The 240,945-nt window shown below is 51.3% G+C and overlaps 95 protein-coding genes across 95 annotated transcripts; 48 read left to right on the forward strand and 47 right to left on the reverse strand.

Annotated features, from left to right (window-relative positions):
- Positions 1-42: 42 nt before the first annotated feature.
- Positions 43-1,465, reverse strand: COCVIDRAFT_63054 (hypothetical protein; the record flags this gene model as incomplete). Its single annotated transcript, XM_014700936.1, has 2 exons — positions 43-1,237; positions 1,386-1,465. Coding segments are annotated over 2 exons (1,275 nt in total), but the record flags the coding sequence as incomplete, so codon positions are not given.
- A 275-nt stretch (positions 1,466-1,740) lies between these two features.
- COCVIDRAFT_37914 (hypothetical protein) lies at positions 1,741-5,095 on the forward strand (the record flags this gene model as incomplete). The annotated part of the gene is made up of 3 exons (XM_014700937.1): positions 1,741-1,870; positions 1,933-2,398; positions 2,458-5,095. 3 exons carry the CDS (start codon positions 1,741-1,743, stop codon positions 5,093-5,095), a joined length of 3,234 nt encoding a protein of 1,077 aa, XP_014556423.1.
- A 561-nt stretch (positions 5,096-5,656) lies between these two features.
- COCVIDRAFT_37915 (hypothetical protein) lies at positions 5,657-6,088 on the forward strand (the record flags this gene model as incomplete). The annotated part of the gene is made up of 1 exon (XM_014700938.1): positions 5,657-6,088. One exon carries the CDS (start codon positions 5,657-5,659, stop codon positions 6,086-6,088), a length of 432 nt encoding a protein of 143 aa, XP_014556424.1.
- Positions 6,089-6,862: 774 nt separating this feature from the next.
- Positions 6,863-8,239, forward strand: COCVIDRAFT_37916 (hypothetical protein; the record flags this gene model as incomplete). The annotated part of the gene is made up of 3 exons (XM_014700939.1): positions 6,863-6,949; positions 7,117-8,109; positions 8,165-8,239. The coding sequence occupies 3 exons, from the start codon at positions 6,863-6,865 to the stop codon at positions 8,237-8,239; spliced, it is 1,155 nt and encodes a 384-aa protein (XP_014556425.1).
- Positions 8,240-8,763: 524 nt separating this feature from the next.
- Positions 8,764-9,438, forward strand: COCVIDRAFT_99719 (hypothetical protein; the record flags this gene model as incomplete). Its single annotated transcript, XM_014700941.1, has 1 exon — positions 8,764-9,438. One exon carries the CDS (start codon positions 8,764-8,766, stop codon positions 9,436-9,438), a length of 675 nt encoding a protein of 224 aa, XP_014556427.1.
- A 103-nt stretch (positions 9,439-9,541) lies between these two features.
- Positions 9,542-10,642, reverse strand: COCVIDRAFT_99778 (hypothetical protein; the record flags this gene model as incomplete). Its single annotated transcript, XM_014700943.1, has 1 exon — positions 9,542-10,642. One exon carries the CDS (start codon positions 10,640-10,642, stop codon positions 9,542-9,544), a length of 1,101 nt encoding a protein of 366 aa, XP_014556429.1.
- Positions 10,643-11,111: 469 nt separating this feature from the next.
- On the forward strand, positions 11,112-11,833 carry COCVIDRAFT_99821 (hypothetical protein; the record flags this gene model as incomplete). Its single annotated transcript, XM_014700944.1, has 3 exons — positions 11,112-11,315; positions 11,370-11,488; positions 11,539-11,833. 3 exons carry the CDS (start codon positions 11,112-11,114, stop codon positions 11,831-11,833), a joined length of 618 nt encoding a protein of 205 aa, XP_014556430.1.
- Positions 11,834-12,012: 179 nt separating this feature from the next.
- COCVIDRAFT_26765 (hypothetical protein) lies at positions 12,013-13,221 on the reverse strand (the record flags this gene model as incomplete). Its single annotated transcript, XM_014700924.1, has 2 exons — positions 12,013-12,879; positions 12,979-13,221. 2 exons carry the CDS (start codon positions 13,219-13,221, stop codon positions 12,013-12,015), a joined length of 1,110 nt encoding a protein of 369 aa, XP_014556410.1.
- A 651-nt stretch (positions 13,222-13,872) lies between these two features.
- Positions 13,873-14,800, forward strand: COCVIDRAFT_99791 (hypothetical protein; the record flags this gene model as incomplete). The annotated part of the gene is made up of 2 exons (XM_014700946.1): positions 13,873-14,062; positions 14,190-14,800. The coding sequence occupies 2 exons, from the start codon at positions 13,873-13,875 to the stop codon at positions 14,798-14,800; spliced, it is 801 nt and encodes a 266-aa protein (XP_014556432.1).
- Positions 14,801-14,943: 143 nt separating this feature from the next.
- On the reverse strand, positions 14,944-17,318 carry COCVIDRAFT_37922 (hypothetical protein; the record flags this gene model as incomplete). The annotated part of the gene is made up of 3 exons (XM_014700947.1): positions 14,944-15,028; positions 15,112-17,203; positions 17,255-17,318. 3 exons carry the CDS (start codon positions 17,316-17,318, stop codon positions 14,944-14,946), a joined length of 2,241 nt encoding a protein of 746 aa, XP_014556433.1.
- Positions 17,319-19,571: 2,253 nt separating this feature from the next.
- COCVIDRAFT_16120 (hypothetical protein) lies at positions 19,572-20,042 on the reverse strand (the record flags this gene model as incomplete). The annotated part of the gene is made up of 1 exon (XM_014700913.1): positions 19,572-20,042. The coding sequence occupies one exon, from the start codon at positions 20,040-20,042 to the stop codon at positions 19,572-19,574; it is 471 nt and encodes a 156-aa protein (XP_014556399.1).
- Positions 20,043-22,289: 2,247 nt separating this feature from the next.
- COCVIDRAFT_26769 (hypothetical protein) lies at positions 22,290-24,344 on the reverse strand (the record flags this gene model as incomplete). The annotated part of the gene is made up of 1 exon (XM_014700925.1): positions 22,290-24,344. One exon carries the CDS (start codon positions 24,342-24,344, stop codon positions 22,290-22,292), a length of 2,055 nt encoding a protein of 684 aa, XP_014556411.1.
- Positions 24,345-25,499: 1,155 nt separating this feature from the next.
- Positions 25,500-26,578, forward strand: COCVIDRAFT_37925 (hypothetical protein; the record flags this gene model as incomplete). Its single annotated transcript, XM_014700948.1, has 3 exons — positions 25,500-26,046; positions 26,128-26,194; positions 26,248-26,578. The coding sequence occupies 3 exons, from the start codon at positions 25,500-25,502 to the stop codon at positions 26,576-26,578; spliced, it is 945 nt and encodes a 314-aa protein (XP_014556434.1).
- Positions 26,579-30,369: 3,791 nt separating this feature from the next.
- On the forward strand, positions 30,370-31,757 carry COCVIDRAFT_37926 (hypothetical protein; the record flags this gene model as incomplete). Its single annotated transcript, XM_014700950.1, has 7 exons — positions 30,370-30,514; positions 30,568-30,587; positions 30,648-30,684; positions 30,739-30,806; positions 30,869-31,248; positions 31,303-31,404; positions 31,454-31,757. The coding sequence occupies 7 exons, from the start codon at positions 30,370-30,372 to the stop codon at positions 31,755-31,757; spliced, it is 1,056 nt and encodes a 351-aa protein (XP_014556436.1).
- Positions 31,758-31,845: 88 nt separating this feature from the next.
- COCVIDRAFT_99746 (GMC oxidoreductase) lies at positions 31,846-33,860 on the reverse strand (the record flags this gene model as incomplete). Its single annotated transcript, XM_014700951.1, has 4 exons — positions 31,846-32,681; positions 32,741-33,092; positions 33,160-33,674; positions 33,752-33,860. The coding sequence occupies 4 exons, from the start codon at positions 33,858-33,860 to the stop codon at positions 31,846-31,848; spliced, it is 1,812 nt and encodes a 603-aa protein (XP_014556437.1).
- A 1,505-nt stretch (positions 33,861-35,365) lies between these two features.
- On the reverse strand, positions 35,366-35,849 carry COCVIDRAFT_26773 (hypothetical protein; the record flags this gene model as incomplete). Its single annotated transcript, XM_014700926.1, has 2 exons — positions 35,366-35,651; positions 35,710-35,849. 2 exons carry the CDS (start codon positions 35,847-35,849, stop codon positions 35,366-35,368), a joined length of 426 nt encoding a protein of 141 aa, XP_014556412.1.
- A 369-nt stretch (positions 35,850-36,218) lies between these two features.
- On the reverse strand, positions 36,219-36,449 carry COCVIDRAFT_82357 (hypothetical protein; the record flags this gene model as incomplete). The annotated part of the gene is made up of 1 exon (XM_014700952.1): positions 36,219-36,449. A coding segment is annotated over one exon (231 nt), but the record flags the coding sequence as incomplete, so codon positions are not given.
- Positions 36,450-37,033: 584 nt separating this feature from the next.
- On the forward strand, positions 37,034-39,446 carry COCVIDRAFT_26774 (glycoside hydrolase family 31 protein; the record flags this gene model as incomplete). Its single annotated transcript, XM_014700927.1, has 3 exons — positions 37,034-37,049; positions 37,110-37,863; positions 37,910-39,446. 3 exons carry the CDS (start codon positions 37,034-37,036, stop codon positions 39,444-39,446), a joined length of 2,307 nt encoding a protein of 768 aa, XP_014556413.1.
- A 506-nt stretch (positions 39,447-39,952) lies between these two features.
- COCVIDRAFT_37930 (hypothetical protein) lies at positions 39,953-41,672 on the forward strand (the record flags this gene model as incomplete). The annotated part of the gene is made up of 5 exons (XM_014700953.1): positions 39,953-40,149; positions 40,200-40,405; positions 40,455-40,869; positions 40,923-41,454; positions 41,508-41,672. The coding sequence occupies 5 exons, from the start codon at positions 39,953-39,955 to the stop codon at positions 41,670-41,672; spliced, it is 1,515 nt and encodes a 504-aa protein (XP_014556439.1).
- Positions 41,673-42,186: 514 nt separating this feature from the next.
- Positions 42,187-42,846, forward strand: COCVIDRAFT_99796 (hypothetical protein; the record flags this gene model as incomplete). The annotated part of the gene is made up of 1 exon (XM_014700954.1): positions 42,187-42,846. A coding segment is annotated over one exon (660 nt), but the record flags the coding sequence as incomplete, so codon positions are not given.
- Positions 42,847-44,061: 1,215 nt separating this feature from the next.
- On the forward strand, positions 44,062-47,400 carry COCVIDRAFT_99792 (hypothetical protein; the record flags this gene model as incomplete). The annotated part of the gene is made up of 3 exons (XM_014700955.1): positions 44,062-44,293; positions 44,341-46,323; positions 46,373-47,400. The coding sequence occupies 3 exons, from the start codon at positions 44,062-44,064 to the stop codon at positions 47,398-47,400; spliced, it is 3,243 nt and encodes a 1,080-aa protein (XP_014556441.1).
- A 467-nt stretch (positions 47,401-47,867) lies between these two features.
- Positions 47,868-48,977, forward strand: COCVIDRAFT_37932 (hypothetical protein; the record flags this gene model as incomplete). The annotated part of the gene is made up of 1 exon (XM_014700956.1): positions 47,868-48,977. One exon carries the CDS (start codon positions 47,868-47,870, stop codon positions 48,975-48,977), a length of 1,110 nt encoding a protein of 369 aa, XP_014556442.1.
- A 170-nt stretch (positions 48,978-49,147) lies between these two features.
- Positions 49,148-51,019, reverse strand: COCVIDRAFT_99724 (carbohydrate-binding module family 20 protein; the record flags this gene model as incomplete). The annotated part of the gene is made up of 3 exons (XM_014700957.1): positions 49,148-50,545; positions 50,595-50,704; positions 50,758-51,019. 3 exons carry the CDS (start codon positions 51,017-51,019, stop codon positions 49,148-49,150), a joined length of 1,770 nt encoding a protein of 589 aa, XP_014556443.1.
- Positions 51,020-52,445: 1,426 nt separating this feature from the next.
- Positions 52,446-53,754, forward strand: COCVIDRAFT_16131 (carbohydrate-binding module family 20 protein; the record flags this gene model as incomplete). Its single annotated transcript, XM_014700914.1, has 3 exons — positions 52,446-52,547; positions 52,610-53,048; positions 53,102-53,754. 3 exons carry the CDS (start codon positions 52,446-52,448, stop codon positions 53,752-53,754), a joined length of 1,194 nt encoding a protein of 397 aa, XP_014556400.1.
- A 3,961-nt stretch (positions 53,755-57,715) lies between these two features.
- On the reverse strand, positions 57,716-57,979 carry COCVIDRAFT_99812 (hypothetical protein; the record flags this gene model as incomplete). Its single annotated transcript, XM_014700958.1, has 1 exon — positions 57,716-57,979. A coding segment is annotated over one exon (264 nt), but the record flags the coding sequence as incomplete, so codon positions are not given.
- A 186-nt stretch (positions 57,980-58,165) lies between these two features.
- On the forward strand, positions 58,166-58,558 carry COCVIDRAFT_99756 (hypothetical protein; the record flags this gene model as incomplete). The annotated part of the gene is made up of 2 exons (XM_014700959.1): positions 58,166-58,459; positions 58,520-58,558. 2 exons carry the CDS (start codon positions 58,166-58,168, stop codon positions 58,556-58,558), a joined length of 333 nt encoding a protein of 110 aa, XP_014556445.1.
- Positions 58,559-58,968: 410 nt separating this feature from the next.
- COCVIDRAFT_37936 (hypothetical protein) lies at positions 58,969-61,399 on the reverse strand (the record flags this gene model as incomplete). The annotated part of the gene is made up of 3 exons (XM_014700960.1): positions 58,969-60,680; positions 60,738-61,289; positions 61,345-61,399. The coding sequence occupies 3 exons, from the start codon at positions 61,397-61,399 to the stop codon at positions 58,969-58,971; spliced, it is 2,319 nt and encodes a 772-aa protein (XP_014556446.1).
- A 442-nt stretch (positions 61,400-61,841) lies between these two features.
- Positions 61,842-63,382, reverse strand: COCVIDRAFT_99836 (hypothetical protein; the record flags this gene model as incomplete). The annotated part of the gene is made up of 5 exons (XM_014700961.1): positions 61,842-62,408; positions 62,470-62,561; positions 62,613-62,727; positions 62,778-62,960; positions 63,014-63,382. The coding sequence occupies 5 exons, from the start codon at positions 63,380-63,382 to the stop codon at positions 61,842-61,844; spliced, it is 1,326 nt and encodes a 441-aa protein (XP_014556447.1).
- A 1,961-nt stretch (positions 63,383-65,343) lies between these two features.
- On the forward strand, positions 65,344-66,954 carry COCVIDRAFT_37938 (hypothetical protein; the record flags this gene model as incomplete). Its single annotated transcript, XM_014700962.1, has 1 exon — positions 65,344-66,954. One exon carries the CDS (start codon positions 65,344-65,346, stop codon positions 66,952-66,954), a length of 1,611 nt encoding a protein of 536 aa, XP_014556448.1.
- Positions 66,955-67,252: 298 nt separating this feature from the next.
- COCVIDRAFT_37939 (hypothetical protein) lies at positions 67,253-69,420 on the reverse strand (the record flags this gene model as incomplete). Its single annotated transcript, XM_014700963.1, has 3 exons — positions 67,253-68,685; positions 68,896-69,124; positions 69,340-69,420. 3 exons carry the CDS (start codon positions 69,418-69,420, stop codon positions 67,253-67,255), a joined length of 1,743 nt encoding a protein of 580 aa, XP_014556449.1.
- Positions 69,421-71,207: 1,787 nt separating this feature from the next.
- On the reverse strand, positions 71,208-71,594 carry COCVIDRAFT_99851 (hypothetical protein; the record flags this gene model as incomplete). The annotated part of the gene is made up of 1 exon (XM_014700964.1): positions 71,208-71,594. A coding segment is annotated over one exon (387 nt), but the record flags the coding sequence as incomplete, so codon positions are not given.
- Positions 71,595-74,219: 2,625 nt separating this feature from the next.
- On the reverse strand, positions 74,220-75,428 carry COCVIDRAFT_99762 (hypothetical protein; the record flags this gene model as incomplete). Its single annotated transcript, XM_014700965.1, has 1 exon — positions 74,220-75,428. One exon carries the CDS (start codon positions 75,426-75,428, stop codon positions 74,220-74,222), a length of 1,209 nt encoding a protein of 402 aa, XP_014556451.1.
- Positions 75,429-85,352: 9,924 nt separating this feature from the next.
- COCVIDRAFT_16137 (hypothetical protein) lies at positions 85,353-85,821 on the reverse strand (the record flags this gene model as incomplete). The annotated part of the gene is made up of 2 exons (XM_014700915.1): positions 85,353-85,477; positions 85,635-85,821. The coding sequence occupies 2 exons, from the start codon at positions 85,819-85,821 to the stop codon at positions 85,353-85,355; spliced, it is 312 nt and encodes a 103-aa protein (XP_014556401.1).
- A 4,280-nt stretch (positions 85,822-90,101) lies between these two features.
- Positions 90,102-91,091, reverse strand: COCVIDRAFT_48143 (hypothetical protein; the record flags this gene model as incomplete). Its single annotated transcript, XM_014700966.1, has 1 exon — positions 90,102-91,091. A coding segment is annotated over one exon (990 nt), but the record flags the coding sequence as incomplete, so codon positions are not given.
- Positions 91,092-91,764: 673 nt separating this feature from the next.
- COCVIDRAFT_99818 (hypothetical protein) lies at positions 91,765-92,397 on the reverse strand (the record flags this gene model as incomplete). Its single annotated transcript, XM_014700967.1, has 1 exon — positions 91,765-92,397. The coding sequence occupies one exon, from the start codon at positions 92,395-92,397 to the stop codon at positions 91,765-91,767; it is 633 nt and encodes a 210-aa protein (XP_014556453.1).
- A 1,346-nt stretch (positions 92,398-93,743) lies between these two features.
- On the reverse strand, positions 93,744-94,943 carry COCVIDRAFT_16140 (hypothetical protein; the record flags this gene model as incomplete). The annotated part of the gene is made up of 1 exon (XM_014700916.1): positions 93,744-94,943. One exon carries the CDS (start codon positions 94,941-94,943, stop codon positions 93,744-93,746), a length of 1,200 nt encoding a protein of 399 aa, XP_014556402.1.
- Positions 94,944-95,213: 270 nt separating this feature from the next.
- On the forward strand, positions 95,214-95,735 carry COCVIDRAFT_37943 (hypothetical protein; the record flags this gene model as incomplete). Its single annotated transcript, XM_014700968.1, has 2 exons — positions 95,214-95,255; positions 95,310-95,735. The coding sequence occupies 2 exons, from the start codon at positions 95,214-95,216 to the stop codon at positions 95,733-95,735; spliced, it is 468 nt and encodes a 155-aa protein (XP_014556454.1).
- A 214-nt stretch (positions 95,736-95,949) lies between these two features.
- COCVIDRAFT_26790 (hypothetical protein) lies at positions 95,950-96,501 on the reverse strand (the record flags this gene model as incomplete). The annotated part of the gene is made up of 1 exon (XM_014700928.1): positions 95,950-96,501. One exon carries the CDS (start codon positions 96,499-96,501, stop codon positions 95,950-95,952), a length of 552 nt encoding a protein of 183 aa, XP_014556414.1.
- A 1,552-nt stretch (positions 96,502-98,053) lies between these two features.
- COCVIDRAFT_99736 (hypothetical protein) lies at positions 98,054-99,661 on the reverse strand (the record flags this gene model as incomplete). The annotated part of the gene is made up of 4 exons (XM_014700969.1): positions 98,054-98,797; positions 98,844-99,432; positions 99,480-99,562; positions 99,611-99,661. 4 exons carry the CDS (start codon positions 99,659-99,661, stop codon positions 98,054-98,056), a joined length of 1,467 nt encoding a protein of 488 aa, XP_014556455.1.
- A 413-nt stretch (positions 99,662-100,074) lies between these two features.
- COCVIDRAFT_37946 (hypothetical protein) lies at positions 100,075-101,949 on the forward strand (the record flags this gene model as incomplete). The annotated part of the gene is made up of 7 exons (XM_014700970.1): positions 100,075-100,167; positions 100,214-100,285; positions 100,339-100,471; positions 100,521-100,625; positions 100,673-100,999; positions 101,064-101,280; positions 101,328-101,949. The coding sequence occupies 7 exons, from the start codon at positions 100,075-100,077 to the stop codon at positions 101,947-101,949; spliced, it is 1,569 nt and encodes a 522-aa protein (XP_014556456.1).
- A 790-nt stretch (positions 101,950-102,739) lies between these two features.
- Positions 102,740-104,061, forward strand: COCVIDRAFT_26793 (hypothetical protein; the record flags this gene model as incomplete). Its single annotated transcript, XM_014700929.1, has 2 exons — positions 102,740-102,761; positions 102,983-104,061. The coding sequence occupies 2 exons, from the start codon at positions 102,740-102,742 to the stop codon at positions 104,059-104,061; spliced, it is 1,101 nt and encodes a 366-aa protein (XP_014556415.1).
- Positions 104,062-104,110: 49 nt separating this feature from the next.
- COCVIDRAFT_99699 (hypothetical protein) lies at positions 104,111-104,383 on the forward strand (the record flags this gene model as incomplete). The annotated part of the gene is made up of 1 exon (XM_014700971.1): positions 104,111-104,383. The coding sequence occupies one exon, from the start codon at positions 104,111-104,113 to the stop codon at positions 104,381-104,383; it is 273 nt and encodes a 90-aa protein (XP_014556457.1).
- A 1,144-nt stretch (positions 104,384-105,527) lies between these two features.
- Positions 105,528-106,600, reverse strand: COCVIDRAFT_99771 (hypothetical protein; the record flags this gene model as incomplete). The annotated part of the gene is made up of 2 exons (XM_014700972.1): positions 105,528-106,215; positions 106,293-106,600. Coding segments are annotated over 2 exons (996 nt in total), but the record flags the coding sequence as incomplete, so codon positions are not given.
- A 1,145-nt stretch (positions 106,601-107,745) lies between these two features.
- COCVIDRAFT_37948 (hypothetical protein) lies at positions 107,746-111,036 on the forward strand (the record flags this gene model as incomplete). Its single annotated transcript, XM_014700973.1, has 3 exons — positions 107,746-108,085; positions 108,138-110,239; positions 110,290-111,036. The coding sequence occupies 3 exons, from the start codon at positions 107,746-107,748 to the stop codon at positions 111,034-111,036; spliced, it is 3,189 nt and encodes a 1,062-aa protein (XP_014556459.1).
- Positions 111,037-111,418: 382 nt separating this feature from the next.
- On the reverse strand, positions 111,419-112,755 carry COCVIDRAFT_26796 (hypothetical protein; the record flags this gene model as incomplete). Its single annotated transcript, XM_014700930.1, has 3 exons — positions 111,419-112,167; positions 112,220-112,517; positions 112,570-112,755. 3 exons carry the CDS (start codon positions 112,753-112,755, stop codon positions 111,419-111,421), a joined length of 1,233 nt encoding a protein of 410 aa, XP_014556416.1.
- Positions 112,756-113,352: 597 nt separating this feature from the next.
- On the forward strand, positions 113,353-114,545 carry COCVIDRAFT_37950 (hypothetical protein; the record flags this gene model as incomplete). Its single annotated transcript, XM_014700974.1, has 3 exons — positions 113,353-113,426; positions 113,481-113,688; positions 113,748-114,545. 3 exons carry the CDS (start codon positions 113,353-113,355, stop codon positions 114,543-114,545), a joined length of 1,080 nt encoding a protein of 359 aa, XP_014556460.1.
- Positions 114,546-115,061: 516 nt separating this feature from the next.
- COCVIDRAFT_37951 (hypothetical protein) lies at positions 115,062-119,532 on the forward strand (the record flags this gene model as incomplete). The annotated part of the gene is made up of 4 exons (XM_014700975.1): positions 115,062-115,114; positions 115,166-115,893; positions 117,922-117,926; positions 118,513-119,532. 4 exons carry the CDS (start codon positions 115,062-115,064, stop codon positions 119,530-119,532), a joined length of 1,806 nt encoding a protein of 601 aa, XP_014556461.1.
- Positions 119,533-121,133: 1,601 nt separating this feature from the next.
- Positions 121,134-122,769, reverse strand: COCVIDRAFT_99896 (hypothetical protein; the record flags this gene model as incomplete). The annotated part of the gene is made up of 3 exons (XM_014700976.1): positions 121,134-121,355; positions 121,407-122,450; positions 122,512-122,769. 3 exons carry the CDS (start codon positions 122,767-122,769, stop codon positions 121,134-121,136), a joined length of 1,524 nt encoding a protein of 507 aa, XP_014556462.1.
- Positions 122,770-123,462: 693 nt separating this feature from the next.
- Positions 123,463-125,385, forward strand: COCVIDRAFT_26802 (glycoside hydrolase family 51 protein; the record flags this gene model as incomplete). The annotated part of the gene is made up of 5 exons (XM_014700931.1): positions 123,463-123,569; positions 123,658-123,852; positions 124,056-124,183; positions 124,231-124,319; positions 124,384-125,385. The coding sequence occupies 5 exons, from the start codon at positions 123,463-123,465 to the stop codon at positions 125,383-125,385; spliced, it is 1,521 nt and encodes a 506-aa protein (XP_014556417.1).
- Positions 125,386-125,458: 73 nt separating this feature from the next.
- On the reverse strand, positions 125,459-126,352 carry COCVIDRAFT_37955 (hypothetical protein; the record flags this gene model as incomplete). The annotated part of the gene is made up of 1 exon (XM_014700977.1): positions 125,459-126,352. One exon carries the CDS (start codon positions 126,350-126,352, stop codon positions 125,459-125,461), a length of 894 nt encoding a protein of 297 aa, XP_014556463.1.
- Positions 126,353-126,623: 271 nt separating this feature from the next.
- On the reverse strand, positions 126,624-127,661 carry COCVIDRAFT_26804 (hypothetical protein; the record flags this gene model as incomplete). The annotated part of the gene is made up of 1 exon (XM_014700932.1): positions 126,624-127,661. The coding sequence occupies one exon, from the start codon at positions 127,659-127,661 to the stop codon at positions 126,624-126,626; it is 1,038 nt and encodes a 345-aa protein (XP_014556418.1).
- A 594-nt stretch (positions 127,662-128,255) lies between these two features.
- COCVIDRAFT_26805 (hypothetical protein) lies at positions 128,256-130,186 on the forward strand (the record flags this gene model as incomplete). Its single annotated transcript, XM_014700933.1, has 4 exons — positions 128,256-128,260; positions 128,313-128,475; positions 128,525-128,818; positions 128,867-130,186. The coding sequence occupies 4 exons, from the start codon at positions 128,256-128,258 to the stop codon at positions 130,184-130,186; spliced, it is 1,782 nt and encodes a 593-aa protein (XP_014556419.1).
- A 265-nt stretch (positions 130,187-130,451) lies between these two features.
- On the reverse strand, positions 130,452-132,316 carry COCVIDRAFT_99707 (hypothetical protein; the record flags this gene model as incomplete). Its single annotated transcript, XM_014700978.1, has 4 exons — positions 130,452-130,616; positions 130,678-132,055; positions 132,108-132,154; positions 132,206-132,316. The coding sequence occupies 4 exons, from the start codon at positions 132,314-132,316 to the stop codon at positions 130,452-130,454; spliced, it is 1,701 nt and encodes a 566-aa protein (XP_014556464.1).
- Positions 132,317-133,064: 748 nt separating this feature from the next.
- Positions 133,065-133,911, reverse strand: COCVIDRAFT_16157 (hypothetical protein; the record flags this gene model as incomplete). The annotated part of the gene is made up of 3 exons (XM_014700917.1): positions 133,065-133,432; positions 133,491-133,783; positions 133,892-133,911. The coding sequence occupies 3 exons, from the start codon at positions 133,909-133,911 to the stop codon at positions 133,065-133,067; spliced, it is 681 nt and encodes a 226-aa protein (XP_014556403.1).
- Positions 133,912-135,728: 1,817 nt separating this feature from the next.
- COCVIDRAFT_26807 (hypothetical protein) lies at positions 135,729-137,981 on the forward strand (the record flags this gene model as incomplete). Its single annotated transcript, XM_014700934.1, has 1 exon — positions 135,729-137,981. The coding sequence occupies one exon, from the start codon at positions 135,729-135,731 to the stop codon at positions 137,979-137,981; it is 2,253 nt and encodes a 750-aa protein (XP_014556420.1).
- A 730-nt stretch (positions 137,982-138,711) lies between these two features.
- On the forward strand, positions 138,712-138,882 carry COCVIDRAFT_99686 (hypothetical protein; the record flags this gene model as incomplete). The annotated part of the gene is made up of 1 exon (XM_014700979.1): positions 138,712-138,882. A coding segment is annotated over one exon (171 nt), but the record flags the coding sequence as incomplete, so codon positions are not given.
- Positions 138,883-138,912: 30 nt separating this feature from the next.
- COCVIDRAFT_99698 (hypothetical protein) lies at positions 138,913-139,770 on the forward strand (the record flags this gene model as incomplete). Its single annotated transcript, XM_014700980.1, has 1 exon — positions 138,913-139,770. One exon carries the CDS (start codon positions 138,913-138,915, stop codon positions 139,768-139,770), a length of 858 nt encoding a protein of 285 aa, XP_014556466.1.
- A 434-nt stretch (positions 139,771-140,204) lies between these two features.
- COCVIDRAFT_99715 (hypothetical protein) lies at positions 140,205-141,931 on the forward strand (the record flags this gene model as incomplete). The annotated part of the gene is made up of 5 exons (XM_014700981.1): positions 140,205-140,301; positions 140,353-140,427; positions 140,486-141,151; positions 141,249-141,479; positions 141,846-141,931. 5 exons carry the CDS (start codon positions 140,205-140,207, stop codon positions 141,929-141,931), a joined length of 1,155 nt encoding a protein of 384 aa, XP_014556467.1.
- A 571-nt stretch (positions 141,932-142,502) lies between these two features.
- Positions 142,503-142,973, forward strand: COCVIDRAFT_16161 (hypothetical protein; the record flags this gene model as incomplete). Its single annotated transcript, XM_014700918.1, has 1 exon — positions 142,503-142,973. One exon carries the CDS (start codon positions 142,503-142,505, stop codon positions 142,971-142,973), a length of 471 nt encoding a protein of 156 aa, XP_014556404.1.
- A 1,220-nt stretch (positions 142,974-144,193) lies between these two features.
- COCVIDRAFT_99838 (hypothetical protein) lies at positions 144,194-145,855 on the forward strand (the record flags this gene model as incomplete). The annotated part of the gene is made up of 2 exons (XM_014700982.1): positions 144,194-145,127; positions 145,179-145,855. 2 exons carry the CDS (start codon positions 144,194-144,196, stop codon positions 145,853-145,855), a joined length of 1,611 nt encoding a protein of 536 aa, XP_014556468.1.
- Positions 145,856-146,567: 712 nt separating this feature from the next.
- On the forward strand, positions 146,568-148,100 carry COCVIDRAFT_99853 (hypothetical protein; the record flags this gene model as incomplete). Its single annotated transcript, XM_014700983.1, has 1 exon — positions 146,568-148,100. One exon carries the CDS (start codon positions 146,568-146,570, stop codon positions 148,098-148,100), a length of 1,533 nt encoding a protein of 510 aa, XP_014556469.1.
- A 1,052-nt stretch (positions 148,101-149,152) lies between these two features.
- COCVIDRAFT_37964 (hypothetical protein) lies at positions 149,153-150,119 on the reverse strand (the record flags this gene model as incomplete). Its single annotated transcript, XM_014700984.1, has 2 exons — positions 149,153-149,305; positions 149,409-150,119. 2 exons carry the CDS (start codon positions 150,117-150,119, stop codon positions 149,153-149,155), a joined length of 864 nt encoding a protein of 287 aa, XP_014556470.1.
- An 828-nt stretch (positions 150,120-150,947) lies between these two features.
- Positions 150,948-156,638, reverse strand: COCVIDRAFT_99902 (hypothetical protein; the record flags this gene model as incomplete). The annotated part of the gene is made up of 3 exons (XM_014700985.1): positions 150,948-152,791; positions 152,837-153,642; positions 153,772-156,638. 3 exons carry the CDS (start codon positions 156,636-156,638, stop codon positions 150,948-150,950), a joined length of 5,517 nt encoding a protein of 1,838 aa, XP_014556471.1.
- A 1,064-nt stretch (positions 156,639-157,702) lies between these two features.
- COCVIDRAFT_99753 (hypothetical protein) lies at positions 157,703-159,394 on the forward strand (the record flags this gene model as incomplete). The annotated part of the gene is made up of 4 exons (XM_014700986.1): positions 157,703-157,803; positions 157,899-157,945; positions 158,007-158,230; positions 158,279-159,394. The coding sequence occupies 4 exons, from the start codon at positions 157,703-157,705 to the stop codon at positions 159,392-159,394; spliced, it is 1,488 nt and encodes a 495-aa protein (XP_014556472.1).
- Positions 159,395-159,760: 366 nt separating this feature from the next.
- On the reverse strand, positions 159,761-161,626 carry COCVIDRAFT_99703 (hypothetical protein; the record flags this gene model as incomplete). Its single annotated transcript, XM_014700987.1, has 2 exons — positions 159,761-161,339; positions 161,499-161,626. The coding sequence occupies 2 exons, from the start codon at positions 161,624-161,626 to the stop codon at positions 159,761-159,763; spliced, it is 1,707 nt and encodes a 568-aa protein (XP_014556473.1).
- A 479-nt stretch (positions 161,627-162,105) lies between these two features.
- Positions 162,106-164,601, reverse strand: COCVIDRAFT_99742 (hypothetical protein; the record flags this gene model as incomplete). The annotated part of the gene is made up of 5 exons (XM_014700988.1): positions 162,106-162,402; positions 162,453-162,761; positions 162,822-164,364; positions 164,430-164,461; positions 164,527-164,601. 5 exons carry the CDS (start codon positions 164,599-164,601, stop codon positions 162,106-162,108), a joined length of 2,256 nt encoding a protein of 751 aa, XP_014556474.1.
- A 574-nt stretch (positions 164,602-165,175) lies between these two features.
- Positions 165,176-166,342, forward strand: COCVIDRAFT_16168 (hypothetical protein; the record flags this gene model as incomplete). Its single annotated transcript, XM_014700919.1, has 1 exon — positions 165,176-166,342. One exon carries the CDS (start codon positions 165,176-165,178, stop codon positions 166,340-166,342), a length of 1,167 nt encoding a protein of 388 aa, XP_014556405.1.
- Positions 166,343-166,740: 398 nt separating this feature from the next.
- Positions 166,741-169,325, reverse strand: COCVIDRAFT_99676 (hypothetical protein; the record flags this gene model as incomplete). Its single annotated transcript, XM_014700989.1, has 2 exons — positions 166,741-168,783; positions 168,834-169,325. The coding sequence occupies 2 exons, from the start codon at positions 169,323-169,325 to the stop codon at positions 166,741-166,743; spliced, it is 2,535 nt and encodes an 844-aa protein (XP_014556475.1).
- Positions 169,326-170,014: 689 nt separating this feature from the next.
- COCVIDRAFT_16170 (glycoside hydrolase family 43 protein) lies at positions 170,015-171,283 on the reverse strand (the record flags this gene model as incomplete). Its single annotated transcript, XM_014700920.1, has 3 exons — positions 170,015-170,109; positions 170,161-170,809; positions 170,876-171,283. The coding sequence occupies 3 exons, from the start codon at positions 171,281-171,283 to the stop codon at positions 170,015-170,017; spliced, it is 1,152 nt and encodes a 383-aa protein (XP_014556406.1).
- A 1,326-nt stretch (positions 171,284-172,609) lies between these two features.
- On the reverse strand, positions 172,610-173,626 carry COCVIDRAFT_99745 (hypothetical protein; the record flags this gene model as incomplete). Its single annotated transcript, XM_014700990.1, has 4 exons — positions 172,610-172,797; positions 172,851-172,969; positions 173,035-173,152; positions 173,203-173,626. The coding sequence occupies 4 exons, from the start codon at positions 173,624-173,626 to the stop codon at positions 172,610-172,612; spliced, it is 849 nt and encodes a 282-aa protein (XP_014556476.1).
- Positions 173,627-174,346: 720 nt separating this feature from the next.
- COCVIDRAFT_37973 (hypothetical protein) lies at positions 174,347-177,106 on the forward strand (the record flags this gene model as incomplete). Its single annotated transcript, XM_014700991.1, has 4 exons — positions 174,347-174,416; positions 174,466-174,484; positions 174,541-174,592; positions 174,644-177,106. The coding sequence occupies 4 exons, from the start codon at positions 174,347-174,349 to the stop codon at positions 177,104-177,106; spliced, it is 2,604 nt and encodes an 867-aa protein (XP_014556477.1).
- Positions 177,107-177,430: 324 nt separating this feature from the next.
- COCVIDRAFT_26821 (hypothetical protein) lies at positions 177,431-178,001 on the reverse strand (the record flags this gene model as incomplete). Its single annotated transcript, XM_014700935.1, has 3 exons — positions 177,431-177,683; positions 177,751-177,865; positions 177,935-178,001. The coding sequence occupies 3 exons, from the start codon at positions 177,999-178,001 to the stop codon at positions 177,431-177,433; spliced, it is 435 nt and encodes a 144-aa protein (XP_014556421.1).
- Positions 178,002-179,826: 1,825 nt separating this feature from the next.
- On the forward strand, positions 179,827-180,869 carry COCVIDRAFT_99798 (hypothetical protein; the record flags this gene model as incomplete). The annotated part of the gene is made up of 2 exons (XM_014700992.1): positions 179,827-180,155; positions 180,215-180,869. The coding sequence occupies 2 exons, from the start codon at positions 179,827-179,829 to the stop codon at positions 180,867-180,869; spliced, it is 984 nt and encodes a 327-aa protein (XP_014556478.1).
- Positions 180,870-182,177: 1,308 nt separating this feature from the next.
- COCVIDRAFT_37976 (hypothetical protein) lies at positions 182,178-184,133 on the reverse strand (the record flags this gene model as incomplete). The annotated part of the gene is made up of 5 exons (XM_014700993.1): positions 182,178-182,662; positions 182,710-183,733; positions 183,788-183,894; positions 183,960-184,028; positions 184,085-184,133. The coding sequence occupies 5 exons, from the start codon at positions 184,131-184,133 to the stop codon at positions 182,178-182,180; spliced, it is 1,734 nt and encodes a 577-aa protein (XP_014556479.1).
- A 3,137-nt stretch (positions 184,134-187,270) lies between these two features.
- COCVIDRAFT_99886 (hypothetical protein) lies at positions 187,271-187,960 on the forward strand (the record flags this gene model as incomplete). Its single annotated transcript, XM_014700994.1, has 1 exon — positions 187,271-187,960. One exon carries the CDS (start codon positions 187,271-187,273, stop codon positions 187,958-187,960), a length of 690 nt encoding a protein of 229 aa, XP_014556480.1.
- Positions 187,961-188,196: 236 nt separating this feature from the next.
- Positions 188,197-189,579, reverse strand: COCVIDRAFT_99760 (carbohydrate esterase family 5 protein; the record flags this gene model as incomplete). The annotated part of the gene is made up of 2 exons (XM_014700995.1): positions 188,197-188,460; positions 188,569-189,579. 2 exons carry the CDS (start codon positions 189,577-189,579, stop codon positions 188,197-188,199), a joined length of 1,275 nt encoding a protein of 424 aa, XP_014556481.1.
- A 3,409-nt stretch (positions 189,580-192,988) lies between these two features.
- Positions 192,989-193,780, reverse strand: COCVIDRAFT_37979 (hypothetical protein; the record flags this gene model as incomplete). Its single annotated transcript, XM_014700996.1, has 2 exons — positions 192,989-193,461; positions 193,552-193,780. 2 exons carry the CDS (start codon positions 193,778-193,780, stop codon positions 192,989-192,991), a joined length of 702 nt encoding a protein of 233 aa, XP_014556482.1.
- Positions 193,781-195,154: 1,374 nt separating this feature from the next.
- Positions 195,155-196,368, forward strand: COCVIDRAFT_99725 (hypothetical protein; the record flags this gene model as incomplete). The annotated part of the gene is made up of 2 exons (XM_014700997.1): positions 195,155-195,576; positions 195,636-196,368. The coding sequence occupies 2 exons, from the start codon at positions 195,155-195,157 to the stop codon at positions 196,366-196,368; spliced, it is 1,155 nt and encodes a 384-aa protein (XP_014556483.1).
- Positions 196,369-196,621: 253 nt separating this feature from the next.
- Positions 196,622-198,242, reverse strand: COCVIDRAFT_99706 (hypothetical protein; the record flags this gene model as incomplete). The annotated part of the gene is made up of 3 exons (XM_014700998.1): positions 196,622-197,328; positions 197,385-198,001; positions 198,094-198,242. The coding sequence occupies 3 exons, from the start codon at positions 198,240-198,242 to the stop codon at positions 196,622-196,624; spliced, it is 1,473 nt and encodes a 490-aa protein (XP_014556484.1).
- A 480-nt stretch (positions 198,243-198,722) lies between these two features.
- Positions 198,723-200,764, reverse strand: COCVIDRAFT_26829 (hypothetical protein; the record flags this gene model as incomplete). The annotated part of the gene is made up of 4 exons (XM_014700940.1): positions 198,723-199,059; positions 199,226-199,244; positions 199,295-200,305; positions 200,437-200,764. The coding sequence occupies 4 exons, from the start codon at positions 200,762-200,764 to the stop codon at positions 198,723-198,725; spliced, it is 1,695 nt and encodes a 564-aa protein (XP_014556426.1).
- A 555-nt stretch (positions 200,765-201,319) lies between these two features.
- Positions 201,320-206,356, reverse strand: COCVIDRAFT_26830 (glycosyltransferase family 41 protein; the record flags this gene model as incomplete). Its single annotated transcript, XM_014700942.1, has 3 exons — positions 201,320-201,949; positions 202,001-204,620; positions 204,669-206,356. The coding sequence occupies 3 exons, from the start codon at positions 206,354-206,356 to the stop codon at positions 201,320-201,322; spliced, it is 4,938 nt and encodes a 1,645-aa protein (XP_014556428.1).
- Positions 206,357-207,640: 1,284 nt separating this feature from the next.
- COCVIDRAFT_71599 (hypothetical protein) lies at positions 207,641-207,847 on the forward strand (the record flags this gene model as incomplete). The annotated part of the gene is made up of 1 exon (XM_014700999.1): positions 207,641-207,847. A coding segment is annotated over one exon (207 nt), but the record flags the coding sequence as incomplete, so codon positions are not given.
- Positions 207,848-208,808: 961 nt separating this feature from the next.
- Positions 208,809-210,173, forward strand: COCVIDRAFT_16183 (hypothetical protein; the record flags this gene model as incomplete). Its single annotated transcript, XM_014700921.1, has 3 exons — positions 208,809-209,214; positions 209,270-209,826; positions 209,886-210,173. The coding sequence occupies 3 exons, from the start codon at positions 208,809-208,811 to the stop codon at positions 210,171-210,173; spliced, it is 1,251 nt and encodes a 416-aa protein (XP_014556407.1).
- Positions 210,174-211,644: 1,471 nt separating this feature from the next.
- Positions 211,645-212,654, reverse strand: COCVIDRAFT_99834 (hypothetical protein; the record flags this gene model as incomplete). Its single annotated transcript, XM_014701000.1, has 2 exons — positions 211,645-211,790; positions 211,847-212,654. 2 exons carry the CDS (start codon positions 212,652-212,654, stop codon positions 211,645-211,647), a joined length of 954 nt encoding a protein of 317 aa, XP_014556486.1.
- A 1,284-nt stretch (positions 212,655-213,938) lies between these two features.
- On the forward strand, positions 213,939-214,215 carry COCVIDRAFT_37986 (hypothetical protein; the record flags this gene model as incomplete). Its single annotated transcript, XM_014701001.1, has 2 exons — positions 213,939-214,026; positions 214,082-214,215. The coding sequence occupies 2 exons, from the start codon at positions 213,939-213,941 to the stop codon at positions 214,213-214,215; spliced, it is 222 nt and encodes a 73-aa protein (XP_014556487.1).
- A 315-nt stretch (positions 214,216-214,530) lies between these two features.
- On the forward strand, positions 214,531-217,257 carry COCVIDRAFT_26833 (hypothetical protein; the record flags this gene model as incomplete). The annotated part of the gene is made up of 1 exon (XM_014700945.1): positions 214,531-217,257. One exon carries the CDS (start codon positions 214,531-214,533, stop codon positions 217,255-217,257), a length of 2,727 nt encoding a protein of 908 aa, XP_014556431.1.
- A 372-nt stretch (positions 217,258-217,629) lies between these two features.
- COCVIDRAFT_99782 (hypothetical protein) lies at positions 217,630-217,794 on the forward strand (the record flags this gene model as incomplete). The annotated part of the gene is made up of 1 exon (XM_014701002.1): positions 217,630-217,794. A coding segment is annotated over one exon (165 nt), but the record flags the coding sequence as incomplete, so codon positions are not given.
- Positions 217,795-218,341: 547 nt separating this feature from the next.
- Positions 218,342-218,812, reverse strand: COCVIDRAFT_37988 (hypothetical protein; the record flags this gene model as incomplete). Its single annotated transcript, XM_014701003.1, has 1 exon — positions 218,342-218,812. The coding sequence occupies one exon, from the start codon at positions 218,810-218,812 to the stop codon at positions 218,342-218,344; it is 471 nt and encodes a 156-aa protein (XP_014556489.1).
- Positions 218,813-219,562: 750 nt separating this feature from the next.
- COCVIDRAFT_99752 (hypothetical protein) lies at positions 219,563-221,739 on the reverse strand (the record flags this gene model as incomplete). Its single annotated transcript, XM_014701004.1, has 2 exons — positions 219,563-221,072; positions 221,120-221,739. 2 exons carry the CDS (start codon positions 221,737-221,739, stop codon positions 219,563-219,565), a joined length of 2,130 nt encoding a protein of 709 aa, XP_014556490.1.
- A 423-nt stretch (positions 221,740-222,162) lies between these two features.
- COCVIDRAFT_37990 (hypothetical protein) lies at positions 222,163-224,269 on the forward strand (the record flags this gene model as incomplete). The annotated part of the gene is made up of 2 exons (XM_014701005.1): positions 222,163-222,884; positions 222,937-224,269. 2 exons carry the CDS (start codon positions 222,163-222,165, stop codon positions 224,267-224,269), a joined length of 2,055 nt encoding a protein of 684 aa, XP_014556491.1.
- Positions 224,270-225,316: 1,047 nt separating this feature from the next.
- On the forward strand, positions 225,317-228,147 carry COCVIDRAFT_99880 (hypothetical protein; the record flags this gene model as incomplete). Its single annotated transcript, XM_014701006.1, has 4 exons — positions 225,317-225,741; positions 225,793-226,051; positions 226,101-227,196; positions 227,249-228,147. The coding sequence occupies 4 exons, from the start codon at positions 225,317-225,319 to the stop codon at positions 228,145-228,147; spliced, it is 2,679 nt and encodes an 892-aa protein (XP_014556492.1).
- Positions 228,148-229,276: 1,129 nt separating this feature from the next.
- Positions 229,277-232,948, forward strand: COCVIDRAFT_26838 (hypothetical protein; the record flags this gene model as incomplete). The annotated part of the gene is made up of 5 exons (XM_014700949.1): positions 229,277-229,536; positions 229,587-229,737; positions 229,788-230,327; positions 230,377-231,017; positions 231,067-232,948. The coding sequence occupies 5 exons, from the start codon at positions 229,277-229,279 to the stop codon at positions 232,946-232,948; spliced, it is 3,474 nt and encodes a 1,157-aa protein (XP_014556435.1).
- Positions 232,949-233,926: 978 nt separating this feature from the next.
- COCVIDRAFT_99793 (hypothetical protein) lies at positions 233,927-234,697 on the forward strand (the record flags this gene model as incomplete). The annotated part of the gene is made up of 1 exon (XM_014701007.1): positions 233,927-234,697. The coding sequence occupies one exon, from the start codon at positions 233,927-233,929 to the stop codon at positions 234,695-234,697; it is 771 nt and encodes a 256-aa protein (XP_014556493.1).
- Positions 234,698-235,405: 708 nt separating this feature from the next.
- Positions 235,406-236,282, reverse strand: COCVIDRAFT_16192 (hypothetical protein; the record flags this gene model as incomplete). Its single annotated transcript, XM_014700922.1, has 3 exons — positions 235,406-235,882; positions 235,950-236,228; positions 236,280-236,282. The coding sequence occupies 3 exons, from the start codon at positions 236,280-236,282 to the stop codon at positions 235,406-235,408; spliced, it is 759 nt and encodes a 252-aa protein (XP_014556408.1).
- An 828-nt stretch (positions 236,283-237,110) lies between these two features.
- COCVIDRAFT_16193 (hypothetical protein) lies at positions 237,111-238,605 on the forward strand (the record flags this gene model as incomplete). The annotated part of the gene is made up of 2 exons (XM_014700923.1): positions 237,111-237,687; positions 237,737-238,605. 2 exons carry the CDS (start codon positions 237,111-237,113, stop codon positions 238,603-238,605), a joined length of 1,446 nt encoding a protein of 481 aa, XP_014556409.1.
- Positions 238,606-240,945: the final 2,340 nt, after the last annotated feature.

The following is a 240,945-nucleotide window of genomic DNA, read 5'->3' on the forward strand; positions in this document are numbered from 1 at the left end:
AAAAGCATCGCCCATGCCAATGGCGGTGTCTACTACACGTGTACTTACATATTCCCATTGTTCTTTCGTCAGCCCAAACACACCGGTAATGTCCCTCGGGAACGCCCAATTCTTTGCATCGTAATGAGTGACTTTGACCACAGTATCTTCGTTGTCGTACATGGCCCTGTACACCATGTTCCGGATGCACTGTAAAAAGTTGATATAATAACGCTCGCGCTCTACCTCTGCATCGTTCAACTCATCCTGCAGCATGAGGCCATCCGATTTTGGCAACTCGCTCATGATGACAAACTCAATCTCTATCTTACTCTTGGGGCGACGCGCCAGGTACTCTACGAGTCCGTCTAGATAATTCCAGGTTATGCGCAGGAAGCGCTGCTCGTATGCGTATTGATCGAAGAAACATCGCCTCATCGGAAGTTCCTGGAGGAAATGCTCAAACTTGACCCGGACTTGCAGACGCCGTATGTGTTCTGCTGCAAGGAATGGCGGCACATCCCCAACGCTCGGAGAGTGAATAGGAGAAAGACCATCCTCCCCCTTCTCCCAGCTATAACAGCAAGTTTCCCGGCCTAGGAAATTGTTAAGAGCATCCTCGACGGTGCATATAGAGAAGGTGTTCCGTGTGTAGTACACCTTCTGCATCTCATGCGACACTAATGGGCCAACGTATCTGTGGTCCAGGAAATGACTGCTAGGAAGCACCATGTCGCTAGGCGGCTTATGGGTGTGCTTTTCCTTGACTCGGCCATCTGATAGGATGGTATAGTTGCTACCTAATGCCGCCTCTTCTTGGTCTTCGTCGACATGCAAGCGGGACACGCGCTCAACGAGCTCGGGGTCTACTTGCAATTCATCACCCCAGTTGACTGGCCGCCTGCGTGCTATTGGTGCGCTGTTGCCGGGTGCACCGGATGCTGACCCTATGACGGCATTTTTTTCGAGCATGTCGGGTTCCGGTTCCCAGTCCGTCTCGGCTTCTGGAGGATAGACGTACGGCTTGTCATATGGACGGAAATGATAGTAGGGGCCAACTGGAATCGTACGGTCGGCGTCTACACAGAGATACTCGTACACCATCTCACGTACTTCGACAGGGAGCTTCTCATACATCATGCTTGCCAGCTGAAGGCAGTCGGTCCGAGCATAGTAAATGATGGTTTTTAGGTAGTCAGCCTGGAGGCCTTTTACTTCTTGTTCGGCTTCAGCAAGTTGACGCTTCAGCCGTGCAACTCTGTTCATGCGTTAGTCACACATGTACAAGTATATAGACAGACTAAAAAAAAACTATGCGCTACGGTCGGCTGAGCATTGGTAGTTGTTCTAGATATTCCTTTCTTGGGCTCGATACAAGTGGACTTGCGCTAGTTGGGCCAACTCACTCATCCTGCTTTTTTTGAGACTGCGCCTGCAGGTAACGCAAAGGCCTCTGCAGTTGCGCAAGGTCGCTTGAGACGCTCATTGTATGCAATCAAACGCGAGAGCACATGTGCATGCACCTACATGCAACTAAATCCATGAATATGTATGGAAGTATGAGATAATAGCGGCGAACCGAAGCGAGCCGGAGGAGGGATGCAATTGTGACCCCACATGCTACTAGCGCGGATGAGCCTACTGGCCCGCTCCCCGACGCGTCGCGCGTCAGTCAGTCAGTCAGTCAGTCAGTCAGTCAATCAATCAATCAAGTAGGCTGTCTGTGAGTGAGCGCTCACTCTGGACATGGGCTGAATTGATATGGCCACAATCAAGGCCATAGAAAGCCGCTCTGTGCACCACATACAGTCGGGCCAGGTCATTGTCGACCTACAGTCTGTCTGCAAGGAGCTGGTGGAAAACAGCATCGATGCAGGCGCCACGGCCATTGGTATGTCCTTGCCACGACACTCTCGACCAAATACGGCGGCAGTCAGCTGATGCCCAGCGTAGAGGTGCGCTTCAAGAACTACGGCCTCGACACCATAGAAGTCCAGGATAACGGCTCTGGCATCTCGCCCGAAGATTACCAAACCATTGCCCTCAAGCACTACACCTCCAAGCTTGCCACCTACGACGACCTCACGTCACTGCAGACTTTCGGTTTCCGTGGCGAGGCATTATCATCGCTATGTGCCCTTTCCAAATTTCACATCATCACAAGCCGAGCCTCAGATGGGCCAAAGGGCACCAGACTCGACTTCGAGCAGTCGGGCAAGCTCAAGGGAACATCGGTCGTGGCTGCTAAGCAGGGCACTACTGTCGTGGTCGACACTCTGTTCCACAATCTACCCGTCAGGCGAAAGGAACTCGAGAAGAACATCAAGCGCGAATACAACAAGGTCCTACAGATATTGAATGCATATGCGTGCATAAGTGTTGGGGTCAAGTTTTCAGTCAGCAATCAGATACCCAAAGGGTCAGTGGGGACCGATAGCATATGCATGCATTGCCGATTGTACTGACACACATCCAAAGGAAGAAAACAATAGCCTTTGCAACCAATGCAAATTCCAGCACGCGGGACAACATCTCCAATGTGTATGGTGCAAAAACAGTGACCGCTCTCATACCCCTCAACCTCGAGTTCATCATGGACCCCTCCAATAGGCCGGGCGCCACACAAAGCATCAAGGTCTCGGACGCACAAGAAGACATAGCATCGCGGACTGTCAAGATAGTAGGTCACATATCCCGTCCAGTCGTGGGCGAGGGTCGTCAGACGCCAGACAGACAAATGTTCTTTGTAAACTCGCGGCCCTGCAACCTGCCTCAGGTTTCCAAAGCATTCAACGAAGTCTACAAATCCTACAACATCACACAGTCTCCTTTTGTCTTTGCTGACATCAAACTTGACACAAACGCCTACGACGTCAATGTAAGCCCAGATAAACGCACAATCATGCTCCACGACCAAGCTGTGCTCCTGGAGAATATCAAAGACTCATTACTTGAGTTGTTCCAAGGACATGAACAAAGTGTGCCTCAGTCCCAGCTGCTAAAAAATAAAATACCGACATCTGCCTTTAAACCTCCTACGATCCAACCTCGTGAAAGCACCAAGTCTGTACAAGAAAGCGACCAGAGCGATTCAGAAGACTCGGATGGCGATGGGGTGGTGATACAAGAGAGCTCTAAAAGAGTTCCGACGCGCGACATACCTGATGTGGTTAACCGTCCCGGATTTGTGAAAGCGAGCCTTCTCGAACGATTCCCTGGCCACGACTCTGAAGACCACACGACTCGTCCACCACATAGCCTTGCAAGAGACAGTTCGCTGCATAATGATGAGGGCCATCCATTCGAGGCGGCTCGTCCACGATCACAATCTCCATTATTTGAACCCGAGGTAAACGCAGATAATGATGCTGCTGCTGAGCACCCGCAGCTCCCCAAGGCCATTCAAGATTTCAATGCACGTGTGGCGTCTCAGAACCCTCGCTCGGTGGGACTAACACGCCTATCAGTGTCTGCTGAACCTGATCAACAAGGCGAAGGTGCAGAACAGCCAGTCCCAGCGATAAAGCAAACTCCCCAGAAGCCGTTATCGCAAAGTACCATTCAGAATGCTTTTGATCGTATGCGCCCCATGCGAACACCGGTTCAGCAAGCCACAATAACTGTTGGAGATACTACAACTGTCTCTACAATTGGTACTGGTAGCCATTCGGTAGCTTCACGGCGATCGAGGATACACATTCCCAAGTCTTCTTCTACCAAGTCATTAGATCAGACGCCAAATAAAAGCTTGCTCAAGAAGGGCTTGGGCGGGTTCGCCGCACCAGGCACACAATTGAAGAGCAGTGACGAGGATGCGGATGAGGATGAAGACGAAGACGACGAGGGTGAGGGTCACAATAACACGACCCATATGCCAATACGCTCTCCCTCTCCTGTCAAACGCTTACTATCTAGAGTACTTGAGGGGCCACATATCAACAACCCGACTGCCTTATCCCGTGCTTCTACAGATCGCTCATTGTCGATCTCTGACGGACCCTCGGATACTGAGCCTGTTGGTGTTGTTGAAAAAGAACCAGGGGCAGCTGGCGGAGATTCGGACGATGAGTATGAAGATGATACCGAGAAGAAGGCCAGAGAGGAAGCCAGGTTTACTAAGCTAATTGTGGAGGCTGAAGAGACTGCGGCTCAGCCCAGTGAGATGAGCCTGAAGCGTGCCGACAAGCTCTTTACGGGTACACAAAAGAAGTACTGGACTATCAACCTGAGACGCGTCATCAAGACCAATATCGAATCGATTGCCCGCCATGCACAGCACATTCAACCCTCTATCGATGCGTCTCGAGCAGAAGTTGATCAAACGGCAATACTGTCTACTGATGCCCAGTCAAACGGAGAAGAGGCAGAAGAACGCCTCAGTCTAACAGTAACAAAAGCTGACTTTGGAAAAATGCGCATCATCGGTCAATTCAACCTAGGCTTCATCATAGCCGTGCGACCCCCAACCTCAACATCGCCAAACTCTCACCTCTTCATCATCGACCAGCATGCCAGCGACGAAAAATACAACTTTGAACGCCTCTCCGCAACCACCAAACTCGTCTCCCAGCGTCTCGTGCACCCCCACCCCCTCGAACTAACCGCCGTAGAAGAAGAAATCATCCTCGCAAATCAATCCACCCTAGCCGCCAACGGCTTCGTCGTCGAGCTCAACCCTACATCCGACACCGAACCCCAGCCCGGCACCCGCGCAAGCCTCACCTCCCTCCCCATGTCCAAAGAAGTAACCTTCACCCCGTCCGACCTCGAAGAGCTCCTCTCTCTCATCCTCGACAATCCCCCTTCCTCCTCCACTTCCTCATCCTCAGCATACATCTTGCGTCCCTCCAAAGTCCGCAAGTTACTCGCTAGCCGCGCGTGCAGGAGCTCGGTTATGATTGGCAAGACGCTCAAGACGCAGCGTATGCGTGAGATTGTGAGACATATGGGGGGTATGGATAAACCGTGGTCGTGTCCGCATGGACGGCCGACGATGCGGCATTTGTTGGATTTGGAGAAGTGGGTGGGGTGGAGGGAGGGGGAGGGGGTTGTGGGGGTTGAGGTCAAAGGAGAGAAGACGGATTGGGGGGAGTATTTGAGCAAGAGTAGGGGGTGAGGTAGATGTGTGGGGTTGTAGATGAGGTGGTCTGGGCAGGGTGGATTATAGGGATACTGTTTGTATTGGGGGTTGGCAGTGGTATAGTAGTGTAGTTGTGGCTATAGAACCCTATCGTTATCAAACTATCGTTGGAGCCATGAATTATTTAGCTAGGGATGCTGCATCGTTTTGCCAACAGTCGAGTCGTCTGTTTGCTGTTTGACATTTTGCGGTGTTCATTTACTTTCCAGGCTACATTCTTTCCATCAGTAAATGGTCTTAGCCGTTCACACGCCCTCTCTCATCTTTCACACTACCAGATTTATATCCCCAGCTCTAAGAACATCCATCCCCTACCCCCCAATTCCTCACTATCTCGTTTCCACTCCACACACGTTGCAATCCCACTGCGTTTGCCATTCCCCACATCAACCCCCAACGCACAACAGCAAACGCTTGCTAGCCAACAAACTCTGTTCTTCCTCCCTATACACAATCCCGCTATAATCTTCTCTCTTTCCACTTTCCCTTCTCTCCAGCGCAAAAAACAACAACAAAACAGATGCACACTAACTCACCATGCAAGCACCACAGCCCACCACATCCACCCCCGACTTCTCCTGGCCGCACTCCAAACCCTTCTGGATAATCCTCATCACCGCCTCTTGCATCCTTCTTCTCCGAATCCTCTACAAGCTCTATCAGAACCTGGAGTACAGACGGCGACTTCGCGGTCTACAGAACATTGGACTAGAGGGGCGAGTGCAGACAGAACAAGGCACGGATATGCAAGCGGGAGGGGAATATAGTGTGCAAAGGCCGGCTAGAGCAGTAACGGTAATGAGGAGGATGAGTGGGGGGAGCGAGGTTTCTGTTTTACCGCTGTATGAGCGGTTTGAGGAGGGAGGGATATGTGGGGGGGATGTTAGGGTTGAGAAGAGGGGGAAGTATGTGTATGTTGTTGGAGAGGGGGGTAAGGGGTTTGATGCGAGGGGGGTGGAGATGAGGTAATTAGTTTGGAGGGTGTGCTTTTGGCGAGAGAGAAAGAATGGGCCAGCAAACGTAGAGAGTTATTGTGACCATGTGGGTGTGTTTGCTGGTGAGGTAGTCGTTTATCACGGTGTGGAAACGCTGGTGGGCTTGGTCTTATATAAGTCTTTCTTGCGCAGAGTATCGTTTTCAAAGTATTCATCTCAGGCGACATGGAGACGGGAATCATCATCGTCATTTGCGCGGCAACGCTCGTTTTACTAGTTGTCCAGATCATGGTTACTTTGTGTCTACTCTTTTTCTGGCAGAATCACGTCCATGGCGAAAATGGAGAGAATGTTCGGAACGAAATCCCCCGTGCTCGCCAAGATGGAGATGGAGATGCTAGTAGTCCGGTTTTCCGCTCTTCGGATAATGGTTTGGTGGCTGGGTGCCCTTATGCTGCGAGTTCTGTGTATAGCAATTCCAGTGGGGAAAGATGATGCGACAGGTGTAATGAACAGAGTCTTGTAGTGCGTAGTTTCCAACTACATGTACATACAAGAAATAGACGTGGGCATATTGAGGAAGAAAAGATGAAGGGCAAGAGCCGAGGATGCAAGGGTGCGTAGCGCGCGATGCGCATGACAGAGGCGGAAGGTACCGGTTTGACGCACGAAGACGCCCGCGGCCGGTGGAGCCTTCTTTTTCTGTATCCAAGCTTTGCGCAACTCCTCCGCCGCACTTCAACGACCTGCCACTGCTCTCCGGTGTAGCTGCAATTGGGTCCCACCAACAACTCTCTACTCGCTCAATATGCTGGCTGCTCGCTCTTTCGCCTCGCCCGCGCGCCAATGCCTGCGCCAGGCCAACCGCTCAAGATGGGCGCCCGCACTGTCCCAGGTGAGCTTCCATATAACAGCGGGACCACACGTTTGCCAGAGTTACTTCCAGCTCGCGCATGTGCCCTTGTGATGGAGAGTAAGAGAGGATTGAAGATGCGACAAAAAAAGAAGGGGAAAAGGAATTGAAAGAAGACGAGAAAAAAAACAGGCTGATACATGGCCCAGGTCTCCGCCCGCACATACGCCTCTGAGGTCGCCAAGTTCCACGGCACAAAGGGTAGCGATGGCAAGTACTGCGTCACTCTGATTGAGGGTGATGGTATCGGCCCCGAAATCGCGCAGTCGGTCAAGGACATTTACTCGGCCGCCAACGTGCCCATCAAGTGGGAGTCGGTCGACGTCACCCCGCGCCTGAACGAGGAGGGCAAGACGGTCATCCCCGACGAGTCAATTGCCAGCGTCAAGAAGAACCTCGTCGCTCTCAAGGGCCCGCTGGCCACTCCCATTGGCAAGGGCCACGTCTCGCTCAACCTTACCCTCCGCCGTACCTTCAACCTCTTCGCCAACGTCCGTCCTTGCAGGTCCATTGCCGGCTACAAGACCCCCTACGACGACGTGGACACTGTCCTGATCCGTGAGAACACCGAGGGCGAGTACTCTGGTATTGAGCACATTGTGGTAGATGGCGTCGTACAGAGCATCAAGCTCATTACCCGCGAGGCCTCTGAGCGCGTCCTGCGATACGCCTTCCAGCACGCCCGCGACATTGGCAGGAAGAAGGTCCGCGCCGTCCACAAGGCCACCATCATGAAGATGTCCGACGGTCTTTTCCTCAGCACTGCCCGCGAGATTGCCAAGGACTTCCCCGACATTGAGTTTGACGCCGAGCTCCTTGACAACACTTGCTTGAAGATGGTCACCGACCCTGTCCCCTATAACGACAAGGTCCTCGTCATGCCCAACTTGTACGGAGACATTCTCTCCGACATGTGCGCTGGTCTCATTGGTGGTCTCGGTCTGACTCCTTCCGGAAACATCGGTGACAACTGCTCCATCTTCGAGGCTGTCCACGGATCCGCGCCCGACATTGCTGGCAAGCAGCTCGCCAACCCCACCGCGCTTCTTCTCAGCTCCATCATGATGCTGCGACACATGGGCCTCAACAGCGAGGCCGCTAACATTGAGCAGGCCATTTTCAAGGTTCTTGCTGAGGGCAAGGTACGTAGAATTCCTCATATTTGTTGTGGAGATCAAATCGCTAACTTTACCACAGACCATCACTGGTGACCTCGGCGGCAAGGCCAAGACCTTCGAGTACGCCGACGCCGTCATCAAGGCGCTCAAGTAGATTGGAATATGGAATTGATGAGCATTGACACGACCGAATGGTAGCCATTGCATATCTGGATATGTACTAGTCCCTGTACTATAGCTGCCATTTAGCTAGATACACGCCTATACCACTTGAAATTTGCATATTGATAAGGACTTTTTGCGCTGCAGATTAGATTGTGTAACAAGATGCGAGTTCTGCTATGTTTGCGTGTGCCTGCATAATGATTGTGCAGCGCGAGCAAGAATAGCCGAAGTGGATGCGCCATGGCATGTGAACCATGAGCTTGACCTTTAAGTGACCACTACTCCCCAATGCCTCCCAAACCTCCCTTGCGCCTCCCTCCAAAACCTCGCGCTGCACCAAAAGCGCAGGTAAAGACCTCTCTGCCAGGCCTGACTCCAAAACCTGCTGCCCGAGCCCCGCCGCATTCGAAATCTACAACACCCGCGACACCGAGCAATGCTTCCACCCCGCCTCCACCCCCGCCCTCGTCGAAATGGGCTAAGCAGAGTCGCTCAGGCTCAAGCAGCCGCTACATGAAATGGGGCACCAACGGGCTTGTAGCAATATGCGCAATGCTCTTCCTACGCGACCACTACATCGAGTTCCAACACGTCCGCGGCTCCTCCATGTCCCCCACTCTCAGTCCCGACGCGCACGAGACAGGCCGGGAAGACTACGTCCTCGTGCGCCCATACCTCGAGCGCTCCAGACGCGGAGCAAAGAGCGAGCAAAACGACAACAACGAATGGGGCGTTAAGCGCGGCGACGTAGTGACGTTCTGGAAACCCCATAAGCCCTCTGAAATGGGTATCAAACGCGTAGTGGCGATTGAAGGCGACACTGTATATCCCGTTCGCGGCTACGCTTTCGATCCCGCGGCGCATGCGGACAGAGTGCAAGGGTCGCCGGATGGACTTGCAGATTACGACCCTGATTCTGTTGTCCCTGAAGAGCAGCAGCGGGAGCTGGGGAAGGTGGTGGTGCCGTATGGGCATGTGTGGATTGAAGGGGATAATTGGCGGAAGAGTCTTGATAGTAATGATTTTGGGCCGATTAGCAAAGGGTTGATTCAGGGGAAGGCGGTTAAGGTGTGGAGGGACTGGTTTGGACTGTTGGATGTGGGGGACGAGAGGAAGAAGGGGGAAAGAGGGATGAGGAGTCGGGTTGTGGAGGGACGGAGTGAGATTCCTGCGGTGTTCTTGGAGTGAATGGTAAGAGGAGTTGCATGTTCGGGGGTATCAGGCTTGGGATGAACGAAATGTTCGGTATATGGTTCTAGGTATGTATTATGGATCACTTCCTTCGCGTTACTCATGCTTTCAGGAGCCTCTCGACTTCGTCGCATACAGCATCAGTCACGCTTTCGGTAGTGTCATTCCCACAAAGGTTTCTGGTCTTTATACCACGTCCAGTGACGTTTTCGATGGCCTTGATCAGTATATTGGCTGCCTTGTCCTCACCAACCCATCGCACCATCTCAGCAGCACTCCAAAACGCTCCAATGGGGTTGGCGACGCCGCTTCTAGCATTGCCAGGTTCATAACCGTGATTCGGCGCGAATAAGCTTGGGTTCTTACGCGAAGGGTCAAGACTACACGAAGTAGTTATGCCATTTGATCCGCTGAGTGCGTCTGCAAGATTCGACAGGATATCTGCATGCAGAGTGGTAGCAACGATTGTGTCGAAGGACGAGGGATGCAGAGTCATGTGGGTCGGCATATGTTCGACGAGCATGGTGTCAGCCCGCACGTCCTCATACTCTTTTGCAACCTCGTCAAAAACTTTGTCCCAGAGCGCCATGCCATGATTGTGGACATTCATCTTGGCCACCATGGTCAATCTCTTCCGTGGTCGCGATCTGGCTATCTCAAATGCATATCTCATGACCCGCTCGGTGCCGGCTCTGGTGAAGATGCTCACTTCGGTAGCTACTGCGTGTGGGCCATTTTCATGAATTACACCGCCCTGGGTTGAGTAGTCGCCTTCGCTATTCTCACGGATGATGATCCAGTCAAGGTCGATAGGTGTGCAACCTACCAGTGGAGAGGTGATGCCCGGGAGAATCCGCTTAGGCCGCACGTTGACATGATGATCTAGCGACTTGCGTATGGGCTGGATCAAAGAAGCCAGTATAATCTCATCCGGGACGCCGTCCCCGCCTACAGCGCCAAAGTAGATGGCGTCGTAGTATTTGAGCTCGTCGGGTCCATTCGAGGGCATACATTCGCCCTCGTTGAGCAGACGTGTGGCGCCCCAGTCAAAAGTAGTAAAGTGGAATTCAAAGGTTCCAAGGGTAGAGGATAGCGTGTTGAGCACACGGACACCAGCTTCTAGGACCTCGGGGCCGATGCCGTCGCCAGGAATGCAGGCAATGCGGTATATAACGGCTGCGGCATGGATGTACAAGACCATGGTTGATGTTATTGGACGTTCAGCCCGGCATGAGCGGGAGAGGGACAGATGATGCTAGACTCGTATCACCAGGCCATGAGAGGGGCTAGTACATATATATGTCGACAATGATTTCTCTTGTTCTCCAGGCAGACATTCTTTGTGCTTGAGCAACACAGGTGATGGGAGAGGGACTCAGCTATTACCTTTCCGGTCCCGAACTGTATTGTAGTGGCAGCCTGGGGCGTGTTGGTGTATGCAACCACTGTAGTAGTCAACTGTTAGTGGGTGCGGATAGCTTCCCCTCGGCGAGACCCTGTATTGCGCGTTCCCCGCGCTAACTCGCCACGCCACGCCCACTGCATCCACCCATAGCTCACCGCTCTAGCCAGACCACCTGGCCGACATCAAAAGCTCCGTCTGCTCCTCTGTTGCCCAGCTTTACCTTGCTTTTTCCTCATCCCTTCCTTCATTACATACATACTCCACAATGGCAGTTGCAATCCCCCCAGGCGGAACCTTCTTCGATACGCTCAACAAGAGCTTCGTCGATGTCAACATTGACGAGTCCAATGACAAGGCTATCAAGACGACCGACTTTCTCCAGGCTGCCGAGAGCTTGACTACTCTTTTCGATGTCTTGGGCGGAGTAGCCTTCAAGCCCGTCAAGAGTGACATGGCTGGCAACATCAAGGTGCGCACCAAGAGAAACCAACTCAACACTTGTACACATACCAACACAGGACAGAAAATCCAAGACAGACAGGCCGCTGCACCAACACTCTCCGAGACCCTCCAGGATCTTGTTCTCAACGAGCTCAAGGAGAAGAAACACACTGCCACTGAAGGCCTTGTATGGCTGAACCGGTATGCACTCTCTACCAGCTCCAATGACCCTGTGCTAACGACCTTTCCAGTGGCCTGGACTTTACTGCCCAAGCTCTCCGCCACAACATCACCAACTCATCCGTCGAGCTTGCCCAATCCTTCCGTGACGCCTACGGAAACACCCTCAAGCCCCACCACTCGTTTGTCGTCAAGCCCATTTTCAGCGCCGCCATGAGCGCTACTCCATACCGCGCCGACTTTTACAAGAAGCTGGGAGACGACGAGACCAAGGTTCAGGCTGAGCTGGAGAAGTGGCTGACTGCACTGGAGAAGGATGTTGCCGTCCTGAACGAGTTCCTCGCCAGGAAGGAGGCCAAGTGGTAGACGCATAGCCGTCACATATATGTGAACACGACAAAAACTGAATGATTTAAATGAAGATTGGCCAGCGCCATTGACGTGCTATGTTACATGATTATCATGCTAACATGGGGTAGCTATTATATACTACATGACCCAGCTCTTATCGTCTGCATACTGTGATGTTTGACCCATCATCCCCTTCAACCCGACTTCTTCCTCTGAAACACAAATAGCGCCTCGTCCTTGCCCGCAAAACTCGGCAGTGGCATCCTCAGCACAAGCTCAAACTGACTCAAATTCTTCTCCACCCACTCATCCACCACCACATCCCTAAACCCCGTAAACCCATTCCCATTCTGCGTCCCCGCAACAACAATCGTATCCCCCTCAAACGCCTTCATCATCGGCCCCGTAAAATCCCCCGTCGCCTGCGGATACACAAGCAACAGCACACACCCTTTCCCCCCACCATTCCTCATCAAATACTGCCTTCCATCCATCTTAATCGTATCCTTGATCCACATGACCCTGTACTCGCTCACCTGGCTATCCACAGCCCGCACATCGAGCTCCTTCGTCGCCCCGATATGCGCCACGGGGAAATGGCGAAGCATATACGTCCAGTACCCGTTTCCAGACCCTATGTCGAGGATCGGGCGCACGTCTTCTTTACTTGGGCGTGCGGGTTGTGCGAGTTTGGCGAGGACGTGCAAGGCGGCGTAGGAGGGGACGACGCAGCCGAAGTGGTGGTAGAAGAGGGGCAGGATGTGGTGGCTTATTTTCGTGCCCGCTGTTTCGGGGACGGGGCCCGCCCATTCGAGCTCGCTGCACGAGTAGTTCCACAGGTCTAGGTAGGGGTTTTTGTGCTCTCGGTCCTTTTTGCTGGGCAGGAGGCTGGAGTTTGGGGGCGTTGTGTTGAGGTAGCGGGAGGTTAGGTGTGTGGCTATTTTTTGACGGAGGGAATTTGCTTTTGAGCTTTTGAGGAGGGAGTTTAGGGATTTGGGGAGCGAGGTGCTGGGAGAGAAGAGGGATGTGTAGGTGGTTATTTCGTCGGGGGTGGGATAGGTCTGGGGGGGGTGTTAGTATGGGGATGGTATGTTGGAGAAGGGCAGATGAAAGGTTTGGTTGGTAGGTATTTGGGTGTTTGGTAGAGGTTAGATACATACAGGTTGACCTTCTTCATCTTGATACCATCCGTGTAGCCCATGTTCTCTCTTTGCGTCAATGGCTCGCTGCGTGGCGTGTAGCGTTGTCTGTGCATGCGCCCGATAAACATAGCTGTCTGTAGGCGGGATGTCGAAGGCTTCTCCCAGACATCTTGCTAGAGACTTTTCAGTGTGTAATGGCGAGTACTTTTCTTCTGACCATTCATCCAGGAAAGTATCGGAGTTGAAGTTCTCCAGTGCCATTGTGGTTGTCGACGGCACGTGACTAGATGATGATTGCGTTCTTCGCCCCACCGATTAACCCGTAAAACACACTCTCTATTCTCCAAGCTCTTTCTCAAACTCTTTGGACTACTCAATTCGGTTGTAGATAATACACAAAAACTCGTTACCCTCTCTTAGCGTTAGACACTGGGCGTTCTTGTTCTGCGCTCTTCGGCAAGCAGCCAATGACGTGTCGCTGATCAATAAGTGGCGGCCATCTCGTCATCCATCACTAATCAGCCAAGCGGCTCTTTTCTGTCCCCACATGCGGTCCTCCGCTAGTCCACCTTACTGGATCTTAGTCACTAATTGGAAATGCCCATGTAACAAGCAGAAAGAAAGCGCAGCATCGCCATGATGCAGCAACTAAAATCTGGGCTTACCAGCCGAGAATATAAAAACAAGCAGAGTCGTCGCATGAGCTGAAATCTCCTTTTCGTGATGACAGACAGAACTTCAACATCAAAAGCATCCAGCCAACATCGTGCTCCATCTACACCTGATACCTCATACTCAACCACCACAAAAGTAATTACAGTCCTCGTAGGCTTACTAGCACTCACGCTGGCTCTCTCAACCGCCTTCCGCTCTTCTTTTTCTTCTCTCCTCTCAAAACCTACTCTCCGCACAATGTCAACCGCAACTCCTGCTTCCCTGAAAATCACAAAGCGACCCTGGTCTCAACGCGGCCACGCCGACCACGGCTGGCTCTACACATACCACACTTTCTCCTTTGCCTCGTACTACGACCAGCGACACGAGAGCTGGGGACCTCTCCGCGTCATCAACGAAGACAGAGTCGAAGCTGGAACTGGTTTCGGTACGTTTTTTCCCTTCCTTCCTTCCTTCCTTCCTTCCTTCCTTCCTTCCTTCCTTCCTTGCTTCCTTCAAACACCCTCCCCAAAAAAACCCACATGTATAGAAAAGTTACTAATACAAAAGAAAAGGAACACACAGCCACGCCGAATTCCTCATCTTCAGTTACATCGTCTCCGGCACCCTCGAGCACAAAGACAGCATGGGCAACCTCGAAAACCTACAACGCGGCGAAGTCCAATTCACCAGCGCGGGAACCGGAATCCGCCACTCAGAGTACAACCGCAACCGCGACTCTGAAGTCCACTTTTTGCAGATCTGGGCCAAACCAAACAAGAGGGGTCTCAAGCCGCATTACGAAACCAAGAAGTTCAGCGATGAGGAGAAGAAGGATAGGCTTGTACGAATTATGGAGTATACGGATAGATTGAGCAAGAGTGAGGGCGCGATTGGTCTGCAGGCGGATTTGAGTATGGATGCGTCGATTTTGGCGCCGGGAAAGAAGGTCGTGCATGAGATTGTGGCGGAGGGCCCCAGGAAGCTGTTTGCCCATGTTGTTATGGGTGGACGGACACAGCCGAAAACTGGGGGTGCGCAGATTAAGATTGGAGAGACGATTTTGGGAGAAGGGGATGGCGCGTATATTGATGGGGCCAAGGGACCAGGCAAGGTTGAGATTGAGAGTGTGGGGGATAAGGAGGCGGAGTTTTTGCTGTTTGATATGGGGCCTGAGGATGCGTAGAAGGGGGAGATGATGAATGACGATTGTCTTGGAATTGTACAGCATTGATTTCGTAACCAATTTACTTATCTGGACTACTACTCTCAAGGCAATTTATCTCAAAAACAATATCATGGGCAGTCATTTCCAAATTCAGTTCTTACTCATGCCTTTACAATACCAAAAGCCGCAGCAATGGAAGAAGCAATCCATATCAAAGTCGAAAGTTCAAGCTGTGGCGTACAAAACCTGTATATAGTCAGTAAGTCTGAACAAAAGGATCCCAACACCCACTTTCTTAACCAATAAAAGAAAAGAAAAAAGTGACTTACTCCCCCTCCGAAATACCCACAAACCCAATCCAAAACACCCACTGCGCAACCCACAACAAAATCATACTCACAAACGCCACCAGCGTAGCCCTCACCACACCCCTCTTCGTCCTTCGCCCATTGGGCGTCTTAGTTGGCAACGTGCCATACACAAGATGAACATAACCCTCATTCTGCATGAGCGGGGTCTGTTCAAAATCCCAATCCATATCGATCCAATACTCTGCAATCTTCTCCTCGATCCACGTCCAGCGCTCTACAAACGGTTTTCTGAGCTGAGACGCGAGATGGTGATTCTGGGGATTAATCGAATCATGCGGTGTGCTTGCATCAAATAGAACGTAGAAGAAGGCGAGGATAGACAGGAACATGACGATGGCCCACATGAGGGCGCCGGCGTACATGTACGGCGCTGCTGACAGGTTACTTAGTACGGTGGTATTTGGGTTGTAGAAGCCGTGCTGGATGCCGTAGGACACGGTGGAGAGTATGGTGGTGGAAGAGAGGGCTTGCAGGATGGTCTCGGATACGATGACTGTGGCTACGGCGGAAAAGGTGGAGCGTTTGTAGGGTGAGGCGAGGACGAGGATCATGGTGAGCCAGGTTAGGCGGGGCATGGTGCACCAGAGGAGGGCGAGCTCCACCATGGGGGTTTCCTCATAGGTGGGGGTCGATTGGATGAGCATGGCGTTGATGGCGTTAGCGAGGAGGTAAAAGGCTGCTACGGCGATGCCACGCGGGAACCAGAGGATGCTGCCCAGGGGGTTTGTGGTTGGGCTGGAGGCTGGCTTTGGGCCAAAGATGGCGGTGAAAAGGGCAGCGAGGTTGACGAGGAGGAGACTCATTTGTTTCCACTCGCTGGAGGCACATGATTGTTTAGGGGTTGATGGGTCGGTTTCGTTTGTGCTGGGGGTTGAGCGACTGAATGAGTCTATGTACCATGCCCATGGAATTGCCTCGCGACGAGTGGCGCGAGCTAGTCGATGCCAGTCCTCTGGTAAACCATGCCAGTTTTCTTCGGCGCCGCATAAATTGTGGAGCCAGTGTATGTAGTCGATCCGGTTGTCGAAGTCGTGGCAGGATCCTTTGCATGTGTCATAGTTGATGTTACGGCAGAAACAGGATCTATCTACTGCACGCTGGACATAGCAGTAGCCGTCGGAGCCGACTCTACAAGCATTAGTCGTGCATTGGTCCTTGAGCCGCATCACGTTATCTGGCATGGGATCGAAGCACTGGGGTCGCTTCCATCTTTCCGCAGGAATGTAATCGTAAGGAGTGGTTTTGAGTCCCTGCCTCCAGTTGGAGGGAAGTGACGCAGATCCGCAAGTAGCATGCAACCATAACCGTTGCATCGTTGAATATACTCCAGGCCCTGCACAGTCCTCTTCTGCAAGCCTTGCATCAAATGTCTTGCAGAAACACTGCTTGTCAAAGTAACGATTGTCCGGAATGGTGGCATGTGTCAGGTCGTACCCTGCAACTTCAATATCCAGAGCGACCATTGAATGCTCACTTTCATGATATTCCCATGGACGTTTAGCATTGCCCATATGTCTAGTAGTAGCCTCGAAAGCACAGGATGCCATAACTTGTCCAAACGACTCCATTGATGAAGGGGATACCGATTCGGTCAGACATGCCGGCGCCTTGTCTGTGATACGAACAGCCGCATATCCTTTGGTCAGCGAGGCTGGAGAAAGCCTCTGTAATCCGTTGGCATCGCCGACCTGAAAAAGCCATGTACGACCCGTTGTTGTATGGATCCACTGGTACAATTGTGCCTTTTTCAGAACGGAGCGGCTACAGTAATCAACGTACTGTACAAGAAGTCGAGGGGAAAGTTCGGTGTTGAGACAGCTAAGCTGGGTGCGCCATTGGTGGCGGGTACAGATTACTCCAAAGTGCCGCATGCATTGCTTCTTTGTGCATCTTGTCATGGCACTTAGCCATGCAGCCTGGTCCTGCTCGGCGATGCACTGAGGCATGGGTGGCAAAGTCTCGGGGTAGACCCAGTCATGTTGAGCATCCAGTGGTATGAATAATGGGGGCTCTTCATCCAACACAAGCTCGGTAGGATGGAGAGATATGTCTGTAGCCTTGCTTAGCGCCGGGAGCAAACGAGGACTGGGGGAATCATCACCTTGAAGCACATCCTCGGCCCTAGCGGTCGCTAGCAATGCGAGCAGAATGGTTGGAACCCTCATTCTAAGAAGAGGGCCGGGCAATGAAGAATGAAAGAGTGGTGTGAAGAAAGCTGGGTCAGCCTAGTGTTGTGAGTTGCGGGGTTGCTGCGCTGCGGCGCATTGGCGCTAAGGTTTGTGTAACCACCACAACGCATTGATGGTGCAAGTTCAGCTGCCAATGCTCTTTGATAGGCGCCAGCGAACATGAATGGCGCTAGAACATCTGTTGAAGTAGGTAATGGGAATGTTCATTCAGGATGATCTCAGGGCATCTAAATGACATTTAACAGGACTTCGAACCAAACATTCGGAAGCCTTCTTTACATTACCTTCTAAAGGGAAATCACTAAATCTACTATCTTCTCATTCTTTTAACTTACCGATTACTTAACAGCACTTTAAACCGGATATTGAGAAACAACCTCTACATTACCTTTCAGATGATAGACTAAATCAACCATCTGCACATACTTTCAAGCTCCCGATTACTTACCGACGCAAATATTTAACGTGAGAGTCTCAGCAGTGTTCTAAGCAAGACACACTACCAGACACCTCACAACTTACCCATCTTGTCTTCGCCCAGGCACCTCACCTCACCTAGATCAACCTCGTGAAATTGATGCTCGTTATTATGTCCATACTTTCCTTCATAAAAGGACTTCTCAGACGACACACGAGCCGGTTGATAGTTACCTATTCCGCCATCAGGGAACCTATCACCCATGTACGGCGAGCTAGGTGCGGGAGGCGGTGTCATCTGCTTGTTAAAGGGTTCGTTGTTGATAACCTTAGAAAAAGCAGCAGTATTAACCTCAATGTCGTTGGTTTGCTGAATTGCACGCTGCCTGCTACGGCGCTCGCGGACAACGATAACGACAAGGAGGGCTATGACTGCTACACCTGTCACTACTATCACGGTGATCAGAGTAGCCCTATGCATGGTAAAATATACATGAGTCTCAGACGCGTAGAGGCCACGCTTGACTGAGGCGTGATGGTGAGATGTCGAGCAATTGGACATGGGTGCCATGTCGGAGCGGACCATGTCGTGCAGCGAGTGTCTAAAATAATCTTTGGTGATCGGCAGGCAACGATGCTGGCGATCTCGGGAAGCAATGCGTGCACGTGAAAGATCAGCGAATTGTTTTACTAAGAGAAAAAACAACGGTGCAGGTGTGTCGAGGAAAAATTTCTAACTGGATCTTCTATTTGTAGTAGTTCGTGGGCAGTTGTATTGTGGGCAGACAATGTCGTTACCTCGCATCATAGGCCAACAAAAGCCCAGCCTCGGGATATTTCCATGCATGATGACCAGGAAGCCTAGACATATAATTGTTCGCGAACATGGAAACATATTGTTTAGTCCGTTTTATTGGATGTTCATGAGATCGTCGCTGTTATCCACGAGGGGCGCAGCTTAAAAAAAAAAGGTCATAATTGTTGAGCTGCAACCCCCGTGCGGCCGTAGTACAACGCCAGTTATTGCATTGCATCGAACTGACCATATGTCGCTCAGCAGCTCAGCCCCCTTATTGCAGCGCATGGATGGTGATGCAGCGTCCGCCTAGAGACCAAGGTACTGGCAGATGGGCCAAGTTAGACGACTCAAGAGGCCGTTGTGGCAATGGGCCAATCAAGGGGGGATGGCGTAAGCACGAGCGAAAGGATTGCTGACCCAAGAGAGGGCAAAAGGAGCGTGAGTGGGTGTGAGTGGGTGTGAGAATGTGGGTGAATGCGGAGTGCATGGTAGGATGACGCTAGCGGGGAGGTGCATTATTGAAGCCGTCTATCGCGGCTGAAACGCCCGACAATGGACGCGCGGCGTTACGTCATAGGCTGGCTGCAGACCTCACATCATGCATGACAAGGAGCTGAAGACTGAACAGGTGAATGCACAAACATTGGTATGCGCTGGACAATTGAGACATGCGACAGACCAATTTCTCTTCATGCAGCTTGATGCACCGAGGTAAGTAAGTAAGAGGAGGGGGAGCATACAACACACGATTAGAAACAAGCATGGTCAAGAGAGGGAAATGAGCTTTGAATATTTCCATTGAAATGACTTAATATTATAATATAGACCGTCTGGATATACCCCAGTTTCGCCATGAACCCATTCTTATCCCTAATGCCTCGTTTGTTTGAGACAAAGCGATGTCAGCTCTTGGCTGAGGCATCGCTAGCCGATGGAAGAAGCTACCGGAGGGAAATATGATGCTGATGAAGATGATTTGTCGACAAGAAGACTTAGAACCCATCTAGGGGCACTTATAGGAGACCAGCAATGGCGAGAATACCAGCGGCAGCGGCACCCATGGCGGGAAGAGCGTTCTGGTTGGCAGCACCGGTCGACTGGGAACCAGCAGATGAGGTGGCAGAAGAAGCAGCGGAGCCCAGAGATGCTGTGGCGGAACTCAAAGCAGACTCGGCCTCGGAGCGGATAGATGAGGCAGCAGCGTCGGCACTTGAGCGGATGCTGGAGGCAGCAGAGGCAATGTCAGAGGGAAGGCCGGCAGCGCCAGAGGTGATTTGGGAACCAATGCTGGAGGCAGCAGAGGCAGCGCCAGAAGGAAGGCCAGCAGCGCCAGAGGTGATACGGCTGGCAACGCTCTCAACATCGGAGGCGACGTTGGAGGGAAGGTTGGCGGCAGCAGAGGTGAGGGAGGCGATGGCGCTGTCAATCTGGGCGTTGGCAGCACCAGCGGCGAAGAGAGCAGTGGCAATGTAGGAGAAACGCATCTTGATGGTGTATGAGGGTGTTTGTGTGGTTGACGGTTGAGTCGAAGGAGAATTGAATCAAGTGTTGATGTTGGAGTGTGGGTATCTGATGTGGAATGGAGAGTATAAGCAAGACTGGGCGACGTGAAGGGCCTCTTATACCAGCCGCGAGCCGTAGTACTAGCGCCGTCAATCAATCGAAACAGTGTGCTGGCCTGGCTACGTGATGCACATTGACACTACGCACCGCCTCGTCCACTTTTTCCCACAAGGCTAAAATTGGGAAAAGCGGCGGCGGGTGACGCCACATGTCGCGCCTCGTTCGTCTTCCCCAGCCTGTCGGAAGACAGCATCAACCGGACCCGTCTCCACTCTACTCGTGCTCCCACGGACGGACGAGTTGCAAGTGAGCTGGGCGATCAATTCATGACGTCGTCTAAGAGGCCAATACTACGTTCCTAATTTCCTTGTCCCATGTTGCAGCCAAGGTCCGCGGACATGGGAGACGGGCTGTGTGTGTGTGTGTGTGTGTGTGTCGGATGGGCAGTGTTTGAACGCTCTCATGCCATTCTCGCGTCGTTGACTACTACTGTTGCTAAAACACTGCCTCCTCTCCTTACTTGCTGTGTAGAGCAAGATGCTATTTCCAGCACACAAGGCCTTGTTCCCGAGCTAAAACTTGCCCTACCCCAAGCATAGTAGGACGTCGTTGGGCCAAGCTTTCGCCCCGTCAGCACCATCTCAAAGTCAGAAAAGGGACCCTGGCATCTCACTACACCTAGTAACAGAACAGCAAAATAGCCATACTAGCAGTAATTACTACTGCCGCCCTTCTCTCCAACTCGTCAACTATTCACGGCTTTTGCTGGACACCGGGCTGCTGCAGTGGGAAACGCGATTCCAACGTCCCGCCGATCCACTGTTGTTAGGACAACCCCCATCCAAGCCTTGGCCATGCATCCAGCCTTTCCCAGCCCATGGACAAATGATGAAACGAGCATGTCGTCACATGTCCCCAACTTCATCTTGATTCAGGCCACACATACACACACAGCAATGGCCCTGTCCTCCTCTTCGTAGAAGCAGCACCACCAAGCTGACCCCGAGCTCACCTCAGCCGAAGGATTCAACGGCCCAAGACAATGACGCACCGTAATGTGGAATAAATTGTGGCTCTGGATGCTACTGTACACTAGCTCGTGGCGCGGCTATGAGGCAGAGGCAAAAAAACGGGCTGTGCCATGATGCTGTGCTGCGGGTGGTGTGCGTGCCTGGCCATCCACACCCAAACCCCAGCCCTACGCCGATCTCGCCATGGACAACAACCAACCCCTGTCATTGCAGACCAGCCAAGCCCGTCTTTGCCGGCTACCTTGCCCCCGTTCCCTCATCCCACTGTTCACGCAATCGCAACGCTTGCCTTGATTTCCTCGTTTAGAAAACACTGCTCTCCTGTCCACGTAATTACTTGAGATTTATTCCCCGAAACGGGCGCGCGTAGCCACTGACATCATCCTCCACCTCACCCCCCTAACGCCCTAACGCCCCAACGCCCCCATACTAGCCCACGCATACGACTTTTGCACCTCGGCATTTTTTTCTCTCCATCTCCTGCATACCACTTAATGCTAGCATTAAATCGTTTCCCTTACTTGCTACTCCCAAATCGCATACACAAGTCTGCAACATGCAAGTAAACAATGTGCATTTAGCCCTAATAGGCCCGAAAAAACGAGGCCGGGAAAATTGCAACAAGTTTGTACACGTAGTTGTACTAGCTAAGAGAGGGCATTGTTGTTCAGGGCAAAAAAAGGTAATAATATCGGTGTAGAGTACAGCGCAGGGCTTGGGGCGCTACAGACGGGGGAATACGAAGGTAACCTAGTTATGCCGGATTGGATTGGACTGGACCCCTGGTGTGTGTGTGTGTGGGTTTGCTAGGTTGGCTTCCAGAAGGAAGTGCTAGTATGCTAAAGTGAGGGACTGACATCATTCGTTATGCATCTTTGAGATGCAGGTGTTCTCCTGGAATGTGTCCAGCCGAGTTTGTTCTTCCCTTTTGATTAGTTATTCCCGAACAAACACCAGCTATTCCCAATAACACGCGTGGTACTACCAACATTTCATCCCATCACTCAGACCAAACGTAAAGTTGCAAGAAAAATACTACGTCGTCAACTACATTTCACCATGTCCAATATATACACATCAACAACCCCAACAAAATATCTACAATGAAGTTCAACCCCTCCCTCCATACTAACACGTCTACCCCATCCGATCATCCCACACACACTCCACATCCCCCCTCTCCTCCCCCCTCCACACACCCCCAGGCACATTCTGCGCCGCAACCGCACTTCGAATCCGCGTCCCCAGCTCCGGCGGTCCAGAGCCTACAACCTGTGTCCGCCCGCTTTCCACCGTCTCGCTCATGAAGTTGGATACTAGAGAGGATACGTCCGGACGCGCATTGCTCAACCATGTGATGCTGAAATCCGGGCATTCGCGCTTTAGTTCGTCAATCTGGCGATTGAGATCCATGGATTCAATGGTAGATGCTGGTTCTAGTGCTGCGTCGTCGTCGCCGTAGTCTTTGTCTTTGTCCTTGCCTTTGCCGCTGTCGCTGTCGCTGTCGAGCTGGGCTGAGGCGGCTTGTTGTGTGGTCTCGGGTCTGGTGACGAAGATGCGGATGCGGAAGCGCTTGGTTGTGCTTACGGATACAACGGGGGCGTCGTCTTTCTTCTCGATGTCGCTGCTGCTGGAACTGGTTGCTTCGTCGCTCTGGTAGAGCTGCGATTTTAAGTATGCGAGTTCGGGGGCGATCCAGGCGAGGTTCTCAATGTGGCGGATGGTCCAGATGAGCTCGATGTTGCAGACGGGCGAGGAGGGGGAGAGAGCGTCCATGATGACAGGGAGGGTGTAGGTTATTCCTGTGCCGCCGGAGATGGCGAGCATGTTGGAGACCTCCTTGTTGACGATGGAGCTGCCATATGGACCCATCATGATGACTGGGGTAGATGCTTGAACGCGCGGATAGCAGTTTGCAGCAGCATCGGCAAGAGCAGCAAGTTTCGCGGTCTCGCCCTTGCAGGCACGGATGATGTAGGTATGGCGTTGTAGGGGAGAAGAGCTGTTTGGATTCGAACCTGGCGTAAACGGATGTGACTGCCACATGTTGAGTGCAGGAAAGGTGAGGTAGAAGTGTTGGCCAACTGCCCAAGGGCTATGCTTGTGGTAAAATGTCATGCGAACAATGGTACCTGTAGGATCCTGGAAAGTATCTAGTATCGCTGGAGTAGAGCGGAAGCCAAACCCACCACCCCTTTGTTTGTGGCCAGTGTGAATGAGAATGGTGCGAACACTCCGGGCAACCAAATCGAACCCCATAATCGCAAACGATGCGATCATCCAGCACGAAAGCTTCTCCCAGTGGCCCCAGCAGGCTCCAATGTAAAGGATGGAGACAATGAGATGCGACTTGCGGAAGAACTCGTAGCCCGTCCAGCGGATCACGGGTCGGAGGCTGAAGACGAACAAGAACGTGATCAAGGCCTGCGCAATACAGCCCCAGACCATGTACTTTTGGTTGATGAACTTGGTGTAGACAGTAGGTTGTGGCTGGTAAAGCTTTGCTTCGATAATAGTCCAGATGATGGCATGAACGAATGACTGGACAAGAATAATGCGGCCTGTCCAACGGTGTAGAAAGTTGAAGCTCTGGTAAGGAATGCCTGTGACCATGCTGAGGATCGAGTCACGGCTGCACAAGGCAATGGTCAATGGAGTGAGAGCAAAGGCAAAGGCACCAATGCGGTCAGCGAATCCACCCATACCAGTGCGAGTATTGTGCAAGTTACTGTCCTTGATTGGCGTAACCCATGTCTTGTATGTGATGCCAGCAAAAGAAAAGACCGTGAGGTAGGCGCAAAACAAGGCAAGGATTAATACTTGCAGCCTTGTAGTATACCTGAATACCTTCGAGCACTCAGGCAATAGATATTTGCGAACAGCCGATGATGCCAGTCTTGTAAGGCGATATACGAAGCTCTGTCTTGGACCGTTCTGTTTCTGCGGGTGCGCTAATCGAAACACTACGAACAAGAGGAGGATGAGACCGATAACAGCCCACATGACAAAGGTGAAGATCATTGATGTCTCGTGGTTGCCATAGACGGAATCCAGGTATTCACAAGTCCCTTTGTCGTTGGTGCATGGCATTTTCCGCACCGCATAGCCCCAGTAATCGATTGTATACTGGACATTGTCATCGGACTGGATGTGACGGGCGGCCAGTAGGTGGGTAGTCGAATTGAAGAACATGGCGACAGGCAGATGCAGCGCTGCTGCGAGAGAGAAGGACAAACAAATATGTGTACAAAAGAAGAGAATTGAGGGAGTTGCCAGAATCCGGCATGGCGATTACTTGACTGAAGACAAATAGAGGACCCAAGACCATTGGCAAATTTCTAGTTCCCACAGTAGCACCACAGTATATTGCAGTGCGTTCACGTTTGACGTTTGACAGGATTTTGTTGCAGCTGTCAGGTTCCTTCGAACAAAGTGTCCAATCGTAGCATTTTGATTGATGAAGCCGAAACGAGGTTGTACCCACATACCCACCGGCGAGGGACCGCTCGTTTTGATGGCCGGATTCAGCATCCGGGACGGCCTCTTGGTAAGTCTCAACAGCCGGATTAAAAACTGTCACTACCACAACGGTGCAACTTTACGATAATGCCAACGCTAAACACCTCTTGGCTATATAAAACACGAGCGAAGAGATGATGCCATCGATGATGGGGATTTTGGATTTCTTGACAGGATTGGAAATGCTGGTTCTGGTAAGTTTAGCGGTGGCTTGGGTTGTCGTCGAAGTAATTTCGATCCACAATGAGACGGTGTTGATACGAATGGCGGATTGTAGGACTTGTGGTAGTACGAGGTTGCGATGGATCGAGGATGTTTATGGTGCTGGGCAGCACTAGAGTGTCACGTGAGTGCATGTCATGTGTGTCATGTCACGTGCTACATGTCACGTGATCTATGCAACTCGTGCGGTGCTAGTACAAATGGCGGTTGAGGGTGCAATGGAAATTGCCTCGGACGGGCTACGGAGCACGATGCAGCCAGCGCGCACCTGATACGCTGAACGTATATATACAAGTACACGTGTACCTGTGTATGAGCTGGATGCGAACAGGGCGTCGACTGGACGGGACTGAATTGCGAACGGACGCTGGAGATTGCTGGCGGCTCTATCTTATTATTTTTTACGCCTCGCCAACGTCGCCCCTGGGCTGGAAAAAACAAAAGGAGGCCCCACTTCTCGCGGTCGACCCCTGCCAAGATGCCACACGGATGCTCGGACGAACCTTTCACGCCCTAAGTAACAGCCATTTCTGCGGCCATGATTTCCGCCGCTGCCCTCGCCGCTCACCTCAATTGTTATGCCCACTCGTTGCATAGCAGCCCGCCATGGACGTAGCTCTCGAAATCCTCGATCCTCTTATTCTGGATAAAGCCTATGCATGGGCTCTACCCGCCTCATCCCCCGCCTTTACAAACTCTTCATCAGCCACATTTTCGGCGGCGGCGGGCTCACCGCTTACTTCGCAATGGCCGCGCGACAACATCTATCGTCAGATTGTGTCACTTCTCACCATTACCCAGTTGGGCGCCACCTCGCTCTATCTCTTCTTCAGCGCCCTGTCTTACTATCTTGTCTTTGATCGCCGCCTCGAGTATCACCCGCGTTTCTTGAAGAACCAGGTCCGACAGGAGATTAAGTCGTCCTTGTTTGCCATCCCTTTCATCAACTTGATGACCCTTCCCGTGTTTCTGGCAGAGGTCCGTGGCAAGAGTCTGCTCTATGCCAAAACAAGCGACTACGGCTGGCAGTGGCTGATCGTGTCGACCGTCCTGTACATGGCCTTCAACGATATTGCCATCTACTGGATTCACCGCCTCGAACACCACCCTAGCGTGTACAAGTACATTCACAAGCCACACCACAAATGGATTGGTAAGTTTTGATTTCCCTGTGTTTCCCATTACTGTTTTGTCGCTTTGCGCATTTAAGAGGAAAATGCTAACAAAAGAAAAGTCCCTACACCATGGGCTGCCCTGGCTTTCCACCCGGCTGACGGATTCATTCAATCTCTGCCATACCAGTAAGTACCATATTGCCCGTATCCCTAACAAGTCATTTCTAAAACCCAAAAAGCATCTTCGTCTTCATATGTCCAATGCAGAGATACCTGTACATGGTCCTCTTCGTCAGTGTCCAAATTTGGACCATCTTCATTCACGACGGCGACATGATTTCGGGTCATTGGACCGAAAAATTCATCAACAGTCCCGCGCACCACACGCTGCACCACATGTACTTTACCGTCAACTATGGACAGTACTTCACCTGGGCCGACAACTACTTTGGCTCCCACAGGGCCCCGGAGCCCTCGCTCGACCCCATCCACGATGCTCTCAAGGTGATGCGGGCAAAGGGTCTTGTCGACGAGCAGGGTAACCTGATCAAGCATGCCAAGAATGAGTAATGGGAAAAAGTTTTTAGAGGTGCCGATGTATCATATAGACTTTGTTAATACGATAATGTAATGTCATATTGTGGTGTGTTTTGGTCATACAGAACACACCCGTAGTAATAATTTTAACTCCAGTACATGCATCGTGCATGAGTTGATGTCTTATCAAAGTCCCCCTAGAGCTGACGATTGCAGCCTTGGCTGCATAGTATGATCCGTCCCAGTGGTATTTTGTCGAAGGGATGCAACATAATTGGCTCTAAAGCAACCTCTCCTGCGATTGGCTTCAGCTATGCCGTGATATAAAAAGCAATAATAGAACGGGTTATATCACCAACGATAGCAGCTCCCGCCAAATCGCTGATAGCAACCAACCAGACCAGCCCACACCATTGCGCAACCAGAACATCTAGCAGTCACAAGCAGCGAAATAGACAAAAGCAATATATAGCTCAAGCTACACTTTTTCCCCTTAGCCCCTCCTCCGCAGAGGAGCTATTAATCATACACTATCCAAACACCATGTGCGAAAACTTCTTGAAAAAAAAACATCTTCCATCGCCATTTCTACCACATACTAGTGAATAAAGAGACACTTGCACTCCCTTTCCTCTCGCCCTATTCCCAGTATATACGTGGAGTTGGGAGCGTTTTTTCTTTTCTCTTTCGTTTATACCTGAGCAGCACTTTGACGTTGCATTATAGTACCTGGTCCATGCACCTTTTTTGTACCACCATGCCTATACTGCGTCTGGGATAGTAACTGGGGGGGGGGGGGGCTCGCTTCCCGGGTTTCTGTTAGGAGTGTGTTGGCAATTGACTTTTCTGGGTAAATGTTGAGTTTGCTATTGGTGCGGTGGATATTGCTTGCTTCGGTACTTTTGAGTGCTTTGATATGATTTGTTTCTTTATCAAATTCTTTTTGTGCGATATTGATGTTTGGTTTTGTTGATGAGAAAAATATGTTTTGGTTGGTTTTTGATTTAAGGTTTGGATGTGGGATCAATTTAAGATCGATGCATAGTTGTGATTGCGTGAGCTATGGAATGTTAGTGATTTGAGGGAAGGTGTTTTTGAAAAAGTGATCAAGATCACTTGCTAATTGTTTCCTGTTGGTAGTGTCTCGCAGCGTGCTACATGATGCTCCTGGTCATTCACGGTTGCTATCATGTTGGGTACAGCGGATCTCACGACAGTTGCGCCAATCATACTGTAGTCGATGTGGCTCAGGTAGAGGTCAACTAAGAGTGTTTTTCAGGGTTGCTTCTACAATGGAGTCTGGAAACGGCTACAAATGCTAGGTGGACGCCCAGACCACATACTCATTTGGATGGGAAGCCATACCATTCCACTGGCTCTGAGACTACGATTTTCTAGAGGCTTTTAAGGATATTCTTGCTTGGCTTGGTAGTTCACTGTGATACATAGTGTCATAATGAGTTAGCTAATAATCTTAGTAGCATAGCAAAATGCAAAAGCTCAAGCTTGCCTACTTTTTCTCATTAGTAAACAATACATATGTATCGTCCGCGGCCGTAAAAATCAACTTCCAGCGATGAGGGAGATTTTGGTGGTTTCTTTTATGGCGCGGATACACTATATTCCGAGTGTCGCTGTTTTCGGACTTTTATACAGACGTGGCTCGGACTTCTATCAACAACGTTAGCTTTTCACTGGCACATCATTCCCTTTTATGGCTAAGCTTTTTTTCACCACACGAAGGAACGATATGCCTCGGCCCACTACCTATCTCTAGGGCACAATCTCAACGATTGCCTACTGGCGATTCAGTTGGAAATGCTTGTCTCTTGGCCACCAGTGTTACTCTGCTCAGACACGGCCATTTGCGCTTCAATTGTGTATATGCTCATCATATCTGAAGTATGCAATGATACTGGGATTGTCTGCACATCATACATATCCATCTGCGAGCAATTATAGGCACGGATATGCACGCGCCGAGGACGTGGTGTTACAATTCACCGAGTCCGGGGCGGATTGGGCCGGGAGCAAAATGTTTGATCATCATTCCGCCTCGAGCGGCATATCGAACCAGATCCTGGAACATGACGGGGTATATGTGTTTGTCATGCATCTTCTACCAGGCTCATGATATTGAACGTCTTTGGTTTTAAGGGTGTGTAGAGAAAGTTTGTTATGCCCCTTAATCTAGAGACCTCGTATTGCCCTCTAGGATATGCAGCTGGCGATTAGATGTTAGACCGGCCGGGTAAATCGCACCGCGACCACATTTTATCTACATCTTCCATCTTATGCTCTTGATGTGCATGAACCTGTGGGAGCTTAGCATTCTTGACTACATAGAAGATCAGTATGGGCTAGATCCCATTGCTTACTTTAGTACTCGACACTGATGATATCCTCGTCGCGGAGTTGCCGGAACAGGCACAATCCACGATGATGCTTGCCGACTGGTCGAGAACATTTACAATTGTAGGGGCACGCCTCGAATTTCAAATCGATGGCCAATGTAGGGATGAAGGTAGGGTAACTTGGCTTCAAGTCTCAACTACAGACATGGGTACTTTGATAATGTTGTTGAAAGAGCGTTTCCCCCAATGGTTCGCTGACAACGTGCATCATGCGGAATGACTCCGGTGAGATTGGGGATTGCGTTTTGTTGCCTAAGCACCCGCGCCGCACCGTGTCCGTGTGCGCCATCTTCGGATTCGCGTGACGGTACCATAGGCTCGTGCTCCAGCGGGGAACGATGAGGCGGTAGTGGCTGCTTATGCAACCTACATCGACAAAGGTTGTCAACGAGGATGCTGCCAAGTATGGAGTATGTACGTGAGCAAATAAGTAGGTCGTAGGAGATGCTCAACAGGGGCTGGACATAGCCTGCCCATCCGGGATTCAACCTGGTAGTCGTGAAATGTCTCTTGGCAGACCTCAGCACTCCTCCTGTTCAGCTGCTGCGATCTGTGGAACGACGATCGTGCCACTGCCTGTGGTTCACACTGGCTGAACTGTGATCGATCATAGTCAGTACTGGTCAAAGGGAGGCTGTGCGTCATATTCAACACGTGGTCAGGTCGCCGTTCTAACAGGGTGTCAGGGCAACGAGGCGCGGCGGGACGCGACGCTGCGGTCTAGACGCATAGACATACAGGGAGTGGGAGATACGATGATGAATCATGTAGCCATCACCTTACCTTTTTACTCAGGCACGATCTCTACGCGGTCAGGCATCCTGATCCTTCACTTGTCCTCCGCGCCCTCCAGCCAAACATTTCGCTTCGGACCAGGACCGTCGCGTATTCTCAATGTCTTCGCTGCTGTACCGCTAGCCACGCCACCACGGATTCGTCTTAACTCCCCTGCGCCGGCATCTTAAATTCAGCCAGCCGTTAGCTTCATGAGGGGTTCCGTTTCCGCTTTCGGGCGGCCAAGGTGCGATGTCGATAATAGTGCGCATGAAGAAATCCTCCACCGGAGGTACCTGACATTCGCCTGCTTGGTCCGGCTCTCATGTCTGTCCCAATGGGCGTTGAAGGAGCGCATCTGCCCATGCGCCTCACGGCGGGGAGGCGGGTGTGATCGGCGGTATTCCATAGGAAATCTCTCCGAGCCGTATCTCTAGCCGCAGACTAAACCTTATACAGTCTGTGATCTGAACTCTATACACGCATATGATTGATCGCTAGAGAACCTGATTCTGGTGGCGCCCACGCCCCTTTGGCGCCAACGTTTGAGCAGCCATGGTCTATATCCCGAGCTGCTCAAATGCATCGGACGCGCTGCTTGTCTGCCATGTCCTGCCCTCGCAAAATACCGCGAGCATGAGTTCAACAAGCACGGCTGGCGAGTCCATCGCCTATCGCGTCATCATCCCAAGCGTTCTCGGGCCTGTTGTTGCATTGCCTCTGTGCGGCATTCGAATGTACACGAAACTCTACATATTGCGCAATACAGGATATGATGATTGTAAGCAATCCGCCCGTCTGGATTATCGAGGACAATGCTTACAGTGTGATCAGATGCAATTGCTCTAGCGACGGTACGCATTGGCATTCGGACATGACTGTTCTACGCGCTTGGGAATTGACAGGAGGCATAGATTCTAGCCCTCGGGTTTTCAATCACTACTTGTTACCGTAAGACGCATAAGTACAACTGTCGAAAACTTGATCATAGCTAAAGCGATTCAGAGACAACCAACGGCTTAGGAAAGCATATCTGGGATGTGTCACCCTACCAGTTTCACCAATTGATGAAGGTAGGCATTGGCTACACGCACCCTGTGACTGTTGTCTAGCAAGTTACTTACCGCAATCACAGATTGGTGACATTGCCGGCCCGATCTTCTACAACCTTGCGACTCTATGCATTAAACTATCGCTATGTCTCTTCTACCTACGCTTCTCCGTTTCCAGAGGGTTCCATATCGTCATCTACGCACTCCTGGCTGTCTGTGTCATTTATAGCAGCCTTGCCGCGTTCGGTTTTGCCTGGGTGTGTCAGCCCAAAGAAAAATACTGGGACTTTAGCATCACGAGCGGATCCTGTGTCGACCTTGATGCCTTGTTCTTGGCCAACGCATGTATCAATGCGGCGACGGATTTCGTACTCCTGGTTCTGCCACTGTTTATCATCAAAGATCTCACCCTACCCAAACGACGCAAGATTGGTGTAGCACTCTTGCTAATGACTGGTTCTTTGTGAGTTGGCCATTTGAAGTCATCCAATGAAGCTTTAGACTGATTGCATCGCAGTGTTCTGGTTGTCAGCCTAATCAGAGTCGAAGCTGTGGTTAGAGGCATGGGCAAGATTGCAAAAGACGGGACTTGGGCCATGGTTACAAACTTCATCTGGATGTTAGTCTACTACTCACAGCACCTCACGTATACATACTGACCTTGGTAGTCTTGTTGAACTATGGATGGGTGTCATTTGCACATGCCTACCTACACTGCACACATTTGTCAAGAATCGATGGGCTGCTCGATGCGCCAAGCTTGTTGCGAAGAATAATAACAATGCTATGCCGGACCACCAATGGATCGGACTACAAGATACCCCAGAGAAACCAGCCGCGGTTGTAAATTTTCTGGATTCGAAAAGTCATGGAAGCGACTCGTCCATGGCTCGAACAATCGTATGCGAAGAAGGTTCCTTGCCCCCTGTTTCGCAAAGCAACACTCGGTCTACAGCAGTTTCAGCAGTGTGAGTTTGGATCATTAATAGTGTCTATACCACTGTAGCTCGATTGGAACAAACCCTATATGCGCTTATGTACACTGGACTTGGATTTTTTTCTACTTTCGCATCCCGTTTGCGATCTTCTCGGCCAACATGTACAACGTGCCTTGTGGATGACCTGGAATACTGAAAGGAACCACCGAATTATCAACAACGCGTAGTCCCTTGACGCCGAACACCTGGCCCTTGGAGTCCACAACTGCGCCATCCTTCGCAGACTTGCCCATTGCGCATGTTGAACTTGCGTGCCAGATTGGCTGTGCGGATTCTTTGATAAACTTCAAGATATCCGCATCAGAAGATACTGCTGCACCAGGTACAATCTCTGGACCAACAACAGAGTTGGCAATGGCACGGCTATTCCAGGCTTCACGCACGCGCTTGAAAGCCGCAACGAGGACTTCTCCGTCTGCGGAGTCAGTTAACCAGCCCAAGTTGATGACTGGTGGATCGGAGATAGATGCGCTATTGATTGTGACGTTTCCTCTTGACAGAGGGGTGAGCAACGTAGCACTAATCGAACCAATGGTTGGGTAGTCTTGGCTGCCACTGGGAAAACCAGAAGCAATGTACTCGATCTCTGGCCAATCCTTGGGGAAATCTGCGAGCAACTTGGTCGTGCGAGATGAGAAATTGCCACGATACTTGGATGGAAGTTTTTCAAAAGAGAGATAGCCTCCTGCGGAGCTGTATGGACCCGAAGCGTTGAAGTAGTATTGCTGTAATGCAACGGCTACTTGGGCGGGCGTGCTGAGATATGTGCCAGTGTTCGGGACGTTGAAACCACGTAGTACATTGAGGAAGATCTGGTCCCAGAGATTCCGGCCCACGCCTGGAAGATCGGAAACGACTGGAATGGAGTGTTCAGCAAGAGTATCTGCGGGTCCAATACCTGTATTGAATATTAGCATGCCTGCATCTCTTGACGAGAAAGATGTTGAAGTAGTTTACCGGATAGCATAAGTAGCTGTGGTGAATGAAACACGCCTGCCGAAATGATAACTTCCTTCTTTGCAGAAAGCACATAACTCGTGCCGTTTGTGGTTATAGCTACACCAGTTGCCTTTTTACCGTTATCAAACAGGACTTTGTTGGCTTGAGAACGCAAGTAGACGACTGGTCCTGATGAAGGTGAAGCGAGCGTATCGAGATAGCTACTCTTCGAGGTACTTCTTGTTGCATTCTTAGGATCGATTGTCGTAGGTACCCACGCGCCTCCATCCAATGCTCCACTGCTAAGTCCTTTGATGCTGAGCTTCATACCAATATCCTGTAAAGCACGTACTAGCCAGCTTTGCGCAGGCTACAGATTTCAAAGTATGGAGTCAGTTCATATATCACAAGCTATTTGGTTGGATCTTTAGACTTACGTCAACCCAGTTCGCCCATGATACCTGCAGCGGGCCACGCAGCGAATTGTCAAACGCTGAAGCATCATATCGCACCGTAGCATTTGGCGCATTTCGCTTCTCCAAGTTCGGTGGAGTGAGCGTACTACTCTTCTTGAAAAACGGAAGGATCTTGTCAAAGACATAGCTCTGGTCTCCCACTAGATCAGCCCAGCGCTGGTAAGCGCCGACGGTTCCTCGGTGGTAAGACATCGTGTTCAGTGCCGAACTTCCTCCCATCGTCTTGCCCTGCGCATAGTGAATGCGCCGGTTACCAGCCGAGGGCTGCGCGGCAGCTACCAAGTCCCAGTCAACAAGAGGCTGACGGGGATAATTCTCTGCGGTCCCGAGAACAGGCATTATGAGGCCATAGTACGGCACTACGGATTGGTTTCCATTGTCTTGCTCGTAGAACCCGCCGGCTTCCACGACGGCGACTGACGCAAAGGCAGAGAGTCGTGTGGCTAAGGCGAGCCCAGTCGTACCACCGCCAATGACTGGTCATCTCAAGTCAGATCACAGGAACACTCCAAAGACATTTTCTGTGGAACACAGTATTGAAAGATTTCCGTACCCACGTAGTCATAAGAAGCGCTTCCAGGTTTGCCCTCACGAATCGCCGCTGCTTGCACACTCGTGATAGAGACGAAGCTTAGCGCGGCAAGACTAGCCCAGCGTGTCATGCTCGGCAGATTAAACGTGAACGTTCTTGGAGCACTCATCAAAATTGCTTAGTCGTACTAGTAAACAGTAATTACCCGTTCAAATATCCTTTGGGGCGCCGATCGCAAGTCAAAGCAAGTGGATAGTGGATATGTTCTGGAAGAAAAAAAAATGAGGCGCAAAAGGGAATTTTCTTTTCTTCCCATTCCTTCGCACACCGCTGTGCCCTTGGACTTGGGTTCTTTAATGAGAGGGAATAGAATAGACCTGGGGGCTGGGTCCCGCTCACCAGCTGAGTCGTGGGCCGTCCTGTGAAGGGCCGACCACGAGCCCACACCAATCACAGAGAAACGGAGACTTACAGATACAGGTACCGGCATATTGGAGGCTTGCATGTTCCCATGTCTCCGGCGCGCATGAAAGATGGCCGCATCGTAACATTCGCAGCTCCATCTAGGCGCGTACTCCGTTCGTGGCTTTTTTGTTCCAGCCCGCCAGCGCCCGCCCGCCAGCGCGCTTGCGGAGGAGGGGACCGTCCAGACCCTGTGCCGCAATGCATGGGTTGCAAGCGTGGTTCATTACACGCTCCCTTGCAAACGGAACTCCACAGCGAGAAGAGCCCCAATGTCGAGAATACGATGCATATCTTGCTGAATGTCGGTCTGTTCAACGTGAACGATGGAGAGTTTGGGTCGAATTGCGTTATTCGGCCGTAAAACGCCCATGTCCCCTCCCACCCCCTTGCCCCCTTTCTGTGCTCACCTTGAACCAGGTTCACGGTCTCTGGGACTTAGCTGTATTCGGCGCGTATGTATGTAGTCAGCCTGTGTCGTGCTTTTCAGATCTAGCTTATTTATAGAGGCCGATTTGGAGTAGTTTGGAGTCTTTGCTTAGAACCAAGCTTTGCTGATAACACGTGGTGGCTTTTTCGTGCTCGCATGTACCGACGTTTGTCAAGTCAGGCGAAATTGAGCAGTGGCCTTTTTGTGTGGGTCGTGGACAATTGGTATGGGGTTTCGAGTTCTTTGGCAGTGGTCCATGCAATGTCTATCACTCCTCTCCACAGAGGGAACAATCGCGTGACTTCGGCTTGGCAGGATGGGCTTCGGGCCGTGTTTTGTGGTACCCGGCACCGTATCCGTTGCAACGTCTTTGTCAGGTGAAATGCAGATATGTAACGTCACTGTGAGAATTGGCAAAACAATTCGTATCGAGTTCAATTCAACTGATTGTTTACGCAAGGGGTTGGTTGAGTGCCATGTCCATTATCTCCTACGACTTGTGAACAGCATCGTTATACTTCCATACTACATAGAATTCAAATTATTTACTAACCGGCCAGCACTTGTAAAGTCACAAGGCTACCAAAAGATTGCAACGCTGATATTATTGTACTCTAAATTGAAGAAGAAAAAAAGAGCCACCGCACAAAATTCCAGTTGCACGCCGCCGCCTTCCTTTTATGCAACATACATCTGCAGTTCACCCAACCAGCCCAACACCGCCCGAGTCCAATTCATTTTGCCTACATCAAAATAGACTTTTCTGTCATGATTATCGCCTTAGTTTTGTCCAGTACAGCGAACATGTCCTCATCTTCCTTGATGCGCTCCCCGCCGCTTCCGTTCATAACGGAAAGACATTGCTGTATATGCAGTTCGTCTCGAAATGTCATTTCGCTGACCGCGTCCCATCCTAGCTCCTTTGGTTCTCCAATGAGGACAACAGGGTCTTCAGGATCAGCTCGTCCCGTCATGGAGGTTACTGCTCCCAATCGATCTCCAGCTCCAGAGCTAACCCGCTCAGTGTAGCTAAAGAGTGAACGTTTATCAGCGCTTGTTCCAAGAATTTTTGGGGAGTAGTCCTTACCGTATTGTGAACGATAGTGGTTTGTTTTCGCTGAATACTTCTTGATATATGGGCAGATGGACTTGTTCAATGTGTGACTGGAAGTCCTCCGGTGTTACTTCGGGGCGACGGGTGTAGAACACCAACACCGTGATTGTCATGTTTGCGATGCCGCGGGGGTTTGAAACAAGGCCTGCCGAGGAGAAAAAAACAAGTAGTATCGCTAAGATGGGCCGAGTCGGAATGTAATGCGGGTTGTAGATGATCGCAAAAGACGGAGGGTAATAGCGGTTTTAGACCTGTCCACGACGAAGCTACTGGCGGAATCACACGCCGGTTTATGTTTTTTTAAACTATTAGCACATGATCGGCTTACCGTCAATGCACAGGCTACATTCCAAAAGGGGTTCAACACGCAGTGCCTGCGCCGAAACTTTGAGGCAAATCATCACACCTGCCTGGCGATCAGAACCACTTGTTGCCTCGTACGTCGTGGCGGGTAGTGGGGCACGTAATGGACGATTCGCTCGAGGCAAGTCAAACGGCTGATACTGACTCTCGATTACTGTTTCCTGTTCTCCTTGCTTCTTTTCCACGGAGCTAGCTGCGGCACTTGACAATTGGCCTGTTTTCGAGACTGTGCCGCACTCCAAAATCAATATTCCAAGACTTATCAGTGGGTACTGACGTTTTACAACAACCAAGTCGTTATTATTCAGTTGACTGTTCCTGCTCGTCGGGGTCGCAGCGACCCCTTGCATAGTATAAGGGGGTGGTGAAAAACCAGTTTGCCATCGAGGCTGGGCAACGGCGACAACGGGCGCTGGCTGGAAAGCCTATTACCCCCTTGATGTCAGTACTCCAGCATCGCGAGTGATAAGATAATAAAAAAAGAGCCGCGTCGGCGGCGTACGACGTCTTGTAGTCGGCATCGGAGCATACCCCGTACCCCTTTTGACCTTTTGACCGTTGGTGGAGCCCGCACACCGATTCCGAAGTGGGTCTCGAAGATTAACTGAATTGGGCACTAATATTTTCGCACCATACAACTAAAGAAGATGAGAGGGTTCAATTCGGTTCGTACATGCAAAACTCAACTTCGAAGCGTCCATTGATGGGGTGTTTGGCGTACTACCCCGCGTTGTGAGGGGTAGCGGACTATCTGCCACCGAAGCATCCGTCCACATGCTCGCAGCGACACTCCACGGGCCGGACCGCGCATCCGAGCGTCACGATGGTACCTCTGCTCATCTTGAGATATTTTGAGATGAAAAGAGCGGCCAAGGTTCAGTGGCGCTGACACTTCTGGCTGAACATTGCCTACAACCACAAATCGACCGAGAAGATGAAGTTCCGCGATGGTACGCATAATATCAAACTGCCAGCATTGATTTATTTAAGTTTTGGCTAATGCAACCTAGGGATGTGGCTGGTCAATGACCGTTTCACAGTCCAGCATGCAGAGGAAGTATACACAGTTACCCCTCGCGAAGACAACAAAGCAATCACACTGCTCTGTCCGAGTAAAAAGATCTTCTCTCGTGGCGATACCCTTAATCTGAGCACGATATCCGTGGAAGTCGAAGCCCAGTTCGATGGCGTCATTTCCCTCGAAGTCACGCACTTTGCCGGTGCGAGGCGGCTTGGCCCGGATTTCGATCTCTTCCCGGACGGAAAGCCCGAATGCAAGGGTGAGATTGTCAAGAAGGACAAAGGTACTACGGTCACCTCAGGGGCGTTGAGCGCCACTGTCAGTTCCAATGAGCACACTTTTGATATCAAATTTCACGCAACTGATGGATCGAAATCATTGACTGCACTTGGCCACCGCAGTGTAGGCCTTGCCTACTCGCCAGCTTTGAGCACACCTAAGACTGCTGGAGATCTGGGTGCTCACAAGCATTACATGTTCACTCAGACTGACTTGGGCGTTGGTGAAACAATTCATGGGCTTGGTGAGCGTTTTGGGGCCTGGAACAAGGTCGGCCAAAACATTGAAGTTTGGAATGAAGATGGCGGCACATCGAGTGAGCAAGCTTACAAGAACGTGTCGTTCTGGCTGAGTTCCAGAGGCTATGGTGTCTTCATTGATACTCCCGATAAGATTGACCTGGAAATTGGAAGTGAAAGGTGTGCTAGACTGCAGACTACAGTGGAAGGACAACGATTGAAATGGTAAGATTACCACGTCCTCTGATATGACAACGATTGACTCTTAAAGGTATCTTATATATGGCCCTACTCCAAAGGAAGTGCTCACAAAGTACTCCATCCTTACTGGAAAATCAACCCGTGTGCCTGCATGGTCGTATGGACTGTGGCTCAGCACCTCTTTCACAACTTCTTATGATGAAAAGACAGTCCGCCATTTCGTTGAGAAAATGTCCGAATCCAAGATTCCCGTCGAGGTCTTCCATTTCGACTGCTTTTGGCTCCGTGCTTTTCACTGGTGCGACTTCATTTGGGACCCTGAGTCCTTCTCCGACCCCGCAGGTCAAATCACGCGCATGAAAAAAGACGGACTCATCAACAAGGTCAGCGTCTGGACAAACCCATATATCGGTCAAGCAAGTCCCGTTTTCCAATATGCAGCCGACAAAGGCTATCTGCTCAAGAAAACAAACGGCGATATATGGCAGTGGGATCTCTGGCAGACGGGCATGGGTATTGTCGACTTCACGAACCCTGAAGCGTGCGACTGGTTCAGAGACTGCATGGAGAAGCTTTTCGAGGTCGGGGTCGACTCCATCAAGACCGACTTTGGTGAGCGTATTCCCACCAAGGAGGTCCAGTGGCACGACAAGACTGTGGACCCGAACCGCATGCACAACTACTACGCCTTCATCTACAATAAGATAGTCTATGAAGCAGTCCAGAAGCGATACGGAAAGCACGAAGCCATCCTTTTTGCGCGCACAGCATGTGCTGGCTCCCAGCGATTCCCACTTCACTGGGGAGGTGACTGCGAGTCTACCCCTGCTGCGTTATCCGAGTCAGTACGTGGTGGTCTGAGTCTGGGACTTGCATCATTCGCATTTTGGACAAGCGACATTGGAGGGTTCGAGGGCAAGCCACCTCCTTGGATCTACAAGCGATGGGTTGCTTTTGGCCTACTCAACTCTCACAGTCGACTTCACGGCTCAAGCTCGTACCGCGTGCCATGGCTGGTCGACGACTCTTCTACAGAGCCCGATAGTTGTACTGATGTGCTGCGACATTGGGTGCAACTCAAGCGCAGCCTGATGCCCTATCTCTATGCTCAGGCTGAGGAGAGCGTCGCAAACGGTTGGCCAACTAGTGTTCGTGCGGTGGCTCTGGAATTTCCAGATGACCCCACATCCTGGTACTTGGATCGCCAATTCATGGTCGGTAGCCAGATTCTGGCTGCTCCAGTCTTCGAAGAGGATGGCACCGCTGAGTTCTATCTTCCGCCAGGTCGCTGGTTCAGCTTCTGGGATGGCAAAGAAGAACAAGGTGGCCGATGGGTCAGGGCAAAATATGGCTTTCTCCAATTGCCATTGTTCGTTCGTGAAGGCACTGTGTTGGTGCTCGGACAAACTCAAGGCGAGGGCGGCTTCGGATACGACTGGCTCGCTTCTGGCGGCGAGGTTAGGCTCTACGGCGTAAAATCAGGTGATAAAGCAGTGTTGGTGGATACCAAGGGCGAGCACAAGGGTATCTTAGAGGTCGACACCAATAGTGAAGTCAAAGGCATGGATGTGCTGAGCGGGGATTGGAAAGTCTCGAAACTGGGATAGTAAGGGCAGCATAGCGCTAGTTTGTGAGGGGGTCATGCAGTTCCGCGGGACAACACTCATTATGCAACATAGGGATCCAACCTTAGGGATTAGAACTGCAGTCATGTTTGCTGCATCTTTTGAGTGTGAGCCGTCCAGGCTCTCATTATGCATGCTGCCTATTGGCGGAAATTCAACATAAATCCCCGCCCCTCCCACTACTGCACCCCAGCATCATTCCACTCTTCCCCCCGGATTGTGTTTCTTAGTGATCGGCAACCCGCACCCCCGCCAAGCCGCACGTTGGAAGCTTATGATGGGCAAATTGTTGGAAACTAGGAGCGGTCTTCCGGCTGAATGCTTGCTGTCTAATACTGGCTGGATGGCGGGATGACCAACATGCATCGATACTTTGCATCTCGGGGCAATTGGTACCTTGGCCAACAGCTTCTTAAAAGCCGCGGGGTACCAGCAGTATCGAGTTATCCCTTCTTCTCTCTCAAACTGATTCGAGGACCAGCGAAAAGATGGGGCTCTTTTTCAATTTGGCCCTTGCCATTTTTGCTGGCACGGGTAGTTTTCTCTTCGGATACGATTCGGGAGTGATGACTATTGTCATTCAATCCGAAAACTTTCAAAAATTCTTCAGAACAGATGTAGCATCGCCGATTATAGGTGCTGTCAATGCTACGTTTTCGGGTGGAGCCTTTTTCGGCTCGTTGATGTAAGGGTGGAGCCTTTGTTGAAGAGGCGAGTTGTATTGACAATTGGCAGGGGTGGGTTTACTATGGACAGCGTGGGTCGGAGAAAGACCATTATGATTGCCGCTTCCATCAATCTTGTTGGTGCAATCCTTCAATGCGCCGCACAAAACCTCGCCATGATATTGGTTGGGAGAATCATGGCCGGATGGGCGGTTGGTCTGCTGTCCATGTCAGTGCCCATTTACCAAACGGAATGCGCTCATCCGAAGACACGAGGTCCGTACCAACAAGAAAATGCTGACTTGTCCAAAACTAAACTGAATAGGTCTTATCACTGGCGTTACCCAGCAGATGATTGGAGTAGGGTTTATCATCTCGACCTGGGTAGGATATGGCTCCTCGAAGGTGCCGGTTACGAATTCCTTCTCTTGGCGTTTCCCACTTGCATTCCAATGCGTCCCATGCATAATTCTCATTGCCGGCATACTGTTCTTCCCGGAGTCCCCGAGATATCTTGTCGAAACAGATCGTGCCGATGAAGCGCTGAGAGTACTTCGGAAGCTGCACTACGATGGAACCAACGATGACTGGGTCCAAGCTGAGTTCAATGAAATCAAGATAACCAGCGATGCGGAGCGGGCTATTTCCGCACCGGGATGGAGAATCATGTTTACAGTGCCTGCGTGGCGCACGAGATTGATGCATGCTACTCTTGTACAATTCTTTGGGCAAATGACTGGGTACGTTCTTCTCCAAAAACTTACTATTTGCTCCAAACTGACAGTGGCGCAAGTATCAATGTCATTGGCTACTATAACACGATTCTTTACAAAAATCTAGGCATCACTGGCGATAAAAACCTCCTTGTCACAGCATTCTACAACCTCGTCGGCCCCATTTGCAATCTTTTCTTCATCGTCTTCATCCTCGACCGAGTTGGACGTAAGAAGCCTCTGCTATTTGGCACTATCGGTATCTCTATCGCGCTCATCTGCGAGGCCATCATCGGATCTCAAGTCGAAGGAGCTACCGGATCGCGGAGAGACTCACTATCTGGCGCCGGCATATTTTTCCTGTTCCTCGTCTCATGCATTTTCAGCGTATCATTCGGTCCCATCTCTTGGGTTTACGCTTCCGAAATCATGCCGCTGAGTATACGCGGACGTGGCTCGGCATTTTCGACTGCAGTTGGTAACTGGCTCGTGGGCACAATCTGGAATCAGGTCTCGCCCATTGGCTTGAATGATATCACCTACAGATTTTACTTTATTTTCGTGGCCTTTAACATTTGCGTTACATTACCCACGATTTGGTTCGTCTTCAAGGTACGTGTGCATTAAAGTGAGATATAAAACCAGATTGCTAATTGATGTTGCAGGAGACTAAGCAGCTTACGCTAGAGGAGATCGACTTGCTCTTTGGCGACGAGGACATGGGTACGCTGGCTGGTGGCTTGGACGATAAGCAGAAGCAAATCGAATTGGAGCGCATTGCAAGCGCGAAGAAGCACTTGGCTGGCTCTAGGGTCACTGCTGTACACTAGATGGATGCTGCGGTTGAAATGGTCCCCGACTGATAAGCGACACTGTGGGAGAGGCTCGCTTCGGTACCGTAGTTACATCTCTCACAAACCCATCTTTGGCAGCGAACTTATACAGGATTACACATATCCTTGGATAGCGAAAGAAAACAGTTCCTTGAACCAGAGTTCGCATGATAAATTGGAGGAAGGTTATTGCATCACGTTCTTGTCTCATATATGAACCTGCCTTGCTTGAGATCCGACACATCACTTCAGGTCTACATTCTCGGACACGAAAGTAAAGCCGATCCAGAGCAAACAACTCCCAAAAGTAAAAAAAAAATGTATCCCTATTTCCAAATGGAAAATCACTATGATACCTTTACAATTACAATGATTAGGCTTGGCAGCTTGCTGAAGAAGATCCCAGAACACTCACACGAAGCAGTTTTGTAAGCTCAGAATCCTATCTAAATGCTGAAGCTGTATAACTCGCTAACAAGATTGACGTATTTGGAAACGCAACCAGCACAATTCGCCTTTGCTGCGGCTTCCGGCAGAGGTGCGCTCAATGGTCTGGGAGTATGTCTTTGGGTGCTATCATATATATGTATACCCGGGAGATATATTTGCATCAGATCTACATGGGATACCACTCTCCATTAACTCCCGAGTTCGGCTTGAATTTTGGAGCAAGGACACGATGGCTCCGTACCAAAAAATGAGACACCAACCCACCTTGGGGCTAATGACCGTTTGCCGCCAAATCTACATGGAAGCAGTTTTGCTCCCATTTCAACTCAACACCTGGCACATCGATTCCAGATACCTCAAAAAGTTGATTTCTGATAAATTGGACTACCCGATAAGACCGAGGGAGTTGGTAACGTCGGTTATCTCCTACTCTACAATGAGTTCTACCCTCAGCGACAAGGACGTCTTTCCGAATCTGAAGACAGTAGTTTTGCGTTACGAATTCTACAATGGATGGTATTTCAGTAATTGCATAGAAGAAGATGGAGGGTCTTTCAGGTGCACATGGAGGCGATATCACAGAGGGGAATGGTTTCGGTTCACGAGAAAGAGACGGGAGGATATGTGGCAATGTGGTGGCGAAAGTGTACACATGATCCCAGTGCTTTTTCGAGCGGGTGAATTCGGAACATTGGGTATCGTAGATGACACAGAGGTGTGAAAACTATCTTTCAAGAGCCATTTTGGCAAGTATGATTCGCCAGGCACCAATCCCAAGACTAAGGGACTGCTTCGGCTTTTGAGTCTTCATTGCTCGCTCGCACCACTCGAAATTCGACATTCTTTGAGACCTGTTAAACAAGACAAAACATTGGTTGTTTTTATGATTCCTTCTATTCCTTAAGAGCCTTGAAGGAACAATTCATCCAGTGCTCACTTGGTATTGGTTTAAGATGCGTTTTCACCACCTTTATTCGAGGTGTAGTATAGCAGAAGTTTATTTAGGAAAAAAATGTGACCGAAACTTACGAGTAAAGAATACAACCCTGTAGGGAGTGTTTTTCTTCTGCTCATCACGAATGAAACATTATTCACACAAAGTCTACAGAGCAAGAAGACACCAGAAGCAAAAGATGTCCACAAAAAAAGAAGATAGAGTAGCTGAAGCACGTTTCTAGATACTGTTAGTGATTGAATTCGAATGACTCATGGTGAGTAGGTATTGCTTACCGATCGTGCGTCCTCCGGGTTATGAGCCCGGCGCGCTTCCGCTGCGCCATTCAGCTTTTGAACTACCAATTGAGCATGAAGAGTATTTCAAATTACTTGCAATATAAATCAAGAAGAGTTTGAGTTATTGGATTGATATGCTATCGACCAGTCTTGGGACATACATTTTGACTAAGAAACTGGGCTGTGGGGTGGGGTTGCGAACGCATTTTTACCGCTTATTAGTGCGGCGGGTGTCGGACAGTTGCGGCCATATGGGGATAGTGGGACGATTTTGGGTTACCACGGTAAGCCAGACGTAAGGGCATCAATGTGCCTGTTAGCGAATGAGAGAAGGGTGCCGTTATATCAGACTGAAAATGATGCTTTTGTCCAATACTGGAATGTAGAGTCGAGTCTGGGGGAGAAGGAATGGTTCATCTATGCGTCATGACTCGGCACTCACAATATCTGAAAATGATTTTTCTTCTTCTTCTTGAACTCCAAACTGATCATCCCGTCTAGCAAGTAATGACAAGGGCGATACTCGATGTTGCTCGTTGATGTTGATGTCGGCGGGCATGCATAAGTACAATAGGCGGGGGCTCGAACATGAGATGAGCCCATAAGCGGTTAGCGTCGAAACGCGCATCCACGCGACGCGTCGGTAGTGCTTTAGAATGCCTCCCCACGCCAGACAGTGAATTGACATTGTCTACGCGGACCGATGAGCAGTTATTCACCAGGCATCCCCTCCTCGTTCGATCCCGCCTTGCTCAACTCGGAAATCGAATTTATCCACGGCGCGCCTGCTACCCCTTCGTATTCCGACGATATCGACGCAATTCAGCAGTGCATCGCTGAAGACGTTGATAAGAAGACCCGCGCAGGAGTCGTCATACAACACCGCGCTTGGAGAGTTGCAGACGTGTTTCGAAGTGAGGGTGAAGGAATAGTTGGTACTGTTGGTGTGAATACGCACTGCAACCAGTACTAACCCTCCCAGAAACACCCGCAAAGCGCCGCAAACATTTGCCAATCAAGCGCTGTCCTACTGACACATTGACTGGAGACCCGTCGTTTCCCTCTTCACCTCCAGCGTTCGCCATGCCGCTCATATCATCCCCTATCGCATACCCGCCCAGCTCATCAATGCCACAACCGCCGTCGCCAAAGAAGAGAAAACGCCCAGAAGATGCCCGCGAGCTGTTGCAAGATGTACCAAATAATAACACCACCCGCAAGATTGGCGGGTTTCTCGACGACTCAGACGATGAGGAGGATATTGCAGCGCTCCAGGAGCACACTCTGAAGAGGAGGGCAGTGAGCAGCATCAAAGATCTACCCGAAGTCCCAGAAGGATTTGCCGATTATACACCACCAGCAAGCCAGGATGAATTGGCAGACCCCGAATCGATACCAGTCGATGAGCTCGACAACTATAGCTTCAAGTCGCAGTCACAATCGCCCGTCAAGCGACCACATACGTCACACGAACCTATTTCAGCACAGCCTATGCGCGGTATGGTGGCTCGCAATGCAGCTGGAAAAGTAATATATATACCGAAGAAGGCAAAGCGCCAAGTCGAATCATACGAAGAAATTATCGCCGCACGCTCAGAGCCTGTCCAGGGAAAAGCGAGGACCAGCTACTATGGACTCAACATTCACCAATTGATGGACGAGGCCAAAACACTGGATCAAGAGAAGGCACTGAGCAATTCAATGAAGAACCTCGAGTTACCACAACAGTCTGTTGAAGAGCCCGTCAGCAAAAGTGGCAAGAGCAGCCGTACACTCATGTGGACCGAGAAGTACAGGGCAAAAAAGTTTACAGATTTGGTTGGAGATGAAAGAACACATCGATCAGTACTGCGTTGGCTAAAGGCTTGGGATCCCATCGTCTTTCCGGGATCTGTCAAGGCAAAACCGAAGAAAGCAAAGAATGGCTTCGAGGAGGATGAGCAAAGGCACCGCAAGATTCTACTATTGACTGGCCCTCCTGGACTTGGAAAAACTACCCTTGCACACGTTTGTGCTCGACAAGCGGGCTACGAGGTTCAAGAGATTAACGCATCCGATGAGCGCAGTGGGAACGTTGTCAAAGGCCGTATTCGAGATATGGTCGGAACTGAGAACGTACGCGGTATCAACACAAGCACAGCAGATGGTAAAGTTCGTAAAGCCGGTAAACCGGTGTGTGTTGTGGTTGATGAGGTAGATGGTGTAGTGGGAAGTGGCGGCTCGGGCGAGGGTGGCTTTATCAAGGCCCTGATCGACTTGATCAATCTGGACGAGAAAAATTCAAAAGCACTTGGGCAGGGACAGTCAAACACCGGGACAAATAAGAAGAAGGGAGACAAATTTCGACTATTACGGCCACTTATACTGATCTGTAACGATCTCTATCACCCTTCGCTACGGCCGTTACGACAGTCATCGCTGGCCGAGATTGTGCACATCCGCAAACCTGGCCTCAACATGGTAGTTTCGCGCATGCAGGACATCTTCACCAAGGAAGGCATTCAATGCGATTCTGACGGTGTTCGTCGGCTGTGTGAGGCTACATGGGGAGTGAGCACAAAGAAAGAGGGCGGAACAGGTAGTGGCACAGGCGAGGGTGACATTCGTGGCATCATGGTAGTCAGCGAATGGATAGCAGGGCGGTTACGAGCTACCCATGGTTACAAATCCAAAGACCCGCCACATCTCTCGCGGAAATGGATAGAAGACAATCTCATCAATGACCTGAAGCATGGCGGAGGAGCTACTCGCAGCTTGGGGCGAGGCGGTGCGAAGGATGTGGTTGACCGCGTCTTTCGCGAAGGCGCTGGCTTTCCCAAACAAGCTGAAACTACTGACCCAGCAACGGCATTAGCGAGAGCGAAAAGCGGTGTAATCGGTGTTGCTGAAGCGGCAAAACGGCGCGCTATGGATCGTCTTAGGGAGATGGTCGATACAAGTGGCGATTGCGACCGTGTTGTGACTGGTGAGCTTGCTAAGATACTGAATACTTAGGGTATGCTAACGATGAACAGACTGCTTCACTGCATACCCTGAGAAGCCTTTCCAAGACGATACATTTCTCAGCAAACCCAACGCAGCTTACGAATGGCTGCATTTCCACGACACAATCAACGCAGCCGTGCATGGCTCACAGGAATGGGAACTTGCACCTTACCTTTCCAACTCTGTACTAGCTTTCCACGACCTATTTGCCTCACCCATTCGGTCAACAACGAACCCCGTAACAGATCCGGACGCGCAGCCAACGCCATTTTCCGGTCCTGGCGCAAGTTTTGCTGCAATGGAGCAGACCAAAGCCAGTAGGGCTCAGTTGATGGCGCTGCAAACAACTCTGAGTTTATCCCTGACTCGCATGTTTCGAAGTCCAGAAGAGATGGCCATGGAACTGATACCCTATGTCTTACGCATGTTGTCGCCAGATGTCAAACCTGTTCTCGTCAACACCGGTGCTGCAGGATCAAAATCGTTCGCCACAGCCTCAGTACGCAAAGCTTCAGAGAAGGAGTTGGTAAAGAAGGCTGTGGAAGCCATGGTCGCAACTGGAGTTCGCTTTGAGAAATCCAGAATCGAAACAGAAGAAGTGTCGCATAGGAGTGGAGGCTTCATTTGGCGTATGGAGCCCGCCCTCGACGTCCTAGCCACCTTTGAGACTCTCGCCAGCAAGAAAGACGAAAAGGCACGCTACGCTGTCCGCAGTGTTCTCGAGCAGGAATGGAGGAAGGAGTCTGCGATCCGTGAACAGGCCAATCGCAAGCGCCGCGGAGGTCAAGACGAGTTTGATGATGACGCAGAGGCAGGAAAGAAGGAGGAGATGACCACCGAAGAAAAGATTGCTGCAGTCAATAAGAAGGCTGTCAAGCGTGACTTCTTCGGAAGAGTAATACAAGAGACAGATGCGAGCAAGAAGGAGACGAAGAGGCGGCAGGACCTTGGGGAGATGCAGGGAGATGCGGGAAGGATATGGGTATCGTTTCACGAAGGTTTCTCGAACGCAGTCAGGAAACCCGTCACCATTGACGATATTATGCGAGACCTGTAAGCTCGGGGCCCGTGTTTGGATTTTCCCGTTATGCTAGGGATTACGAATTTTGTACATTGTCCTCTCTGGATCGCCTGCGATGATATGCATCACGTACGCCATTGTACCACGAAGTGTAGACGGCTCCCCGCACCTGCCCTATATGGTAATTGTTTCGTTACTTACAACTTCGGAAGGAGAATTGGTAATGCAGTAGTACATTATGGAGCAAGGGGCTGGCCAACTCAACGGGACCATCCCCACTTTTCCGCACCGTCTTACGCCCGTACAGGCGATCTGACCGTGACACCGCCTTGATAACAGCCGTCATGCATTGGTAGCCTGGGGGGATTAAACGATATAATGCCATTTCTTGGCAGTTATGTGGAGATATAATTTGCGCTCCAACGCCCTTGTCTCTAATCCTAGTCGTTGTGCTGTGTACAAGCTCACTGTTCAGGAGCAAAGAGCCCTGTACTAACCCCACGATGGCCCCCCTTTCACTCTACTGGGATTTCTACTCGTCCTACCTCAGGTGCTCCCTCAACCTCGCCCTCGCCCGACTGTACACACCCCAAGCCCCTCCCCAGCGCGATCTCACCGGCCAGACCGCAATTGTAACCGGAGCAAACAGCGGCATAGGACTATGCATTGCCGTCCGACTAGCCCGACAAGGCGCCACCGTCTACCTCGCGTGCCGAAACCAAGCAAAGGGCGATGAAGCCGTTGAGTACATCAAATCCCAACTGGGCTCTTCCGGCAAACCCGCCAACATCTTCTGCTGGACCCTCGACGTAAGCGACATGGCCAGCGTCCGCACCTTTTGCACCCGCTGGCGCACCCAAGGCACGCCCATCGACATACTCGTACACAACGCCGGCATCCCCGACGTCACCAGCTCCCAATGCCGCTACAACGAAAAGGGCCTCGATGTAATCTACGTCACCAACCTCCTCGGCTCCTTCCTCATGACTTCCTTGCTTGAACCCCTTCTCAGCCCTACCTCGCGAACCGTCTTCACCAGCAGCATAAGTTCCTACCTCGCGCGGGACACCGTCCTACTCCCGCGCCCCACGCGGCCAGACCACTCAACCAGCAACGTCCTCATCCGCGCCTGGCACCGCCTCCGCGCCGCCCTGGGTCTACGTGACAGCGGCGCCCTAGTATACGGTCAAACAAAAGCGCACCAAATCCTCCTTTCGTCACTCCTGCAATCCCACTTTGACGCTTCTTACCCCAACAACAAGAGGACCGTCCACGCCTTCTCGCCGGGCTTCACGCAAAGCCCCATTTTCACAAAGTTCGACATGACCTGGCGGACGCTGCTGTATGATCCGGCGTTTTCCTTCTTGTACTATACTGAGACGGTTGTGGCGACGGAGACGGATGAGGGGGCCAAGACGGGGGCGTGGCTTGCGGCTTGTGGGGGGGAAAGCGGGGTTGAAGGGGGAAAGTACTGGGAGGTGATGAAGAGCGAGGTTAGTGTGATTGAGTATTGGAGGGGGAAGTTGGGGGAGGAGCGGTTCAAGGAGGTTGCGAGGGGGATTTGGAAGGTGTGGGAGGAGGACAGTGGGTGTGAGTGGGATATCAAGTTTTGAAAAAAAAAGTCGTATGAGGAAAGATTGTGGAAAGAATTTGTATAAGAATTTGAAAAGATATATACGTAAGGGTCTTCTTTACATTCGTCAGTATCCAAGCGTGTACGTTTGCTTCCTCTATCCAACAAAATTTACACGTAAATCTTCACTCTTCTTCTATCTTCTTTCACCTACTGCCACGAACTATTCACACTAGCACTGGCCTGGCAGCTCGGCGCAGTGTACGACCTGTTAGGGTCACTCTCCCAGGTGACAGTTCCTCCACTGTTAATCTTGACAAACTTGTAAGAGATGGAGGATCCAGCAGCCAGTGGCACGGTAATGGTCCAGATGGGGTTGCTGGATGTGTAGCTAGCTGCGGACAGGGTAAGGCCGTTGGCGGGAGTCCAATTACCTAGCTGGGCGGTGTTGCCGGTGATTTTGATGGTGTCACCGGGGACGGTAGTGACGCGGTGGGTGAAGGAGACAGAGACGGCGGTGGGGCATGCGGTTGATGTGGCGGCGGTGGTGGCGGTGCGGGTGGAGAGGGTAGTGGCAGTGGTGGGAGTAGCGGTGCCGGCGAGGAGGACAACGGGCTCGCCGTTTGTGACGGAGACACAAATTTGGCCGTTGCTGTCGGCAGTGACGGTGGCGCCGTTGCCGTAGACGTTGGTCCAGCGGCCGTTGGACTTTTGCGTGTTGAAGCAGTGCTGGGTGTTGGAGTTGCCGCCAGCGTTGGTGGTGAGGACAATCAGGTTGCCGTTGGCACGGCTCCAGGCGTAGGCTGTGTCGGCGACGTACAGGTGGACGTGGTCGTTTCCTGCGAGACCACCGGCAGCCTGTCGGGCGGCGGTCAGTTTCTTGATGGATTGGTAGAGGTTGCCGTTGGTGTTGAAGCCACTGCGCCACAAATCCTCTCGGTTAGCTGGGTCGTCACCACCAGCGTATCCCTGCTCGGTACCATAGTACAAGATCGGGATACCACGTGCAAGAATGACATAAGCAAGAGCATTCTTGAGCAGAGTCTGGTCGTTCTTGACGTTCAACCAGCGCTTGTTGTCATGGTTGTCGAGGAAGGTTCCCAAAGCAGATGGGTCGGGAAAGGTATTGCTAACAGTGTTCATCATGTCGACAAGCGCCTGGGAAGAGCCCTTTTGCTGGTAGAAGTTGTTCATCGGGTAGTAGACTGCGTAGTTGAGGAGACCAGGCATGAGCTTGGCGTACTCAGCAAGGTAGGTTGGGTTTCCGTCGAATACCTCGCCAATGCTGTAGACACCGGTAGCGGCGGAGAAGCCAGGCCAAAAGTCCTTTTCGACGTGCTTGACGGTATCGATGCGGACGCCGTCGAAGCTGTACTCCTTTACGAGCCAATTGACCCAGGTGTTGAGGAGTGTACGGATCTCGCTCTTGGTGGTGTTGATGTCGGGAAGTCCGGCAATTTGGCATATCTCGATACTGTTTTGGTTGCTGTAGTCGATGTTGCAAGCGGTGTGGTATGATGAAGCTTGGTTGAGAGGTTCAGGGCGGTTGTTTGTGATTGCCCCAGGACCCATGTGGTTTGCGACAACGTCGACCATCATGTAGATGCCCTATGATGAATAAGCAAATGCAAAATGGATATACCAAATCCAGACATACCTTGGCATGGGCAGCAGCGACGAGGCTCTTCAAGTCGGCAGCAGTGCCATAGTTTGAGTTGACCGCATACAAGTCCTCGGCCCAGTAGCCATGGTATCCAGCAGCCTTGTCTACAAGTTGAATTAGTACTGCATCGTCTTGACAAAATTTGTGATGAACATACTTGAAACGACGGGGGTGATCCAGATGGCATCGAATCCAAGTCCCTTGATGTAGTCGAGCTTAGACTCGAGGCCCTTGAAAGTTCCACCGCAGTAGTTGCCGAGGTCGCCGCAAGCTGAGCCGCCCGTGTCACTGCTGCTGCGGGCAACACGATCCGTCAGGACAAAGTAGATGCTGCGTGACTTCCATGCACTTGTGTCCGCCGCGGAGACGATGGAGGTGATGTAGAAAAAGAGAGCGGTAAAGATCTTGAGCAGCAACATGGTGAAGAGAAGGGGTGCTTCCCAAGTTTGATGCCTGAAGGACTCTGATGAGTTGAGTTCGAAAGTAGACGAGGCCGAGGGTGGGATTTATAGACGTTCGCTGAGGGTACGGGCACGAGAATGCCGGCCACGATCTTACGGCAACCCCACAACCCCAGACGAGAATCGGGTGGCGCTGGCGATAATTGCTCGGTAGTTTGGATGTCTATGCGAGATGGGCGCCGACAGCGTTTGCATAGATGGGCCGGAAGCGGTTTGGAAGCATGAAGAGGAGAAGCTTGTTCGTCCGGGCCGTCATGAATCCATTCAAGAAGACGTGTGCCTGGATGATGGGCTTACACATGAAGATCTGTCGGTCCGAGCGTAGGGGCAGCGGCGTGAGCCTCGTGGACGAGTGAAACAATGGAGATGACGGTGCAAACGCCTATTCGGGCAGCTGGGGAAACGAGATGGCGGACTTGGAGCACAGTGGCCCAGTCATCTTGTCCGGTCGCGTGTCACGTATCGGACGCGCATGGGAGTGGTAGCCGACGAGAGGCTATCCAGGTTGGTAGGGGGAAATGAAGGGTGTCGCAAGTCGTCATGACGGTGGCGGTACGGTAAGCGAGCTGATGTGCCTTGGGCTAGTACTACGTACTAGGGGGCTAACATTGCCATTCCCCCATCCTCCATCCTCGCCAGTCGACTCCCCGCCTTGGACGGCATAGCAGCGTGGTTTTTTTCAATTAAGGTGCGGGCCGGGCGACGTTCTTTTTGTTCTCATGACCACTCGACTACCGTCGTTAGGCTGTGTGGCCTGGTAAGCTTACATTGGCTTCCGACAGCGATCCAATGGCCAACCAGCCGGCCACGCCAAGCTACGATGGATAGGGAAAGCGGCCGAAGTCTACTACCGTCCTCATGGCTGCTGGTCCTGGAGACGGACATGCGCCGGCACTGCGCTCCTCAAGCAGGCACAAACATCTCGCATACGGCAAAATTCCACGAATCTCCGCTCCTGTCTGAAAATGCGGAGCCGGACAGGCTAATGCATGAAATTACGGCATGGCGCATACACTGCAACTCGCCAGCCTCGACGAAACCACCTAGAACCCCATAAGGACGTGTAGCCAGGCAGAAAATTAATTTGGGGAGACATGTGCCTGCGCTTATGCCGACTTCAATCCAATCAAAGTCCCCTCGACCACGGCATCTATGCGGGGCATCACATGGCGTCTGCAATGGGAAACGAAACATCGGCATACCATCCAAAGAAATGACTTGAAGTTGACCTTCGTGAAGGACCAAGGGCGAGCTTGTAGACACCCAGCGTCGAATGACCTTGTGATTGTATATATGTGTCGTGTTATCCGTTTAACCTGAGTCTTCATCACACTCAAATCTGTTCTTCTCAACGCCATCTTTCAAGAGAACGACTTCTGTGACCATGTTGTCCAAGATCCTACTACCCGTCCTTGCACTTGCAGCCAGTGCCGATGCACATGGCTACCTCAGTTCACCCATGAGCCGAACAGGGCTGAATGCACAGGTAGATAGTTCCTCAACAGATCTCAACATGGCCACCAAATAGAGTTTTCTCACACTTCACAGTCTGGGGCTGACACGTGCCCCGAATGCACAATCCTGGAGCCGGTAACAGCATGGCCTGACCTTGACGCCGCAGCCGTCGGCCGCTCGGGTCCTTGCGGGTACAACGCTCGTGTGTCCGTTGACTACAACCAGCCTGGGCCTCGCTGGGGTTCTGAGCCCGTCATTACCTACAAGGCTGGGGATGTCGTCGATGTACAGTGGTGCGTAGATGCCAACGGTGACCATGGCGGCATGTTCACCTACCGCATCTGCCAAAACCAAGCCATCGTCGACAAGCTCTTGACCCCTGGATACCTCCCTACTGAAGCAGAGAAGCAAGCAGCAGAGGATTGCTTCGAAGCTGGCGAGTTGAAGTGCACAGATGTCCCTGGACAGACATGCGGATTCAACTCTGACTGCCAGCAAGGCCAGGCCTGCTGGAGAAACGACTGGTTCACATGTAAGTAGACTTCCATCTTGACAAGCAGTAACACACAGACTGACACAAGACAGGCGGTGGCTTCAACGACAACCAAAAATGCAGGAGCGTCGACAACGCCCCCTTGAACTCGTGCTACACCAGCATCGCAGGCGGCTACACCGTCAGCTCCAAGATCAAAATCCCAAACTACACCAGCAATCACACCCTCCTCTCCTTCAAATGGAACTCCTTCCAAACCCCCCAGATCTACCTCACCTGCGCCGACATCAAGATCACCGGCTCCGGCTCCGGCACCTCCCCACCCCCAACCTCCAGCAAACCCGCCACCACCACCACCTCCTCCAAGCCCACCTCCACCTCAACTTCCACCTCCACCTCCGCAGCTACCGCCACCGCCTGCGCGACCCCCGCCTCAACAGTCGCCGTAACCTTCAACTCCAAAACCAGCACCACCTTTGGCCAAACCGTCAAACTCGCAGGTTCCATCTCGCAGCTCGGCAGCTGGAACACTGCAAACGCTCCCGCGCTATCAGCCGCCCAGTACACGTCGGCGAACCCGTTATGGACGACCACTATCAACCTGCCCGCTGGCACGAGCTTCGAGTACAAGTATATCAAGGTGGAGAGTAGTGGTGCAGTCACGTATGAGAGTGGCGCGAATAGGCAGTTTACCGTGCCCAAGGGGTGTGAGGGGAAGGTTAGTGTTGAGGGGAGTTGGAAGTAGATACATTCTGGGATTTATCTAGAGGGTTATGTAGGAAGTGCAGTATAACGAGGACAACGTAAGGATGAATCGCAATGAACATCTATGAGATTAGTTTTCTTGTGTGTATGTGTGTGTGTGTGTGAGAGAGAGAGAGAGAGATTTGGGTGGGGGGAGGTGGTGAGGTGGGATTGGATTGACATTTGACATGTGAAAAAGTCTGCATTTTGGAATACGGAACGTGCATGTTGCAGTGTGCATGTGCAGATGCGTCTGGAAAATGCGCTAGAAGGAATGTACCCCACAGCAGGGAAATGGACTGGGGGGAGGCGCTAAACGGGCGTTGCTGCTATTCGTCTGGTGTGTGCCAAGGTATGCAAATGTACTTTTTGGGTTAGTGCTGGGATGTTTGATCACAGGTAGTATTGTGCAGAGAGAGAGAGGGACGATGTTATTTCCGTTCTTGGGTGAATAGGCCGAAGAGAAGGGAGTGTATGTACGTAAGACTGCATGTATACCCAGCGGTAGCGTGAACTGTTCGTACGAGATTTTCTTAATTCTCTGATTCCAATCCTTCCATCTTCATTCTGTTTCTATCAATACATCCCCCACCACCACTTCACACACCCATCCGCACATTTTTTTATTCCATCAGCCAAACAGCCCCACAATCCCATACTACATCACACCATCTCTTTACTACCCCTTTTCACTCGTGCGATATTCCCATCGATTCTCCGCATCACTAGATTCATGCAGCTGTGCATGGTCAGTCGTGATTGTAGCATTGTTGCATAGCCAAAGTATTAGGTCTGTTGAGGATGTGGGTGGCCACCTACACATGCGGAGACAGAGAAGGTGAAGAAGGGAATAAGTGGTTGAGGTTTTGTGATGAGAAAGGGATGGACAGTTTTTTCATCGTGATGTAGCAATCGCCGTTCCGATAGTGTTTTTTGGGTGTGGTTGAAATGTCGAGGACCCAGTGCAAATAGACCCTTCTTTGGGCTTTGTGGGTGCAAGCGTTGGAGTTATGCGGAATGTGAGGGCTCCTCTGTACCAAGTTGTGCTTAAGCCGAGCCAGAAGTAGAGATGGGTTTATGACTCCGTGGTTTGGTAGTAAAAGCTTTTCTGTATTCTTGAATTTTTTTAGTGCAGGTTGCGGATACGTAATGCTGGTACATTCGCTTGGCTTACTAATGTTTTTTGTGGTGTGGATATGACTCTATTGCTGTCATGCTGTCTGCCCAAAGTAGTCCAATCATATCCATGAATCACATCTTGGTGACTATCTCTCTCCTTAGGACATCACATATCTTTCAACCTATCAAGCGCCCTTCCAATCTTGGGTAGTATAGTACTAGCGAGTTCAACGAATCCCGCTACCATCTGTCAGCATGCATCGAATAAGAGCACAAAGGTTTAGGCTTGGTACCATCTGCGGTTCCGTCTAATGTGATTGTATGCATCACTCCATAAAGATACAACATCGCCTGACTTGTATTTGCAGCAGTCTTTTGGGGAAGCTGTTGGGGTGTGATCAGGCGGGGACTGTCAGGCGAGGAGTTTGAAGATAGGGAGATTAGCAACGACCAGACACCAGACGGCGGACTATTACCAAGGGCAAAGTGTTGGGTATCATGGAAGTATCTCAATGCAAGTCTATCCGGGTCCTCAGGAAGCGCCGCTGACGAGGTTTTAGCGAGGCGGCTGCGAGCCTGTAGAGCAAAGCCGACTTCTGTGGGAATCAATACATAAGTTTGCCCAGGATCACCGACTCGGATAGACACTTCTTTCGTAACGAGCTTGCCGTTTGACTCGCGATTAGTGAATTTGCCCGTCGCAACATGACAAGCTCTCGTCGTTGTGGCATGTTAAAATGGCCCAACTGCAGCACGAAAGAGCCTGGGACCAAACAGAGGTTGTGTAATGGCTGTATATGCAGCTCGTGTATTTGCGGTCCGAAGTCTAGCGAACATTGAGAGCGACGGAATTTTCCGCTAGTCGCTGTGATACAGGTTCATGCAAGTAAGATGAGAATTGATCAAAGTGTGGAGCAAATACTGGCCGCGATTCTATGGCGCTAGGCCACAATACGCCGGCCCAAGTGTTTGCTGACTTAATTCGGTTAGTGCGGACTGAGCTCCGAACAAATGCAACTATCTGGGTCATGGCATACGGGCATCCACAGCAGCAAGAGTCTCCTTCGGCATGTATTTCTTATGAGTATTTCAAGAAGTTTGTTTCCAAATTACACTGACAGAGAATGACGATAGCAGATTCAGTCAAGCGAGTGTGGTCGCAAAAGCGCATCACTGGGCTCATGGCAGTTAATGAGGCAGCCATGCAAGGTAAACTAAACAAAGAAACCAAAAGCAGCAAAAAGAGACGTTCAGTTTGATAAAGGAGTTCCCTCAACGATCCAAAGCAAGCTGGGGCGTGCGACGAGAACAGCTCTGTTGCCACGATACTCTGAATTAAGGACTAGGACGGCCAACCCTCGGGCCAATGAAGCCACAGTCACGAGTACAAAGTATATAATTCTATCCGTACTTTAAGTAACTCCTCAATCATTCGTCTCAATTCACTCTAACAGATATGTTTTGTGCCTATCTGCGAAAACACCGCCCATCTATTTGCTTTACTCTACCTATTTTATTCTATGATATCCTAGTGAGGTTACTTCAAGGGGGGGTGGGAGAATAAGCCATCTTGATCAAAATATCAAAGCAAGATCCGCAATTCAAAGAGAGAGAAAGGGTTAATGACAATCACTAATATTTAGTTGATTGAAGAAGGTAACCTATCTGCAACGAAAATCGATCGCAACACATATCCACAGCCCGATCACGTCTTGCTACACCATAGTTTACTTCGTCGTCATGATTTGAAGATATAACAGTAAACAAATTCTCGGATTGGTTGAAATTGTAAGTATCGCGCAGGTGCATACTACTTGCTGAGTTCGATTGGTACGCACTATTCTTTTGCTTCTGGACTAGTCTGAAGTGAGCTTAGCCTACGTGCGTAAGTGTGAGCTTATCCTATATATAGTATATATATGTATACTTACATATCTGGATTACTCCAATCTTACACATGGCAATGATTCAACGCAAAGATCGCATGAAACAGGATTACCATGTGCTACTCGTCCGCACATTTGGTTTGGCTGATAGCTGGGGTTGTGAAGCAATTGCGCCGTGAAGAATTGAGGAGACAGAATCCTGGGGAGGACCAAAACGCGCTAACTGCCGGTGCCGGCTCGTTACGCGGCAAGTCTCCAAGCCACAACCATTCGCCAGCACGTCGACACTAGCAAGCTTGTACGAATCCTTCGCTCGATACAAGGGCCGACGCGCAAAATGTGGGCAGCTTCGAGGCCTTTTCGGAACTACTACTTATCGATTCTTGCGAGTCCAGAACCGTGGGACGTATGGCCAAAGGCTTTCGTGTTTCCTGTAGTTTGAAGCGGGGATAGCCTAGTACGTACCATTACACTACCTGGGGAAAGCTGAAGTCTCCACGCATGCACAGTAAGCTGACGGAGGCCGTACCGCACGAAGAAGAAGCAAATCCAATGGCTACGATCCTGTTGTTGAACTAGACCATCACGTAGCCTTGCCTACCATGGGAATAGTCGATCGGCCCCCAAAGCCGCCCCGGAACAGCGCGACAAGTCAGCCCATATTTTTTGGTTCATTGGCCAGCCACAGACGACAAGGAACGTAATGGCGAACTGGGGGGTTTTCCGCATCTAGATTAGAAGTGGCGCAAAAAGAATGCAATGCTGGAGGTGGCGTTCGAGGTCCTCGGGACGACACTGGTGGAGAACGGACAAGAGAGCAATCCAGCAGACGAGAAAAATCTTGGGCGTATTGTCCGAGGGCCAATTCGTCGTTCCTTAGGAGCTGTAGTAAAAACATTGCATTTGTTCGCTTCGCAATAGCGACAGGAATAGTAGAAAGCCCGGCAGTAAGCAAAACTACCACCGCCAAGCCCCCCACAGCCCCTCTTCCAGAACACGAATATGTATATGCAGCCTCAGCCTTCGTTCCCATTTCGGCTTCTCTAGATCTCGCGGCTGAGAGTCTAGTTCGCCTATCGGCGCTGTCCTTCCAGCACGCCTCTCTATTTTGAGGCAAAACTGTTTAGCCGGCCCCCCGTAATTGGACAGCACCAACGGACATGGTGCAGCCTCATAAGCTGCATATATTGGCCGACGTACACGATCGTCAATACATATTGGGAATTAGAGAGAAAAACCCCCCTTCTCCCGCCCAGCCTTTGCTGCACTGCTTTCTTCCCTTTCCAAATATAACAAAAGTTCTGCTAAACAATTGTGTCGCAAACAACACAGTAGTCTTGGCCCATCCGACAACATCCGGTCTTTACCTTCTTCACAACTCAGTCCGTGTCGACGTATTACTCAAAAATGCATCTCCCAACTGTTCTCACGACACTGCTCTTCACCACTACCGCCCTCGCATCTCCATACGCGTGGGCCGAGCCTCAGGCCAACGTCCCGTCCAACAACAACAACGGCCGAAAACCCAACCGCACTCACCGACACGAAAAGACGCCTACATTCAAGGAGCCATGCAAATGCGTCGACCCCATTGTGCCCATGAACCTGCTTAATGAGAACGAGAAGTGCATGATCAAGTATGCTGCGCGCATGGGATGCTACATGAGCTCCAAGGGTGGCTGCCCTTCACCACCTCCATCTGTAAGTTTGCAAACTCGTTACGATGAAGAGTACCCATGGGTCTGTGCTGACTGGAAGTAGTGTGGTCTCGGTCCTTTACGCGGCATTCCTTCGCTATAGTGTTGTTGACAAGCCCGATGCGGATGTAAGATGGGCTGCTGTACCCATCAAAATTGTTTCTTCATGTCGCAGTTTTTGTACAAAGTGCATAATGGCAGGTATGGAAAGGATATATACGAAAGTAAATGAATTATATTAGGGTTTTGTTGTAGCTTAACGAGTGAGTGTGATGTTGCTGTTGACTACCTGCTTAGCTCGGACTTTGCCATTACCCCGATCGTCAAGAGCGATGGGCGTCACTTCCCAATTCTCTACAAGGACTGACTAAACAGCCATGTTGGACTTGACATTCCTCATCCAGCAGTCTTTTTCTTTCCTACACGCCTCCCTATTTCCATCTCCATCTCAACCACTTCCTAGCCCTGACTTCCCCTCCTTCATCACATCCCTACACCAACCTTCCTCAACACCTACTCCACCCTCCTCCTCTTGCCCCTTCCTTCACCACCTTCCATACCCATCTTCTCCGCCTTCGCCATCCTCGACAACCTCAACCGCTCCTTCTTCAACGCCTCTGCATGCCTGCTCGTAACTTCTTTGTCAGGACATCCAGCTTCACCCGGTTCAATCAGCGACTCGATACTCATTTCCTTCAGCAAACCAGGAACCTCGCTCAGCAGAACGCGATGACACTCATTCTCTCTGCACCAAAGAATCGCCTTAGTCAACGGCCCAGCATCCACGCCCGAAGGAAGCGACTGCAGACCGTGCGCAAGAGCAAGAAGTGGATAGTCGATTTTGCCCCAGGCATCGTAAGTCCAGCCCTCAACCGTATAACTAGCAACAACTTCTGCGCCATCAGATGTAGTCAACGAGGCCGGCATGGAACCAATCGCGTCTCCGTCTCCTTCCTCGGTGTCCATTCCATCCGCGGCCCCGCACCTCACGACGTCTCTCTCACGCGCATTCTTAGCCGCACTATTAATAGTACCGCACTTGGGCACTGTATCGCCGTCCAGAGCACGCGTCATGCTGAGTACTTTGCAAACGAAACTCGATGAGACGCCTGCACGCGCTAGGCGGTCTGCTGCGTGACCCCAGTAGTAGTGTTGGGGGAAATATGATAACAGCTCCATGATAGTGAATTCCGTGTCACCTAATAGTGTAATGTCAACATATACGGGTGTGGCGACGCTCTTGAATGGGCAGAATAGATTGATAGTTGGGCTGGTGGGGTAGTGGTCCTGGTTCTGGAGAATGGGATTGAGCTCAGCTGATAGTGGCAAGGTAGGCTGCTCCGCTTCGAGGGCTAGCATCATGAGCTCAGGGATTGGAGACTTGAGTTTGCGGTTTGAGCGGAGAGCTCCAGTGCCGCGTCGGGTCTTTCCAGGTGTGGGAATGAAGTCGGCGATTGGATCGACTTCCTTTGAGGCAAGCCAACGCCAGCCGTCTGTGAGGTCGATGATCATGTCGGGGCAGTCTCGCGCCTCGCGCCACGGGCGCGAAATCTCCAAGTTGAATATGTTGAAAGTACTAGGACCGATCAGGCTATCAGTCCTATTGCTTGACTCGGGTCCTGAGGCAGCTGGTGCATGGAAGTTCAACAGGCCCTCCCACGGCAATGTCCAGTCGACACCATCAAAGTCAAACACTTCTGCGTCTGATCCATCGCTCAACTTAAGCATGTCGGGTAGCAAGCCATACTCTGGGTGAAGCTCCCCACCCGGTACGTACTTGTGTAGGCCAGCCTGACGTAGCTCCTCGCAAGTGAGGGGCAATGGCCCGATAGGAGTCAGCTTGAACGCCTGACGGTAAGGATCGAAGACGATAGGGAGAAGTCCAGACCATGAGACATGCTTCCAGTTCAAGGGAAGCACGAGTTTTGGCACGCGAGAGATATCCGGCAAGCCATCGACAACGGGTACGAATGGTTGGTGGAATATCAACCGCGGATCTAGAACTGGATATGGGTACGATGGATGCGTGCTCCCGCCCGGGGGATACTGCAGCTGCCAATCCAGTGATTGCACAATAGGAAGCCCCTCGAACGGTATGGGATCTGACTTGCAAGCTACGATGCTGAATTCGGGTTGAGCCGGAAGTTCGTTGTCCACGGGGCGTTTGCGGGTGGCTCGTGGAGTAGGTGTAACCGGCGTGGCTGGTGTAGACGGCTTGGTATCGTCTGCGAAAACAGACTATCAGTAAGTATTCGAGAGGGTGAATAGGATACATGACTTACAGTACGATTGCGTCTGTTTGCGTACTCTGGCACTACGCCGCATCGGCGTGGGACTCGACGCCTTTTCGAGCTCGCGCGCAAGTGCCGCATCACGCTCTACCGCTTCGACATCACCATCGCTCTTATTCTCTTCAGACGCAACGTCATTCAGAGCTCCAGGTGCACCGACATCGTTCATCTCAATGTCCAAGTGCACAGCGTCCGGTTTCGAACCATCACTCACGAAACCGGGGGTCTTCGGAGAGAGCAGTCCATGCCAGGGCACCGACGTACGAATCTTAGTAGGGGTCTTTGGCTCTTCGACCTCGTTGAACTCTTCCGCTTGATCTTCTGCAATGAAACGGTCTTGGCTCTTGGTGTTGTACGAGCTGCCACCCTCTCCACTGGCACCATAGTCTTTAGGAGGCAAGATGAATAGTTGCATCTGCGGATTACCGCTCTTCATCGGCGTAGAAGCGGAATTGTGGGTCTCGGTGCTATGGTGGTATCCAAGAAATTGGGGTGGCTCGGTGGCGTATGAGTGGTACATGCTTTCAGGCGAGTTGGTGTTGTCTGGTGTTTTTGTCAGCCCTGATGTCTCAGATTGCCGTATTCTGGATATGCTTACTCGAACTGATATGCATCTCTTTGGCTGGTGACGGCGTCCGATAGCGCCCTCCCATTCTTCTTCTGGTGTTGTTAGATCATGCAGTGCAGAGTTTAGAGGGGTCGAGTTACTTAGACTGCGCGCTGGGCGACTTAGGGTTGGGAGGTTCCTACCATTGCTGTGCGATGATGAGTGAGGTCTACAACGGGTGGTGAGATTGAGGGTGTAGAAATGGCGCGGCTACTCTCACTCATATCACTGACGTTGATGTCACGCAAGTCCAAGTGAAGCCAACTCCTCACATCCAGCACTTGAAATCAAGAAATGAACTTTTAACATGACACAAGGAGAGGTGCACGAAAAGAAAAAGAAAAACTGAATGTGATAAGAATCAGCGTCAGTTGCAGCAAGCAATGCAGATGCATCGTTATTCAATTAGACATATCCACGATAAGCTCAACCGGCAATACGCAATTAATCGCACATGATCGCCGTTCCCCCATCTCCCTTACCCAGCTTTACCACGTACTACTCCCAATGGCAGGGCCCGCACCGTCAAAAAACGGTTCATCCAGGAGGGCCAGCAGAACCTGCTGTCCAACCCACTGCTCCTCAACCGCCGGCCTGATCCTCTCGGGCGGCAGCACAAACCCAAAGTCACCGGTATCAGGCAACTCAATGGTAAACGAGAACTTGGCGCGCCCAATCGTATACACGTGATCAATCGAGGCGCCCGTCGTCGGGTACAAAGTAGCGCCGCTGGGGCCAAACAGGTACGTAGTATCGTTCTTTGAGGAATCGCGAATGTACTCGCTCATGAGGGAGGCTGTCTTGGTCCACATGCCGAGTTCGGGTGCGTAGAGCGTTTCTTTGTGGCCAAAGGGGAAGAGGATGAGCTGTGAGTAGCTGTGCCAGTCAATGTAGAGCGTGATACCTTGCTGGTCGCGCACTTTGCGGATGAAGTTGTCGAGCCCTTCGTTTTCGGGGGCGTCGCGGGGTTTTTCGCCGCGGTACACTTGTTGGCAGGCGTCTGGCGAGGCGCCGCGTGGGTCGGCGTCCCAGTTTGTTTCCCAGTTGCGGTTGATCTTTAGAGATGTTGTTAGTGGGGTTTGGAATAGAAATCGGTGAGTTTAGGGAGTGTCTTACGTCGCGGCCGAAGCAGGTTTGGTTTTGGTTGGCGGGTGGGGGTTGGCGGTTCTTGCGCCAGAGACGGTCGTCGGTCTGGGAGAAGACGAAACCTGTCACGTGTGAGTGAATTGGTCAAGATAATGCAGCGAGTCGTGGATTACCATCAGGATTGACAAAGGGAAAGATGTAGAAGTCGTATTTGTCGAGGATTGTCTTCGTGTCGTTGTCTCCGGCCTTGTATCCATCAATGAGCTGCTTTGTGATGTACTCGATGGTCTATTAAGCGTTAGTTATGAAAACAGAGCTGCGATTTTGGGTTTACCGACTGGAGCGACGATCCATTCACGGGCGTGTACAGTGCCGTGGTAGATGACTGCGGGCTTTCCAGGGCCACCTGCTCCCCAGAGATGGACACCGAACAGGTCGCGTCCCTCGTAGGACTTTCCACTGCTCGTCCAGTTTGACTGCTCGGAGAAAGTGGCCTGGAGATCCTTCCACCAAGTGACGTGCTTCAGTGACGTTAGCATGATTCCTATCTCGATATCGGTAAACGTGAACTTACATCTTCATAAGGGTGGTAGCTGTCGAACCAGGCATCTTCAGAGCCGTTTGATTGCCTCTTCCAGACGTTCTTGACTTGACGCTCACGAGCAATGGAAGATGCCAAGTCCTGGTGTAGAGTTCGCGACTTCAACCCGAGGCGCTTGAAGGCATCGAGTTGGTCTGGTGCAATGAGCACGTCCCAGGAACCCCGAGCTTCATTGAGCGTCTCGTGAGGGATCGACTCCATTGCACGCTTTGCCATCACGCCCTCTTGGCCAACGGCCCGGATGCGGTGGACCTGGTAGCCATCGTAGGTAACTGGCTGCGAGCTGCGAATAGTCGCGGCGGCAGCAAGCGACAGCCAGGCAAGGTTGAATACAAACTTCATGATGACCTTGGAGCAACCAACGGGGCGGGTGTGAGAGGGAAGTCTATAACTTTTGTCTGAACCTCACTTTATAGCCCTTTCACTATGCGTTTGCTTGGCAAGAGCGCAGTTCATGGAAGCCTGGATGAGCAAGGAACGGTTGCCGTCTCAGGCAACCAATGCCAGCATCAGCCGTATGTACTACAGGCGCACGGTGACATTATACATGTCGGCTGGATACACGGGATAGTCGTGGATAAGAAGCAATCCGGTAATATCCCAAGTCGTTAGTGTTCTGACCTGCCAGTTGCGTTCTAGGCATTGCATGGCGTTGCTGGGCATAAGAGCGGCAACGTCATCAACCCATGCATGTTCGCCATGTCAGATGGGCGCGCACATTGGGGCGGGAGACTCTCCTTGTCTCTATCCAAATTCTTTGTTCCTGTATTGGGTGTTCTGAATAAGGGTTCTTATTGAGGCTGAATAGTAGTCAATGTTAGGGCGACACGCCAGTCTAATCATGGGAGTAAGTGCCGACTTCGTGTACAAAGGCAACAACCAGAATGATGACGAATTCCGCAAGCATGGCGATATATGAGTTCAGCGAGAAGGGTATAAAGAAGGATTTCCAATGCAGCCATTGTTGAGACTGTGGCGGTTGGACATGCGGGGAACCCACGAAAACATGCGCAACCGTTGATACGGTAGACGACTAGGGCCCTGTTCGGTTACGTACCCGTTTTCCGTCTGCCAAACCTAATCCCGGCTCCATCTATAAAACAGGGCTGGAAAGCTTATTCGATTGCGCGATTTGCCAGCTACATTCTGCGTTCTATTTACCGGATTCGGGCTCGGTTCGAAAACGGGACTCATGACGCTGGTGTGTTCGGTTATATGCGCATCTTGAAGATACAGAACGGAGCTCTAGACCTCTTGACATCTAACTCTAGCTGAAAACTATATTCTGTTACCGGAATTGGTGACTCGGTTTATCACGTGGTTTTCATGTGACCCTCACTTAACATAAAACAGAGCCATAACCGAACAGCCCTTCCATTTCCTATCCCAGTTCAGAAAGGCTCGGCGGCGAGAGTGAGCAGCCAGCATTCCATATCGAAGCTTTAAACCTAAGACAGGAACATAATGGAGATAGAAAATGGGGCTGGACCGAATAAGCCCTAGCCGTCTTCGCCGCAGCCAAGGCACGACAAGAACTATACTTCATCATCCACCTTCTTGCCCCACTTCCTTAATTTCTCCATCATCTTAAACAAAACTCTCTGATAGGAACACGTTGTGAAACAAAGTTTCCGAATTATTGCCAAGCATGGCTGCCGGCGCTCCGGGTTCGAATAAAGCACATCCCTGGTCGTTTATTTAGTGCTATTTTGTTAATCGGCTGACGCAAAGCTAAGACCAAGACTGGAAACAATAGACCGAATACAAGCAAACGACCTGTGAAAGCGATTCTTATAACAATGGTCATTATAGTGCGCGCTCTGCCTGCTCGTGCGAAGCAAGTATTCCCGTGAAGACGCAGGCTGCTATTGCAAGAATATATCGCTGAATACACGTCTTCCCCAACACTCATGAGTATGCGGATTTCTCCCAAGTCACTCCAGTCAAACTGGAGTGCTACACCATCTCGAACATGGCTAAGACAAAGACTCGAACAATGTTCGAGCATATATCTCTGTTACATTGTTCACCTAACAGTGTCTTTATTATATACCAGTATTTCCATCCAATACACAATGTCATTGCTCTTTGGTGAGGTGTTGCAAACATCGCCAACGGTTCACTTTCACTTCACAGTGACGAGATCACCGGTACCTCAGTGAACCCCAAGGGCTCAGTGCATTATTGGGCAATAGGTCTCATTTTTATAAAAACAGAGTTTTCGTTGATCCACTGAACACTCTGATACCATTACATTCACACAACTTCAATTGGAGTAGTCAACCAACATACAGGTGCTCACAATGGATTCTCCCTCACAGCTATTCACTTCCGACAATTTTTCGCGTACGGAAGTCCAAGACATGCTAGACGACGCACAGATGGACGCTGGACATCTATACACGAACGTTCCGTTCTTGAGAGACCAGCTCCAGCAACTCCTTTGGGAAGGCATTGAAGAGTGCAACAGCCGCGATGTTGACCCCATGGTAGTACTACATCGCACACTGTGCAATGAGCGGACTATCCTGGATGCATATAATAAGCATCGATTGGGAAATGCTGTGACTTCCTTCAATGCGCAGGTTCTTGATCCAGAGACCGCGGTAGAATACATTGCAGAAGATAACATCCCTGAGGTGCTTGGATTTTTTCCACTGAGAGCCATAGTAGCGAAGCACGATATAGACATCCAGGCACAGCCCATCTATCAAGTTGGACAGACCATGGAAGCTGACCAGGAACAAATGATGGAGCGCAGCTCACCAGAGAGGTTAACACTGCCCAATCACACACCGCATAAGCCGGATACCAGCGATTCACAAAGCACATGGACACCATCCACGTCCTCGGCAGCGCTCAACTACAACAAGCTCCGAGACGCGCCATCTCCTTGGCTCCCATTCCCCTCCGGCAACCTGACCATGGCAGAAGTTACCGCCTTCTTACCTCAATCCATCAAGTCCTTCGACATAATCAACCGCTTCATCTCCAACGGCGCCCTCGCCATGACCCTGGCCAGTATGATCAACCACTACCGCGCCATGCCCATCGGCCCCATCGAAAACAACACAATCTACCGCATGATGAAAGGCCAGATGAACATCCACGCAAAGACCAACCCAGCCTACAAGGGCTGGACCGTCACCAAACACGCCGACATCATAGAACCCTCCACCTTCAACCACTCCAGCGTCAGCGTATCGAACTTCCACACCCCAGAGAGTATGATGTCGTCGCCACAATCTCCCAAGACAATCCTATTCCGCGACTTAGCCAACGGCGTCAAGGTGATGCCCTCTGGCCCCGATGCCCTGGATCTAACACGCTGCATCCAGTACTGTCTCGAGCACGACAACGAAGACTGGTACTACCCGACCGACTTCGCATCCCTCGTCCAGAACCTAGGTGGCGCGGCTCCCATACACAGCGAACACGCCGACGCCGCGGCCATCACTCGTCATTCTGCGGGACTGAAGCTGACAAAGGTGCAACGTGCGCCGCCTGGACGTGGTAGTCGTGTTCGCACGGTTAAGAATACGAAAGCTGTAGTTGAGGAGTCTGAAGAGGACGAGTTGGAATCCGCTTCCTCTTCTCCCTTATCCTCGCTATCGTTCTCCGCCGCTGATGACGACAAAGAAGAAGATGCAGATAGCGACGCCATCGCCGTCACTCCTACCCCCACAAAACGCAAGAACCCCGCTTCGTCCTCTGATGCATCGTCGCCATCAGCGAAGCGCTATAGGAAAACTCCTACGCGCTCGTCTACCCGCAAGCCGGTAGAGTCAGAGGAGGATGAGAGCGATAGCGATGTGTATGTAGGCCCGAAGACGAAGATAAAAGGGAAGGCGAAGGTGGCGACGAGGAGTTCGGGGCGGACGAAGAGGTTTGGGGGGTCTTATTGTGTTGAGTAGGTACTTTGGACTGAAAGACGATTGAGCGGAGCATACTGTGCTATTCTTTGATTGAGAGGGTTAGAGAGAGGAAAGAAGGATGGCCATTGGTCTTGTAACAAGGGATCCGGTTCATTGGAGTTTTTGCCTGATTTGATTATTTATTGTAGTGATACCCCCATTCCACACTTTCATAGTTCTACTTTCTGATATCCAATGATGACCTCTTTCTACATGTCGCCTCCCTTCTCCCCAGTATCCCTTACTCTTTTTCCCACTCCTTAGTATGACTTTATGGCCGAGTAACATATAAATAAACTCAACTAGGCACACCCTCATACTCCCACCCCCCAACCAACCTCCTCTTCCTCCCCCTAACGTTCTCTCTCCGATTCGCCGCACACTTTACAAAAAACGTCAGCGCCGCAAGTACGAAAATGATAATCGCCGCCACCGTTGGCACAACCACAATGCGCGTCCGATCCGTATCCGTACTCGCGAGGTACGGACACGTCGAGTTGCGGCCCTCGACCCAGCAGTCGGGGGTATTGATACTGTTCAAATTGATATAGACGACGTCGTCGTCCGGACTAGCAGCTAAGACAGAATACAAGTGTGCGTTTTCGAGGGCGGTGTGCGGGACGCTGAAGCGGGAGGGCGGTGTGCAGTGGGATTCTGCGGTTTCGTACGGGGAGGTGTCGGAGGAGAGGCGCCAGGTGTAGGGCGAAGAAGGGTCGTGGCAGGCGACGCGGTGGGGCTCGCGGCAGTCTGTTGTGCGCCAGCGGCTGGGATGTGTGGATTTTGTCATTACGACGCAGCGGTTTATGCTGTTGGTGTCGTCGTTTTGGGTTGCGTTGAGGGGTTCGCCCGGGGCAAAGGACCAGAGGGTTGAGTGGACGAAGGCGGCGTAGGGGAGGGGGTTGCGGTCTGCGGGGGTGCGGGCGAGGGTTTGGTTGAGGAAGGGGGATGTGCCGCAGCGGGTGAGGTTGGTGATGGAGGGGATGAGGAGGGAGAGGTCGGGGTTCGCGGGTAGGTCGAGTTGCGGGGCGGTGGATAGGGCCCAGGAGGCGTTTGGGGTCGTGATGCTGGTAGAGGAGGGGTTGAAGAGACAGCCGGATGTTACGCTGCCGTCTGAGTCGACAGAGGTAGAGATTTGGTTGGAAAGTGTGCCTGCAGGGAAGATGTAGCCAGAGTCGGCGGTTGTATTGTACTCGCGCATTTGAGAGTCGATGGTGCCGTAGCTGGCAACCAAGCGGAACAGCTTTTTGAATTCTATAAAAGCTTCTGTTGGCCATCCGTTGCGCGTATATGACTGGCCCTCAGCGTTGGTCAACCCCTCGTAGTATCCATGTACTGGCTGATTGTTCCACTCGACATCATACCAAGACTCGTTCAGATTCGCTCGCTGGTCAGCCAGGTTGGTAGGTTTATACGTCTCATCCGAGAGATTGCCTCGCAATATATCGCTAAGTAGCTGTCCTTGTCCGGGTAGTTGGCCTCGAGAAAGGATAGGAGCATCAGCATTGGGGTTAGCAATCGAGGACGCGGCATGTACATTGAATGAAAACAGGACTAGAGCAGCGCCAGTAGTAGTGGAGGTTGCGTCTAGGAAATCTTCCAATATTCCCGTGAGCAGATCTAGTGTCGTGAGAGAAGTGCAATTATAGTTGCCAACTTGCAAGATTGGTGGTCCATCTGGACTCGGAAAGTCGACAATGGTGGGAGTCGCTGCACTGGTTGGTGCTGAAGACACTGACGAAGCAGAAGCAGATATAATAGACGGAGATGCTGCTGCTGACGACGAACCTACAGCTAGTGATGCTGATGTCGCCGTCTCTTGGCGTCTTTGTGCCCCCGGAGGAAGAGGCACTGTTGACATTGGTACTGAAGCCATCACAGTATCACTGGACTGCACTACCGTCTGACTTGTCCTCACCGGCGCCTCCGCGCCATTCGCGTCACCTCCATTTGCTCGAGGAAGCTCCACAGGACACAAGCTCCATACTTGACGTAGAGGATCCCAATACGTATCCACGGTGAACCTGCGAAACCCCACGGCAAGCAAATTAGAAAAGCACCTTTTAAAAGCAAAATGCTCAAACTGATTTTCAGGAAAACACGCTGCCGTCAGCGAGACACCCGGCACAGTCTGGAAATTGATAGGAACGCGGAGTCCAACGTCGCGTTGAGCCTAAATTTGTATACACCAGTTAGCCTGCAAGTCACTTTTATACCCCCACCTAGCCTAACCACTTTTCCATGTACACGTTGTAATCCAAAAACACATTCGTTTAGACATTTCCAGCTGCATACGCCACATTGACTTTTGGGGGGGGGGGGAGGTGTGTTTATCAATCCAGCCCCAATCCAGCAACATGTACACACACACACACAAAAAAAACTCACCCTAAACGCCTCGCTCCATGGCTGAATCCACCGGGTATCTACAGCACTCTGATCAGGATCATACAGCCCATTAGCCGACATGCCTGCCAGCAATCTGCAGAAAAACACACCACCAACAAACCAAACAATAAGAAAACGCGCAAATGCCCGTTACACACAGCTTATTTTTCGCAGAGTCGTCCAAGCTGAGTGTTGCTCCGGCGAAGCCGAAAGAAAAAAAAAGCCTGTCAGCAAAGGAGGTGTGTTGACGCGACGACAGACAACAAGTAAGCTACACCACTCTTTTTGATAGCTCTCGTCCTTTTTAATAACAAACGTAGCAATACTTTCGCCCACAAGCTCTCACGTGGCGATAACGCGGTTTGTTTAATGACAATATTGCAGTGTAGTTGGAACGAGCCGGGGAGAATGGGGGGGGGGGTGGTGGGTGGCTGGTGCAAAGATCCGCCGGGCCGAGAAACGCGACATGTGACTTCGGTCACGTGCCAGCCAAGGCATGTGTGTGTGTGTGCAATGACGCAAGAACACTTTTTCTTTACCCAGCAATGCCTTAATTTGGTTTAGTGAGGTGAATTGGCTACTCCGCTTTCCTCTTCCCCCCCCTGCCTGGGACCAATTGCGATAGCACACATACGCTTTGGCCCTTACGAGATGATCCAGCGCAAAAGAGGGAAAGAAGAATAACCCCGGGGAGGGGGGGGGGATTTGCAATGCAGCGAATGTCCCTGTAATTTTACAATATTTGGAAGATGAGCATTTTTTGATTGTTTTTTTTGCTCGTGTTGGTGAAATGATAAAAGGCCCGATGGTGCAACATTACGATCGCTTTTTTGCCTGAACTATCGCGTGATGGAAAATCATTTTTTGAGGGAAAAATAAAGAAGAGGGTTGCGCGTGAGATTTTAGACTGAGAAGGGGTGGTGATTTGAGTAATGCTTTTGTTACGTGTTGCGATAACATATTGTGGTCTGGTCGTCGAGGCAATGTGTAAAAAAAAGAAACGAAAAGTAAGCGTAGGGCAGAGAGTGGACTGGGGTGTGTTATTTTATTAACAAGGGAGAAGCTGATTTATGCCTCTTAGGACAAGGTGTTATAGCTGGGTAGATCAGCCGCAATGCCGCAACTTCGCCTTTGGTAAGCGAGAAGCTTTTTCTCACCCCGCCTCTTGTACGACGAACGTCGGAACGTCGAGAAAAAAAACACCACATGCTGTGTTCCTTGGGGAAAAAAAGCTGCATGATCTAGATTTTGTTCAAGAGGAGGATTATGGGAAAAAATTGAAAAAAAAATGCGGAAATAAAGATTGTTCGGGAGTGGCCGTGTTTGGGGCGGGTTAAAACTCCTTTTGCAAGCACGCTGCTGGATGGGACATGCAGGTTCAGTGTACGTTGAAAGGAGAATTAGGAAAACACTGGCTGCCGTTCGTGACGGAATTTTGACGAACTCCGTCGACGGCTAAGGTTGCAAAGTCAGGCTGCAAAGTGCCTAGTACCGTACCCATCTTTTCCCCCCTCTCTTTCTCTCCTTTTTTCCATGCCGTTGCAAGCGCAACCAGTCCAACGCCATGCATGCACCGGTCGCTTTTCCAGCGCAACGATGGCTGGTGATCATGCAGGAACCAAACGGGGAAACCTTCGCGACGAGCCATGGTGGGCTCACCGTGTCATTTTTCACCAGCGTCTCGCGATTGAACGGCGGACCGGTGGGAGAATGGACGGGCCCCTCTGACTTCTGTCTCTGTTAACTGGGGAGGATCCACTTGGTTACCTACGCCCAGTGGAGATATCCCACCGAAGTGTGATACGTTTGAATTTCCTGGTTCACGCCAGAGCTACTGTACATGTCATGTACATGCAGACTTTGGTTTTTCAAGGGGTAAAAGGGGGGCGATGGGGGAAAGGAAGGAAGGGAGCGAGGGAGCGAGGGAAAGAAAAGCGCAGTCCTCTGTAACTGAACCAGACTTTTCCCCAAGAGCGAAAGCCAGGTACTGCAAGTGAGATCGGCCACGCTCTTGCCCTGACAGATACCGGGAGCCGTGGGGTGCGTCCGTTGAATGAGCAAAAAAAAAGGTGTGCGGGACTCGGTCCCATAGGCGTTATGCCAGCACACTCCAAGCCGCAATGTTCCGGAACCCGTACTCCGCAAGTCGTTTGACGTGCAACGTCTTCACCGCATAGTAACTCGGGGCACAGACTGTCCATGATGCGCATGAACCGCACAAGATCGAGCGAGACAACGATCGACGGACAACCGTCAACTCGTGCGTTTCACCAGGGCACCCGCCACGGTACCATGGTTTCCAAAAAAACCTGGGACCGACCAACTTTTCGTCTGACACCTGTTTTGGCTTGTCCTGCAGGTTATTGACAGCTATAGCCTTGCCTTGACGGCTACGTGTTTCATGCACAATTTTTTTTTCCTTGTTTGACTCTTTTGACGAGGCTTCGTTCTGGCCACGCCATCCTGGCAATTTGTTCAGACAGCATCACCTTGCACAGCTTGAGTGCACAGATTATGGGGTATTGCTCATGCATCTTTACGTCACGAGCCAAAAGAAGGCCCTCCTCTGCGGAGGGTATCCGGCAGGATCTGCGATTAGGGTGACACTGAGATGCTGCGATGCTTGCCAAAGCGCGATGAGCACAAGATTTTCATCACACTGACAGGGGCAGCTGGAAGCAACGTGACATGGCACCACGGAAATCATAGTGTCTGGTGAGAATAAGTAATCATCAAGGTGGGACTGGGCTTGTGACGGGTGATTGTACTTTTGGAACCCGTAGCGCCCAGTCTGCAAGCCGATGGTAATACGTATGCGTATAACAAGTTCTCGACCGGGACTCTACGGATATTTGGGGGGAGGGGTGTCCCACAATGGCACCGTTCTTCCCGAGCGCCTAAATGGAGGTAGCCATGGTGTAATGAAAGATGGGTTGAAATTCCGGCCAGTGACCGAGTATTTTCAGACCCGACAGAGTGGAAATATGCCCTGTTATTATTTCCCTCCAAAGCCTAGAAAGGCCTCAGATGGACGGCCTTCCAACGGCGTATGCATTAGCGGTAGGAACAGAAGATGATTGTGGTGGACCGTGGCAATTTAGACGGCAAAGATGAGGATAGCGGGGACGCCCGACCTGACGGCGTAGACCCGAGACGTGAGGATCCGGCAGGGTACTATCGATTGGTGCATGCATGACCACGTTAGGGTACCAGCCTTGGAAGCGGTCCCCTGCGGCCAAAAGGCCCATGCCATTTCTTCTCAACGCTTGCAGCAGGTTTGTTACTTTGCAGATTTACGCTAAGGGGGCATCACTGGAGCTGTGGCGCGCTAGGCGGGCGATCAAAGTCTAATAGCCGAACATGGTAGGATCGTATGGGAGGGGGCGCATGATCTAGCCCTCACTGACTCCTTTACTCTTCTTGGTTGTGGTGGGTGTGGTGAGGAGTTTCTAGTCGCCGACCCTGTATCTCTAGTGGCATCGATCTGGATGCGCCGTTGACTTTGACGTTTCTAGCAACGGCATAGCAACAAAAAGTGATGGATTGAACAGGGAAGCGTTAAGCATAATGTGGAGGCTGGACAGTCCGCATGCGGACGTTGATGGCGACAAGAAGGGGGCCGGGCGTGCCGTAGCGGGGGAAAAGCCGACGCTCTGATTCGAGACTTGGGGTTGCAACGGGGAGCATCCCAGTGCGTGTGACAATGCACTTGAACACAAGATGTGTAAATGGTTCATAGTTATACAGCCAGCGTGATGCTGTAATTAAGACAAGCATGGCAGGTGTGCGGGTTTTGGCACAAGTCTACCACAAGTGTTGACGTACAAGAAGAAGAAAGCCTGCTAACGGCGGTATTTGGGAACTTGACCCAAAACACAGCCTTGGGGGGAAGGGAGGGGATCAGCCGATAGAGGAGACGCTGGAGGCTGCATGTATCGAGGTGACATTATCATGACCTGGAATCCAGTGCCACCACAGCTTACATGCAGCTGCAGTGACCAAGAAAGGAGTGACCAGTGAAAAAAATGCTGACACGAAGGATTTCTCGTTAGCTATGCTATCATAGCCCAATGACGAGGGCGGCTAGGCGATATTGCAGATGTTGAAACGGATAAGACTGCACAAGCTGATCGGTACATGAGGCAGGATCGGGCCCAGGCCTTGATCGAGGTGTGGTGGGGGTTGAGGCACTGCCATGGGGTACTTTGGCCGTTTGTGAATGTCTGTCGTGTGGTGGGTACGCCCAGTAGTACGAGGTATCATTGGGGCGGTGAGAACTTGCCGGTAGGGGTTGAGGGGCAACAGGATTAGTCTTCGCCGATCGTCGGTCATGAGGGTGGTCCCTCTGGTCTGTTGCAGAGTCGCTGGACCTCTGCCATCTGAAGTGAGGGATCAGTCATGTGGATGGGACAAGGTGTGTAAGTTTAGAAGTGAGCTGATGGATATACGATTCGTATTTTTGTTTGACATAGCCATAGAGCAGATACAAGTGTCGATGGCACTATTGGGTATTATCGCTAGCGACAATTTGTCGCAATATACAGATGACTCGCCAAGATAGCGTTTCGAACTTTAACGCACAGAATGCAGAGAAGTGGCCGCAACAGGCCGAAACGAGAACAAGATGATACAACCTCCCAATGTGATGCCCCTTCTGTAGACAGGCCCTACTTGGGGAAAAATCCTGCTAGTCATGCCCAATGTTCCTTAATGATTTCGTACAATACAAGTAAATGTGAACCTTGAGAGAAAGAGAAAAAAAGGACCAGAACAAGCGATGCCGATGGTGGACAACTCGGCTATTAATAGGGATACATGAAGTGGCGGACGTGACATATAGACAAGAAGGGATATGGTAGACAGTGTGAAACACAGGCAATCTACATGATGTTTCGCAGAGACATTCGGTCCTTTGGCGATACGGGTGCGCTTCGTGCCTCTGCTGGCATTGAGGGCAAGACGTAGGGGGACGGCAGTTGCCTCGATGCCGGGCTGCTACTCGCGCTTGTGGAGTGGGGCAGGGGTAGCCTTGGCTCAGCGAGTGAGTGAAAAGGTGGTAGTGGTCGTTGTGGTACACTGGTGGGAGCAGACTGAGGCATAGAGTGGTGGTGTGTGAGCTGGGGGGTCGGCTGGGTAAGGAGTTGTGGTGGTTGCGGGCGCTCGTAGTTTGGCTCGCGGAAAGAAGGGGCTGCCTTGGAAGTCTGGGCCTCGTTGCGGTGCAGAGGAGGCAGCTGAAGTGAGCCACGGCGTCGGTAAGGATCGCTGGAGGAGTCGTCTTCAGGTGCAAAGCCAGTGGCGGGGAGGTAACGGGTGCTGGAGTTCTTGCGCTCTTCCCGGCTACCGACTAGCGGTGCGAGTGTCATGTCTGGGGGAGAAGCGGCACCACGGGGGGACCTCGACTCTGAGCCAGTGTCAGTGATGAGGGAAGGAGCGCCGTCGGCAGATACGATGGAGTATCCAGAAGGTGAAGGCATAGGCGTCTCGAATCCTCGTGCTCGTACAGCCGCGTGTGATCCGTATGTGGCGAGATCGAGAGGCTGTGGGCGAGGTGCTGGGTAGGGCTCAAATCGCTGGGGCTGGGGAAGCTTGAGAGCATGTGGCGAGTGTACTGACGGTCGGTGGGAGTCGTGTCGTTGCTGGTCATGGCGAGGGGTCATGTGGTGGTGCTCTTCATGGTGAGGAAGAGTGCTAGGTAGTGGGTAATGGAAGCCAGGCTGTGCTTGGTGCATGTAGTCGCGGGGTCGTTGGTCGGCACGCTCAGGATTGCGCTTTCTGCGGTTTTGACCTCCGTTCCACCAGTTCTTGACAGCATTGTCGCTGCGACCTTTTAACCGGCGAGCAATCTCTGCCCATCTCTTACCCATCTCAGCAACCATCTTCTCAATCAGTTCGCCCTCTTCGCCAGTGATTGGGTCGTGGTTTAATGAGGGCTTGAGGTTCTGGTGATAGCGCTCTCTGCATTGCTTGGGTGACCTGGAGCCGATTTCTTGTGAAATGCGAACCCAGTTGTGGGGTCCATTGCGAGCTACGAGGTTGACAAGCCACTGGTCCTCGTGCTGCGACCAGGGGCCGCGTCTGTGGGCAACCATTGTGAAGTTTTGTGGTTAAGAAAGGGTGCAGTTGTTTGAAAACAAGTGAGAAGAAATGCGAACTTTGACTCTGAGTCGATGTTCGATGGAAGGCTAAGCGGTGGCAGGTCAGTTTCGTGGACTGGAGGTAACCATGACACAAGATGAAAATGCGAGGGGGGTGAGACAACCATGAGGCTGAGCGTTGATAGGTGGAAACAGGGGAGATGAGAGAAGGGAGGGGGTATATCTGCAACAGGCACTGACAATGTGTAGATTGACAAGATGTGTTGCAGACAAAATACAGAGGACGGGATGTACCCAGGGCAGTGCGAGATGGTGCAAAGGGTCTAAAGAAGGGAGAGAGAGGAGACATACCGTATGTGCGGATTGGTGACTGTGGAAGGGTAGATTCAAAGTGTGTGCAAGTGTGTTGTTGAGTCGAGTGGATGTTGAGTGGTAGTGAACGTTGTCTGACGGACCAACGGTAAACGTGGTAGAGGCGAAGCACCGGTATATATCAAGGCGGGCGTGAGGAGGGAGTAGTCCTGACACTTGGACGCCAAGGCGGTCGAGGAGTTATTGACTTGTTCGGGACGGGCAGAGGTGAGCGAGGATTCTGCTTTTCAGAAGATGCGGCTAAGGCAATGGTGAGATGGTGGACACAGAGCGCTGGGGCGTCATGGGGCGCTCAGAGCAACTGACTGGGCCCTGAGCAGCAAAAGGCTAGTGTGATGGCTGTCGACGACGCACACAGGCAGCGATGGACCTAGTAGAAGGACCAGATCGTCGGATTCGACAAGTACCCTGTATCACATCGTGGCATGGCGTATGGCGCTCGCCGGACGCCATCTTTGGGGAGGCCGAAAAAGCAAGTGGGACGCCCAGCTCGCATTTCCATGGTGGGAGGACCAGGGTGAATAGCCCGCGCACCCCCCTGCGACGCTCCCTGGCCGCCGTGAGCGCGCTCGTCCCCGTCAGCGGCCCACCGCTCGCGCAGCATGGTGCACCTGCCTAGGGGCCCTGGCCGTTTGGCTGCCGATTCATGACGGTGCGCCCGTAGCACATTGGCCGGCGGGCTTTTGTAGACAGCATAGCGATAGTCAGGAATACCCCCACTGGACGCGATACTCGACCTACCCTGCGCACTGTAAAACCAAACATGTCCATGGCCCAAAGGTTGAGCAGCAGGCCCCTTCAGCCAGCCTCAGCAGCTTCCAGGGTGTGCCCGGGCTGGCAGCTTTGGTTGCCCGCAGCACCCAGAAGAGCCCAAATACATGGATAGCAGATGCGCTGCCATGGTGGCAGGGCCCTGGATCCCGTCACCCTATACAGTGCATGGTGCATGTTGTGGGTGTGGATGGATGGATGGACTTTGAATATACATAGATACGTACTTGGCTACATACATGTGTACATGCATGGACACAGTGCAACGGTCCCTGGAATAGAGTTGTGGTGTTGGTAGTAGTGTAGGGGCCTGGCAGAGCTTGTCAGTATACCTACACACTGTACATACATACATACATACATACACACACATGACACGGGCAGAAGGGTGGTGGAGCACCGCCTCGGGCGACCATGTGGCCGTGGTGGTGGTTGGCAGACGGAGAGGGAAAGAGGGGTGGGCGGCCATTGGCAGGGCATTCTCGTGTGCTGTTTCTCGTGCGAACCATTACATCTGAGGCAGCGTTCTCTCGAGCGGCGCACGATGCACGTTGCAGTCAGCACTCGGGCGTCGATCAAACGGGTGCTGGTGCTGGACTGCGCTCCGGGCGCTGGTAGTGCGATCGTCACGGCCCTCGCAAGGGAGGGATTGAGGTCGGCGAGGTGAGCTTGGCACTACGACGACTCCTTTTGGGGCCTGTCGTTCTCCCGGGGGGCTAGCGCCATGGGCCTCAGTCGGGCGCTGGCCGTCCTTTTTGTCGAGCTGGCCGATGCTGCGTCGAGCGCGGCAAGCTGCATGGCTGTTCAAAAGCGGTCTTGTGGGCGGGGAGCCTTGGACCTAGAGAGGGCTGACGGAGGGCAGAAAACAAGACGGGGCGCGCGTGGCCGCCACGGCGGTAAATAGCAGGTTAGGAGACCTTGTACTGCGTACATGTAGCAGACGTATGCTAGAGCGAGAGGAGCAGCAGCAGCAGCAGCATGGTGCTGGCGGCCGTTGGTGGGCTGGAGGGCGATCTGCCAGCGGGCCAGTAGCGAAAAGTAGCGAAAGGTAGCGAGAGAGTAGCGAGTGGGTGCGTGTGGGATGGTTGCGCCAGTCAGCAGCAGGCGTGGCATTTGGAATACCCTTAGCGCACTGGCGACGCCCGCCTGAGAGCCCGTTTCGGCATGCTCGGAGGGGGCAGAGGGCCAGGCGACGACGTTTTGGGACGCAGCAAGACCGTTGATTGCCAAAAGACGTCGTCACCCGCCCGTCTGTGGCCTTTGTCGGCGACGTGGCCCTGGGCCGTGGTTGCAAGGCGGGCGCTGCCAGTGCGGCTATCTGTGAGGGTGTGACGCTTGCATCTCGATTTGCTGCGTGCCAGCGAGTGAGGCTGCCCGCGCCGTGGGTGACGAGTGAGTGATTGATTGATTGATTGATTGATTGACTGATTGATTGTCTCGAGGACAGGGCTCGCCCAACTTTCTCCATTCATGCCCCCCAGCCAGCAGTGGGCCGGCTACGCCATCGGTGGGGATGCTCTGCGTCTATACTCTACCTGACACCGGCCTGTTGCTATTGTCGTCGTCGTCGTCGCCGCCGCCGCCAGGATGATGGGTGCAGCCTGGCCCGTGGCAATGGCCTTGAAGGGCAAACCCCACGCTGCGGGCAGGGAGGTATGATGAGAGTGAGCGCAAGAGACGGGCAGGGCGTGAAGCTGCAGTGCTGGTGTCGGGCCCACCGAAGTCGAGCCGGTCCCGCCGGTCCCTGTTGGTGGCAGAGGCAGATGCAGAGCAGCGAGAAGTTGAGGCGCACGAGTGTGGCTGACGCATCAGATCCGGGGTCAAGCAAGCACTAGTCCGAAAGAGGCAAGGCGGGTCCCAGGTGGGAGGCTAGAGTTTTCGGCAAGCACAGCATCCGACTGAGTGGGTGCTGCGTGTGTTTTGCTGAGCCTCAGCTACTGCTGCGGCGACCGTATTGCTGCTAATCTATTGTTACGACACTTGTCATATTCCCACTGATCTGCTATGACTATCGCTACATACTCACACTTACTACAACCACTATACTCTAATCCACCCACCCTCACCCTTTAACCTATGCACTAACCTCTCCTCACACCCTGCCCCCTCCCCTCCCCTTCCCTTCCCTTCCCGTCCCCTCAGTCCCCACGGCCTACCTGCTGCCTGGGTACGCCTGCGCCACGTTCATTATTACATACATGTCGAAATGCGCAAATCATCCAGTCGTGTGCCGCTGATTCACCCCCCTTGCCCGCGCAGGGGTCGAACACGATTGCGAAAACCTCCGCCAAGCTGAGCATCGCGTTCGCTTTCCCCAGCACTGCCAGCGTCTTGCCGCTGCGCTATTGGATACCGGCCTGGGGTCCCTGAGTCGCCGGATCGCCAACCCATGTCCCACTGGGCGCCCAAAATGCTATTCACAACCACCACCACCATCATCTCGTCCAACCTCCACAAACTCCGTCTGTTCGTCGGAGCACCGCGCGGGGCCTTCCGCTTGGCCCAAGAGGCCACGAGACTTGGTTGCCCTTCCCTTTTGCCTGACGCTCACTGGTGTCCTTGCGCATCAGCCGCACCTAAATCTCCCCTCGCGCTACTGCGACCGATGCTGCTGTGCCGGCTCCCGTCCCCTGGTACCAACGGTGGTTCCAGCAACGCACCTTGTGGCTCTGTCTCTCACACGCACACACATACTCTACGGTCCTGTCTTGTCTCTACATACTCTAAAGTAGCTTTGGGCTACATGCGCAACCAAATCGCATGCTACGTCGCTCTGCATATCGCCCACGCAGCCCACGCTCTCGTGCGACAGGTTTCAAGTCCCACTGGCCGACCCAAGACGTTCGGCCCACCACAAACAAACTCGCCCACCCATGCTGCAAAACACGTCCATCAAATGTCCCATTACATGCAAATATTTACCCTCACGTCTTCTCACACAATCCCAAGTAGTCGCCCAGCACGCCTTGGGGCCGACTCGGTCGGTATGTATACATTCCGCGGAGTAGCACCGGCACATTGCGACAAACTTACTTGGCCGCGACTCGTGCCATAATATTGACTTTGTGCTCGTGGCCGCCCCGCTCTCCCCGTCTGCACGCAAAAGAGGATTTGCGCGGGCGGAAGGGGAGAAGGGGGGGACAAGCTACGAGAGTTACCAAGGTTTACGACGTCTTCCCTGCAGATACTCTGACGCCTGCACCTGTGTCATGGAGGGGTCTGGTTTGTCCTTGGGCCCCTGGTGCGTAGATCGCGACAATGGTGGCTACTGTCAACCAAGTCTGTGTCTGCATGTCGCCCTCCCGCGCCGTACTACTCGCAGGTCGGCGACGCTGAACCTTGACATACAACCTCGTGGTTGCACGCCCACTGCCATTCTGCTCCCGCGCCCGTGACATGGACCCGTGCCGGCCAATCCACTGCCGCCCTGCTTCCCAATCAAGACACGCGGAAGGGCCCTGTAGTATGCCTGTGTACATACACAATCCATCACAATCGGGCGCAGTGCCGCCGGTGGGCCTCTGCAGAGCAGGAACATGATCCCGCTGCTAAGCTGCCGTCACAGAAGGGGTAACCGCTGTACCTACTCGCACTTGCACGGTAGTATTTGAATTTCTCCTTCGGATCCTCCACACTGCGCAGAACAGGGATCCCTTGCTCAGATCGCACAGATCAGATTGACGAATTCTACCCGCCGGGCCAATCGCGTACTTTGCCTCGCGCCCTCCATATCCTGAAACCCACTTCTGCCCCCATTGCAGCCCGGCCTTGCTTTTTCCCTCTTCACCACGACATCCCCCCCCCCTGTCACCATGGCTCTCTGGCGACTGTGGCGCACATTCTCCTCGATGCAGTTTACCGTTGAATCAACGTTTACTAATCGAGGTTTGGAGTCCACGGTTTTTGACAGCGGCACACCAGCGGTCAAACTCATGACCTAGACCGCGCCGTGGCCCCCCTCCAGCCTCACTATGCCAGGCATCCAGGTGACAGACCAGAGTCGAGGCTCACTCAGTCCCGCCAACCCGGCCACAGCTACTACGTAGGTCTTCCATCTACATACATGCAACCCGACCCCGCTCCCTCCCTGTCAACTCCCTTGAGGAAGCAAATCAGGGCCGACAATACGCATGTACTTACTCCTACACAGCATCGTCTTGTGCAGGCCGCACTCGCTGCCGCAAATGAGCGTGCCTGACTCGTCATTGACTCCATTCTAGTGCACTAGTCTGCAGCTACGCCGCGTGTTTCTCAATCGCCCAAAGCAAGATGCAGCACCAGCGTGGAAAAGCCGTTTAGCTCAGATCTGAGGCCACGCCCCAAATCGGATCGACAGGCCCGCCCAAAACCCCTTTCTCTCCCTATTCAAAAGGGCAGCAGAAGCAAACACACGCGCCCGCACGCACACAAGCCTAGCACAACACAACGTGGCCTGCAAATTACAAGCAAGATCGACGGCCAAGACCGAGTCTCTCCGTTTACCTCTGTTGTTTGTTCGGCCCATGCCGACACATGGCCATCCCCTGTTTCTCATTACCAACTGAAGACGTCGCTAGCGCAATTCTCTTTGCATCCACGCCATCATCTGACGCTGTTGTAATCAATTAACCTTTGGAAGCTGAATCCTTATCGCCAACAATCATGTCCTTCATCACCATCGACACCTTGATGATGACGCTTGCCCGCATCGCCCTCTGCCAAGACTGACGAGTATTGCCATGCGTGGGTCAACCTCGCCGAACACACCGTACTCATTATCGAATTTCAGGGAATGCTGCTTTTTTTTCTTGAGTCAGCTTCGACTTGTACACTTGACTGTATGATGCAACCTCAAGTGCTCTCTGTATGTACACAGGCACAGAAGGTGCCTCCTCGGACGTACTTTTTTGGACCACTCGACCCAAACCCGTCTTGATGCTATCTGGAGTGGTACTTTCTCACTCTTGGTCCAATCCTGTGCTAGTTGTATCCTTTCATCACGTTTACACGGGCAAACCATGTATCGCAGCTACCAAGTTTACCCTACTCTACAGCATCGCTGACCCTTCCCCCCTCAAGTCAAATCCGAGACCTGTGCGCATATGATCTGCAGTAGCAGTGATCGTCCGCTTGGCTACACTCGGATGGAGATCCACGACTCAGCACTGTCTTGTAAACAAGGTGTTACATTTGCTTTTTCGTCTTCCAAGACCTAGTATCCGGTCGTACACTGAAACGCCGATATACGTTATTGCCTCACGAATCCTTTGCTCCTTTTCTCTGTCTTTCTCTTTCCTCTTTTGTCATGTCAGCTTGAGGCGCACTAGTCTACTCCTCCAGCTGATAATTGGCATGTTGTCAAATGAGTCGTTCTACACAGACGATAAAAAAATGTGTGGCTCTTGACACCGTTCAAATCAAGCCACGATGTGTGTTTCAGAAAGCTCCAGGTAGGGGTAGGCGACGGTTAAATAACTGTGCATCGCCAGACGTACCTATCTTTGGCAAGCTTGCCAGCCAACAAGAATCTTTCATGAGTCTCTGCCCGCCACATTATGCACACATACTAGTCAATGTACACACGGTTTGCTCGACACCCAACGGGATCCACTGGCACGTACCGTAGACTTGTCTGTGCAATACTGTTGTCTGCCAGCCTACAATTACTCCTTTCAGATAGCCTGCTTTTCTTCCGTTACATCAATATGACAGAGCACCAATCAAGACGGACAATGCAACATTATACGAGACACAACAGAAACTTGTTTGAAAATCTCGCCGTTCCGTTTGAGTACTACTGACTCGCTGATACCTGCCGACTACCACCGTGGGATTCCAGATTATTTTCGATAAACTTGCGCACTGGTCCTAACAACGAATTCTGCCGATCAATTCCAGGATCGCGATACGATGTGTCACTGTCATTCACGTGAGCGGTGTTAGCCGTTCCTTCGCTCATGACGAGGCTACAAACTACACTTTCAGCAGTGCTCACACCTGACTAGCTAAAATCAACATTGCAACAGATATCTTGTCTTTCCCCAATTACAAACGCCATCGAGTGTCGGCGAGAAGCATCTTTCCCGACGCACTTTGTATCACCGCGCTTCCTCAGCAGATGACAAGAGCCCCACAACACCAATCACGATCCTTCCAATTCCATCTGACGTCAATGAATTGCAGTTTCAACGAATCTTTTCTCTCTATTCTGCAGTGCAGCCCCTCATCTTACAAATACTGCCAGCTTTTCTCATCACTTCAAAACTAGCTTTTTGGTCGCCAAGTACGTTGCATTGACACCGCAATAGGTCCAGTCGAATAGGAACGCTGATTCAGGTCATCAGCCCCCGTCCACTTCGAGCCATGCAGCAATGTGCTAGACCTCGGAATACAGCGCATACATAATTCGCCAGGCCTTGCTGCATCAGCCGGACATGGTTCCCGCCTTGCTTCCACTTACGGTAACGTGTTCGACGCAACAGCTCACATGGCACTTCGCGCATAATTACTACCCCACGACACACAATATCCGCTCCGGCAGGCCGTTGAGGGGACGAACACCGTTCGGACGCGAGAGCCCAGGGCCACGGTCACGGCACACAACTCTGCCGCATGCGACTATACAATTAGCCTCGGGGGCTTCAAATGGTGGACAATTAGGATGACTATATTGGGCTTATGGTACACGGCATTTGCACTTGAACGGGTGAGTGACCGAATGGGATAGGTACACCATGTTTAATCAAATGCGCAGGTAGACCGGCATCTGTGCAGCAAATGCCGACTATTGTAAGACGGCTAATAGCACCAGTCTGTACACACCTATTGTGCAGAGAATGCTGGCGATTGCCGTTGAATACCGAGCTGCCAAGTTAGACTACACCCACAGACCATACATACCCTGCGCAAGATGGGACTGCGCTTTTCGTTTGCTCCACGATCACTCGTCTCTACCCTTGCAGCTTGGTAGGGCCTCTCGCTCAACCCTGAACACACCAAACAGCTGTCTGTTGCATCTCACCAAGAGACATGGGCTGTTGCTGCTGCACGACTCCACACCTACGTACATTAGCAGCGGCCAAATCGCGGCGTGGACGAGCGACCATTGTTCTCGCCCAACCATGGCGTTCGCCCCTCCTCCGTTTGGCCCCCCGTGCCACCTTCGGAACTCAGTCAGGAACTGAACACGAACCCGAGACCTTGCACTTGGGTCATAAGGGCCGTAGGCAAGCGCCGCACCCTGTGCGATGCTTCCAAGGCTTTTCTAAAGGCGAGTACAGCGTGGGTGTAATGCAGACACGGGGCGGGCGAGCCAGCGACATGCAGTCTGCTGCGTCATCGTCGGCCAACTGCAGAATGCGGCTCCCCGGCTTGCAGCAGTAAAAAAACCCCAGCATTGGGTCCTGATTTGCGGGCAAGAGTGTCGTTGAGCACACTTGTACACGCGCACGAACCCCCCCTTCATTCTCTGCATGGTCTTACAGAAATCCCTACCAGAAAACCCTTTGCCATTGATTCCTCGAGCGTCACGAAACAAGCGAAGCCGACATTGTACTTTTCGCACCTCATACCCCAATCAGTCGTAGGTGCGCGCGCGGCCCGATGCCGTCGGAACTACAATCTAAGTCTCCATCCTTTCATCACCTACAACGACCCGCGGCTGTCAGATAGACGACCGGGGTGGCATCCTGATGCAAGGCCAAATTGGCGTACGAACGAATAAGCGGGGTCAGAAGGGCACAAGAAGGCCAGTGCCAAGGATCCAGAATGCCAGGCGAAGCCCGCTTGTGCCGCTGGTGGCCTGCCGAGCCAGTCCCATGGAAAAGCCGTTGTGCAACGCTAAACCACTTTTTGTCTAATTATAGCGGAGCGGACAGCTGTAACTGCTGCTTGTCATTCCCTGCAATTTGTGATGCGTCTTTACATACACCAACGGGTTGGGGTCAGAGGGGCACGAGCGGGCTTGGGGATCCAATCGCAGCGAGTGCCGTTGTGCAAATCTCGTGTTCTTTGACCGGTCCGTGTTTGACTTTGATAGGCATCCGGGGCAACAGATCATCCAAAAGTGAAGCAAAAAGCTTTACGAGTCCCCTTGGCTTATACGAGACAAGAGGCAAATGAACCAGCGCTGCGGCACAAGGGGTACACTTACGCATGTCACGCTGCAAAGAAGGGGGGAAGTACAGTAAGTGGGGTGGGGGTAAAGTCAGACAAATTGATTGACAGACTTTGAACGGCCAGCGAGCGGAGCGGAGATAACTCCGCTCGCTAATTTTGTACAGATCGAGCGAACAATCCTGGTCCCCGTATCGTCGTCCCGTTCGAACCCCAACAACGCAATATGCTTGGTTCGTTTGCCGCATTCCGAGGGATCACAGCCACGAATTTTGCTAACTTTACTTGCCGCACTTTTTTTTCCAGGCTGGCAACACAGCTCTTTGCAATCTATCTGAAGCAGAGGGACATTTAACATTCCAGCCAATCAATTTCCCTCCCCCTCCCTCCCATGTCTCTCCCCCAGCACAAGTATCACCCCACATTTCTATTCCTTTGAAGATTCACCATCCTCTACAAGGATAATCGGCAACCTAAAATAAATCACAACGGTCACGCTTCGGAGATATTAATCTTGATCTTAATGATGCTTTCTGCGGTTACGACGGTTGTGTGCCCCCCTCCCCCTCCCCTTCTTCAGCAACTTTTTTAGTTTTACCGTTTGGTCTTTTCGCTACGGCGGCAGCTTGGGGTTCTGGTCGCCCTTTCTCCCCTCGCTTTCGGCCTTGCTCTTACCTATGCTCACACACTTCGGCCAACGGTTTGTTTCCGCATTAGGAAGAAACGGCGACGGGGCCTAAGGGCAATCCGGTGTTCGCTTCCAAGCCCTTGTGCCCCCATCCGTTTTCGGACATTTTTTTTCTTGTCTAGTCCATCGTTAATCGAACAAAAAAAAGATGCATATATGTACGAGTTTCACAAAATCATCATCATGTATACTTATACGTGTACAAACGACGCGGCAAAGGGCGAGTTGGTCAAATACGTTTACGTAGAATTGCCCCCAAAACGGCGGGCGCGGACGGCGGACGGCGGCGGCGACGGCGGTGGCATGGGGGGGCGATAGTGTGGCATCGGCGGCAGCGACGGCCACGACGATGACTATGCCCGACGGCGGCGGAAATTTGCCGAAATACGCTTGTCCCTTGTTTGCGCTCTTTTTTCCCTCTTTTATAAGGATGCCCGTTCGGGCTTTCGCACAGGTTGACATGGGATAGCGAGGTTGTACCGGGGTGTGTTGCCGCGATGCGAGGGGGGGACGGTGATGGTTCATTTGCTTTTTTGGGGATCCCGTCATTTATTCCCGTTTGAATGAGTGGAAGTTTTTCTGTCTTTGCAAGCAGGCATGGTCAGGTTTCTGTGGGTTTTGACCCGAGGCTTTCTTTCACTTCTGTTGCGTGTTTTGCCGTTGTTTGTTTCCCGAATGCGAATCCGGGTTAGGGCTAGGCGGCGCGTGGGCGGATACTACGTATGTAAGTGATTGACGGGGCGGGCGGGCCATTTTGGGGGGGGGGGGATGTGGGCGAAGGGCTACGTCATTGGGGATCGTGATCATCCGCTGGGCGGGCTGGTTTGGTTTTTTTGTTGTGCGTTCGACTGCGTGGGGAGGCGGCGGCGGCGGTCTGGATGGATGGATTTAGGGTTCTGAGGGGAGGGGTGAGGCAAGGGTTTTGGATAAGGTTCTGATACGAACGTGAGAAGGTAGGTATCGTCGTTTTTTTTTGTGCCTTGTATGTATGTGTGTGGCTGTGCTTTTGTTACATTTGAAAATCATGACCAAAAAACGTTTTTGCATGTGATTGTTATGTAGATCTTCATATCAAAGGGTTGTCTTGGTACTTTGTAGTATCACACTTTCTTGTACCTGCTGCAGTCAGCAATCATACGATATCTTTGTTTTTGAATTTCTGCCAAGCAGAGAATCTTTTCTTGTTGTTGATCTTCGGGAAGGGCATGGGGGTGTGGTGTTAAATGTTTCCAAGTCGTCGTGAAAAATACTACTCTATAATTTCGCACATGTTGTAGACTTTAGAAATTAGGCCGTACTACTAAGCAGAGAGACATGATAATTTAACTTTTGCTTATCCGTCTCTTCCGCATCCTAGACGTGATGTGCACTGAACATCTCCTTACTCTCATCCTTCTTCTTCTCTGTCGCAATTTTAATTCAACATTTCCCTCCGACATCCTGCATCTCACGTTTTACATGTCCGACAAAACTCACTGAGTGATTTGTTGAACAGAAAAGACTTGGTTAAAAATATCAGAAATCGATTAGAGTATTTTATGGCTATATGGTTAGATGATGTATGTAGCTAAATCCAGGAAATATATAAAACCGCAACACTACTTACCACAAAATACTTCACTTCACCACTATCACTACTACGAACAAAAAACTTTCACTCATCTCAAAACTCTTTGCATCCCTACAGTATATGAGACGGATAACGGGATTACCAATAGCACATTTGATAAGTAGGATGGAAAGACGGGAGTTATATTCCATTATTTCTTATCCGAACCTCATACATTCTTAGACATTTAAAAACATCCATCTACTCCGAAACATTTCTAGTTGACTCGCTATCCCCCACTTTCCCTTACATCCATCCCTCCTCTCAGCCCTCCTTCTCTCCCCACCCCATCCATCCATCCAGCCCAGCCCAGCCCAGCCCAGCCTCGCCCTTCACAACTCACACCTCACACTTCACACCTCACACCGCCACTACACCTACCCTACCTAACCCCAACTACAACAACGCATACATACATATGTACAACTTACACCCGCCAGTCCCTCTCTCTCTACGTACCCTTCGCCTTCGCCGCCGCTGCCCCAATTTAAAAACTCAAAAAAACCCATTCTCCCGTCCGAATTCGCTCACCTGCATGTCCCATCCTTCCCAGTTTAGTCCACCGGAAGCAACGACTTCCGGAATCCTTCGCACTCCGAAAACGGGTTAGTTAGAGAGAGAGATGCAAAATGGGGATTGGAGACCGGTTTTTTGGGGGGTTTGTGGTGGTGGCGGGGTAAGGGAGGTTGGCGGGCTGAAAAAAAGATGCCGCAGGTACAGTAACGGTAGGTGAGGTGACCCGCGGGTGCTGTAAGTATGGTTAGAGATAGTGATGGTGGGGGAATTGTAATGGTCGGCGACTGTAGTCTTGGGCTGGAAATAGTGGTAGGAAGGAAGGAAGAGGGGGGGGGGGCGGAAAGTATGGTATCTTTGCTTTTTCCCCTTATTCCCAGCTGGAAAAGAGGAGTTTGACTACGTACCGCCATCTATCTACTTCCATGTATCATTCTACGTTTCCCACGTACCGCTACAAAACTCCAGCGACAACCGCAGAGTCAACTCGCTCTCTCTACGTATCCGTATCTAGCGCAACCCCCCTCCTCTCGGCCGATGTTACCCCAAAGCCAACCGAAAAAAAAGGTCCCAAATCCTCCCGACTCGCTATCCCTCATACCAAAAGCAGTAACCGGACCGCCCCACCTTTTCCCTTTTATCGAATCAGTAGCTTCTCTTTTCCCCTCTCGCCTCCTCGGTGTTACTGAATTCTGTTCGCCAAAAGGCGAAGCCATCAAAAAACGCCTACATAGTCATCCCGAAAACGGAAACATAGTAGAGGGAAAGGAAAGTGGGCATGTGTGTCCGCCCGCGCGCGTGCACAAAAAAGGCACCGGCGCCAACGCCAGCCTTGCTACTTGACTATTGTATTATTTTTTTCTTCTCTCTGATCGATCCCACCCGTCCCGCCTCGCCGAGGTCCCCTTCCCTTTTCCGTAAAGCAAGGAAAAAAGAATGAACGGGAAAATCTATAGGTACTTTAGCTAGTTAGTACGGTTAGAAAGGGGGGGATAGAGGTTTAGTTAGCGTCTTGTGAGCTTTTGCGATGACAACCTTTTTCTGTGCATGAGTAAGTAAGTGTTGCTTTTGTCCCGCTCCATCGTTCATGCTCGCAGCTCGTGTGCCCTAAACGCCCGTTTTTTTCTTGCATTCGCTTGACGCTGTTCATCTCGGCTTTTTTCTTTCCTTTTTCCCCTTCTTTGCCCTTTTGCAACGCCCGGTGTGAGGTCCAGCCTTTTTGCCTCCCCCCTCCTTCGTCCTGCCTAGCCTTGCGCCCTGCGCCCAGCCCTCAATTACCAGGGCAGGGGAGGGAGAGGGGTGTACACCGCAACAAAATCCCACAAAACACACTTTCTTCGAGAGTGTTTTTTTCTTTGCTTTTTCCTTCCTACGCGCTTCTCTCTTGTTTCGAAACGGGGGGGTTGCGGGCGTGGCGTTTTTGTGCGCATGCTGCGCGGGCGGATTTACGAGGAGCTGGGGCGTGCTTGGGTTGTGTTGGGCGTAGCGGCGTCTTGCGCGGGCTGGGGGTTGGCAATTGTGGGCCGGTAACGACAAGGGTAAGCGAGGATGGGAAGGGCGATCTTCCGTTTTTAGATGATGGGCGGGTGGTCCGGCATGGGTGTGCGGGCTGCGAGTGCTGCTTCGGCGTGAGGTAATAGGTGGGGAGGGGGTGCAAGGGTGGGAATTGGTGGACGAAGAGGGGAAGGGGTGAAGTGTGAGTGTAGGGGGGTTTGGTTGGATGAGAGGTTAGGTGGTTGATTTGATTGGGGACTTGCATTTGATATGCGACTGATGCGTGTCATTGGTTGGGTGAGTTGTGCGAGTCGGTGAAGGGTATGTCACGTGATATGTCAATGGATGAGGAAAAATTGTGGGTATTCTTGTGACTTGGTTATGGCTATTGTTTGATATTGAGGTACGTCTCACATTGAACACAGAAAGACTTTTAGCAATGGTGCCGTTGCCATCATAATTCATATCCAGACCGGCCCGACACACTACGCCTGCAAATTAACCCATATACAAGTCTTACCCCCTTCCAAAAAACCCATGAACATGCTACCATGACCCAAAAGTGTCCCGTAACTTTTCCCACGCTCTGCAATCCTCATACCATACACAGGCAACAGAACTACACTGTGACTGTTGTCAAGTATCCCCAAAACAAGTTCAACGCCATCAACCCATCTCTTCCACACCCTTAATCCTGCATTTCCACTGACGAACCACCACCCTCCTCATCAGTCTGCTCCATCCACCTCTCCACCTTCGTAAACAACTCCCCCCTCACCGTCCGATTCGCCTCCATAAGCGCCTGCATCTGCTCCTCCTGCGTCCAATGCCCCGGATAATGTAACACCTGTTCAAAATCATACTGTGCCTTGTCTTCCTCGCCCTGGTACTGGCAGATATTCGGGATATTGGGGAACCCCACAGTGGGCTGTTGCTGCTGCTGCTGCTGTTGGGTGTACACACGAGATGCTAGTAGTTCAGAGACTACGCTTGCGGCGGCTTGTTGTGAGCTAGACCGGAAGAGAGGGTGGGTCTGTTGTGGAATGGGGTTGTAAGGGTTGTTGAAGGTGTGGATACCGAGGTTCGCTAGGTTTTGCTGTGGGTAAGGGGGTGTAGGCATCTGTGTGATACCCATGCCTCTATATGGGAGGTTGGTCTGTACGTTTGAGAAGGTCATGGTAGTGGAGTGCGTCTGCTGAAGTTGGAAGTGGGTTGACATGGTCTCAGGTGGTGGCGGCATCTGTGCCTGTTGACTTGATCCAGGTTGCTGAGGTGACTGAGGCACATCCATAGGTTTTTGGATAGACTCCACCTTGGGTTGCCTTTGCATTCTACCATCAGCAATTTTCTTGCGGCGTGCTTGCTCTGTGGCACGAACCATAGTGACATACCGGGGGACGGCGTGGGTGTCGAGGTGGGTGACCGTAATCTCAGTCCTCCCGATGTGATTCAAAATTATGTGAATGTCGTCTGGGAACATGAACTCAGTAGTGGTTCCGTCTTTACCAGGCTTGCCGTTCTGCATCGCGTAGTCGAGCGCACGTGTGAGATCTCCAGCATCATAGCCTTGAGGCAGCTTCTTCAGTCCGACTCCAAGATCTTTGAATGGAATAGATGCTGGTGCTACATATCCACTTTTCGTTGCTGCTTCAGGAATGACGTTTTCAATAGACATCACGGTCGCGTCCCAATCTTCTGGTGCCTTATGATTGCGTCTTAACCATGAGGGCACAATCTTCCGCATAGCCTTACGATATGAGTCGGCAATGTAGTCACGGGCGCGCTCTATTTCCTCGCCTGTGTTAAGCTCGAGTTTACGGTATTCTTCCATGATCGTGATGTGGATGTTGGACGTGAGGCCGTTGTTCAAGAAGCGCATCAAGATTTGGGGATTGCGAAACCAATGAGGGAGTAGAACAAGTATTTCTACCATGGTTGCATTGATAGCTCCTCCTGTCGGAAAGATGTACTCATGATGCGGCATGTCGAGCATGAAATGTGCGCGCAGCTTTCCTGTGGATATGCCATTGTGCGTCTTTGACTCGGTGGCAGTAGGAACCGTGGGGACATGGGAATGATCAAGAGGACTTGCCACTAAAACTTTCTGTGATGTATCGTTGTTCGACTGAATATCGCAATCCATCTTTTGAGGTGCGGTCGGTGGGCTACTAGTGGGTGTCTTCAATGCGTCGGGGGAGGCTGACCCTTCTGGGGCTGGCCCTTTGCTGATATGCGGATCGAGCAGAGGATCTAAAGAGGCAAACATGTCTTGGAAGTTGGTTTGGTTCGGCTCATCGTTGCTGTACAGCTGTGCAGATGTCATATCAGAAAAGAATAAAGGGTTGAAATCGTTCATGGCTATTCTTTGATATCTTGAAATGTGTTGGAAGTTGCTGGTTGATTTTGCAACACAGGTTATGGATAACTAAGGCAAGAGGACAGGAGCGAGCTATTTCTATGAGCAGCAGAGGAAAGTCCGGGGAGGTGAATTAGGCCAGTGTAAGTGAAAATGTCATCATGAGCTTTGACCCATTAACAAACATGAGAGTGAATGGTTATGATAGGCAGTGACTCTTACTGCTCGAAGTTTCCACTCACTGCTATCACTCGTTAATCTTCACATCGTAGATATGAATGCCATTTACCCGATGTATGCAAGTGAGAGGCTTCAATGAAAATGTTTGCAAGTTCGTGAAAGAGGAAACGGGACTTAACTACAGACTTTCATTCCAAGCCCGACTACATACATTTCGCTCATTTACAGAGACAAATGTGAACAGTCTTGTGACCTATGGCTGCCATGAATGATCCCAGGTGTGACCCATCTCATGAGAGGAACCGGAAAATCCCGCATGTCCGACAGAGTCATATCTCCACGGGCCCTTTTCATATGATATGCCATCTCCGGTAAGATCGACCACATCCGCATTTATTGCCGCCTGCTTCACCTCTCTGCGCTTTTCCTCTTGTTGCTCAGTCCTTAGTATCATCGTACGCCTTTCCATCCTGACCTGCTTCTTTTGTATTACCAGCCGTTGTGCAGTGGTGCCGTTCGGTTCGTGTTGGCGATCCCAGTGATTGAGGTAGACACGCTTGGCGTTGCGAGGATGTGTTCGAAGATTGATTTGTACAGGCTGATTGAGCAGCGCCAACGGCCTTCTAGGACCGAATGGTCTAGGCTCAGTTTCCCACTCGTCATGCCATGTTTTACTGATAGCCTTATCGTCCCTCGTTGTAATTTGTGCACCCATCCCAATATCAGCGGGACGGCTGGTAATCAGTGGCTGCTGAGCATGTCTGAGTTGTGATATTTGCATTTCGTATGACACATTTGGTGGGTAGGGTCCAGTGCGGTAGTGTGCAGGCGGAGCGAGTTGCTGATAGATAGATGCTGTAAGTGCTCTTTTTGAATTTTGTGTCATTTGGAGCTCGTCGAACCGCTTATTCGTTTTCTTTGTTCAAGATTGTACGTGGAAGGCGAAGTTCGTCGTCAGTCGTAATCAGTCGTCGTGTGGTGTTATGTTGGGCCTTGAGAGTTGTAAACTAAGATGCAACTTCAGTAGAGCGTTGTCGTAGTTTTCTGCCGTGCAGTTCAGTCCTAAGATTTCGCTTGTGAGTTCCTGATTGCGTAGCCGGTGAGGTGAAACTCTGGTATTGTAGGAGCAGACAAACAAACCACTCCCACAATGGTGGCCCGTTTCATAGTGATATGAGGTCAATGAGAGGCGATGAGATTAAAGACAAACGAGGCGATTGATGTATTGCGTGACAAAGGAGTCGTTTTCCACTCTGCGCTCGATGGTGGTGGAGAAAAGTTCGCATGACTGTTTCGGAAAACGCATCATGACCGAAGTTCCCCATGGTTTGGAGGGTGCAGGTGCGGTAAAGGGGTGCTGGCGAACGCTACCCACCAATCAGGCACCGCTGGTTTCTTCGGCAGGAGCCGGGCGACAGAGGTACCAAGTTTGCGATAGGAGCACATGCCCGCATAACACGCAATAGAAGTTATCACTAGTGGTTGAGGAAAGCAAAGTGTGGAGATAACAAGAGCACAGGATGCGGCGGTACAGAACGGTAGGTTATGGGTCACGGATATGTGGCTACAAAGGCTGCAAGCACAACCAGTAATAAACACATCGATGCCCAGGCTGTATGCCAGCAACGCTACATATGCAGACGAAACAGGTCCTAGTTAGTCCCTGTGGTCGATCAATGGAGTCCGGGCACGTGACGACACGAAGTGACCTGATCCCACCATGTCCAAAAAAAGCTATGTCTCGCGATCGATCAGCGCTATTGATCTTAAACAACGGCTCAGTTTCGTGTTCCGGATTCATGAGGGGAAATCTCGGGCACGTGTAGAGTGATTGTTTGTTGCACGGTCAAACGGTGAGTTCAATCGACTTGAGCTGATCCAAGATGCACGTCTTATCAATACTACTAAATTGAACTAATGCCTAAACTTTCAACATGCTGTCTTTTGTTTTAAACTTGAAGATCCCAGTCCGCACTGAGAGCATTACCGCACATGAAGAGTGCAGAGAGTCGGGATGCAAGGTGGATGATGTGCAATGTGCTATAATATGCTGAAATCATTGAGAAAATTTCGGTTATCAGTCTGGCATTCTTCCATTCCAAGTCTTTTCTGGAGATTGTGCTGTGCTGCTAAATGACATGTCGAGTATCGCACTACAGACAGCCAAGCAGCGGGTATCATATTTGATTGTTGGTATCACCCCGGATGGAAAACCTGGACAATGCCATATCTCTACTCATCATCAACTGTCGTTCGTCGCTTTGTTTTGGAGCCTTTGGGTCGGCCGCAGTAGCTCTTAAGAGTGCGTGGAACTAAACCACCCCGTGGAAATGGCATCTTTTCCGCATAATGTTTTGTTGTGCCCTTAGGTCGGCCTCTGGGCTTGTATGTAGCTTCTTTTTCGGCCTGAAGGGTTGATTTATTCTTGGAACCCTTTGGGCGGCCTCTGGGCCTCGGGCCAACTGTTTCAATAGCTTCAACAAGTGGCTTGTTCTTGGAACCTTTTGGGCGTCCTGGACGCCGTTTCCCCATATCAACAACTTTAACAACTTTGGCGACTTTGGCAGGTTCGTCGGCTGGGATTTGTCGCATGAGGCCAAGCGTCGCCTGATCCAGCTCCTTTCTTTCTGGAAAGATAGGTGAGCCCATCCATGTCAACTGAATGTCCCTCCTCGTGCCGGCATTCTGAAACTTGGCCACGCGCTTCCTCGCTGTGCCAGATTCATCTTGCTCGGTCTCGTGCTCGGCGTCGGGTAATAGGATCCGTGGCGTGTGCCTCACCGTAACACCCACGCCTTCCAACCCCCGATCACACGCCGCGCGATTCCAGACAAACTGCTGTATTAAACCTTGCTGAGAGATCAAGACGAAGCCCATGGGCCAATGGCTATGGCCCACAGCCTCCAACACCCCTCTGGTGGCCTTCTTTGTCGTTACCAGTAATCCAAGCACGTCCTTCTTGGTCCAATCAGGCGGTATGCCAGAAAAGGAGCCCTCAAGTTCGCGGATATGACTGGGGTTTACCGAAATCTTGCGCGCTTTGCACTGGATGATGACTGGCAGCGGCTCCCTCAATGGGGCCAAGACCCAATGGCCGATGAGATCAATGCCCGCATCCGAAGTGCGTCCTATGCGTAGCAGCGAAAAGCCTAGGCGCATGAGGGCCAGCGCGCTTGTGTACTCGTAGTGTGTGCCAATGAAGACGGTGTTATCCGATGCTAGATTGATGCGCTTTGCATACTCGAGGAAGGTGGGCAGTGAGTTATGGTGAGGAGAGCCAGGGGAAAGTACCATCTTGGGGAGGTCAACAGGCGCTGCATTATGGGCGGAAGTGGTTGCGATGCGGCGGGGGACGCGGTGCGGAGTTGCTCGGGGAAGCCATGCGAGTAGCGAAGAGTTTGTGGGCCATGTCGGGCGTAGGGAGGGTCGCATTACGGTATCCTAAAAGAACAGAGAGGGCGGAACATATTTACAGCCGATGGCAGTGGGTGAAGCGCAGGCCGGGTGTCGTGGGCGTGAGCGTGGGAATTACTGGCATGTCAGGTGGGCGCGGTGAGGATTGGCCCGTCTCCATAGTAATTTTGAGGGAGGCGCTAGTCGGCTAGCTGCGTCTTGGTGTGTAGATACATGCTATATGTATACCTGCACTACATCAACCCCACTCACCCGACTCTTTGACCTACTCCATACACTCCTGGAACAATGCGCGACATCTTGACCCAAATCCAGGATGAGCTGGACATGGTACTGCAATCCACGCAACAAAGAAACACAACACAGCCATGCTGATAGCCCCAGCTCCTCAATCAAATGGCAGCCGCTCTTCGCCAAATAAGAGAGAATGCGCCACCAAGTGTACCCCCAGGCCAACAGCGCCTCGATAGTTTTGCCGAATTGGAAGCCCGTGAAGCTGCGCAGCACAACACCGCAAACGATCCTTCCCAGCCACCATTTGCACCGCCCCCCAAACCCTCACCAGAGCAGTTTCAAGCAGATATCAAAGAGCTAGCACAGGACATTACGCTCAAAGAGCAGCAAATTGAAAAGTTGATCGCACATTTGCCAGGTCTAAACTGGAGTGAGAAGGAACAAGTGGAGAGAATGAAGGAACTAGAGAGGCAGCTGGAAGACCTGGAGGGCGATAGAGTCAAAGCAGTCAAAGAGAAGGAGATGCTGATGAAGACGGTCGAAGATAAGATTGCAGGTGTGGGGAGGGTCCGATGAGCCTGCTACCCGCCATGTTCTCCATTATGATTAAGAAGAAAAAAAACCACGAGAGCCTCAGATAGCTTCTTTCTGCCTCGTTCGTCCCGGATCTCATGAAATTCCGGTGCCTCCAGTCCTGCATTACGCCCATCAATAGCCACATGAGGCATCAGAGTAAAAACGTCCTCCAAACCATCCGGATCAACTTCACTTCGGAAAATCCCAGCCGACATTATATCCACCCAGCATCCCGATCCTCCCTGTACGTAAAATCCTCGCGATAGACGAAATTCCTCGGAACAATGATACAACCTCCCGGCGCATTCGCCTGGACCCTAACCATACCGCACTCTCGTAAGAAGAGACTATCCGATGCTGCTGCCGCTGCCGCGGCGGCAGCTTCCTTCTGCTGATAGATGGTAGCCTCCTCAACCATGCTCTTTCCTCGTTTCTCAATCTCACTCCTCCCGTCACCCTCTTCTTTCCCCTCATCCACCTCGATCTCAGCCTCGGCTCCCTTCCTGCTTTGCTTCGTAAAAACCCTCGCAACAAAACCCTCAAACCGCGACTCCGCCGGCTTCCCCATCGCTAAGCGCCGCGCCGCCCTTTCCTCCTTCGCACTCTGGTGGGCCCCGCTTTGTGGACTCTGTACTTGATGCATCTCGTGAGCGTCGCGATAACTCCTCTCGTCTATGTCGTCGAATAACCCGCTGGCCCCTCTATGCGATATCTTTCGCTGTCTCGTTGGCCGGGGAGGCAAGTCGTACTCGTCTATCGCTGCCATTCTTGTGTACTGCGACGCTCGGTGTCGCTGTTGAACATATGCTTGTGCGTGTACTTGTGGTTGTTGGGGGAACACAACACGGCGGGGATCCGAAGGAAACGCCATAGCCACTGTTGAGGCCATTGATTTTTGAAAAAATAGTATATTTGAAAATAAAAAAAGCAAAAGGGTTCGTTTGTTGAGATTATGCTCAGATGCGAAAAGGTACCTGACCGTTGACTTGCTGCTTTTTTGAGAGGGGGGGGAATATACCACGCTACATACTGTCAAAAAACGCCAGATGACCTGTCGGGAAATGAAATGGCTTGCCTGTCAGAACTTAATCCACTCTCCCTCTCTCCAATTTTCGACATCTGCCATCACCAACCTGCTACCACCACCATACTGCAAGTACCGCGACGAAAAAGAAAAATCTCCGGATTAGCACCGTGATACGACACAAACCATCGGCTTTCCAAACTATCCACATGTCCCCCTTGCTCCCTCACCATATTCCCCTCTCCCCATTCCCTTTCCTTGCCAAACAACTCCCTTCCTTGCGCCCCCATTTCCCCACCCCAAGACGGGGGCGAAAGCTTATTCCCACCTCCCCGGCGTGCGTGCTTCACGTTTCCCTCTGTTTCACACACCTACCATCTTTCGTTTCGTTTCAACCGTGACATCCCCCCCACACTTGTCGATCACCGAGCAACCCGCACATCACCATCTCTCTAGCCTTTTTATCCCGTCTTACGCGCTATATCAACCCCCTTTCGGCGTTCACGGCAAAAGGGTAAAATACACAATGTCGACCACTCTTTTTGTTTTCTTGATTTCCCACCCCCCATGAACAGCCGAATGACGGACGGCGTTATTTTATTTTCGCGCGCTCCGGCCATACTTTACACACATCCCGTAAGCATGACTGCATTTGGGGAATAAAGGGGGGGGGGAGGGAAAGGGAAATTGAGGTTTATTTGTTGGCGGCGTTCGGCAGTAGTGGTGGTGCTTGGAAAAAAAGATAAGAGTGATGTTGAGACTGCCGGGTTCCGAAAGGGGATGGGGGAAAAGAGAGTTTGCGGGAGTGTCGTTGCGCTGTCGGGCTAGAGTGACAGCGACAGTGGCGGGACGTGTTTGACTCGCCTTTCCCTTCTTGCCTTTTTCTTCTTCTTTTTCTCTTCTAGAGCGAAGCAAGCGTGGCTCTGTTTTTTTTCCTTTTTGCATGGTTTTTTGAAGTAGCCGCTAGGGAAATATTGGGGTTAACGTGAGTTGGCAAAGACCTCTATAATCCCAAAGCAGACCAGGAGATCTCGGGTAGTGATGCTATTCCGGGGTACAATACAAACAAACATAAGAAAAGCCACCAAACACCATAAATACAGAGCTTCAAGCCACTGATATGGATACACAGGTACTAACAACAGGGGCGCCAGCCACATGCTTAGCCCCGTTTGAATCGCATCAGGTTCTAAAAATACATGTATGCAAATGTACATCAACCCCAAAGTCTAGACTGACGCAGTTTCCTCAAGACAAGCCAAATCTCGACTTGAGCCTCAGTTTGACTGCACAACTAATAATCAAATCTTTCCGGAAGCACCAGTGGCGCAACCAAGGTCCAGGTGTAGATGCCGTAGCACACCCATGCGCTGATAATCTTAGCCCAACTAGCCCAGTAGGTGCGACCGACGGGTACAAAGCTGCCAGATACGTCCTTCTCGTCAAAGTTGGTAGTAAGTAAAGTAGCGACCCAGGTTGTGCTGAGGAAGAAGATGACATGGAACAGCGTGTAGTTGTACTGTGTCGCGTTGCGCTCATCATCACGTGGGTTCTTCTTGTTGCAGGGCCCTTCGTCCTCGTCGTCGCTGTCCGAGTCGTCAAGCGCAGAGGCGGGCAGGGAACCAGATTCTACGGCAGCGCGAAGTGCGGCCTGGCGCATTTCACGACGAGATTCGGGTTGCTGGGTAACGAGACCGTGTTCGTAGTCTTCGGTACCGACTTGGGCATATCCGTTTCCGTGAGGGTTACCTTGGGCGCCAAGAGCCAGGCCGTATGTCGCTGCACGAGTGGTGGTGTATGCGACAGTAACGAAGGTAACAATTGCACCAATGATGATGGTCGCCTTACGGGTACCGCGAGCACGGATCAATGGGTTGCACTGATGATCATCGGGCTCCATTCCCACAGCAGACATGGTGAGGTATGTGCAGTAAATGGCTACAATGGCAGATTGGGCGAGACCAGCGCGCGGGTTTACGTCCTGTACCGCAGGATGAATAGAAGCAACGGAAGAGATCAAGAGCAAGATGAGGTTGATCTGTAAATGTTAGTCATATCCTGTGCTGGCGCAAAACTCGACCTACCGTAATGGCTGCCTGGTTCATGCCGCATCCGCTCTTAGCAAAGTAAATATACATGACAATCGTCATGGCAAATGAAGCAAGATACATGAACAAGGCGCTACCGACAAGCATGCCAGTCCAGACACGCGAATCGGTAGTCTCAATCTTTTCCTGGCAATACTCGGCCCAGTTATGCGCCAAGTCCACAAGCAGGATCAGTCCAATGAGGAGGAACAGGCATGCGCCAACCATGGCAAAGTAGTTTCCCCACACAATAAAGAACGAGTTGGGAATGAAGAAGGTCAGAACAATCATGCCGATCCAGCCAAAAATCTTGGGCAGCCAAAAGCCGTTTTGTATAGTTGCGCGCGGGTCCTTTGAAGTCTGTACTCCGATGAGCATTAGGGCCATGATGACGTGGAAGAAGCCGAGAGCAAAGTTGATGCGCTGCACAGCAACGTAGCCGTAGCATTGTTCTCCAAGACATTTGATGTCGACATAATCAAGGGTAAGGTGTGCCAGCTTCTTCATGGCCCAGTCGGTGAGCATGATCCACGAAACAATCGAGTTGACGAGCAGGATGAGCGCGTATGCAATACGGGTGGCAATGCTGCAGACTGTCAGTATACACATCAGCGCATGCATCTGTACACCCACCTGTTGCCACATTTTCCTCCACAAGAGCCCATGACGGCGCTACATGTCGCAGCGCCACAGCAGGAGGCGGCGAGGCTCCAGACCTGGTGATGTTAGCAGGGTGCGCAAACGTGATGGAGCACGCGACATACGGTGCTCATGGCCGGCATGGCCAAGAAGGGAACAGATAGTAAGGCGCCCATGGTGGTGATGGTCGCTGGGGTCGCGTATGGAGGTGGGTGGGTGGTGGAGAATCTGGAGAACAGGCACGAGGGCGAGGCCGGTGACGTTCCTGTCCAGCTGCGGCTAGTACTGCGCCAAGCCGTGACAGCCCATCTTATCTCCGACGCCCATTGCTGCATCCGGCCTCAACACTCGCTCACACCCCTCGGTTCAGTTTCCCAAGGCTTGCCCGGCTTGCTTCGTTGAAGAGTCGTGTAGGCTGCGATCTCCGTCATTCTTTTCGTGCACCTTATCTTCGTCTGCATACTTATCTTTCCCGCGCCCCTTGTTCGCCTCGGCCTATCAAGTGCCGACTATCACTATTGTGCAACTCATGATATCGCGCATTTGATGACCCGCGCGCTGCAATAACACCTTCTCTCCACTGGCCAAGATGGTCGCCGATACAATGCCTCCCACACACAAGAAGACGCGCATCGTGTCCGTCGTCGCTGCTACTTTGATTGCTCTTGCCTGTGGCACAAACGTACGTCTCCATCTCCAAGGGCGGCCGGGATGCTAACACCCCTCAGTATGCCTACTCAGCATGGGCACCGCAGTTCGCCGATAAGCTTAAGCTCTCTGCTACTCAGAGTAACATTATCGTACGCTCTCCTTCCTCCTACAGTCGACGTATATCCCTCCTTACAATCTTTAGGGAACTGCCGCCAATCTAGGCATGTATGCGGCCGGCATACCTATGGGCATGATAACGGATCGGAAGAGCCCAAGACTTGCTGCTATCATCGGCATGTTTGCGCTCTTTGTGGGATACTACCCCATCAAACTGGGTATGATACCTCGACTTTGGTTGTCAAGGTTGTGTCTGACTGTTGCCAGCATACGATGGAGGCCCCGGCTACATGAGTGTGGCCTTGATATCCTTTTGTTCTTTCTTGAGCGGTGTGGGCAGCTGTGCTGCTTTTCAGGCTGCTTTGAAGACTGGTTTGCTCCCCGTTATCTCCCCACGAATTCATATTGACCGTTGTCAGCTACTCTCAACTGGCCAACTCACCGTGGATCGGCGACGGCATGTCCGCTGGCTGCTTTTGGCCTTAGTGCTTTCTTTTACACGCTCATCGCCGGCATCGCGTTCCCGGGAAACACATCCGGCCTACTTACGATGTTATCTTTTGCAACTTCGAGTCTCGTACTAGTATCAATACCCTTCCTTATCGTCGTCGATCATAAGGCTGGCACTGGCTACGCAGTGATACCCACTAGCGAGCGTACACGACGTGACTCAAATGTGCTTCATACGACAAAGTCTAGCACTAGCACCAAGTTCAAGTCCTCCGCTCTACCGCAACAGGAGACCAGTAAGCACCCTATTTCTTATCTATCCACGTCCTTTTTTTCCTGTCACTTGCCAACCACTTCTAGCAGCCGAGGAAGAACAAGACGGCCCCTCTACAGAAGTATCGTCGCTTCTGTCATCTCTTCCTGGCGATATTGTCGACGATGATTCCGAAGCCGTAAGCAAGAAGTCGGCTCACTCTTCAACAGACGTGACTGGACTGGCTCTGCTACGTAGACCGGAGTTTTGGCAACTCTGGGTTCTCATGGGTCTTTTGTCGGGTGTTGGCCTCATGACCATCAAGTATGTTCAATTGTACCTGGGCACTAAATCATCACTGACTTGTTTAGCAACATTGGCCATGATGTGCAAGCACTCTGGAAATTCTGGGATCAAAAGGTTACTGATGATTTCCTCGCTCACCGCCAGCTGTGGCACGTCTCTTTGATTTCGCTTTGCTCCTTCCTGGGACGACTTTCGTCTGGTATTGGTTCCGATCTTATCGTGAAGCGTTTGAACCACTCGCGCTTCTGGTGCGCTGCAATTTCGGCCGCGATTTTTGCCCTTGCACAAGGCGCTGCGATCCGTGTTGAGGATCCACACTACCTATGGGCTGTTTCCGGACTTTCTGGTCTCGCATATGGAGTCTTGTTTGGTGTTTTCCCTGTGCTGGTTGTTGACGCTTTCGGCCCGGATGGTTTCGCTGTCAATTGGGGATTCATGACTCTGGCACCCGTCGTCAGCGGCAACGTGTTCAATCTGTTCTATGGTACTGTCTACGACTCCAACTCGATAGTGGAGCCCGATGGCCAGCGCGGTTGCGAGGTGGGACTTTCGTGTTACCGCACCGCATACTACGTCACCCTCACCTCGAGCGTGTTGGGCATCTTTGCCTGTTTCTGGGGTATCTACGGCGAACACTCGAGGAAGATGCGGGAATTGGAGGAACATGAGGGCCACCGGGATGTGTGATTGTCGGAATCTCTGTCAACCCAACACGTGCATATCCCCCCTTAGATTTAGTAGATTTAGAGTTAGATTTTAGAACGCCTACGCGAGGGCTACGTACCTGCCAGCAAACTAGCTGCAATAGCGCCTATTCGCGCTTTCGGACCTCGAGAGCGTATGAAACACTGGCCGTGATATCCGAGTAAGCGCAGAGTATGTGAATGGCTGGACAGGACCGCAAGAGGACTAGGTTGTGAATACGACATAACTCGAGTGTTGGTCCCTATTTGGTCATCAAGTCTCGAACATTGGATACATGAATAATGTGTATGTACATAGTTATGCATTGACCAGGGTGGCGTGGTACCAAGAAAGATGTGCGTCTTTTTTCTTCTTTCATATTCTATGAGAGACTAACATGCAAGTTCTGACATGCCAAATGCGCAACATATATGGCTTTAAATCCACCATGTACTATATTAGATAAATGCCAGAGACGTGATTGAGGCGGGCCAGCCAATTGCGGGGCGATGAGCTTCATGTCGGGCGGGATTAGCGCGAATGGCACGCGACCCCGCCAACGCCGCCCGGAGCCCTGCATATCATCCGTCCTGCGGCTGTGCAAGTGGCGACGACGGCCTGACAACCGCCCGACTACTGTCCCCTGTACTTCGAGTCCTCCTCTTCTTCCACTCACATCCTTCTGGTGGAGCTATAAAACACATCATCCCGACATCGACGCTCCTTCATTCATTGCTTCCTCCAAAGATCTGTTCCGTCCAGCAGCACCCGCTGTCCGGGTAGCCTCGCGAAGATGCCTGCGCCACTAGCCAAAGGTGAGTTACTTATGAGCACAGCTCTCCACTTAATGCACGCCTAACTTCGTGTTCTCCGTCTGGGCTCACGATGGTATTCCCCATTCTCCATTCCCCGTGTTTTTTCCTGTCTGTTCCCTAGTCTTCTGCCAACCTGCTTGCAGGCACCGGCCCACGCTCAGCTCCTCCCTGCCATGGAGCTACCACCCCACCATATCGTCCTAACCACCCCTTGACATCAGGCCTTATAATCGCTGCATCCGTTATTGTCGCTGCCGGAATCGCCATTTACGAGTCGCCCCAGGTCCGACAATGGGCTGATCAGACGCGCCGTAAGATTGCCCTCGCGCTGCATAATCTCGGCGATGACATTCAGCCTCGCCGCCCCAGCGAAACGTCAGATGATTTCGAGGAAAGGAAGCGGAGGAGAGAGGAGCTGGTTCGGAGAAATCGGAACGAGCTGATTAGAAGAGCAAGAGAAGAGGGAATTGCCGTGGATCTCGACGAGTTGGCCAGGATTGGGGCCGAGACTGCTGAGGTTGCCGCGCAGAGATCGAGGGCGGATCGCACAAAGAGCTTCGACGACATGGTTGGCAGCGACGGTACTCTCAAGGACAAGGCAAACACGACTGGCACGGATTCTGCAAAGGGCGACATCAGGAAACGCGGCGTGGCCGGCTTTGCCGCCGGCTCAGCTGCGGCGGCTGTTCTCGCAAACCCATTCGACGATGACGCAACTCTCTTGGACAACGACCACCACGACGAAACACTTTCCCCCTCCACCCAAGCTGACACCCGCGAAAGCTCTGCAACCGTCCAACCCGATACTGCCTCCACTCCAGCCGCCGCTACTCTTGTCGACCTAACCCCCACTCCTGACGTCCCATCTTCACCCGCCCAACCCCAAGCCGACGAAGCAGACCAAGCAGACCAAGCCGCCCAGTCCTTCTACTCCATCACATCCTCCACCTCACCCCTCGCAGAACCTCTCGCAGAACCCCGTCCCTCATCCCCCTCCCACCTCTCCACCGGCACCCTAACCCCTCGCTCTGAGCGCTCCATGACCCTCGCCTCCGCCTCCGCCGCCTCCATCCGCGCCGACGACATTGGCATCCTCAGCATGCAAAACGACTCTGATCACGATGCCCGCTCTGAAATCTTCTCCGAGGGCGGCTTCACAGATGCTTTTTCAGAAGGCGGCTTTAGTGAGTTTGACTCTGAGAACCGACCTGGTATCATGACGCCGAGCGAGTGGTCGCATATCGGCAGTGATGACGAGAGTGAGTGGGGGAATGGACACGTTAGTCAGGTGCACCAGTGAAGGGTGTGACTTCTTTCTCTTTTTTTCTCACTTTGGATATCAGAATGATATGGGGAGCACTCATGGTGTTCTTGAGTTTTTCCTTTCGTCGTTTTCTTTGTCTCGTTTTCTTGGATTTCGGGGTTTCATTGGCAGATTGGGAAGGGAATGGGTACATGTATCACGGCGTTTTCTCGTTTTTTTAAAGGAAGGTGACAACTGCATACCTCTTTTCTTATTTTCTTCTTTGTATAAGTACAAAGGAAATATAAGTTTCTACTCTTCTCTGCTATTTTTTTTTAAAAAAACACTAAACGTCTTCTGTGTTATTGCGGATGTTTGAGGATGCGGATTGATATGTTGGTTGGATCAAAACTGTCCCCCTACGTACCACATACAGTGCAACCACGCTATTGTTGTGGAGCAGTTGGGATTATGCTATGAGAAGGCCGGAGGGGTATTCGGACGGGGATATAATAGGAAGTACATAAGAGAGAACAACAACAACCATAGATACACAACCAACTTTCAGGACGGAAGACCCTTCAGGCCTGAACAATACAATCATTTTATGCATCGAGCACCCGCGCAGATGGAGGTGAAAAATGCTCCACGACACTATAGAAGTAAGACTATGTACATAATACTACCTAGATATAGCATGTGTACGTAAACAAACAATATCTACGTCTACATGCAAGAGTCCTCAAGTGTTTTCCTACGTGCCAAGTACAATGAGTATAAGGTGTAGCAATGTATGGGTAGAAAAAGGACAGAAACAAAACAAAACAAGAGACTGGTCAGTCTCATTCTTGAGCTTTCTTGAGCTTTCTTACGAAAGACGCTGAGAATGTGATTAAGCTCTAGAATAAAACTCACCAGTCTCTTTGTATGTAGGAGTTCGCCACATGAGCTAGTTTATTTTAGTTCCCCGAGCGCACGCTACGTCTAGATGGATAACTACCAGCCTAGATAAGGTGATGGGTAGGCAACGTGGATTGTAGACAGCGTCCAAAGTACGGTCGTTCTCGATGAAGAAAATCCAAGCTTCGTTAGTGATAAGCTGCGAACATTCTCACTACTAATAGGGAAACATGGTTGAGAGGAAATCAGCAGTGGCCGAAGGAGCAAGGGGTGTTGATGTTGTTGTTGTTGTTGTTGTTGGGAGGGGGGGGGTATCGTAGGTACATGAGATATCTGGGGGATGCAGTGGGTATAATGGGTGGAAATGCAGAATGCAGTACATGTGATAGAGAACGCAAGACATATGATGGGGGAATGCTGGATATGCTTGAATCGACCGAGATTTGGGATTGAACTGAATATGACTGGGCTGGGGCTGATGGGATGAAAAATCAGGAAAGACCGAAGGCAGAATATGAAAGAAGCAGATGTGATGAGCAAGGCTGAGTTAGCCTCCCGTGAGATATGGTGAATCCGAGGGCGTAGTCGTCAATGTATGCCGGGGCATGCATTAGCTGCGTCTCTCAAAGCTCAGACCAGATCGTATGAACGGCACTCATTGAGAGCAGCGGGCGTGCTTTAGAGCACTCAGAAACCTTTGTCTTCTTGTTTTTATCCTGGATGACCGCCTCTTCATCAGTACGCTGGCGCTTGGTGTTGGAACCTTCACTCTGGGCAGCATTTGCAGAGGCTGAAAACAACTCCGGGAGCCAAATCTCCTTTTTCCAACTCCAGACCCAAGGCTGACCACTGTTTTCGAAACTTCGAATCGGATGGCCAGGGTCAGTCATGTGTAATACCTTGCCATCCCAAGGATAAACACCCTCGATTATTGACTTGGGAATGCCGCCGCAACAGAGCCACTCGTAGTCGTGTCCTTTTGCGCAGATCACATCTCTGGTCTTGTTGAATGTGGGCCCCGCTACCTTGAGGTTCGACATGCGAAGTTCCGTAATGGACAACCACATATCCGCGCCGGATTTCTTCAACTGCTCAGGTGTGATAGTACGGCCGTGTTGCTCCATTGCTTTCTTATGGATCCATATGGGAATGTCGACTTGTCGAGAGTAACTTTTGATTTTCACGCTTTCTCCAAGCACGTAAGTTTGGGTGAAAACTTTGACAGTTGTTTCACACTCTGCGCGTATAGTGGCAGGAATGAGGCCCTTAGTGTGTATTTTGGCGACGCTTACACGCTGTCCGATGCGCTGACTCCTATCGTAATGGAAATTTGCCCGTCTCTTTGCATGGTCTTGGAATGCGTTAGTTTGGGCTTACCTGAGATAGACGCTTGATCATGATACTTACCGATACCGTTGAAAACCGATATATATGCAGATGGGATTTTCTTTTGATTCCATACGAGGTGCCTCTCGATTTCTTCCAGAAACATGTTTTGGTCAAGAGAGAAAACCGCAACAGCCTGGAAGGCGTTGCGATCATCCATCTTTAGATCCTTCCTCTTGCGATGCTTCACGTGAGTGTCAACAGTCACATAGCGACTTAGAGTGGCCGAAGTTTCGTAGAAGGTCCGGTAGAAATCTTTTGGCAACAAGCTGCACTGGACACGCATGTTTTCGTCTTGAGAGTCGAATGTGCTACGTTCGGTCAGTATTTTCGGGATACAATGTAAGATTTTGAGACGAACATATCAACGGTGCCCAAGAACCGAGATTTGACTTCTCTTCGCTGGTTCTCCGCTAGATCACCCGTGAAGTAAGAATCTTGTTCTTCTTCATGATCATCATCGTCGTCGTCATCATCAGGAGTTGGTTGGTTGGAGGCAGTGTGCGCCGCTGGCTGAGAATCATCTATAAGTTGTGAAGCCTCTGATTCAGCCTCCAAGTCAGAGACATCTTGTCCATGGATTGGGCTTGTGCATGTTGCTTCCGAGACCGGTGTCGAAGTCTCCTCAAGCGTATTTGTATGCGCAGGGGATGCGGACTTGGGCAAGTCCATGCTGGAGGTAGGTAGTGACAAGGACAGACTATCGATGGATATGAAATAGTATCAAGTGGAGAAGAGGATGAAAGGATGCTCCCTCAGTTTGATAGTTTATATACCCAGAGGGAAGATTGGTACCGTACTAGAGGGGCTCTAGAAGTGAGAGCCTGAGGTAAAATCAGAGCGTGTATAGGTCGAGAAGTGAGAGAAGAACAGGCTAATATCAGGACTTTCATGGAGAGATATATGGGGATTTTTTATTTCAAAATCACTAGTAAGAGTTGCAAACTCTCCACTGATACTGAATTTCGAACTCGGATGGGCGTCATGATCTTGGAAGAGAGAGAATATAACCCCGAATAATGGCCATTAGTGCATGACGCCGAAGAGATTATTCTCAATAAAATCATTTGGTATAACCATTACAGACACGATTACCGGGGCACGGCGTTGTGCAAGTGTATATGTATCTCTTGAATGGATAGGTGATAAGAGTGGGGGTGTGAGTGCTCCAATTCGACTACGTACTTGGAAATAAAACGGTGATACTCGAAACATCATGTAAATATCACTTTCTGAGTAAGTTTGCTTTTATCTGACTCTGGCAAGATGTTATGTTATGAAGTGGGGCAGGTCGTTAGACGTAATGTGCAGTCTCACCGCCAAGCACTACTACGCGTGTCTGATTGGTGGCCGCAACCGCGTCTCAGCGAGCTGTCACTTGCGACACGCAACTCACAACCGCTCCACGGGGGCATTTCCAGATTGAATGACCTTTCGAACCTCGCCACAGCTACAATGAGCTCGTCGATAGAGACGGAGATACTGAACAAATACAATCTCACGACGCTGTACCCTGCGGTATGGCCCGAGGAGAAGGATGCTGCCGATGAAGATGAGGAGTATGTCGAACCAGCGACCAAAGTCACCCAGAAACCCGTTCGCCGATCGCAGTCGCGCTTCTCCATACTAGAACCCAGCCCCCGATTCTCGCGGCAGATTCCCGGAGCAGAGCGGTCCAAGGATGGCGTGGAGACGCTGGTACAGAAGGATGAACAGGACCCGTTGGGCATGTATCCCAGTGTAGTGCAGGTGCTGCGAGCCAAGAACGTGCAGGTCGAGGATGATATCAAGCTGCGTATGTTTAAACAATATAGCAATACACATGGGGCATGTCTAATGGCCCACAGGCAACCGCTTCCTCTTGAGCTCCACTACCTTCTCGCCCTCCCTCTTCCTTTCCCAAGTCCACAATGAAGCCTCTACAGACGCCCTTCTCTCCGGTCTTGACTTCCTTTCTCGCTCTATTGAGAAGAAGTCAGCCTCGCTCAAGGTCCTTGTCGAGTCCAACTTTGACCGTTTTGTGGGCGCAAAGGCTACCATTGACCGCGTCTACAACGAGATGCGCGCCCAAGGAAAAGATCAGTCGGAATCGCTCAGTGCTCCACCACAAGGTCGCACAAGAAGCCGTTCCAGTTTCTCTGGTCGCAAGTCGAGCGCAAACCTCTCATCGGGCATGGTCGATCCTGTGCCCGCGGAAAAGAGGAAGAATGCCTTGGTCAAGGAGAGCGAATATGGTGTACAAGGCATCAAGGCCCCGCTGACCGAAGTCGCTGTCAAAGCAGAGGAAGTGTGGGGTCCTGCGCTGAACGGGCGAGAAAGAGAAGAGACACTCAAGTCCATTTTAGAATCTGTGGAGCATCATCGCGGCATGTTCGAAGTTGGGTCCGCTATAGAGGAGGCAATACGCCACAAAGACCACGAGACAATTGTAGAAGAATACAAGCGCGCGCGCAAGTATGCAGAGGAAGCCCGATACATTGCGGAGCAAGCGACTTCTGCACAGACACCACTTACCGACTCCGAGATACACCAGGTCATTGTTACAGCAAGAATGTGGTCGGATGTGGAGCGACAGATTGAAAAGTTCAAGCGAGATTCGTGGAAACGCCTCACAGCGACGCACTTCACAAACCTGCAAACTGGAAGTGAGGAGACCAAGTCGGACGAGTACCTGAGCATCATTTCAATATTGCTCGAGTTGGGTGTAGAGGAAAATCCAATCTGGGCATGGCTCATCTCACGATATGAGCACCTCAAACTGCACATCAACTCTACCTGTCAGCGTTCAGTCGTTGAAATCGAGATCCTTCGCCGCCATTTGGTTCACGGTGAAAAGCCGAGCCTGCGTTTACTGCAAAAGCATTTGCGTTCGGTTCCGACTAGCAGCAATATCAGTGCTGAGCCATCCAAGTTGGACACTCCCAAAGTGATCGAATTCTGGGAGCACGTGTATGCTTTGATGAACACACTTCTCTCTACAAAAGGCGGGTTGCTGGGGGAGCTTATCGAATACTGGGATATTGCCCAATCTTTCCTCTCTGGACGCGCGCAAAGGAATTTGCCCGCAGGTCATCACGGCCAGTCATCTGTACATCATCGGCTGAGTAGCGAAAACAAGGCCGAGCTAGAGAGGGGTACTACGGAGCTCATTGGTATTCTCCGAGACCATCTGTTCTCATTCTTTTCAGACCCACCTATCGAGGATGTGTCACTACTCTTCTCGCCATTACCACCGACAACTCCTACACCGACAACTCCTGGAACACCAAGAAGCGGTATTCTGAGTCCCACCTCGGCAACCAGGTCACGATTTGACCTCAGCAAAGTACCACCACCATCACCCAGTCGAGGTGAAACATGGGAGAAGTATGCCTTCTGGCCTCCTCATTCCAATGCTCTATCCGGATCTCATTATCTCTCCAAGACCCTTGTTCTGATTGGCACTGCAGCCAATGAGTTGGCGTCATTACAAGTGCCAGAGCCTGGAGGCAGTGGGCGCATTGATGAGTCCTTGCGATTACTGCTGGGTGGAGTGCGTGAGCGCTCTGTGCAGGCTGTATGTGCAGCCTGGAATACTGATGCAGAGAAACTCAAAGTGCTTGAGGACTGGACCCGCCATGTTGACCGCAAGGATGTTACAAATCTGCCTCAGCGCTTCCTGGCAGTACAGAGTTTCCTGCTGAATAACCTTCAGAAGATACTCTATGTTGAGGCATCGAGCAAGACCAAGATTGATGTGGTTGTGCCGCCGAGCAACAAACTGCTGCAGATGGTTAGAGGCCAGTTCGTGACGAGCTTGTACAGAACACTGAGCGGTATGGTTGAATGTGCTGAAAGAGGCAGAAAGGCACTTGGCGACGAATTCGAGGTCAAGAGTGATGACCTTACCATTGACGAGCAGGAAGACCATACTGGAAACGAGTGGGGCAGAGTCGATGCCAACAAAAAGGTAGGAACCCTCAACTACTGCAAAGAACGTATTAGTCTAACAACCAATAGTCAATCCGACTCCTCCTGACCCTCGCCAACATGTCCGCCTTCCAATCAGAAATAACACCAACCCTTCTCAACCTTTTCGAAACCCTCTTCAGCGTCCAACTCACTGACGAAACAAACCGCATCCGCGACGTCCTCTCCCAACTCGACTCGCAACTCTTCCGCTCCTACACCAAGCCCCACGCCACAAAAATAAACTCGACAATTCAATCAGGCATCTTCTCTCCAGCCTGGGCTCCCCCTCCCGGCCCGAACCAAAAATCCGTCGCAGACCGCGACCCAAGCCCCTACGTCTTCTCGGTCCTCCTCGACCTCGTAATCGTGCACACCGAATCCAGCACCACCTCCGCACCCCTCACCCCACGCATCCTGCGCTCCCTCTTCGAATCCACCACCGCCTCCCTAATCCAAACATTCCAGTCCGACAACCTTCCCACCATCTCCCTCCCGCAACTCATGCAAGCAACCCTCGATGTGGAATTCATGGCGCAAACGCTCTCGGCGTATACGACAGAGCAGGCGTCGCAGATCCAGACGGATATTTATCAGGTCCTCGACCAGAAGACAGATAATGCGGCGAGAGTCAAGTTGCAGGATGAGTTGGGCAATTTGAGGACAGTGCTGAAGAGATTGAGGGAGGGGACGAAGGTCCAGTTTGCGTGTTTTAGGCGAGTTAAGAGGGCTAATACGGGGCAGATGGCTGGGTCGGGTGGAGGTGGAGGTGGGGAGGATGAGAGGGGCAGGCGGTAGGAAAGTTGATGTTTGTGGAGCTCGAGGGAGTGAGAGAGAAAGTTGGTTGGAGAAGGCTCTGTTGTACAGGTGCCTTGATCTGTTGTTTAGACTCATGTAGATATCTTGGTGAACTGATTGATTTCCACGCAGACAAGCCTTTGTCTCTTGTCACCATCACGATCCGTAAAAATATGTCATGAGTGTAAAGAGGCCTTGGTATTCCCACAATTCTATCGCTCTACAAAACATGTAGCCCCTCATATGAACCAAAAGAGGCGATTGTCCCGACTTACAAAAAAACGAATAAAACAACGCCGCGAATGCATACTTCTATGTCACCTTATACCACCTTGATTCATTCATCGTACAAAATGCTTATGCAAAAAAAAAGAAGCTAATCTTACACATCCTCAGCACGTGACAGGGGATGCTCCTCAAAATACCGGAGAAGCGTCTGGTACAAGACGAGCATAGTACCAGACTGCACGCTCGTCCAGACCGCACGGGGTCCTACGCCTCTGAACCAGCCAGCCACGCCTTCAGTCTTGTATATTATCTTTAAACCCGTGACGACAGATGATGTGTCGAGCGTTGCTGCGCCATGTGCTTTGAGCGTCGTTGAGGGCGACGAGGTAGATATGGGTCTGCTTTGCGTTGTAGAGCGCGGGGCAACAGACTGTGTGAGTGGTGCATGTTTCGTTGTTGATGCTGGGGAAAGCGAGATTTTGGGTGCGGCTGGGGAGGCTGGAGAAGGACCGTTGTGCTGGGTTTGGATGCGAGTTTTGACTACGTCGAGAGGTGTGGTTATGACACCGGCCATTCCTCCTGCTGTTGCTGCGGTCGCAATTTCCAGGGGGAGTCCAATGTTGTTAGTACCCATGTACTTTTTTGCCCAGCCGCGCTCTTCTTCGTAAAAGGCGAATTGCAGTGCGGAAAAGGGCAAGTCGCGCCAAAGTGTCGCTTTGTAGCCGTGGAAAAGGGCGCTGTAACCTTCGGTTCGGGCGATTGTGCGTGCGGCGTCAATGGTAGAGCGATAATTGTAGCCGGAATTGAAGTAAGGGTTGTTATGTCGGCCTTGCAATTGAAGGCGGGTCTTGAGGACTTCCGACGGGACGTATGCGGGGGCTGCCGCGAGGTCGGCTAGGAGACCTGATAACATATTAGCATATTTCTTCTGAGTGTAGGTTAGGCATCAGTGTACCTGCTGAGAAATATGCGACTGATGGAGTGACGCCATAGTCGATCATAGTCCGCTTTGTCCATTCATATGCGCCAAAGAAGCACATGGTGCCAATGAACGATCCAAGAAAGGCAGGTTCAACACCGCCATACAATCCTCTTTTGAATCCCTCTTGCCGCCATATGGTGTAGTATGTATTACCCATGGATGTGTACTTTGGTGGCATATGCGGGTCGCCCTGTTGGCGCGTCTTTACAGTGTCGAGTGAGTGCATCAGCATGTCGCCTGTGGTGCCTCCTATGCCTCCTGCCAGCATTGCCTGTAAATGGTCAATTGGCATGCCTTCATGTTTGCCGGCTAGGCATCCTCACATGTAGGTATGGCGGCCGCGCTGCTTCGTCGTCTATCACCTCCTCGTCAATCACTCTTCGCTTGGTATCCTCCATGGGCAGCGCCCTTGCTCGTGTTGTATTTGCGACATAGTCCCGGCTACTATCGGTGAGAGTACTGGTAGAGTCTCCGTTGGTGAAGAAGTTGGCCACGCGGGCAAGTACCATGAGCGCTTAGATGGCGGTGGTGCGCTGTGGGAAGAATTGTGAGTGATGTAGCGGGAATGCTGCAAATATAGAAGGCAGACGCAGGGAAGCAGGGCGATAAAAGCAAAAAGTGACGTTGCAGCCGATGCGGGCCTGCGATGATGCTGCTGTCTAGAAAATTTCGGCCAAGGCCGGGACTGCGCCACAGCGGCGCCACATGACCCCTTGCATGCACCGCCACAACGGAGCACAGGGACCTGATGAGGCCCTGATTAGCACAGATAAGAGGCCAGACTACGGAGGGAACTGTCATGTATCGGATGCAGCACGAAACATGCATAACGTGGCCCTGCGCGTAACGACAATGCGCTGTCCTGCTGCAGATCAGGACAAAGGGCTTCAAGGCTGGGCCCTATAGCCGCCGACTTAGCGCCCATCTGACCCACGTGAGCCCCAGCCTTCGTGTTTACATCTCGAGCCTCGCGTACCACTAACTCTCTTCCCACCTGGTCAACACCACACCGCCCCCACCTTTTCTCGCACCCCATTCCCTTTTCGCCTCATTATTTATATCATTGTAATCGCCACGCGCACGCGACTCAGACTGTACCATTCACCATGTCTCACACTTGGCTGCAGAAGAAGCGCAAAGCCGACCTGATTGACCTTGCACAGAAGGCTAGACTCCCCGAGTAGGCTCAAATCGATCTTGCGCGTATGCCGCGAAACTAATACTCGCCCCGCAGTGCGGATGGTCTGTTGAAGGATGATTTGGTGGAATCGCTGGCAAACCATCTGAACTCCAATGAGACGCTATATGCCAAACTCCCAGAATTCCGCGACTACTATGGTCGCAACGGATCGCCTGTGAAGCGCGAGCGCTCGTCGCCTACGGCACCTGTTACTGTGACCAAGACGACGCGCCGACGCACAATTATCAAGGAGCCTGCGTACGTCATACCCCAAGCACGCGACGCGTTGCGCGTTGAGACTGACACCTTCACAGTGAAGAGGAGCCTAAGCCTGAACGTACCCCGGTTGTGGAACGCACCCCAGCTGTAGAGCGCAGCACAGCTATAGAGCGCAGAAGTGCCTTTGAGAACAGCGCCGTAAAGTCGCGAACGCCTAAACCAGTTTCTCGACGCGTCTCTGAAATCGCTCCCCAAGTTGATATTCCCCCATCGCCTGCGCAACTAGCTGAAGTTGCAGACCAATCGCTTCAGATTGTAAAGACAAAGGCCACTGAAATTTGGGACAGGACCAGGATCGACGAGCTGAAGGAGTTTATTCGTGAAAACGCAAGCTCTGTTGCTACCATTCAGACGATAATCCTGCTCATTGAGGCTGTGGGACTCCAGTGGAACACGCTTGATACGACACCTCTGTTTGCTACGCCCGCTGCGCTCGCTTCATACTCCAACAGCCAGGAAATCAGAGGTCCCAACGGTTGGGCACTTCTGACGGCCGACTGGTGGGCGCCCGCAACCCTGTGGTCACTAACCAGCTGGGTCCTGCCGCTCTTCTTCTCATACTTCTTCAACCTGACTCTCCGTTCAAACACCTCCCGCAAATCAGATGATCGCCAGTATCCCGCTGATCCTCTCATCTTCAACATTGCACGGGCGATATTGGCTTACAGCGCGTACCGGGACACTACCAACACGTCTCTTGTCCCGAGGGCCTGGGGTCCTTTCTCCGAGTTTGCAGTAGCCCGCGTTGGAAACCACGTGCCTGGAGGATATTACGGTCTACAAATCAGCTCAATTGTCGGTATACTTGTCAGCTTGTACGATGCTGCGTTGAAGAAGTAAGCAATCATTAGCTCACGACAAAAACACGACCGAGATTAGAGAGATTGGATCTTCGATGCTCGCGTCCTCGATGGCGTTCGGGATTTGATACCTGGGATAGCAGCAGGCTGGATCTTTGGAACCGTTTGTTGAATTCATTTTATCATCATCAGCGATCATTCTTATCCTGTATGGTTTGTACTCCTATATGAAGACTTCAAATAAGCAAAGTCACACAAAGATCATTTCAGATTTGTGTAACATGAATAAATGTGGAGAGCATAGTGATGTAATTGTCCGTATGGAGAGTTAAGCTTTTAGGCCGTCTACACTCGCTTCAATGGCTCTAGCGTGGTGGCGCCGCACATGCGGGCCGTTTCGCTCTTACAATGGACGCTACGTTCTTACTGTACACCCACACTACTCTCACTTTGCCGGTCTAGCCCCGATCTATATCTCCAAGTATCTTCATTTACCCGAAAGAGCAATCTTACTCCAGCGTCTCACGTGATCGTACACTGAACTTCACTTTCCAAAATGGCTGCCAACTTTCTGCAAATGCTCGAAAATATGCAGCCGCGGTCTAAGCGGTGAGCACCAGTGGCCCAGATGGGCGGCCCTTTGCTGACATGTACACGAAGCACGATAGAGGATCTCATAAACTCTGATGATCAGCTCGCTGGCATGGACGGCATGGAACTCAGAGGCTGGACCCAGGCCAATCCCACTGCGCCTAGCCGTGACCTGAAAGATCCAGTGGGCCAAACTCTCCTCGCTGCATTCAATGGAGAATTCGATGCGCTACAAAATTATTGCGAGATGATGATTAAACAACTAGGCGGGGATGAAAACGCACGTGAGACTGTCAGACAGGACATGTACGCGAAGAGATGGGGTCCTGTCAAAACCCCTGTCTATGCAATATTACTACCAGCACTCCACATGCTCCCAGGAAAGAAGGAGGAGCTACTCGGAATAGTAAAGTACCTTGCCAATGATCTCAAAGTACCAGTCGACGGAAAAGACGTCCTAGGCTCCACAGCACTATTCTGGGCCATATCTACAAAGCCCTATGTACAACCAGAATTTGCGCAAATTCTCTTCGATGCAGGAGGTTCTGTCAACACCAAAAACAGATTCAATGCTACTCCAGCAAGCGAGATAGCGCAAGCAGATCTTCACGGCGATACTACCAAGAACGTGCAGATGATGAAGTGGTACATCGAGCATGGGGGTGATATCGAAAACAAAGATACTGACGGTATGAGTGTCAAGATTTTGGTCGAGATGATGAAGAAGAAGGTGCCGCAGATGGCCGAGGTTATTCAGAATGGGAGGGGACCGAGGAAAGAAGGGGATTGCACGACTTGTGGGAGGAGTCCCAAGGGTGAAAAGACGTTTCCGGCTTGTGCGAAATGTAAGAAGGCGAGGTATTGCTCGCAGGAGTGTCAGAAGGTGGATTGGAAGACGCATAAGAAGACGTGCGTTGCATCGTAGATGGTGAAACATTGGGAAATGAAGAGGTGGGGGAGGAGGCGAATCACGACGAGTACGCTTTGAAAGGACTACTATTTCTAGTACTGTTTTAGCATACTGCTTTTTCTTTTTTTCTATAAGCAAAACGGAGCTTCGTTTTCAGGTAGACCTCTCTTCGTAGCTAAAAACTCCGTTTTGTTACTAGATTAGTAGTATAGTCCACTACGTGACTAATACGTGACTAGAATTTGGGTAAAGATGTAACCCTAACTAAACATCCCCCCTCTTTTTTTTCATCTTAATCTGGGCAAAAGGTAAGTAGAGCTCCTCATGTCGAAGCTCTAAACCCAGAAGGGTAACAAAAAGCACACGGATAACGAATAACCGAAAATGCCATGAAGTCGCCTATCCAAGATGCGGGGATCGGCACATGTTGTGGGCTATACTATTACTTTGGTGGCTTTGTTGATTGATCTGACCGGTTGCGGAAGTTGTGTAGATCTGTTTTTCTAGGCCTGTCGGAATAGTCGGATGAAAGCTACCCCATAATATCAGTCAAAGTTACTTGTACAGCTAACATCACCCGAGGTATGTACAACCAATAACCGACCTGGAGACAACTCATTTGTCCTTTCACAAAGCTGCTATAGGTATTGGATGTCAAACCCTAGTGAAGATAAAACCAACCATTCATGTTTAAATACAAAACAAGTTTGTTACAGCTTTGAGGGGTATTACTAGTGGTACTTGTTCTGTGCTGACTGGTTGGCTGAGAAGGTCTACTGTTATTACTACTGTCGTACAAGTACAACCACACCAGCCCTTGACATCCGCTGGCTCCGTTCCCGTGTTACGTATATATAAGTACATCCTCTATGAAATCATCTTTGGCAACACCATAGCCAGTCTCGAGAAGGCAATTTGTGCTCCATTCACCAACGCAGTCAGAACCAAACAAGAATCAACGCTTGATCACAGCCTTCAACAATGTCGTCCCAAACTATCTACCCATCTCTATGCGGCAAGGTCATCGCAATTTCAGGTGCAGAATCGGGTATGGGTCTTGCAACTGCTAAACTGCTGTACCCGATGGGAGCCAAGCTCTCCCTAGCCGATATTAACAAAGCTGCACTACAGGAGGCAGCCAACGCTCTGAGAGCGTCCAACTCATCCGGTACCGACGACATCCTCACAACCGTTGTCGACGTCAGCTCTTCATCTCAAGTTGACAATTGGATCCAAGCCACAGTGGCCAAATTCGGCGCTCTCAACGGCGCGGCAAACTACGCTGGCATCTTCATCAAATCATCAAAGATTGTAGACACGACTGACGAAGAATGGGCGAAAATACAAAGTGTCAACCAAGATGGCACGTTCTATGCAGTGCGCGCGCAACTTCGAGTCATGAGTAAGCAAGGCACTGGAGGCAGCATCGTGAACACAGCAAGTCTCGCAGGCCTGGCTGGTCGCTTTGCATGTGCGCCTTACACAGCGAGTAAGCACGGTGTCGTTGGCATAACAAGAGTTGCGGCCAACGAGGTGGGGCACTTGGGAATCCGGGTTAGTGCCATTTCACCGTAAGTACGCTCGTTACTTTTGTCACGTATTGTTAGAACGTGCAAAGGCTGATGTGAGATGCAGAGGTGCAATCAATACGCCCATGTTCGCAACAGCTGCAACCCCAGAGATATTGACGGAGGTGGAGCATGGTATTCCTCTGAAAAGAACGCGCGGGCCCGAAGAGGTGGCGAGGTTGGCGATTTATTTACTAAGCGATGATAGCAGCTACTCCACGGGCGGGGTGCATGCTGTTGATGGAGGAGTATTGAGCTGATGGGGAAACTTGAATATCAACGGACGGAAGAGTCTGTTTGAGTACTCCGTTTTTTTTCGTGTCGATTTCTGGACTGATCTAGGTTAGTGGGAGTTGGTCAGCGTTGCGACTGGGAACGACCAGACTAGAGTAAAGAATGAAGGCGCTGTTATCCGTTGTATAGTAGTAGTATCGTAACAGCTATGTAAGGGTCACGTGACATGTCAGTTCTACCAGAAATCAACAGATACTTTATAGTCATATTGTAAAACCAGGTTCTCAGCTATATTCAGAGGCCTAGGGGTAACACTAGAGGAATCACCTACGTCTTCTACTACCTTCAAAATATACATTTTACTAGACGGGATGGCATTTCCAGCACCATTTTCCAAATGGAGCCTAGATCTGGTCAGCTACATACGAAAGATAGGATCGGACTGAACCGAACCTCCATTACATGCGAGAAGCGCGAGAATGTGGCGTCATATGGCAGATGCATGTAGATAGGATTGTATTTCGCATTATCATAATCCTAATGGAGTTTAAAAGTGGGGGCGGGGAACTCCTTCGAGCGTATCGTCATCTACAAAGCATCGACGTCATGTTTATAGCGTGCTTCCCCAGAATTCTGGACATCACCCCAGGAAAGTTTGTTTCAAGATACCCAAGGACCATTTTCTCAGGTAATCAATAATAAAGATGCGGCTGAACCCAAACGGCGACGCCGCCACCTTCCCCAAGCGCTCAGGTCTTCCGCACGTATCAGGCACCCCGAAAGGTAACGCCTGGTTCTGGGGCGGCGCCGACGAACTTGGCCGCTTGAACCTGCTCACCCCCGAACGAACCCTCACAACCGTACAAGAAAATGTCAAAACAGGCGATTCCATCTCTCTCGATCTCCCCCTTAATGTCCCTGGCCCAGCTCTCTTCGGCCGCCTGGGGCTCAAACACCGCATCCGATCAGCTGTCAAAGGCGCATATGACGACGAAGTATCGTACAACACGCAAAGCAGCACCCAGTGGGACGGCTTCCGCCATTTTGCCCACCCAACGTACGGATGCCACTACAATGGCGTTTTGTCAGATGACATCATGACAAATGTGAATGATGACGGGGAAGACGGCGAGGACGCCCCTGAGCCATCGCGTAAACTGGGTATAGATGCTTGGGCAAAGAAGGGAATCATTGGACGCGGCGTACTTCTCGATGTATGGACTTGGTCGCAAAAACAAGGCAAAGAATACGATCCCTTTACTCGATACGCCATCACAGCTGAGGACTTGAAGGCGTGTGCAAAGAGCCAGGGGACCGAGTTGCGCACAGCGGATATTCTCCTAGTTAGGACAGGATGGCAGGAAAAGTATAACGCGTTTTCTGCGGCTGGAAAGGTGGATTTGGCTGCGCTGGCGCTGGATAAACATTTCTATGTGGGACTGGCGTCGGATGAGGAGATGAAGGATTTCTTGTACGATGGATATTTTGCGGCGGCTGCGACGGATTGTGTGGGATTTGAGGTTTGGCCGCCACCGACTTGGGATGGGAGTTTACACGCTAATATGCTTCCGCTGTGGGGGATGCCGATTGGTGAGCTTTGGAACTTGGAAGAGCTGACGAAGAGGTGCGAAAAGGAGGGGAGGTGGACTTTCTTGCTTGTGAGTAAGCCGAGTGATGTACCGGGCGGTGTAGCGTGTGTGCCGAATGCTGTGGCAATCTTCTGAAGGGTTGGAGACGAGTGTAAGTTTATGAATGATCAGTTGAGAGATCCTATATCGTTGTATAAGCTTGAGGCGTATATGTCTTTTGATTTGGTTTTTGGATACATTGTAGTGCGATATCTGTTATAAATTCCAGTACCACAGTTGTAGTAACCCCATACATCACCCTAAAGCCGAATGCTTTGAGAAACTGCTGCTGAAAAAGCTTCTACCTCATCACCAGACCCTCTCAAAATACCACATAAAGAACAGATTGCTGTGCCCCTTTCGGTCGTCGGGAACCCTTCAAATACACGCTCGCACTAACCGCCTCAATAAGATCAGCCCGCCATCCCACTTCTGTTGTCTGCAGTCTGGTTCAGTTTCCTGATCTCGCGCCATTGTTCAGTAGCTTGGGTAAAGGAAAACATTAGCGGGACCGTCTGCTCTACTATGTGGAACAACTAGATACGCGGATGCTCATTTTTATAAACCCACTCTCTCTCGATGGCTGTAGCGTAGTCGTCCTTCGATCGTCTCGCCTCACTGAAGAATTTGGCTGTCATGGCGACAATTCCTGCACATGCAGTAGTCCATTTGGATCAATTCGTGCCATCTTTTACCTTTTTATGAAGAGATTGAAATCTCAGGAAAATCCTTAGTCCCAGCTTGAACTATTTTGTGGGATTAAGTATTTCACTTCTGCCAAATACACTGACGAAGTTCCATGAGTGGGCTGGCCATAATGGCGAGATTCATCGGGTTCAAGTTGGATAGCAGCATTGGGTTGTTTTCGATTCATTGGAGGCTAACACGATATTGTAATGTGACCGCCAAAGGAAGGATGCAATCGCGAAGGATAATGTTTGTGAGTAGGAAAGCTAGTAGGGTGCGAAATGAAGAGAGAAGAAGATGCTGTTATGCTGCTAACCGTGCATAACTAGATACATCACGCCCGATAAGTATATATCCCCGTGCACTTTGTATGTTCACGCTGGGTCATTTACTATTCCGCTGTGGGTCAGCATTAGCAGAGGACGCGTGGGGGCTGCCAAGCATTGACGTCATTCAGCCAAATTTGCTCATGTCAGATCAACCGCAGCTCCAAAGCATAACAAATACTCACCCAGTTCACGCATACCAAAACGGCCTGACCAACGCATCCCACAGAAACAGCTTCATCGTATTCGATACCCCACCTCGGGCTATTCTAACCCATGGGCTATAATGCATTGCCCGTGTGACCATGCTGGGATGAAGTAAGCATCTCTCCGATGCATATCCTGTAGACGCGTCGGACCGACTTCCTTATTTGGCCAAATCGTATTTATCCTGGTGGCTTGCACTGCCCATCCATTCGGTTATGCCGTGCCAGCTATCACCTAGCGTAACCATGTTTTTCGAGTGTGAGCGGGTAATTTTGAATCTCGTTCTCTGGAAAATGATATCCGGGTATATTACGCAAACATGAAAACGGCATCACGAACATACACAAAGAGAGCATTTCTGCTCAAGAAAGTTGCGCTAATGCGTTCATTATGCTTCCAGGTTCTGTCTTCTCATGCTGTCGATATGCTAGAAGCAATATCAAGATACAATAACCCAACTCAAGCACATTGTTGCATCTAGTGCTTTGACTCAATTACATTCTCTGCGTGGGAAATAGATCCCTGCTTCGCAGCAACCTCTTCGACGCGACGATCGATATCTGGCACGAAGTCGTGCTTGTTCATTCCAGGTACGAAAAGCGGGGCGTTGGTGAAGAGGTACTTCATCTCTTCAAGCGGGCGCTTAGCAGTCTCGGGAAGGAAGCAGTAGAAGAAAATGGCGTTGGTCAGATTGCAAATCTAATATCTGGTTAGTTTTCAATCGATAATGAATCGTAAAGGAATACTTACGACGAAGAGCAGGTAGAACCTCCAGCCAACATCTGCCATGCCAACTCCAGTGGTCTGTCCGATCATGGTGTTGAATGCAAAAGAAGTCATAGTAGCAATGGAAACACCCTTGGAACGGGTCTTAGTATCGAAAATCTCGGCGGGAATGATCCAGGAGAGCGGTCCACATGTGGAGCTGAAGCAGAAGTTGTACGCCCAAGTGACAACAATGAAGCCCCATGCGGCGGCGGCATTTCCACTGCTACCGGGTGGGAAAACAGCCAACATGACGGTCGCGATGATGAAAGTAACGCAGTTGCCGAGATTGCCGCCGATAAGAGTCCAGCGGCGTCCCAATCGATCGATGAAAGCAATGCAGAGTGCTTGTCCGCAAAGAGCGAGAACCGAGGAAATGGCCTGGTACTTGAGGGCGTCGGAGCCGTTGATACCAATTTGAGCGTAGATCTTGACGGAGTAGTACTGGATAGCCGAAACACCAGTCATTTGAACGGATGCCTGGATAGCGCAGGCGAGGAAGAGACGGCGGAAGCACGACCTGTCCCTGAAGAGCTCGCCATACGACTTGGCCGAATTCTCGCGCTCGAAGCTAATGGCTTCTTGAATCTGCTGGTACTCTGCCATGACCCATGCATCTGACTCGTTACCGTTTGCATGGAGCTTCGCCAGGTTGCGAAGACCCTGCTCGCTTTTGCCTTTGCTGATAAGCCATCTGGGCGACTCGGGGAAGACCATGATGAGTGCGGCTAGAAAGACGGCTGGAACGACTTGGATACCAAGCGATGTGCGCCATTGGCCGTTGTCATTGTCTGCAAAGCCGACATCACATCCATAACTGATCCAGGCTGCTGCAAGTGCACCAATGCCCAACATGAACTGCACGAGAGCTGTGACTCGTCCACGAATACTGGGGTGGACCAGCTCTGATTGGTACATGGGAACAATCATGACGAGGAAACCAACACCAACACCAGCAAGGGCGCGTCCGGCATAGAGATAAGATAGCCCTTGTGCGCCAGTTTGTAGTGCACCACCGAGGATAAAGACCTAATTTTGCGCTTTCAGTTAGCAAAATTCATGTGCTATAGAAGCTTTTGACAATCCTTACCAATGCACCGATCAGAATGGTGAGTCGACGACCAAGCCTGTCACCAGCGGGACCGGCGAAAAAGGCGCCAAAGAAAGCACCACCAGTGAAAACTGACACAACTGCTCCCGTTTCATCTTCTGTGGGGTTGAACTCTGCATTGAAGGCTGGTGAAGAAATGACTTGGGCAATGACACCAAGATCGTAACCGTACAGCAACGAACCAAGCGATGCAAACAGGCCCACAAGGAACTGGTACACTTTGGGAGGGAGCGCCATGGCGACTGCAGCTGGGGTTGAGAGGACTGCAGGAAGGTTGAGAGCGGTGGGTAAGTCAGGCCAACGCGCAGTCTCCCTGGCTCTTTATACTGGGCACATTGCCGTGCTTCTGCCAGGCTGGTATCACCCCATGGCTGTCCAAGTCTGGGGAACGCATGCAAGCGACTATACTCCACCATCTCCACAAATGGCGGGGGTATTGACTCGACTCCGCGTTTATTACCTCCGCAACCCGCGTGCTGATCCCTGTCACAGCGGTTGTCGGTGCTATGACCGAGGCTCGGTTCAAATCAAACCGATGTATACATTCGGCGCCAGTCCAGATAGGTAATCATCTGCACTCGGAGGCCTGAATTGGGAGATACATCATTCCACCACTGGTGGGATATGTCTTGGCTGCCCGAACCTAAGCACGGGTGGTTTACTTCAAACGGCCCAAGTGCAGCGTGTGCCAGACGTGTGATGCGACGATGCGTGCAGCCTAAATTCCACGAATGAGCATGCCATTTTGTGCCGGAGGCGCCAGCTGGCTTTGTACTAGAGCCCGCGCCTAGTTGGAAACCACATGCTACGCCATGAAGCTTTCTATGACCTCGAGCAGGTCGTACCACTATCAACTTGCAATTGAAAACTTGGACTTCGTCTTCTTTGCTCCTGTCATCACCTCTAGGACAATTGCCGGCTTTATCCATCATGGCGTCCTTTACCAGAATCGAAGAGAGCGAAACCCCCTCCATCTCCATCAACCCCTCCCACAAGGTCGCTAAGATCAATGACAACCTTTATGGTGGATTTACCGAGTAAGCTTGACAATGGCGCCCTATCGGCTTGGGGTTTTCGAAATATGCATTTCTTTGTTTTTCCCTCGGCTAACAAGCCACGCACCAGGCACATGGGCCGATGCATATACGGCGGCATTTACGATCCCGGCAACCCTCTCTCAGACGAGCGAGGTTTCCGCAAAGACGTCATTGAGGCTTTCAAAGAACTCAAAGTGCCTGTGGTGCGTTACCCAGGTGGAAACTTTGTTGCAACGTATCATTGGCTTGATGGCGTTGGACCAAAAGAGAATAGGCCTAAGAGGTAAGACCATCATCGTATTCACTAGTGTCTTGCCTGAGCCTCGGTCGGCAATCCTACAGTCAACAAAATCTTCCATGTGTCAACAAAAGACCATTTGGTTGTTTCAGGTCCGCTTACAGGGTCCATTACCCTGTGGAGATCTACCACCCAGCATTTCGGGAGAGTGAACCCCAGAGAGAATATTGGGACTAATGCGGCGCCAGGCCTGAGCTTGCATGGATCGGCATCGAGCCCAACACCTTCGGAACTGATGAGTTCATGCAATGGTGCGAAGAGGTCGGCACAGAGCCTTATCTTTGCTTGAACTTTGGCACTGGCACTTTGGACGAAGGTATGCAATAAAGTGGATCTACTATCACACCTGGCTGATTTCAACAGCTCTTGGATGGCTTGAATACTGTAACTCGGACCGAGATACATACTACGCCAACCTTCGACGCAAGAATGGCCGCGAAAAGCCTTACAACGTGCGTTAGCTCCAGACGGTGCGAGTCGTGGCTTGCATTAGCAGTCTGCTAACTTTAGTGATAGGTCAAGTACTGGGCTCTCGGAAACGAGTGCTGGGGCCCATGGCAAGTGGAGCAGATGACCAAAGAAGACTACGCTAAGAAGGCTTACCAATGGGCCAAGGCATTGAAACTTCTCGACCCAACCATCACCACCATCTTGTGTGGAGAGACTGGCTACTCATCTTGGGACTACTATGTGCTAAACCAATGCGTCAAGTTGGATGTTCACGGCCTCAGTGGCGACATGACCAAGAGCCTGATTGACATGCACTCAATCCACATCTACACTGCAGACAAGGAGCACCTCCCCAACGCCACAGCCCCCCGCGCAGCCGAGCGAGCAATCCAAATGGCATCCAGTCTTATCGACCTCGCCCGCATTGAAAACAACGTACCGGAAACCGTGCCCCGTCAAACCATCTGCTTCGACGAATGGAACGTCTGGGACCCCGTGCGTGCCCCCGGTGAACAGGGTGCAGAAGAGAAGTACACCCTCTCCGACGCTCTGGCCGTAGCGAACTTCCTCAACGGATTCATCCGTCAGGCAAAAGATGTTGGCATGGCTACTGTGGCACAGAGCGTCAACGTTATCTCTCCGCTCATGACTACCAAGGAGGGTCTTGTCAAGCAAACAACTTGGTGGCCCCTTCTCCTTTTCTCAAAGTACATGCGTGGTCACACTATCGCCCTTAATGTGCGTACACCCGAGTACACTGGCCGCACGAATCCTAAGTGGATCCGCGGTACCATTGAGACACCGTATTTGGACTGCAGTGCTGTGCTTAGTGATGATGGGTTCGTTAACCTTGCTGTTACGAATATACACGAGACACGGGACTTCGAAGTCGATATCCCTGGGCTAAAGGCGGACAAGGTAGAGGTTCATACAGTTACCGGGGAGAACATTGGAGTTGTGAATACGAATGGGGAGCAGAAAGTGGGGATTAAGGAGAGTAGTTGGGATGGAAAGGGCAAGTTTACATTTGGAAAGCATTCGTTTACGCTACTCCGATGGAAGGCTTAGCTTCGAATCATCATGACTGGATATGCAAATAGACAATATCATTAGATTTTCTTGCGAAAAAAGGGTAATCAAACTACCACTCCCCAGTATCCATGTACTTCTTCACCATCAAAAGTAGCATATCTCTATATTCCCTCAGCACATCCGCGTACACAAACAAAAAGTACGACCCAACGATTACCGATCCCGGCAACAAAATCAGCAGCACAAAATACTGCACCATACCCCACCACGCACTCTCTAACCCCTTCCGCATAGCCTTTTCCTCCTGCACAACCGGAAACCCCTCCTTCGGCGCCTCCGACCCCAAAAACCCACACAAAGCCTCCCATCCCACCTCCCCATCCATATCAAGCTCCAGCAGCCGCTCTTTAGGAACCGCACTCCTCACTTCCTCATAATGTTTTTCGTAGGCAGCTTTTGAAGCGGGCCCGCCATACTGATTCGCACTATGCACTTTAAACGCCGAATGCACGAGCTGCATCAGGGGCGCAAGTTGGGTAAGATTGAATTGGCGACAGAAAGTGAATAAGCGCCATGTATCCAGGCACCAGATACTTTCCCGCATGCTATCTTCCCAGTCTGCATAGTTGCGGAGAGTTAAGATGACTTTGGCGTCGGGATATGCTTCTATTAGGTCTTTTGCGAAGAGGCAGCCTGGGAGGTCGGCTACGACATCATAGTCTGCGAGGAGTTTGTCAAAGTCTTGTTTGCCGTATGGTGCTTGGTTGCGTTGGTGGGCAGGCCGATCTGAAGGGGGGAGTAAGGTGAGGTTTATTGCTTCTTGCCAGAGGGCGAGGTCCGAGGGGTTGGACAGCACGTTGCGCATTTGGTGGGGGGTGAAACCTAATTTGCGGAGGGCGAGAGTGATGGTTGTTGTGCCGGTGCGGCACATGCCCAGCACGAGGATGCGCATGGGCTTCTTGCGCACGCGGGAGGTGGTGTCGATTAATCTTTGAGTCGCCATTATTGCTTTGATTGTGTGTTGAATGGGAGTTTTGAGAAGAGAAGGGGAGGTTCCAATGGATTTGGTATGCCGAGAGATGAAGAGACGTGGTGGGTATAGAGGTGCGGCGGCGTGGTTCCGGATTAGGCTAATTAGCGGCATGTCGGGTGAACAGGGCCGCATGTGCGAGCCGCAGGTCTGGGACGCCTAGTTCGCCACTCGGTAGCGGGATCGAGGGTGTATGCTATTCCAATTCGTTTATAGAATGATGGACTAATAAAATACATCCAGTTCAGGACCGGCCCGTGAGCTGGGTCTGCCATTTCGAAATGTACATGGACGTCAGCTCGTACATTTCTATCGTATACGGTGACTCTGGATCCTCCATATGCCGTAGTTTATACGCCTGGTTTGCCCAATCCGTGGCAGATTGCCAGTTCTCCAATTTGGCAAAGCTGAGGGCGGCGATCCGGTAAGCTCTCGCATAGTAGTCGGCAAGGCCCTCTGCTTGTACAAGCTGGGCAAGCTGAACGCTCACTTCAGCACTCTTGCGGGCATATTCCACTTCGGCCTTGGTCTTTGGAGGATCTTGGAATAGCTGACTATCAAATTTATCAAAAGCGTTTTTGATAGTGACGCGACGGTTATCGCTGGCCTCACTGGCTGCGCGTTTCTGAGCACATGCTTCGCACTGGCATTTGAAGCCATATTGATCAAGCAGCTTCTGTCGGTCCTCTTGAGCAAGCAAAAGCGAAATGTAAGAGACGGAGAACTCTTCTCCAGCCTTGATCTTCCGGCTGGCAAAGACGATGTGCTTATTGAGCTTCTCGCTCCAGTAGTAACTTGTGTTTGGTCGACACGAGTGGTTGATGCGAGCGATTCTAGGAAACAGACTGAATTTGTCGCCGGTATTGTACGCATTCGTGCGGAATATGGTCCCCACTGTCTCTAACTGCGTGTTCACCGTACCGTTGGCATAATAAGACAGTGCCAAGACCTGCTCTTGTGCGCTGGTCGAAAGCGTTTTGAATTCGTCGTGGACGAGTTTTGCAACAGCAGCCATGGGATTCTCGCCTCCCTTTGTGAGTTTGGACCGACTGATCCTGATGACGGGCGATTCGCGCATGATAATGTCACCGATGTCAAGATCGCGCATGGCAAAGACACCCAAGCCTTTTCCATTGACGGGCTCGACTACATAGACGTCTGGAGGCCCACTGCAGATGTGACGTAGAAGATGGTTGGGTGCGTGGTGGTTCGAGCATGTTGCACTATAGGCAAGCGCGGAGAATGGAAAAAAGACAGCGACAGAGGTCGATTTGACGAACATTGTGACTTTTGGAGGAAATCGAAAAACTGAGTAAAGAGAAATAAGCAATGGGTGTTTTGAGCTTTTACAGGCTTACCGTGATAGCACACAAATACTAGAGTTTGAAACGGGTTTCGTTTGGTCAATTGTGCAACATGACACTCGCGCAGAACCATACTCAGCCATGTTACGAAACGCGAAAGACTAGAAATCTCTGAGACGGTATTACGCGTCTTTGATCGGCATTCGTAGTGTCGTAGTCCTGTGAGTATGGTGACCATCAAAGGGGGTGTTCCGAAGAGCGGAAGCGCGCCGCCCCGCAGCACGGATAGTACATACAGCGTACGTAGTACTAACGCTCGGCGCAAGTAAGGTGCGCTCGGGGTGAAGATAGCCCTTCTGGTTCACACATGCAGCATCTTGTTGATGATAAGAGGTTAGAACAGTATCAACTTTTGACGAAAAATCCCCGGGCCGACAACAGATGTCATCCGACAACCGTTGCCGCGATCGCAGCTTCCCCGCGCTTGTGGGGCAACCAGCCGTTGTTTAACATGGCCGTCGCGGGGATACAATGCCCCTCCTCCAACTTTCTCCAGAAAATTATCAGACACCATGGTGTAAGTATAGACTATCTCGGTGCTGCATAAAACGCTCTCTAACCTTGCCTAGATACACTGCGTCTTTTGCCTTTTTTGAGGCCCTTTGGGAGTATGGCGTTAGTCATGTCTTTGTCAACCTCGGATCCGACCATCCTTCGATTATCGAGGCCATTGTCAAAGGCCAGAATGAGGCCAAGGGCCAATTCCCCAAAATTATCACGTGCCCAAATGAGGTAAGTAGCCTACATGCAGCCAAGGTTACACAATGGCTAATATGGTTAGATGGTTGCTCTGTCCATGGCCGATGGATATGCGAGGTTGACGGGCAAGCCCCAATGTGTCATTGTCCATGTCGATGTTGGAACACAAGGTCTTGGAGCTGCCGTGCATAATGCTTCGTGTGGACGCGCACCTGTTCTCATCTTTGCCGGCCTGTCCCCATTTACCATTGAGGGTGAGATGCGTGGGAGCAGGACCGAGTATATTCATTGGATACAGGATGTGCCAGACCAGAAACAGATTGTGGAGCAATACTGCAGATATACGGGCGAGATAAAGTCTGGAAAGAATGTCAAGGTGTGCTAGACTGCGACATGGAATGCGGAAACGCTAACAACTGCATAGCAAATGGTCAACCGCGCCTTGTCCTTTGCCATGAGCGATCCAAAAGGGCCGGTGTATCTGTACGGCGCGCGCGAGCCTATGGAGGAGGATCTGACCCCATACAAGCTGAAAAAGGACTACTGGGCACCCGTCGAGCCAGCTGCACTTCCTCCCAAAGGCGTCAAAGCAATCGCCGAAGCTCTGGTTAAGGCCCAGGAACCTCTTATTGTGACTGGCTACTCTGGCAGAAATCACGAAGCAGTGAAGGAGCTCGTCCGACTAGCAGACAATATCAAAGGCATCCGCGTGTTGGATACAGGAGGCAGTGACATGTGTTTCCCAGCAAACCACCCGGCGTGGCTGGGTCTGCGCTACGGTAATGACCCGGCCATCAAAACAGCCGATGTCATTCTAGTACTCGACTGTGATGTACCATGGATTAACACACAGTGTCATCCTAAAGAAGACGCGAAAATATTTCATGTCGACGTTGATCCGCTCAAGCAGCAGATGCCTGTCTTTTATCTCAACGCCGTTCAACGCTACCAAGCCGATTCGTACACGTCTCTGAACCAGCTGAACGAGCACCTAGAGTCTGCTTTCAAAGAACAGCTCACCAGTCAGCTCTTTGATCAGCGATGGTCGGCCTTGCAAGAGTCATACAAGAAGAAACTCCAAGGCATCGCTAGCGAAGCCAAGGTTGATGACAAGGGCCATTATGGCACATCTTACCTTTGCTCCCAACTGAAGAAGCAATGCCCAGAAGATACAATTTGGGCCATCGAAGCCGTCACTCAAACCGGCTTTGTCGCGGACCAGATACAAGCGACGTTGCCCGGATCATGGATAAACTGTGGCGGCGGAGGTCTTGGATGGTCTGGTGGCGGTGCCCTGGGTATCAAGCTTGCGACCGACTATGAAGGCAAGAAGCAATTTGTATGCCAAATTGTTGGCGACGGCACATATCTCTTCTCTGTGCCTGGTTCCGTCTACTGGATCTCCCAGCGCTACAAGATTCCCGTTCTCACCATTGTGCTCAATAACAAGGGCTGGAACGCCCCACGCCGTTCCATGCTGCTCGTCCACCCTGACGGCGAAGGCTCCAAAGTCAGCAATGAAGAGCTCAACATCAGCTTTGCGCCCACACCTGATTACTCTGGCATCGCCAAGGCGGCAAGTGGTGGCGAGATATGGGCTGCGCACGCGAGCACAGCTGACGAGCTGGGCAAGCTTCTCCCGGAAGCTATCAAGTCGGTGTTGAGCGGTACTTCGGCCGTGTTGGATGCTCATCTCGAGGGACCAGAAGGAAAGTATGGAGGCGGCAAGGGTCGCCTGGGTTGAGGAACTTGTCTTTATTCCTGCAGTCAATATGGCATTGATTGTGGAATATGTGAGCACATAGGATCAATTAAGACCGAAAGGTAAGGTGGGTGATGTTGGGACATGTGTCAAGGAACATGGTCATGTATTATCCCTGTATACAACTCTATCTAAATCCTGCTCGTTGCATGCAAGTTGTCTATCTCTTGGATCCGACCATATCGTGTCCTTTTGATTAATCGGGAGTAATGATAGGAGCACTCTCATTATGGATATGGTACTAAGTTCATAACGGCGTAGTTCCAGTGGCATTGGATAGCTTTGCAAGAGCGATCCACGGATTGGGCTCTTCAACCTCGCATACCGTGTTCGCAGGCGGAAGGGTTCCGTCACGCATATATCGCTTTTCGTGCTCGGAAACACACTTGGTCGACTGGAAGTGTGAAGTATGCTGTGAAAACCAGTCAGTCAGTATCCCCAAAAACGAAATCTTGAGTGAAGGGAGAACTTACACCGACGTTATCAAAGACCAGTAAACCCGAACCAGGAAACTCTCCGTTCATCTTCCTCGCCGCGGATAAAGGCGTAACAGGATCCGCAACTGACGATACAAACAAAATAGGCGTATACGTCCCATTCACCTTCGGCACCCCATCAAACCGCTGACTCTCAGGCGCCCTCACCTGCATCTGGCTGCAAATCGGTCCACTCAGCGCGGCAATATGCAACCCACCATACCTACTCTTCTCATGCATCCCCTCCACAAACCCCTTATACGCTTCAAACTCCGTGTAATTCGACCGCCCATCCGAATCCAAACACACAACTAGCGCCCGTCCCATGCGCTCATCGTAAGTCGGACTAAAACTATTAATCTGCGCCTTAAGCGTAATACTAGACAAAACCGCTACATCGCGATTCTGCAAAGCAAGAAGCCAGTAATCCATCAACACCACAAACGCCGGATTGAGATAATACAGCGAAGCAAAAACCTGACTCGTGATATCCGTCCACTGCAACACATACGGCGTCGGCGCCAGCGCACCAGGCACTGTCAACGGATTCCTCGCATCCGGAATCGCCTGGGCGACCGCAAAAGGGTTTTGCTTGAGCTCTTCAAGCAGCGCTTCGTAGCGATCTTGGATAACGCGGGCAGACGAGGCGTTTTGGTGGAACAAGCAGAGTGCGGGGCCTGCGTCGAAACATTGTTGGAAGAAGTAGCCCGCGGCTTTGTCGCTGTCGTCTGTGGCGGTTTCCCAGCCGCCGTTGTAGTAGTCGGCCAGGTCGAGCACGCCGTCTATAATCATCCTGCCCACGCGTGAGGGATAGAGACTGGCGAAGGTGGGGCCCAGGATGGAGCCGTAGCTTATACCGTAGTACCAGAGTTTGGCGTCTTCGGGTGCTTTTCCGGTATCGGTGGCGCGGAGCTGGATGTAGTGTAGCATGTCTTGTGCTGTGGCGACGGTGCTGGCGTAGCGTGCGGTGCCGTTCACGCTGTACATGTCTGAGCACCATTTTCCGTAGCCGAGGAGAGATTGGTGGTGGGTTTTTAGTGCTTTTTCAGAGGTTATGTCTGCGAGGCCTAGGGGTTCCTCGAGGATGGCGTTGCGGGTTTGGAAGGAGTAGCCCGGGAAACAGTCGCTGGATGGTTCGCTGTTGTTTATGCCGCGGGGGTCGATGCCTACGAGGGAGTAGTCGGTCCCGATTTTGGCTTCGATTAAGGCGGAGCCCGAGAGGATCATGCTGACGGATGAGCCGCCGGGGCCGCCGGGGTTGACGAGGACTTCTTGTGCATCGGGTGTTGGGCCGGGTTTCTTGATGATGGCGATATTGAGGATGCCGGCGGTTTTGTTGGCGTAGTCGCGTGGTACTTCTAGCAGGGCACAAGTACTGGCAAGGTCAATTGGTCTTTGTTCTTCTCGAAAGATTGGAATGCTCATACAAGTTGTTATAACATGGGGACCAAGCAAGCGATGGGCTTGCAGTCAACTGTGTATGTGTAAGTCTCCATCGATTTTGACACTAGCAGATGAGACCTACTTCGGAGAAATCATAAACCATGCTGGTATTCCCTCTTGCATTCAAAGGGGAGCCGAGGCTCAACGGCAAGATGGTAGCAATTGCTGTTGCATACCGTATGAACGCTTTCATGATGTGTCTAGTCTCTCAAAAGTGCGAAAGATCGTATGATGGTAGATGTTAGAATATAGCAAGAAATTACTTCATCTTCTTATACATGTCTACCCTTTTCAAGGAAGCCAACTGTATGGTCGCCGACTGATGCAATAGGCTGCATTTTGGCCCCTACTATACACCAGAATAGCAAGTGCATTGCAACAAGCAAGCCACTATGTTCAACCCTGCTCCGCATCAAGGCTGTGTCTTTTTTTCTGCAGATTCTCTTCCGAATGCAGTAATATTACTGCATTTTATTAAAGCCACTACCCCGACGCTACTGCTGGGGCCCTACGTCTTGGCCATGCTACTTTCCAAATCAGGTCTAGTGCAATGGCGGTGCTTGGGGTAGTGGCACGCCTCGTGTGTGTATGCAGCGTTCCGCGAATCTTACAGGAAGCATTTTGAATTGCTACCAAGAGCAGTGAGGTCAATCGTCTGATGCATGCTTAACGTAATAATGCTTAACTCAGGGAGAGATCAAGTTGGTCAAACGATTATTGTAAGATAGTCCTAGCAGCTCGTAAGCGGTACTACTGTGAAATACCGGAACCAAGAAAAACAGTAGGAACAGACAGGTAGTCAAAACAGTAGTAGTATGAGGATGGATTTGGAGGAGCTGCTGAACAGCCGGGCTGACTACTACTAAAAAAAATCCCTCGATGCGTTGTACCTTATCACTAGGTCACCTGCCTTCGATAACAAACTTCCCCGATGAACAACACTATGAAAAGTAACTTCTTGTTAGCTTCGGACCCTCCTCTGATGATGTTGGCTGATTGCTCATGTATATCCAGGCGCTCAACGGATGATCGAGAACGCCATGAGACCTGAAGGTAGTGAAATTATCAAGCCTCTTGTCGATGCGTTCGATTTCCAAGTGGTCCTTTTCAACGATAGCTCTGATAGCTCTCACATAGTTGTTGAGCTCAAGAGGCTCATTATAGATGCCCTGCATGTTTAAATAGTGCTCGCGCAGCTCGTGTATGCTAGCCGTGGAACTGGTGGAACATTCTGCCATGCTTGTATTTCGGGGCCTATGCGATAAGATGAGGGCGACAAGAGTGATAACGAAAGCCAATAACTTAAGGCCTATAGTTTTCAATTTTAGCTCTGATCTGCTGTATTAGAACATGTGTTGAGTACTCACAAAGGTCTAACCGTACAGAAAAACGCTGCACTTCACGGTTGAACCGATTTCCCTTGGTTCCCTCCTTGGGCAGGTCGTGGGAGGGCCACATGGTCATGACGGATGCTTTGGTGTATTGAGGTGTTGATGGTAGGCTTACACGTTCACTTTTGGGTTGCTCGTAAGGGGGTGGATTGGAGTCGCTAGATATAGTGAATGGTTTTGGCATCGCATCAAGGCCGGTGTTGGTAAATTTGTTGAGTAGTGATATTATGAAAATATGCGAAGAATGATGAGAGATAAGCTCTGGAGTGCTAGTCGAGATAGTAATGCTAGTAACAACGCGATGAACGATGCAGATCTTCGAGCTTCTGATATTAGCTTGGATCTCCAATCTCGGAACACATATATCAAATACTTACAGAATGTTATGCGTGCCCATGGGATCGCGCTTCACAGTTGAAACAAATTGTTCGTGGCTTCCCGTAGGTATGTAGTTGACAGGATGACATGTGGTTGTGCTGCTTAAGCCAAGATATGCGTTGTGGATTTATAGGCTGGTTGTATGGGTGTTGTCGAGGTATGAAAGAACAGTTGAGATGCGGCGAGGGAGCAATGCCTTTAAGTCGCTGCTTAGGCGACAGCAGTAATCAAATGACGTTAGGTCAAGGGAAGAGCGGAGGGCTAGTCGAGAAGGTGCGAGAGCACGGCATGAGGAAGGAGAGAGTGTGAGATGGAAAGCTCCATAGATTATCATGTCACGAAGATGAGCAGTACCTTCTCTGGTAACGAATTTGCATAAGACTAGCATATAGCAGTTTTGTACTGCTTGGCCTTACATTGGAGGAAATGTTGACATATTTAACCGTTCTCTGACGAAGTCTCAACCGCGACGTTTCGGGGCTTGCAATTGTTCTATCACAATCACTTAATACCAGAGAACAAAATGTTGCACAGCGGCCGAAAATGATGATATCACGATCATCTTGAAAAACCCACCTCATGTTTGAAGTGCGAATCAAACCAGCCTGATTTCTAGATAAATTAGCTACCAAAAGAAACAAAAGGTAAAGCGTGTTCTAGCAAAATATAAGTTAGCGAAAGATTTTCCGGAAAGTCTAATCAGTAGCAGAAATGAAGATAGTACACAGATTTTTCTCAGTATGGTATGAACGGCGCCTAAATTGTGTATCGCGTGTGCAGCAAGGTATTATGCATCAACGGACATTGCTTTCAGTTGCGATCTAGCAACCTCACTCATTCATCTCACGGTAAGACTAGTTTGCAGTCACTTCGAACAAGCTGATGCACGTCCAGTGTGGGGGGTAAAAAATCTTGCTGCTATCCAAGTGTTTTTTGACCGCAAGTTGAAATCGTTACGGAACTCATGCCAAATAATATCATGTTATCAGTACTATGTACATGCCATTTCACTTACCATACACTACTTTACGAGCATTATACTATTATAAAAATTACAGCAAGCAGCATCATACTATTAGATCCTCAACATCACAATGATAGGTCGTCATTAGCCTTGTGACAGTTTTATGAAGATGATTCATGCAACGCCGCCACGCTGATCGGTCCTGGTGGTTCTGAGCTGCCGGCTACACATCCAGCAAAATCATTGCAGTTTAATTTAAACTGCGAAGACCAGGGAGTTAAGCATACGGTTGGGCACTTGTGGCTGCTGTCAAAAATACGCGATACGGTCACATGGTTCTTTTCATTCGGGGTTCACCCGGTTGCGGCGTGGTGAATCATTAGCCCTGCGCCACATTGTTCAATTGGCCTATTTGACGTTACACGGCAGCACGTTCGCTCTTTGAGCAAAACAAGGCTGGAGCCTGATCTCGAACCCCACCTCACCACCACTTCTCCATGATGGAGAACAAAATATGCCACTTCTTTGTCGCTGGACGCTGCTTGAACGGGGAGCAGTGTAGATTCCAACATCCTGATACGGCACCTACTCATCTCTCTCCGGAACGCAAAGCGAAACTTATCAGTCGCTCGCACTCGGGCGGCTTCGTTCCAAAAACGAAGATACCTTGCAGGTTCTTTCTCCAAGGTACATGTACCAAGGGAAACTCCTGTACCTTTGAGCATTCAAACCTGGCTACATCTACAGCCACAGCCTTCCTTCCCACATCCAGGGACAGTAGGTCAAGCATACCGTGCATATACTTTCAAAGAGGTATCTGCAAAACGGGAGAGCTATGTCCCTACAGTCACGACATTCAAGGCAATCGTGCTATGTCGAAGACGCTGTCGGACCACAGGCCCATCACGGATATTGGCCTTGCTGCATCCACTTGGGCCTACTCCAATAGCTCCCTCAGTGAGCATGATGAAATCAAAATACCAAGGAACATTGGAGGGGCTAACGTGGTTTTTGCTGATGGGGCCTCTGTTTCCTCAGTCTCTTTGATTTCGGACTTCTCCGCCGTGTCCACATCCGATCTATCTCAACACACATCCGTTCAAGATGTAGTAGACCACTTGAGTAGCATGGGCTTTGCACAAGCAACTCCCGATTGTGTTCGCTTCAAATACATTCCGGAAAAGCTCCACAAGACAGCTGTTATTAAAGTCCGTGATCCAGACTTTGCCAACAATCTTCTCCAGTGCCTTGGGGATAGCCCTATTCGCCTCAGAGATGCGGAAGTTCACATGTCGAAGATGCAACTTGGAGGGGAGACAGAATCCGGTATGAATCGACTCCAGCTTACTAGTGTTACATGTTCATGGTTCAATCCTTCCAAGGTGGCGTATCTCCAATATGAGACGGATTGGAAAGCGAAGCAGGCACTCAAACGCATCAAAGACTTGGACTCAAACCAACTCATGGGAAGGAAGCTCGATGTCATGTACCAACCAGTCCGGTCCTTACAAGTGGGTAATCTTGATGTGAACACGAATGAAGCTGGACTTCGGCGCTTTCTTCCTTCTCCACAGCCCCTTAACGTGACTTGGGGGCCTAAATCTCACATATTGACTGCAAAACAGCTAGAGGAAAAAGCCCTCATGGAACTTCGATGTCACGGTACCCTCTTAGGAGAGTGTACCCCCAGTTCCCAAAAGGGGGGAAGTAGAACGAAAATTATCGCCAAGTTCAGCGAAACAGAGGCAGCCCGTAATGCAGTCAAGAAGATGCACGGAACCCGCCTCGATACAAGCTCGAACGATAAGATGCAAGTCACTCCTCTTGTGTCCATTAAATTGTCGGTCTCTTCTCGAATCCTAGCAGCCATTCAACCACGGCTCAATTCTCTTGTTGACCAGACATGGCAAACGGATTACGTTCAGATCAAAAGCTACGAAGGTCCAGGCAAACAATATACCCAAATCCGCATTTTTGGTCAGTCCAGAGAACCAGTCGCTAAGGCCAAGTCGGCCGTGGAGAAGCTCCTTGCGGGCCAGATCGTCGCCGACGGAAATGGCCCGATCACAGAACCGTCATATTTTAGACCTTCATCAAAGAGCTTTCTGGACGATCTTGGAGCCGCAAATGGTGTTTTCATACACCAGGATCTGCGTCGATCGGTTCTTCGACTATACGGAGACGACACGGGTATCGAACAAGTCAAACGCGCTCTGGTGGCAAAATGTGCAGAGCTCAAGGAACATTCCCACACTGTCATTCTTGATCCCGAGGCTCTGGCTTTTGCCCTCAAAGGGGGATTTCGACAAATTGTCGCTGCTCTTGGAAAGGACAAAGTGAAGCTAGATATCATCAGCAATCCGAAGCGAATCATCGTCGAAGGTTCCACAAAAGATGTGGCCCAGATACAGGAAATCCTCACATGGTCTGCATCTCCTTCGTTGGAAACACAAATCTCTGGGCTCTCCATCAGCGTTGACTCCCCCGAGCTATTGTGCCCGGTCTGCTTCACCCCACCGGAAGAACCTATCAAGACATCATGCGATCACTTCTATTGCAGTTCCTGCCTCGTGTCGCAGTGCACGTCTGCCGATTCTTTCCCGCTAAAATGTCTTGGGGAGGGCGCTGTCTGCGGATCTCCAATAACTCTTGATGATGTGAAGAAAGTTCTTTCTAGGACTGAATACGATAATCTTCTTCAGACATCCCTGACCTCATATCTTCGCAGTCGAACAACCAAATTCCAATACTGCTCTACACCAGACTGTGACCGCTTCTACAGAATCTCAAAGACTACAAACCCTCGAATCTTTGACTGCGACGGCTGCCTTAGCTCGATCTGCACGAGCTGCCATCACAACCCCCACGATGGGATCACATGTGAAGCCAACAAAGCCCTGATCAAAGCTGCTTTGGAGGGAGATGAAGAACTCGCTCAGTGGAAAAAGAATAATGATGTGCGAGACTGCCCCAAGTGCGGGGTGCCGATTGAGAAAGCGTTTGGTTGCAATCACATGGAGTGCATATCGTGCCGGACCCACATTTGCTGGTTCTGTATGAAGACGTTCGATAGAGGGCAAGATACCTACAAACACATGGAGCAGACACACGGCAATATTGCTTGAGGGATGACAATTCAATGTAGGTCGTGAATTAAGAGCATAGATTGGATCTCTTGCTATTTGAAAACCATAGCTGGTGATGGCTTCTTTTCTTACAGTCTATGAAGACGATGGAAAATCTGCTGGAACACAATGATTGGCTCTTCCAAAGTCCTATCAAATAAATTGTTTAAGATCATCCACTAAGTCTGTCCATATGACAGAGTGTCTGAGACACATTGTGTGTATACATAGCATTCTTTGATCAAGGTCAATCCATGAACTGGGGGTGTGCCTTTACACATTGGCTCCATATATGGTGTACTCACAAAGCCAAGCGTCTATCTACGATACATTCAACAGTGATTGTGACTGGCTTCACTTATAATTTCGCCACAATAATTCCACAAGCCAACATTAACTTTGAAAAACCAAGGCAAAACAGCATCCAACAACTTTTAGGAATAGGAAAACCATCATCACATTCTCGAAATCACTTCATAAGATCAAGGCAGCAATGCAGGGATTTTCGTATCCAGCTTACAGCACAGTTGTAGTCACCGAATACACCACTGTATATGCAACGGATGCTCCTGAGACCACAAACACGTATGCCGCCGCTTCAACGACAAATGCAGCATCGATGACGACTGATAGCTCTTCAGCGATCGCACTTTTGCCAACACCTACAAGCTCAATAATGGCAGATATGTCTTCAAAGATCACTCCTTTGCCAACATCTACCACACCAACAATGACTGACAGCCCTTCAACTGATACTCTTTCGTCAGAATCTACAGCCTTGCAGACAACCCCATCGATCTCTTCTGCAACTACTATTCAACCCGTCTCAACTGCTGCACCCGAGGCCGCCTCGAGTGTGCTGAAGACCGACGATACCTTTGCTTATGCGGTTTTAGCATTCATCATTCTGCTAGCAGTCCTACTAATCGTGATGCTTGCCGCCATGCTCTGTCTACGCAGCAAGGGCAAATGCCCCAATTGTCGTAGAATGCAGAAGCAGCTTGAGAAGTGGGAGTCTGGTAAGATGAAGCCTATTACTCCAGAAATGGTCAAGGAGCGCGAGGCACACAATAGGTTGTCCTCGCACAGGAATGCTCCCTCCGAGTTGGATGTCGAACTGGGTGGCGCACATGAGACCGATCATGTGTGTGTCGCTGAGCCTAAGGCGAGCAAGAAGCCATCGACCTGGGAAGAGGTAAAGGGCAAGGTCTTGCGCGATAAGAAGCCGTCGGATACGGTGCAAAACCCGTATGTCGAGACTGCAGCTAACCGCCCCTTCACTGTCGTTGAGGGTGACACAGTTCACTACAACCCCGACTATTCACCCCACGTTTCCCCAGAAGCGCCGAGGGTAGAGTACGAACCTAACAACTACCTCTCTGTACCTGCCACATGCCGTTTCTCAGGCTCCTCCTTCTATTCTCCTCCTACGGGCATCCAGCGCGCCAACGGCCGTGAATCACGCATCTTCGCCGAGCTCCCAGCTGGCGAACCCAAGCGCTACACCACTAAAGGGAACCGGGAAATCGTGCATGCACAAAATGCCCTGCAATCAGAAGAGTACAAGCGAGCGGAGATGATTATGAAGCGCGGGACGGCTAGGGATAGTATCATCCATCGCGCGGCAAGCATCGTTAATCTGGCAGATCAGCAGCTTAACGTTGCGCGCCATCCGTCGCTTTATCCTGAGTTTCATGGCGAGGAACCGGTGGAGCAGTATGAGATGGTTGAGTGGCGAAAGAAGGGGGATAAGGGATCCGGTTTGAATGATGATCTTTATAGTAAATAATGAGTTGCAGGTTTGGAATTTCGTAGGTAAGAGGACAGTACACAGGTGGTCTTTTTACAAGTTTTTGGTTAAAATTGAGAGCGGATTGTTAGTTGACATTATTCCTATCTCTTTGTAGCGGGTGAATAATTTATGTTATTTTTGCGGTTTGTTAACCTACAACTGAATTATGAATAACGTACAGTATCAGCCTACTTATCATGTATCTATCAGTAAAATACACTAATACCATTCCCGACGCCCATACTACCATCTCCGTTTATTCAGAAATTTTGGCGATAATGAAGGTTGTGGCAAGTCTATAGACTGATGGCTGTTGTGGCTTGACATCTAGAAATGGAAGCCACAAAGGGTCTGTGGAAGCCACGCGCTAGGCTCCCGCCCATATCCTCATCCGTTTCTCTCCTACGCTCGCATCCACAAACAACTCCGACATGGGCATCACCGATTCTGTTGGAACAGTATTATCCTTTGTCAGCCTATTATGGATACCGGCCACGTTGCTTTGCTGCTTGCCATGGGTGCAGAAACGTCAGGATTCACGAGACACTAGCTAAAGCTGATTCAGGCTGACAGAGATAGAAATGCTGTACCTCCACAACATCACCTTTTTTCCTGGAAAATGGCTGACTGAGCCCGAAAGAACCGGATTTCTCAGTATGTCGTACATGCCCACGCCAGCGCTAAGCAGCAAGGTACATACTCACGGACGCAGAAAACCAGGTTGTACCCTTTCGCATTGCAACAAAAGACAAACATGAACTGTTTGCATGGCTTGTTGCACCACTCGGTGTTTATGCGAAGAACGAAAATGCCTTCACTGAAGAAAAGACCGGCAGCAAAATAGAGGATACAGTAGCTTGGAAATCACTATGCAAAGACCCAGAAGCAAGGCTGCTTATCTACTTTCACGGCAACTCTGCAACCTTGGCGCAGGAGCGTCGAACAATCGAGTATCGATCATTCTCCGCCGGTGCATCAGACAAAATATTCGTGCTGGCATTTGACTACCGCGGCTTCGGCCTCTCCAAGGGGGAGCCGTCGGAATCTGGGCTACTGGACGATGCAGAAGCAGTTATAGACTGGGTATTAAACAAATGCCACGTACCCCCCGAACGAATCGTGCTTCTTGGTCATTCATTAGGAACAGCGGTGGTGTCTGGTATCGCACACCGCTACGCGGCTAACTCGGGCATTGAGTTCGCATGTCTCATTCTGTGTGCACCATTTACCAATGCTGGCAATGCATTTTCATCGTACTCTATTGGCGGAGTAGTTCCAGTGCTGGCGCCAATCAGGATTTTTCCTGGGTTTCAGAAATGGTTCGCGCAGAGAATGGTCTGTACATGGCGTACCGACGATCGACTTGCGGCCATGGCGCGTAAGTAGAGCCAATTTCCTGTGGTGCACGTCGTCTCGCCAAGTCACATCGTCGTGAGATGCTGGAGCCGAGTTTTCCGTCGCTGACGACAGCCTAGGAACTTGTTCAAGGTTCAATCTGGTCTTGGTGCATGCCGAAAGCGACTCGACCATGCCATGGCACGAAACAGAAGCCCTTTTCCAATCAACTCTGCGAGCCGCCAAGGACGCGAGCCCAGATGACGAGAGCTTCAAGAAGGTCGAAGTTGTTGACTTGGGTGAAGCGGGCAGACGCGAGATATGGCGCAGCGACTCGCGCAGTATATCCAAGACGATTGCAAAGCATGGAGGTACGTACACATACTCAGCCTCGCCTTGCCTTGCCTCGCCTCGCCTCAGGCTCAGACTCTGTGTGTCGGCGTCTGGGCAGCAAAGGCGTTTCGCCTATTGCTGGAACGGGCGCCCCACACCCGTCTGACAAGTTCGCGACGCAGACACGGTCCTTCATTTTATGGCTGCAACGACGGTTTGAGGCTCTTCGGAAGAGAGTCGAAGCGGATTGTGCTGGCCTGGGATTCGATGCCTGAGTGCGCGCACTGCAGACCCTTTCCCCACAGATTGATGTTCTCTGGCCAGGGCCTGGCCCTGCATCCATGCTGTCATCGCCGGGTCTTCCGAGTCCGGTAGCGAAAACCAGGGCTAACGCTACGCTACAGGCCACAATACGTCAATGACCTGGTCACCTGTGGCGCTCACAATCCTTCAGGTTTTTGGCCTTACGGCTGGTACGGCACGCGGGTAGCGTCATGTCTGACAACGGGAGATCCCCTATATCCTCGCTACTTCTGTAACAACAGCAAACTCCGTGCACGCAGGTGAATGCTGTGCCATTCATTCGAAAGGAATGCACTGTGCCGAGATAGAGTGCTGCTACGGCTTCAGTGAATGACGAGTTGGGCTCGGCGGCAGCTGGACTACTACTTGGAAGACTTGGATCTACACCACGCGCGTAGTAGCGTATAGTTAGTACGTAAACGCCACAGTGTCAAAAGGCTCGGCATAATGGCTATATGCGTCATGTTCACCCTCGATGCCCCATGACGTTTCCGAGAGTGGGCTCCTTTGAGGCCCGCATACAAAGCGCTTCGTCGGCAAGTGCAATACCTTTGTGTTTCAACATCTATCCACTTTCACAGGTGATTACCGCCTTTCACCCCTCGCTATTCGAACGTTGTGCACCCATTTTCGTCCAGTCGTTTCTATAGCAATCTGACCATAACCCCCACCGTGACTGTTCATTCGCATTAACATACCGCTCCTCCTTGTCGCCAGAAAATACATCGACCACCTCAGTTGAATAAAGTACATCCACTATGCCTGCAATCAACCACCTTGAAGCGCGCTTTCTGGGAGGGTCCAGCAGTGACGGCCCAGCAATCACAGGAACCGCCATCGCCCTCATCATCTGCCTCGGACTTATACCCGCCATTGCCGTCATATGGACCGTCTGCTATCTCTTCTGGGCCTATCCATACGACCGCAACTGGTGCTGCATGAAGCGAAAGCGGCGCCCGGAGCCGCAAAGTGTGCTGAACCAGGCACCGATGAGCCAGGTGCCCATGAGCCAGGAAGCACTGTTCGAAAAGCAGGGCATGGGACTCCCACAGCGGCCGTTTGCTGCTCAGACCAGGACGGACTCTGGAAGTTCTAGCAACAGCGGTCGTCTTCAAAAACAATATAGGCCAGGAAGCGCAAACTACAAAAGGGATACCAGGATGAGCCTGCAGAGTGTAACCAGTGCCAACTCTGTGCCGTTTGCACAAGAGCCCAAGCCGTTTGTGTGAGAGAAATCAAGACTGGCGTAATGTTTAATCAGTACATACGCATACGGCTGGCCGAACAGAGTCGCTGGTTGCTCGGAAATGGGAGTTGAGGTTTCTTCGCCTGAGGACATGTTGCCGGAAGTCAAGTCCACACGACAGCGTCGCAACGCCGAATGCCAACCCTCAACATACAACAAGAAACTCCGGATTAAAAATGGACAAATCATTCTGGTAGTCTGCCACACTCCGGCACGATAACTTCACCGACAAAGAGACCTGTTGGATTCCATGGCGCATTTCACTGCAGCACCTGAGAAAGAAGAAATATGCGTCGAGCGATAGCGAATGCTTTTGATGGCGAGCCGAGAGATTGTAAGAATACGAGGGAGCTAAAGGCGATTACTGTACACTACATGCATGCAGGACATTTGCATTGGGACCGGAGTTTTTGTTTCTTCCTGTTTGCATAGCGAGGGATACCATATTACGATGTACATGACAAAGCAACAATACATACATACAAACTCTCCCGGCTATTTCTATCTTGTGCCTATGACGGTGAAGATTCAAGGCAACGGATTGAATGCCGCCAAAGGAATGTCTTGGTCATCGGTGTGGGGGATCAGGGGATCGTGATTGGTGGGGGGCGGTAGTGCGCGCGGCCAGGCAGGTGATGAGGCTCAAGTGACTTTTATCGATGGTGCCTTGAGCAATGGCACATGGCATTCTGAACACCTGTTTCTCTGCTCGCTTCGTTGTCAGGATTGACGCATGTACATACCCGGCTTGCCCACCTCAGCCCTTACATGATACGTAAGTATACTCCATACTTGGTGTGACGGGGCGGGCTGAGAATTCGCCCGACGTCTTGGTCGATACGGCCCGGTGTTCACTACTATCTCCGTGTCGCAATCTCCATTCGCCATCCGAACTCGTCCAGAGCGTCGACGTCAGCACTTCGCCCCAATTTACTTCATCGCAGTCAGCGCCTCAGGGCGCTCTGCGACACCACAAATACCGCAATCATACCGCCACCTACTCTGAGTTCGCGCCTGCGAACATTTACTATAACAAAGAATCCCCTGTCTGCATACACGGTGCGCCTGCGAATGCTCCAGTCCTATCTGGCACGACCAACTGCCCGCAGCGTGCTTCATAAGAGCGTTGGATTTGGTGGCGCAAGTTACATCAGCCTGAGCCTCAGCACTCCCATTCGTATCGAAAGCAAAGCGAATTCCACCATGGCGGCCCCGGATCATCCAGAAGGCGCTCAGGGAGGCCAGCAAAGTATGCTGGCAAGCCAGCGCGCAAAGGAGCAAGGAGAGGCACAAGGTCGCTTCTCCAAATGGTTCCCGCTGTCAGCAAAGGCAGGCTTCGAGCAGTGGTGGGCTGGTCTCTCCCCTATGGCAACCGAACACCGCGTCCTCTCTTTTGTCCCCCACCTCCAGAGCCCACCGACACACACGCAAACGGGCGCCGCCTCAGGCTCTGCAGTGCCTTCGTCCGTCGACCTGAATGCGCCACCGAAACACCCCGAAGACCACACCACGACTACTGCGGCCAACGACCCTTATGGCCCACGACGATGGAACTCGCAGATGGTCGAGTTGAGTGGCAAGGATCGCGCGCTCAATGAGTTTTCTGTCGAGCGCTTGGGTGAGGAGGTGGAGAACAATCTGGTCATGTTGCATGGCTATGGTGCTGGATTGGGCTTCTTTTATCGCAACTTTGAGGCCATATCGCGTGCCGAGGGTTGGAAGGTCTATGCACTGGATCTGCTAGGCATGGGACGAAGTAGCCGGCCGCCGTTCAAGATCCACGCCAAAGACAAGGAGGGCAAGATTGCAGAAACCGAGTCGTGGTTCGTGGACGCGCTCGAGGAATGGAGGATCAAGCGAGGGTTGGAGCGCTTCACACTGCTGGGCCATAGTCTGGGTGGATACCTGGCTGTGGCCTACGCATTGAAGTATCCGGGCCATCTGAACAAGTTGATCCTGGCTTCCCCAGTGGGCATACCAGAAGACCCATATGCAGTCGATGAGGAGATGCCCGGACCCCAGGATTCAACCATGGCGAACGAGTTTACCCAGGACGCTGCCGAGACGAACCAAAGCGGGGTGCAGGCGTCAACTGCGGATAAAAACAATTTCATGAACCAGCAAAAGGGGGGGAAAGGTACGTTTAGACCAGGGTTCGTGGTGTCAGCACACAACTAACATGTCCCAGCCCCAGCAAAAGACGGCAAGGAGCCACCCAAACGACGATTACCATGGTGGTTGTATTCACTCTGGGAAGCAAATATGGTATCTCCCTTTACCTTTGTCCGCTGGTCAGGACCTCTTGGACCGCGTCTTGTGTCGGGATGGACATCACGTCGGTTCTCACATTTGCCCGAAGAGGAAGCGCAGGCACTGCACGACTACAGCTACGCTCTGTTCCGCCAGCGCGGTAGTTCAGAGTATGCGCTGTCATACCTCCTAGCCCCCGGTGCGTTTGCCCGCAGCCCTCTGATTCGGAGGATACAGGGCGTAGGGCGGCAGTGGATACAAGCACATGACACGCCTTTTGTGGATGGCGATGCCCCACCAAACCAATCTGCAAGCTCTGAACCGGCCGCGCAGCGCGAGAAGGGTTTCCCTGTCATCTTCATGTACGGAGAAAATGACTGGATGGATGTTGCGGGCGGGTTCGCTGCGGAGGAGAAGATGAAACAGGAGCGTGAACGCATATTGGCAAAGGCATCGCCCGAGGAGAAGAAGCAAGATCATGGCATTGCCAAGGTCATCATCATCAACAAGGCGGGTCACCATGTGTACCTGGACGGGTGGGAGCAGTTCAACCGGGTGATGTTAGAGGAGATGGAGGAAGTCAGGCGGAGAGAACAGGAACGAAGACGCGGATAGAATTGGGTGGATAGACAGATGTGCATAGTATTGGGCGTTTGTCGGTTGGGTTGTGAACAGCTTGGCGTTTGGTTAGTAGAGCCTCTCCAACTGCAGGCATGACAATGTTAGCATAGTTTTTTTTTGTTTAGATGCAGTCGACTCGTGATGGGTTGTGGGTGTAGAGACTCCGCCCGGGTGGACGGTACCCCTCCCATGGCCGGCGGGTGCAGAGATGATCTCCTCACATGAGGCCCTGCATGCAGTCTGCCCCGGCCCCGTCCCGTCCACGTCTTGATCTAGTGCATGGCCTAGGACGTGTCACCTCATGTCGTCGAAACCTCCCAGCCCGGCCTGCCTATACGATGCTAGGCGTGGTGGGGTAGACACACAACGGTGCCAGCAATCCTGGTCCTCACCGCTCCCGGCTAGGCCAGCGGCTGCATCCTCCCATGCCATCCAAGTCACGCATACACGACACCCTCTGTCTGTCCCTCTCTCGTTCGATATGAGCACGAGACCCTTGCATCTTCACGTGAAAGTCACAAACCCAGGGACGCGTTCTCCCGGCACATATATCGCCATGCAATAGCGCTCTGCCCTTGCTGCTGCTACTACTACTACTACTGTACAACTCTCGGCTCCTGTGACTCGGGCCTCACATGTCATCGCCAGACGCAGACGCAGTCGACGTCACAGAAGCACGCCACGGACGGTGAACACCACACGCAAAATGGCGAACCAGACCCTGGACCAGATGGTCAAAGGCGCTCCGCCGCCCAGCACAAACGTAAACAAGCTCGCCGAGAGCATGGAGAGAGACCCGCCGCCATACTCGGCCTCGATACTCGCACACGGCCCCCACGACGCAAACGACCGACTCCCTACCATCAAAACCCCGCGACCGCCCGTTATTAGCGACCCCACGGCCCTACTCCCATCGTCCCCGCCCCAGATATACTTGAATCTTCTCATCCTAGAAGCTAGTCTCCGCAGCCAGTACCTCACCTTGCGCGCGCGGCGCCGGCAAAACACTTTTGTGCTTACGCTGCTGGCAGTATGGATAGGCTTCTGCTTCTACCTACTGTGGCTACGGCCGCGGGAGGACGGCAAGGGAATTGGCGGTTCACAATACTGGCTACTTGATATGCTACAGAAGGTCGGCTTCATCACAGGTGTTGTGACTGCCCTTCTGTTCTGGGCAACTGGACAATGGGAGAGAGGAGTCCGGTGGCCACGGCGCTGGATTGGTGTTGCCAACCGCGGGCTGAGGGGTATGAATGCCAAGATTGTCGTCATAAGAGGGCCATGGTGGAGAGAATTGGTCGAGTGGGCGCATTTCGTTGTGCCATTCTCCGGTGGTCTTTGGGGCGGAGAGACTGGAGGAAGCTCATATCACTTTATCAATGTCGCACAAGAGAGTAAGCATGCGTTGGATGGAGGTCGACCAAGACACCGTATAGTCGAGGATGGCAAGGAGTATGCCGAGGAAGACATTGCGCCTGGAGGCGACTACATCAAGCTGCTTCTCTTACCAAAGCCATTCACACCCGACTTTCGCCAAGAATGGGAAGTCTACAGAAATGAATACTGGGCCACGGAAAACGAACGACGAGCCGAACTCCGCAAGCGCGTCCGCGCCCGCCAACGCGAAATCGCCCGCGAAGAAGGCGGCTGGCTCTGGTGGACTGGCTGGCGCGGCTGGAAGCGTGCCCGCGGCCTCAGCAGCCGCAGCGCTGACGTCGAGAAATCCGGTCACCACGCCCACCACCGCACTCTCTCCCACACGGGCTCTTCCCGCAAGCGCCGCTCCAGCCTCCTCCAACCAACCCGCAACAGAGACCGCTCCCACTCCCGCTCCTCCTCCCGCAGCACCACCCCCACAACCACCGACCTCGACCTCGACGCCCGCCTCCGCCCCCTCGAATCCCGCGAGCGCCGCTGGAGTAACGCATCCAGCAGCACGACTACCAGTCGCAAATCCTCCCTCCGCTCCAGTTCCACTCTCATTTCCCAAGGAACAGCGCAGTCCGCTCGTCAACCTCCTAGTCCTATACTTAAACAAACGGCAAACCCGACTTCGTCGTCCAGACCAGGCACACCGAGTGATGGCAATGTACCTGTTTGGCAGAGCAAACGCGCCAGTATGCTGAGTAATGCAGAGAGTATGAGTGAATTGAGTGAGGATCCGGGGTATGAGGCTGAGCGTGGAGAGAGCGTCGCGAGGGTTGCGAGGAGGGGGAGTGGAAGGGCGGAGAGTGCGTGATTCATCGACCCTTTATATCTCCCCTTCTTCTCTTTTCTCCCTATCTTTCTTTTTGAGGATGAGGTTTTTTTCTCTGGGGGTGCCGCGTAAGGATATTTTTTTTTGTACAGTTATGGAAAAGCGTGTGTTCTTCTGGGGGAGAGAGAGGTCATGTAGGTGTAGGTGTAGAGGGGGGTATTATGTTCTTGACTGTTTAAATGATACCTTTTTTTTTCTTCTTCTTTCACTTTTCTACTCTTCTATACAGTTTGCGGATTTTTTCGTCTAGGTAGAGAGTATTTGTACAAGAGACGCATGTAGAAACTCTATAGCTTGTCTTTTTTTTTTCCTTCCTACGTGTTGAGAAAAAAATTCTCTAGGTTTCCAGGTACGTGTATTGCTGTACTGCGATGGGGGAGGGGGGGGCGCATGTGGCGCATCTCGTCCGCCCAAGTACTAAACATCGCGATATATATTCAAAACAAGACTGAAATCTTCCATCAAATCAAACAAGGCCGGTTGGCGCAATGGTAGCGCGCAGCCCTCCTAAGGCTGAGGCTGTGGGTTCGAGTCCCACATCGGTCGCTTTCTTTTTTTATCCTTTTGCTCTTGTCTCATCCGTAGACGCCCTTTTCTTTTGCGGTTCGAGAAATTATTTTTTTGGGTTGGAAAAAATGTTTAGTGGTAGGTGGAAGGGGTGGGGGGGTGATGTGGGGATGGTGTGAGAGCTTGTACGGATTTTCTTTTTTGAAGGGATGGGATGGGATGTTTGGTGATTGATTGTTGAGTTGTGGGCCAAATGAGTAAGATATTGAGAAGTTGGTATGGGGTTTGAAAATAGTAGCTACTTTAAAAAAAATTGTATTTTGGTTAAAGTGGTATTATGATGAAAGTAGAATAATTAGACTGATTGTAGTGACGGTGCGATGTATTACCTTCACCTCCTCTCATCTACCCTCTTTGTTTTCCCCTTCAATCCCACTATTTTGCCACTCATTGTCTTCATGCTCTGACTCTTGGTAGTCCTCTGTGACTTTGGAGAGTCTTGAGGCTCCTGATCCGTCTTTTTGTAGTTATGTCTTTTGCTCCTTCTGAACGGCATGCTCCTGCTCCCGATCTACGCATTTCGTATCTAGTTCTTTATCTACAACGTTTGATGGCGTCTCGATGGCCGTATCTTGCGACTCTTCATCCCCTGATATCTGCGGTTCCTGGACTTCTGGTGTCTTTTTCCAGTTCCGGGACTACGTGCTGTTGCGGCTGCTGGAGTCCCGGTATTTGCTTTGGCGGCTCCTGGGCTCTTGTTGTTTGTTGCGGTTCCGGGACTACATTCCGTGGTGGCCCCTGAGGTACGTTTTGTGATAACTGATGGACCTGCTGTGGTGCCTGGTAGATTTGATGCGGTGCCTTATGAATCGACTGTGGTACTGGATGGATGTGTTGTGGCGCCTGATGAATATGATGCGGTACCTGATGAAGGTTTTGTGGAAGCACCTGATGTGGGTGTTGCGGCAATTGGTGGACTTGCCCTGGAATCCCATGATGGTGTACTGGTTGTGGCACCTGGCTGATATGTCCTGGCAAATGATGCCCATGGTATACTTGCTGCGGAACTTGTTGAACATCTTGTGGTTGATGCTCTACATGCTGCAGACCATTATTTATGCCTTGGGATTTTCCATTAAAGCTCTCTGGCCCATTTTTGATACTTTTTTGCCCATTACTGGGACCTTGCACCCCCTGCTTCAACTCGAGTAGTCTGCTGTTCAAATTCTGCAGCCCATCTCTGAGTTCCTGTACCTCCTCCTCTGATGCTGGTTTTTTCTTAGGCCGACCAGTCTTCTTTCGTGGTGTTACGGGTCCGCTAAGTACGTACGTCACTTGACGAAGTTTGAAGCCAAGATGGTCTGCTATCCATTGCTGTTTATGACCAGCTTTCCATAATGTATGAATCCTCAACCGATCATCCCTACTCAGAGGAGTGGTGCGGCGATGTTTAGGGGTACCAGGCTGCTCTATGAGAGGACATGGCTGTTCCATGATAGCAGTTGTTCAAAGTCTAATAGTACGAGTGGAGTTGAAATGGAATAGAGGTGGCGAAAATAACCAGTAGGGGCTGACTAAACCTGTCTACCAGATCGACAAAGCTTGGGCGTTTTCATATCCGCAATACCGCCGCTGATATTGTACTACCACTGTGTTTTACCCACTAACAGCCTGAAGCCCTTCATTTCGTGGAAGCTGTGACATAAGATCAACCCAGTTATTCGTCTCGTGTTATCACGTGAGGACAATTATGCCGCGAAATCATTCAACTATACTACGAGTGCTTCCAAGTAAATAGTACTTACAATTGAAATAAGCTTTGCCAAGGTTGATAGTAGTACCAAACTACAAGATTATTACACCAAAAAAAAGACTCGAGCCTCATCTTTGACGGAACAAGCCGAGTTTTCAGCTGCTATCTATTACAACAACTACATAAAAGTCTCTATGGAGATTAGCAAGAAGATTTGTTTGCTCACTAAAATGGAACCAACCTAAGGGGATTCTTTTAGCTTGAATAACATATCCAAATGTACATTTGTTCATACAGCGTAATGCCAGCCTCATTACTCAGTATCATTCACCTTTTCGTGTCTAGAGCCAAACGCCTGTCGTCACAGATGCACAAATATGGAAAAAGAGGAACACCCCTCTCCAGCAGTGGAGGAACCAAAGATGCAAAACACAGACCCCAAAGCTGCCGTCAGGCTAGAAGCCATGTGAAAAAGAAACCCCTACTATTCTCCTCGATCGAGTTAAATTGTAAAACCCCCTAAAAAGGGTATCTTTGAAATAAAACGCCGAAAAAACAAATCTGAAACACTACCTCCCGCCCTTGCTTGTGCTGAACCTCCTCTGCATCGCCATCGTAGGGCTGCCTATAAAACTTCCCCGCGGACTCCGACTGGCGGCCGGCATGAGCGGTACCTTGGCCATTCCAAGTTTAGTTTCGAAAATGCGCCCCACAAGTGCCTGCACGCTGCGCTGAATGTCTGGTGCCATCTCAGTGCCCAGGAGCCCGACTACCAGAGGTGCGAAAAGATCAATGTTCTTTTCAAAGTCGGCGTTGGGAAGACCAGTGTAGCCGTCCAGCACGGTGACAACAACAGGTCGCCAAGTGACAATGTTGCGTTGCTGGGTTTCCTCATCGAGCTCCACATAGGACGCGATGATGTCTTCGCACAGGGGGATCAGCGCAGCTTCAGTGTCCGCGCGCGAGGCAGCGCGGTCGTTGGACGTGTCGTGGTACATTCGGAAGAGAATGCTCACGTAGACTGACGCAGATCCGCTTTCCTGCTTGAGCAGATTCGGCGGCTGCTTCATAAAACCTTCCCTGAAGAGTCGGGACCGCAAGTCGCGGTTCGCATTGAAGCGCTTTGCAAAGTGGTACGATTTCTTCAGTACGGCCATCAGACGCAAGAGTTCTCCTGAGGGAATCTTTTCGTAGACGGCATCGTTGGTGAAGAGCTCTTGAACCGTCTCGATCATGAGCAACTGAAGAACACATTTGGTTATGATTTGGTTGAAGAAACGTCGGCGAGCGGCGGTGACCACAACAGGAGGCTGTTGGAGGTCTTGGCCTTCAGGACGATAGTCCTCAAGCTCTTGTGTTTGGCGTTTGGGCAGCGGAGAGGGCATGCGTTGCTCGCCACCAAGGGTACTGGTAGACTCTGAGGCGACGAGGGATGGCTTCTGTGCGTTTGACAGGCCGTTGATGCCAAGCGCGTTGTCTACCTTTGGCTCTTCCGCAGGTGTCTGCAGGGAGAGCTCGCCCGTTGGTCCATCTGTTGTTGGTGTCATGTTGTCTGCCGAGTTTCCCGATCCATTCACTGGAGGGTGCTGTGGTGAAGATCCGCTGGTGGCTGCAGAAAATAATGCGGTAGCTTCTGTCCTTTGGAAGAGATCAACGAACGCTCTCACAACCTGGCTCCAATGGCCTGGCGTAAACTTTTGAACATTTTGCAATATAAGCTGCTGGAGGCAGTTGCTGCCAATGCGTGCCAATGTGTCATTCTCTTGACATATGCAAAGTGCCAGAAGATCGAGGAAGCGGTCGAGCATGTACTCCAACGAATCGAAAAAGTGTGTGAAAAGTTTAATCATGTTGCGCAGAGCCTGGATCATGGTTGTCGAAAGCCAGACGGAAAGCTCTTCGTGGTTCAAAACCTTTGTCATCTCCGACTTGGATTTCAATACCATGAAGATTGGGTACAGCAGCTGCCGCCAAAGCATGTCCCAAAATTCACGGGGAAAGTTGTTACCGTAGCTGATCAGAGTGTCGAATAGATAACTCAAGGCTCTTGACCGCACTTCCAAATCCTCGCCAGTCATCAAGACGTCGTGGAAAGCAAAGAGGACAGGGAACCAAAACTGCTCTTCCTGCGTTTGCCGGCTGGGCTGCTTTGGTATCGAAGAGGCCGTTTCGGATTCTTTCAAGTAGCCGGCGCGAGCAGACAACGAACATTCAGGCGTCCGGAGCATCTTGGGTACAGACGACTTCAAAAGTTCTATCGCCTGTAGTGACTTCTTCTGGAACTTGAAATTCTTTGAGAACTCAGTAAGGCATACAATCAGGTCAGCAAAGGCGCCTTGCGATATGACGACGCCAAATCGTGTGTTGTACACTTGAGTGACGTTCTCAAATGCAAGGTTGACGATGCCCTCTGCTTTTCGTTAGTGACTATACATGACCTGAACCAATTTCAACGTACCGTAAGGCTCTCTCGCAGCCACAGTGAAGACACCGAACATAGTTTTCCAACCCGAGCGAATGTTCTCACCCCGTGCCTGAATCATCTGAATCAAGCAGCGTAGTACCATGTCTTTGACGGACACGACGTTGGTGTTGTTGATAATGTGCTCAAAAGGCTTCAAAAAGTCTTTCTGGAACTTGAAACCAGGCAGCTCCTCAATCTCCATGAACTTCATCGACAGCTGCCGCAGCGAGTTCAGAGCAAAATAGACAACGTTAGTGTTGGTGTGGCAGCCCACGTCGTTGAAGTGAGCGCCCAGTACCTGCCAGATATTGGTCCACTCGAAACGTACACGCGTCATGTTGTAGCCACTGATTTCTACCAACTTTTGCAAGCTGTAAGTACGCGGCGACTCGCTCTGACCGGAGGATTGAATTTCCTGCCAGCTGACTTGAGTGAGTGCTTTGACAAAATCGACAATCGCTTCTCCCGATAGATTTGCGCTGTTGGTGAAAATGCGGTCTACCCCTCTAACGATTTCGACTGACCGACTTTCCTCGGCCACTTCCGAATGGAAGCCGAAGTTGCCTGCTGTCGAGTTTGCTCGCCGGTTCTTCCCTGGGACGTTGAGGTTTTTGCGCGGCTGCGAAGTTCCCGAACTAGACTTAAGCACATCGGGAACGGCGCGCTCGTCGATACCAGCAGAGATGAGCTGGAAACGGTCCAGTTGAGACACGCAGGTGAGTACCTCGCGCCATGATTCTCGGAGTAGGTTTCCCTCTGTTTGTGCGATTTCGATCAATGCTTTCAGAGCCTCCATATTCCTCACCTTCATCTCGCTCACGTTGTAAAGGTTCGTGAAGCGTGAGAGGAAGGCGACGAAAGCTTGTCGCGAGTTATCGAGGTCAAACAAACATGAAATGCGAATTGATAACTTGATGCCTTCAATGCACAGGCGAATAATTTCAATGTTGTGATCCTGGGCTTGGCCAGAGAGAGCGGTCAGGACAGGCATCCAGGCGACTTCGAACATTGGACCGACATGCTTGGAGGATGAAGCAGGAATGAATTTGGATACAGTGGGAGTGGCGGCTGTTCTCCGCTGAGCACGAAGGAGCTGTTTGTAGAGCTGCTCGGTTTTGTTGGCCATTGCTTCTGAAGCCTGAACAATTGCTTCTCGCTGAGAGTCGCGAGCACTTCCTGTCAGTACTTGACCAATACTTGACAGTCCGCCAGTAGGCTGCTGGTTGATTAAGCCTTTGTCGGCAGCAGCCTCCTGTTCTGTGTTCAAGACGATCTCGTTTCGTGAGATTTCATCAAATATGCCTTGGAGATACTCCTCCGGGAGATCAGCATTGTCATTGATACCGCGGTTGTTCTTGATGAAGTCAGCCGGTGTCATGCGGGGGCCCTTCATCTTCTTGCTATGCTGGTCGACGTTCAGCATAATGACTGAATACGACAAGACGTATGCTGTATCGGCGTTGGCGAATGCGTTGGGGTTGCCAGTAATATATCTTTCCGCAAACTTCAGCATGAAACGATCAATTTTCTGGGCTTCACCGGGCAATCGGAAGCTCTGAAGGAAACGTCGTAGGGCGTCGGTGAAGCGTGTCTTTGAAAAGTCCATCAAGTCTACAAAAGCATGCATGATGGCGATATTCTCTGGATCGCCCTCACCGAGAAATTCGCCAAGTGCCGTCTTGTCGATTTGGTCATTATCCAAAAAGAAACGAGCAACGTCTTCAGGCTTGTTCGAGGGAATGAAGCCCTCTGCTATGAGCGTCTTGAGCCCACGTTTCGGCTTGTAGTTGAACTGCTTCAATGCATTCGTCAGAGCAGTCTTCCGCTGCTTGGCCTTTTCGAGCTGGCTGTAGTCATCTTCCGCAAGCGGCGTGACTGTGCCAGAGTCTGCACCAATCATTGGAGACTCTGCGAGCGTTCGCGTGTCTATGGATACTCTAAGGTCATCTAGTGATGGGCGCAAGCTTGAATGGACTGCCTTTGTATTCTCGGGAAGCGCCTGTTGCGCCCAGTTGACGAGCGAGCGCAGTATCTCAACCAATGCCTCCAGCGACTCTTGCTTCATAGCATATTCTTGAGGAAAGCTCTGTTCAGTCTCATGTGAAGAGTTCATGGAGGCTGTAGTGAGCGAGGGGGGCAGGGTGCCTCGGGTTTGCCAGTCCATTTGCTTGGCCTGCTTTTCCCGCTGCTCCTGATACGCCTGCTGCTGCATTGGTGTGATTGTGACAGGGTTGCTTGAAATCTTGGACAGGTGCTCCACAACGCGTTGGAACATGTTGTCAAGTGCGGTGCGGTCGCAGTCATAGTTGAGATAGATCTCTACCAGGGCTCGGGGGTCTGCAGCCAGCCTTCCAAATATTGTCAAAATGTATTGCTTCTGAAATGCAGGGGCACTTCGCTTGTCTAATGTTGCCAGGTAAATTTCCTTGAGAAACACCTCGACTTCCTTCTTGAGTGATATGCGCAGGAACTTGAGCATCTGCCAGAATACCTCACAGGCCACTTCGAACACCTGCTTTACTGAACTTGCACCATTCCGACTAAGGCTCAAACACAGGTATTGCTTGACCGCCTGAATGAAACTTGTAGGCTCATCGCTGCCACTGCGTATGGTAGCGTAGGGTGATTCAAAGACAGCAATGTTATTGAACAAGATGGTGTGGATCATGTGCAGTGAGAGAAGCTTGGAGCGCATGCCCTGCGACCGCACATCGTGAGCGTGGTCAACTGACAGACTCTTTGTGCTCAGCCGGCACATGGCTCTGAAGACTAGGTACGCATCTTTGACAAATATCTCGTCCTCTTCCTCTTCTTCAGTGTTGATGTGAGGCGAGGCGCCGTCTTGGCCCGAGACCTGCCGCGAGCCAGCCTTGGCTTTGATCCGAGTCACGAGCGTTGGCGCATTATCGTGTATACGGTCGTCGTTGAAGCTCATATTGTTTTCAAAGCTTTGTAGTGTAATTTTGGGCCCGGTGTGTTGGTCGACGGCCTTGTCGTTGGGCGTGGCTGATTCATCAGGCTCATCCTCGCCATTGGGCTCATCACCGTCGAAGCCTGTTGGACTAGGTTCTCCCCGATGTACACTCTCTCCAGAAATGTTCTTGTCGTTGAGAGACACGCGTGACAGATTCAGCCGAGCTTCCTTGGCAGCCAATCTGGCCTTGACTCTTTCAAAAACAGTGCCGACCATCTGGGTCAGTGCACCTTGAGCAACCTGCTGGTTTGCACTCGACTTTGATAGGAGGAAGATGTTGTACGTGAGTCGCACAGCCTTGAGCAATCCGGCTCCATGTACCACAATCTTGTCGTTCAATATGGCGGCGAGCAGGGACTTTACAATCTGCAGCTGGATCTCTGGGGCCGTGGCCTCACCCTGAAAACAATCGCATATTGTGTCTATGGCCCTTTCAATTAGGGGCGGTGCCTCGCTGTTGTCAGGGCGGGGGTCGGTAGGGACGGAGAAGTAGGAGTAGCTGATGAGCTTGCCGATGCAGTCGAGGGCGGTGATAGAGACGGGGACATTGGGGGCCTCTGAGGCGAGTTGAAGGGGTTCGAATAGGACCTCGGGGTTGATGCGCGCGGGGTCACCCTCGTTCTTGATGGCAGACAGGGCGGCATTGGTGCTGTCGCCCAACTTTTTGTTCTTGCGGGCATCCTTGGAAGCGGCAATGGTCTCGAGCGCAGTAACGACGAAGACGAGGGAGCTGCGCGTCGAGGGGCGGGTTGCGGTGGTGGCGACGGTCGACTGCGAGTCTGTTCGTGAGCGGGATTCGAGGGGGAGGCGCTGGTCGAACATCTGCTCCGAGGTGCGCGGCGGGTCTGAGGTATCCGGGACGGATAACGCTGGTGCCTCGGTTGTAGATGTTGAGGTGTCGGCTTCTTCCCGAGAGGGTTTTACTGCTGGTGCTTCTGATTCTGCATTTGCTGCCTTGTCTGTCTCTGTTTCTGCCTTATCCGGGGCAGGCGAGGCATGCTCGGAGCCTGCATCAGAGTCACTGTCGTCATCGTCGTCTTCGTCGTCTTCGTCGTCTTCGTCCTCATCCTCGTCCGTCTGTTCCGCCTCTTTCTTCTCCTCGTCGTCCGTTGTTTTTTCTAGGGCTGCGGCAGGCGTCTCATTTTCTCCCATGGCAGCGGCCTTTTCCTCGGCGTCCGAGGCCTGTATTTGTGTTATTGGTGGGGGCTCGGTGTCGGCCATTGTGGTGTGTGTAAGTAGGTTGTCACGACTACGGCCAGGCTACTATGATTAAGGGACCAAGGTTGGAGGACGAGCGGGCTTGGGTCAGCGACCATCCATGACCCCAATTCAGACACGAAGCAAGAGACGGGAAGGCAGTCGCACAGTTGCAATGGCGCACAAGGCAACGTAATGCAATCCAGGCCGATTCCAGGATGCGGGCCGTGCCTAATTATGAGATGACAAAGTGTCTTTCCTGGCTAGTTGGGGCGGACCCAGAGCTGGTGAGCTGCGTACCTGGCCGACTGGGGGCGCTAGCTGGTCAAGCCACACTAGCCACATCAGCCACACCCACGGGTCAGCCACTCAGGGATCATCAGCCACCGCCGCCACAAGCCTTTCCGAAATCTCGCGTTAGGGCCATCGGGTCATAACGCTTAGTACCCGCCGACGGATCTCCAACAAGCTGGCCAGCACTAAACTTTTCTGTTGAGCGACATCTCCAGTCTGCCATCTCTCCCTTGCCCAGTCCAGCTCCAGAGCCTTGAGCGGTCTCCCAGCTCCATTGCCTGCGCCTGCTCTCTTCCCGACCTGCCCCCGAAGAAAGAAGAGCTGCTGCTTCTCCCCTCCCTCTTCCCGGCCATCGCTTAGAGCAAAATCTCAGCGCATCCAGGAACCCCGACACAATGCCCGCTGCCACCACTCTGCTATCCCGGGCGGGCTCCCAATTGACCTCGAGGGGTTCAATTGCCCTGCGCGGCGCCTTCTCTCCCGCGACTTGTACCGCGTACGTTGCTGCCATCCCTACAACACCACACACGGCCTGCAAACACCAATCCCGGGCCCAATCCCGACATCACTGGCTGACCGCGAAACATGTAGACGCACACCCGCCCTCTCTGCCCTCGCCCGGTACTATGCCTCCAAATGTGAGCATCCTGCTGTCTGCTAGCACGTCCTGTCCGCACCGCTAACCTCCCCTCGCCGCAGCCTACCCACCCCACAGCGTTATCAGCATGCCTGCCCTCTCCCCGACCATGACCTCCGGAAACATTGGCGCATGGCAGAAGAAGGTTGGCGACTCGATAGCGCCCGGTGATGTGCTCGTCGAGATCGAGACGGACAAGGCACAGATGGACTTTGAGTTCCAGGAGGAGGGCACCATTGCCAAGATCCTCCGCGACGCTGGTGAGAAGGATGTTGCAGTCGGAAGCGTAAGTGTGCTCGGAATTCACGTGGAATCACTATACTGACCATCACAGCCAATCGCCGTCATGGTTGAGGAAGGTGAAGACGTCTCGGCCTTTGAGAGCTTCTCCATTGAGGACGCCGGTGGTGACAAGAAGGCCGCTTCATCTCCCAAGCAGGGTGAGGCTTCGGAAGCCAGCGAGCCCCCCAACAACTCCGGCTCCAAGACCGCCCCTCCAGCCAAGGAGCAGTCCGCACCTGCTGCCATCGAATCAGACTCGACCGGTGCCCGTCTCGAGACGGCCCTCCAGCGCCAGCCTGCCATCTCCCCCGCCGTCAAGAAGCTCGCTCTCGAGAAGGGCGTCCCGATCGGTTCCATCAAGGGCACTGGCAAGGGCGGAGCCATTACCAAGCAGGATGTTGAAAACTACAAGCCTGCTGCGGGAGCTTCCTCTGCCGCTGCCGCGGGCCCTGCTTACCAGGATACCGAGGCCAGCAGCATGCGCAAGGTCATCGCCAGCCGTCTTACCGAGAGCATGCAGCAGAACCCCCACTACTTTGTCGCCTCCAACATTTCCGTCTCCAAGCTTCTCAAGCTCCGCGAGGCTCTTAACGCTTCCGCCAACGGCGCCTACAAGCTTTCGGTCAACGACTTGCTCGTCAAGGCGCTTGCCATTGCCGCAAGCAAGGTCCCCGCTGCCAACTCCTCATGGCGTGAGGAGGGTGGAAAGGTCATCATCCGCCAGCACAACACTGTCGACGTCTCGGTCGCCGTTTCCACCCCTGTTGGCCTGATGACTCCCATCGTCAAGAACGTCACTGGACTCGGTCTCCAGACCATCTCATCACAGATCAAGGACCTTGGCAAGCGCGCACGCGATGGCAAGCTCAAGCCTGAGGAGTACCAGGGCGGAACCATCACCATTTCTAACATGGGCATGAACCCCGCCGTCGAGCGATTCACCGCCGTCATCAACCCCCCGCAAGCCTGCATTGTCGCCATTGGCGCCACCAGGAAGGTTGCCGTACCCGGCGAGGCCTCCGAGGATGGCTCGGCAAGCATTGAGTGGGACGACCAGATTGTCATCACCGGAAGCTTTGACCACAAGGTTGTTGACGGTGCCGTTGGTGGCGAGTTTATGCGTGAGCTGAAGAAGGCAATTGAGAACCCTCTTGAGCTTATGTTGTAGATTTTGTTGTAATTGGGTGCATTTCAGGGCGGATGAATATGTGCGTGTAACTTTACCTCTCTGGCTAGATGAGAAATGGATTTCCAACCCGGACGGAACGATTTTTTTATGTATAGTGGATGGATGGCGCCTTGTTCTATCCCCCTCATGAAATTATTTTTGTCCCATTGTTGTATTGCTTGATAGTTGATATCTCTCCCACTCTTGAATTTGTGTTGTTTCTTTGGCGATTTCAAGTATCACCTCGTTGAAATATCCCCTTGTTCGCCACTACTAGACTAATCCGCTGGCTAGCAAAATTGCACCCAACCTCTACCGACAATCTATACTGCTACCAAAGGAAGAGTAAAAGAAAAGAAAAGAAAATCATTTATTTCTAACCTCAAACACCACAACCTCAACCTCTCCATCCCCACCAACCCTCTCACACCTAACCTCCGCCCTACCCCCCTCCCCCCTCATCTCCACCTTTACACTCCGAAACAGCTTCTCCTCCTGCACCACGACCCCTCTCTCCGCCTCCTCCACAACCTCCAACTTCGGGAGTGTCGTCAAATCCTTTTCTTCTTCCTTACTTCCATCCCACACGCCCACATCCTCCATACCCATAACCCTCTCCACCACATTCGCCACAACAGGACTATCCCAGCACCCCTCCATGCGCGGCACCGCCTTCAACGACGCATGCGCGTAGCGCCGCAAACAGCGAACGCGGCATTTGATTCCAGTATAAAAGAGGGAAGCAACGACACCGGATTCGCAGATTGAATTTTCAAAGTTTACGTTTTGGGGGATCTTGACGGCGAAGCTGTAGGCGATGTGGATGGTGCGGGCGCAGGAGAGGATGCGGTGGAAGAGGGGCGTGTGGGCGGCGTAGGATAAGGGGGAGGTGGAGAGGAGGGTGTGCGTTCGGATTTGGGCGCTGCTGTGGGACATGAGGAGGAGGGTGTAGGAGAGGGGTGTGCGCGAGGATCCGGGGTGCGATCCAAAGGCCGGTGTGTCTTTGTCTGGCGGACAGGAGTTCAGGTGGGCTTGGGTGCGGTTGTATGTTTCATGCCAGGAATCCAGTAGGGTAAGGAGGTGGGATTGGGTTTTTTCGAAGCAAGGGGGGGACTGGTGGGATTGGGAGGTTTGGAAGAGGTGCTCTGCGTGGGTTATGCGGCGGAGGATAGTGTCTAAGGCGTCTTTTGCGGCTTCGGGACTTGCGAAGATGGAGTTTTGTAAGTTCAGGGTGTGTAGCGAGTGTGGGAAGATGTCTGGGTTGGAGAGGTGGAAGTCGGAGCCGAAGAGGGTTCTTTGCGTGACGAGGGCGGCGAAGCTGCGGACAATGCTTTGTTCCATGACGCTGGAGCGCGGGACACGGCCGTCGCCTAGTAACTTGATTCCGTTCTTCAAATGGGTCTCGGCGATTTCGTGGCGCCCTCTTAGGTACTCCAGGAATGTAAATAGCATGCATGTTACCAGTACTACAGCGACATCCTGTGTATCACTGGTCCTCGCCAGCATCGGCTGTAAGGCGGAAATCGCCTGGCTGTACTGCTTGAGAACGAATTTCTCTCTCGTGTCGATACTCTGGCCTGGAATAAAATTACACTCGTGTGCAGCACTCAGCGCAATGACAGCATGCATGATAGCCGGTTCAGAGGCAAGGGCTGGGATAACAGTTGCGTGCCAGAAGGGATACCCAAACCAGCCTGACGACGTCCATGATACGCGCTGTTTGTACAGCTCAAGGTAGCGTAACTCGTCTGATGGAAAAGACTTTGCCAAAGGTTTTGAAAGCTGAACTTCTGAGGAAGTCGTAGTTGGTTGGGAACGACGGCCATATCGATCAAGATAAGTATTTCCTCCTCCTCCCTGGGCACCGTAGCCATCACAAGTCCGGCCAGTACTGAGACAGCGATTGCAGACTGGCTTTGTCTCGTCACATTTTACTTTGCGTGCTCTGTTTCCATGTCAGGTATGTATCAACCTAGGGTACCTTGCATGGGTCGGGATCCCCATCTTGTCCTTCCAATCCTATATCGTTCACGATAGAGAAAATGCAAGAAACCCAAAACAGTGGATTGGTCCGCGGAGGAGGAGCGAAATAATAGCAACATACTTGCACGTCCCACATCCCGACCTTGATTTCTTCCGCGCCCTCCCGGTACTTGCAGTATGCAGGATAGATGTTGTAGACACAGGCGGTGCTGGTTGTATCAGGGGTACGTTAGTAAGCTCCTGTAACATTCCGACTACCAAGCAATGATAGCACCACTCTCACTCGGCGATAAGGCTGGGGTGGAGTGATAAAAAGCTGAGTAAACTGAAGGAGCAATTGGTTCATGCATGGTGCATTGGATCAAAAGGCAGCCTGAAGCTCGCTAATGGCACGGCTCAGCTTTTCTCATTCGCTCGCTACTCCTTTTCGGCTTTTACTCAATGTGGACGATGGGACACCTGACGCCCCCGTCACCGTGCTCCTCGAAGATCAAATATTCAACATCCAACACCCAAATTTTCCAGCGTTGAAGACATCGAATCTCATATTCGTTCATCTATAGACTGGTCTATCATAAGCATCGCATTACCATGATCTCATCACAGAAAACAAAATGAACAAAGTCGAATACCACTTTCCTTCCTCCCAAAACGTAGTTTGTCATATACACTACGCCGTCCAAATGCTTTTTTTCCATTTGCCCATACGCCTGCATACATCTCCTCGTCTAGGACTCAGCGCCGTCGGCCTTTTGGCCCTCGGCATCAGCCATCTCGGTATCCTTTGAGTCCTCAGCAGGTGGCGCGTCAGCCTGCTTCTTAGACTCGGCTTCCCGCTTTGCGCGCTCCAGCTCAGCCTGCTTGGCAGCGTGCTCCTTTTGTTGCTTCTCCATGGCGGCTTGCCTCTCACCCTCAATCTTGTCGTTGTAGCGCTGGATGATAGGACCGGCAATGGAGCGGATGTCCTCCTTCTTGGAGACGTATTGTGCCTTTGACGCATCGTCGCCCTCGTCGTATAACCATTCCTGTCTTTATTAGTACTATTTTCCTTCTGCAAAATAGTTTTGGAACTTACCTCGATGGTCTCGAGCTTCTGGTTGAGCCTGGCCTTCTCGTCATCGCTGGCAAACTCAGCGTAGACGTCGAGAATCTTGTCCTTGAGCTCGTAGATGAAGCTCTCAAGGTTGTTCTTCTCGTTTTCGGTGTCGGCAACGAGCTTGTCCTCCATAATCATGGCGTTCTCGCGCTCAGCCGCAATCTGCTTGGAGGCATCGTCAAGCGAAGCAGTGCCTGCAGACAGAGGCAGATCTCCCTTGCGGAGCTGCTTCTTGACCTTGCGCATCTTCGGTGGCTCCGGAGGAGCATCCTTGTCCACGTCCATTGCCTGCGCATCATTCGTTAGCTCATTTATTTCGGGCGCAGAAGCAAAAGGACGCGCATGTACAGAATCATCGCTAAGCTTGTATCGTTTCGCAGCACGTTCTGCTGAACTTTGCTCGCTGGTACTCGAATCATTAGGAAATTCAGAAAAACGTACATCACCCTCTTTCTTCTCTGATGGAGACTCGGGAATTGGCTCCTCGACCTCGGTCTCCTCGACGTAGTATCCAGACTCGACGTTGAGCACACCGTGCACGTTGAGGCGTGCCTTGAGTTTGCAAATCATGAAATCGCCCTTGGGGTCCTCCTTGACGCCCTTGACGGAGAAACGGCCGATCCAGGGGTTCATCTTTCCGGGAAGCTGTTCAGGCTTGGCGTACCTGGCCTCCAGGTCGAAGGGGTGTTTTCGGTAGAAGGTCAGGATCTTGGTGGATGGCATGACGTTGCCCTTGTTGAAGACGGTGAGGCTGGTGTCCTCGTCGGGAATGTCCTCTGACTTTTCCCATGTGAATTCAATGGGGTAGTTGACCATGTCGTGGACGGAGAAATCACGGACACGGAAGACTGGCGAGAGGATAGCGCAGCAGAAGGCGCATCCGCGGGCAACAGCCTCATCTTGGTTCAGGGTGAAGGACAGGGGCTTGCCAAAGAAGTCTTGGATCTTCGTCTTGAGCGCAGGGACACGTGTGCATCCGCCGACCATCTCAATCGAGTCAATGTCTTCGACGGTAAGCTTGGCCTCGGCGAGAGCCTGCTCAATGGGCGCAGTGGCGCGCTCAAGGAGAGGCTTAATCAGCTCCTCGAGCTCCTCACGCTTGAGCATACCACGCACGTCAACGTCGTTCATGATGGACTCGACGTTGATGGGCGCCATGTTGTTGGCAGAGAGAACCTTCTTGAGCTTCTCAACACCAGCAGCGAGACGGAAACGCGCCTTTCCGTTCTCCATGACATCGATCTTGTACTTCTCCTTGAATTCCTTGGCGAAGTGCTCGACAAGGGCCTTGTCGATGTAGCGGCCACCAAAGTGCCTGTCCCAAGCGCTCGACTTGACGGCGAGTTCGCCCTTTCGGAACTCGACAACAGTGGCTGTGTAGTTGCTGTGGCCAATGTTGACAAAGACGACTCTCCGTGGCTTCTCCTCTGGGCCAGGCAGGTCGAGCTTTGGAATACCCCAGCCGAGGGCGACTGCGGTGTTGTCGTTGATGAGTCTTAGGCACTTGAGGCCGGCAATCTCTGCGGCGTCGAGAATGGCGCGGCGCTGGGCGTCGGTGTACCACACGGGGCAGCTGAGGACAATGTCGTTTACGGGCAGCTTGAGCTCGGCAGAGGCTGTGGCCCGCATTTTTGTGAGGTGCATGGCGGTGATTTGGGTGGCGGTAAATCGCTCCTTCTTGCCCAGGTAGTTGACCTCTGCGCCCACCTGGCCGTCGATGTCGACGAGCTGGGCAGAGACAAAGTCCTGCTCAACCTGGACATCTGGATCTTGGAGACTGCGGCCGGCGAGGCGCACAAACGACGAGACGGTGTTCTTGAGGTTGGAAATTTCTTGGTTCTTGGCCATCTCACCAATGTATCTGCTCTTGGGGCCGAAGCCTACTAGTGATCTGTATCATGGCCAGTCAGCCGAGTGTTCTCTGAGGGGTGATGTCTTCGCGAGGGGGCTACTTACGGTGTTGCGCGGTTGGAAACCTCATTTGCAATCTGGATAGTGAGTCAGTGTGAGCCATGGACGACAGTGACAGTGAAGGATATGCGGTGGCACTTACAACATCGACACCACGATTCCGCGCAACAGCGATGACGCTGTTGAGCGTACCCAAGTCGACTCCTACTACAGACATTGTTGATCTGTGATGGTGGGGTGTGTATGGGGGGAGTGGGTGTGTTGTGTTGTGTTGTGTTTGCGTGTGGAGGGGTAAGAGAGGGTATATGGGGTATCTAGTGCGGCGAGATTTTATGGGCGGTAAACCAGGACAAGTGTCGAGGAGTAGTAGCGAAGCAATACAGGGAGGCACGCGCCGCAAAATTTCAAAATTTCAAGACTGCGCTGGTATGACCTAACAAGAATGCCCGACAACCCAAAAGGAACCACACAGAACTTTCTCGATGGCCCCAAACAGCGGGGCTCTTTTTTGCTGGGCGGGCGGACGGCACAGACCACCGCCGCCCTCCAAGTCCGCCGCCGCCGCCGCCGCATCATCACCGCACGCCAACACCAAACCGTCCAAACATCAACACCAAATATCAACACACACAAACACTATCACCAACAGCAACGCGTCGCGTCATGCTCCAGTCGCTCCGTGCCAGCGCCGACGCGTCTGTTGTAGGCGACTTCTCTTCACCACCTCGATAGTCGTCGCATAGTGTTTGCATCCACCGCGCGCCTCGCAACAGCTGAGGACGGCTGACATCATGGCATATGTGCCCCCCTACCCACTGTTAAACAGGACCTACAACCTGTATCGCGCATCCCCACTTCACCATGGCGACTCGGCTCTGCTCAGCGATCAGTCCATGCGCGCCCACGCCAAGCGGCTCAAGGAACAGCTCAAGGGCGACAATGTGCGCGGTGTGCAGGTCGACTTTGCCGGCGGAGAGGAGACGGCAAAGCTGGGCCCGCTCGAAGAGTGCCGCTGGGAGGTGCTTGGCGACGAGGATGCCTGGATTGACCGACGTCTCCAGTCAGAGGACCCAGGCGCACCGCGACTCGCGCCAGATGTCACCCCAGACCGAGCCCGTGGCGTCCATGTGAGCCTCGAGTATGAGAAGAACATATACAATGCCCTCCTTCTACGCGACCCGCATGCTACGTCTTCGCCCAATGGCTTCACCTCGCTTCCTCTTGTGCTCGTGAAGATGCCAGCGCCAATACGCGAGATATTTCTAAACTACGTCCGAACCACCTTCGACGCCCATGTAGCTCCCTTGAGGCTTCCTTCCTCCTTTATCACGTCGTCCCTCGAGACCTTCTTCAGTCATCTCACAGCACGCAGCTCGACTCTATCTATCCAAGATACTATAAAGCAGCTACATGTCCAACTCACATTCCCCAATGCCACAAGCCTCCTCAAACATATTGAAGTCACAATCGCGGCAGAAGACGTAGCCGGGTTCGTCCAGCGCGGAAAGCTGCTGAAAGCAACCCACAGCAAACCCTTCACAGCCGCCCTATCCAACTACCTAAACCGCCACCTCGCCCTCGACTTGTCCCACCCAAAAGTCCAGATATCCCGTATATCCTGCGCCAGCTTCCACCTCGGCACCGAGCGCCTCAAAATCGTCGCCCCCGACACCCTGCCAGACACTTCCATCACTGACCAAGGATCCCCGTCACAGTCACAGGATTCAAGTGCAACCCAACTTGCCGTCCATCGACTGTACACACTGTTGGTTCGAGAAGCTACGGGAAGCGGCAAGTTTTTGCCAGAGGATCTGGCTACGGATGCAAGAGAGGATACGCCGTCTTCGACTGCGAGTTCCCGCCGGAAACGAGCGGTTAGTACTACGGCGACTGCAAATGGGACTGCCAAGAAGACGAAGGCAAAGGGGAAGCAAACTAACGGGGATACTTCCCAATAACTAAAAGTTCAACCCTTTTCTTCGGCGTTGTAGAAACAGGTCTGTCTTTGCTCATTGTAGGCTACCTATTCCTTTTTTTTGTATGATACCCCCCGTAGTCCATTTTGCAATCATGCCAATCAAATTCTGCCTTTTTCCATAGCTACACATTGTAATTGTGGGAAGTCAGTTAAAGCCAGTACCACGTGATATATACATGGATTGTCAACTACCTAGCTACAAGCCCATCATCACTCACGTTGCACATCAAACATCAAGAGTGTCAACGAAAAAAAATTACTTGGTTCAACAGGAAATAAGTTATCAAGTCAAAAAGCGTACTCATGAATACATACTAATACGCCAAAAGAATATAGGGAATCGTAACAAACACCAACAAGCCCCACCCCCAAGCCACATCAAGTATACACACTTTCTGTAAAAGAATTAACCTGCAACCCCCGTTCCGCCATATCCGCCTTTTCCAAAAACTTGAGCTGCATCCATACCAAATGCCCCTTAATCCTATCTAGTTCCTTCCTCACCTCCTGGGCCGGGCGATCAACATCATACAAATGCCCCTGCTTGTGTTCTTTATCAGAATTCGGGTTCGGAGTAAACGAGTCATAGTCTTCAAAAGTGAGAATGTTGTCGTCGGGGTCAGCATGGAATAGGTCGCGGAAGACAGATGTGTTGGTGGAGGCGCGGGTGCACCATTCGTCCCAGAGTTTGGGGGAGAGGGGGTCAGAGACGAAATCTGCTTCAGGGCCGGGCATGGTGTCGTTGCGGGAGTTTTCGCCGGGAGGTTGGGCGTTGGGGTCGTCGGTGGCGTTGAGGCTTTGAGGGGGGAGGAGGCCGAGGTGTTCGCGCCAGAGATTACTGCGGAGTTCGTGGGCGAGGCGGGCGGCTTTGTAGGGTTTGCCGTCGAGTGTGGTGTCGATTAGGTCGGTGTCTTGGAGGACTATGGAGAGTTCTGAGTCGTGGAAGCCCAGCTGTGAGCGGTCGTTGATGTTGGATGAGCCGCAGATGACGGTCTTGTCGTCGACAATGCAGATTTTGGCGTGGACGTAGAGCTCTTCTTGGAAGAAGTACTGTTTCTCGTCTTCGGCCTCACCTTCCCACTCCTCATCGCTGGGCTTCTTCTCAGTGAGCATGGCGTCGTCGGCAATGGAATCTGGGTCAATCACACCACCCTGATCGCCCTTTCCAAGTTTGTCATCCTCATCCATGTATCTTTTCCTCATCTCCGCTGCTAGTCGTCGCTTTTCATCTCCACCCTCTTCTGGGGGCGCTTCGAGCTCATCGATCTCAGCAGTCTCCATTTCCATGTACGTCATGCCAGACTTCTTCTCCATCTCCTTGAGCTTGGGTGTGACATTAATGCGATCATACGAGCGGAGGTTGAAGAAGAAAATGTACTTTTCGGGCTCGACACCGGCAGCCTTGATTTTGCCAAAGATGCTCTCGTCGCCTCTGCAAATACTCTTGAATTGGTAGTCCATGATAGCTCGCGTTCCAGCCGCAGCCTGATCCCGCAAATCTCCCGCGAAACCAGGGATAGCTGGGATGACGATAATGATCCTGAAGTTCCGTTGTTCCTTAGCAGCCTTCAGAACTGCATCGACCATGGCAGCTCCGATCTGGTTGTGGACTGGGTTCTCATCATGTTTGGTAGTCGCGGTGATGAAGAACTGGTTCTCAATGTATACGTAATGTTGGGCGTTCCGGATAATCTCGCAATAAGCGTTCTGGATGCTCTGTTCATGAGGCTCGATGCCCATGCTCCAATCCGCGCTACTCCTGACAAGCTGTGCATGTACAGTTCCACGGTTGTCGAGATTCTTGCTACTGAGCTGCGTCACGGGATGGTGTATGTAATGACCAACAGGGAACTTAGGCCGTTGTACTCCAATCAGGTCTTCGTCGGCACCCTCACGTCCTTCCATAGTAAGCCAGTCATATCGTTCGTCACGCTTGTACTTTTCACGCTTCACAAAATTCCACCGCAGAACAAAGTGTTCGGCAATGTCGTAGATTGCCGGGCCTATGATTCCCATGGCAACGTCGTGCCATGGCATGCGACCATACTCGAGCTTGTCCAGCTTGTTTGATTTCCAGTCGTCAACACTCTCGAAATCCATAATACGGTTATTGTTGTAGTCTTGACCAGGGAAAATCTGGTTCTGCACACCGGAGGGATGTGCATCAGACAATGGATGCTGCTTCTCATCCCATCGGCCGTAGCACAGATCCAGTCCACCAATGAAGGCCATGGCATAATCAATGACGATGAACTTCTCGTGATGAGCCCAGTAGAATGTCATGTCTGCGGCATTTTCGAACACATTATGGTCAGGGTGCCGCATTACCCTGATATTCCCGTAACCAGGTTCACCCTCTTTTATAAGACCCATGAGGGCTTTTTTGGTATGCTGACTGTTGCAGGTGAGAGCAGCAGAAACCTGTATGGTAGGTGAGTAGCTGGACGCACAGCAGACATACCCATGCTTACCTCCTTGTACACAGAAATGTAAATCTTGACACCAGCCTGGGCGCGTCGCTTGAGAATTTGATCCAACCTGGATTGCTGATTGTAGTAAGGCGGCCGCTTCAAGAACAGCTCTGGGCTGAGCCACCAATCTGCAATGTAGATGGTCTCCTGGGCTTTCTCCAGAGCCTCGGCAACGGCCCAGAAGTAGTCTCGACCATCGACGTACCATTTCACCAGATTGCCGTCTCTTTCGGGCGCAAAGCTGTTGAAGCGATGGCTCTCGGCGATCTTGCTCCTCTTGGCGTCGGTTGCTTTCTCGTGATCCTCGTCATGGCGATGATTGGTGTTGAAGAGGTTGCCGAACTTTCCAACCTTGTGCTTAAGGTGTACAGCTTTGATATGTGCGCCTCGCAGCTTGGTGTGCTCAAGCTTTTGCTCAATTTCCTCAACCTTTTCCGAAAGACGGTGGTCGAAGGGATGGAAGAGCTTCTTAAGGCCCTTTTCTTTAGACATGTTGCCAGCAGTGGGTAGTGATCAACGATCACCGATCAGCGACCTGAAATGGCGTGGCGTAGCAATGGCAATGGTGAGGCTTGTGAGAGAGGCGAGTGGAGGGGGAGGCTGAGGAATGAGGCGCGTGGCAGAGGCGGTGGAGCAGGCATCAGCCATATGGGCACGTCTTGTACTTATTGGGCCGTCAAGGTGAACAAACCTGTATGTAATCATTCTCATCCTGCGCATAGCAGGCGGGCACAGTATTGGGGACAGGGTGCAGGGGTGGTGCGTTCCTTCGGCACAACAGGAACCACTGACGTCACTCCCCGCTACGCCCCATTGCTACGCGCTACATCTGCCCCTCCTCGTATCATCAGCCAGTGCTTGTTTAGAGCTACCGACCAACTCGGGATCATCGATATTAGCAGAGTTTTCTGCTTTTTGCCGAATCACACGGTGACATTGCCGTCTAGAACATCGCTGGAGCCTCGGATCATCTCAATACTGTTGCTACATATACATACTTACCTCCCATGAAACAGACCCTTGCAGAGCTTACGAGTACAGAAGAACCATATAGGTATGGCTCTATCAACAAAGTGCGTGCCACGCAAAATAATAGAAAAGAAAACCTTCACGAAGATTGCCTCCTTGATCATCAACCGAAGAACCGCCGAGAGCCCTTAGCAAACCAGCACATCAACTCTTCAGGCAGCCACTACCACAGGCCAACCATCCTCCCAGTCCAGATAGTTGTACCCAAGGAAGAAATCCTCAGCCCCGTAGCCAACGCTTGGGCGAACTAGGACAATAGTCAGCCACCATCAAGCACATTACTCATCATCGACTTTACCATAATGATAATACATGACGGTCCTCCCATTCTCCGGGTGCACCATGACACCCTGCCCGCCCGGTGCATATACATCTCCGTGGCTGGCCAGAATCGTCGTCCCACCGTTCGCCTCTAAACAGCTCCTGCCACTGCGATCGTAAAATGGGCCTTTAGGCGTTTCTGAGCGACACACAGCAACATGGTAAACCTCGTCATCGGGAGCAAGGCCTGCCTCTGGTGTGCGGCAACAGTGACCAACACTGAAGAACAAGTAGTAGAATTCCTTCTCCTTGTACATGATGGCGCCTTCGACTACCAACGCGTGCTGTGTGTCATTTCGTACAATGTTGATGATGCGTCCATTCTGATGAGCCCAGTCCCCAAATGCTGTTATATCGTCGTCAGGAAAAAGCTCGACTTGGAAAATATCTTGCCAGAATGAGCCAAAGGTGAAGAAGATGGGACTGTCTGGTGCTTCCTGAAAAACAAAAGGATCAATTAAGTTGTACTTGTGCGATCGAGGGAGGCCGATATCGCCGTGATCTTGCCAGCTACCTGGTTCGAGCGAGCTTGAGGTAGCAACTCCAATCAATGAGTTTTGAAGTCCAAATCTGGAAACTGAGTAATGACAGTAGTACGTGTCGCCTCGCTTGGTCACGGAGGGTGCCTGAATACCATTTTGAGAAAGGGTTTCAATGACAAACTTCTCTCAAGTACCAGACGCTGCACTTACCCAGATATCCTGTCCATCAACCACAAATATACTGGTGCCGTTGTGTAACAACGCACCTTCGTAGCGCCATGGTCCTCCGATAGAGGGCGCTGTAGCAACGGCAATGTTGCCACTAGTTGAGAACCGCCAATAAGCTCCATCTTCATACCAAATGCTGGGGTCGTGAATCCATGAACAGTTTCCTCGACATGGTTCGGGATCTGGATAGAGTCCATCTACTAGTGGAGGACCTGCTTGTGGGTTTGGTAGAGGACGAGGTTCCGGCCCGGCATGAGGATTCGGTTGTGGTATTGCAAGCGGGCTTGCAACTGTGCTCTTTACAATGAATGGCACAAATGTAGCGCTAGTAATGAAGAACGCGCTAAGTAGAGCAGTAGTAAATCTTGCCAGGCCAGAGTCCTGAATCATAGTTGGAGGTACTCTCTTTATCGCAAATAACAGTGTTGTTCACTCAATTTTCAGCAGCGCTTTTCCAGACTTTCAGCAAGTTGACTGCAGCTTATATGGTACCGAGAAAAGAACCACGTCAGCGGTCATGCGCAAAAACTCGGCCTTGAGCTCTCCTCGTTTGCGACCATAACTGGCGGCTGACGTCGAGGCTTCTACTTTACCTTCACGATATAATCGGTGGTGAATTCTGTTGTGACAATCTTGATTATCGTCCTTGAAGTTAGCTGCAAAGCTTGTGCAATGGCCATGTAGATCGGTTGGCCGCAGTTTTGTGCGGACGTTTAGACTAGGCTGTGAATGTTTGAAAACTCTCCAAGTCAACATGTTCAAGCCGATCAGGCGACTTGTCTGCCTAGGCCAAGCAAGAGCTAGAAAACCATTTGTGATCTCTCCATACTGGCTTCGTATTTGAATCGGTAAGGGTATGGCAGTAAAGCAAGCTAGACTTCCGATAGCAACCCACGCTGGGTGACATATTGAAGAGTTGTGCAACAGGGTCGATTCTGCGTCCGTTCCGAATGACTAGGGGTCTTCCTTGATAGAATACAAACTCGGTAATGCTATTTCCGGGCCCAGATGCGAAAATTGTTGTTACTTTAACATCTCCACGATTGGATTGGCGCCTTTGTTGCTTGACCTATCCCAGTGATTTCAGTGATCGCCATTAGTACTTGGTCCTGCACTGGATATGTCGTTGTTGCCACGTGCATCATATTTGGTGGACTGAAATCGTAGCGAAGCTTTCCGTGAGACGTCGCACGACTTGCTGTAGCAAATCGCCACTGATATTCGATTGACCCTAAAACGAAGTGATACGTTTCGTTGGCTTCTGGTTGCTGGCACATGATAACTGTTGACCTTAAAAGTCCTGAACAAGACACTGTTGGTCGTTAGCCATGCGTTGTATTTGCATTTCGAGGGCAAGCCGGCCTCGTATATCGGGCGCAACGTGTCGAAAGCTACCACATCGTACTTGTGTTACCATAATCCGCCTTGCAACCAAATATCCCCATCTGGATTTCACATCACCAAATGGAAAACCTGTGGCTCTGGAGGCGTATTCTGACTCACAGCCACTCCTCAACGGTGCAAGAGCGGATCTTGCCTCTGCAATATCAGTATGACAGGTGGAGACTGCAAGGAAAACCATGATCATGAGAAACGTCATTGAAGAGATATTGTGATTCGGCACCAGCTGTGCTTGAGCGTAACATGGTCATCCTCCGCTACTCCATCTCCGTATTGCTTGGACCATCCTGTTCTTCTGCACTCCGTCACCAGAGTTTAGTTTGGCGCTTTGTATCCATCGACATCTGTGCTGTTGCTCCACTTCTCGAACTTCCTGATGTTTTCACTGTATGTCTCTACCTTCTTGGTAACCATGCTATACGCGTCAGTACCAACGATGCATCGTAGAGGCGGATCGTCCATGATTGCCAGGTCGTAGAAGACCTTTGCACCTTTCGCTGGGTCTGTGCATAGTTTGTAAGTATGCGATTAGGTCGAAGTCCTCTTGCCATCTCACCTCCTGGTTGGCTTCCATGGCGCGCTTGGGCTAACTTCTTCGGATCGACATGGGTATAGGCTGGGTGTGCGATTTCGCCAAAGTCCATACTACGGCCGGACCAATCTGTTCGGAAGCCGCTGTAAAGGTGAAGGCACAAGATTTAGCGCATGTCTCACAACTAGTTTGTGTACCAGAGACTTACCCAGGCTCAATACATGTGAACTTGATTCCCCATTCTGGCTTCGCTTCTTTGGAGATGGCTTCCGTGAAACCCTCAACCGCCCACTTACTAGCACAATAAATGGAGAAATTGGGAACACCTACACTCCATTAGTTGTAGCTCTAACTGTGTGGGTGGTAATGTACCAACCAATCTGGCCACCAATAGAGGTAACTTGCTGGATGACGCCTCCAGTCTTCAATTCGCGCATGGTCTCCATCGCCTTCCTCGTCACGTCAATCAGACCGAAAAAGTTGATTTCCATCTGTTGCCTCATCTGCTTCTCCGACAACGTCTCAAATGGGCCCATTAAGCCATATCCAGCATTGTTGACGACCACATCCACACGCTTGAACTTGGTGATTGCAGCGTCGAAAGCTTTGTCAATAGAATCCTTTTTGGTCACGTCGAGATCTACAAGCAAGCTGTTGGATTCATTTGCATTCTCGAAAGATAGCTTGGAGGAGTTGCGTGCAGTAGCAACGACGTAATCGCCCTTTTCAAGGACGATTTTGACGAGCTCTTCACCGAATCCGGTTGAACAGCCAGTGATGAGGAACACGCGAGGGGCCATGCTGCTGGTGTTGAGCAATGATCTTGGGGAGTCCAATTGAGGGGCTGAAGGGTATCTGAAGTCAGTCAATTGCTGTGATCAATTACGTCAGCCTGTATAGAGAGCGCCAATGATGTTGGCGGGGCCAGCTAGTTGGTGTTAAGCTTAGTCCTATGTAGTATCGGAAACGCCCTGTCAGTGACATAATGTCGACCATGCCGATGAATTGGCATCGGAATGAAGATGGTTTTGACAACTAAAAGGCACGATAAACTAGAGGTGTGAGTGAGCAAGATCAAAGAGAAGATGCAGCTTTTCAATTGGAAAATTGTTGCATGAGAGTTGATATTAGTTTGCATGCAATAGCGAGTCTGATGTATCTGAAGTAGACTGGTAAGCTACAGAATAGCCATAATACCGAAGGGATGGGCTGCAGACGATACTCGAATATGGATGTGTATTTACAAGTGAGGGGATGAGGGGACGCAGAGTGCTAGGCTGGAAGAGGAGAGATAATGAGACGGGACACGCGTGACGGAAACAGACTAGCGTGGACGCGATCGCGCTTTCCCTGGCTGAATCTGCCCCTCGTAACTTCACCGGGGTGACAGCGCAAAACAATAGACAGTCGAGACAACTGCCAGGCGAGATACTCTTTGGCTCAATCTATGCCAGCATACACGATTTTGTGCCTCTCTACTACTACTACATTCGCCTGGTCCTTAAAGCATAACAAACAACATGGCCGAAGTTATTAGGGACGAAGAGGTGCGCCGGCGCGTGCGACTTGCGCAGGAGTTTCTTGACCCAGGTACGTTGGACAAAGCATTAAAACGGCCCTGATGCTGATACAAGTGCAGACGATGTATCCAGGCGAAGGTATGCTGCAATTGCTTGCTCATCAGGTTTGCGGCTGCTGACCGCTACCTTTACAGCTATCGACCAGACATTCTGGTGATGCTCAACAGGGGACAACGAAGACTCACTGTAAGTGAGACAGAGCCTGGGACTAAAATTTTGCATACTAACAGCATCCAGGTTAGCATAGACGAAATCCGCACCCACGACCGTGAACTCGCCGACGGCCTCCTCAATCAGCCCTTCGAATTCGCGGAAGCCTTTGACCGGGCCCTCAAAGATGTTATCCGTACATTTGCAGACCGACCCAAGTCGGAGACCGCTGAAGATGTCATGTACTATTGTGCCTACGTCGGCAGCTTCGGCGAGTTCTCTTGCAACCCGCGTACCCTCGGCTCCAATCAGCTCAACCACATGGTTTCGCTCGAAGGAATTGTTACCAAGACCTCTCTTGTCCGCCCAAAGGTTGTCAAGAGTGTGCATTACAACGAGGCCAAGCAAAGGTTTCATGCGAGAGAGTACAGAGACCAGACCATGACCACGGGCGCTGCAAGCACAAGCGTATACCCTACAGAAGACGAAGAGGGCAATCCCCTTGTGACTGAGTACGGCTACTGCACCTACCGCGATCACCAGACCATATCCATCCAAGAAATGCCTGAGCGTGCCCCTGCTGGACAGTTGCCACGATCTGTCGATGTCATTTTGGATGACGACCTTGTAGACCGAGTCAAGCCCGGCGACCGCATCCAGCTAGTCGGTATCTACCGATCGCTTGGTAACCGTAACGCGGGAGCAGGCAGTTCGACTTTCCGCACACTAATCCTTGCAAATAACATCATCTTGCTATCCTCCAAATCAGGTGGAGGAATTGCCCAGGTCAACATCACTGACACCGACATCCGCAATATCAACAAGATTGCGAAGAACAGGCGTGTATTTGAGCTTCTATCACAATCGCTTGCTCCTTCCATATACGGACACGACTACATCAAAAAGGCCATATTACTCCTCCTCCTTGGAGGACAAGAGAAGAACCTAGAAAACGGCACCCATCTGAGAGGAGATATCAACATTTTAATGGTTGGTGACCCTTCTACGGCCAAGTCACAGCTACTTCGGTTCGTGCTGAATACCGCTCCTCTTGCCATTGCCACGACCGGTCGTGGATCTTCTGGTGTGGGTCTCACAGCAGCTGTTACTTCAGACAAAGAAACAGGCGAGCGACGACTGGAAGCTGGTGCCATGGTCCTTGCAGATCGTGGCGTGGTCTGTATCGATGAATTTGACAAAATGTCCGATGTCGACCGAGTCGCGATTCACGAAGTTATGGAGCAGCAAACTGTCACCATTGCCAAAGCAGGTATTCACACGTCTCTCAACGCTCGTTGCAGTGTGGTTGCTGCCGCCAACCCTATATTTGGGCAATACGATATTCACAAGGATCCTCACCGCAACATCGCCCTGCCAGACTCCCTCCTTTCGCGTTTCGATTTGCTGTTCGTCGTTACAGATGACATCGAGGACGCTCGAGACAGGCAGGTGTCAGAACACGTCCTTCGCATGCATCGATATCGCCAGCCTGGTACTGAGGAGGGTGCGCCTGTTCGCGAGGAGGGTGCTCAGCTTCTAGGCGTTGGTCTTGAGACTGAAGGCGACGCCAACCGTCCAACCGAAGTGTACGAAAAGTTCAACCCCATGTTACACTCTGGAGTTACCATTACTGTGGGAAGGGGCGCTTCGCGGAGGACCGAAGTCCTCAGTATCCCATTCATCAAGAAGTACATCCAGTACGCCAAGCGTGAGAAGCCCATCCTCACCAAGGGTGCTGCAGATCACATTGTAAGCGTATACTCTGCGCTTCGCAACGACGAGCTTGATGCAGGCACCCGTCGTACTTCTCCCATCACTGCGCGTACTCTTGAAACACTCATCCGTCTTTCTACTGCGCACGCAAAAGCACGCTTATCGAAGCGAGTTGAGCGGAAAGATGCCGATGTCGCAGAGCAAATTCTACGATTCGCTCTATTCAAGGAAGTTGTCGAGGATGACCGTCGCAAACGAAGACGTACAGCCCGCGACCCAGACGCCATGTCCACAGACGAAGGATCATCGGGCGATGAAGATGACGGTGATGAAGCCGAGGCTACACAGTCCCGACGGGCCGGCGGACCATCTACTAGAAGCCAGCAGACAGGTGCAACACGCACTCCCGCTGCAAGAGATGGTGAAGACGACGATGACGAAGAAGCGAACCAAGATCTGTACAGGGTCACACCAAAGACGCAACGTACCACCAACCGCTCGCAGTCTACCCGCGGCGAACCCTCGTCACAATTCAGCGTTGCCTCATCACAGCCCGAATCTCAGCTTCCCCCTACTCAACCCGAGTCCCAAGAATCCCAGGAGATCACTCCTGCTCGTCTACAAGTCTTCCAAACAGCACTCGGTCAACTTATTGATGGCCCATTGTTCGCGAATGATGCCGCAGATGTGGAGCCTCTTGTCGCTGCAGTGAACGCAAGACTGGGCGGCGGCAGTGGAAGGGAGCCATTTGGACAAGGCGAAGCCGAGAAGGCGCTCGAGGCGCTTAGTGAGAGGAACAAGATCATGTATTCTGGTGGTATTGTGTACAAGATCTAGATGTGTCGGCATGATTATATGCAGATATGATTGAATAATGGTTGTTTTGTTCGCAATGAAGCTCCTGAGGACGCGACTGTTTGATGAATAGCATAATGTATGCCATTAGACGCAGTATGGCCTTTTAGTGAACGTCTTTGATCAAATACCACCTTGCTTCCCCACTATCGTGAATAACTGACATATCCTCCATCAGTGCAATCAAGTCAACTAGCTCAACATCACTTATCTTCCATAGCACAACGACCGCCTTACATTCCTCATCGAATTCGAATATTACTTTCATTCATTCATCACATCATCATTTGTAAAAAGAAACAACCTCTACACCGCCGAATCCTGCTTAGCAAACTGCCTCGCCAACGCCTCAATACTCTCCGCAATCCTCTTAAACTCATCCTTCTGCTCCCCCGCTACCTCTCCCCCTTCCATCGCAGGATCCTCATCCTGGTTTCCCCACTGAATCTCCATCGTGTTGAAATCAACTTTGGTGTCCAGCCCGTAAATATCTTTGCTCGGGTGTGAGGGGAAGCCCCGCAGCGTGGAGACGAGAGACATGAGTTCGCGGACGTCGTCTCTGTGTAAGGAGGAAGGAGTGGAATTAGATTTGGTGAGAGGGAAGAGGGGAAGCAAAAGGGACTTACTGGGGTACGTCGCCTTTTTTCTCAGACGACTTGCTGCCGCCGTTGTAGTTGGAGAGGCGGATGCTGGCGGAGCGGTTGGGCTCGCCGATTACCTCGATCATGTGTGTTGGGGCGCCTGGATGGGGGTGGGGTTTTTGGTGAGTTACGTCGGAATGATGTTTTGCAAGTCAGAAATCTGACGTACCATTAAAGGGCTTGCTGAGGACGATTTGAAATTCGCCTGATGGCGGGGGTGCAACCATACGGGGCATTTTGGAGGATTTGGTAGGGGAGAAGTGGTGGTTTGGTTGGGGAAAGTTGAAGAATCGAGTGGTGTGGTTTGATCTTAGAGACTTTTTTGATTGATTAGAGTAGCAGAATATCTTTGGAGATGGGGTTGTCGTGCATTTAAAGTATGATGGATGTGTTACTAGAATGCCATGCTAGCAGAGTACCCACACTAGTATTTGGTGTTGATGTCATGATGAATCATATCTGCATATGTCGGTCGTGTGCGATTTCTACCCTCACTCCACTCTGATGCAAAAGAATTTCAGATCTCGATACCATGAAGAAATTACTAGGGTTAGAGTATTTGAACATCGCTGTGTGGTGGAGGTGATCAGGCGACGCGCCGTTTGACGCGCGAACACGGGGTGTGACATCATTGCCATCTGGTTCTCACTACACTTCTAGTATGCAGTCACTGGTGTATGAGACTGTAGCACAAGGCGCTTTATAGTTTTATTTTGTTTTTTGCTTAGGGCATTTACTCTGTGGTCATTCTTCGAATCCATAGCATGGCGATACGCGGTAGTATCTATGGACAACGAGACTCTTCCATATCTACATTTTTGCCTCGTATACGCGGTATTTTGGACGATATATTTTCTTTTTATCGGAAGGAACACATGGACAAGAAAGTGCGAATACATTGGCCAGGGAGGATGACCACCTGGCTTGAAAGCATATTGCCATGCCCTTGAATACGGCTTGTATCGTTCAATCTTTTGCACTTCTAACAGCAGGGTCCGACATTTCAGGATGAGACTCAACACGCTTCCCGAATACAGCTGCTCATGCTTTCTCACGAGGATACAATAGAGTACAAGCCGAAATGTTGGTTGCTACCATACCCAAAACTAGGTAACCAAGTCAAGGCCGAAACTAGAGACGGAGGCCGAGGAGGCCAAGAAGGGCGTACAGGGAGTACTTCACGCATACAAGCGCCCGTCTCGCGCGGCCTCCATCGCCCCTGGTATCAACGATCTGCACACTCAGGGCACTATTTCAGTTCTCGATTGAAATAATTGCTCTAACTCCTCCACGTCGACTGCGCCTTGCTCAGGCCCCATTTCTGGGATATTCCGGGCAAAGGTTATTGAACAACCCTATGACAAGCAAATGTCACCCCCACAAGCAGGGTCCCCCTGCTTAGCTCAGGATCTCAACAAAACCACCATAACTGAATGCGTAGGTAAGAAAGAGAGGAAATACGCGTCTTTCCCCCATACCTTTCTTCCTACTTCTCTCCTTTACTACTATTCTAAAAAATAGAATAAAAGTAAAGATGAAGAGAAAAAAGAGAGATAGGAAGAACACACAAGGGCAAATAAGACAGTAGAAGAATATGTGTAGGGATAAAAGAGAGAAGGGAAAGGGGGCTTAAATTACAGCGCTAGGTGTGATAGGGGTAATATTACACGCCTAGCCTATCTATAGATAAGCAGCGTCACACACGAGAGAACCCCTACTCACTGCGTAGCCGTCTAACTTATTATTGTGTGGTCGTTCATGCTTTGTCCCTTGCCTCATAAGGCATGGCCAGAAAGCTCGTACAGTAGTGATCAGCGTCCTAACCGTTATACGGTTACTTCAGATGTCGGCGAATTGTAGTAACACCAGCTTCGTTTGATTGGCTTTCTACGGCTGCATATCGGAGATTTACCAAGATCGTGGAAGGCCTGATATTTCCACCATGAAAGATTCAAATCACGGACCTTCTCGATATGTTTTTCAACATCACTGGTTGTCACGGACGCGTCTAAGGCCCTCCAACAAACCCACTCCAGAGTCCTGCAGTAGCCGTATCACAAAATGCACAGGATCACATTCTCAACTACATACCTTGTACTTCTCCATCTGTTACCAGTGCGCGCCGCATTCACCGACTTCTTCTTCGCAGGCAACAATGGGAGCTCCAGCGCACTGAGGAAGTGCCCCGGTTCACCATTCGAATGCGCTCCTCCTTCTGTTTGCTCGTTTGATGAGCGAACATCTAAACACTACTGTTGTATTCCTGGTTCCAAGGATGCGGTTTGCTGGGGACCCAGTGAAGGTTGTGATGGAGGAGACCGCACGACACCTGCGGGCAACCAGCGTTCATGTGGATCTGGTATAAATGCCTTTTGCTGTTTGAAGTCCAGGTCAGCCAACAATTTTCCACTCGGTCAACTACATTTCACACAGAACTGATATGAATTAGTGAGATCTGTACCGAGACACTAAATCAAGTCAACATTTGCTGGAGTAGCCTGGTCAACCCGCTCGCTTCGCTGGATGCAACTACTGTGAACGACACTGCGCAATCTCTTGCGTCAGCTAGCCCGTCTGCAGCTTCATACCCCGTCAAACTGCTTGATCTAGAAAAACCGACGTCTACCACTACTGCTTCATCATCGGCGATCCCGAGTACGCCAATCTCGGCTTCTACCGCCTCACTCATAACTATCACAACTTCCACAGTCAGTTCCTCACAAACCGCCGTTTCTTCGATTAGCCAATCGCGATCTACTTCATCTCCTGCCGAGAACGATAACTCAGGAATTTCTGGCGGTGCGATAGGAGGTATCGTAGGTGGGGTTATTGGTGGTCTAACCCTCCTTGGCTTTGCTGGCTTTTTCCTATGGAGATGGAGAAAGAGCAGCAAGCGCAACGCCTACGAAGCAGCGAACTCATTCGACGCATCACCCGTATATGCAAGCCCTCATACAGTAGAAATGAATGTGAACCGAGAATGTGCGGAAGCACCAGCCTCAGAAAAGTATGGGGGAGTCACTAGACCTATCGCAGAGGTACCTGCGGATAGGGACGCGGCAGAACTACCTACTTTTGAAATGAACAATGGTTCGAGGAATTGAGAAATCAGTAATGGAGAAGAAAAGAGAACGAGGCGCATTTACGATCCTGGAAAAGATGTACAGTTTGGGGGATTGTATTCAATCTTGCCATATGCAAAATTGAGTCGGTCGATGATCAGCGACAATATGACGTGGAAAAGAGATCATAATCTCGATTTTCTTCAAAATCATACCATAGCGAACTTATTCAATCGCATTGAGTTGCCTCAAAATTCCGAACCCATAACATACTTAAAAAGTCACATGTCTCCAGTCATACATACAAGGCCATTCAATCTTTGACTACAAAGTCAATGGACACACTCTTGATTATGTGTCCTTGTTGTTAACTGGTCTTTGTCACAACACCACTCGCCACGCCAATAACTCCGGATCATTTCCTTGATCGTTAGCTAAGGACTTCAACCTTCAACCTTCAATATTTTATCTAATGAAAGGAAAGATTAGTATCAATGCAGGAGAGAGACGTGAAAGTGAATGAAAATGTAAAAAAAATCCCGAAATCCCCATCTTCACCATTCTCCTATCCCCTTCCGCTACCCAGCATTCCGCTACACCACCGAGCGGAGCGGAGCGCCAAGAGGACAACGCACGTCCCTATACATTCCTTCCTCCCACACCGCGAGCATCCACCTACACCCTTCCTCGCCCTACGTCAGCAGGATACTATAAGACAAACCTGACACACAGCCCGTTCGGCGTATCTTCTATGCAGGAGCAAACGACAAGCCCGCCGAAATGAAGAGGAAGCCAAAGACCAGCAAAAAAGAGTGGAGCGGAATGGCAAGCGATAGGGCTGCGCGGATAGAACGGCGCGGATAGAACGGGAGCGCGTGCTTGGCGGTGGAATCGCGGCGCCCTTGGCATGTTTCGTGCTCGACGACATGTCTAGGGCGCTTGATAATCGTATCTGGGCATGCTGGATGAGAAGGAAAAAGCATGGGAAAGGGAAGGGAAGGGGCGTGTAGGAGAGGGGGTTGGGTGCTGGGCGGGTGGTCTTGACTTTGGATGTTCGCTTGATTTCGGATTATTTCTCAAAGGCTAAGGACTTGTTGCGGTGGTTGAAGGATGGGAAATGGGGAGTGAGAAATGATTGTACGTGGCATGGCTAGCTAGACATGTCGATGCAGTGTTGCGATTACCTATTTCAATGTCCGTCTATTTAACAATAAAACACTTAATGAGTGGCATGACGCGTGATGGTGATGGCTATTGATCACCGTGGAAGCAACTAATGAAACACCGTGATAACCTAGAATCTCTAAACATCACCCTCTCCCCTTCCTTTACTAATCTATTGCTATATGACTAGCCCAGATTGGCTTTCTCATGAGCATAGTCTTCTGCAAATCGAATATTCTGCAGCTTCTGAGCGTAGTCCTCGCCTTGGAGCTGTGAAGAAACCCTATATGTGGCATCGCTATCCCTCACCTGACTATTCCACCTATACAATTCCGGATCAGGACCCGTAGAAACCGGCCTGGAGAAGCGGTTGTGTACGTAGATGGAGTTGCGTTTCGTGTTTATGCGGGCGTTGTTGGGAAGCGCCTCGTGGACTGACAGAGAGCGGATCTCTGCTGGTTCAGCCTCGGAAATTGGTTGGATGTTCTTGTAGCGGTAGAATGCATCAAGGGCTGGAATGGAGAGCCCGTGGATGACAATAGAGAAAATAACGAGGAAATAAACGACGGGGACCATAGCAGCCAAGAGGTTCTCTTCCTCTTCTGTCTCGGCCTCTCCAGGCTTGGGGAACAGATGGCGCGTGTGCTCGACGTAGAAGACAGCTCCGATACCTAAGGTGTGTTAGCAAGATCCATCCTTGGTATGCAAGTGAACTCACCAATGGGCCCGAAATAACCCATGAACAGTGCCTCCTTCCAGTCCTTGATGACTTCCGGCATGACCTTGTACACCATGAAGATGGCAGGGATACGGCGAAAAGCAAGAACCAGGAACCCGAGAATCATGAGTCGTCCAACAGTGATACCAGTGACATCTGGAAGTTGGAATTCCCTCCAAGGGATGATTGTACCAATGTACATGAAACCGCCAAAGTTGAGGATAACATCGAAGCAGCTGTTGACTTCATCATGGCGCTTCTCGGTCTCCTCAAGATAGAGGCCGTTCCAGTTCATGACGTTACCTGCAACACAGCAAGCAAGGAGGTCATCTGTGCCAAGCGCACCGCAGATGCCAATGAGGAACAAACCGAGTGCCATGGGCCAGAGGAAGAGACTCTCGGTATCGATCCACTTCTTACGGAGGCCGAATCGAATGGCGAACAGACTGACAGCCCCAACAATTGCCCCTATCGCGATAGACATGGCGATCATGTACAGCCATGTTTCTACAATCCACTGCTCCATGGCCATGGGTACACCTCCACCTAGACGGCCAACATTATGTTCGCTACGCCTGGCGAGCATGTTGACTGTGCGACTGGCAAGCTCACTTGCGCCCAAGACGATGTCATCCTTGAACTCGACACCCTCAAGGTCGGCATGACGAATCAGGTACGTAGCTAGCAGAAGAAACGGAAACCCAAACCCGTCGTTGGAACCTGCCTCAGACGAAATGATCTCTCGTAGCGCACGAGGAACAAATTTATCCGCAAAGGGACCCTTAGCCACGGCTTGGGACAAGACAGGATCTGTGCAGGTGACGCAGGATCCGATGACAAGCGCAGCCAAGAAGGATATTTTGGGAATGGTGAGCATAATGCACAAACTTGTGCAGATCCACATGATTGCCATGACTGGGAGGAGAAGTATCATCATGTCCTTCCATCGGGCTTGTTGATACTTGGCGGGGAGCTGGAAGCCGGCAATGACAAGCTGGATACCGATGACTATGCGGCACATGCCCTATATGGAGGTGAGTAGGGTTCATCGAGAGGACTTTCATAGTTGTGCACCTACCAGTGTGATGGCTTCTTGTTGACCCTCAGCAGCAGAACCCCATTTTTCTGCATCGAGAAACCTGGCAGCTATAGGGCCCAGAATGATGCCCATGATAACGGCCGGCACTGATGTTGTAAGCAAGGATTTTGATGGGAGCACACTTGAGTGCACTGAGGAGCTGGTGACCTACACGCTTCACCCAAGTACCAGACTTGCTTGATCTTGACTGACAAAAAGCCATAGCAGACAATGAAACCGCCTATGGGTGTGACATGTTACTGGATGATTGGGAGAATGGTTATATCGAGGACGTACCCAGAACGGCGATGACAATGTTGAGTTCGCTGACGTCGAGAACCGGCATGGCTGGTTATAAGCCCAAAGAATTCTGGAAGATGAGGGATAAAAGATGCAGTTCTATGAAAGTACCATGTGTTTTGAGGGAATATGAATGAATGAGTAAAGAGTACGGAAAAAAGGGGGACGACCAGCGGGAGAAGAGAAAGTAAACAGCAGACCAGCCGCAACCACAGATACAAATTAGAACTGGATAAGCAAGTGAAAGAAAAGAAGAAGAGTGCGCAAGCTCCAGATTAAGTCGGAAGGAATTCAAAAAGGAATGACGCCCAAGAATGACGGCCTCAACTTCCAAGGCTTCTTGGGTGCCGCACTCTGTGACTTCGTATCTCTAGCTTATGCCACAGACACTAACTACCCGACCTGGCTTGAAACTCAAAGCTGCCAGGACACGCTTGGCCGAGCAGTCATTCCCGTTCTTAGATGCCTGATAGCCGAGGCCAAGGCAGTGAATGGCAATCGCGACCAGAGCCAAGCTACCCTCCACCACTATCTTTGGACCATTCATGTGGGACCTTTTGTCCTTGGACGCTGTTTGAAGATGCTTTCCTGTCACACCTATCGACTTGCAAAGAAAAAAAAAAGCTAGGGTGTTCAAGAAAGGGTGTGGCTTCGATTCGACCAAGTGGAGTCTGCATATCTTGACCATGCAAAACAGGCCAAGTAGTAAGGAGGCACTTTATAAACTGGAGCCTATCAGTGCTGTCACCGGCAACAATCTCAACATGCCGGGAGATATCTGGGCGCCCTGCAAAAGAGGTTCCTGGCCAAGTCTGCCAAGTCCGCCGCCCCGGAAGGGCGCCCGGCTGCCCATAACTTGGCATTGCAGCGACGTCCAGTGATGATGAAATGCAGTGCCTCAGGATAAGTACCATGCAATAAGGAATTCTACTCCTGTATCGTAGTGTTGGAGTCTGGGACCCTTGATCGGGGCCAAGCCGTGATCATTGGACCGTGCATTCTTCAGCATAACTTGTATTCGTCAGCCGCCTGGGTAGTAATAGTATTGATAGCACTGGTCGAGTGGGAGCTGGAGAGTTTTGTGAGAGATTGACCATGAGAGCGTAGTCAAAGCGATGGAAAGGATTGTATAGCTTCTGCGTTTGCGTATGGTACACTCCTTCTATCTCCATTTTCCAATCCGATGCTGCATATGTGTGTGTTCACCTGGACGCTAGGTCAGAGAATTTATTCCAGTACCACAAGTTATCGGTGGAAGATCGATTGCTTAGCGGATTTGAAGGCGGTCGATCGCAGAGAATGTTGTTGGGGGATGCTGGCACAGCAATGTGCTGAGTCGCCCCATCAAGAATGTAATCTTTTGGCCTCAAGTTTGCCTGAAGCAGCAAGAAATGTATATCCATTTTTTGTACCATTGCCATCGAGACAGTAACTACAGTCATCATTCGCGGTTGGCGGAATTTTTGGACCACGCGACTTAGTCTGTTTACCCCACGAATGATGCTTCGGCGATACGGAAGTGACAAACCCAAAGATGCGGAGAGTTGAAGCTTGACCTAAAGCTTTTCCTCCTTTATCTTCCGATGATTTCTCCAGGAAAACTAGCAGCAAGCCTTTACATTCGAAGCTTCTTTCTGATGGATACTAAGGCAGGTCTCCAAGATTACCAAGAATCACCATGCAGCGAAGCAATTGGCTCCGGATAAGATGTGCCGTAAATATCTTCTAAGGTTGATGGGATTGGCTGTCGATAACTGTTCCGGTTCCTTCGTACTGTTCTAGTGGCTAATAACCAGATATGAGCCAGGTACGCTAAAGTATAAAGGTATACCTGTGACCCAGTGTCGCGGTGGAAATTTTAGCGGGAATCTATGCGGTAAGTCTCCTTCAGTTCGTCATCACACCAAGCTGCGAAAAGGTGTATGCTTCGGCTACCCAGCTCTGCAAGACATATTGTGAAACAGGAGAAGAGAATGATATCTGGATATGTGAACACGGCCGGGCTACTCTTCTCTACAAAGTGAATTGCCTTGAATCTGTGTTGTGTACGTACTTTTTCGGCGAGATGGAGGGGTAAAGTCCTGAAATTGTATAGATCTCTCACAGATGCGGCAAGTAATATAAAGCAGTATAAAGGAATTCAACGACTGAGCCCATCATCATGTTGGTGAACAGGGGCGACGTTCAGGCCTGGACGAATGCTGTCCCAACTTAATGTCTCTATGCGACTTGGTCAAAGATGTGGTTAAAAGAGGGCATATTCTCTTATGCATACAGGACGGTTGACTATTTCCGTGTTCGAAATAGATGTTAGTACACGTTCTTCTACCAATGCGGCCTTTGGGTCTGTTCTCGAAATTAAGTAGATGACAAACATTCTGCTGATAGATCTTGTGTAGATTTAACACTGAGTAAGCAAGAATCACAAGATAGTACTTCATTACCTCCGACCGGAGATAAGATGGCGATAAGACTAATGATCAATCCGATGTTTGTTTCGAGTAACTTCGATGATGCTTCGCTGGACATATGCGCGTAACTAGAATTGAGACTAACACAGTAACAACTCCTTCTTTTGCCGCATATCGCCGACTCTGGTCAAGACGCGCGATCCAGAAACAGGAAGAGAAGCGGTGAAACGTACTCGTGGCCGGTGGAATTCGACGGCGATGACCGGATCGAGTAGAAACTCCGGCCTAGGAAGCCATCGAAGACGAAAACGGTGTCGCAAGTTTGTAGTAGTGCTAAACCAGCCCATTGAATACGTGTAAGATGAAAATGACGCAACTTGTGGTGTCGCGTGCATTTTTCTTCCTTCTCTCAAGTACGGTTGTGATCATCTCCATGGGCAGCCATAGTTAGAGAACAGAAAAGCACATGTGAAAAAGGAGTAGAATGAGCTGCAAAGCTACGGCCGAAAAGACACCAAGGTACTACGCATTTCACATGAAAGCGTGGGTCTTCAACGTCAGTCGTGGTGGGTCAGCCCTTCAGCCCTGCATAGTCGGGCCTTTTGGCCAAAAAAGCTACCCCGCATGTCGTCACACATGTGCATGCACGCCAGGAGCTGTCAGCGCAAAAGGTATAAGATTGCAAACTACCCCTCTACTCGAAATATAGAAATATATAGTAGAAACACACATCACACATCAATTCCATCTACAAAAAACCACATCCATCACAATGTCGAAGCCAAACATCCTCTTCGTCCTCACCTCGCACAACAAACTCGGCGACACAGGCAAACCCACAGGCTGGTACCTCCCCGAGCTCGCGCACCCCTACCACGTCCTCCACAACAAAGCCAACATCACCGTCGCCTCGCCCAAGGGCGGCGAAGCACCCCTTGACCCCTCCTCCGTCGAAGCCGCCAAAGACGACGTCTCCGTCACCTTCCTCAAAAACGACGAGGCCGTCTGGAAAACCACCAAGAAGCTCTCCGACTTCATCGGCAAAGCCAGCGAGTTCGACGCTATTTTCTACGTCGGCGGCCACGGCCCCATGTTCGATCTCGCCGACGACGCCACGTCGCAGCAGCTCATCCGCGAGTTCTGGGAGGCCGGCAAGATTGTCTCGGCTGTGTGTCATGCACCCGCCGTACTCTACAATGTCAAGTTGAGTGATGGAAGCTTGCTGGTTGCGGGTAAGGAAGTTACGGCGTTTACGAATGCGGAGGAGGAGCAGGTCGGATTGACCAAGGCAGTGCCGTTTTTGCCAGAGGATGCGCTGCAGAAGGCGAGTGGCGGCAAGTTTGTCAAGGCACCGGAGCCGTGGGGGGAGAAGGTGGTTGTGTCCGGCAAGTTGATTACTGGGCAGAATCCTGCGAGTGCGACGGGTGTGGGTGAGGCGCTTGCTAAGGCGTTGGGTATCTAGGGTTATGATATGAATAATGTACATGTACAGTAATGAAGTACATGCTTTGACGAAGCATTTATGATACGAGACACAAAGGCATATGGGAGTGAGGTGAAAGATAATTAAGAAATGTCATCAAAACGTTCGTATACTCATTAGCGACCATGTATCCAAGATATTATTTACAACCACTTGAGCTTTCCTCCATTAACTCAAGACACAGTCCCCTTCGACTGAACCCATCTCTACCCACTTCACATACTCTCATATACGTATGCATACTCCGTCACCGTCTCGTAAACGAGAACTGGCGGGCAAACCGGGGGGTGGGCAGGGTATCCCGGGCCCTTTGTAGGAGCGGGAGGCGGAACAGCCGGATACGAAACATGTCCAGCAGGCAGAGAAGGCGTCTCATGGGGCTGGACAGGCGTGTTTACGGAGCTGGAAGCCGAGATAGTCGAGTTGCCATAGTGCGCTGAAGTCGGGATGATGGTTAGGGAGTGGGCTGTTGTTCCTGGCTCGTCAGTGCATGTCGTTGAAACGGTTCCGTTGGCCGTGGTTACGGGGACGTGGGAAGAGACCGGGGGCGCAGAAGGGATGTACGAAGGAACCATGGTAGAAGGTACGTGGGGAGGAGGAGCCAGAGTAGTTGAGTCGAGGCATGGGCTCGAGGGGCTGGGGATAACTGCAGTGCTGGTGGACTTGATATCCGAGGTAACTGGAGTGGAAGGCTCAGGAACTACTACGGTACTTGAAGGCTCGGTGGAACTGACCTCGGAGGTAGAGGCCGCAGAAGTGGGCGTAGGTGCGGGTGTGGTTGTGGGCTCAGGTGAAGGTGTAGGCGTGGGAGTAGGCGTAGCCGAGCTGGACAAGACAGACGATGAAGAAGGCTTGGCCAGGAGCGGTGTAAGCTTATCGACAACCCACGACGACGACTCATCTGTGTACAGCTTAAAGTAGTTGAGATGCTGAGCAACATTGGTACCACCAGCGCAAATTGGGTCACCACCAGCGCAGTATGAACGCAAGACAGAAGAGAAGCGGTTCATCCGCTCCAGATTGGCGCCCGTACGCGGCCAGACCTGCTTGTCGGCACCATCGAGTACGTTGTATGGCTGGTTAGCAGTATGTTTGACGTCACCCCAGAGGAGAACCGCCTTGAGAGCCTGGCCGGCCTTGGAGTTGGGGTCAAGACCAGTAGTCTGTGGATCAACATCGCACGCGTCCTCACCTCCTCCACTGAGTATCGCACCACCAACCATGGCACCTTGAGAGTAACCGTTGAGGACAAGCAAGGTGTCCGGGCACTTGGCATTGTACTCGGTGATTTGCCTGACGCCGTTGACGGCACCTTCCTGGATGGTAGGGCAGTACGGGACACCAAGAGTGCCATCAAAGACGACATCCATGTAGTCGCAGGTGATACCCTTGGCCTGGAACTTTGCGCAAGTAGCATCGCTAAATGGTGAGGTGCGTCCGTCGTGATATGGAGCATCGTTTCCGCGGGCCATGAAGATGGCTACATCGATACAATCGGCGGTGAGCTTTGGAGGGGTAGTGCCTTGTGCACTGGCGAGAGGAAGGGCGGCAAGGACAACAGCGGCAAGGCTTTGCCTGAGCGAGGGTGTTGATGTCATGTTGTCGATCTCGGGGATTTGAATTATCTTTCCCTTCTGGGGAGTTGACGAGTTATATTAAAGGTCGACAGACTTGATAGCGACGGTAGTTATGATATTAATGATTAGGTATAAGGATAGAGCATTAACCAAACCCTCCTTTGTCGTGAAGTGGAGCGAAAGTGGATGACCCGGATAATCGGACAACGTGGTACACGACAAGCAGGGAGGAGTGAAGATCGTGTAAGAAGAATCTGAGACGACAACGGCGGATACGCAAGATATGTCACACTGTCAGTGGAGCCAACCCCCGTATTCAGGACCGCCATGGGACAATCTATCGATACGTCTGTGGGTACCAAGAACACGATCGAACAAGGGCGCATGTCGGCAAGCGCATACTCTAGGCTTTGGACAAGTTGCTTGAGTTGTCAGCACTGCACTAGCTCAGTGAAATATTGTATATCCACAGATGATGCAGTCGTAAATGGTTAGCCGGGCGCTGCTAGCACGGGAGAGGCAATACAGTATGTTGGTGGTGCGTTGTGCGGCATGCCTTGCATTGCAACCCCGGCATTATGCCGTATCAGGTGAGCAGCAATAAGCCACCCGCCAGCCTAGGCCCATGCAGCACGCGAGAGACGCGGAATTAACGGCGAAACCGTTGAGGCTGAACCTTTTCTTGAGCGCCATTCCAGATCTCTCTCAACGAGTATTCGAAACGTCCACGGTTCGCGTATCGCACGCTGTTCCATCAATTCGGCCGAGTTAGTGTGCATTTGCCATGTGCGGCGGAAAAGTCGTCCGGAGTTTCGGGATCCTGCAGACCCTGCCCATCCCCCGTCTCAAGCTATACTGCTACTGCACAAAGGACCGCCGTAGTCCCCCTCTGGTTCCTCGAGTATCCCGAAAGGGTTATTGACCCCGGATCGACTTCCCTGTCCACCGATGTGCACAGCGCAGGAATAAAACCTGGCGATGGTGCACTAACAACACCGTCGTTGAATCGCAGGACCAGAGTTTGGATACCAGAAAATCTTCATCATGGCGGCCCTCGTCTCCCGGTAAAAAGTCGGCTTCGCAACTAGAGCTATGAGCTATCTATGACAGCAATATCGTGACTCGCCGACCTGGCAGTTGTAATACGAAGGTAAGTATTTTTGGGTCGCTTGCGCAATGGCGGCGGGTCAATGCTGCCACCTGCGTAAGGTCGTTGCAGACGTGAGGCGGCGCCTTGTTAGCGCCTATCCCTTTGGCCTTGGACATGACGACGTGTGTGTGTGTGAAGAAATTGACTTGGCACTGCACGCAAGACAAAAACAGGCTTCCAGAAAGCAGGTTGGGTAATATTCGGGTAACAGGACGGGTGACCCGTGTGGCGGGAGTTGTATCAAAGTCAGAGAATGATTCGACCTGTCAAGGTATACCCGCAGTATGCGACTGTCCAGAATGCGATCTCAAGGCTGGCAGGACGGGAAGCTCTGTATCGCCACTGGCGCAATAGTCGTATCTGTTTTTAGTGTGGCTTATCCGGACAATTTTTCTATTCGTCGCCGTCGCGTGTTATCGCAGAAAGTAATATATTGGACAAAGAACCCGCTGATGCTACAACACCAGAAGTAGAAGTGTTTTCTATCGAGAAATCCTTTGGCGCGCAAAATGCCTCGCCTAGCAAACACACCCACACGTGATAGCAAACACGTCACATGACATTCCTTGGCACGGTTTCGATCGATCATTGTTACATCTCGCCGACCAGAGCAAATCATCAAGCAATTTACCAAGTCCACAAAACAAGCCCGAGTTCTTCCATCACGACCAACTCACGTCCATCTCATCTCTACTCCCCACTTCCCTTCAATCTCTCTTGCTTCCCCCAACTCCCTTCACTTACCAATGCCAACCCCCGCCAAGTCCCCTTCTCACCCAAACACTCTCAAAAACATCAAGTCATGAACCTATTTTACTACGCTAGTAGCCTTAATCGGTCCAAACATGAAACGCCTACTCACCATTTCTATATTGCTACAGTACACCGTGCAAAGCTACCTTTATTAATGTGAACGGGGATCCGTAGTCGAACATGTGATTAGATTGGGTTTATTGGCACCGTGCGTTGTGAGGACGGGGCAATGTCGGTTGGTGGGCTTGCATGAGAGGTACGCGGATTAGAGTTTTTTCGGTGACCCAGGGGATTGTGGTTTATGTTCTGGAATGTCGAGTTGTTTCTTTGGGAAGGCGCTAATGGTGGTTGCGACTGGGTAGGGACGTGAAAGGTTGCATAGTTGTGTTTCTTAGCCTTTGGGGATCATGCGACATAAATTTTATATATGATGTGATATGAAAGACTTGTCGCAGTTAAGCTCTACCAGGCTTGAACCTCCAAGAGCCCGATCTGAACAGTAATAGTGAAGGAGCTTAATAGAATTATAGTCCTGTACTATTATTGATGTCGCTGTTACAGTTATTTGACTTGATCTTTTAACCTATTCACTAGCCTGCCAATACTACTAGCTGTTATATAAGTGTTAGTAATCTCAAGCATATGTTAACTAGTTAAACCTAGAGTGTTATGGCGCTGCCATTGCCAGGACTTACTTATCCCGTTTGGGTATAGCGCCTTGGCTGGGATTCTGTACTTAGCCTCACCTCCCACAGTTCCGAGATAGCAACACTTGTACTATACTGTTTTGATACCCTGTCCCTTTTGGCGGCTGTCCCGGCCGTGACAAGAGAGACCATTTGCACTGGTGGTATTAGTCTTGGGCCATGCTTAATGTGAGACTCACAAACCGACTATGAGCAAGGAATCACCTCACGACGCGAATTTCATTTGTGAAAGCGGTGTAGCAGATCTTATTTCTCCTAGTAGTTCCAACAAGTAGCTATAGCTATTAAGCTAGAAGCAACTCCTAGAAATCAAACCAATCTCATTTTCCAGAATGAACACATTACATTTGCACAACAGCACTTAAGAAAGAGTGACTTGCCAGTCACACGAATTGAAATAGCATCTGTGGTCGACCCAAAGCAATTGTGCGCGAACCTATCCACTGAACATGCCAGGATCAGATCAAAGAAGCGGGAATATACGCTGACTCCCACGCAGGCAATCATGTTCTGGCAGTACGTCTGCAAATCTGCGCACTGTAATGGTTCTGGAGACCCACCCGACAATATTATCTAAATTCTGATGAGGCGTTTTAGCGTAGTACAGAATACAATGGCGTTGTACGTAGCGCTCGGGAGCGCCTAGAAGTTTGGTTATTTCGATTCCTACCCAGCCAGAGAGCATCATGAATGTATACGCTGAACTTTACACGAGCATAATAGAATATATAGTGAATTGTATAGCATCAAAGTAGACTCTGAGTTGGTTTCAGCTCAACACAACGGTCCCGTTTGTAATCTTGCGGACTCTCTAGAGTCTTCAATAGTAGCGATAGTATCTACGAGTCCCGTCAATCAAATCAAGGGCATTTTGTTGACCTTGCAGCTTCATCTGAAGCCGTGCCTGGTTCGCCATGATCTTCTCCTGCGCATTTGCAGCACAGCGTTGGCTTGCTTGATCGATGCGCTGCTGAATCTCCACTGGCCGTCTCTCAGGAAACACATATCGCGGCAAGGGCCCACGCTCTGGCCAGATATTGTACACGCGCAAGGCATTGTTCAGTCCAGGCACGACAAATATGTCGTCTGGATCCGACGCATATTCGACTGACATGAAGTCGATAAACCCGGCCAGGCTGAGGAGGGGCATGCCACCGTATGGTAACTGTGGCGCATTAGGATTGCGCACTACGACCTTGTGATCGAAGTAGAAGCCTTCTAGTGCAGCCTTGAACTCGAAGTCGGCCATGTCCTCTTTTGCAAACATGCCGCCGTCCTTGAGACTTCTCTTCCCTACGTGTTAAAGCAAGAAAGGGTCAGTATTCTTTTGCGCAAAGTTTGCTTTGAATTCAAAGCTTCACTGTGGTGGAAAAGATGACTTACAGATGTTGTCCGAATCCTTGACGCGCGATGCCTCCAAGAAGCTTGAAAAGGCTTCTGGAGTAATGTACCCGGTGCCTCTGGGATCAAGCTTTACAAAGAACTCCTTCATCAGTGCTTCAAAGGCCGGTGTGCCCTTCCCATTCGTGTAGAACAAGTGTTCAGTCCAGCCTGATGGCGGAGGCGCCGGCTGCTGAGGCGGTGGGGGGAATCCAGGTGGAGCACCGTACATGGTGAGCTGATGGTGATAGTTTGCAAAGTAGGAGTAGTTGGTAGTTGTCCCTATGCCGCGCAATAGAGATGCGACTCGAAGGTGATCAAAGGCGCCGTTTCTTGGAGCCTTGAGTCGGCTTTGATCTCGTAGTTCGGCGAAAAAGAGGGGTCAGGCGGGACGGGACAGTTCCCGATATAGCCAACATACGATGTTCAGCTGAAAAAGCCATACCAATAAAGTACCTAGCAAGCGAGTGGCGCATCTCACGACCTTTCTCCGAGGAGCGAAGTCCTACATGTTCTGATCCCTCCAATGTGATATGCGGATGTTTGAGGTCTTCCGAACAACCACGCAATGCCAACATAATGGAAAGCCTGCGAATACTAAACCAACTCAAAGAAGTTTACTGCAGTGAAAGAGGATGTGGTGACTAGTCATGCAATGCCTCGCTTACCCGCTATCAGACTTAGCGGAGCCCTTAGCGGCGGATATGTACAACGCATGACCTTTGGCAGCTAAGAATGGCATGGACACGCAGAGAACGAGTCTCAAGGGCTTCTCATAGCTGGAATGTCGTATATTCTTGCCTTTTCGTTTTTGATGCGGGACACATGGTATGGGCATGGCATTCCTGATGGGAACTCTCAGTTGTGTAGACATGCTTCCTCGACTATGCGCATTGTTAGAGTCGTCCATACATATAGCATAAAGTTTTGCTATTAGAACGCCGAAAAATTAAGGTTGAAGCTACTCCTGTCACGGGCCGGGACGGCCGCCAAAAGGGACAGGTATCAAAACAGTATAGTACAAGTTGTCTATCTCGGAACTGTGGGAGGTGAGGCTAAGTACAGAATCCCAGTCAAGGCGCTATACCCAAACGGGATAAGTAAGTCCTAGTAATGGCAGCGCCATAACATCTCTAACGATGCAACAACCTCTTGGACTTCAAACGAACTAGCAGTGAATTGTAGTAATATTCAGATTGGTATTATGCAATGTTTAGACTTCAAAAGCGCCGGTGGTGAATTGTGGTCATCCTCAGGTTGGTATTGTACCGTGGCCATACTCCCAACGAACCAGCGGTGAATCTTAGTAATATTGAGATTGGTATTGTACCGTGTTTGGACTGCAAACGCACTGGCAGTGAGAATTTGAAGAGTCACCTAGGCAGAAGCGAGCGTGACTGCGTACTTTGTGCCTTCACCTATCATTGCCTCCAAGTATAAAGCTCAGGATTCCACCCACTCAAACCACCACTCCTCACCTCTCCTCCAAGCTGAACTGCAGTATCTACTCCAAGCCAAACCACAGTAAGTAGTGTCATTACTAGGACCACTCATCAGCTCACATACGTACAGAACTGCCGCACCCGTACCCATCAGCCACCACAAGATGTCTGGTTCATTCCCCTCACGTGCATGGCAGAAACCATATCAGCTATCGTCAACACAGATCTCGGCTGAACTCAAGGAAGCTATTCACTCAGGGCTAGGGAAGAACTTTCAAAACGACTATAAGAAGGTTTCTGTAGTCCTCATGCACTTCCAGGATGACGATATTGGCTGCGATCCGCTCGAGGAAGAACTAGCGGACATCTTCAGCAACTTCTATCACATTCACATGATCAAACGCCTGCTGCTCACGAATCACGATAACCCGCACTGGCTTATATTCAAAGAGATCGAAGTGCTGGAGAAAAAAGGATTCACAGCCAAGGACTGTCTGGTCATCCTTGTCTTCTCTGGTCACGGACAAGTTCAGCCTGCGCGCAGTACAGATTCGCTCCGAGTACCCGAAAAGAGGCTGATGCTCGGGTAAGTTAAGCAGTTATGGGTTCATTGCTTGCAATGTATATACTGATACAATTTTTTAGGGGTGCAATCGATGCTAACGGAAAGTTCCGCACGAAAGAGTTGGACTGGGTAAAGGCAACCGATATCCTTGGGACGGAAGAATGTGAAGTACTGCACATCATGGACTGCTGCTACGCCGCCGAGTGCATGTTGGCAGACGCAGAGTTGTTGGCTGCTTCAACGCAGGTAGCTGCTGCAGACCCTGACACATGCTTCACAAAGGCTATATGCACCCAACTCCGTCGCTTCTCGGGTAAGCAGTTCACAATTTCCACGCTTTACAACGCCCTCATGACGGAGCGGAGGGCTTTGAACCTCGAAGCGATCCCATTCTACCATCGACGCGACGGCAAACCCTCGATCGTCTTGGGAAAGTACAAAGGCAAGATAGCTTCAGCTCCACCTCTCAAGCCAAATAGCCCACGTATCTTGCTCACTGCGCATCTGAAGGAGTCTGTCGACGACAAGGTCCTTGGCAATTTGAAGAAATGGCTCAGCGAACAGTTGCCTTCCTCGATCATGAACATGGAGATAAAATTGGAAGGCGCCTGGGACGCCTCATCTTCGGTTATCCTCTTCTCACTCCCCATCTCGGTTTGGACCCAGTTGGACCGCACCAACATGGCGTTCAACTATGTCGGTGAAGTCACCTCGCACAACAAGTTGTTGGAGCAAGGTACCACAACGCTTTCCATACGACCTCCTCAGGGCTCGGAGAACCTCAAACCCGGACAGTCCTCTGAACAGAAGTGAGCTGTCATACACCTCACACACCCATTTGCTTTTTACATGACTGCATCACACAAACCCATTTGCTTTTTCCAAGACTGAACCACACCCCCATTTGCGCTGTACAACACTGCACGACACCCCACTCCTGAGACATCTCTTCCAATCCGGCAAAGGATCTGGAAGATATTATGGCATGTAATTGTAGTCTTGCTGATCGATTCAAATGGTCATAGGTTTCTGTAGCATGAATTAAATATGGTCCTTATCTACTCTTTCAATCCCGCTTGCCCGCATCAACAGGAATATCCTGATGACTCCCCTCCCCACTCGACACAACCCCCAAACCCGACTCGCCCAACCTCGCACTGCCATACCCATTCAGCACGACCAAATCCTCCTCCACATCGCTAAAATACTTGTAATCCAGCCCCCGTAGTTCCTCCTCCTCTGTAGCCCTAATATGGCACCCAGGGATCTTATTAATAATGAAGAGAAGAATGATTGAAATGACAAACGACCATGCAGCGCAGGTAGTCGCAGCGGCGAGCTGGTATCCCATTTGCTTCCAGTTGTGGTTCCACCAGCCGCCCTCGTAAGTGTTGCTTTTGCCGTCGAGCGCAGGGATGGTTTTGGAGGCAAAGAAGCCGGTGAGGATGTCGCCGACGAAGCCGCCCATGCCGTGGATGGCGAAGATGTCGAGACCCTCGTCTACACGAAGAAGGTGCTTGTATTTTACGGTAAAGAAGGAGGCGCAGGATGTGAGTGCGCCGACTAACGCGGCGGTTTCGATGGGGACGAAGCCGCAGGCGGGGGTGATGCCGACGAGACCGGAGATGATGCCGGAGCAGAAACCTATGATGGAGAATTTGCGTGTGAAGAGGTATTCGAGGGCGACCCAGGCGAGGCCGCCGCCTGAAGCGGCGAGGTTGGTGTTGCAGACAATGTAGATGGAGCGGATGGAGAGATTTGCCGTTGAAGCACCTTGATCACTTATCAGTACGTGGCCATTGCATGCAAGAGATGATATCCAAACTCACCATTAAACGCAAACCACCCAAACCAAATAAAAATCGTGCCCAGCCCAATCAAAAACGGGCTATGCGGCCTGAAATGCGGCATCCGCGCGTGCAGCGACTCCTTGTGCGGATCCACACGCGGACCCAGCATAATCGCCCAGGCCAGCGCAGAAAAGCCAGACGCAATATGCACGGGACCTGATCCCGCAAAATCCAGTACTCCAAGCTGATACAACCAGCCGCTAGGGTTCCACTCCGCATACGCGAGGATATAGTACACAAACGTCGTCCAGCACAGTAGGAAAATCATTGACGGGCCCAACCGGCCACGCTCCAACATCGCTCCCGCCAGAATCATCGCCGTGGCAGTGACAAAGGTAAACCCGAAACACGCATATAAGATATCAGGGATATCAGAATTTGCGAGAGAGGGGTAGCCGAGTACAGTGTGCAAGCCCGCTTTAGACAAGTCGCCGATAAAAGGACCAGTGGTGTGCGATTGGTAGAGGGAGTATCCATAGACCCAGAACTGGATTCCGGCGGCGCAGGCGCAGAAGAGAGATTGGAAAATCATGGTCATGGCGGCTTTGCGGCGGTGCATGCCTGCGTAGAGGAAGCCGATTGCTGGGGTAATTTGCCTGGTGTTGCAAGTGTTAGTTTTAAGGGGTGTTGTCGTCTCTTTGTCTGTCTGGCAGCCCCATGAAATGGAAAAAAAAAATGATGGACTTACCAGCACAGTACTGTGCTGACCAGCATCCAGCATAGGTCCCCTTTATCATATGGAGCGTTGAGATCGGTAGTCAGTGGGTCGCCCCCAGTCGGAGTGGTGTTGTAGTCTGGCCACTCCAGTACAGGAGTCGGGGCAGGTGGTGTAGCCATGATTCTACTACTAACTACGACTAACAGAACTGCTAGTGTAGGCGGGAGTGCGCGCGCGCTGAATAGCTTTTACACTAGAAATCGACCTGCGGGATGCTAGTCGACACCGGGGAATAACGTTTGCTTATATTCAAGTAATAACCCGTCACATGCAATATATATCTCGCTGATTACCCAAACCAAACATGTTTTTTTCATTCGACCGGAGGTGCCACTGATACGGGCAGCGCACCACCACGGATCCAACGCAAGGTTGCTACCAAGGCGAGCCAGCGTACAAAAAGAAAGTATTCTCCTTGCCTGGTATGGTCGGGGCCTCCGCCATGCGTTATCGTTCCACTTCCCCAGAGCGAGTGGAGACAGCCAAGGAGGCGAAGGGCGGGAGTCCACACGGCAAACGCTTGGCGAGAGATAACGACGCGTGGGGTCCCGGGAACGCCTCCGGAAACATCGACCCAACTTTCCATGTGTTGAGCCCATTTACTTCTCGCTGGAAAGAAGGTCCCAGCATCTGCGCATTCCAGTCGACAACGTCTCGTCGTCCATGGACGCACCATCCACCCACTTGCGGGCCGGCGGGCCCTTGCATACCGGCTCGAAACTTTTTGCGTTATCAGCGTCGATCCTGAACTGATAGGCGTGCATGGTGAGCTTTAAATGAGTGAAGACATGGACCAATGGCGACAAAGACGCCACATAACGCGCTTGACTCATATCAACCTTGCCTGCAGCGAGGTCAGCAACGTGTTTCTGGGCGAGAGTCTTGCGTTGCTGCGGCGTCTTTTGTGATGCCGGTAGTGAGACCTGTGGGAACTGCCTGTGCCACAATCAGTAGACGCTTGGGAGAAGATAATGAGGAAAGCTAAGACGGATGGCCTATCACGACGGGTACCGCGCGGATATGTGTACCGGGGTATCGAGAAGATAGCAACCAACACCTAGGTGTAGTAGCACCTCCGAGTGGCTGGACATGGTTTACGTACCACAAGGATGCCAAAAGCCCTAGCGGCATTTGTTAGTACAGCAACTACTTGAGATACAAGATATCAAACCTTTGCTTGGTCTTTGTTCGATTAGCCACTTGCTTCCACCATCTGGAAAGCACAGCTCAATCATGCACACAACACAATCTTCCTCTGCAGCCTTCTTCTTTGCAACTTTCATAGGAAACAAGGAGCAGTAGCTCAAGATGGGCTTTATATCTGAAGCCGGTGGGGGCAATTTCCGCTTCTTGGACTCTTCCACTGGGGTGTCGTCGGCACTCTCTGGATCAGTTTCGGTGTCAGCGTTAGATTTTGGTGCGCTGACGGTGAAGTAATTCGAGAGGGTGTTGGTCTGCTTCACAGCAGCTTTTCTCTTCTTGGTAGCTCTTGCTGTGTCGTCTGCTGCTTCGTCCTCGGCAATAGTAACCAAATCTTCGGTATCCAGTGGCGCACACAGTATGCATGCATCTTCAATGTCCGGGATGGCAGTAGATGCTTGGCGCTTCTCAGATAAGGCTTTTCCTTCGCTGTATGTTCTGCACGTGGCTTGTATGGGACATTCGTCACACCGTGGTCGTGGAGTACAGATGGTAGATCCGAGTTCCATGAGCGCCTGGTTCCATAGACCCGGTACAGCGTTTTTCCGCTGTTCTGGGTAGTTGGAGGCAAATTTGATCAATTGGTCCGCCATGTCCCACATCACATCTGTCGTCTTTTTATCTTTTGCGTCCATGTACAGGCCCAACTGCCGGCTTAGTACTCTTGCAACGTTTCCATCGAGTACTGGTTCGGCTTCGCCAAATGCGATACTGGATACCGCACCTGCAGTATATCTCCCGATACCGGGCACTTCTTGAAGTTCAACCGCCCCACTGGGAATTACGCCCGAAGCACTAGGTGCAGACGTCATCTGCTTAGCGCCCTCGTGAAGCCGAGTTGCACGGGAGTAGTATCCCAAGCCTTTCCAAACGGAGAGCACATCGTCATGATTTGCAGCAGCAAGGTCTTCCACGGTGGGCCATTTTGCTATCCAGTTGTTGAAATATGGAATGACTGTCGACACACGTGTCTGTTGTAACACTAACGCTTGTTAGTATGGATGGCACGTGAGAGTGGCTAAACTGATGAGCACGTGATGACGCGTTTTGGCGCGTTACGCGATTTAGCATCGCATCGCGTAGCATTTGCAAAAAATGAGAGCGCCTACTTACTGACTTCAGACACCCAAACCTCATAGGCTCTTTTCGATAGAACCCTTTTAAGCTCTTCTTCTCGGCCTTCAAAGTCTGCGGGGTCGATCCACGCTTTTCTCCACGGCATACTACGCGTCTCAGCGACGCCATTGAACCAGGACAGCAACGCGTCGCATGCTGACCGGTTGCCCAAGATGAGCGGGTAGTGGTACGATGTGCTGTGGATACGCGATGGCGGTAGCGCAACGGTGGGTGGTGTTGAAGGGGATGTGATGATTGCCTTGGCAGACTTTGCAGCTTTGTTAGAATTGGCTGCTGCTGTTACGGCTTTCTTGCGTGGAGCCATGGTGCGTCTTGAGCAAGATAAGATAATGATGCGCTTTGAAAGGATACAAGCAAGAAGGGTCAATGATACCAACTATCAATTCCGCTGACGAGCGGCGACGGCAATATGAATGGAGTTGCGATCGCGCTAAGCTTTACTAGCGCGATTACAACAGAGATCGGGCTTCCTCCTGAATGCTTGTCACTTTTGAAGTCCACCAAAGAATGCCTACTCGCTCTGAAAACAGACACAACATGTAGCCGACCGCGAGTCAATAGTCTTATTATCCACATGGCTAACCAGCATAACACCCACACAAATGCCCATTAACATGAAGCAACCGAGGGCATGCAAACACCCCTATGTAACCAAGAAACATATCCAATTCAAATCAATGTGGGGTATAGGAACAAGAGAATATAACCGCAGTAACCAACTGCTTACGAAATCCCAGTACGTGCTTCGCAAAATTCGCAGAATCCAAACCAAGAATCTAAGCCCAAAACACATGCATGCCGGGTCTAGCCTCAAGCGCGCTTCTAGCAAATGACAATGCAACCGCTATGCTTACGAGAGCTATGAATGCTTCAGCCATATGTCACCGCCCTCTCCCTTTTCCCATTTCTTCCATGCTATTTCGTATGCATCTTCTAAATCCCGAACCCATCTCTTGGTGTCAAAAAGAGGGCTGGTCCACCGTGACTCGTAGAGCATGCGTCGTAATTCACTGAGTCGTCCAGTGGGTCGGTGACCCTCGTACTTGTAATCGCGTGTTAGGCGGACAGCCATGTCCTCGTACTCTTCGTCGCTAGATGCGATAAGCTCTTTCGCAGCTTGTGCACCGGCGGGCGTCTTTGGCAATGCGCCTTTAAGAATAGACGCTGCCATTCGAGAGCACATCTTGTACTTGTATCGTGGTAGCGTTAGCAACGGCGTACCGGACCAAAGCACATCTGCAGCCGTTGTATGAGCGTTGCACTCGGGTGTGTCAAGGAACAGATCGCAGACGCGTGCCCGAGAAATGTGCTGATGCTTCTGGGCAACGTCGGTAAACATGATACGGCTAGCAACTTCTGCACCTGCCCACATGAGAGCTGTTTGCTTCAGATTTGTCTCGCCAAGGTCGGGGAATCGTAATAGCCAGAGAACGGCGTTAGGGATCTTCTCAAGAATGCGCAACCAAGTGCGGAACGTCGTGGGTTCGATCTGGTAGAATGATTAGTCAACGTATGATAATCGGAGTCATGATTGACCTACCTTGTACAGCTGGTTGAAGTTTGCAAGAATAATGGCGTTGTCTGAAAGGTTGGGAAAGATTTCTTTGCGCATCGCCCATCTTCGTTGTTGCTCTTCTTCCCAGTTTGGCTGTCGACCTTGTGAGTCTGGAGCACTCTGTCTGTGGTCACAGCAGAAGAACGTATCTCTGCAGAAGATGATGTTTTCTCCGTATATCCACTTGTCGTCCGTGCCGCCACTGTTGTCATCTACCAGTGCATCTTCAAGGTCGATGTTACGGCGCCATTGACGGAGAGTGTCCGGTGGCACAGCAGTATCATCAGCAAGCAGGTAGTCACACCATTCGGCGCCGAGGGTACCCGCAAAACCCATAAAGGCCATTTGAACAGGGGCCGCGCGGGCAGCAAATACTTCATTCCTTGCCCCTCTGGTGTATCCGTTAAGGTTCACAAGGACATGTATGCCGTCACTGGTGATCTGGTGTACCAATCGCTCCGCAGACCAACTGCTGGCGTCATAGAAGACTGGAGATTCCTTCTCAATCTGCTTGCGGTGCTCAGATCCGTCACTCGCAGTGGTCGCATAACAGTATGCTTTTACACGGCTCGGGTCGTGTAACCCAAACACAGACTGCATCAGATGAGCCAGTGGATGGTTGTTGAAGTCTGAAGATACGTAGCCGACTTTCAGATATGGCCTCGGTGGGGCTGGTGGTTGATAAACAGTGGGTGGAAGCCAGGGAACCCTCAATGTTGAACATGAGATACGCAGACCGTTCCGTTGCGATATTAGACGAATTTGCTTGGCCGACATGGGACATGTGAAGGTGTGAAAAGGCAGTACAGTCGGGGCTGCAGGTATCGTCAAGCCCGCCGGGAGCTGCGGCCTTCTGTATGAGGATGATGGTCGCTGCTGTCCAGTCACATGTCGATCCTGGTACCACTGCCAGGTCATCCATCTTATCGCACGCTCAACAAGACGCACGATACGAGCGCCTTCCCACTTCTGACCCTTCCATTTAGTCAATACCCGTCTCATGCTATCCTCCTTCTCTTTGGTGTCTTGTGCGTTAGTGCCAGTGAGAACGAAAGGACGCATGATATCCTGGATGAAGTAGTCGTCCATGACACCTCTGCCCCAGTCTTCGCCATCAGCAAGCTGCTTCTCAACCAGTTTAACAACCTTGTGGATCCATCCGGAACTGGAAGCACCTGGTAGAGTGGCGTCCAAAAGCATGCCGTTCTCATTGACGTGCCAGCGGTCTCTGGAACCGTGATCATCGGCTATTCCGCCTCTGCCAGCCCAGTTGCAAACTGAGTTGAGAGCATTGGCAAGCCCACAAACAGCTTCTGCGAAGTCAGGGCTTGACTTGACTGCCTTGCGATAATAGAAGATTGCATCGGCGATCCGGCCTTTGTCTTTGACGGCGTTGGCAAGATTTGCGAGAGCAATGTCGAACCCTTGATCGCATTGGACGGCCTTTTCGTACATGTTGATAGCATAATCCAGTTGACCAATGTCCTTCAAAAGACTTCCGAGGTTCGTGTACAGGTGAGCGTGAGACGAGTCCAACTGAAGTCCATAGGAGTAGTATGCAAGGGCAAGAGCAACGCCACTGCCCGGAACCAAGCCAGGTATCTGAGGCTGAGCAAAAGCGTGCGACACAGGACTCGGTTTTGCAGGGGCAGACTGTTGCACGCTGGCAAGTAAAATGCCGACGTTGTTGGCTGTTGATGGACTCGGCTGAAGGGATAATGATAAGTAATAAAGAGCCAGGATCTCTCGGACACCGTGTGTACTTTGGTATGTTGGGGTCTTTGGCGAGTTGGTTGCCATGCCGTCTTGGAAGATTTTCGCGAGTGAGAGTAACGAGTTGCTCATTGTGGATATAGCTGCTTTCCGCGAAAGACCTTCACTGGAAACATGTTTCAGACCAGGGAGCTGGCCATGAGGTGGGAAGCAAAGCTGAGCCGTCCTAGTAGCTGCATCCGGTGGCAACAGGATTGGATCGGATGAGGGTGGCACACGGCGTCCACCTGGTGAACGCTCCGCAACGTCGTATCCAACAACGGCAAGGATACGCTTAATAAGGCCATCGATACCATTGGTGTGTGGTCCAGTCCCAATAAGAACTGCATCTTCAAAAGCTCTGGCAGCGGCTGCATTATCACCAAGTGCGTAGAGCATGTTACCCTTCGCATGTACCAATGCAAGAATGCGACCGTTATCGCAACCTGCAATGGCATATCCACTCGAGCCAAAGCCGGGTTGATCCGAGCCAGGGAGCTCGTCTAGCTCTTTGAAAACCGATGATTCTTCGCCTTCGAATTCGAAAATGGGGCGATCGGATGCTTCCGAGAGGCTCGACTCGCTATACGTAGAGGCTGAACGCTCGCTTTGCGCTTCAAGGCTTCGCAGGGCATCTCCTCTCTTGACGAACCTGAGCTGGCGTTCGACATCTTCGATGACCTGAACCGCCTCTCGTCCCTTGTGATCACTACAGAGTAAACCAATGAGGTGCTCGACAGCCTCAAAATAGCTTGGACGTAATTTGACAGCGCGCCTCCAATGGCTCTCAGCTTCACGCTTTTGCTGAAGAGCAAGCATGGTAGCCGCCAGATTCGAAATGGCTTCAACGTGGCTACATTGGGTTAGCATTGAGTATACACAGAAAACAGGGCGTGCTTACTCTTTGTCCAGGGTCAAGATATGCTTGTACCAGTCTTGAGCTTTTTGGTAGTCGCCTAGTGCGTAAGCCAGACAACCACCCAGAAGAATACCATCGATCCAAGTCCATTTACTTTCCTCGCAATGTTTGGTGATGGCATCTAGGGCAGAAGCAGTAGTCACGCTTGGAGGTACACCGTGTTGGAGGCTCTGGTGAACACCGGCAACAGATCCAGACATTCGGCGTAAAGTCCGTGGTGGCTCGATAACTGGAGTATGGGGCTGCATGGAATGTTGTAGTGGCATGCCTCCTTGCCACACCTGGCTATTTGGACCAGGACCCCCGGCTGACCATGCTGATAACGAACGTGAATGCGGCATTTGAGGTCTCTTGTGCACGAATTCTGATCCAGGTTGAGGTGACGCATAGTGATTGGGCACTGGACACGATACACGTCGTTCTAGAGATGGCATACTGCTGACGGAAGGGCCAGAAACGCTGCCTCCAGGTTGCCGCGGCGGTTTGGGGTAAATATGAGGCCGTTGATGTGTACGGCCATGGGGATGTGAATTAGTCTTTCGGGTCGCTTGTAAATGTCTAAGCATGTCTACGTAGACAGCATGGGCCCATGCAAACACCTTTTCCCTCGGCTGTTCGCTCGGAGGTAATGCACTGAAATCATCGAGCGGAATATTGGGCATGTGCTCAGCGATAGGTGTTGTTTGACCGGAATGCAAGAAATCTTGAGGACGTTGAGTAGGGGGCGGAGGGAGGAGCTGATTTTGATAGTCCAATGCAACGTTTGCATGGGGCTGCGCATATGGCGAAAAATCCAGTTGCGGCCTTGGGGCGCGACCGTAGGCGCCATGTGCATAGTCTAATTGAACAGGATTTGGCTGATGATGTGAAAGATTGGGCATGACATTACTGTATGGGTGACCTGCAAAGGGGTTGTTATGTGAATGACTCCAGTTGTGATTAGGATGATGCAAAAATCGAGGATCGCGCATGGCAGCAGGCCGATAAGGAATGTAGGTGCCATCGTGCCAATATGGGCCGTATGGCCCTTGGTCGTTGGAGACTGTGGGATTCAGGGGTGTTTGAAACGGAGGCCCCATGGGGGTGCAGAAAGGATTGCCGTACATCTGGTAGGGCTCAAGGGGTTGCAATGGGGGTATTTGGTTGAGCATCGAATCAATTTGTGGTAAGTGTTGGGCAGAGAGCCCAGATCCCGTTTCAAAGTAACGACTCGCACTCCATTCCAGCGCATCTCGCTGATTCTGGGCGTGGCCACGATGGAGAGCTGGCGAGCGGAGAGGGAGATCTTTGTTAATGCGATAAGGCATGCCTGATTCGGCGGTCACAGGAAGCAAGATGTGCTTTGTCGCATGGGGCTCTCCGTTTGTCTCGACAGATGTGCCATCGTATGCGGCGGCCAGAATACCATTCGGCGTCTTGCGGCGCAGCATGTGCTCAGCGGGCTTTGGAGTGCGGCCCGTATCGGAGGGCGGCGAACCGTACGCGCTGTGTCTAGAGAGTGGATGGGCGTATTGTTGGGGGATAGAGTGTTGGGCGAGGCTGCGGCCATCGGGGGTAGGGCCATTGCGGAGGTAGGAGGCGTGTGACGGGGCAGGCGCCATGTTGCTGTAGCCTGGGGTGGAAGGAAGCTGCGACGGCGGCTGCGGGGGGTATGGCCGAACCATGGTCATGGTGGGGGAGCCGTTGGAGGGAATCTGGTGGTGGTGTATGTGTGTGCGTACGTGCGTGCGTGGGTGAATGGGGCCTGTCGCGCAGGAGACCAAGATAGGCAGCGAGCAAGAGGGTGTGTACCGGTGGTCACCTTTGGGACGACTGTCTGGAGCCAACTGTGTGGTGACAACCCCACAGCACAGCTTCACCAGGAGCGGCTGGTGCCTATGCCTTCGCGGAATCGTCGCCCGTCTGCTGCGCTTGACATATCTCTGGGGGGAGGTGGATTGGACTGCTCAGCACCGGGCGTCGGCGTGCTGGCAGGTTAGCCGCAGGGAGCCCGGCGACGGTGGAGTGCTTCGAGGGCGAGAGAGGGTCGCTCAAGTGCGGGCCCTCTCTTTGCAAAGTGCAGCAACGGCAGAACCGGGCGGGCAGGGGTGGTGTCGGGACGGTGGGCGTTGTGGTGCAGTGTGCAGTCGTAGGGACGCGGTTTCTGGGCGTCGTGTCGCGGGAAGGCCGTCGTTGGTCGAGCGGGCTGAGGAGGCAGAGTCAGCGTGTTACGGGCGGGCTGCGACTGGGGGCGCAGCAGCGGTTCCGTCACGTCGTGTCAGCAAGCTGCACGTCGAGGCGGCGATGGCTGCTTTTTTACCCTTGGGGGCTCACGCTCACGCACACACTTGCGCTCACGCTCGACACACACGCACACTCGAGGGCGGATAGGCGGGCGCGCGAGATGACGAGGTGTGGTGCGGCGGAGACGAGGCAGCGGTAGGCCTATCCGCTTTCGTATCCGCTCAGTGGTTCGAGAGGTGGCTTGGAGCGATCCCTGCCGGGTGACAGACGGTCTGGGGGATGTCCGCCAGGCGATCGAGCGGGATCGAGGAACGCGCGCTACGGCGGGCGAGCTGGACGAGCACCGGCGGGAGTAGTGGCGGCGCTGGGCATGGATATGGATATGGATGGCAGGATGCAGGCAGGATGTAGGTGGGATGCGTGGGAACAAGGACAAGGACGCTGCCAGCTTCTTCTACTATCGCCGCCGTCCAAGTAAGTACATGGCCATCGGTGGACGCTGACGCCCCGACTGCATGGAAAACAAAACTTGGCCATGCTAGTAGCCTGCAGACTGCAGAGAGAGACATGAACAAGCCAGAGACGGCGCCTTGCAGGGGCCCTCGTCCATTGACGCGGGTGCCGCAATATCCACAATGGCCCATCCATCATTCACCAGCCCGTCCGCCCTGGGTGCTTGCATAGTGCATCCTTCTGGCTGCCTGACTGACTGACTGACCCGCCCGTCGTCCGTTGTGAACACATTCACCAGACTATGTAAGCATGTACTTACATGCATGCACACTCTACTTACTTCCACAGACACATGCAACAATCACCATACCCGCACGCCAAGGGCTCCCGCGTCAGCCATCATCGTTGATGCAGCCGTTTCATGTGCCACGCAGATCCCCCATAGCGCGACAAGGTACCGCCACACCACATCATGCACATCACAAACACACTCAATAACTACACAAACACACACATAAGCATGTTGACCGCGGAAAAGGACCACTGAAGCCACCCGAAAGGAAAGGCTCCGCGGTGAGTAATGGGTCGCTTTCTTCTTCTTCACACCAAAATAGGCCTATACAGTAAGGGAAGTAAGGGCCAGAGTGTTGGTGAAGTGATGCATCATCACACAGTTACAAGGATTCCAGGGTGCCCTGGACAGCTTGCCTTCCTGTCGCCAATCAAGCCTGGGGTCAAACTCATCAGTCGATTTTTTTCTCATCAGTCGACATTTGCCAAGTTGACCCCCATCTTGCAACATGGGAATTTGCCAGGCAAGATTGCGCTTTGGAGCACATGCTGCATATGCCCATGCGACACCGCCTGGTCCATGTTCAATAAAGATGCAGCGGCTCACCGCAGGAGCCCTCGTTCCTTAAGGCCTATGCCAGCCGATACTGGAGGGCCCATGCTGACCATGCTAGTACTGATGCTGGAGAAGGGTGGCGTCCTTTACATGGCGGGTTGCGCCGTCGTTCCAAGCGCATTCCTCGAGGGATGTGCGGCCGCGCACCAGACCCTACCAAAGGGATGCTGAGTGCACAGCATTCGACAACGGTTGACCTAGTCGGGTTCGTGAAACAATAAGGCGCACACCATGGTGCGGATAGGGTATCCTGGGAGTATGTGGAAACAAAGTGTGAGATGTTGTGAACAGGTGAGGTGGAAGGAAAAGCTTTTAGTAGCTCGCAGAGAATTTCATGTACCCAAGCGTCGCTTAGTCACCCCGCCCGGACCTACCTTCCGCCGGCCTGGGGTTTGATGTAATGTGGCATCACGAAAGTCCACCGTGTCAACCGCCGAACGCTTAGTTTTTCCGGAGTCCTCCATCACCAACCTGATTTCCCTCCGCATCGATCGGTCAGGTCATCTCTTTCGCCCGCGGTTCAAACTCTCGCTCTCACCATGGCCGAACAAGAACAACCCCCGCCAGAGTATGAGACCCATCAAGGCCCGCCACCACCGGGCTCGATTGCCATTCCGATACCCCTCGGACCCAATGGCGAAAAGCCCACCCCCGAGCAAATCCAGCAAATCCAGATGCAAATTGCCGCCGAGGCTCAAAGGCATGGAATCTCAATCCAGGAATATGTTCAGCGAATGCGACAGCAGGCCATGGCTCAGCAACAGATGCAGATGCAGGCGCAGATGGAGGCCCAGCAGCGCGCGCAACAGCAGCAGCAGCAGCAGCAGCCCATCCAGCCCGGCCCACCCAAGCCCGAGGCCATTGCTCTTGCGAATTGGCTCAAGTCGCAGGACTTGAAGCCTAGAACTGTCGTGCACGACGAAAAGAGAAAGGACATGTTCAGAGGTAGGATGCGACCATTTTTTGTCATGTGAATATGCAATTAACAAGTAAATAATAGTCAAGCGAGCAATCCGCGCCATCCAGTCTCCCGCATACCAAAAGGCACGGGCTAAGAACCCTCTGCTCCCAGAAGTCCACGACCGTGTTACCGCAGAGAACTGTTTCAAGCTCCTGCCGCTTTCTCTACTTGCGCTCCGGGTATCCAAGGCCGATGAGGATGAACACGAGGGCCATAACCACGCCAAGCCCAAGCGCATCAAGGGTCTGTGGACGGTCAAGATTGAGCAGCACCAAGACGCAAATGACGACAGCTACTACATTTGGCTGTACGAGGGATCGCAATGGAAGCAAAAGCTGTACGCTCTTGGCGCCTTGGTGGCCGTGATTGCCATTGTGCTGTTCCCGCTGTGGCCGCTGATGCTGCGCCAAGGTGTGTGGTACTTGAGTATGGGCATGCTTGGCCTGATTGGACTCTTCTTCGTCATGGCCATTGTCCGCCTGATCCTCTTCATCATCACGATATTCGTTGCGCCCCCTGGTCTCTGGCTCTACCCCAATCTATTCGAAGACGTCGGTTTCTTCGACTCGTTCCGACCTGTGTGGGCATGGCAAGAGGTACGTGAAACATTATCCGCCTTTTTAACCCTTTTCAAAGTGTGTTAACAAATAGACAGACTCCCGAGGATATCAAGGCAAAGAAGGCAGCAAAAAAGGAAAAGAAAGCTGCTAAGTTGGCTGCTAAGGCTGCGGGTATCAAGGGCAAGAAACACGGTCATGATGCTTCGAGGACAACGACTCCTGTGCCGCCAAATGCCGCTCCTTTTGCTGCTCCTCCTGCACCTGCACCTGCATCTGCGCCTGTGGATAACGCACCACAAGCTACTGGGGCTGAACCTACAGCAGAGGGCGGAGCAACTCAGCGGCCACCACGGGCGACTGTGGAGGAGGTTGAGGAGGAGTAGTGTAGGTGCGCGTGTTTGTTTGTTTGTTTGTTTGTTTGTTTGTTTGTTTGTTTGTTTGTTTGTTTGTTTACTTGTTTAGCTTGCACTAGGTAGATAGGGAGCGCAAAGGTAGAGATGAGGGGACGATGATACTATGCATGGGTCAGCAGGCGCAAATTTTGGCGTTTTCCACTTCAAACAAGTGTCTGTGTTCTGGGAACCGAGGTGACGCGTGATACTGAGGTGGAAGGAGAGAGTATCTGCAGTCGTACTCTAGCTTCTTTTTTTTAGTATTACAAGCGCTTTACTTGGAGATTCTTTCTATTTCAATTCTTTCTATCCAATTTTTCCCTCTCTCTCTCTCTCTCTCTCTTTAGTCATCATTCTTGTTTTGTCCAACCTAACTTACACGCTTTAGTAACACTTGTCTCGAATCTCAGTCATCCAAAATTCCTCTTTTTTTTTAGTGCCACCGTTTGTTTTACCTTTTGCGCAAATTTAAACTTTTTTTATCCTTCCTCTCCCGTGCCAACTGAAACTTTGTTACATTCCAGGGTCCCTTGAGGCGTGCGGAGGAGGGACACCACGGTGGTCAATGTGCACGTGTCCAAGCTTTTTTCTATTGCGTTTTTTTTGGGGGAGGGGGATCCTTGAAACATGTTGCGAGGAAAGTTTGAAAGAAAGGGTATAACGGTTTTTGTTTTCTTTTTTTTCGGATTTTCATAGGGAGGGGAGTTGAGACGGGTAAGGGCCTAGAGTGTGGTTTCGGTGTGCGGAGAATAAAGGTATGGGAGGCAGGACTGTTGTTATTGCGGTATTCCGAGGTTGGAGGGAGTGTAAGGAAGGAAGTGGAGGTTGGGACTAGTTTGTTGTTTGTGTAATAGCTGGTTTCGGACGTGGAGCTACATATTACACAATACTAAAGAGTGAGCGCGTACTTATTAGCAGGGGCTTCTATGGAGAAGAGGAAAATTAATACAGTCCGCTATGATTGTGTGTATTGGTAGGAGTAGTTTCGAACAGGTGGCAGGAGCGCGGGTAGACATGGGTGTTTGGGTGTCAAGTCAGGATACCCATGACGTATCTCCTCGTGTTGTATAATTGCGCCATATATCTCTTGTTTTCTTCTCGTACATGCATCCAAGGCATGATCTCGTGATTATCGTCATTTCGTTCTAGTTCCCGCGTGGTCGTTACAAGACAATGTGATGAGCAAACAATCAATTCGAGACCAAAAGTACAGTCATCTCTGAACCACACATGCGCAAGCTAAAATAGTAGTCAATTAACGTGACGATTTCAGCCACAAGCCACTAGTCGTACTTCAAATTACCGAAAAAAAGAACGATGACTAGGAATCACTGTTTTTTTATTCTCAAAACCATATCAACGCCATTACCATGCAACCGCCGCCACCGTCAGAATCGTGTCATGAGAGGAGAAGCCCAATCCGATGCCGGTGGAAAAAGAAGACAACAAAAAAGACCAAAAATTACTCTGCAGTGGCAGATGGCTGGGCATCCTGGGGAGCATCGTCACCATCATTGGCCTGACGATTAGGGGTTGGGGCAAGACTAGAGTGGACAGAGGGAGAGTGGGTAATTTGGCTGGTAGCGTTTTGCTCTGCTAGCTGGCGTTCTACAGAAAAATCATGGTCAGTACTAGTGTTGTGTTACAAGTGGATGAGTACATACCTAGTTCTCGTATCCGCTGCTTGAGCATCTGGTTCTCGCGAGTCAGGTTCTGAGTCTCTGCCTGGTAAAAAGCACTTTCATCTCTAGCGGCTGCAGGGCTGGGAAGCATGTCGTGGGGGTCGTAGGAGCCGGCTTGGCCGGATATGGGCCGCAGGGCGGGAGAGCCCGCATGACTGCTGTGGCGCGAGCGGTCTGCAAACGACGACTGGCGGCTGATAGAACCCAGGCCAAAAGGCGAGCGGGAACGGGGCTGGGCGGCCGAGGGCAGCGGCGACATGTGCTGCGAGTGCGAGTGCGAGGCGGGAATGGACATGGAGCGCTCCGAGGTGGGGGTGCCGTCGTCAACAACAGCAGAGGCCGACGAGGGGTGCTGGTTGGCTTGAAGGCTGTTTATCTGGGCCTGCTGGGCGCGGATCATATTGAGGAGGCGGTTGACCTGGCCCTCCTGCTCAGCCTCGAGCTCCTGATGCAGCTCACCTAGGCTGGGGGCGCGCTCATGGTGTGGGCTGTGTGGCCAGGTACCGGTGCCTCTGGCGCGGGCTGAAGGGCTCTGCTGCATCTCGCCGGGGGCAGGTAGGGCGGGATCGTTGAGGTTGAGGTTCATGCGGATGCTGGAGCGGCGACGGGCACGTTCTGCATCTCTCCGTATGTCACCTGACGAGGGCGAGCGCGAGTCCTGGTTGTGGATGCCGGCATTCAAGGCAGCCGTGGCGGCGAGCGAGTGGGGAGAGCGCGAGCTGGAGGGCGACTGGGTGCGAGGCGAGGGTGAGGCGTGGGGAGGAGGGGAGATGGTGTTGACGTCGGGCATGGCGGGGGACGGGACGGGATGGGGTGATGTAAAGTGGGGTATAGGAGTTGTAGGCGTAGATGTGCGTGTGTACGGTATGTGAGGTGGATGAGAAGATTGATGGATGTACTACTGTAGTCGCGGTAGTCAGCGGGCAGTCCGTCAGTCGTTCAGTTAGTCAGTCAGTCAGTCCGTCAGTCCGTCAGTCAGCGTCAGCGTCACCAGACAGCTGTGGTGGGGTGACTGGAACTGGAACTGGTTCTGGCGGGGCAAGTCGGACGGCCGCGCTACTGCAGGAACACCAAAGCCGGCCAGCCCTGCCCTGCCGCCCCCCTGCTCCCCTCCTCCCGCTTCTTACCACTACCAACGACTACGTACTGTACTGGTCAGCATCTCATCATCGCCATCGCCATCTCCATCAGCCCTCGATCCCGTCCGCCTCATCTTTATCATCCCCATGCCCGTCGTCATCTCGACATGTCACCAACGGGAATAAGATTTGCAGCCATGCCACCCGCTTGCGCGGGCTAACATGGCCTTCCCCGTGCACCCGCACCGCACCAAACTCTACTTATGCACCTCGCTGCCTGTGGCACACGCTGAGACACCAGGCCAAACATTGTGCCTACGCCCCTGGTGACCTTCTACCCACGCTGCCACTACGACTTCATTTTCCTTTTGGCCTCGTCGTCGTACCCTGACCATGTTTGTGACGGACGTGCCACACTGGCCGTAAAAACAAGTTCACCGCCCAAACACGATCCAATATCTCCCCACGCCCCAGTATTGCCTGGCGTCGGCTGCTACGGCCACACTGCCGCTCCCTGCCCGGCCTTGTCCTGCAGAGTTTCGCTAATAATACTTTTTTCTGCGACCCTGTCCTTTCCACCCCGCCCCGGAGAGCGGCCAGGTGGTGGATTCTGCTACAGACTACTCTGTCCTCGTCATCACTGTCGTCGTCGCTGTCTCCGCCTTTGCAAGGTCCTACCTAGCCTCCCTCTCTCTACCAAGACGCGTCGTCGCGTACCTACACCCCAACTAACCCCCATTCACATCGGCGCGCTTCGTCCGCGTGCACAGCCAAATGCTCGTGTTGGCTGGGCCAGCGCACTGTCAAAAGACGTTGTGCCGGCCCTCCCCCGGCTAGCCTGCTTGCAGCGCGCCAAAATAACCCTGGTCTCGATTAGCGCACGCCGTCGCCATCTCTCCCTTCCCAACTTTGTCTTCGAGCTGGCAGTATAGGGGCCACATTACACCCCCTGCGTCTTCACATCACACAGGGAACTGCTCCCCTGGCGCACTACCATGATTACCCATCCTTCATCTGCGGCAACTAACACTCGCCACCACTCCTCTCCCTCTTCCGCGACTCTCGTCACCAAAGCCGACTCGTGTCGTCGTTTCACTTTGGTCAGCTTTCTGGTCCTGTCCACATATCTGCCGCCCAGCGCCGCCGCCTACTTCTTGTTCATGGGCTCATGTCCCGTCCGCTCGTTTGATCTTCGCTTCTCCTGGTGCTATACCACCACCACCTATATCCCGCTCCTTGTTCCTTTCCGCTGACTCTCCCCACATTGATTGATCCCCAATTCGGCTCTTTCGTTATCCTCGACTTCCCAATCGCTATTGTCACACTCTCACACACGGACCATATTCGACCAACGTTTGCACCCCGGCCGTCCCTTCCGAGAGCCCTTGACCTCCGAGAGACCAGCCTTCCCTGTCGCTCTCCATATCGACAGATTCGACTGTCCCGTGCCGCAACCAATCTGCCACACCTACTACCCACTTGCCTTATCCCCTCTAAATCACATACTCGCCGGAACTCACGTTTACCCTCCAGTCGCTCTCTCACATTTCCACTATACTGCCGCTGTGCAGTCACAGCACATTCACAATGGCCGACCTTTCGGCACGGCCGCCCATGTCCAGATGGCGCCTCACCCGCTCCACAGCAAACTTGCGAGAAGCAGCACGAGAAGCAGCACGCTCACCCTCGGTAGCATCCAAAGTATCCGTACCCGCTCCACCAAAAACGCTCGAGCGTGTATCTTCTAGAATGTCCTTGTTCAACTTGTTCAGCAAGCCAAAGGTAGAAAAGGCCCGCGGTCACACAGAGGTTGGACTCGCAGTGCCAATGCGGCCACAAACGCCACCAAAGCCGACTGCTCCCATGTCCATACCCAAGTCTTCACTGCGACAAAACCCTTCGCCCCCCGCTCAGCAGACAATACGCGCCCGAGCAAGCCAAAGATTCCGGCCCATATCTATGCGCTCCGCTGTATCATATAACGAGTTTGGTGACTGGGAGCCGCCGCCGCTCTTCCAGGCTTTCCCCCAGTCCATCAAGCATGCTACCGTGCAAGCCTGTGTCTTTGCTCCAGAGGTCTTGATGCGGACACAGAGCCAAAGACGGCAAGCAGAGTCTCTACTCGAGAGAATCGACCATGAACGCGAACTATCCACCATTACTGAAAACAGCACAGAGGCCAAGAAGTTGGAGAAGAGTCACAAACGCCTCATATCCCACTCGGTGCTTCACCCACCTACACCAGAGCTTGTCAACAAAATCTACGTCCTCGTCACTAGCGGGTACATCCTGCAATATGCTGGTGATGGCCCCTTTGACAGGGTACCGGAAAAGGTACTCAAACTCGGCAAGGAGTCTGCGGCTTTTGCCTGTGATCTCATACCCGGCAAACATTGGGTGCTTCAAATATCCAGCCATGCTAGCGATGATGGCGCACTCGAAGTTGGCCCAAAGAGCTCAATCCTAGCACGTCTGCGGACACAACATCTCAACACACGCAGGTCCGTAACGAGCTTCCTCTTAGTTCTTGAGAGCGCCGAAGAGATGGACGAATGGATGACGAGTGTGCGAAGGGAGATTGATAACCTTGGTGGTACAAGAACAAGGGATGACTCTGCCCGAGCTTCTTGCTCTACCGATGGCGGCTCGGTAAGCAAAGAGTCTGCTGAAATTGCCAACCATCGGTTCAGGGTCAGTCGAGACGCGTACAACATGAGCAAGGTTGTACCAATCGAACCACGCCTTTCAGCGTCGCCAAAAATCATCACCTCAGACTGGGAAACGAATCCTGAACAGACCAAACGAAGCATCGACTCATCAAGCGGACAATCTCATCGACAAAGTAGCCGTCTCTCCGTCGAGACGTCATCAGCCACATCGACACCGGTATCCCAACACCAGATGCAACTCGAACAATTGCGCGGCCGCTCACGGTACTCCTTCATGTCGTCATCGACATCTTTCTCTGGCGCCGGGACCCAGAACACATCGCGCGAATCATCACCCGCGCCACAATCACCTCTGATGGAAGAGTGTGGTGCGACTGGCGACAACGAGCCCCTCCGAAGTGCCATGTCCCTGCGATCCTTCCAAATGAATCCAAACAGTTCAATGTCATCCCGACGTAGATCCATGCAGCCACTGCCGACAACTGACGAGAATCTTCTGCAAACAGCTGAGACATTGTCTAAGAACTTGCGTCATTCTCTCTACAGTCCTGCCTCACCCACGTTTCCCGGGATTGAAAACCCTTTGGCCGCAGGCCCAATTATATCAGTCAACCAAGCACCAAGTCCGGACCAACCTCAAGAAACTGAAATCGGTTTGGCATACTCATCACCCCCGGAGCTCAAGAACGATATACCAGACCAGCCCGAGGAAGATGACAGCCCTCCCACTCGCGAGGATAGCCCAGTGAGGTTCAATGCTCATGTCTACAGTTCACCACCTAGGAGGGACGTCATCTCGCCTCCTCCCAAAGAGCCTGCACCACTTCCCCCACCGCCTGCTCGACGCCAGTCCATCATGGGTAATACGACAACAACAGGCATGTCAAACCCAGCGCCCTACCTTGCTTCTACCAGCAAGGTCACCGGCACAAGACGTCGAACTTCGGGATCACCAAAGCCCTTTCTGCGACCTATTCCAGTCCGCCCTCAAGCCCAACATATCGATTCTGCCAGACGTCGAGCCAGTCAGACACCCTCACCTACGCCCTCGATTTCTCCCTTGATCGCGAATCGATCTGTGACTGCGCCAATAAGGCCAGCTTCAGCGGCATCCAACATGACAACATCCCCTAGCCTTCATGGTCTTAATTCAGCACAGTCTAACCCACTGCGTCGGCCAGCCTCGGTTCAGATACGTTCTGATCGGGCACCTTTCCTGTCATCCCGCCCACTGCGCCTCATCTCGTCTACGCCCTCTTTCGTTCCTGGCCAAAGAATGTCAATCCAAGCAGTCCCTACAACTACCAACGTTCAAGCATACCCTAATATCGAGGCGCTGAGGCAACGAACGTTAGCACAGCAAACCAGCCAAAAGACGATTGTAGTAAAGCATAGTCTAAGTTCAATTGGCCTGCCGCCACCCGCGCCGCCACCAAACATGCCTCTTCCTCCACCTCCTCGCAATATCACATCACCTACTCCGCCGCCCAGCATACCGCTTCCTCCGCCACCACCAACCGCGGATCATCCAGTCACGCCTCTCAGCATGCCCCTTTCTCCGCTCATGGGCCTCCCAGCACCACCGCCTACTGCGCCACTACCCCCTACGCCGCCCGAGGTTGCACTTAGGGCTTCTATCGTCTGATTATCACCAAAAAGATGTCTTATACGAACATCGTGTACACCATGGAGTCGGCGTTTCGAATCAGTCTTTGTTATTATACTATTGAGATTTGGGCCGGCTCTGCTTTCCTCGTCGCGGCTATTACGCCTTCATGTCACTGCCTACCTTGATGCCTGTTCTTTTCTAAAATATTGGTCTGGAGGGGAGAAATTGTCGTATGTCTGTTTTCCGCGCTATACCAGTCCGTTGGATCTCTTTGTCTCTCCTTTGATTTCCTTTTCCAAGCCCCTTGTTCTCTTCGTGTATCTTCTTTTTTTCTCGCTTGATTGCGTCATTTGCATGCTATACTACGCACGCACGTCTTGATGGGTTGTTTTCTTAATCTTGGTACCGGATATGGCCCTTTTTGCTGGACCAGGGTCCGCAAGGGTCTTCCGTGTAACTGGATCTATTGCGTTTGTTCTTCAAGCACGTCTTGTAATGATTTTGTGGAGTTTGATTGGTTATCCTGGTACGGGAGGGGACACGGAGATCAAAAGAGATTTATTTGGGTGGTAGACTTTAGACTAGGTTTTCCCACGTTGATCCGTGCTCATGCATTCGGCTCAGGCCTCTCATGCACCTTGGGGGTTGTTGGTTGATTCTATCCTCTTCTCCTTTTCCATTCAGATTGTTTTAAACCTTTATCTGCATTGTGATGTATGTTTGTATAGTGTATTGTCAGGTATGCGTGAGGAAAGGGGGATTGTGTTAGGCCTTGGTGAAGTGCACAAACTGATTTCCTCATACATATTGGCTGCCAGTTTTACTTACTACCAAGGCACTCTCATAACGGAAATGATGTCAATTAGCTGAATTCCATTTCCAAGAAAAAATCTTTCCAACTCCCCCCAAAAAACACTATCCATGAATTATCTCGTCCACAATTCCCAAATACCCAATCACGTCGATACGTGACCCCTCCATAAAAACCCTCAAGCCAAAGCATCCCTGATGTTACAAAACTACACATTCACCCCCTTGATAGTCCTCCCGCCCGTCAACATCGCTCTCCGCATCATGTCCCGTCATCCTTGCCCTCTTCAAACAAAGTCGGCACTCTAATCTACCAAAGTTTCGGATGACACTTATACTTTGCCCTACTCCTCCCCCAAGTCTCCTTCTTCCCCTCGCCGCCCTTCTTCCCCTCGTTAACCACGCGACCACAACCGTACTTCTTCCAATGACCCGAAAGCCCGTATCCCTTCTTCTTCTTCTTCTTCTTTTTCTTGTCCTTGTTATTCTTCTTGTGCGCGGATTGCGCCGTCGACGCGCTTATCTGGGTTGATGCGTCGACGACGGCTGCGCGGGATGAGAGCGCCCATTCTGGGTGGTAGACGTCGTCGTCGGTTATGCCTTGCCACCATAGTGCAGGGTCCTTGGGGTGCTTGAGGGGCGTGTCGATGGGTTCTGGAGGCACATTTTTGCCGTATTTGCCGCTGGAGCGGGGGGGAAGGGGTTCGCCGGCGAGGGCGAGGGCTGGGAGAAGGGAGAAGGTGGAGAGGAGGGCGATGGTGAGGAGGGTTAGGGTCTTCATTTTTTTATTTTTTTGGTGGTTTTTGTTGCTCTTTCTCTCAGAGGAATGGTGGTGGAGAAGACTTGGTGGGAGAAGCATGGTGAGGTGAGATGGTCCTATATAGGGGGAGGCAAAGGGGGGGTTAAGGTGAAGTGGGTGTTGTGAGTGGTTGGAGAGAGGATCCTGGTTCGGATTTTGGACAAGTCTGAAGAGGTGATTATGATTTGTTGTTTGAGGTTTTTGATTGGTGGTGCTTTTACGATCCTGAACGAGACTGGTATATGGAGGAAAAGAGTATAGAGAGATTTGGGAACAGCCAGTTATGGCTGTTCTATTTCAAATTTGTGATATCGGACGGGAAAGCCACCACGACGATTGAATATTAGAAATGGACGTTCGCTAGAAGAACCATGATAGGGAGGCGAAGTTGAGGTTTGTAATGACTTGGACGCTACTTGTCCTGGGCGGGCAGTTTTTCTTCAACAAGTGCCGTGGATGCGATAAATCCGAAACCAGTCGCGACTGCACGTTGATGCAACACACCGAGTGGAAAATAGCAATACTTATATTCTAAGTCACTGGGGACCAGACTATCAAATTATGATTGTTCCTTTACATAACCCAGCCAGCTCTTAGGTGACGTATAAGAAGCATCTTCGTTACCGAACCACCATGATACCAAATCGATAGGTGATGTATCACTGGAGCAAAAAATTTGAATTCGACGCCTTTTCTGAGACTGTCTAGATGCTACAAGGACTGATTGGAACTTCAATCGATAAATGTATCCCAGTCCATTTCGCTCACCTCGTCGTCCGAGTGTACCGCCCTACGACCACTAGTCTCTATGGATTGCCTTACTTGGTATCGCCCCTCGCCACCACTATTGCTGGAACCACTACTTAGCCCGTAACCCTGACGACTACTTTCACTCATAGGTAGCTCCATCTCCTGCGCCAACTCTCGTGCCTTCCTATTTGCGTAAGCGTGAGCGCTCTCCGCCTCGAGTTCAACTGGTTCTGGCTTCCTTGGGCGCTGCTTCTTCTTCCCCGGTCCACCTGTGTAATCGGAGCTAGAATCTCCGGGTTCTACGGTATCATCGTGTAGAACGGGCGGTACTGCGAGAGGTGTCTGGTTTGCCTCAAAGGCTTCGGGTTTTGGTAGTGTTTCAAGTTCTTCCCATTCTGCGCGGTACTTTGTGAATGAGCGCCAGTCATTGGGCTGCGTGATGACTCTCTCATCCTCATCCTCGTCCTCATCGCTGACCGGATCGATCTGGTTGAGGTACTTGGACTTGTCTGGGTCGTGACCGAGCATGACCCACATCTCTAACTCGTCTATTTGAGCATTCTTTCGATCATGCTGCTTCAGCGTCAGTGTCGACGGCGTTGGTGTTTGACCGTCTCCTGTTGTGTACCGTCCGGTCGTATCTCGGGACTGCTGTGTGGGCTGCGATGGTTGCGTAGTTTCGTCCAGTGACGACTCATCCGAGTCAGATAGTGCAAGTCGTTCAATAGGAAGAGGCGTTCCCTTTCGCGCTGCTCGTAACCGGGCTTCAGCTTGATCATCTGAAGTCTCCACGTCGGTCGTTAGAGTGCTGGCAATGGGCTCCTCTGGGCGCATGATTCGTTCAAACTCATCCCAAGGTACCTCTCTTTTGATTTTCTTGCGACCATGCCGAGATAGCTGCTGGTCGTAGACTCTCAGTGCGCACCGTCGAGCAACACCTCTCCATCTCTCTTGGCTGTTTCTAGGCATACCTGCAAGGTCGATGGCGGTACGGACGTCCCTTTTCCTTACTGTGGGAAGTGCACCGTGTGTAGATCTCTTACTCCGCGAGCGTAAACGGGACATTGATTGTATCATAGCCAGTCGTACAAGTCGTGTGGTTATTGATACAACGAGGTTGTGAAAGTCACCAAATGCAGTACGATAGATGGACGGCTCTTGGGCAATGTCTGATGTATATTGCGACCAGTGCAGCCAAGGAGAAGGTATCGTTGGCGAGCGATTCATGAAGACGTCTCTTGACAGCTTCAGCATATTTTGTGGGTGCAACAGTGATCCTTCTGGCAGTGATTCTAGAATAGCGGGTGTAGTTGGTGCATGATCTGATCTATCTGGCTCCCCGTCTTGTTTGGGCTCTTCAGAATTGACAGGTTGATCAGCCCTGGTAGATGATTCAGGATACACGCATTGGGCCATTTTCCGTCGCCTACAGTTACTGCATGGAAGCTCTCGGTCGCACTTTTGCTTAAACTTCTTGCATGACAGGCATGCTCTGCGTAAGTTAGTATTGTCTTCTTGAACACAAACATACACACATACCCTACAATGACCTTCCCTCCTCTTCGCGGAGGTGCTGGCTCGTCCGCCTCGCCGTCGATGGCGTTCTCGATTGCAACAGCCACGGCCGAAGTGATCAACCAGTAGTCGCCATGCTGCTTTTGCTCTTGGCGGGCCTCCCACTTCTCCTGATACCACGCCAGTGCATCGGCTGCAAGTTCTACTTGGGCGTCGCACTCGTCACCAATCTCAACGGCGGCCGGGATATCGCGAAAAGTCAGACCAGCATCGCCCTGCTTGACTGCGGCACCGTGGAGCAACAAGAGCAGTTCGCGTACCTCTGGTATGCTTTTGCCGACTGCATCTGCTATGCCTGGGACATTGTCTCTTCCCAGTCGCTGTAGAGCCGAGTAAAAAGTAGCTTGCTCGGCTGTAGACCACAATGAAGAACCAATTTGCCAAGAATAAAAAGCATAAGGCATGTGTCTACTGTCGAAGCGACTGGCAGCTTCCTGAACAATTCCATTGAAGAGGAGGCGGTATCGGTCACAGTATTTTCCTTCGAGGTGATATTTTCGGGGTCGCGCCAGTCTCTCTGCATCTGTTCGACGGCGCTTGGACGACCGAGAAGGCTCGTCAGTCCAGTCGGACTCAGCCTGCATGGCGGGCAAGACCAGGGCAGCCGTAGCTCAGTACACCTATCTTGGCAGGAAAAACAGCAGTGAGTGGCAGTGTGTACATGCAGCTAGGTGGTGGAAGTAGTGGTAGTGGAGTGGGTAGCAAAAGCAGGGAGGCTTGCTCTAATGTCACGTGATTAATACTTTGCCCGAATGAGCGAGGCTGCTGGCAGATGCGTCCCATGCACTAGAACAGTTCAGGACAGTCCCATACTCGGACGTGGCTTGCTCTCGGCTATGCCACTACCATTACTTTTGCCATTCGTCTGTAATTATAGAAATATTCCTGCCGGGGGTGGCAGTGGTTGGGGGAGACATTTAGGTGGGGCTCTACCGCGGCCGACTTTGCGTGTACTGCGTCATGCATTGTGATTTGGCGACAGTTTCGCTCCCCCTCGACGCGTCTTCATGTTCCGCCATGCGCTGAGACTGTGCACTCGGCCAGGCTACCGACCTGTCTGGGTAGTAGGAAGAAGCGCTTCACGGCTGGCCAGGACCAGGAAAAAAGCTGCCGTACCAGCTGTGCCCTCATCATCGCCATCCTCGCCACCATCACCACCATCACCTACACATCCACCCGCCGTTGTCCTACGCGAATACCAAGAAGAATGCATCCAAGCCGTCCTGTCGTACCTCGAGCGCGGTCACAAGCGCTTAGGTGTATCATTGGCAACAGGCTCTGGCAAAACCGTCATCTTCACTCACCTCATCGATCGCGTCCCCGCTCGTGGCAATGCGACCCAGACACTCATCCTCGCCCATCGCCGTGAGCTCGTTGAGCAAGCCGCGCGCCATTGTGCCCGTGCGTACCCCACCAAGCATGTAGACATTGAAATGGGCAACCATCAAGCCTCGGGTGCCGCCGACATCACAGTTGCCTCTATACAAAGCATTACATCAGGCGACCGCCTTGACAAGTTTGATCCCACCCGCTATAAACTCGTCTTGGTCGACGAGGCCCACCACATTGTCAGCTCGACCTATCTTGACGTCCTTGAGCACTTTGGCCTGCGCCATGCTACCGACTGGAACAACACCACCGCTCCTGCTCTCGTTGGCGTGTCGGCTACCTTATCCCGCTTCGACGGCAGGAGGCTGGGCGCTGTCATTGACCACATTGTCTACCACCGGTAAGTCTTGACATGGGACGAGTGTCGAGTGAGCGAGCTAACCCTCAGACAGTGACTATGTGGACATGATTGAAGAGAATTGGCTCTCTGATGTAGTCTTCACAACCGTCGAGATCAAGGCCGACTTGACCAAAGTGAGCACAGGGTCCAATGGCGATTTTCAAGCTGGTGCTCTTTCGAGAGTAATCAACACCGACGAGACGAATAATCTTGTACTCAAGGCCTGGACAGCAAAGGCAAAGGACCGGCACTCGACGCTTATCTTCTGCGTCGACCTCAGCCACGTCACCAGTCTCACAAACATGTTTCGCCAGGCTGGAATTGATGCGCAATTCGTCACTGGAGAAACACCAACCAAGGTCCGCAGCGCAAGGATTGACGCTTTCCGAAACAAAGAATTTCCCGTGTTGCTCAACTGTGGCGTATTCACCGAAGGCACAGACATTCCCAACATCGATTGTGTGCTTTTGGCCCGACCAACCAAGTCTCGTAACCTCCTGGTTCAGATGATCGGACGCGGCATGCGTCTATACGATGGTAAGGACAACTGTCATGTCATTGATATGGTCGCCGCTTTGAGTACTGGAGTTGTTTCTACCCCTACCTTGTTTGGTCTGGATCCTGCGGAAATCGTAGACAAGGCAGATACAAAGACTCTAGCAAAGATCAAGCAAAGAAAAGAAGAAGAAAAGCAAAGAGAAGAAGAAGCTTCAATGGCAAAGCAGGCGACTGTCGCCAAAAAGCTGCCTGGCAGCATCTCCTTTACCGATTACGACTCTGTACACGATCTCATAGCAGACACTTCTGGCGATCAATACATACGCAACATTAGCCCAAATGCATGGGTAGGTGTAGGCGAGGGCAGGTACGTTCTCTCTGGGAATACTGGGAATTATCTCGTCATCGAGCCCTCGGACACCGCAGATGGTTTCTTCAGAGCAAAGTACTATTGGAAGATTCCTATCACCAAGCAGACGAAAAGCCCATATGGTACACCGCGCGTCATCGCTGAAGGCGAGTCTTTCTCGCATGTCGTCCATGCCGCTGATACATACGCGGCGGACGCGTTCCAATTCTTCTATATCAACAAGAACCAGGCATGGCGAAGAAGCATCGCTTCGCAGGCACAAATCGACTTTATCAACAAGTCTCGGCCTCAAGAAGACCACCTGAAGCCAAGCGATGTCACAAAAGGTAAAGCAGCCGATATGATCACACGCATCAAACATGGTATCCGTGGTCGGTTTGACAAAGCCAGCGTGAAGCAAAAATCAGAGCAGCGCATGAAGGCTCGCGCCGAGACATTGCAACAGCGACTCCAGGGGCATGTTCAAGTTGGGCCCACAGGACAAGGCCAAACATTAAAAGAGAAGCTACTTGGATGAACTGGAAGTATATTTTATGTTTTCAAAGTCATGGGTGGCCGATCGCTTATAGCTGGGGCCGTCAAGCGCGCTCTGCACTTGTACCCCGCGGAGAAGCGCGCACTGTTTCTACCAGCCCATCAGGACAACCGGTCCCCTTAGATCTATGTACATCTATGGTCAACGCTATCAAGTCCGCTCGGTCTAATATTTTCTCCAGACTCCCTCAAAGACCGGGCGAACTCTACTACGCAAGATTTGGTGTGGTAAAAAGTAAACATTAACCCTATGATTGCGCGGGCGCTTTGATTGACCATGCACCTGTAGAAGTTGGAAGACTGGCATCGTTACGAATGCTTTTGCTTCGCGCGAATCCATCCAACTTGCATTAGAATCCGTGGTCTCAGGCTGAGCCGGCGCATCAAACATGGCTTGAAACCACGCTATACTGCGGCTTCTACAAAATCGTCGCGAAACGGGAGAAAGTATGCTCGGATGGTGCATCTCCGCTGAAAAGATCTTCAACCCAATGTTTCCACGATAGCCCCCACACTGTATCCACTCTGTGCGGTCCGGCCAGGAACATCGTCTAGCTGCCCAGAAATCGCTCACTGTTCGCCACGCCGTATCGGGCGCTATTCCTCTTTCAGCGTCAAAGATAAGGCCGCATATCAAAACTCTGTAGTAATTCGGTATGGCCAGAGCCTAGTCCGCCATGACAATCTAGGCGATGACGACATACAGGGTTTGACGTCTTCTCCACAGATTGAAGTTGGGTTTCCGCGGTATTCCTATGTAAGCTTCTGACGTTGGTGGAAAGGTCATCTTTGTTACTTACTGGAGGGCCGCTCGGTTTGTACCCCGGAAGCACTATAGCATCTAGCTGAAAGCCAATAATTCCAGAAGTTCAACTTCTCGTCGCTACCTCTAAATTTACTGCTCCACTCCGCTTTTGTGCCTGACCTTCTTTTCTTGCTTGGTCTTTGTTCTACGTTTGTGCATAGCCAAGCACAGTACCCGTCTGTCGGCACCAATCTAAGTTTAGGTACCGCACGCTGCATCTGCACCATGAGCGTAGTCACCCAAAAGCAGACGGCAGTCCCTATGTCGTTTCTTCATGAACGCCAGTTACAGACTCACGCAGACTCCACATCAAAACAATTACCTCCATCACCACCAGAAACTGTCGATGGCAACGATGTCGAATCGACTACTTCAACATCAACACAAGAGGACTTTCCACTTCCACCACCAGCAAACACTCCACCCCAAGTTCTAGACCTCGACAAATCCACCCCAGATGCACATGTCCCACGAGATCCGAGGCTGATTCGGCTGACGGGCGTGCATCCATTCAATGTCGAAGCACCACTGACTGATTTGTTCAACGAGGGGTTTCTTACTAGCCCTGAGTTGTTTTACGTTAGAAACCATGGAGCAGTACCGGAAGTTCAAGATGCCGAGTGTTTAGACTGGGAGTTCTCCGTAGAAGGGTAAGTCATTATTCATTCCAACAAAGCAATTATATATTGAGACTCTTGTAGCATGGTAGAAAACCCTCTGAAGATTACTCTGCGACAACTACTGGAAGAATACGAGAATGTGACATATCCTATCACTTTGGTCTGTGCTGGCAACAGACGAAAAGAACAAAATGTTGTGAGAAAGAGCAAGGGCTTCTCGTGGGGTCCGGCTGGAGTTTCCACCGCTCTTTTCACCGGCGTTGTGATGAAGGACATCATTGAACGAGCGAAGCCTCTACGGAAGGCCAAGTACGTTTGCATGGAGGGAGCTGACAAACTCGTAAGTGGCTGCACTTAATGTATCTTCTGACTACTGACACTTCACGTAGCCAAATGGGTACTACGGCACTTCGGTAAAACTCAACTGGGTCATGGATCCCAACCGAGGAATTATGCTGGCACATAAGATGAACGGCGAGATGCTGAGGCCCGATCACGGCAAACCATTGCGAGCTGTGATACCTGGCCAGATTGGCGGCAGAAGTGTCAAGTGGCTAAAAAAGCTGATTATCACCGCTGAGCCTAGTGACAATTGGTACCACATCTACGACAACAGAGTACTACCTACCACAGTCGACCCAGATGAAGCGGCAAACAACACCAAATGGTGGATGGACGAGCGGTATGCCATCTATGATCTTTCGCCTAATTCAGCTATTGCTTTCCCCCAACACGGAGAGGAGTTGGGGCTTTCTTCGAGTCAGAGTACCTACAATGTGCGTGGTTATGCCTACAGTGGTGGCGGCCGGCGCATAACACGTTGCGAACTATCCTTAGACCAAGGAAAATCATGGCGACTTGCAAACATTGACTATCCAGAGGACAAGTACCGCGCTTTCGATGATCGACAGCTGTACGGTGCAAGATTGGACATGGACTGGCGTGAAACAAGCTTCTGCTGGTGTTTTTGGGACATTGAAATCTCAACCGAGGAACTCAAACAAGCACATGACATTGTAGTCAGAGTCATGGACGAAGCCATGTGCGTGCAACCAAAAGACATGTACTGGAGTGTCCTGGGTATGATGAACAATCCCTGGTTCCGAATTGTGATCCACAAGGAAAACGATACAATGCGGTTCGAACATCCTACTCAGCCTGCCCTGATGCCTGGTGGATGGATGGAGCGTGTCAAGAAGGCCGGTGGTAACCTTTCCAACGGCCATTGGGGAGAGAAGGTGGGCAACGAAGAGCCAGAACATGCCGAAATCGAACAGGTCAAAGATATTAAGATGACCAAAGACGGAGTTGACAGGGTCATTGACATTGACGAGCTACGAGAGCACGATAAGGCAGACAACCCATGGTTCGTCTTGAACGGAGAAGTGTACGATGGTACTGCATTTCTGGAAGGGCATCCCGGCGGCGCACAAAGCATTGTGAGCGCTGCAGCAACGGATGCTACTGATGAATTCATGGCGATTCGTAAGACACATGTCGGAGCTTGACATTGGGTACAAACACTGACAATCTGCAGATAGCGAAACAGCAAAAAAGATGATGCCAGATTATCACATTGGCACCTTGGATGAAGCCTCCCAGAAAGCTTTGGCACAAGGCCAAGCGACTACAGAATCCACTGAGCCACGACCCATCTTTCTTCACCCTCGCGAATGGCGTCAAGCTCATCTTCAGTCAAAGAAGAAGGTCTCCTCAGACACACACATCTTCCGCTTCAAGCTCGACCATGACGACCAAACCCTTGGCCTACCCACCGGCCAACATCTCATGCTTCGACTCCGCGACCCAGTCACGCGCGAGGCCATCATCCGCTCCTACACCCCGATATCCCAAACCAACCAAAAAGGCTACTGCGACATCCTCATCAAAGTATACGCCGACACGCCCACCCGCGCCGGCGGCAAGATGACAAAAGCCCTCGACGCCATCCCCCTCGGCCACAGCCTCGACGTCAAAGGCCCCATCGGCAAATTCGAATACCTCGGCCGCGGCCTCTGCAGCATCAACGGCAAGCAAACAAAGCAAGTAAACCGCTTCTACATGATCTGCGGTGGAAGCGGTATCACGCCCATTTACCAGGTCCTACGCGCCGTCATGCAGGATAAAGAAGACGCGACACGGTGTACTGTTTTGTATGGAAATCGCACTGTGGAGGATATACTTTGTAGAGAAGATTTAGATGCTTTTGCGAGCGGCAATGAGGATCGCTGCAGGATTCTGCATACGTTGACGCAGGGCAATGAGGAGTGGGAGGGGCGGAGAGGACGAATTGGAGACGCGATGCTTAAGGAGGAGTGTGTGAGGGGGGAGGGAGAGAGTATGGTGCTGGTTTGTGGACCTGAGGCGTTGGAGAAGGCGACGTGTGAGGTGTTGGGGAAGTTGGGGTGGGGTGAGGATGAGATTTTGGTGTTTTAGTTGTTCACAGCGTGCATTGTAACGGAAGCGTTTTTCGGTGTTCTGTCATATTGGATATTTGGGTCTGTTTGGTTTACTACAATAGTTATTTTTTTTTGCTCTTTATAACTCGATCAGGCAAAGCGTATATTACGGCGCTGGATTTCCTACGACTCCAACGGTTCTGTACCGTTGGGAAAAAAAAATCGTGTTATCGCAATGCACTTTCTCCCATCCGAATCGCTTTCAAAATACTCAAAACCTTTCCAAAGCACAAACTCCTGACCTACACTTTCACCTCCTCATCCCCAGCACCCTCCAAAACCCGCACCTACTGACAACTCGAACTCTCCCTACTGAACACATCGGAAACGCACCATCTCCCGCCAGCATCTCCGCCAACTTCAACCCACTGATAAGACCCCTGTCGCCAAGCCCCCTCCCTATCTCGACCCACCTCGCGATAAGCAACTCAAACCCACCACCCCCCAAACACCCCAAGCCACGCGAATCTCCACGGAGAACCACGCACATCCTTCAGGCCACCCACTCACCACCCCCGCGAAGATAATCACCGATACCGTCTATTAGGCTAATGGATAGTCGGGGGGCGGGCGGGGACTGCGTTATTGACGTCTTACCACTTACTTACCCACCCGCTTGGCGCTAGTGCTAGTGAACAAAAGTACCGGAGATAGATGTGGCTGTTGGGCAAGATTGCAGTGCATTTCCGTAGGTCACCGCGGAGGAGGGACAGGTACGAATGAATGGATTGTATGATGTAAGTGCGGCTTTGAGAAGGGACGGGGTGGTGTGATTTGCTCGTGTAAGCGTGTGTGGTTGCGCGCGGAGGTGGAATAGGATAGATGGGTTAACCCTAGTGGGCGGTATTTTTTGTGTGCTACGGGAGGGCTTTCTTGTGGCTAGGCGGGATCTTCTGTTTGGTTATTTTGGACTTATCAAGCTGAGGGTTACGCCTTTTCTTTGCTATCTCGCTCCGTTTGTCCTGCTTTCTTCTTCTGCTTGTGTTTGTGCTTTTGGTTGTAGGCGGATAGTGGTATCGCTTCGTGTTCTTGTGACTTGGGTCCACGACGATAGTTCCTGAGGATACTTGATATACGACTGTCCGAGCGGTTGCATTGACATCGCAATGGCGGAAACGGAACCGATTGTCACACAAGGCATCGAGCCTTTGTCGGGTGAATCGCACTCGCCACCGGGTGAACGCCACATCACAGCGACCTGGGGATCAAAAGATGGAAACGTATCAAATCGAGAATGGAATGATGCGGAAGCAAACAAACTGCCTGAGAAAGTAGCGGAGCTGGAGAAGAAGGGAGAGATTAATAATGATCGCCCACGGAAAAGAATCGTGGTTGTAGGGTTGGGCATGGTCGGCATTGCTTTTATGTAAGTTTTGAGTGTCGAAAAGAAATTGCCGAGAAGCTAATTGTAAATAGTGAAAAACTCATGAAGTACGATGTCAAGCGGAGAGAGTACGACGTCGTCGTCATTGGCGAAGAGCCGCATCTTGCATACAATCGAGTTGGCCTAACTAGCTTCTTCCAACATCGCCAAGTAGAAAACTTGTACCTCAATCCGCAAGAATGGGTTTGTCGCAATCATTCAGGAGCATATGGTTGAAACTAACCTCCTCACAGTATTCCTCCATGCCCGAAGGCGCATTGAGCTACCACCTCAACACCCTTGTCACCGAGATTAATTCCGAGGAGAAGACAGTCAAAACATCATCTGGAGAGACAGTATCATACGACATCCTAGTTCTGGCAACGGGTTCAGATGCGCTTCTTCCCCGACACACGCCTGGTCACGATGCACAAGGTGTATTCGTGTACCGAACTATCGAGGATTTGCAAAGATTAATAGAATTTTCCTCTTCACGAAAGGGTACGACTGGCGCAGTCGTGGGTGGCGGTCTGCTTGGTCTCGAAGCCGCACATGCGATGATGGATCTAGAAGACTTTGCCAAAGTCAAACTGATTGAGAGGAACCGATGGGTGCTGTCAAGGCAATTAGATGGCGATGCCGGCGGTATGGTTGTAGAGCAAGTAAGAGCATTAGGTCTGGACGTCATGCTAAGCAAGAGGGTGGGCAAGATTCTGGCCACCGAGGACAACTTTGTCAAGGGTGTGGTATTTGAGGACGGTGAAGAGATGGAATGTTCTTGCATTTGCTTTGCGGTGAGTGCTTTCAGTGTTCTGGAATGACGGCTGAAACTGATATGCGTAGATTGGCATTAAGGCCCGAGATGAGCTAGCCAGGAAAGCCGGCATCAAGTGTGCTGACAGAGGAGGCGGCATAGTCGTTGGACACGACCTGGCAACATCTCAACGCGACATCTATGCCATTGGCGAGTGTGCGAGCTGGGAAAACCAAACCTTTGGCCTCATCGCCCCTGGTGTCGAGATGGCCGACGTACTAGCTTTCAACTTGACCCAAGCGAAAGCACACGCACCGCGAAAGTTCAAAGCTCCAGATCTCAGCACAAAACTCAAGCTGCTAGGTGTCGAAGTTGCAAGTTTTGGTGACTTCTTCGCCGATCGCGATGGACCTAAGAACTTACCTGGACGCCAGCGCGCCGATAGCAAGGAGCCGAATGCGAAGACGACGCGAGACAAGGTCAAGAATCTGACAGATGGGCCAGCACCACCACCAGTCAAGGCGCTCACATACAAGGATCCGTTCCAGCAGGTCTACAAGAAGTACCTGTTTACCATGGATGGAAAGTATTTGCTGGGTGGCATGATGATTGGTGATACGAAAGACTACATCAAGCTTGTGCCCATGGTGAAAAACCAGAAACCGCTCGAAATACCGCCCAGCGAGCTCATTGTCGGCGCACAAAAGGGTGAAGACGATGGTTCTGATCTGTGAGTAAAGAAACCGTGATCGAGTGAGTACTCTTACTGACGACTGTAGATCCGATGATACCCAGATCTGCTCATGCCACAACGTCACCAAAGGCGATGTAGTTAATGCTACTAAAGACGGAACCTGCAAGAGCATCGGCGATGTCAAGTCTTGCACCAAAGCCGGCACTGGCTGCGGTGGCTGCATGCCGCTCGTCCAAACCATTTTCAACAAGACCATGGCGTCCATGGGCAACGAGATCAAGAACCATCTCTGCCCACACTTTGAGTACTCTCGCGCCGACCTCTTCAACATCATCTACGTCAAGGGTCTCAAAGATTTTGCTTCTGTGATGAAAGAGGCAGGAAAGGACGCCAACTCCCTGGGATGCGAGGCCTGCAAACCGACCATTGGAAGCATTATCTCTTCGCTGTACAACAGGCATCTCCTTGAGGTAAATAATCGGGGTCTTCAGGATACTAACGATCGATTCCTTGCAAACATCCAGCGCAATGGCACATTTTCCGTCGTTCCCCGAGTTTCTGGAGGCGAGATCACACCGGAGAAGCTCATCATCATCGGAACAGTGGCGAAAAAATACAACCTCTACACCAAGATTACGGGTGGCCAGCGCATCGACATGTTTGGTGCACGCAAACAAGACCTCCCAGACATTTGGCAAGAGCTCGTTGATGGCGGCATGGAGTCTGGTCATGCGTACGCAAAGTCACTACGCACTGTCAAATCATGCGTTGGAACTACATGGTGCCGCTTCGGCATTGGCGATAGTGTAGGCATGGCTGTGCGTCTCGAAGAGCGCTACAAGTCCATTCGTGGTCCACACAAATTCAAAGGCGGAGTTTCGGGCTGTGTCCGCGAATGCGCAGAGGCCCAAAACAAGGACTTTGGTCTCATTGCCACCGAAAAAGGATTCAATATCTTTGTCGGTGGCAACGGTGGTGCAAAGCCCAGGCATTCAGAACTATTGGCCAAAGACGTACCACCAGATGACGTGGTCCCTATCCTCGATCGCTATCTCGCATTCTACATCCGGACGGCCGACAAGCTGCAACGAACAGCGCGATGGATGGAGAATCTCCCCGGCGGTATCAAGTACCTCCAGGAAGTCATCCTGCAAGACAAACTCGGCATCTGCGCCGATCTCGAGAAGCAAATGGAAGATCTCGTCGGTACCTTCTTCTGCGAATGGACCGAAGTTCTCAAAGACCCCAAGAAACGCGCCTGGTTCTCGCAATTCGCAAACACCTCGGAAACCATCGTCGACACCATCGAGCCCACACAAGAACGCGGCCAAGAACGTCCTTCCTACTGGCCCAAAGACTCCATCACCGAAGACTTCCGCGGCACAAAATGGACAGAGCTCTCCTGGCAACCCTTGGTCAAAGCCTCAGAGTTCCAGGACGCAGATACAGGTGACAGTAAGGCCATCAAGCGCGGCGACACGCAACTCGCTGTCTTCAAAGTCCGCGGCAAATACTACTGCACGCAACAAATGTGCCCGCACAAGCGCGCCTTTGTGCTCTCCGACGGCCTCATCGGCGACGACCTCGCAAACAACAAACTCTGGGTCTCGTGCCCCTACCATAAACGCAACTACGAGCTCTCTGGCGAAAACGCAGGCAAGTGTGCAAACGACGAGTCTGTTAATATTGCTGTTTTCCCGATCGAGGAGCGTGATGATGGTTGGTTGTATGTTAAGCTGCCCAGTGTGGAGGAGCTGGATAGCGTGCTAGGGACGAGCAAGTTTAAGATTAAGAAGAGTGAGACGGAGGATCCGTTTGTGGCGCTTGATAAGAAGTTGCAAAGGTTGCAGCTTAAGGGGAGGAAGGGCGTGCCGGTGTCGCATCTTGAGGGGGGATTGGGGGAGAAGGGGAAAGCCTCGCAGATACTGGCTGGCGGTGAGAGGGGTGCTGGGGGATTGGATTGGTGAAGAGGGGGGGATGGGGAGTGTGCGAGCATCTAGTGTGGCGTTTTTCTTTTTGGCTGGGTTGGTACAAGATTCCCATACATGGCTAGATCAAGGCTTTTTTAGGTTTTTCTCCTTCGATCTTACTTCCCATGTTTTCAAAGGTGTGATGTTGTCATCTTTTGATTTGAGGCTGTGGTTGTGTTCCACGTTGATTGCTTTACTTTCAACCCGTCTGGCGATTCTCGATAGACAGTGAATGTCTGCCCCCAAGTAAGTTCATAGACTGTAGGAATTTTTGAACAGTAAGGTAGATGGATCTTGGCGGCGACAAGAAATGTCTTCATTCGCATTATATCTGGTGTAACATGCTCGGAGTGGACGTTTCACCATAGCTTTGGTGGCTTGCTTGGTAGCCTCTCACAAGTCCATTTTCAATGAAGAGCTCGTCCGATGATGACTTGCAATGGGTCGCGGTATGTTTAGACTAACACACCCTTCCGGAAGGAAATTGCTAGCCTGCAAGCTCATTCACTACGAGCTGCGAGCGTTGGGTGGCGGTGTTTTAGGCCTAACGAAGTTGATGTAACGTGGTAGGTTTGTTGTCGGCAAGTGAACGTCAAAGCTGAGGCTAAAAAAATGTGTACGGTTGGATGTTCTTATTTCGGCATGCGCTGTTGCAATCTTGGGCTGACGTGTCCAAAGTGGCAACCGTGTCAGGGCATGATGCTTGGATGCCTGAGTATCGAATGCTGTTGGGAGCAAACATATTTACAAGCTGTGCGACTAAAGAACGTAGCCGAGACAGCTGAACTGTCGAGCTGATTTGGCGTTTGGACTGATGTTGTGGTTCGACCGAATGAGTGTAATACATAATGATGAGATCCTGACTTGAACGCGGCAAGCAGGTAAAATCTGTCCCTCCCCCAAAAGACCGCAACAACTTCGATTATTTTTTGCTCTGATACTTCTCTCATTTTCTTTCCGACGTTGTATCCGAACATGGAAAACATCAAAGTCCGCCTAGGCCAAAAGCAGATATGGGTGGACGCGCAAACGTTCCGCGCATGGTTTCCCAAACAGAAGTCTGAAAATTCGATACAAGGAGATCTCTGGGTACAAAGACTGCATAACTATTTCAACAGTCACTTCGGTATCCGAAAGGAAGTCATTCAGAAGACTTTGGAGCGATTCTTCGGCATACTCGGACCTTACGCGCAACATGGCAATGGGGAGACGCGACACCGTGTTCGTCAGGTCCTCCAGCACTATCTCGATCAGGAGTGCCTCAACAACGCATATCGGACCAAAGACCTCCAATGCTTGCGACATACATTCATTATTCTAGTGCAGCTGGCACGGAAGTTTGAGTCCTCGCTACTAGTCGAGGCGTTGTCCACTTTCTGGGACCATACCAAGGACAAGATCAACCGCCACGAAAAAAGTGAGTACTTGGCAGACTGGAAGAAGGCAGCGGAAAAAGTTCAAGAATCACATGAAATCCGCCCTCTGGCTGCTTCTATTCAACAGCGTCATGGCAGGGCACGACCAGCACCTGTTGTGAAATATGGACGTCGCAAAGTGGATTTCAAACTCGAAGTCCCAGTTTTTGCTAACCCAGCATGTGCGCACCCCGTAATCGTACCCGTCAGATATCGTCGAGATGAGTATTTTGACAAACTGAACAAGATCCAGTATCAGCAGCGGGAGATGAAGGAAACACTAGAGAATGTTAATGGAAAGCTTGACCGGCTCATACGTGGCGCATATTGACGGACATCGTTCGGGGTTTTGGATGGCCAGAGAGATTTCCTTGCGGTTAGGGACTTTGCCCGGACGGAGAGAATGGGATAGCAGTTCTACGGAGCAAAGAGGATTTTCCTTGGTTAGGCTAGAGTGAATTGAATAGACTTGGCATTTGAGTAGGAACGATAGGTTTGTACTGCTCAGTTTGGAAAGCAGGGACGACCATGTCGTGTCGCAATATCCCTTCCAGAGTGATAGCTTCTGCTTTCGTAGTATACCATAGCGCAGTTATAACTCTCAAAGACTCGACTCTGCGAAGTGAGATAGTGCTAAACCGGATGAGAGCAATGATAGTTCTCCAGAAGCTGATAGTCGTGCTCTGTATCCCTAGCAGCAAACTTGTGCAACCTAACCAGGATGGTGTGACCAACAGTTCATGTCGGAAAGATTTGATTGGAGGTAATGCTCACTGATAGGGCCAGGTCCTGAACCTGGTGTGAATGGTTGGATGAAACCATTAATAAATGATAGAATTTTTCTGTTCCAGTTGCGGCCGGAGTCTATTGGAAAACCTAGACATCGTGAAGGAACGCATGATGGCGCCTTAAACCAATGATGTCCTGCCACGCAAAAAAAAGAGCTCGTGACCCCTCACTATGTTGGATGCACCGGACGCCTTGCTGACTCAACCAAATACGCTGAAATTGATGCAAAAGGAAACCAAGTGGATTGAGATTAGCGTAGATAGTGTATGACGAGCCAGCAGAAGAGGAAAAAGACAACGACGCCACCCCAGAAGATCCACTTGTCCTGTTTTGCTCGCCTCTCGACCATGCGTATCGTGTCGCCGCTAATGCCTAGGGTATTGGCAACTGTGTATAGCCTTCTCTGGGTGCCCTTGAGCATGTCCCTCTGTTGGCCAAGATCGCCGAGCACAGCTCTTCCCCTGTCGAGGAACTCGTCGAGCTGCTCCGAGGTTTTGTTGAAGAAGGTATTTTCGCGCAAAAGATGGCCTTCACGATCGTATTGGCCGCCTTGTGGGGCGCCTGCCGAGTATGAGTTGGGTCGGTAGGGGGCATTGGGGTCGTAGGGTTGGGAGGGCGCAAAGGCTGAGTGCTGGGCAGCCAGGTTGTGCTGTGCATATGGATTCTCAGGCGTGGCTGTGTTATGAGGGCGCCGGCCTAGAAGTTCGGTGCGGGCTTCTGTGGTTTGCTGTGAGGGTTGTCAGTACGCATTTGTCGCATGCGCTTCTGAACGCGGACGGTGGTTCGAAACGTACAATGTCCTCGTTGGCGCTCTTTATGCGCTTGAAGCTGGCACGGTATTCATCCAGCTCTGCCCTGAAGTTCTTCAATCTCTCCTGCGCCTTTTCGGCCTTTGTCTGCACCGGCTCTTGTCTCGCGAGCTTGCCATAGTCGTCGATGGTGCGGGCGAATGTTGCGAGGGAGGCGTTGAGCTGGGCCTGGAGGTGTGGAGAGGGCGAGGCTGAATCGGCAAATTGATCCAAGTCTTTCCGTATCGAGGTCGATTGCCGCAAGGCTGAATTGAAGAGGGCATTCTGTTTGCGACGTGAGCTTGTGTTATGCTACATATGCGCCACCAGACGGACCATTGCGAGCTTTTTTGGCTGTTTTGGCTACGGCCGAGTGTGGAATAATCGCGTAGGGATTGTATGCGAGAGTGTGTGCGCTCTTGAACAACTGGTTCTGTATGTATTGGTGCCTTGTAGGCAACGTTTTTTTGGTGACTTGACAGATTGCATCATGGCCACATGCAATCGTTGTCGCATTCTAGCGCTAACCCAAAGCAGACTGGATCAGGAATGCGAACACCATCCTGAACGGCGCTCTAGGCATGCTCTTCTCTCAACTGCATCGATACCAATCGCGTAGGCGCCTTCGACTACATTTCTCTTGGTCCTAGCAAATTTCTCTCAAAACATACTGCTCGGCGCATGTTGATAATCCGCTTCACAGGAACGCGACATGCACACCAGCCGCTTATCGCAACCTGCTCGGCCTCGGCCATCCATCCAGCGAGGTCTTCCCTATGGCCAACTCTACTATGTTTCCCCATATAAATTCCCATTCACCTCCGTCTAAATCACGGGGGTCCAATCTTGACGTCGGTCTCTTCCCCTCCTGCCTATCCGGGTAATCGTCTACGCAATCCTTGCTCGCGGGACGCTCGCTATTAGCAACTGCGGATCCTGTGGCTACCACCAACCGCAAAAAGTGCAAGACAAAGTCGAGGGGCGATATCGTCGGCTAAAGCCTCTAACCGACATGGGAAGTTCGATAACTTCTCGACTTCCGAGCCGGAGTTTGATGTCATGGCATGCCGTCCTGCTTTCTTGGCCGCGGCCTATCCGGCTTTCTCTATTTGAGTCGCTGCCCTGAGAAAATCCAGATATCCCATCTTCTCCTTCTCAAACATAACCATGCGCTTGCTGTCGCTGTTGCGTGCCAGTACGCTGATCTCAGCGGTATGCGCGCATGATGTTCATGAGCGCGACCTTCCCCCTCCAGTTGCCATCAACGACCAGACGTACACTCAATGCGCCAATGCAGCATGGCCGCCCTCAAATGTCGGTACTGAACTCGTTCCGCAAACTCCGGATGATGAGATGCGTGCAATCTTAGATGAAGTGAACGCTGCCAATATCCAAGCCACCATCGAGAAGCTTGTCTCTTTCGGAACTCGCCATACCCTTGCAACATACAATAGCTCAACGCGTGGTATCCATGCAGCCAGGGACTGGATTGCTTCTGAAATGAAAAAGTATGCCGATGAAAGCAATGGGACCATGACTGTCGAGGTCCAGAGCTACGTTCAGGGCGTGGCCAGCAGGATCCCGTTCCCAGTCACTATCTCGAACGTCTTAGCGACCGCCAAAGGAAGCCAGGATCCAAGCAGGGTATACGTCATGACCGGGCACTATGACAGTCGCGTCACCGACGTCCTCAACTACGAAGCCGATTCACCTGGTGCCAATGATGATGCTAGTGGGACAGCTAGTAAGTTCAGTACTGCATTTTTCGTAGAGTGGAGATTGACTTCGAATAGTTGCCATGGAGATTGCTCGTATACTATCTAAGCATCAACCAAAATCTACTATCATTCTGGGTGCTGTTGCTGGCGAAGAGCAAAACCTCTATGGCTCCACTTACCTTGCCGAGACACTACGAAATTCTAGCACCAACGTCGAAGGCATGTTGAACTGCGATATCGTGGGGTCCTCGACTGGCGACCGTGGACAAAAGGACCCCTTTACTATTCGCGTTTTCGCAGAGGGCGTATCGCTGACGGGAACTGACAACCTTACACCTGCTCGACGCCTTCAAATCGGTGGCGATAGCGACACCTCTGCACGAGAGCTCGCACGTTTCTCCGCTGAAGTTGCTGCTAATGATGCCACCGGTATGAATGTTGCTATCATCTACCGTCTGGACCGCTTCCTGCGTGGTGGCGACCATACCGGTTTCCTTCGCGCTGGGTATCCTGCAATTCGTTACACGGAACCCAACGAGAACTTTGCTCATCAGCACCAAGACATCCGCACTGAAAATGGGACTGTATATGGTGACCTGGTTGAGTTTGTCGACTTTGAGTACACAGCACGCGTTGGCAAAGTTAATCTTGCTACACTTTGGTCGCTCTCGCAAGCTCCCGGCATGCCGAAGAACGTAACCATTGACACAACCGTACTTGATAACAACTCGCGGATCAAGTGGATCAAATCCGATAGTCTTGATGTGGCTGGGTATGAAATCGTCTGGCGGTCCACAACAGCCAGCTTGTGGACACACACAGTTGATGTGGGCAACGCCGGCTCTGTGGTTCTTCCACTAAGCAAGGACAATGTCATCTTTGGTGTTAGGACGGTTGGTACTAATGGATACAAGAGTCAAGCTGTCTATCCCATTCCTGGATAAATTGACTCGGACAAGACCCATCCAAAGGGAAAAAATGTCAAGAAAAATGTACCCAGATTCTAACTCGAATCTTAATGGCATTTGATCCAATACCCGTGTTTGACATACACGATACACAAATACGATAATGCAGAAAGTGGGCTGTCGTAATTGGCTCCGTTGTGATTTTTGCTTTCCACTGGTAATGTTGCGTATACAACAAGACTGCAATGTGTCAGCATGAAACCAGACGAATGCAGAGCTGAAGCTGGGTTAATTAGTAATTGAGTAACGCCACTAGCGTAGTCACAGCAATAGTGAGGGACCGGGCCGTGCCCGCATGCCCCAAAACTAGTGGTACGTTTCACGGATTCTTCCATCACCCAACTTCATAACTACGCTTCCACACACCCCGCTTGCAGATCTATAAAGTAACTCCAGAGTCTGGTCAGAAACACTTCGTTATCCGGCTTTCCTTAATATTATCGAAGCTTAAGTTGCGTGTTACAATGAGTTAAAGTGACGCCTTTGATATAAGGAAACGCGGCTCGAAGAATCTACGCCACCATTCGCTTAGTGTGTACCGAAATCTTGGGAAATGTCCAGGCTAGCGCCAGATCGATGGATACGATGGAATAAACGGTTCGGCTGGATGATCTAGGGACACTAGATTAGCGAGCAGCCACATGAGCGGGTTGCTAGGGCCGTGGGGAGCTGAAACTGTCCGCAGCTCGGGATCTCTTTGCGACCACAGTAAATGGTTAGACTCGTTGTGGGGGATTTCAGACTCGACTGTAAGTTGGCTTCGCGAAGTCACAGCGATAAAGGTTATTAGGTTATTGAAGCCGCGTAAAATATACACTGAATGATGTGTACTACTCTCTGTATGTGTACTGCATCGTGCATACCACATGCTGCGCGCTCTCTTCTCGAAAAATGTCATGTCTGTAAGGTGAAAGCTAATTATAAGCGTGTTTTGTAGGTCATATATAGAATAGTGCATCTATGTGCATGTAGGATGCAGATGCGATATACGGGAATCTTCATCACGAGCCTACTGTTATGCATTGGGTTTTGTTTTCACTGTTGGCAACGTACGATGATCTTCTCGAATGTTCGGCTTCCAGTATCTAGTGGAAAAGGATAAGAAATAATGTTATGCTTGTGATTTGAAGCATAACTGTGTATAAGAAGGGAAATGGTTACTTCGGGTTTATATCTCACGCGAGGAATACATATCTTCGCATCTCTACTTAGGTTGGTCGGAACGTGGAAAAGCTGGTTGTAATGGCAGCGATTGGTGAGGCGAGTGATTGTTGCGCCGTTCGGTACGGTATGTGGCGGAGGTTCGACGGTAAGAATCTAGTATTTCTGTGGATTGTGACATATAACTCACCAATTGCATTATTGCTCGGTCCAAGAAGCCGCGAAATTCTACCCACAGACTTCGGTCGGAATGTTCTCCGCGGCTATCCCTCGGCTCTAACGTTCTCTAATGCCGCGTGGACAACATGCGCCAAGGAATACTTGTCCGAAAACATTCGGATATACAATCAAGTGGCCAGTTTATATTAAAGCCAGCCATTTCATCCGAATGTAACGCAAAGATCCACATCTGAATCTGGATCAAACATAAGCTAGTCGACCGGGTAGTTGATCACCCGGAGATGTTGGTCACTGATCAGAACTCAACACCCTCATCAAAACACGCGTTTTCTCGCCACCCACACAGCCAAAATGGATGCCCGTGAAGAAGCCATTCAATCAGCTATTCGTGGTATTATTTCTGGTGTTTTTCCAAGTCAAAGAGCTGCTGCAAAAGCGTATAACCTCCCCCAGTCCACAATCTCGACGCGTATAAACGGCCGACAGAGCAACTACGCAAGCTATGTATATTAACAGCGATTAACCCTGGAGCAGGAGGACTTCCTTGTATAATGAATACTTGAAGAGGACGCACGAGCTTTTCCTCCCTCATACGCACGCGCACGAGAAATGGCGAACCAAATACTAAGGATAAATAGAGACTATAGGCCTATAGGCAAGCATTAGATAACTACCTTCCTAAAGCGTAATCCACGCGTCGCATCTATTATCGGACGAAAAATTAAAGCTGCCTAGGCTAAGAGAGCAACTCCTAGGCAGATCCTCGCATCTCTTAAGTGTAACGGCTTAGCGTCTGTTGCTACATATATCCGAATGGGATCCGAACTAGGGTACGGTTTAGCCTAGTGGAAAAACGACTATATAAACTTAGCCTCTATAATAGCTTATTAGGTAGATTTTTAATATCCTTTCGTATAAGGCCTATAGGTATCTATTTAAATTAAGGCTCGTTTGATGTCCTACGCACTCCTATAT

Source organism: Bipolaris victoriae (assembly GCF_000527765.1).
Source record: "Bipolaris victoriae FI3 unplaced genomic scaffold scaffold_44, whole genome shotgun sequence".
In the NCBI taxonomy this organism is placed as follows: Eukaryota; Fungi; Ascomycota; class Dothideomycetes; order Pleosporales; family Pleosporaceae; genus Bipolaris; species Bipolaris victoriae.